The following is a 257,298-nucleotide window of genomic DNA, read 5'->3' on the forward strand; positions in this document are numbered from 1 at the left end:
TGTAGAAAGCTACATAGAGGAAACTGATCTGGACATATGATCCCTCTCAAAACTGTGAAAGCAGCAGGTGGGAGGGTGAGTGGAGGCAAACTGCTGAACGTCTGTCTGTGGGCTGATAACTGAATTGAATCGTTGCTGCTCCTCTCTTTGTCGTTTCCTCATGATATAATTCCTGGGGTTGTGAAGATTCACTGTGAAGTCTTTAACCAAAATGGGACACAAAATAAACATTAAATGTTAGCTGTTTTTATTTTTCATTAGTAACTAGATTCACCATCAAGAAGCTTTTCTTCCACTAAAAGTCACAGTTCTTCAGAATCAGCTGTCTAACTTCTCTTCAGGCTCTGGCTGGGATGGTATTAATAACAATGAGACCAACAGCCGGATGAATGAGCCATTCCTAACACTTTACCTATTAACTCATATAATCCTACAAAGATCTGTGAGAGAAGTCCTGCTGTTATTTCTTATTATGAGAAAAGGATACTTTGGAGCAGAAAGAGGTCCCCTCTCTGGCAGAGAGCCAGGATTTTGAGCCAGTCAACAACAATGGCTTCCAACTTACTCCCTTAATCATGTATCATGAAAGAGAAGCCTTGAGAAAGAAGATACATTTATGGTCTGTAGGATAATTTGACTGAATTTGATAACTGTTTTTCAAAAGCTCTTTCTCAAGAGTAATTAGCTAGTAAACTCCAAATTAGAGAAGTTATTTAATTAAAATGCATGTGGTGAAGCATTGCAAATTATCTAATCTGAATACATGTGAATGAAAATGTCTTGATTGTATGTATACCTCTTAATCATGCTTTTTATGTATCTATGATTTTTTCTGAGAATCAATAGTGATTTCCTAATATATATATGGAATATATACATATATATATACACATGCACACATACAAACACCTCTATATTTTAGAAAATCAGATTCACGCCACAACTGAAATAAGTATCATAACCGAGCAGGTAAACTCATTTAACTTTACAATTACACATATATTTATAATAAGATTTGTGTTATAAGCTGCTCAGCAGCACAATGTTTTTTATCAATTCATGGACTTTACTTGCTGATAGATTTTATTTGGTCTTTGCAAACCAAATCCTCTTTATCTTTCTTAGTTGAGTAACCTGAGAAATTGTTTGGAATAAGTTTGCCCATAGAAAGTCTCTTCATTAAATAGAGCAAATATTTCCCAAAGACTTCATGTGACCTCCACTGCTACAACTGACATGGTAGGCTTCCCAATGAATCCTTGGTGTGTTTGCAATTAAAATGTTTTTATTTGATATTAATGATGGTAATCTTGACTAAGGCCAAAGCCAAAACAAACAGGGCTGTGGAAACAGAAAATCAAGATGTTAATAACTCGGTAAAGATAAGCAATTTGAGATTTAAACTGAGCCTCATTTCAGAGGTTATTAAGTATAAAATAACAAGTGATTTTTCTCTTATATGTTACCGAAGAAATAATCTGTAGAACATCAAATGTTAGCTTTCTTAAACTAACTTTAATCATCACACCTGGATCATTGAATTTCAAGCCTGAACATAGTGGAAATACCCTTTGTCTAAAGGACTCTCTTTTTTTTTTTTTTCAGACTCTTTCATATGATTTGGGGGTGGAGGTATGATGCTAAAAATCAGTGATCCCAACTCCTCTTGAGATTGGTAGAGAAGTCTTGGGTTGCTATAGTGACCTTCACCCTTATTAAGATATTTAAATTCAAAGTTAGAATTTACCCATCTGTGCTTTTCTCTTAGTAATATTTTGTCCCTTTTATTCATCTCGAAACTTTCCTCCTACAACACCTTATCTGGAAAAAATATTTTAAAAAATTTTAGTTTAAACTTTGACTGTCTCATCTCCAAATCTAATGCATTTGTAAATTAGTGATAACATGGTATTTCCTTAAAGAGCTAAGCCATCAAGGCATTTCTCCAACAGACTCCTCCAGCCACTCCCTTAGAGTCAGCAGTGTTACAAAAGATGACCCTCCTTCGTAGAGGTTTCATTCTGAAAAAGCAATTTTTTGCAAGCCTAGTTCACAGTCAGCCTGTGAGATGGAATGCCTATGCCATGTGCTGGAACAAAGACAATGCTGCAAGGACTGCCTACTTTCTCTACTCTCAAGGCTGCTTAAAGTCCTTACTTAGGCCTTTGATCTCTCCTGGGAGTCTTCGAACTAGGCAGAGGCCGATGTCTTCTTCAGCTGTCTTCTCCACAAATTCTTCCAGCAGCTTTGGCAGGTACTAATGTGTTTACTTAGGTGTGCCTGGTTCCCGGAACTAATAGTGGTTTGAAATTGTTCGGCACATTGTTATGTCAAATATAATAAGCAAAATTTCAAGAACAACTTCCATAATCCAGGAGTTGGTAAGGGTCTCAGATAGGGGCAGAAGTGAGTTGAAATGGACTTATCTTCCTATGTATATTTAATTTCTCCTGCTGAGAGAAACACGGAGAATTTTCAATCATGCAGAATTCCTAGGGTGGGCAACTTTTACTAGAAAAGGAAGCTCTGAGCATCATTTTGCTGGTGTGGTCTGTCCATCAACACTAGGATTGTTGCCATAATGCTCAAACTAAAATAGGCTCTCAAAAAAAAAAAAAAAAAAAAAGTTGATGATTACTTAAAGGTCTTTGCAATTAAAACCTGCTCGTAAGTCTAAACTGTAAGAAAATTAAGTATGTGTTTATTTTGCTTCAGAATGTAAAATAACACAAAAATTTAAAAACCATTATATCTGCTTCATCAGAATCTTGGTGAGCATTTATTTATATGACCCAGCTGGGCTGACTTTTCCTCTCATCTTCTGCCTACTGTGATATTTTCCTAGCAGAGTCAGTGGTGGAACATGGAAGACATCCACGTGAAGAAATAGGGTAAAACAGATTGTATTTTCATTCTTTTCTATGAGAAGCAAAAGCCAATATGGTCTGATTTTGAGAAGAGGCCACCCTCTTCTCTTGAGTAGAAGAGCAATGGTTAAAAAGTCAGTTTTAACGTTTTCTTTTATACTTCTCTGCTCAATTTTCCCCCACCAAAAAAAAAAAAAAAAAAAAAGCCTGTTTTTGTCTTACTCAGTTTCCCATTTTCCCCTCCCATGGTCTCTCCTGGGAAAAGAACAGGGGAGTTATCTCCTGATTTGGGGGGGGGGGGGGGGGGGAGCGCCCAGGCGTCTCTGAATACGTTGGCTTCCTGCCTTCTTTGTAGCCTGCTTCCCATTTTTTTATCTCTTTCTCCTCTAGCCCCTGACAGAGGTCTCAAAGTTTTGTCTTGGTTTTTAACTTTGGTGCTCTGAGATCCTCTTTTCAGCGCTTAGGTCCCAAGGGTCCTCAACCCTGGACCCTGTTCCCCCCGCCCGCAGCAAGTTCCATTAAGCCGCCGGGCGCTTGTGTTTTCTCGGCTTCTTTAGTTCCACTGGCCCGCGGCACTCTGGTAAATTTGTTTTGAGATCACCTTACCAAAGACAGCCTTAACCTCTGGTTCCTGACAGGGCCTCCTGAGTGACAGCGTCTTCTCAGGCCGGGAGCCGAGGGAAAGCTCCCCGGACCCGCGTTTGCGAGCGTCTGCTCTGGAGCGCTAACAGCGCGCACGGAGCCCGGACTGATTGGAGAAGGAAACGAATGGAATTCACCTCTAGGAGCTCAAGCCCTCCCGAAGCGATGCCTAGTTTCCAATTCTGTGTCACCTGGGGCAAATGACTTACTTCCCGAGCTTGGCTACCTTCTTTTAATAATGGGTCCAGTTACAGTTGCCACAGAATTGTTGGAAGTCATAACTGAGTGCACACATAGCAAGTGTTGGGAACAGTGCTTCCCAAGAGAAAACTCTTCATAATTGTTTGCTTACAAATATCCTATGCTTAACAACTTTGGGGACAAAGCACGTTAGGTGCCTTGTGGAAAGAAATCGGGAAAGACAAGCCAGAAGCATAACTTCTATCTTCCACTTAAACTTGAAGGAGCAAATTTATGTGTGTCCAAATCTTCAGTTTGCACACAGGTCTGTATTAGCTTTGACCAGTGTGTGACAGTGGTCAAAGAAAGTGCTACTATTGCTGTTGACCAGAGCCTGTGGTGCCTGGCTGAGAATTTCTGGATGAGAATATCTACCCACTACTGTGCTTCTGAGGTCACGACATGCACACTTTGGAATGTTTCCACTCCCCTGGATGGGTCCTTTAGGAACTCAGTTCTTTTACCTGGTGTAGCCCTGGGTACCTATTCATTTCAAAGGCATCTACTTGTTAACAGTTCTAAAAATAAGGGGCAGATGACTTCCCACTGCCCAATTAAGCTGTCCATTGGTATGAAAAGGAGCCAGATTTTCAAGGGGTGGGGTGGTGATGGTGGTGGTAGAGGTTGTGTCTTTGTTTTGGAGATGACAGAACTTGGGAAAGGGGACAGCGGCAGGCACGTTTGTAGCAAACTTTGGTGACTGACATTCTCCTACCCCTGATTTTTGGGGGCCTTCACTTTGGAGAGCAGATTTCACCTTGAGAAAGTTAATACTTCTTTGGCCCCTGAATATGGGGAAATCTGCCTTCCAGGGTTGCTTTCGGGAAATAATTTTAGAAAAATGTAATAGAAAAGAAGGCCTCCTCAGCCCCTGTTAATTCGGAGTCACAGTTTACTGGACTGTGACCCAAGATCAAGGTGCGAACTCGCTTCTTTTAATGAGTCCAGAAGCCTGGTCCAAAACCTCAGAATATTCAAGTCTGTTTGTGAGACCCTGGAGTAATAGTTTTTTCCCATATATAAAAACTATCCTCTCCCCAACCCCTACAGCAAGTGATTTTGATAGCGAGTTAAGTCAGGGTGGAGGAGGGTTGACAAAAGCTGATTAATGGTTCACTGTCACTTAAATGGAAGCCCTCCCCTCCCGCCTCCTAGCCACGAAGTTTCAAAGACCCTGCTGTGATTGCTTTTCTGTAAGGCTTTTGTCGCCAAAGTGTGTGAAGTTACTCCGGTCGAAGGAGTTGGAAATTTTACACGAGCCAAGAAAGATTGCCCTGCCGGCAGCTGGGACGCATCTGTAACGGTGTTAGTTTGCCTGAAAGCAGAAAATTAGCGACCCCGAAGCCCAGCTTGGCTGTTTAGACTGTGGAAATGACAGGGCGGGGCAGAAAGAGGGAGAAGGGAGACGAGCCCCTGGGAAGGAGTTCATCTCTAAAACCTGGTTTCTTAGAACACAAATCTTAGAGACGCAGTCAGGGTGGATCTTCCGCCTGCGCAGGTCCATCACAGGAGGAGGCGCTCAACAAACAGGCGCAGAAGCGGGAAAGAGAGAAAGCCAGGGGTGTTCCTGGTCACCTGGCCCTCCTGTGCCCACGCCCTTCAGATGAGCAGAGAGAAAACTCAGAGCGAGCTGTTTTTGGAGAAAAGGAACCTCCCAGGTTACCCCTCAATAACACAAAGCCTACATACTGGCAATCTGATGAGAAACAAAACAGATTAAAAAAAAAATCTAGAGCCACTTCATTATTAAAAGTGCCACTTGAAGTTTTTAGCAGCTGTTATTTGGCCTACTGGCTGAAAAAATTCCTGATACAACTAAAGTTCACGAAAAAGAGAACTACCTGAAAATAAAGTTGATCCTTCACGTCTCAGATTGGGAAGGCGGGTCCGCTTTTGGTGTCAACTGAAATGGGGAGCTCTATTTACCGATTTTCTTTTTAAAAGTGAGAGCAATTGTACGAAGTTGGATTTCCTTCGTTCCTTTTGTCTGTGACACCCTCTAAGTGTCCCTTGGTTTAGGTAAAGAGTGCAAGTAAGCGGATTGGGGAGCCATCACCTCCGCCCCAGCAGAAACGCAGTAAAACCATTAGCGTCAAAAGGGGCAGTAAACAGCAAACTGTCTCTAGAGAAAAGCCGGAGGTTTGCCCAGACAGCCCTGGCGGGGGTTGCGGTGGGATATGCTAATAGTGCGGGGCCACAGGGGCCGGCCTCCCTCCCCCAAGAATATATAAAGAGCCCCAGCCCCAGCGCTGCAGACCCGGGCCGCCAGGCGTCTGCCCTTGTTAATTACCAGAGACACGGACCAGGGAGCTCGGCCCGGGATTTCCCGGCCCTCAGCGGCGCCAGGCTCCGGTTTCTCCCCTATCTATCTCGCTGCTGTCCAGGCCCACCCCCTGCCTCTCTGCAGACGATGGACATGATGGACGGCTGCCAGTTCTCGCCCTCTGAGTACTTCTACGACGGCTCCTGCATCCCATCCCCCGAGGGCGAGTTCGGGGACGAGTTTGAGCCGCGAGTGGCTGCTTTCGGGGCTCACAAGGCAGACCTGCAAGGCTCAGACGAGGACGAGCACGTGCGAGCACCCACGGGCCACCACCAGGCCGGCCACTGCCTCATGTGGGCCTGCAAAGCATGCAAGAGGAAGTCCACCACCATGGATCGGCGGAAGGCGGCCACCATGCGCGAGCGGAGACGCCTGAAGAAGGTCAACCAGGCTTTCGACACGCTCAAGCGGTGCACCACGACCAACCCTAACCAGAGGCTGCCCAAGGTGGAGATCCTCAGGAATGCCATCCGCTACATTGAGAGCCTGCAGGAGCTGCTAAGGGAACAGGTGGAGAACTACTATAGCCTGCCAGGGCAGAACTGTTCTGAGCCCACCAGCCCCACCTCAAGTTGCTCTGATGGCATGGTAAGAGATGGCTCTGTACCTGCTAGGGCTTTCCCAACTTTTGCAAAAATCCTTACATCTCATTTAGACCACTGGTGGATAGTTGGGTATTGGGGGGTGGGGCGGGGCCCACCACATTTAGAAGAGAAGAGAGATGCCACATTTGGACCGATGCCAGCACACAGACAGCTGTTGAACAGAATTTTGTCTTGACTTCCTACCTACTCTAGGTGCACACTGAAGGAGCAGGTTGTCACTTGAGATAGCTGGCTGTGAGTGATCAGTCAGATGTTTCCTCCATTACTCAGTTTATTTCCAGTATATTGCCTTCTCCAATATACTACCAGTGGACCTTGACATACACTAACATCTAAAGGCAACTGTCTGAGGCCTCCACTGCCCCACGGTTTGTAACTGAAGGGAGAAACAGAAAGAAATGCCTGCATGGCCCCAGCCCCTACTCTGCTGATGCCTGGCTGAAAGTTGTTCATGCATTCTTTTCAGAGGGCGTTTGCTCCAGCGCTGCCAGGTTTTAATGTGTTTCTGCCTTGGGAAAGTGTTCTCTCTCTGAATTAGTGTGGCTTCCTTTTACTCCAATCCATTTTGCATGGTTAACCCAGTGTACACTGCTGCTGAATTCCACCCTCTTCTTTCTGCTGCCTCTCTCCTCTTCTCCAAGCGCAGAGATTGACCTCAGTGCCCTTGCGATTGGTGAGGCTAGCCCTTCCTAAATCAAGGCAATAAAGGTGATTGAGAGTGGTCAGTTTATGGAGCTGGTGGGCAAGCACTGCCTCACCTGAGATCAGAGCACCTTTTGCCAAGACCTGAAAACAAACGCCTTTTTCTGTGTCTTTTATTATAGCCTGAATGTAACAGCCCTATCTGGTCCAGAAAGAGCAGCAGTTTTGACAGCGTCTACTGTCCTGATGTACCAAATGGTAAGAACCAATGACTTCAGAGGAGTTTAAAGACCAGTCCAACTTCAGAATTTAGCCTATCAAAGTAGAGTCTGTTCTTCCATGCAGTACTGGGAAGAGAACAGAATGGTGTTTATGGGGGTTTTGGCAGGGCAAAATAAACGCATATCTTCTGCTCAAAATCCTCCTAACAGATACATCCATGCACATACACACAGACGTGAGCTTTTGCTTGAAATATTACCCAGGTGCTTCTCCACTCCCCAACTTCATCCCCATGAATTGCTAGATATTTGTTGCAAATTTCTACCAGGCTTTCTGTGACCACCTGACCTTTGGGTTTCGAAGGAGCTGACCTGCAGTTTAAGCGGCAGCATAAGCAAGGATTTTTTTTTTTTTTTAATGGTTTTCTCCTTGTGTCCTTAGTATATGCCACGGATAAAAGCTCCTTATCCAGCTTGGATTGCTTATCCAGCATAGTGGATCGGATCACCAACTCAGAGCAACCTGGATTGCCTCTCCAGGATCCAGCCTCTCTCTCCCCAGTTGCCAGCACCGATTCTCAGCCTGCAACTCCAGGGGCCTCTAGTTCCAGGCTCATTTATCATGTGCTATGAACTAAAAGCCTAGATCAGTTCTGTCAGAAGGCCTATTACACAGGAGGAAGGAGGCACCAAAAATCCAAAAGCAAGACAACCTGTATATAAACATTGCTGTTCTGTTGTAAATTTGTAAATATTATCTTGCCACTTTATAAGAAAGTGTATTTAAAAAGTCACTATTGCAATTAATACTTTCTTTTTTTCTTCTTTTCCTTCATCTTTGCTTTAGATATATAGTTCCAATGATATTATTTCTTATAGGGGCCGTTCATCAAAGGTAGTTTGTTGCAATGCTTAACTTATATATTTTTATAAATATTGCTTATCAAAATATTACCTCTGATGTTTAGTGCTTTATTTTTTTTCTTTAAAACATTAGAATAGATATAAATCAGTTATAGGGGAGTTTTAAATATATTTAACTGTTTTGCTTTTTCTCTTTAATCCTTTGATTTATATTGTGTTAAATAAAATATAACAATACTGCCTAATGGTATATATTTTAACATTTGCTTATAAGAAATACATTTTTAATCTAGGCACAAAATAGTACTTTGTGGATGATTTCAAGATATAAGAGATTTTTGGAAACTCCACCATAAATAAAATTGTTTAAGTGAAGAAATATTTGGGTTTATGACTTTGTTAAAAGAACCCCCTAGTGGAATTGGCAGTCATTGATATGATGCCTAAAGGTGGGGCTGAAACAGTCGGTTTTGTAGATAAATCTGAATAGCATCGCACGGACTCAGTTTTAGGTCCTGTTGGTATCACAGATGAAAATATCACATTTCTACTTCAAGCATATTTCAAAGGTGCCTGCTAACTAACATTTTTCTTTTATCTTAATGTTGTACCATATGACATAAAGTTGTGTGTATCTGGAGCAAAGGTAGAAGGTATTCGGGACAAAAACAGATTTTTAAACAAAAAGAGTGTACAACATTACATCATTATAGTATCCATAGTACATTAGGAATCATGAGTTAAGGTGATGTATATCTATTTTCCTGAAAACATCTTGATACATTAGTATATTAATATTGTCAATAAAATATTTAAAGGTATTGAGCTGTTTTTTCCTATCACTAAAGTGCTGGCAGAAGAAAATTTACACAATGTATAGTAAAGTGAAGCAGACTCTAATTACCTTCTTCCTTTTCACAGACTTTTTTGTTTTATTAATCATATTTTATGATTCTGTGTTGTGTGTGCATGGTGGACATGTACCGTTTTGTTCATCACTTAAAAATCTCCTTTAGAAATGAATTGAGATGAAAATACAGCAATTTAGTGGAAAATTAGGTAGTCAATCATTGGAATAATTCTCACAAGGTCATTACCTTTGAGAGAGATGAAAAGGAAATATCACTGAAGCATCTGAGTTGGCTGTTCATAGAGAGCAGATAAAGAGAATTGTCTTCTCTAATCGGTTCAAAATTTCTAAGGGTTTGCAGTTACATGTATCCATCAGCCAAAGCATATGAGCCCTGCTGGAGTTTGGCAGTTGAACTGTTCTCTGGAAGGTTTGCCCTTATTTTGGATATGATTTTTCTCCTGCTTGTCCAGTCACCAGAGTTAAAAGAATAGACATTATTCCATAAAGAAAAGGAGAGAAGACAGGATGGGTTCAAAAAATACTGTAGCCACTGTCACTCTGTTAGCAGCATGCCCTGATACGGATGCTGACTTTTAGCACACAGGTAAGTCTTTCTTTATCCATGATTTGATAGTGTGAGGATTTGAAGTGGAGAGAATTCAAGAGGGCATTATAAAGGTTCACATATAATTTCAATTTCAGTTTGAGTGATTCACTTTTGTTAGACAGTGTCTCTTACTTCTATGAAGAAATTGGAAGTTTGTTGTTCCTAGTAGAGCTGGAAAAAAAGGAACTATCTAAAGACTCTTTTTTTTTTTAAGTTCAATTTTAAAATACATGACCATATTCTGTTGCATTTTTAAAAAGTTAGCAGAGAATCTATGTAATTTTTAATTCAAGTGAATAAAAATTAATTTTACTACCAAACCCCAGTTGCTTGGAAATGTATTTTATATTCTCAGTTAATATAATAATGCCTCAAAGTATTTAGTTTTTCAGTGCTCTGGATTCAATACAGATGGTGATCAATGTATGATTAAAGACAACACTTTCCATGATAGCTTTGCTTAATTAATCTGATTTCCAGTGGACCAACAGTGAAGGCTGGTATCTGCTCAGTAAACAACTCAGCACAACACACATCACAACCAGTCATATATACTTTTTGACAAGGGCCTTTGGGAATTGGTTACAGTAATCAAGACCCAGAAAAATCTTCCCTTCTCCAACAAAGGAGGGGAGAAGAGCAGAGAAACAGTGATAGTGACAAAATATTCAAGTAAGGAGAGGATTTTGCCATCTTACAAATTCCTTGGAATGAACAGGTGGGCTGCCACTAAGACTACATCAGACCCACCTCAGCTGGTGGAAAACATGCCGCTAACAGTCAGTTTATAGGAAAACAGGAAAATGTTCCCTTTCCCATTTGTAGTCTGATTGGGAGGGGGTTTTCTGGAAATATGAGTCAAAAGAGATTCCTTTCTCCTTATGCCTAAGAAATGCAAGTTCACTGGGCTACATAGGAAAACTGAGTCCAGTGAGGTTATGGAAATTGGGAAGTACTATTTAGAAGCAAGCTGCTATCTAGATCAAGGTGTCTTGATTGCTCGTACTTTTTTTTCATTTGAAAAATGCAAGTCAGATAAAATTATTGGCTCTATTATAGCCCTAAATTCTTCTTTAAGGTGGCTTTCCTAATCTGAGAGTGGTATTTCCTGAAATTATCTATTTGAGGTTACAACAGTTACTAGATTAATGAAGTAATTCAATTCTCTGACTTTCAGAGGTGGTATTTCTGGGGATGGTATTAGAGTACAGCTATTTGTAACTTCAGAAAAGCCCTGCTCAAATGGCAAAGTACCCCTGAAAATATCACCACTGAATATTCCCACACTGTCACAAAAAGCACAGAACTTATTTCTTTAAGAATTCTGGTTTGATTTTAGTGGACTGATGATTTAATTGTTTAACACAGTACATTTGCTGAGCAAAGGATCTAAAATTTAATGCAGAGTCTAAACTGGGTCTAAAATTATTAACGTATTGTTCTCCTTTTGATTTTACTTGCCACAATGATAGCTTATGATAACACTAATAGTTGTCACTAAAATTGTTATAGTATTAAAATCTTATAAAAATAATCCATTGTAAAGGGAAAGCCAAATCTTACCTCCTTTTATGCTACTTAATTCCCTTCATTACAGATTAAGTGAACACTAATGATAAACCAGCAACTAAAAATTACTGAGGGTGTATTACTATGCAAATAAAGAAATAGAGGCTTATGGATTTTAATGTTTTCCCAAGAACACTCTATTGGGGCCTCTTCATAGAACATACTCCAGGAGGCTCAGGTGGAAATCATAAGGCACTTTATGATCTAGCATGGAAAGTCCCAGAAAATTATGTCTATTGCATTCTTCTGGTCAAGAAAGTTACTAAAGTCAACCAAGAATCACTGAGAAGCCAAGTAAACTCCACTTTTAATGGATGAAGTAGTAATGAATCTGTATCCATATTTAATCTACCGTAATGACTAGGATATACTTGCAGTCACAATTTCGTTACCATTCTTCCATTCTACTGACGGTAATCTGGCCATGCCTCTATCACTCTCCATCGCCATTACAACCTTCAAAATAATTAGACTGTTCCAGCCCTGGATGTCTTCCCTGATCTTTAGACTTGTATATCCAACTACACATCCAACTGATCTTTAGATTCTCAATATCTCTGAATGTCTCAGTGTTACCTCCAGGTAAACACATTCCAGATTAAGCTCATGCTGCTCTACTCTCTCTCTACATCTTAACCTGGTGCCCTGTCGGTGGGGATTCTCTCAGTGAGTGATAGATATCACCAGTTATACAAACATGAAACTTAGGACAGACTCCTGATATTTCAATCTCCCTTACCTCTTGTCTAATTCATTACAAAATCCTATGAAATTTTTCTCCGTAAATACCTCTCAAATCTCTATCCTCAATCCAAACCACAGCTATTTCGATCCAGGAGTATCATAAGATTTTAACCTGTCCCTGTAACTTCCCTGGATCCCTCATTTCTGGAGACAGCATGCAAGTCTGTCCATGAGGACTGTCCCTTTCCTCTCCTCAGACCATGTGGTTCTGGTGGGGTTAGTTGAACCTCGTGAGCCTGACCACGAGTGTGTCCTCTTCCTTGGCCATATGATTATTCCATGAATGGATATGTGACCAAGTAGTTCAGTGTCAGTCCTGGGATATTTGCTGGAACTGTAGGGGGAAAGCTCTATTTTTGCTAGGGCAATAATATGAGAGTTTTGTTCTCTAGGCTGAACCTGCCATGTCACTCCAGGAGAGGAGATCCTGCCTAAAAATAAAGTCAGGACAACAGAAATCACACCTATGAGGTAGAGTGAAATACTCCTGAAAACATGATTAAATATATGGATTGCAAAATGCTGGCGATCATGCTTTAAAAGCTTGGTGCCAGCAAAGATTTTTTTTTTTTTTTAAAGAGTATGAGTAGGAGCTTTGTTAACTGAAACAAGGTATCTTGCATAACGTCATTCTTGATCTTTGACTACATACTGCAGTCTTGGAAGAAAAGCTATGACAAGCCTAAGACTGTGTGTTAAAAAGAAGAGACATCATTTTGACAACAAACATCCATATAGTCAAAGCTGTGGTTTTTCCAGGAGTTATGTACAGATGTGAATTGGACCATAAAGAAGGCTGAGCACTGAAGAATGGATGCTTTCAAACAGGTGCTGGAGAAGACTTTTGCGAGTCCCTTGGACTGCAAGGAGATCAAACCAGTCAATCCTAAAAGGAAATCAACCCTGAGTATTCACTAGAAGGACTGATGCTGAAGCTTAAGCTCCAATACTTTGGCCACCTGATGCAAAGAGCTAACTCACTGGAAAAGACCCTGATGCTGGGAAAGATTGAGGGCAAGAGGAGAAGGGGGCCACAAAGGATGGGGTGGTTGGATGGCATCATTGACTTAATGCACATGAGTTTGAACAAACTCTGGGAGATGGTGAAGTACAGGGAAGCCTGGTATGCTGCAGTCTGTGGTGTTACAAAGCGTCAGACAGGACTGCATGACTGAACAACATACTGCAGCCAGAGCAAGCATCTCAGAATACTCATCCGATCATGTCCAGCATCCCCTTCCCCTCCCAGCTTACTGAACATAGGATTTGCACAGAACATGCTCGTTAACATGACCCTCAAGCTCGAGTGTGTCCATATTCTGTACACCTCTCTAGCTTTACCTCTTTCTGGTCAACTCCTTGCTCTCTCTACTCCAGCCACATAGGAGACTTCTCAGTCACTACATCCCTCTTGCCAAAGCCACTCTGCACACTGTCTGCAGGGCTCCTTTCCCTTCCACTTCTAGCCCATTCCCACTCCTTTCAGATCTCAACTCAGGCATCAAGTCTAAGCAAGATCTTCTTGAATTCTTTCACAGTATCCAGTCCTCTTGCTCTAGGATCTCAACATACTATATACCTCTTCTCTGTCACATGATTCAGAACTGCAATTGTGTCTTAATTTCTGTGATTACTACTATTTGTTTCCTCTACCTTAAGAGCAAGGACCTGTTTTTGCTCAACCCTGGACTATATGAGAACTGATGTTGCTGAAGGTTTTGTTGCTGTGCAATGTATCCTTAATTTTCGAACTCTCTTTGCAATTCCTTGACATTATTTTCTATTTTTCTGCTCTTCTCTTAATTTTCTGTTTTATGTCAGTTTCTTATACCGACCTCTCTTATGCTGGCCAATCTTCAGATGTTTATTTCTTATGGTGCTATTGCATGTCCTCTTTTCTTTTGGTTCACTGTGGACCTTTCCTACCTACCTGTTCTTATGGTAGAGATGCTTCTACAATTGCTTCAGTCATTCATGTCCTAAGGGAAGCTGCCCCACATGCATCCTGCTTCTCCTGGTTATCCTTATTAGTAACTGTTAGTCAGGGATGTGGATCTTACATGAGGGCAAGGAAGCAAAAGACTGACCAACATTTATGAAGTCCATAGCTTGTCTCAATTCTGCACTGAGATAAACAAATACTTACTGTCCTGAGTTCAGACTAAGAAAGAAAAATAAATCACCATTTAATAGTGGGACCTAAACTGAAAGGTCATGATGTTGATGAGACTGGAGAGTTTGTGATAGCCATACTGAGGCTGAAATTATTAGACAATCTGAGTTAAGTAAACCAGAGAAGCCAAGTGGTAGTGGGATACAGTGAACACAGAAACAGAACTATTTCTGACCTTCATGAGGCCTGGGCAAGAGTTGAAGTTGATTCCCACCTAATTAGCTGAGGGGACTTAAGTAAGTTACTTAGACTCTCAAAAGCTGTTTACTCACTTATAAGTGAAGTCGCTCAGTCGTGTCTGACTCTTTGTGACCCTGTGGACTGTAGCCCACTAAACTCCTCTGTCCATGGGATTTTCCAGGCAAGAATACTGGAGTGGGTTGCCATTTCCTTCTCCAGGGGACCTTCCCAACCCAGGGATTGAACCCCGGTCTCCTGCATCGTAGGCAGACACTTTTACCATCTGAGACACCAAGGAAGTCCCGTACTCACTTACAGATATGGATAATAATAGAATAAATCACAAGAATTTTTTTGAGAATTACATGACATAAGGCATACAAATGCAGTAGGAAATGGCAACCCACTCCACTATCCATGCCAGGAAAATTCAATAGACAGAGGAGCCAGGTGGGCTACAGTCCACGGGATTGCAAAGAGTTGGACACAACTGAGTGACTGGGAAAGATTGAAGGCAGGAGAAGAAGGGGATGACAGAGGATGAGATGGGTGGATGGCATGACCGACTCAATGGAAATGAGTTTGAGATTGAAGGCAGGAGAAGAAGGGGATGACAGAGGATGAGATGGGTGGATGGCGTGACCGACTCAATGGAAATGAGTTTGAGTAAGCTCCAGGAGTTGGTGATGGACAGGGAAGCCTGGCATCCTGCAATCCACGGGGTCACAAAGAGTCAGACATGACTGAGAAACTGAAATTAACTGAGCAACTGACCATGCAAAAGGCGTACAAAATGCTTAGCTCAGTGCCTAACACATAACACAAACTCAAAAAATAGTAATAAAAGAAAAAAAATACAATGATTGAGACTTACAATGAAGACTCATAAATGCTTAATGTGGGGATCTTTAGAATTATCTTGATTCCAGAGATGTCCTCCTGCTTTTGTGACAATTGGCTCAAGTGAAAGTGAAAGTCACTGAGTCGTGTCTGACTCTTTGCAACCCCATAGACTATACAGTACATGGAATTCTCCAGGTGAGAACAAAGAGTGGGTAGTCTGTCCCTTCTCCAAGGAATCTTTCCAATCCAGGGATCAAACCCAGGTTTCCCACATTGCAGGTGAATTCTTCACCAGCTGAGCCACTAGCCATCATAGTCAACAAGAGTCTGAAATGCAGTACTTCGATGCAATTTCAAAAACAACAGAATGATCTCTGTCCGTTTCCAAGGCAAACCATTCAATATCACAGTAATCCAAGTCTATGACCCAACCAGTAATGCTGAAGAAGCTGAAGTTGAACAGTTCTATGAAAAACTATAAGACCTTCTAGAAGTAACACCCAAAAAAGATGTTCTTTTCATTACAAGGGACTGGAATGCAAAAGCAGGAAATCAAGAGCTACCTGGAATAACAGGCAAATTTGGCCTTGGAGTACAAAACAAAGCAGGGCAAAGCTAACAAAGTTTTGCCAAGAGAATGCACTGGTCATAGCAATCACGCTCTTCCAACAATACAAGAGATGACTCTACACATGGACATCACCAGATGTCAACACTGAAATCAGATTGATTATATTCTTTGCCACCAAAGATGGAGAAGCTCTATACAGTCAGCAAAAACAAGACTGGGAGCTGACTGTGGCTCAGATCATGACCTCCTTATTGCCAAATTCAGACTTAAATTGAAGAAAGTAGGGAAAACCACCAGACCATTCATGTATGACCTAAATGAAATCCCTAATGATTATACAGTGTAAGAAAGAAATAGATTCAAGGGGTTAGATCTGATAAGAGTGACTGAAGAACTATGGAGGGAGGTTCGTGACACTGTACAGGAGGCAGTGATAAAGACCATCCCCAAGAAAAATAAATGCAAAAAGCCAAAATGGTTATCTGAGGAGGCCTTACAAATAGCTGAGAAAAGAAGAGAAGTGAAAGCCAAAGGAGAAAAGGAAAGTTACACCCATCTGAATGCAGAGTTCCAAAGAATAGCAAGGAGAGATAAGAAAGCCTTCCTCAGTGATCAATGCAAAGAAATAGAGGAAAACAATAGAATGGGAAAGACTAGAGATCTCTTCAAGAAAATAGAGATACCAAGGGAATATTTCATGCAAAGATGGGCAGAATAAAGGACAGAAATGGTATGAACCTAACAGAAGCAGAAGATACTAAGAAGAGGTGGCAAGAATACACAGAAGAACTGTACAAAAAAGATCTTCATGACCCAGATAACCATGATGGTGGGATTACCCACCTAAAGCCAGATATACTGGAATGTGAAGTCAAGTGGGCCTTAGGAAGCATCACTACAAACAAAGCAAGTGGAGGTGATGGAATTCCAGTTGAGCTATTTCAAATGCTAAAAGATGATGCTGTGAAAGTGCTGCATTCAATATGCCAGCAAAATTGGAAAACTCAGCAGTGGCCACAGGACTGGAAAAGGTCAATTTTCATTTCAATCCCAAAGAAAGACAATGCCAAAGAATATTCAAGTGAAGTCGCTCAGTCATGTCTGACTCTTTGTGACCCCACACACTGTAGCCCACCAGGCTCCTCCATCCATGGAATTTTCCAGGCAACAGTACTGGAGTGGGTTGCCATTGAAAGAATGTTGAAAATAACGCACAATTGCATGCATCTCACATGCTAGCAAAGTAATGCTCAAAATTCTCCAAGCCAGGCTTCAATAGTATGTGAACCATGAAATTCCAGATGTTCAAGCTGGATTTAGAAAAGGCAGAGGAACCAGAGATTAAATGCCAACATCCACTGGGTCATCGAAAAAGCAAGAAAGTTCTAGAAAAACAACTCCTTCTGTTTTATTGACTATGCCAAAGCCTTTGACTGTGTGGATCACAGTAAACTGTGGAAAATTCTTAAAGAGATGGGAATACCAGACCACCTGACCTGCCTCCTGAGAAATCTGTATTCAGGTCAAGAAGCAACAGTTAGAACTGGACACGGAACAACAGACTGGTTCTAAATAGAAAAAAAAAGAGTACGTCACAGCTGTATATTATCACCCTGCTTATTTAACTTATATGCAGAGTACATCATGCAAAGTGCTGGGCTGGATGAAGCATAAGCTGGGATCAAGATTGCTGGGAGAAATATCAATAACCTCAGATATGTAGATGACATACTTATGGCAGAAAGTGAAGAAGAATTAAAGGGCCTCTCGACAAAAGTGAAACAGGAGACTGAAAACTTGTTTAAAACTCAACCTTCAGAAAATTAAGATCATGGCATCTGGTCCCATCACTTCATGTCAAATAGATGGGGAAACAATAGAAACAGTGACAGACTTTATTTTGGGGGAGGGGCCTCCAAAATCACTGTAGATGGTGACTGCAGTCATAAAATTAAAAGACGCTTGCTCCTTGGAAGGAAAGCTATGACCAACCTAAACAGTATATTAAAAAGCAGAGACATTATTTTGCCAACCAAGGTCCATCTAGTCAAAACCATAGTTTTTCCAGTAGTCATGTATGGATGTGAGAATTGGACTATGAAGAAAGCTGAGCACTGAAAAATTGATGCTTTTGAACTGTGGTGTTGGAGAAGACCCTTGAGAATCCCTTGAACTGCAAGGAGATCCAACCAGTCTATCCTAAAGGAAATCAGTCCTTAATATTCATTGGAAGGACTGATGTTGAAGCTGAAACTCCAATCCTTTGGCCACCTGATTAGAAAGAACTGACTCACTAGAAAAGACCCTGATGCTGGGAAAGATTGAAGGCAGGAGGAGACGGGGCCAACAGAGGATGAGATGGTTGGATGGCATCACTGACTCTATGGACATTAGTTTGAGTAATCTCCGGGGGTTGGTGATGGACAGGGAAGCCTGGCATGCTGCAGTCCATGGGGTCGCAAAGAGTCGGAGTCAACTGAGCGACTGAACTAACTGGCTCAAGTGATTCCCTTACTTTTCATGTGTCATATATGAGCTACATTGAGTGGATCTGCAAATGAAAGAATCAATAAAACATTCTCCATGTATTAATCTACACATTTTTCTTCAGAAGGCCATTCATATATTCAGTGAACAACAGACTCTCTCTCGATGGCAATCTCAAAATGGACAAAATTGATCTTATCTTTTACTCCTACAAATCCTATTTCATTTTATGATACCACATGCATAAGTAAGCGTGCTAGAAATTTTAGAATTTTGATTCCTCCCGTCCCCTCAAAACCATTAATTTAGTTTCTCTAGATCATAAAGCAAAAAAAAAATTGTTAAAATTATAGAAGTAGTGGCAGTAGAAACAATCATGTATTTCCATAAAAATAAGCATAATTTCCCACACTATAATTTATTAAATCAGTAGTTGCCTACACACAGTGGAACAGGATTCCTTTTCTCCTCAAAAAGTTACAAACTGGACAGTTTATAATCAATGTATTTTAGGGTACGTATTAAATGTAAATGAAGTTTAGGAAGGAACATTTATTCATCACTTTTTTCCCACTAGAAATTGAATTTTACATGGATTTCTGATGTTGATCATGAGTAGATAAAAAATAATTACCTCCATTCATGTTCCTAGTAACAGATATCTAAGTCTGATGCACAAAATACATAACTAAGCATAAAAATAGCTCACAGAGTTGAGTATTATCCACTCAGGCTATAGATGAGGGAGGGCTTGCACACAGAGAGGCAAATAACATGATAATTTATAAGCAGAGTTTTTGGAAACTATTACATTCCTATGAAGCAACTAGAATTCAGTGAAAACCTGAGGCAAGGCAAAAGGCTCTTGAGCAAGTAACTAAGGTCTTGAAACTGGTGTTTTAGTATTCTAGTTTGTTTGGAATGGACAGACTGTAAAGTTAAGAGGACTAATTAACGGGATACTGTAATAGCCCAGGCATGAGGGAACATTTCCTTTAGCCCTTGCTGAGTTGTCCAGCACAAAGGTGGTGGTGGGGTTCTCAATGAAAACTGTCGACTGATTGAACCACTGAGGTTGTGTCTGCATGATGCCAAACATCTGGATATAAAGACTAAAATCCAGTCATCCAGATGGTAAGGTTACATGATACATCGCCATCAAACATTTAGAACTTTTAACTGATCGACCGCCCTTCTTATTTTTCATCCAGACAAACAGCATTGAGTTAACTCAGCTTGAGCATTTACCAATCATTATTCCTTGCTTTTTTTTTTAATTAGGGAATGGTTACTCAGGTTGCCAATGCTGATGAATCATTAAATTAGGAATAGTGGTAAACAGGTGAACACTGAAATAAAGGAGAACTAGTGAACAGTGAGGAAAGTAAAAGCTTCATATGATCAGCGATTCATTTTAAATACGACTTGTGGATGTACTCTTTTTATTAGAAAAATTTTCATTGGGTTGGGTGTCCCAGGCTTCCAGCATTTCAGCTAAGAAACTATTATTTTTTCACATCAAAGCTAACTCTTTGAAAATATTTCACAGACAATTAAATGTTAACACGCTCCTTCTGTGCACAGTTAAAATGTGATATAAAAACGAAGCACTGCAATATCATATTCAGTTCACTAAAAGTAGATTTTATCCTCCTAAGTAACTAATTTGAATATAATAATGTATTATAATAATAATGTATATTTTGGAAATATAATAACATTTTTGAAATGCTAACTTTGATGAAATCATTTCTGTAATTAAATAATGACAACAGAAACATACCTTTGTTCTTTGAAAACTGTCTCCAAACTAAATATAACTTGAAAATAAAGATATTAGTTTATCATTGAAGACAGTGCCTTTGAATAATATTCATTCTATGTCCAAATGCTAACCTGACTTGTAAGTCAAAGTTTGAGTAAAACAACTGGCAAACTGGATGTTTTGTGTGATAATAAAGAAACTGATTGGTATGGAGTTGGCCATTTTTTCTTTCTTGAAGAAATTACTGATTTTTAAAGTTACTTTTTCAATCACTTGGGATTTTGTGAACAGGGATAATACTGTCTTGGAAGATAAAACTTTCTATACAGGAAAGTGACAAAGAATTGAGATGACTTCCTGTATAACAATACCCACAACTCCATTGATTTAAGCTGTCAATACTTTGTGGAAGGAATGTAAGTTTGTGGGTAAAGAACACTAAAAGTATGTGGGTTTTGAATCTTTTCTACTAGGTCATGAGTTCTCCCAGTGCAGAACTATTCTGTGTATCCCCAGCACGTGGACTTGCTTCAGGCATATAAAGTGTATAAAATAAAAGCTCATTGAAGTTTTGTATTCTCATATTAATCTGTATTCTTGTGCAGAACCTCTACTGGAGGAATTCAAACTTCTTCACATATCTAATTGTAGATCAGAACATCTATCCTGCTTTACATGTTATAATCTCTTTCAGAAAGACAGGATATATGACACGAATAGTCTCATACAAATTTAGAATCAACTCAACACGAAGAAATGAGTATCTGCTACAAAGACATCTCTTTACAATCACAGGCTTAATAACAGAGCAAGAAATGATTGCATAAGAACAGTCTGCCAACATTTAAACGGCAGAAAGAAACGTTTATAAAGTTACATGAAGAGTTTTGAAAGTCTTCAGGCTTGTTATGCTGGAAGGATAAATGTCTTTTATATTGATATATTGGCAACTCAAAGCATCTAAAAGCTTTTTCAGAATTACATATAAACACGAATCATTTCACCCACCTCTAGGCTGGAATGTGACAGCTGGTTCAAGTAAGCATAGCAACACCACACAACAATGTCAAACAGGATGAATGGCTTAACCAATCAAAAATAGAGCATCAAAGTAAAACTGCTCAAATTAGACTTCTGGCCAGGCAGAAAGGTTAAGTGTTCTGTACTGGTATAAAGTCTCCAGTATACTTGATGACCACGAAAGGCATCTTGGTATAACCAACTCAGTTCATGATGTGATTCAATAGCTCAAGAAGTCTTTAGTACTGTCCCATGGAAACTCTTTGTGGTTTTCTGATCCCACATAAAGAATGTAGAAAGCTATGTGTATGGTAGTTAAGGGAATGACCTGTGAAGTAAGAGTGACTTTGGTCGAGTCACAAGTTGCTAGCTTACAAGTTGATCAAGCTACATTCCCTGTGTTTTATACTCCTCAGTCATAACAGAGTTCTTAACACCCATTTCTACAAGCTGTTTTTAAGGTTAGTTACTGGTGACTCAGATGGTAAAGCGTCTGTCTACAATGCAGGAGACCTGGGTTCGATCCCTGGGTTGGGAAGATCCGCTGGAGAAGGAAATGGCAATCCACTCCAGTACTATTGCCTGGAAAATCCCATGGACAGAGGAGCCTGGTAGGCTACAGTCCATGGGGTCGCAAAGAGTTGAACACGACTGAGCGACTTCACTTACTTACCTCACTTATAGATATATATGTATTCACTCTGAAATCAATTCTTAGTATATAGAACCCATACCATACATGAAGAATATTGTTTTGCCTATTAACACTCAGCAAAATTCATACAAAATGCCAGGGATTTTGAGAATTCTTTCCTAATACACTAAATTATTCTTAACCTAGGGATCTGACAAGTTGTTGGTAGCTTGGTTTAACTTAAAACATTATAGCATTAGAGACAGATTAAAATAAATACCATAGCCAGAAGTTATATTTATGTGGAACTAGAGAAAATATAAGCATACTGATATTGTTCCTTTTTTTTTCCTGCCTAGCAACAAATGTTTAATCAAAATTCCAAGGTAAATTGTTTCAAGCTCAGTTTGACAAACTCTAGAGTTTTCAAACAGATATTACTGTTTAAATAGGAAGTTACATAATGTTATATTAAAGTTATTTAAATAAACTAACCAAAATCACTGTTTTTTTAAATTTTGATTAGTTTACAAATTCTAATAAAATCTTATTTTCATAACTCCAGAGACTATATCTCCTCCATTCCATCTTCTTTCTAAACTTCGGCCTTATTCTTCAAATGGATAACTAAAGAGAGAATTTTAAAATGTTTTCACAGTATAAATTCTGAAATGTGAACAAATATGTGAGCATATGATACAAAAGTGCTACAAAAACTAGTTCTTAATAATCCTTAGAGAAAAATATCTGAGTTATATATGGAAATAACATACCCGTGATTGGTATACTGCAGTCACAGTTTTCTCCAATCTACCTATGTTAATATAGCTACTTCACCATATGTGGGAATATAAATCTTAACTCTTGCTCAAGTGTGGTAGGCAAAATCACCCCTTCTGAAGTCAAGGTATAACAAAAGTAGAGTGGCAAGACTTAGAGCTTGCTAAAATGAAAATGCACAGGATTCTAACTATTAGTGTAATCCTCTCCGGAGGTTAATTCATAAAATCATGGCTATCGAGTTTCCGGTGGTATATTTACTGTGGCATTTGGGAACACTGACAAAGGGCTGAGTATCTCCGGTATGCCCATTGTAGCTTTACTCACTGAGCCATATCACTTGCTGGTCAGTTATATAAAAGATTTCTATTTTTATGTGTGGTATCTTTTTCAATTACTTTATGTATTAGCTCCCAGTAAATGTTCAGTCAAAAGGAATGACAGTTTATAGAATGTTACAAACTCCCCCATGCCGGACTTGTACTGTATATTCTAAGTATTAATGTACCAAGAATGAGAGTATGTTTGGATGAGGGAACTATAAATTTAATTGCCTCATTATTTTTTACTTTTTAGTTTTTTTCCAAGTCTTCTAAATAGACACTTTAATAAAGAAACCACACCAGTGCATAACAACCTATACAAACTCTTCTTGTATCAATATTACCCTGTCTGTTGGCTTTTGAAAGCAGCGCTAATGTTTCATGTGTGTCTGCACACAGACATATCTACTCTCATTAGATCTGACCCAAAGAAGAAAGGGTTGAGATGGATTGGGAGAGCAGGGAGGTATAGGAAGTGTAAATGAAGGACACTTACCAGACTTGCTAAAAACCCATCAATTTCATACAGAACCCTGACAAAGGGCTTCGTGAAGGCTAATTGGAGTATACGTCTTTCCCTACTGCCCCAGGGATCATTTAGAGCGCCCCTATAAAACTGACACTTCCCACATATTATTCATACTCAAGACATTTTTGAGGAACACCATGGTAAAGACACAGGAAAATAATGATTTCAATCCAAGACCTTATTCCAGCTTTATTTCAGGGCCAAGAATAGGTGCTCATAATTTGCAACTCCACTATCTCTGACTCAATATTTAGCCTTTAGCAAGCATTGTTTTTAGCTTACTGAAGTATGACAGTTTATACCAACCCCTCTGCATAATTTGTATTAATTTTTACAATTACAAGACAAGCTTCATTCCTACAGCAATACTTTAATTAACATTTAGATGTACATTTATTACAACTTTATCCTCATGTATTTTTTATTTCCAGTGGACAGTTATCTCCCCCTGAAAAAAATAGGTGGTCAGAGCTATTTGGAGAATATTCCAGAAGTCCTAGGAAAATATTAGTCTTCGTTGAAGACTGGAAATGTAGGGCATGTAAACCTTTAACAGAATTCTAAAGTAATATGAAGATGCACCCTTTATGTTACTTTCCATAACACATTAGAAGTTTTTCTAATAAAAATGATGGGCTGGCTATAAATTAGTGATAAAGAAGAGAAACTCAATGATGAAAAATTTTTTCATGGGAATTGCTGAAGTAAAATACAGGAGATTATCAGAGATGAAATGGCATGGCTTCATAGAAACTCTGACCAGAGGAGGGAAGAGACACGGAGCCACCTGGAACACATTTCTTCATCGTTCTTTTCCTCTACCAAATCCCTTCCTATGTTTTTGCTCTTGATTTTACTGTAGTGGCATATACCCTCACATTTCAAACATTCTCTCGGTGAATTATGAACCCTAAATAGCTCTGAGTAATATCTCTAATGCTTGCCTTCTAAAGGACTTAAGCTGGGCTGCATAGTTTATAGCTGATAAACTGGGAGTCAATCTTTCATGCAATGATGTATTCACCGTACCAAGAACTATTTCCATTGTAAATTAATTCTCGAAATGTTGGACCATAAATGTCATCAGCATCATTACCCAAGCTGCTCCCAGAAGCAGTGACTTTGTCAGTCTGGTGCAGGTGCTGGCCTTGAAAAGCAAGGTGCTCCAAACCAAACACATTAAACCATGACTCCATTCTTAAGGGTAACTGCTTTCAAAGGCCCCTTTGCTTTATGCTGCTTGGCAAAGAGATTAATGGATGCCATTTCTGATATGCAACTGGCTTCAGGGTTTGGTTATTTTTCCGCCCTTTTAGAAGGAGGTACCTTTGCGTGTCTCTTTAACAAATATATTTCCCAAATGTTTCTTCTTTAGAAGGCTATCCTTGCTCAGTCAGAATTCACCCCTCATTATGCCTCTGCTTGGAATATACGAACCTAAAATATAACCAGTTGTCAGATCTTTATTGAGTTATCAATGTGCAGAAAACTTATGTGGAGGCATAAAAGAATCAGGCAATACAGGGCTGCCCAGGAGGAAGTTCGGTTTTTGTAGGATGAGAAGCAATCTGACTGTAATGAATCAGGCAACAAATAATATACAAAAACAATCTCAGGTTATTAGTTACTCTTTGTACATTTTTGCAGCATTTGCTAGGGGAAAAGGAACTGTTCTTGGAGAAATCAGAGTAGCATGAAGGTTTAACTTTGGACATACATCTTCCTAAATAGTACATCTTCAGAATATTAAGCTGATTCCACAATGGCTAGGCAGAGTTGAGAGAATTTAAAGGTAGTTTTCTTGTTTGTCTTTAGAAGACAGTCTTTCTTTTCAAACTGTTTAGGCTAATTCAGTGAAGTGTGCATGAAACGTAAATCTCAGGATGTATCAGTCTGGTGAAAAGCCTTAGGAGCTAAAGAAGAAAACTGTTACTTCTTTTAACTATCTTCTGATTCTGTATCCCAGGTAAGGACTAAAGAAGTGTTCTGTTCCTTTAAGAAGTTTAGTTGCTAAGTTGTGTCCTACTCTTGCAACCCCAAAGACTGCAGCCTTCCAGGCTCCTCTGTTCATGGGATTTTCCAGGCAAGAATACTGGAGTAGGGTACCATTCCCTTCTCCAGGGGTTTCTTTAAGAATCTGGTTGGGAAATGTTAAAAACCTGAAAGCAAGTCTGATTGAATAATTCTAAATTGGTGCTCAATAACTTCATAATAAGTGGACAATTGGACCCCCTTAACTTCTGACATCTATTTATACACCTACATCCTGTAGGACTTTAATGCTCTGCCTTGTTTTAATTTGTTGTTCAGTTGCTCAGTCATGTCCCACTCTCTGTGACCCCATGGACTGCAGCACATCAGGCTTCCCTGTCCTTCACCATCTCCTGAAGTTTGCTCAAAGTCATGTCCACTGAGTCCATGATGACATGCAACCATCTCATCCTCTGTCATCCCCTTCTCTTCCTGCCTTCAATCTTTCCCAGCATCAGGGTCTTTTCAATGAGTCAGTTCTTCCCATTAGGTGGCCAAAGTATTAGAACTTCAGCCCAGCATCAGACCTTTCAATGAATATTCAGGACTGATTTCCTTTAGGATTGACTGGTTGGATATCCTTGCAGTCCAAGGGACTTCCAAGAGTCTTCTCCAACACCACAGTTCAAAAGCATCAATTCTTCCATGCTCAGCCTTTTTTATTGTCCAGATCTCATATCCATATATGACTACTGGAAAACCCATAGTTTTGACTATATGGAGCTTTGGAGGCAAAGTAATGTCTCTGATTTTAAATACACTATCTAGGTTTGTCATTGTTTTTCTTCCAAGGAGCAAACGTCTTTAATTCCATGGCTGCAGTCACCATCTGCAGTGATTTTGGAGCCCAAGAAAATAAAGTCTGTCACTGTTTCCACTGTTTCCCCATCTATTTGCCATGAAGTGATGGGACCGGTTGTCATGATCTTCGTTTTTTGAGTGTTGAGTTTTAAGCCAGCTTTTCCATTCTCCTCTTTCATCTTCATCAAGAGGTTCTTTAGTTCCTCTTAGCTTTCTGCCAGAAGGGTGGTATCATCTAGATATCTGAGGTTATTGATATTTTTCCTGGAAATCTTGATTCCAGATTGTGCTTCATCCAACACAGCATTTCGCATGATGTACTCTGCATATAAGTTAAATAAGTAGGGTGAAAATATACAGCCTTGATGTACTCCTTTCCCAATTTGGAACCAGTCTGTTGTTTCATGTTCGGTTCTAACTGTCGCTTCTTGACCTGAATACAGGTTTCGCAGGAGGCAGGTTAAGGTGGTCTGATATTCCCATCTCTTCAAGAATATTCCAATTTGTTGTGATCCACACAGTCAAAGGCTTTCATGTAGTCAATGAAGCAGAAGTAGATGTTTTTCTGGAACTCTCTTGCTTTTTCAATATTTATTGACCATTTACCTAAGGAGAATCATTGCCATCATTCCTTTACATGCATTATTTTACACATTATAAAGCTAGTTAGATTAAGAAATTTACTCAAATGTTAGACTAGCATTCAAGCTCAAGGTGTTCGACAGAATCCCTTCCTTTTTTCCTATAGTTAGATTATTTACATTCAAAAGAAGGCAGGGTAAATCTAATTATATCTTATCTAAATAATCTACATTTTGGTCTTTTTTTTCTTTCCACTTTTCCAAGTTCTGACCGCCTCCTCTTCATTATCTCCACCCCATCTCATCAATTCATAATTTTAAGGCCAACATAGATGTGATGTCAGTGCTAGTTAACTTGTGACATCAATAAACGGGTAAAATAAGTGCAAAGGAAGAATTAGTTATTCTGGGCACCTTTTTTTCCCTAACAAGTTAACATTTTTCAAGTGTTAAAAAACATTTTAGGAGCCCTTTAAGAATGAACAAAAATTGTGTTATCTACTGTATTTTCAAGATATTTACAATAACATGTGGAGGAAAGAAACAAGACATTTTTTTGTCTTTGAGCTTCAACTTGACTCTAACAATGATCTTCAAGCACTAGTTACTGAACTCACTGATTAATAACACTGTAGGAAAAAGAAGCTCAAAACACTCTTTGATCAGTCCATCAATCAAAAATATTTACTGATGTTTCTTAAAAATTCAATGATGAAATGATGAAAGGCAATTGGATCTATATGTTTAGAGTTTTAAAAAGGGACTGGGATGGAAGTAAAATTTTGAGATTTAAAATTAGCTGAATATTCACTGAAGTGATGAAGATACCAAAAGGAGTGTAGCTTAAAGAGAAAATGATTAAGAAGGATCCTTTTAAGGATCTGAAGACTGCCAATATTTCAAGGAAAGGAAGCAAAACTGATGAAGGAGGCTGGGAAAGAGCAGTCTGAGAAATTTAAGTAAATTAGGAAAGTGTTGTATGAAAGCCATGGGTCCAAATATAATATATGAGGTGTGTTGTACTATGTTTGGTTTTGTGGCAAGTTACAGTATCAGTTGATCTTGATTTGATGGTGCAGTCAACACGAGCTTATTGCCGAGCCTGTGCTCTGTAATGCCTTTTGCTCTCATGCTCAGTTGCCAAGTCATTCCCAACTCTTCTGTGGCCCCATGGACTGTGACATGTCAGGCTCCTCGTTCATGGAATTCTCCAGGCAAGAATACTGGAGTGGGTAGCCATTCCTTCTCTTGGATCTTCCTGACTCAGGGATTGAATCTGGGTCTCCTGTAGTGAGTCTGGGTCTCCTGGGTCTCCTGAATCTGCAAGGAGATTCTTTACAGTCTGAACCACCAGGGAGGCCCTCAAAATGCCTCTAGGTAGATAGCATTCAGGAGCAGTCAGTCAGTCAGTCAGTTCAGTCGCTCAGTCGTGTCCGACTCTTTGCGACCCCATGAATCGCAGCACACCAGGCCTCCCTGTCCATCACCATCTCCTGGACTTCACTCAGACTCGTGTCCATCAAGTCCATGATGCCATCCAGCCATCTCATCCTCGGTCGTCCCCTTCTCCTCCTGCCCCCAATCCCTCCGAGCATCAGAGTCTTTTCCAATGAGTCAGCTCTTCGCATGAGGTGGCCAAACTACTGGAGCTTCAGCTTCAGCATCATTCCTTCCAAAGAAATCCCAGGGCTGATCTCCTTCAGAATGGACTGGTTGGATCTCCTTGCAGTCCAAGGGACTCTCAAGAGTCTTCTCCAACATCACAGTTCAAAAGCATCAATTCTTCGGCACTCAGCCTTCTTCGCAGTCCAACTCTCACATCCATACATGACCACAGGAAAAACCATAGCCTTGACTAGACGGACCTTAGTCAGCAAAGTAATGTCTCTGATTTTGAGTATACTGTCTAGGTTGGTCACAACTTTTCTTTCAAGGAGTAAGCGTCTTTTAATTTCATGGCTGCAGTCACCATCTGTAGTGATTTTGAAGCCCCCAAAATAAAGTCTGACACTGTTTCCACTGTTTCCCATCTATTTCCCATGAAGTGATGGGACTAGATGCCATGATCTTTGTTTTCTGAATGTTGAGCTTTAAGCCAACTTTTTCACTCCTCTTTCACTTTCATCAAGAGGCTTTTGAGGTCCTCTTCACTTTCTGCCATAAGGGTGGTGTCATCTGCATATCTGAGGTTATTGATATTTCTCCCAGCAATCTTGATTCCAGCTTGTGTTTCTTCCAGTCACAGCGTTTCTCATGATGTACTCTGCATATAAGTTAAATAAGCAGGGTGATAATATACAGCCTTGATGTACTCCTTTTCCTATTTGGAACCAGTCTGTTGTTCCATGTCCAGTTCTAACTGCCGCTTCCTGACCTGCATATAGGTTTCTCAAGAGGCAGGTCAGGTGGTCTGGTATTCCCATCTCTTTCAGAATTTTCCACAGTTTATTGTGATCCACACAATCAAAGGCTTTGGCATAGTCAATAAAGCAGAAATAGATGTTTTTCTGGAATTCTCTTGCTTTTTCCATGATCCAGCAGATGTTGGCAATTTGATCTCTGGTTCCTCTGCCTTTTCTAAAACCAGCTTGAACATCAGGGAGTTCACGGTTCACATATTGCTGAAGCCTGGCTTGGAGAATTTTGAGCATTACTTTACTAGCGTGTGAGATGAGTGCAACTGTGCAGTAGTTTGAGCATTCTTTGGCATTGCCTTTCTTTGGGATTGGAATGAAAACTGACCTTTTCCAGTCCTGTGGCCACTGCTGAGTTTTCCAAATTTGCTGGCATATTGAGTGCAGCACTTTCACAGCATCATCTTTCAGGATTTGAAACAGCTCAATGGGAATTCCATCACCTCCACTAGCTTTGTTCGTAGTGATGCTTTCTAAGGTCCACTTGACTTCACATTCCAAGATGTCTGGCTCTAGCTTAGTGATCACGTCATCATGATTATCTGGGTCGTGAAGATGTTTTTTGTACAGTTCTTCTGTGTATTCTTGCCACCTCTTCTTAATATCTTCTGCTTCTGTTAGGTCCATACCATTTCTGTCCTTTATCGAGCCCATCTTTGCATGAAATGTTCCCTTGGTATCTCTAATTTTCTTGAAGAGATCTCTAGTCTTTCCCATTCTGTTGTTTTCCTCTATTTCTTTGCATTGATCACTGAGGAAGGCTTTCTTATCTCTTCTTGCTATTCTTTGGAACTCTGCATTCAGATGCTTATATCTTTCCTTTTCTCCATTGCTTTTCACTTCTCTTCTTTTCACAGCTATTTGTAAGGCCTCCCCAGACAGCCATTTTGCTTTTTTGCATTTCCTTTCCATGGGGATGGTCTTGATCCCTGTCTCCTGTACAATGTCACAAACCTCATTCCATAGTTCATCAGGCACTCTATCTATCAGATCTAGGCCTTTAAATCTATTTCTCACTTCCACTGTATAATCATAAGGGATTTGATTTAGGTCATACCTGAATGGTCTAGCGGTTTTCCCTACTTTCTTCAGTTTGAGTCTGAATTTGGTAATAAGGAGTTCATGATCTGAGCCACAGTCAGCTCCTGGTCTTGTTTTTGTTGACTGTATACAGCTTCTCCATTTTTTGCTGCAAAGAATATAATCAATCTGATTTCGTTGTTGACCATCTGGTGATGTCCATGTGTAGAGTCTTCTCTTGTGTTGTTGGAAGAGGGTGTTTGCTATGACCAGTGCATTTTCTTGGCAAAACTCTATTAGCCTTTGCCCTGCTTCATTCCGCATTCCAAGGCCAAATTTGCCTGTTACTCCTGGTGTTTCTTGACTTCCTACTGTTGCATTCCAGTCCCCTATAATGAGAAGGACATCTTTTTTCAGGAGCAGATCCCTTATAAAATGGGTGGCAGGGGAGTGAGCAGCACAGGGCTCTAAGAAGGAGCTGAACTTCTGGTTTCACTCTGACATGGAAAAACCTGGGAAGTCATATACCTGTCCTTTGTTTGCAGAGAGAAGATGACTATATATAAAACTTAAATATACAAATTACTAAAGTTCAGGTAGGTGGCTAACTGTAAGATCAATATCTAACAATTCCTTACTGCTTGGCAGAAACTTATAAAACTGTCCTATAAGATATGCAGATGTATCTGACTAAAAATAAAGGTATACAATATTAAAAAACAGGGGACTATGATTTTGTAATGTCAATTTTAATCAGATTTAACCTCGAGTCAATATAATTTAATTGGGAAATGATATGACATAACTTTAACATTTACGCTGAATGACCAGGATACAAGTGAAGAAGCCAAATATGGGGTTACATGCTCTACTTGATATTAATATTTACTATGAAAGTTATAGTAATTAGACGGTTTGGTATCGATTCAGAAGCAAATAGAGCAGGGAGGCAGAGGAAGTGTCATACCCTTAATGTGTAAAAGTGGTGGTATCATAAATTCAGTGGTGAAATGGCTCTTCGACAAATTGTGCCTGGACATTTTGTTATCCCAGGAGGAAAAGAAAGGGATAGAGGAAGGAAAGAAAGGAGGGAGAGAGGAAGGAAGGAATGCTTCTAGGTAGAATACAAATATGAAAAGTAAAGCTTTCAGCAGAACGTACAGAAGAATATCTTTATGATGTTCAGATAACAATGGATTTCTTACAAAAGGCCCATAGCATAAAAAGAAAAAGCGATACATTTTTCTACATTAAAATTTTAAGTACTGTTCATCAAAACCTTGATATGAAAGTGAAAATATAAGCCGCAAATAAGAACGTTTTATAACACATCAACCAATAAAGGATTGTACCTAATATACTTACATAAAAGTATACTATTATATTTTTATATATTCATCTTAAAATATTTCAAATAAATAATGAAGAAGACAATCAAACACTGGACCAAATATATAACCCTGAGAAATCATTAAAAAAGGAAATTGGTAACCTGAATGGCCAATAAACATAGAAAGCTGCTCAACTTAATTTCTAATCAAAGAAATACAAAATGAAACTATAATTGGCTCTCATTTTATGCATAACAGATTGACAAATGTTGAAAAATCTGACAGTCTCAGGTGTTGATAAGGATGTGGGCTATTGGGAGCTCTTAAATGCTGTTGGTGGGAGTATAAATTAGAATAACTATTTGAGAATCACTTGTCCCTCAAATAATTATCTTAATCATGCACATTGTTACGATAAAAAAATCTCATTCCTAAGTATACAAACCCTAGGGCAGAAGTCTTCAGGCTGAGTCACTCATGTATCTCAAAGTATATGAAGACTTTTCAAGATAATGTCAAAAGAACAGATTTTCAGATACTTAATTCCCATATGCCCACTTGTTTAAACCATGTGTGCATGAGAACACCTCTCAGCAAGTTTCTGACGTGTTCTTCTCCATCTCTCCTCTCACAACAATCTGTCTTCCATTTTATGAGCCAAAGATATCCTCTCATCCATCCTGAATCTTACTAGGGTACACTGACCCCAGGTATAAAAATCATCAGGATGCCAAACAATGGAACAAACTTAAATACTGTTGTATATTCAGTGAATGACTGTAATGACTGACTTAGACAGCCTTATGATGACAGGTGGTTTCTAATCACTCCCTTTCACTTATTTAATGGAGGATCTCATTAAGGCACTTATTGATAGGTCATTAAAAATAGTGTTTTATTATAGATCACTGTGTGATTTTGACATATAACTTAGAAACAATTCAATGAACTAAAAAACATTAGTTATTAGTCAGTTACCTTCTCCATTCATACTTAAATGAATAAAATGTCTTAGTGCTTATATTTATTAAAAAATGGATCTGAATCTTGTTTTATTTAGTCATTCTTGGCTACATGAATTGACAAGAATGACTGCCTCAGAACAAGTATGTACTTCATTAAGGGATATTTGGGCTTCCCTGGTGACTCAGACTTTCACTTAAGGGATATTTACAATATAATTTTACTTTTTATGTTTAAGAATTATCAAAATATGTAAACATTAGCTATTTTCATCAATTATGCATTACTACTAGTTATAAAATCATAACTTAATCCCACATAAAAATTTTAAAAGAATTTTATAGTCAGAGGAAGTCTCATTTTTTAAATTTAAGTTTTATATGTACCTTTATTGCAGAAAATTATAAAAGTAAGATCAATAAAGCACACTGAATCATAACAATTACAATGCATTAAGATTATATGAGCAAAGTAAATAGAAGCAAGAAGTTTGAGAAAAAAGGGATGCTTTAATGTTAATATATTTTAAAGTGGAGTCAAAATATGAAGTAGAATGCAATACTACTTCACAGCATTTTAAAGAAAACAATACTTACTCTTACTATATATAATCAGATCATACTATATATAATGAGAATAAGTACTGTTTTCTTTAAAACACTACTTCAGTTATATGTGTTTGTATACATCTATGGGCTTCCCTGGTGGCTCTGTGCTAAAGAATCCACCTGCAGTGCAGGAGACCCAGGTTCGATCCCTGGGTTGGGAAGATCCTGTAGAAATGTGTGAGTATCTATGTGTATAACGAATCATGATGTAAAATAATTTTCATGTGAAAGTAACAGCAAAAATCACCCCGATTCAGGTCATTCTGATGCACCAATCCACATAATCAGAAACAGTAACCTAGGAGCAGAAAGAGTGAAAGATTAAAGGACTTTGTCCTACCAAACAGGTATTTTAACATACCTGCACGTGTATGTGTATGCATGCATAAAATTATTTAAGATCTCAAAATATTTATTTGGGAATCAACCTGAACTCTTGAGGAAGAATTGATAGTGAATAATACAGTTTTTAGGAGGCCCTGGAGTGCAAGACACAGTCAGTAGCAAGAAGAACCCTAAATTTTAGAAATAAATTTCAAGAAAAAGAAACAAAAACACAAATATACCACCATAGTATGAATTAAGTTGATGGGGAGAAAAATCCTACGAAAGCAAACAGATTTAGTTCATTCAAAAACGCACTTAGGTGAACATTGAGTTTGAGAAGTCTCTTGTAAGAGTCTTATAACAAAAGGACTACCCTGGTGGTCCAGCGGTTGGAAGTCTGCCTGCCAATGTAGGAGACATGAGGTGCATCCCTGGTCCAGGAAGATCCATGTGCAGTGGGGCAACTAAGCCTGTGCCACGATTACTGAGCCTGTGCTCTAGAGCTTACAAGAGGTGCCTGCTGAGCCCATTGCTGCAACTGCTGAAGCCTGTTTACCCCACAGCCCGTTCTCCACAGTGAGAAGCCACCTCAGTGAGAAACCCAAGTACTGCAACTAGACGGGAGTCACCACTCACCACAACTAGAGAAAGTCATACAGCAAGGAAGACCCGGCTCAGACAAAAGCAAATGTTAAATAAACAAAATAATAAGCCTGATGAAGAGAAGGTTAGCAAGTTGACATCTCCAGAAGTAGATCTCAAAATAGGGTTTCATGTACAAGTAGTTTATTGAAGAAGTATTCCCAGAAAAATGTGGATGGAGAGAGAGAATCAGAACAGGGAAGGGGACGAAGCCAAGAAAGGGTGCGATTTCAGACAAAGCTCCAGTCATGCCTGATCGCATCGGGATCTCTGGAATGTAAATTCTATCTCGGAATTTGTCCTCATTGCAGGCAAAGGATCTGGGCTTTCATATAAGAAGTCGGTCATTGCCTAAGGGCCCTGCTGGTGACTTCCCAGGAACTTCCTGCTCTCTGCATTTGCAGGGAAAGTGGTTCAAGACAGGGTATGCACTTTGTGTGGAAACAAGGCACATAGAACCTGGAGATGGACATACAAGATCAGGAATGTGAGGGGACCTGGGTAGAGTTAGAGCACCAATGATAATGTCCACTATCCTTTGAAACAGTTTTCTCTCGGTAGGAGACAATGCTATAGAAAGGGCTAGTTGGGGTTTATCAGAAGGGTAAACTAGACCACAGAGAGGAAGGTTCCAGGGGCTTCTAGGGAAAATGAATAAAAATAAAATCAGCCATCCACCTGTCCCTTCCATAAAATAATTTTTTAAAATACGAGAATGGGAACTGAGCTAGACTGTTGTTATTTAGTTACTCAGTCATGTCTGACTCTGCAACCCCATGGACTGTGTAACCCATCAGGCTGCTCTGTCCATGGGATTTCCCAGACAAGAAGATTGGAGTGAGTTGCCATTTCCTCCTCCAAGGGATCTTCCCAACCCAGGGATCAAACTTGCATCTCCTGCATGGTAGGCAGATTCTTCACTGCTGAGCCACCAGGGAAGACCCCCCCCCCGCACCCCCCAGATAGAGTGTTTAAGAGTATATTATTCTAATCTTCTATATTTTCTTTAATGTTGTAGGCATGAAATAAATTTGGCATGTCAGTCATAATATATGTTAATTAAAACTGTGGTCCACGGGGTCCACAGAGTCGGACACAACTTAGTGACTAAACAATGGTGCACTTCATAAGCTTTAAGAAGGAACTGCTTGGCTTAATTCAGAGGGCTAGGAGAGGGCATGCAGGAGAATCTATTTCCTAAGCCCAGCCTGAACTCATGCTATGATGAATCTGTCAGTTTGCTGACTGTATCTCTAGCTACAGAAAAGAAGACATTAGGAAAAGTACAGAAGTACAAAGGAAGGTATTCTTCAGGTTTATTGAAATAAAATTGACAATAAAGATTGATATTTAAGGTGTACTGCTTAATGGTTTGATATATGTGTACATTATAAAGTGATCACCACAATCAAGATAATTTAACATATTTGTCAATCCACCACCTCACATAGTTACCGTTTTCTTTTTTCTTGTGGTAAAAATCTACCTCTTAGATTTCAAGTTTACAAATATTTCTTGGCTGCTTCCAGCACCAGGTGAGAGAAATGCAAGTCTGGAATTTATGACTTTATAAGGATGCAGATATAAAAATGAAATACCAATAGGAGTTGTAATCTAATAGAGGAAGATATGAATAATGGTACGCATTAAATAGCAGTTTGATGAAAAGGTTTAAAAACTCACTGTCTTTGGAATGTGCTCAGTTGCTTCAATCATGTCCAACTCTGCAACCCCGTGGACTAAAGCCCACCGGGCTTCTCTGTCCATGGGATTTTTACCGGTAAGAATACTAGAAAAGGTTGCCATTTTCTCCTCCAATTTCTTTGGAATAACCAACTATAATTTTTATCTGTAACTTTAAAGTGATCAAGGTTGGCTCTTCCAACCATATACTAGCTGGAAATGCTTTGGGCTGAAAGAATGGTTAAAGAAATAGGACAGTGCAGTGGTCAAAGAACAGGCTATGAGCATGAATCTTGTAGATTCAAATCTTAGGTAATAAATTTACGCAGACTAGTTAATTTCTCTGCGTCTCAGGATCCTCTTCTAGAAATGCAGACAATAATGGTGAGAACTGTAAGAATTAAGGTGAATACTTGTGAAGTACTGGAAGTACACATGTACATAAAAGGGTACCTGAAATACAGTGAGTGATATATAAAGAAATAACTTAAAATTTGTCTTACAGAAATAAGAAAATGGTTTTATTGATACATATTTTTATTAATTCCTAGAATAAATTTTATTTTAATAAGTTTTATTAATTCCTATAATAAGATACCAAAGGAGGTAGAGACTGTGTTCCCTCCACCTCTGACAACAACCCGGGCTTCATTTGTAGGAATGGGATAATAAATTCTGTGCCTATTCATTTTTTATACAAGTAGAATACCACCTATTTTTTTGTTTGTTTGTTTCACATCTTGCTTAAAACAAAATTCAGACTCCTTTCCATATCAGCACATGTAGGCCTTCCTCGTGCTCTGTAAAATCAGTACAGTGTTCCCTTATATGACTATACCATCATTACTTTACACTTTACAAACTAATGAGCACTTGCTTGTTTACAAAGCAAGTGCGATGTGTACTGTAATGTATATCATTTTGTATACAGATCTTTGGATATTTATATGAACATATTTGCATAGTAAAATTGAGATGAAGCGCTTGATGTGACCCCACTTTGTGTAGACTATTATGGTAAGGATTAAGAGGAATTCAGGAAGATGGGAAAAATGATTGAACATGTTAAAATGAGAAATTTAAATATATTCCACATGACATAGAACATTCTGTGGTTAAATTAAGTAAATGAGAATCCCAGGGATGGGGGAGCCTGGTGGGCTGCCATCTATGGGGTCACACAGAGTCGGACAAGACTGAAGTCATCAGCAGCATGCTAAAAACTATGACTGAATATTTTAAATTCGATTTGACTAACCCTATAAGGAAATCTGCCATCAACAAGTTCTTCTTATCTCCATGGACAATCATTAAACAACTATCTCAGTGCCTGCTATGTGTCAGACACTATGAATTCAGTACTAAGTAGAACATCAAAAGGTTCAACCTCTGTGATGCTTAGAAATTAGTATATCATGAAATATAAATAGTCCTACAAAAAAGGAATGTTTGGAGAGCAAATGAGATCATGGCAATATAAAACAGAACAATGAAATTTTCAAGAGAAGGACTGAACAAAAAAATTAAAGACAGTGGAAAAGAGAGAAAATAGCATAGAAAAGATTAGACATTTTATTGAACCAAGTCAAGTGTTTTAACATGCAAATAATAAGAATTCTAAAAACAAAGAATAAAGAAAGCAGTAGAAAGAAAAATATGAAAAAAAAAAATTCCTCAGAAATAAAGAACAGGGTTTGTCAAGTTGAACTGACATTGGTACACAATGGGTGAGTATTAGCCCAAATCAAATAACATCAGTGTTGCAGTTTGAGAAGATGGAGGGAAAGAGAATATTCTAAGACCTTCCAACAGAGCAGAGATTTATTCACATGATCAATATCTAAAAGGCAATAAACATCTTAAGAGTAATATTAAAATCTAGAAGACAGAAAAACAATACTTTCAAAATTATGTACTGCTGCTGCTGCTGCTGCTGCTAAGTTACTTCAGTCATGTCCGACTCTGTGCGACCCCAGAGACGGCAGCCCACCAGGCTCCCCCATCCCAAAATTATGTACAATTATTTTTAATCTAGATTTCTTTTTCAATTAAGTGTGAAGGTAGGAAAAGGGCATTTTTAATAGGCATGCATGGCTTCAAAATTTCACAGTCTTGCAAAAAGTTTCTAAAGGATGCATTTCTCTAGTAGGAGGGAGTTTTCTAAGAAAAAGATAATATCCATGAATAGGAGAAACAAACACAAGAATGAGTTAAGGGGAAATTTTAAGGGGACAGCCATTCTTCTGACCAATCAGACTGAAGCAAGTCAGAATTCACCAGAGTAAATATCTTCAAAGAGAAAACTGGAGAATACCTTCTGTTTTTAAATGTATCGAGAAAAAATAATATAGGAGAGTGGGGATGGATGAACTTAATATAAAAAATGTACCCAAAAAATCACACAAGAATAAAAGAAAACAAATTCTATGGAAAACAAATATTGTGCAGAGGGGAGAGAATAATTTATGTGATATGTGGCCTCTCCGTGAGCAGCATTTACAGAACCCCAAGACTTAAGTCTAGGAGGATGACATCATAGGCTGGTAGGTGGATTTTAATTCAGATACTTGAGGTCAGTTCTCAACTGATTTTGACCACAAAATGTCAACAGTTTATTAGTTGATTGGATGGACTGAAAATATGGCCACAATATTTTGCTGCATATCAACTGTGGGCTGATCTTGTAGCTTGTTTTGGCGAATAAAATGTCATGTAAGTGATATTGTACAGGTTCTTGAACCTAGGACTCATGAGACCTTGTAGCTGTGCCCCCTCACACTTGGAAATCCAAGACTCCGTAAAGAAGCTCTATCAAGCCTTTTTGAGATAAGAGTGCATGGAGAGAAAGTGCCTGTCATTCCAGCTGCGTCAGCTAAGCACAATCCCCAAGCAGTCCACCAATTGAATACAGTCCCATGAGGAAGCTCCAGTGAGACCAGCAGAAGTCACCCATTCAACTCACAGAATCATAAAGCAATAAACTTCTGTAGTTTTAATCTACTAAATTTAGGGGGGGGGGGACACACTGATCTGCAGCAATAAACAACAGATAGAGCAGACTGTATATACTTGCCACTTCCAGTAACACCTCTTCCCTTCCCAGCTCAGTTTTATCAATCTTACTCTGAATATTGCTAACTGCCACTTTTCCCAAGAGATTTCCTGAAGAAGAAAAATTTCCATTATTAAAACTTTATGTTAAAAAATGTTTATTTTTTGGTTTCATATTCCCTTCTAACGTACACTCAGTATGTTGTACTGAGTGTACATACTGTAGATCTGGCTTTTTTTTTTTCTCTTTTAACATGAGATGTAGCCTCTGATTTCATTTCTGGTCATTACTTTACTCTATCACTTGACCTAGTTGCAAAATCTTCCAACTGTGACATTTATCTCATGCCTCTTCGTCTTGAAGACACTGTTCCCTCTCTCTGGAAAAATCTCCCTTCCTAATTAACCTGGCAAATACTTGGCTAAACACAGTGATACTGCTATTTCCTTGCAAAGTTTAAACATTTGCAATGTGGGATTCCCAGTGACCAGGTCTAATTTGTTTTTACTCAGCATATTCAAAAGTTCCTTATTTCCATCTCCCACTAGAATCTGTGCTTCTCATGTTGTGATTCTACACTAAATGACCAAGTCTCCACTTCCTCCTGGGTCCACGCATAGTGGCTGTTCTCACTGCTTTTCGTTGTATTATTTTTCAGGCTTGTGAAACCAGCATGCTTGGGAGGGTTATCACCTTTGATCTCCACATTTGCTCAACCACAGACTCTCCTTCAGCAGATTCCTGAACTGATGCTGCTGTCGAAATTTTGAAGCTCACGTCTCAAGTTCCAGTAAAGACCAATACCTCGGCCATGTACTCCCCAAGATGCTGTCTTCTTGAAGCTTTTGAAAGTTCCAGATCTTTCTCATGTACACTTTTCTACAGAGCTATTATATTTTATTTTCCTTTTGATATTCTTCTACTCTGCTTAGTCCAGCTTTTATAATTTACGTGATTCTTAAGGTGCTCCCTTTCCTAGTTTAGAGAGGCGGAACTGGCACTATTGGCCAAATTTGAATGCGTTGTTCTTTCTTTTCCTATCTTTGTTTTCTGGCTCAGACTTTTATCTTTCATCCATATTTCTCTAGATTTTGTTTTCCTGGTGTCTGCTTTAGACAAAAACATCAAGTTTATGGGGCTGCGAAAAAACTCCCATAATTCAAACAAATTATATCCACCTTTATTTTCCCCAAGTCGGTGAATCTCACCTAGGAGATGCTCTTCTATCAGGCAAACACTCAGAGCAGTCATGGACTCTATTCTCATTCTGCCCAACTTCCCTGAGTGTATCATTTTGTCTGTGTCTTCCCTTGGATTCATGATGTTATATCTTTTTTGGACAGAGGCAATATATGCAGGCTTGTTGACAATAGCTGTCATCTTGAAAGTTTACCAAGTAATTCTTGAGTTTCTATATCAGTGTCCCTAGTTTTCTCTTCTCAATAGGTCCAAATCCTCTATATTAAAACTGTTTGGTACAGCTATTCAGAGCTGTGTGTGTCCAGGTGGGCTCACTTTGTGTAGCTTTACTTGAGTAACTGTGCTGATCAGTGTCAGCAATTTACTGGATCCTTCTCTTGGTGTAGCATTTTAACCTGCTCGTTAAGATCTTGCCTCTCCTCCTCTATTAGACGTTACCTGATCCAAACTGAAGAAGGCTAAGCGCCGAAGAATTGATGCTTTTGAACTGTGGTGTTGGAGAAGACTCTTGAGAGTCCCTTGGACTGCAACGAGATCCAACCAGTCCATTCTGAAGGAGATCAGCCCTGGGTGTTCTTTGGAAGGAATGATGCTCAAGCTGAAACTCCAGTACTTTGGCCACCTCATGCGAGGAGTTGACTCATTGGAAAAGACTCTGATGCTGGGAGGGATTGAAGGCAGGAGGAGAAGGGGAAGACAGAGGGTGAGATGGCTGGATGGCATCACTGACTCGATGGACCTGAGTTTGAGTGAACTCCGGGAGATGGTGATGGATAGGGAGGCTTGGCGTGCTGTGATTCATGGGGTTGCAAAGAGTCAGACTCGACTGAGTGACTGAACTGAACTAAACTGATCCTAGTTACTCCTTGTGAGTAACAGAAATAATTCCTTTTATTTTATACTTTCTCAAGAAATGAGATCAGGAAGCATCTTCTTTTATTTTTAAAAATATTTGTTTATTGTAGCCTTGAAGATCTAATGCCATTTTTCTCTTTCTGTCTAGAATATCATCTATGATCATAAAATTAAAGAATGTTTTCTCTTCCTCAAGTTTAGTTATTTGCCTTTCTTCTTTATTTGTATTCTTCTCTTGATCCTTTCTGAGTATATATCTGAACCCTACATTTCCAAACCATTTCTTGATTTCTTGGGAGCTGTGATTCCAAGATATGCTGTTTCAGGCACAGGCCTCTTTAATTACTTTTATAACTTTTAGTTTTGAAATGTTTCTTTGGGTTCTTTTCTGCCTCTGACAAAGAAGAAGGAACATTCTCTTTAAGGCAAAAACTACTTAAAATAATTTCCAAAATTGATCAACCTAATATAAATAAGATCAGCTTGGGTCTCTGAAATATAAACTAAGCTTAGAACTTCTGTAATGAATAAAGGCCCAGCCATTTTGAGACCACGTGGTGATGGTAATAGAGGGTGCACGTGCAGGAACATGTGGATAGGGAACATGAATCAAAAATGTCAGCTCTTCCTCCTCTAGGAATGCAGTCAAGGCCACAAAAAGAAGGATGGAATTTCAGGCAGCTGATCTAGCACTGTCTGTTCCGGCCTGGCACTAATAATTTAAAGTTAGAAATTCATTAGTATAGTTCATTTGGAACTCAAGAGCCTCTGCTATTCAAAGTCCCAATCTGAAGGCCTGGCTGAAAAAGCAGAATATAAGGGCAAACATTCTGTCCTTATCGAAGTGCAGAAAATAACAAAGGCATTTTCCATCTCTTTTTCAGTGCCGTGGCAGAATACTGCTTACAGTCAAGCTACACAGCAGCTTGCATTCTAGAGCCCAAGCAGTCAACACGTGAGAAGGCCATCGTGGCCCATTTTTGCTGAGATACAGTCAGCTGACTGAGGATAAAGCCACCTTATGCTGCAATGACCTGTCAAGATCAAAACCACCATGGAGCCTGCACTCACAAAATCCCGAGTCCTAAAGCCACTCACCTAAATCATGCCAGTCTAAAATAAAGTCAGCTGTGCAGGTATGCGTGCAGCTCAGTCATGTCTGACTCTTCACCACCCCATGGACTTAGCCCACCAGGCTCTTCTGCCTGTAGGATTCTCCAGGCAAGAATACTGGAGTGGATTTCCATTTCCTCCTCTGGGATCTTCAACCCAGAGATGGAACTCGGGTCTCTTGCGTCTCCTGCATCGCCAGGGGGGTTCTTATCACTGCTGCCACTTGGGAAGCCTATGTGACCTTTAGAGCATGCCGTGGTAGGACAGATTTGACTACTAGCTAGCTTTGACAAAATGAACACTTGATTAAGTAAATCGCCACCAAAATTGTAAGCTCCAGCTGGAACACCAGAAGTAAGAGCAGACCACGGTTATGTTCTCTGGCGGCAAACAGATCCCCAAGGGAATCCAGAAGATACAGGCCACGCATGCTCCACGCCTTCCCTCCAAGCTCTGCACAGCCAGCCGCTCCCTCTTTATAAGAGGCCCGGGATTCTACTGTAGCAGTCACACGATACAGCTAGTTCTCACCTGAGGGTAATTTTGCCCCCGTGACAGTACACGGAGAAATTTTCGGTTGTCAAAATTGGAGGGTGTTACTGGCATCTAGTGGGCAAAAGCCAGGGATGCTCCTCGTCATCCTACAAACCACATCCTTCTATGACAAACAGCATTCAGGCTCAAAACGTCAGTGGTGCTGAGGCTGAGCACCACAAATATAAAAGTTGGGAAATGATTTTTCTCTCTAATATCAAATTCGCCATCTCACCGACATTACACACAGGGGAGTCAGACATGACGCTCCACATACAGCCTTGCTGAGAGGAAGGGGAAAGACACTAGAGGGTAACAGAGCAAATACCCTTTCCAAACTGAGGCATGCACTTGAAATTCTTAACAGGAGCTATCTACACGGCAAAAGTTTAGTCTATTTTAATTCTAACATTTCTGTTTACAAAAATATGAAGCTTTATTTATATTAAAAATGTCCACAATGGATTTCTATAGTGATAAATTTTAAGGAAGATGTCACTTTCTCTACTTGAGACATCAGTCTGAGGCCAAGTCAGGGAAAACAGAATAAATCCTGACATGATTCTGAGCCTCCCCAAAACCCCAGGGAGCCTGTATCCCTCATTGCAAGATTGTAAAAGGTACTGTTCAAATTCTGAAAGCCCTGCTGGGGATAAAGAAGAACTTACTGCAATTATTATTATTTATCTTCCAAATGGCAACAGAATTCTCTCTGCTCTGCAGAAAATAAAGGAACACATGACTCGGGGTATTCTTCATCATGAGTTCTCTGGTGCCTGTATTTCCCCCTTTTGTGTGGCATAACTGGGAAGACAGAATTGCCTCATTCCTACCATATTATTAACTCTAAATCACATCTGAAATGAAAGCCCTGCAAGGAGGATTTAGATAACGGCACATCAAAGAATAAATGCAGTCTAAAAATATGTGGTTTAAAACCTCATTCGCAATGTGCCAAGTATTATTTTTCTTGACATGCTCTCTTGCTTGCCTTTGCAAAACTATAATCAGAATGATTCCTCACTCATATTCAATGGTGAAGAGGGTGGGGATTTTGTGACCCAGCTGGAAAATTTGTAGAAACTAAGGAAAGTCCAGTTCAAAGAACTGAGTCATAAAAGTCTAGAGCAAAGACAAAGTCATGGTCATCTAAACTAACTTTCCTATTTTTAAAACCACAGAAACCGAGACCCCCGCCCCCCAGATGGAGATATATCGTGCTGAAGATCAGAGGCAGATATATCGTGCTGAAGATCAGATGGAGAGATATCGTGCTGAAGATCAGATGGAGATATATCGTGCTGAAGATCAGAGGCAGATATATCGTGCTGAAGATCACAGGGAGATATATTGTGCTGAAGATCAGATGGAGATATATCGTGCTGAAGACCACAGCTCATTAATAGAAGAGCCAAATGTCTCAACCAGTCCTTTCTTCACTCTGTCACTTTCTCATCTACTGGATTAACTTTTCATCAAATATTCACTGAACATCATTATAGGCCCTTTGGAAATCCAAAAATGAAGCCGAGATCTCATAGAGCTAACAGTTGAGCCAGAGGAAGGACTTGTATACTGATAAGTACAAGAGCAGGCACTGTGATACATGAGAGACAGAGGCACTAAAAGAGAAAATCAGAGAAAGGAAATTCAGACCCCTATAGAAACAAAACAGATGATGTGAACATGTGAAAGAGTCTGTGTATGACTGAAGGGATTAGTGAGGATTGGGGCAAATGCAGAATCCAGGGAGTTTACACTGTCAGCTCTAATTATCACCAAGTAAGAATGCAGGCCTGTTTTTTTTTTGTGTGTTTTTTTTTTTCAAGAGAAACTAAGAATCTCAATTGTTGTGTAAAACTGTCATTTTTAAAATGGTGTCAACTGAATGAAATTGTGCTAAAGTTTCTAATTTTGTATGTGTATTGTCAGGAAAAGGGAGGGAATGATAAGGAAAAGAGAGGAAAGGGAGAAACTAGACATGATTAAAGGCTGTGGGGCTGAGATGGCCATTCAGGTAGAATGCTAAATGTTATACAAGTTCATGGCCGACCTTGTCCTGGCAACCCCTTTCCTCGGGATCCTGTTATATGCCATATGATTTTGGTGGTTTTGTTTTAGAGTGAAGTAATTACTGAACTGTCTATTTTGAATGTCTTTTCATTATCTCAATAATAATGCACATTTTCTGAGTCTAACAGGCTTCATATGTACCCTGGGTACAAGCATTCGCATTTTTCTTACTGATTGAGATGTGAGACATCTCTCTGCAGCTTTTGTGACACTCCTTTAAATCTTAGGTGGGCAGTGAATCTCTTCTATGACAAGTTCCTACTGAAACTACAAAACAGATGGGACTTGGCTAGAAATCATAAAGAACAGAGAGAAGCCAGCCATGAATTACGTTTGCCAAGAAATCCTCCAAAGTTATTCTGAATTAACTAGCATGGAATATACTGAAGACCCAGAAGACTGAAAGAATAATCGAGTAGCTGTTTTTGCCAAAGATTAGTGAAAGCTTTTTGATAGATATGAAGCACCTGCTTTCCTTCTCCCAAGACAGAGGTGGATGAAGCTTTCCTTTTAGACACAGAGTAGGTTAGGGTACAGTGCTTCCCTTGTGGCTCAGCAGTAAAGCCTCTGCCTGCCAGTGCAGAAGACTCAGGTTCAATCCCTGGCTCTGGAAGATCCTCTGAGAAGGAAATGGCAACTCAGTATTCTTGCCTGGGAAATCCCATGGATGGAGGAGTTTGGTGGGCTACAGTCCATGGGGTTGCAAAAGGGCTGGACATGACTTAGCAACTAAACAACAACAAACAGCTAAGGTCTAGGATGGGGAAACGGTTGGTACTCATGTCCTCTTTGCCACCCTCGACAGGAGGCGCAGTGCCATTCAAATGTGAAGTGTGGTGCAGTAATGGCGCCACATCGAAGACACAGATTCTGTCCTTTGTGACATTTAAAATAGGATATGGGCAGGAAGTAATGCTATTTCAGCCGTGTATTGATGTAGCAGGAGACAGAAGTGATACTGACTTTAAATCAAGGGAAGGAAAGCACAGCCTAACTCAAATTATGGATGATTCTTTATTTTCCATAACTATTCTGTTTTTCGATGAAGAAACCATACAACCACTGGGGTTAACCTTTACTGAGTATTTACTGGGTGCACAGTATTGTCTCTCTGTTGGGATCTATCAGATGAAAGATGCAGTTCTTAACATCTGCCAGGCTCCTCTTCAACTTCTCAACCTTACAAATGATGTTTCTTCTTTCTGTAATACGATTCCCTTCTACTCGTTCTTCAGACCTCAGCTTAAACGACCTCTTCTCCTGAAGGCCTTTCCTGCTCCTGCAAGGCTGGATTAATAGCTCTTTCCTATGAACCCTCATAAATGTCTGTGCACATCTCTACTACAGGCCTGCACTTCCTGCGTCCTCTCTAAACGGTAACTGCAGCCAGTGTTATTCAACCAGCGCGCCTTCTTACTCCTCACAGTGCTGAGCATACCCCCACACAATCAATGGATGATTGTTACGAGAATGAATACACAAAAGAACAAAGGAATGAATAAATATATGGATAACTGAATGCATGGGTGAACGAAACATACTTGAGAATATACTTGAGAGCGAATGGCTTACTTCCTCTAAAGGAATCAGGAAAGACTTTACAGAGAAACATTTGTGAGGACTGTAATTCATTTAGAAGAGTTTCCTTGAGGGTCTGCTCAGTACTGTACGCCTCTCTAGGGCATACAGTCCAGAATAAAACCATCAAGGCCTCTGCTCTCAGAGCTTACAGAGTAGGACTAAAGAGACCATAAACAACAAACTGATAAACAGATGATAAATAATAAGAACATTTCTGATAGTGATACATACTATGATGAAAATAAAACAGCATATGTGAGAGGGCATGAATAAAGGCAAAAATGAGTACAACTTTTCCAGAGTTTAACAAATCAAAACTATAATTTTGTCAAATGATTCTGCTCAACGCTCAAGCCTGCAGCTTATTCAGTGTTACAGCTGTCTTCTGGAAGGAATGCTGCTCTCGCTGGGGATGGTCTTCAGTCTTTTGCTGCCCCATCCTCTGCCTGCTTTAACGTTTCTTCCCTTTTCTACCCTCCCTCAACAAGATCCCTTCCTCCTACTCATTTAAGCCTAAAATCAAGCTCCAAATTTCTTATCATACAAGCTGTACCCTCTTTTGTCTCTTGAATCAAATGATGCAAGGAGAAGACAAGAAAATGAAGAAAAAAGTGTGTTATGTTTGGGCTTAGAGTTAAAAATAGGTTGTGGGGGGAGGCAGTCAGCAGGCACTGAAGCAAAAGTGTCGTCTTCTTGGATGCGAAAAACGATACTGTGGCTTTCGACATGGACATGCAATAAAGCTTTGGGTAGCATGAGATGGATGGCAGTCTGAAGTCCTTCTGCAAACCTATTTAACGATAATCAAGGAATGTGGATGCTAGTCAACCCAGAATACATATTACAATCTAAAAACATCGAGTGGAAGCATTGAAGTGTCAACAGAGTTGTCAAAATTATTTCTTTGATTGAATATGAGCATATTCAATTCAGGCATTTCGTGACTCATACCCATAGGCATTGTGGTTCTGTTCTATAAAAATCCCAAAACTTATTATAAGAACTATGGATGAGTCAAATTCCACTCACATTTATTTCTCAGTAAGCTGTGCTCTTCCAAAAAGTAATGTATAGATTTTAGATACTCAGACTAACAACAGCTCACATTTGTTGTCTGAAGCATCACTGAGCATGAATTATAATATCCATTATTCTAGCTTCTGCATCTCTAAGGCAGAATATTCAGTTTCATGGTAAATTTAAGATGCCCATATTACATGCGGAATCTCTCAATATAACATGCTGCTTCCAACTTGGAATTTTTTAAGTGGAAAAAATAAGCATTTTAAGAAAGCCATGCCAAGAGAATAGATCTTAAAAGTTCTCATCACTAGGAAAAAATAATTGCAACCATGTATGCAGACGGATGTTAGGCTAACTGTGGTGATGAGACACGGGTTTGATCCCTGATCTGAGAAGATCCCATATGCCAAAGAGCAACAAAACCCATTTGCCACAAATATTGAGCATGTGCTCTAGAGCCCCAGGGTGTACCAAAGCCCGTGCGCCCTACAGCTCATACTCCACACGAGAAGCCACTGCCGTGAGAAGCCCACCCTGTAACCAGAGAACAGCCCCCACTTGCCACAACTAGGGAAAAGACTGAGCAGCAACGCAGACCTAGCAGACAAAAATAAGTAAACAGATAAAATTATTGTTAAAAACGGAAGAAAAGAACAAATGCAAAAAGGGGAGGAAATGAAAGCTGTTTTCTGTTCCACTAAAACACAATGACAAGTCCTTTCTATTTACTGATTCACTCAACAAATATTAATAAAAACCTGCTATGTAAACTGTCATTGTGCTCATTGCTGGAATGCAATGGGACTTACTTTCTAAGTAGGAAGATATTGCGCACATAATGATTCAGATAAAAATTAAATTACAAAGGATGCAATGGTTAAAAAGGAAAACCATATGGTGCTTTAAGAGTAAGTGACAAACGTCAGGGAAGGCTTCCCTGAGGAAGAAATAAATGCTGTGAGATTTATGGGAGTTAACTGGGTGAATGGAGGGTAGCTGGGGCGTGGGGTCAGGGAAGAGGTTTTCAAGCAGAGGAACTGCATAGTTCAGTTCAGTTCAATTGCTCAGTCGTGTCCGACTCTGAGACCCCATGAATCGCAGCACGCCAGGCCTCCCTGTCCATCACCAACTCCTGGAGTTCGCTCAGACTCACGCCTATCGAGTCAGTGATGCCATCCAGCCATCTCATCCTCTGTCATCCCCTTCTCCTCCTGCCCCCAATCCCTCCCAGCATCAGAGTCTTTTCCAATGAGTCAACTCTTTGCATGAGGTGGCCAAAGTACTGGAGTTTCAGCTTCAGCATCATTCCTTCCAAAGAAATCCCAGGGCTGATCTCCTTCAGAATGGACTGGTTGGATCTCCTTGCAGTCCAAGGGACTCTCAAGAGCCTTCTCCAACACCACAGTTCAAATGCATCAATTCTTCGGCGCTCAGCCTTCTTCACAATCCAACTCTCACATCCATACATGACCACAGGAAAAACCATAGCCTTGACTAGAACTGCATAAGTTTCCATCAAAAGGGCCAGGATGGACCAAAAGGATCATTGCGAGGTAAAGGTGTGTTGAAGCTAGACCTTGTAGGATCCTGGTAGCCACTTTAGATATTTTGGTATTTGTCTTAAGAAAAGCAGTACACCCTTGAAGAATCTGAAGCAGAAGAATGATAATATGGTCAGTCATGTGTCATGTTTGAAATAATGTTTTGTTAAGTATGCCTCATCCTTCATTTTAATCAAATGAATAAAAATATCTTTTGCTGTGCTTAAGGTGGTAAACAAACTTCCCCACCAAAAGTGTTCCTTGCTTATAAACATGTTTTTCTCACTAGTTGTTAAAGTTGTAAACATGTTTACCTCATTTTGGGTGAGCATAGAGCACTTCAGTTAAGAAGATAAACATCTGCTGTGCTTCAAAGACGTAAACATATTTTGAAAAGTAAAGAAAGTTCTGGAATATAAAGGGTGATATAACTTGCAAAAACATTATACAATCAATGATGAGGCTGACCAATCAAAATGAGGTTGATACAACTGCAAACTAATCAAATACGAGGCCCTTCCAGAGTGCCCAGTTCCCCCAGTTAGCATATAGGTCTCCTGGCCAGACTATGAAGCACATTGACTCCCTGAGGCCTCCAGAATGTGCAGAGCCACCTGCAAATTACCACATGCAGACCGTCAGGTGAGCCTTGCAACAAGACCAGGAGACAAATCTGCTGGAAGCGCGCAATGGCTGAGCTAGTGAGAAAGACTGTCAGTCACTGGACAGGTATCTTGTGCCGTCTACCCCATTCCACTTTGCTTGCTTGAGGATGTTGCTTAGCTACTTTACAAAATCTTTAAAAAGTGAAAGCTTTTTGAGCTCAGTGGTGTTTATCTGCAATTTCTCTTGGTCTTTTCAACTCATCAAATCCCCAAACCTAGGTCCTTGCTTTGACCTGAGGTGTATTCCCATAGACTAAAAAATGACATGCCTTTAGAAAATCTCTTTTTAGATGAAGAACTGCCTCCCAGGACAACCTTTACTTTTTTTTTTTTTTTTGCTGGTTTTTCCTCATCTCTCTGATCTAAAAATGTTAGAGCAACTCAGGCATCAGTGTCTTTTTATATTGATATAATTACTCCCTTAGTGAAATCATTCAATCTCATGGCTTAACACATTATCAAATGGTGAAGGCTCCCAAACTTCTCCCTCTAGTCTAGCTTTTTCCCTCTGAACTGTAAGTTCAAAAATCCGACTGTCTGATGGACCTTTCTACTTAGATGTTTAATAGGCACCTCAAACTACACATGGACAGACACAATTCTTCATCTTCCTCATGCAGTAAATGACAATTCATTGCTTCAGTTACTCAGGCGAAAAAAGAAAAATAAACTCTTTGTGTAATTATTGACTCTTATTTCATACGCTATAACGACTTATCAAAATATCCTATTGGCTCCACATTCTAAATATACCAAAACCCAAAGAACTTCTTATCATCTCTATTGGTACCATGTTGGTTTAAATTACCATTTTCTTACACAAGATTACTGCAACACTTGCTTACCTAGTCTCCTTGCTCCCGCCTTGCCTCTTACAGTCTATTCTTAACATATTAATCGGAAAGTTCCCGATGAAGCATACATCTGATCATGTTATTCCTCTGCTTAAATACTTCAATATTTTCTCCCATAATTTAGCATGAAAGTTAAATTCCTTGAAGTGATCTACAATGTCCTTGAAGAGGCATTTCCATGTTATTTCTCTTATCTTACCTGTACTGTTCTTTCCCCTCCTTGTTGTTTATTGCACACATTTGTTCACGCCTACCTTGGGACTTGAACTTAAGTTTTTCTGTACCTAGAATAATCTTCCTCCAAATACCCATGTGGCTCACACCTTCATTTCCTTTAGGCCTTAACTCAGATGTCACCTTCTCTGAACACAGAGGTGTTTGACATCCCTAATCCTTGCACACATCTTACCCCTCATTTCCTGCTTTATTTTTCTCCAGTATTTATCACCATCCAACATCATCTATATTTTACTTATCATTTTTTTGTTACCACTGGTATAATCTTGATTATTTTAGTTACTTAACAAAAACTTCCAAAGCACTTTCTATATGTCAAACACTATGTTATATAAACACTAAGTGCTTTACAAGTTTTAATGTCTTTAATATGATTATTATGAGATAGGGACTACTATTATCTCCATTTTACAGTCGAGGAAATGGAGGCATAGAAAGGTTATTTACTTTTTTATCTTGTTCATCATCTGTCTCTGCCACTAGAATGGGCCTTCCCCAGTGGCTCAGCGGTAAAGAATCCGCCTGCAATGCAGGAGACGAGGGAGACATCCCTCGTCAATCCCTGGGTCAGGGAGATTCCCTGGAGGAGGAAATGGCAACCGACTCCTGTATTCTTGCCCGGCAAATCCCATGGACAAAGGAGCCTGGTGGGCTACAGTCCATAGGGTTGCAAAGAGTTGGACACAACTAAGCACATAATACCACTAAAATATAAGTCCCTGAGGACATTTTTTGTCCATTATATTTCCTCTTATTATCTCCAGTGGCCTAGAAAATTGCCTGACCCTTAGCTGTTGCTCAATAAATTGATGCTGAACAAAAGAACTTGGATTCAGGGCATGGAATAGGGCAGTGTGACGTTTATACACTTTTAAAACTCATTACATTGAAATAATGTCATATGTATTAAGAAGAATGTCTATCTACATGAATTAGCAGAATGAGGGAAGAAAAGAATGGGAATGGGAAGTACAGGGGGAAATAGTAAAATATGAAATAAGAGAAGCGCATTTCAGGGACCGATGATGACAGTGTGCCATGAACTGGGAAATATGAGTCACCCAATTTTCCACACCCGGGGTCCCGAAATGACCACACACACCATCAGGAGTCACTCTTCCCAGAGAGTGGAGGATGACTTGTTGGGGAAGGAGTCAATGTAAATTATCCAGATATGAATCCTTAGTGATTGTCCAAGCGAGATATGGTAGATGGGACTAGAATAACAGTGGAGATGGAGACAAGTGGATGCATTTAAAAGACACTCGGGAGGTAAAAGTCTATAGGATCTGATGCTGGATTAGCTATTGGATGAGAGGAAAGATAGATGTCAAAGATGATTCTAGGTTTCTGATTCTGATGTTATCATTCACTAAAAAAGTGAATATTAGCATGGGAATCTCTTCATCATTTTTGACCTGGTTATATATTTATAATACTCATTATCTATATAAAATGCATTCAGACAGCAATGTTTAATATTAACACTATAGTATTTTTTATCAATAGATGCTTAAATTATGTCTGATATGGAATTCATGTTCTATATTTTCTCATTCATTTCAACTTCACATAAAACGATGAGTTAAATTGAGTCCAGTTAGCACTTTAGATTATAGAAAGTTACTAGATTAAAAAAATAATCTTTAAAGCTCAGGGCTTTGGCCTTTGAAAAGCATTACTTAAATAAATTGAGGTAGTGACAAATGAAGAGTATAGAGTCTGATAATATAAAACCCACAGCAATTATTGGTAGTTGGCGGAGGTCAGTTTAGTTGAAGCATCTTGCAAGCATCTTGTGATAAACACATACACAAATTTAAACTGAAATTTAAAAGTGAATATCTCTAAGTATTTAATCATTCCTATCCCTATCTTTCTATTGTATGCTGTACCTTTATGATAGCACTTATCACTTTCTGCAGTGAATTATAATTATCAGTGTTACATGTCTTGTGTCTCCTACTCAATTATAGCCTCTTACTGAGAAAAGACAATGCCTCATTGTTTTTCTCCTACTTGTCACCCACACATTGCTTATATATAATGGCCACTCAATACGGACTCAATGTTTGTAGAATTCAACTATCTTTTAAATTATCAAGCTTAACTTCTGCTGAGACTTTTTAAAATAATCTGGATCCAAACCAGTTTTCCAAAGGAAATGAAAATGACTTTATAAGCATGAGCTTGGATTTGACGACCCTAACTGCTAGACTCTGAAGCATCATACGGCTGTACTAACGCATGCCTCTTTCAAATAATTTTTCATGTTCTTTTCTTTTTTATTCCCCCCCCATTTTTGTTACTGTTACAGTTCTGTCTCAGCTACATACAAAACATGACTACTGTATTTCAGCATCTGAAAAGCAGCTCCTTGGCAAGAAATGATAATAATAATCTGTGTTAACAGAAGTTTGACTTTTGCCAATCTCACATAAAAGAGGAAACCAAGGGAATTTGTATGTGGAAGTGCTTAGAATAATGATCCGTAAATCTTCAATGTATCTTAATTCCTCTCTACATACTACTTTTCCCCCTACACTCCAATTTAGTTTCGGGAAATAATGAGTATTTGAGGTAGTTGGACACATCAATAAATAAAACAAAAAGGAAAACACCTGCCTCTGTGAAACTTACAGTCAAGTGGAGGGAAACAGAAAAAAGAAAATAAGCAGCATAAAGGATGGAGAGAGAGACAGAGGGAGAGACAGAATATAGACACAAATGCATGCTGTTAGAGGTGATGATGCCAAGGCGCAAACGATTAAGTAAAACAGGGAAGTAGGGGCTGGGGATGTGAGGGGTGCGGACAGGAAGTGGCAATGTTAAGTCAAGTGGTTAGAGTAAACCACACTGTCAAAACAAGACCCGAACACAGTTTTGAAAGGAAGATCTGCAGGAATAGGTCCAAGAGGGGTTAATGTTTTGGGCAGAGAGTATAGCTAGCTCAAAGGCCTGGAGGTGGCCATGCCTGATATTATTGAGGAACAGCACAGAAGCCAATGGGGTTGAAGGGGGTTGAGCTAACGGTAGGTCTCAAGGCAGAGGAGTGAGAGCTGGGTCACAGGAAGCCTTGAAAGACATTGTAAGAACCTTGGCTTCAATTCTAGGTGAAGAGTCATCACAGAGTTCTCAGCAGAGGAATGACACAATCGGACTTGGATATTTAAAGAATCTGGCTGCTGTGTTGAGAATAGATGGGGGTTGGGGATGTGGAATCAGAGAGACTGGTTAGGAAGTTATTACAGTAATTCAAGTGAGAGATGGTGGCTGGGACCAGGATGATGGGAATATAATTAGTGAAAAGTGGTCAGCTTTAGGATATACTGTGAAGGTCCGGGCAACAGAATTAGCTAACACACTGAATGTAAGATGTGAGAGAAAGAGGGGAGTTAGGGGGTCCCTCCAGTGTACATGGCTTACAAAACTGGCAGGTTGGAGCTGTTGTAGATTATTATGTGAGGGTGCTGAACGGGGAGAGGTGGCCAGTTCAGTCTGGATGTGCTGGATTTGAGACGTCTATCTGAAGATTCACCTTTGAACTTCTTAATTGAAACGCAGCTTTGAGATTACCATAAATAGAATATTTGTCTGTCTAATCAATAACGTGTATTCACAAAGTAAGAGGTTCCTTTGTAGAAAGGATTAGATGGCTTGTGCAGGGTTCCAAAGCATGACGATTGTTGTCATGAACAGTTGTTCTTCCAAACTGCAATCTAGGCATTAAGTCATAGCTTTGGTCCGAATCCTCTGACCTATTTAAGGGAAAACCTGTCAGGGGTAATGATTCCAGTCACCCGAGAAGGGGCTTATGAAAAGCCCCTTGTAATGAAGACATACAACTAGCACTCATTAAGAGTTTGCATCATGCCAGACACACTGTCCCATGATCTCAGTCAAGGCTCACACCCGTCCTGTGACTAGGTCCTGGAACTATTTCCCAGCTTACATAAAAGGAAGAGAATTCACACAGAAGTTAAGCATTTTGCTAGTAAGGCACAGAGCTGGGATTTAAATCCAACGTTCTGACTTTTGAGTCTAAAAGTTTTGCACCTTCTCCCTGCAGCCTAAGTGTTCAAGACCTGTAAAAATACAGTCAGCACTCAGAAGGTACCTTTGAAAGCCAGTCACCATGTCTTTTATGGCAACTGAGGTTAGAGCAACAGGTGCTGCGAGGGCGGGAGGAGCAAGCATGTGACTAGTTGGCACTCAGGGAAGATGGGGGTGGGGTTACAGAGAGCATAAGAGTTAAAGACCTGGGTGGGGGGAAGATTAGAACTCCCAGATATCAAAGACAAGTTTTTCAGCTTGATTCTCCCTAAGATTAATTGTCCTCTGGAGAAAGCCTGTTTCAATAAAACCCAGGGGAGGTTTTTATGACATTAAGTGATTGTAATCATACCTTGGATAGATTGCAGGTTCAGCTCCACCCCACCTCAAGTCACAGATTTTTTTTAAAAAGCAACTCAAGTCACAGAATTTTTAAAGCAACTCACAAATTCGTTTGATTTCCCAGTGTGTATAAAAGTTATGTTTATGCTACTGAGTGTACAGTAGCATCATGTCTAAAAAAAACAACATACCTTAATCAAAAAATACAGTTGATTGCTAAAAATTACTAACCATCATCTGAACCTTCAGTGAGTCATAATCTTTTTGCAATAGCAACGTCAAAGATCACTGATTACAGAGCACCATACGCATATACTAATAACAGTAATCCACAAGTTTGAAATTTCAGAACTACTGAAAAGTGACACAGAGGCATGACGTGAGCAAGTGCTGTTGGGAAAACGGTGCCAACAGACTTGCTCATCTCAGGGTTGCCTCAGATTTTCAATCTGTAAAGAAAGCAGTATCCACAAAGTACAGTAAAATGAAACACAATAAAATAAGGTATGCCTGTCCTTTAAGTTAATGAAAAGCACATACATGGTGAACTTGTGTACGAAAGGATACTTTGTTTAAAGTCACCTAGAAAGAAGAATTTTATACTGAAATTTTATTGATTTGACAGTTGGTGAATTGGAGTCTAATTTAAAATCTGCCAATGGCTAAACCCTTTATTAGCACTTACACACTAGGTTTACCTGAGAATTCCCTTTTTCTCTTTTTACAGCTAGTTTTGCTATCACTTCCCTGGTGGCCCAGATGGCAAAGAATCTGCCTGCAAATGGGGAGACCTGGGTTCGAGCCCTGGGTTCGATCTCCGGGTCAGGAAGATCCCTGGAGAAGGGAATGGCAACCCACTCCAGTATTCTTGCCTGGGAAATCCCAGGACAGAAGAGCCTAGCTACAGTCAGGCTACAGTCCATGGGGTTGTAAAGAATTGGGCATGATTGAGCAACGAACGCTTTCATTTTTCACTTCATTATGACGAAAGAGAACTTCTAGGGCAGACTCTGTCGATAGATTAACTATGGTGACATCCGCAGTGTACACGTCAGGTAGTTCCAGGAAGCAGCCCGGGTACACAGGACATCATTCCTTTTACTAGCACTTGCTCACCTTCAGAGAGACGAAATCTCACTTCTTTAACCCAGACCTACACAGTAAATGACAGTTGATAAAATCTTTAAAAATATTTAAGATGGAAAATGGTTGAGGTGTTTGGTTTTAGCATCTGGCATCGTTTGTTTTTTAAATGAAAGAACCACTGTGCGTATCAATCACTTTATGTCTTTGGCGTTATTTACATTCCTTTTGTTCTGTTTTTGACATTTTATGGTCAAGTGATTGAAGAGCCTTTCTTGCAAGGCATTCGTCTGCTACCTGGTGGTCAGACAGAAAATTGCACTTTCTTATTTTATTTTATTTATTATTTTTAGAAAATTGCGCTTTCAAACACTGAAAAATTATATGTCTTCTGAACCACATTATAAAATATTAATATTATTATTTTTTCTAATAAAATTTTTATTTTCTAATAAAATAAAATATTTCAAATTGGCATTCAGGAGTCCATCGTCTCTCATCTTATCAGCAGGTGGGTCCTGCATTAGGTTAAATCGTTGTTGTTGTTGTTGTTGTTTTTAGCTTCACTGAGGCTTCAAATATCCCTTTCATTATAATATCCTAACATTTATAGAGAGAAATTTTTGTTTCATTTTTATTGTACAGAGCTATCCTCTGGGACATCAGGTGTTAGGGAACCAAAACGCGGACAAGAGAGATTGAGTCATTCTTGGAACCGGGAGGAAGACTGGTGTTTCACAAGATGTTTCTGAATTGCTGGAATGGTAGGTAAGATCTAGGCTTTTCACTGGTTCATATTCTTCATAATACACACACACACACACACACACACACACACACACACACACACACAGGAACAAAAAGGAAAGGCTTTTCTTGGCAGTAATTATTCACTCTTTATGATTTTCCGTTTTGATATACAGGCCCAAAGCAGTGTGGCAACTGTTCAGTCTATTCCAGCATTCCTAGAAAGACAACTGCATCAGCTTCTCCTCTCTAGGTTTTCTCTCCTATAAGTTAAGTCCCGAAATCCCCCAAATCATATGCACACCCAACAGGAGGTAGGCTTACCCTACCCATCTGCAAGTAACTCTGAAAATCTGTAAGCAGAGGAAGGATGACTGTGAAACTAATGAGACTTAAGCTTTGGGCTCCTCACAGCAGACAGCCCTGCGAGAGGCCCTAGCAAACGTTTTCATACCATCGTGTGTTTCTATATGATTTGCAAAAAATAAAGTCTTTTAATGTAAGCTGTTAAAACCATTTTTCACTATGACTGGTCCTTCTTTATATTTCCCCTCCAGTGGCCTTGGGCATTTTGAGTTTAGGCCAAGAGTACATTGAGTTACAGGTACTCCATCTTATCTGTAATTTATAAAGACAGCTTGGAATGTTTCAATAAAGTGAGAAATTATAAACTCTTGATATGGATATTTATGGATATCATTTTGTCACTTTAAAATGTATTTAATGATGAACTGAGAGGACATTCCAGTTCATATGACTGAAATATGAAAAGAAAAGGTCACAAAAATGAGTGATTAAAATCAATACCATTTAATCTGACATTGAAGAGAAAATTATAGCAACAGAAACAATAAAATCAGATCCTATCCAGAAAAGCAATTCATTAAGAGGTAAAGATAAGCTTGAATGGAATTAATAAGTAAGCTCTTGGCTTGCTAGATAATTCAATCAAAAAATGTTTTAATATTTCATATGAACAGAGGGGGAATAGATTTGTTTTTTGTAGATTTGATGAGAAATACTGACAGAAGAAGAAAACTTTAAAAGCTTGTAATGCACTACCACTATATTACAGGGAGGACACCAATATCAACGTGTTTACAGACTGTTGTCCAAAAATGAATCAACTGCCAGGTATTTATGCAGCAAGGATGAGATTATTTGTGATCAGCAGAGAATTGCAATTTGGGGTCTGCAACCATGGTGAGCCACATGCAAGTCCCTGAATAGCAAGAGAAGAACACAGAGATAAATAAAAGGAAGTCTGGAGGGCTGTGGCAGAGTCCAGAGCTTTTCACTGGCTGAAGCCCTCTGCCAAGAAAGAAGGGGAGTCTTTCCCCTTCCAGACGGGCTCTGCTATACTTGCAGGCCATGAGAGCTCCTGTCCTGGTTTCCAGACTCTGTATAACTGAGGTTTCTCTTTGTTAATTTTATATAAGAGTATTGTCAATCCAAATAGAATTAATATTAAGATAAATCACTGAGCAAAAACTGTCCTGTGAATTTATGACTTATATATGACAGAAAGTTTTCCAAATTAATCACAGCCCTGAAAAATTAATTTGATGTTCCAAATATGTTATAAAGTTGTAAGAAATTCATCTCAACTTCCAAAAATTAAAAAAAAAAACACCAAAGTTTAATCAGCCAGATTTCAAGGGGATGGCTGAAAGATCTTTTTTCATGGAAAATAATTTTAAATCAATGTTGTATCATGAGGCAATTCAAAGAGTAGACAGCAAAAAGGAAAAAGAGAGAGAAGAAAAAGAACAAAAGAGCAAGAAAGGGAAAGTTAGGAATTATGTAATATCTGGATTTTATGGTATTCCTCAAGTTGTGAAACTTTATAATTTCTTATGATTTCTATTCTCACACTAAATAAATATGCAGCTTTTCACATAGTTTTAAAATTACTTTTCTTAACAAGTTTTGTTTTCCAACTCTCCTCAGTGTAAGTTTCAGGCCCCTCAAAACCAGCATCTACCCTCATACACACCTTCACTATAACTGTTACCAAGGATACATTTCTTCTCAATTCTTCTAAAGCAAGGGCTCTTTCTCACACACACTCAACAGTAATTAATTTCCTCTAAGAATAAAAACCAGGGGGCTTCCATCACTAATTTTTGGAGATATGCACATCAAAACTATAATGAGGTACCACTTCATACTGGTCAGAATGGCCGTCATCAAAAAGTCTACAAATAAATAAATGCTGGAGAGGGTGTAGAGAAAAGGAAGCCCTCCTACACTGTTGATGGGCGTGTAAGTTGGTGCAGACACTACAGAGAACAGTATGGAGGTTCTTTTAGAAAACTAAAAATAGAGTTGCCATATGATTGAGCAATCCCATTCCTGGGCATAAATCCAAAAAAGATGAAAACTCTAATATGAAAAAATACGTGCACCCCAATGTTCATAGCAGCACTATTTATAATAATCAAGATATGGAGGCAGCCTAAATTTCCACCAACAGATGAATATATAAAGAAAATATATAAACATATATATAATGGAATATTACTCAATCATCAAAAAGAACCAAACACTGCCCTTTGCAGCAACATGGATTATCACACTGAGTCAGACAAAGACAAATACCATATGATATAACTTACACGTGGAGTCTAAAAAATAATATAAATGAATTTATTTACAAAACAGAAACAGGCTCACAGACGTAGAAAACAAACTTATGGTTACCAAAGTGGAATGGGGAGGGGAGGATAAGTTGGGAATTTGAGATTAACAGATATATACTAACACACACCACACACGTGTGTGTGCTATGCTAAATCACTTCAGCTGTGTCTGACTCTTTGTGATCAATGGACTGTAGCCTGCCAGTTCCTCAGTCCATGGAATTCTCCAGGCAAATTTACTGGAATGGGTTGCTGTGCCCTCCTCCAAGGGACCTGCCTGACCCAGGGATAGAACCTGAGTCTCTTATGCCTCCTGCATCGGCATTAATGCCACTTGGGAAGCGCACACACAGACAAAACTGTATTTGATATCTTGTAATAACCTATAATGGAAAGGAATCTGAAAAAGATTCTAACAGATCTATAACTGAAATCAACTTCGCTGTGCACCTGAAGTACTGTAAAAAAAAAAAAAAACAACTATACTTCAATTAAAAAAAGGTTTAAAAAAATCCAATTGTTTCCAAAAACTATTTAATTAACATAACAAAAGACACCTTTGTTCTCATCACAGGAAATGCCAAGGGTTATAGGGGCTTTATGCCAGGAAGGAGGTTAAAGACCAAATACAGTCCTAACTGTGTATTCAAGAGAGATTGGTTCTAGGACGCCAAGGATACCGAAACCCAAGGACGCTCAAGTCTCACGTAAAATGGTGTAGCATTTGCATATACATTATGCAGCAGATCATTTGGTTCACTTTAAACCACCTGTATTTTACTTTCAATACCTATTACAATGTAAATGTTATGGAAATAGTTGTAAATAAAATGTAAATGCTATGGAAATAGTTGCAGGTATATGGCAAACTTGAGGGTTACTTTTTTTAACTTTACGAAAACTGTTTTCCCAATATTTTCTATCTGAAGTTGCTGAATCCTTGGATGCAGACCTAGAAGATATGGAGGGATAACTGTATTTTTTGTTGTAAGTAATATCATTCAGGGCTGTGTCACAGGACCCAGAGGTAAGAATCAGGAGATCGGAAATACACAAAGTGCAGTGAATATTCAATTTACCAATATACTCAGCTTATGGCACCCAATCACACAACCTTGCACAAAGTTAGTCATGCAAAAAAAAAGAGAAAACAAGGTTACAAACCACTCTGGCGAGAGACCCGGGAAGTGGCGTCTCAGCCTGACAGATGGTCTCCAGCTCAGCAACAGGTCTCACGCTCATCCGGAAGGTGCCTTCTGTACTGACAGAGCTTCTGGCAGCATCCCTTTGGAACAGCTCTCGATAGCTTCAAGTCTGCTCAATTCATTCATGGCCTCGTTGTACGAGTCCGCTGGTAGGGTGAAACAATTATGCCCTCTGGGGTCTTGCCTCAGTGAGATCCCCTTCAGTTTCAGTGAAGTCTTTCCATGGACATTATTGGACAAATTTATTATCTAAAACAACACCCTCACCGTCCTCTACTGGACGTTTCAAAACAACTAACAATGGCAGTCCACACTGGCCGCTGTGACTCTGTTTTGAATTATTGTTGTACTCAGCTAAAATCTTCTGAGTTTCACACACGATGAGTAGAAATCATAACACAACGGAAATCACATCATAACAGGCTCCTGTAACCACAGAAAGTGAAAGTCGCTCAGTCCTGTCTGACCTTATGCAGTCCATGGAATACTCCAAGCCAGAATACTGGAGTGGGTAGCCTTTTCCTTCTCCAGGGGATTTTCCCAACCCAGGGATAGAACCCAGGTCTCCCCCATTGGAGGCAGATTCTTTACCAGCTGAGCCAAAAGGGAAGCTAGTAGCCACAGAACCAGCCCCAAACCGGCTTTGTCCTGTTCCTAACAAGATGCTGCAGTGTTTCGGTGTTTTGCAGAAAAGCAACAAAATTGCAAGTCACATAGCTGGAGCATGCATGGAGGAAAAATTATAACCTTAAACACTGCTGCTGCTGCTAAGTCGCTTCAGTTGTGCCCGACTCTGTGCGACCCCATAGACCTAAACACTACCTGGAATCAAAGTTTTGGGAAACCAAAGGTCCAGAACTTGACCAGAGCCTGAAGAAGTGAATGGTCTGAAACCTCAGAAGATTGTGTGCTGAAGCCTCTTTACTATGTTGTTGTTTAGTCGCTGAATGGCCAAATCCCAAAGCCCTCCAGTGGGAACCTGCCCCGCCAGTGCTTCTGCATACTAGCCCTGCTCTCCAATTCATAATATGCCTGACCTCATCCCAGACTGGGAAGATATATTTGAGCCCCTCCTCCCGTCTCCTTGCAGGTGGACCTCTCAAAAACCAGTGCCACAATACTGGAGTCTGTGAGCCTCTGGCAGTGAACCCTTGGTTTGGTCACACTGTTACCTGATTGATTAAATTTTGAAGCGAGTCCTTTGTTAGGACTTTAATCTGAGGTAAGCACTCACAATGGAGAAGGAAACGGCAACCCACTCCAGTACTCTTGCCTGGAAAATTCCATGGACTTAGGAGCCTGGTGGGCTACAGTCCATGGGGTCGCAAAGAGTCGGACACGACTGAGTGACTTCACTCACTTCACTTAAGCACTCACAAAGGATTTTTTCAAAGTTCAAAATTAGAATGTAACAATTATGATAGGTTTATGGGTTTATTGAAGAATCTCTATACCTTGTGGGGTTTTTTGTTTCTAATCTTTTTTTTCTCCCCCAGCAATGTTTTGGTGACTTTCTCCCTTGCAGTCCTTATTGGCAATATCATGGACAGAATCACAATTTTCTGGTAGCTTATTTTATTGAAATTAAATATGATTTTATTTAAAATTGCCATCTTTATGTTTGATACACAATTCTACAGAGTGTACATAAGCTGATGTTCAAAGTGTGGTTGATAGATTCTTTCTGGCCCATGAGGTTTGCTACTGGTCAGAGGCAAAGTCAGTGAGAATAAGCATTTAGCAGCTTGTAAGGTTACCTGACAGGGCTTCCCCAGAGGCTCAGTAGGAAAGAATCTGCCTGCAATGCAGGAGCTGCTGGAGACTCGGGTTGGATCCCTGGGTCCCTGGGGCTACAGTTCATAGGGCCTCAAAGAGTTGGACAGGACTGAAGCGACTTAGCACGCACGCACATAGTGACCTGACGTTGATTTAACATCCAAGCCCCTCCTCTAAGTTCCACACTTCATCACACGGACAAAGTGACACTTCTGAGGCCCTCATCTGTGAACCTTGAGGGTCAAAGGGAATTGGGATGAAGTGGACATTTGTCCACACCTTCTTCTCAGGTACAACAGTCCCTGCAAATCCTGCTGGCACAAACCTTGCATGGGGCCCTACAATCGTCAGTCTCTTTGTTTATGTATGTCCACACTCCTCAAGGAACCTGTCTCAAAATTCTCCCAAGAACGCTCTCACGGCACTCAGCTGTAGAGGCAATGGCAACATTGGGGAATGATAGATTTCTGCAATCTTCCAGCTGGGGAGTGAGTTTCTAGCAATTTTTTCCCCTTAAAGTCACCTCTACTCTTTATGAGAGATTGTCTTGAAGCTCCCCTCTCTCACATGGCTTGGCCTGGTTAAGAATGGAGGTGGAGATTGAAAGCTTTCTCTCCAAAAACTGCATTTCCTACATCTCTCTTTCCCTCTCTCCCCTGTTTGGTGGTACCTGAGGGGTTGAAGTGAGCTGGGCTAGTTCTACTACCTCTTAGAAAGTCTAAGGTTTTCTTTAGATTATGGGAATGTATGGTAATTTCTGATTTCAGCTTTGGACTTTAGCCGTAACTCTAGCCAACAGAAAACTAAATTCTCTCAACATCCTATTATATCTGCCTTAGTGGATTGCATTCTGTTTGAGAAGAAAAGGTTGAAACCACCTGTGATGATTAATTTTATGTGTCAACTTGACTGGACTAAGCAGCTCCCAGAGACCTGCTAAAATGTTTCCTGGTGTGTCTGTGAGGGTGTTTCTGGAAGAGGTTAGCACTGGAATCAGTAAACCAAGCAATTATCACTCTCACCTGTGCAGGTGGGTAGTCATCCAATCCATTAAGGGCCAGAGTAGAACAAAAAGGCAGAGGAAGGGTGAATTTGCTCTCTGCTTGAATTGGGACATCTGTCTTCTGGCGTCTAACATAGGTGCTCCTGGTTCTCCAGTTTGCAGACGGCCAGGCGTAAAACTTCTCCGACTCCATAGTCACAGGAGCCAATTTGTACAAGAAGTCTCCTCTTATACACATCTACATTACTGGTTCTGTTTCTCTGGAGAACCCTGATTGATACATGATTCTGTTCGCTGTTGCTTTCTACACAGGCAGCTGGGAACCCAAGCAGCAGCTATGCACAGTAGTCTGACTTCTGATGAGGGACAGCAATCCAGAGTCCAGAAAAATTCCTGACCTTTACTCAGCTGCTTCCTTTTCTAATAAGGAAGCCACATCTAGACTTCCATATATGTGCAGGCAGTCTATTTCTCTGAAAGACTTTGCAAGGATTAAAATGTGCTAATATCCATGAAGCTCTTAGAACAGTACTTGGAACATGGTAAGCACTTAATAAATGCTACCTGTTAACTCTGTTAACTTTGTCTACTGAGGATGCGTTTCCAAGCATCTTATTTCAGTGAAAGGGTACTCATGGATTGACTGGGAAAATGGCTCAGTTTTCTGTCCCTCTGTGTGTGCATGCCCTTTGAAATGAACTTCTCTTTTCAAAAGATAGAGTTCACCCCTAATCTTTGAACGTGGGATGGTCTTGTGACTTGCTTTTGTCAGAAGAATGTAGTGGAGGTGACATTGTGTCAGTCTTTTAACTCTCAAAAAAGGCTTTGTGGACTTTTGCTTTTGCTATCTCTTTTTTTTTCATTTTTTAAAAAATTTATTTTAATTGGAGGTGAATTACTTTATAATATTGTGGTGGTTTTTGCATACATTCACATGAACCAGCCATGGGTGTGCATGTGTTTCCCATCCTGAACCCTCTTCCCACCTCCCTGCTATCTCTTGGTTTCTTTTCTCTTGCCAAGCCCAGACCATCCTGCTGCAGGATAAGACACCATGTGCAGGACTGCTGAGGCACCTCAGTTCGGAGTCAACCAACCTAGAACCTCAGCTACTGAACCAATGGTCAACTGATTACAGACACTTGGAGAACCGCAGCCAAACCTACAAGGACATCCTGTCAGAGCTCAGTGTAAGTTGGTGGGCTTCAGAATTAAAACTGATGCATGATTCTTGTTTTAATCCAAGATTGGAGACAGTGCTCCGCCTCCAATCAATGTCTGTCTCAAAGCTATTCCAGACTCCTTCCATACCTCTCAAATCCTACTCAGATTTTACCATCCATTTAAATTGGTATCTAAGAAGATTCTTCGAATTCACTGGGTATTGTGTTATCTCACCTGTAGGTGAACCCCCTTTTTGATATTCGTGTTACTTTGTGGTTCTTTTCCTAACTTGTCTTGAATAGAACTGTTAGTATGCTACTCTTCCTGGATTTCCTGCAGCTAACAAATGATACCCAGTAGACATGTGGGTATGACCTAGGCTACCCAGTCACGCCTCCTGTTTCCTATAGTGCCTCAGGAAGTAAGCACCAGAGCCAAGCATGGCCATTCAGAATTTGCCTACATGATACAGACTGTAAGAATAAGAATCCAGTTTCCTTTTTAGATTAAGAGCTATAAGGACCTATGCCGGATGGTGCAAAGACTAAGGGAGGAACAGACAAGGAAGAGAAACCAAGCTGCAAGGAGAACAGGGGTCACAAACAAAAAGAGGAGAGACAAGCAGAGCTTAGGAAAGAGCTGAGGTGAGAATTCTGTCAACAGTGAGATCTCAGACCTGACCTGCTTTGCCAGTAGTGAATTCTTTTTTCACTCAAGCTCTATTGAATCTTGTTTTGTTTACTTGCAATGAAACAGAATCCTCCCAATCAACCTGTGAATTGAAGAAGGTTAATAGGAATCATCATCCTAGGGCTTTATCATTTCTAAGTAGGTTGACAACATCTTGTGTTGTCTAAATTGGGGCACTTCTGAGAGTTAAAGGGGGTGATATTAGTAATTATTCTGAGAAGACAGATGTTAGCTGAGACTGTCCCTAAATTTCCTAGGGGGAAAAAAAAATGATCCTGGGTCTGCAAAGCTAAGGACCAGATGCTGGAAAAATGTTATCAAAAATTCAGGTGTAGACCCGGTAAGGGTCACCTTCTGTGGCAGCCATTAGCCTCTCACTCTTACAGCTCTTTCAGATACAATACAGTTAATGAAAAAAAGCCCATAGGAAGCAAGATTTATTGGACAGGTAGCAATTAAACTCTTTGAAATTTGAAATTGTATTCATGTAGCATATTTCTTGAAGTTCTGTTTGTAATCATTCTAACACAAAGAAAGGACAAAAAAACAAAAAGAAGTGCAGTTCCAAGTGTGGAAAATTTCCTTTAGGATACTGTGGGTTTTCCTTTGGGGTTGGGAGGAAGGGATTAAATAAATATCATATTTAAATTAAATGTTGAACATATTGTTATATAAATGTGACACACAGATAAAACTTCATGCTTGCCACACCAAAACAAAACAAAAAAACACTACAATATGTGACTAATACTAGTGAAATGTTATGATTTTGATTAACTTTTATTTTTCAGGGTAAGCTAAAGCAGTTGAGACAGTAATAATTATTTTCCCAAACCCCCATTCCAAATGCAGTGATTTGGGGGAGTCTGGAGGTGGGGAAGGACTAATGAAGAGTAGGTAGCTCTGTGTCCCTTTGGAGAGCAGCCATGGAGAGGACCGTTAATATAGGCCTAGAGTCCAGTAAGAAGCGGTCCTATGGTGCCCATCTTGTTTGGCTGTTGACTTGAAACCCATTTTACCCTGCATCATTTCTCCCACGGGGCAAGCAACCAAATATGTGGGGATAAACCAGCAATAAAGCATTGTGTACGTGTGCAGAGGGAGGGAGTGGTGGTGATGATGGTCATCTACCATTGTTGACATCAACCTCCAGATTCAGGGTTGTTTTCCAGTGAGTTGGTTGTTTGCATCAGGTGGCCAGTATCAGCATCAGGTAAAGCTTCTGCATCAGTCCTTCCCATAAATATTCAGGGTTGATTTCCTTTAGAATTGATTGGCTTGATCCCTTTGCAGTCCAGGGGACTCTCAAGAGTCTTCTCCAGCACCACAATTGGAAAGCATCAATTCTTCAGTGCTCAATCTTCTTTACGGTCCAACTCTCACATCTGTACATGCTACTGGGAAAACCATAGCTTTGACTATACAGACCTTTAGTGATGGTTGGCAAAGTGATGTCTCTGCTTTTATATTTATGTTCTATTTTTTTAAAAAATAGAAGTTTCTCAATAATTAAGACTTTTTTCTCTTTAAAAGTTCTGGTGTTGAGTTCTCAGTTCACATGTACTTCATGAGTGAGCTCCTGAGAATTGAGATAAGCCCCCAAAATAATCTGGAAGCCACTCTGTGAAGCTGACAAGTGAAAAGTAATTTCTTTTATGAAATATTAAGCACCTGTGCCACACGTAATTACTCATTTCAGGGGAAATCAAGATGATAAAGACACAATTGGATATACATAAGACAAGCAAAGAAAATCACTAATGAGGAGCGCAGACACCACAGTGAGATTTGATGATGGAGAAGATAACATCAGACCTGGAAAAATTAGAAAAAACTTCTTGGAAGAAGCGCCATTTTTTTTTTTTCAGGGGAAGGAGAGGCATTTCAGAAATAATCAAAAGCTCAGGGGAAGAAACGTTCGGGAGTTTCCGGGAATAAGTAGTGGTCAACTTGGATGGCAAGACAGAGAATGGGCAAAAATAGTGCTATCTAGTCGGGAAATATGCATCTCAAACCATGCATTAGGCCCAAGTATGGTTTGAGACGCATATTTCCCAACTAGATAGCACTTACCCATTCTCTGTCTTGCAGCATGGGGCTTCCCTCACAGCTCAGTTGGTAAAGTACCCACCTGCAATGCTGCTGCTGCTGCTGCTGAGTCGCTTCAGTCATGTCCGACTCTGTGCGACCCCATAGATGGCAGCCCACCAGGCTCCCCCATCCCTGGGATTCTCTAGGCAAGAATACTGGAGTGGGTTGCCATTTCCTTCTCCAATGCATGAAAGTAAAAAGTGAAAGTGAAGTTGCTCAGTCGTGTCTGACTCTTCGAGACCCCATGGACTGCAGCCCACCAGTCCCCTGCATCCCAATGCAGGAGACCCCAATTCGATTCCTGGGTCGGGAAGGTCTGCTGGAGAAGGGACAGGCTACCCACTTCAGTATTCTTGGGCTTCCCTTGTAGCTCAGCTGGTAAAGAATCCGCCTGCAATGTGGGAGACCTGGGTTCAATCCCTGGGTTGGGAAGATCCCCTGGAGAAGGGAAAGGCTACCCACTCTGGCCTGGAGAATTGTTGCTAAGGGTCAGACATGACTGAGCAACTTTCAAAAAAAAAAAAAAAAAAGTTAGCATAGGGCTTCCTTAGTGGCTCAGTCGTAAAGACACAGCGTGCCAATGTAGGAGACATGGCTTTGACCCCTGATCCCGGAAGATAACCTAGAGAAGGAAATGGCAACCCACTCCCGTAATCTTGCCTGGAGAACACTGTGAAGCCTGCCATGCTACAGTCCATGGGGTTGAAGGAAGTCAGACATGACTTAGCAACTGAACCAATGTTAGCATCTTAGCCTAACCCTGCACATTCTCTCTCTCACACACACACACACATACAACCATCACCACCACAAGCAAGTATTTTGGAATTTTTAGGTCATAATCTAATATAGTCCTGGATCTTCACCACAGAACACTGTAGTCTCTCAATGCATTTAATTTCATCTTGAAGAAAAAACTTGTAATATTTTTCATTGTCATAGAACCCCATGATGTTATTTCATAGACCATGTACCAGATTTCCATACTATCACATTTCATGTTCTATGTTTTGCCTTTGTGAGGGGAAGACACTATAAAGTTCTTTTCCATCATCATGTTAGTATTCTGGTTTACGGAGTCTTGAGTAGAAATCTTATTTTTTTTTTGAGGGACCTCTTGGGGGATTCTGAGCAAAGGAATAAATGCAGGGGGACTTATCAAGCATCAAGATATAGAGAAATATATATGGGTATACATGCTAATTGGGAAAACAGTTTAAAGCTCACAAAAGAGTGGGTTGCCATTTCCTTCTCTAGGGGATCTTCCCAAACCAGGGATCGAACTCAGGTCTCCCGCATTGCAGGCAGATGCTTTACCATCTGAGCCACCAGGGAATCCTATTCATAGGTAGGAATATTAAAAAGTGTGTAAGAGAAGACAGTTGGAGACTTTTCCAAAGTAAAAATCTAAAGAATCTAAGAACTGATGTGAATGACAAATAAGGAAGATCAGTAAATCTGTACAGAGAATAGCAGTATCTCCAGTAAAAACAGAGGTGTCGAGAGAAGTAAAGTATGGCTTTGGACAAAAGGCTTATGAGTTTCCTTAGTGCTGAAGTTAAACTTTACAAAACTTTAATTATTTAAAGGAGTAATTAGTTGATAATAGGAAAGAATGAGGAGATAATAAAAAATAAGACTCCTTGCTTCCACAAATAGGAACCAGCATTTAAGTTGCATCATATGCTCATTTACTGTGACGGGCCAGAGAGAGAACAAATTTCAATAATGAATATGATTCCTCTTGTTTGATGACTGAGATGTGAGCTGTGAGTTTACTGTTCCCAAAGGTGCCAGTTCTTGCTCACCTCTAGAAGTATGGACACTCATCTATATGATTGTGGTAATAATGTTAGCCCAATCTCAATTTTTGCCATTCACATTGGTTTTAGAACCTAACCCCTGAGTAGCATGATCTCACAGTGTGGTCTGTAAAGGAGAAAGATGACAAACTTAACATTCAAATAATCAGGTGTCTGGAGCATTTAAAAATCCCTCTATATTCATGCTTTAAAAGAATTTAAATTTGATAATGAAGACAGTACTTCCAATCTGGTATCTAGTACTTTTACTTCCCAGCAGCATAATACCACTTTGGTCAGGTTAAACCACTGCACAATTTTGCAGCTCTTTCAGAAAAATAATGAAAACAATTAGAAAGACACGATCACATGCAATGGTGAGAAAATAGTATTACTATCGCCCAATCTTTCCCCATAAACGTGAAATATCCTTGACTCATCTCCACACTGTGTATTTATTATAAGCCCTTATAGCAAGGGATTTTGTTTCTTTCAGGTTTTTTTTGTAGCACCAAATAGACACAGTGGCTAACAATAATTCTGAAAAGTCATTGCAATATTTATCGCATGTCAGAAACTGTCTGAATCTATATGTTTATCCATTTCCCTGGCTTGATATATTCTTCATGAGAGTAAGCTGCAACCTAAGATTGAGTTCCCACGCTGTTTCTGCCACTGATGTGGTTTGCTGATCACACTTTACTAATCTCTTTGTATACTACAATTTCTTATATACAGTGACACGTTTATTTTAATGTAACGGTATCCCCCAAGCCACAGAAAATGAGAAGACATATGAGCTCTTGTGTTACACTGTGTGGGTTCAAATCCCAGTTCCATCTGCTGTATGACCTTGGGCAGGTCACATGCCTGTGCTTCAGTTTTCTTGTCGATAAAATGGAACCTACTAAAGAGCGTTGTTGAAGCGATTCAGTGATGGAGTCAGAACTTAGTAAGAGCTATGGGTCAGTTATGAGTAAATTATTACCTACCTCACTGGCGTCTAACTATGGTTTTGGATTCTTTGAGCAGCATATTTGTGTGGTATTTTAGAAAAACAAGCTTACATAAATATGTGCAGAGAGCCTTTTATGATTTCCATGGCATAAGGGATTTCATTTCTCCTATCAGCTGTGAAGAAAGACCCATGAGATGGTAAACTCTAGTTAACTGCTAGAGCAAGTGTTGAGTTCCTCACAGCAAACTCCAAGGGGTGGCTAGATCTGTCTTGTTTGCCATTTTACATCTAAAACCTAGCATATAGTAGGTACACAATAAATGTTTGTTAGATGAATAAGCACATGGAAAAGTCTTAATTGCTATGTGATTAATCTTTAGCTCAGATATATTCTAAGGATAAGAAAGGAAAAGTGATTTTTTGAAAGCAGGAGATTTAGAGATAGTGTCTCTAATCAGAATGAAATGCCTTAGAGAAAAGTTGTTAATGAACATTGAAGGACATATTATTAATAATATGCTTGATAATTTAAATTTTTTTAAAAAATTAAAATATTATATTTTACAAAGTTTATAAATGGAGTTCCATGTATGGATCATAACTCAGGGAGCTGTCATAAATAACAAGAAAGGCTGAGTTTTATTCATTGTAAAAACTCTGAATATGCAAACATGCCTATCTAAGTGTTCTCAAACCCTTGAACCCTTTGAAGTGACTGACTGCAAATTCATATATCTAAAAAGTATGAAGAGTCAATTCTGGTTCTAATTATGTAGTTCAGAAATTATAATGCCCATCAGTATAAAATAAATTGGTGAATTTTTTCAAATTATCAGAAGGTAAAACTCATTTATTTAATTTCATTCATTTATGTAATTGTTTATTCATTCAACAAGTATTAACTGAGTGCCTCTATTGTGCTGGGCATTTTTCCAGATGCTAGGAGACAACAGTCCACAAGGCAGTCACAGCCCTTTCTCAGAGATTTTATAATCTAGAGAGGGATGAGATGGGCAAGACTAGCCCCATGTTTTGGAGATTTTCCCTTATGTTGGTCTCCCTGAATCTCTGAAGCATTGATTTCTACTTCATGATGCTATGAAAGCTGGTCTTACTAAAAAGCTCTGTTCATGACAAATCCAAACTAGCCAAAAGATGAGAAATTCAGACATTATTCACACATCCACAAATACCTACAGATGTTAAAAATAATGTAGACAAAATGGCTCAATATCTCAGAGTCCTATGGGCACAGCTTAGTAAAATGAACTGAGATCAGATCACTTTGATTTGTCACGGCTAAAAACTGCATTTGTAAATTGGTGTAATCCATCTCTAGCGAAGTTCCTCAGAGACAGCCTTGAATTCTTAAAAATCTCCTGAATGATAGATTTTGCATTTAGATCTCAGCATTGTCTTAAAAGATAGTGGTAGTTCACATAACTAGAGAATTCCCTATTGATTACATGATTGAGGAAGCACAAAATCTGTTATTCTTTCCAAAGTCAATTGTAATTTAAGCCCATTATCTCCCTGTGGATGTTCTATTTCAAATAGCAACAGAATCAAAATGTAAATGCCTCAATGAAAAGGTTTGAGGATTCTTTTAGTGAACTATGCTTTGTGTATTCTGCCTTCAAAAATCATAGCAGGAAAGAGTTTAGAAAAACCTGGCTACCAACCAGGTGAAGGGAAAGCACTAAATTTCACAAGGATCACTGATGAATAGTTACAAAACATTTTCACTCTTTTAATATGTCATTTGTTTATGATATTAAAGTTTGAGCTTCATATAGGAGCAACCTATGTCTTTATTTTGATATGACTTTGGACATCTCAGTGGCTCTAATGTGATCAGTAACAATAAAAGGCATTAATACAAGTTGTAGTAATTTTTTCCTTTTCCCTCTGGCTTCAGTGAACCTTTAGGGAACCACAAGGGACCTCTCTAAGTCTTAGGGATGGCTACTTTTGATGTAAACAAAAGGAAGCCTTCACAGGAAGGCTTACATTTCAACAACTAGATTTTACTTAAGAAAACTGGCCATTTGGCTGGTCATTTGTAAGCAGAACCAATGTGACATGTAATCTGCCCTTAGATGGCTTAGGTGTGATGGACTACCCTTTCACTTAGATGACTTGGCATACATTTATTAGCACTTAATATTATGCAAATGAAGCATAAAATACAAAGACTTCTAAAAACACCAATGTAAGCTATCTGCTCATTTGACAGTTGCTTCTGTAACACCATGACAATATTTATGCTGATGTGAAAACACATGATAATATTAACCAACCACTTACAGCTAAATGAAAATATACCATAAGCTCCAAATTTATACAATGCACTGAGATGTGTTGAAACGACCATTTCCTCATTATAAGGGTGCAATGATTTCCCTTTATGAGAGTATGTGGCATAGCCTGAATAACTTTAATATTTTTCTGTTAAATGATAACTAAAATATATGTTTTATTAAATTTTTCTTATAAAAATGAGAACTACCTCTTTCAAACTGAATTCTACTCACATATTCTCCATTCATTCCCTTTAGTCATGCTTATCTGTTTTGTAAACCTATTTTACGTAACATTCAGGGTCCTCACCCTTGCACCCCGCCCCCTCCCCCCAGCTCCATTCTCTCTAGTAAAAAATGATATGTGTGCAGGGATGGGACTCTGTTACCAGGGCAGGACACTGCTGAAATAGGCTCACCTCCTGGGTTCCTGTCTGTCTGTCCTCTGCTGAGTCATGGACTATGAAGAATAGGAGAATTTGATACTGACTGTAATGACCACCTGAAAGGGCAAAATGAAACATGTGTGGTGGTTCCAACTGGTTTTATTTTCAAGAAAACAGTTCCTAAACTGAGCTGCTTAAATTTCTAATTTGGGGGACTATCTGAAATGTGAAATTAATTGTCTCTTGGGGAGTCAATGGCTGCATTTGAGAAAAGGGAATACTCAAATATTTCCCTCAGTTTTAATGATCTCTCTAGAATGTTTCAACTGAACATTTATTCTTTATTCAGGTATGTGTGTGGCTAAGGTATTTAAATGCCCAAATAATTATTGCTTCCTGCTAATGCCATAAAGTAAAATCAGACTTATGTGCCTAGATTCATAAGTTAAAAGTTGTGATCAGTATAGATGCCTCTAACAGATAATTTTCCAGTATATGATACTTTCTGAAAGATGTCTCACTGTCCATTTACCTACATGAACATGTGTAATGAAGTAGGTATATTTTCACCCTGGAAGCAGCAGAAACTTTTCACTCACAATATTAATATCACTGGTTTCTATATGCCTAATTTGAAAAGGAATTATACCTTTGATCTTATATTGCCAAAAATATCCATTTTATATTTGAGAAAATTGATCTAGATTTTGTATGATGTATTTCTGTAGATATATGCACATCTATAATTTAATTTTGTAAAGCCCTAGGCTTTAAAATATCAGTGTAGGTAAAAAGAGTTGAGATTTCTTCGGTTTATCAGTCAAAAATATAAAGTTAACAAAAAATATTTAAAGAAGGGTTATATATATTATATGAGGATCAGTTTATCCTTGTTTGTATTCTCTTGCCAGATTCATAACACTTGGTAAGAAAAGACCTAATTTTGTAGCAAATATACTCTGATAATATTTACTCTGTGGAATAAATAAACATTATATTCCATTATAACTAATAAGAATGGATACAAAACTTAAATTAAGAAAAAAACAAACAGTACTAGAGTTCTCTATCCTTGCTTCTAATGAACTAAAAGTTGAGCTGAAATTGCCTCACTATTAATGCGTGATAAAATTCATGGAAATGGAAAATAAAAAGCCAACTGATTCTAGAACCTGAATAGAGTATAAATATAGTATAACAACTTGCCATTTTCAGGAGGGAACAGAGGTTGAATTTGCAATTAACTGGAATTCTCATTCGGACAACTCAGCGTTACAGATGCGGAACAGGTCTAGGTGAGGGGCAATGTGTAGATTTCTTTTAAGTAGCGACAACCTTGAACTGATGCAGTTTGAACTATAGTCTAATAAGGGATTTGTTAACCTCTGGAAAAGCTACAGACCCAAGATTCACTTAACCCTGGCCTTGGTGATTTATGTGAAAGTCACAGACTTTAATCTTCTTGTACTGTTTCCATCTGCAGACTGGAAAACCTCTCCCCTCACACACTGAGAATCTCACTGCAGTGAACGGAAGGTCCCCGTGTGGAAAGAGCACGTGAGTGGCGGGGGTTCAGCCCCAGAGAAACAAGGTGTCGAGCTGTCTTGATAAAGAAGTTATACACCACGTGTTCACAGTTTCTTGACAGGTATAATTAGTGTTGTCTTTTCCTTTACTATGTGCTGGGATTCTGAAGCACGGTTTCAAACTTGTGACAATTGGGTGTTTGATCAAGGAGCGTCAAGGACCTGAAATGGTGGAGGGAGAGTGAAGAGAAATCAGTGATTAGTATTCATTTGTCAACTACAATATGCTAAAAATATCAAAGGAGCACCTGCTTTATGAGAACAGCGAGGATTCTTTTAGGTGCTATCATTCATGCAGTCTTCCATAGGCCAAAAAAAAAAAAAAAATTGACGTTTGCAAAGAAGTAATTATCACATGAGGATGGAAAAGACACAGTTATTCCCTAAGATTAAACTAAAAAGAAATCAGTTTGGAAACATCTCACAAGTAAAACATTTTTTCCTCTCAATTCCAGATGACTCTGTTTTTCTGCACGAAGGCAAAGGAGAGAGCAGCTTTGTGTGTTATGACTCTGAGTGGCACCCCTGCTGAGCTTTGTGCAAGCACAGCCTCCCTCTGACAGGCCGATCCCACCCTTCTGTGACGCAGCCAGCAGGCCTGCTTCTTCTCCCATGAGGTCAGTCCGACACAGGGTAGAGCAGAGTAGGCAGATGCCCCAGGTGGTCAGAGCTGGGGAGCAGCCTCCCCAGACACTCCCCAGACCTGTCACTTTCCCACCGTCACGGAGTCATTTCTTTCAGAGACAACAGCGGTTTCATTTGTTTTTAAAGCTGTGGATATTTTTATTTCAATGAATGTAGAACACTGTATTAAAACAAAAAATTAAGGAATTGGTTGGGTTGATGTGAAAGTGTGCGCTGCGTGTAGGTTTGCAGTCTGCCTCCTCTGCATCAGCACTGTCCAGCTCAAAGCCTTCCAGAGAAATGCCCAAAAGCACCCTGGGCCTACAGGGTGGAAGTGAAAGTCGGGCATGAGGCCCCTGTACTTCTTCAGGAATCACTTAACAAGCTATTGCATTAAAATATCTGCCATTAATATTGTGACTATTATACTAACACTACTACTGTTACTCTTGAGTGCTCATCAACTGCCACATATTTTAAGTTTTGAGTATTTTTTCTTAGTTTCCATAAGAGGCCATTTTAATGAATCTTACATTGAATAACTTCCTCTGAGTCCCTTAGCTTCCAAGTGACAGAGCTACCAAATGATTGAGTTTTTAATTACTTATCATAGAGTTACACGTCCCAAGGGAATGGGACTCAGCAGGTGAATTTTAGTAAGAGGCTTGGGTCTCTTCATCTACCCAGAGGGGAAGCAGGCCCATGGGATATGCCAGCAGCTGAGAGAACATTGGGCCTCCGAAGGGTGCGTCATGGAAATACCCACTGGGAAGAACCACCTGCACCAAATGTGCTCTGTTTCCCTCATTCCCCTGATTTATAATTGAACAGATTAATGATTCTTAAAAAAAAAAAAAAGGCTTTCCCACACAGTTTAAATTTTATTGATCAAATTGCTTTCCAATTTTTGAATGAGCCATTATAGTCGGCAGAATAATGACCTCTGAAATATGTTGATGTTCAAATCCCCAGAACCTGTGAATGTGTTAAGATTCCATGGTAGAGGGAAATTAAAGTTGTAGATGGAAGTAAGGTTGCTAGACAGTTGATGTTAAAATAGGGAGAGTGTCCTGAACTGTCCAGGTGGGTCCATACCTTGTAATTAGAAGTGGAAGAAAGAGAGAAGAGCCAGGGAAGGGGAGGTGATGGCAGAAGCAGAGGTGAGAGTAGGTGCAATGTGAGGACTCGCCTGCCACTGTTGGTTTGGAGGATGGGGAACGGAACCAGGAGGTAAAGAGTGCAGGCAGCCCCTGGAAACTGGAAAAGGCAAGGAAATGGATCTTCCCTGGAGTCCCTGAAAGCCCAGTGAGACTGTGCTGGGCTTCTGTCTTATATACTGCTAGAAAACTAATTTGTATTCTTTAAAGCCAGTGGTCCCCAACATTTCTGGCACCGGGAACCAGTTTCACGGAAGACAGCTTTTCCACACATGGGGGTGGGAAGTGGTTCAGGTGGTGATGTGAGTGATGGGGAACTATGGGGAGCAGCCTTACTCACCCCACTGCTTACCTCCTGCTGTGTGGCCTGGTTCCTATCAGGCCCTGGACCGGTACTGGTCCACAGCTCAGGGGTTGGGGACCCCTGTTTTAAGCCATTAAATGTGTAGTAATTTGGGGGGCAGCAATAGGAAACTAACAGACCTGTGATGATGAAGGACTTTGAGGCATAAGGCACTGTTTTAGAGGCAATTGGTGAGGGTTAATGCCAGCTTGGAGCAGTGTGAGACTGAATTCCTGGAAAGCTCATGCAAACGTGTCTACGATGAGGGACCGGACACGTAAGGGCAGGTGCCACTGAATAAAGAGGCAGAGCAGCACAGTTGTGAAAACAAAGAGGCTTTGTAGCCCATATCTCTGAATTTGAATCACGGCCCTATAACTTCCTAGCTGTGAAATCAGTAGACTTTAAAAAAAATCCTACATGACTCAGTTTCCTTCTTTAAAATAGTACCTAATACTCAAAGGATTATTGTAAGGGTTAAGTAATTTTACATAAATGAAACATTCAGAAAAGTTCTTGGTGTACCCTGATTCCTTAACAAATTTCATTCAGGATTATGATTATTTTCTGGTTCAGTTTTCTGCTTGATGAGTCTGGGTTCCTTAAATTCAGTCTTTATCAGAGTCATCCTTTGGGACCTCTCAAGAAGTGGGCTGGCAGTTCTGGCAGTGGTTCCCAGGATTGGACCACAAGGCCCGTGACTGTGGCAGAGGAAGGTGCAGAACAGGATGTCGTGGGTACAATAAGGGGAATGGGGGCCTGAGAGCAGGAGGTCAAAGAGTCAGTGAGGCTGCTGCCAATGGTCAGCTGCTGCGTGTTAACAGATTTGCTAAGAGGCAGCCTGTATTTGAATGTAAATGAACTCTGGATCTGCCAACAGAAGGTCAGAGAAATTAAACAAGCTTTTGGTCTTGACTTCCTCAGAATGCTGACATCTCAAAAAGAATTTCTCTGTTCTTCTCACTTTCATTCTTTGGAAATCTGAGAATCTGAGTGAAATATGGATTTACATAGATTCACATTTTTAAAAATGAGATGCTTATGGGATGGAAAGCAAAATAGGTGAAACGGATTAACAGGTACAAACTTTCAGTTATAAAATAAATAAACCATGGGATATAATGTACAGCATAGGAAACACAGTCAATAGTACTATAATAACTCTGTATGGTGACGGGTGGTAACTAGACTTATTGTGATGATCAATTTGTCATGTATTATAAATGTTAAATCACTATGTTGTTTGTTTGAGACTAATAATCTAAGTCAACCACACTTCAATTAAAAAAAAATGCTTAAAGAAATATAATACTGTTCCTCAAAAAAGTGATTATAGTATTTTTTTAAAAAAAATCCTATATTCATAGGTTTCTATAATATAAAGTGATCATACTTACTACATTTTAGAAAATGTAATCTATTCTTCCAGATAAACAAAGATGGAAGTTAGGGAAAAGACAACTGAAATGTACTTCAGGGGAATTTAAAATTAAAAGTAGACATAAGACACATCGTCCACACACTACTTACATTAAACCTATTTTCCATCTGTGTGCACCACTGACTATTGCTAGTTATTTCATAACTTCTACCATCTCATATAAAAATATTATTTCTAATATATAGAAATTATATTTCATGTGATAAGATAGTATCTGACAAGTAATTTTGCTTTACCTGGTCTTTGCTTGACTTGTCAAAATTAAAAAAAAAAAAATTAGCAATCTATTCAAAGTAAACAGTTTCAGATCTCTTCTCAAAAGCAACCAGAGTATGAGTTAGCAAGCGGAACAAATCCCATTTAATCCCTAAAAAGGTAATTAATTAAAAGTTGAATAAGAGCCAATGTAAGTCTCTTTGACTGAATCCACCATAAAATCCATGGATGATATGACTTAGTTGTACTTTGCTTGTCCTTGAAATGGACACTAGCTTCATTTCAAGGGGCCATTATATCATGTATTGCAAGTGCTACCTTGGCAGGCATAAATATAAATTTCATGTCCACTTAAATAGAACTTTACTCTATCCTGTGTAACAAAAAAACATGGTTTTAAATGCTTTTTATTAAAACTGTTAGTCTTTGATAATGAGACAGTAGGAAATTCTCAAGTGACTTCATGAACACCGAGGGGACAGAGAAATGGTCCATCAGTATTTATGGGCAAGCTGTATACTTCCAAAGATGACTGAATGAGCATAAGAGGAAGCTTTTAGTAAGATCTTGGAAGTCTGAACGGCACATACTTCTTTCAAAACACTTTTAAACAATTTTACTAAGGGCCAGTGCAGTAAAACAGTTAGGAGAATTGCTACAAGTCTGTATTATTGAGAATGGAAGAAAAAATGAGTTCAGGGAAAGAATGCCAATGTTTGGCTGAAGAATAGTGAATTGTTATTATTAGCAAAAAGACATTTGAAAGGATTCTGGAAGCACAAATGTTCAGTACCTTTGTGTTTGAAATGGATTAGAGGAGGAGGAGGATATGGACAGAATGACTTGTCTATATGCATCCAAATCATTCCACCACCCCAGTCCAAACCATTATATCTCTCGCCTATTATATAATAGTATCCTAACTGTCTCTACTTTCACTCTTATCCTGCAATAATCTATTCTCCCTATAGCACCCAGAGTGATCTCTTTTAACACGTAAATTATGTCACTCTTTTGTTTAAAAACCTTCAGTGGTTTCCACTGCAATAAAATCCAACTTCCCTCAGTGGTTTGGAAAGCTCTCCGTGGCCTGGCCTCTGTCTGTCTCACCGTCCTCCTCACTCTTTATCACTTCACTACCTCTGATTTCTTTCTATTCCTCAAACATCAAATAGCCTCATATCTGCCACAGAGCTAGTGCACTGGCCTATTTCCTTCTCTTTTGATGCCTGTTTCCTGGCTTCTCCTTGTCATTCAACCTCAGCCTCAGTGTCACCTCCTTGGAGAGGTCTTGCCTGATCACCTCCCAGAAAGTCATCACCTGGCCAGTCTCTATTAAAACACGCTACTTTGATTCTACTAAGTGCTGGTCTCAATAGGATATTATTTACCTACTTGTTAATTAACTATCCCCTCCAACCATAATGTAAGCACCTGGATAGCAAGGACTGTGATTTGTTCACGCTGCCTCCAAAGCCCATTAAATAGTGCCTGGCCCTTCCCAGTAACAAATAGATATTTATTGTTGAATAAATGTAGTTTTTGGAATGGAATGTAATTTCAGACAAAGACACCAAACTATGGTATCTGTAATAAAACTAGCAGGTTATAAAAGAAAGATAGCTGAATTCCCAGGACCCTCTGAGAACAAGTCCCATACTCTATTTAACTTCCTCATGTAGCTTCTTTTCATGAATGTCACCAAAAATTGAAAATTTCTTCTCATATCCAGTGTTTCTCGTTGTGCAAATAGTAATCTGATACTGAATGGGTTAAAACCACCATTACCCACTGTCATCTTCCCAAGAATGTTTGAACCTCATTTTAAATACACATTTGCAGATATTATAGTACAGAGGTATCAAAGATTCAAAGTGTCTCTTCCAAAAGATAGCAAGGAAAATGTATGTAACTCCAGAATTCCTAATGTTAGCAGAAGAATTACTTGGTAGAGTAAGAAGGAGAAATAATTCTTTGCTACTTGTAAGTGTGGCTGTGGGGAATCCATTGAAACTATTGCAGCTTCATATCATTCATCTGAAAAATGGTGTTTCAGTGATACTTGCTGTGAAGGGTTTCTTGAGGATTAGGGATAACATGTGAGAAGGGCCTAGCACACAGCAGGCACTTCAGAGATGGTGACTCTTATTCTTAACCAATTTTCCTGAAATTTTTTCTCTTTTTTTTTTTTGAAATTTTCTAAAAACATGAAACAAAACCTGACTTACCCTTGTCACAAAGTGGCATTTAGAAAGACAGGTATACCTGAGACACATTTTAAGTGAAGACCCAAAGAGAACTGCAAAGTCTCAGAGCATTAACACTGGCAGGTCTCTGTTTCGTCCTCTTCACTGGAGCAGTCTTCTGGTAAACAGTTTCAGTATTGTAAAGGGGATCTCCCCAGGGTTAGCACTGTATGGTTGTTTACTTTGTATACTGTGCAAAGGCAATTGGCCAGGGAGGTAAGCGGGGCTGGAATGGAGCCCTCTTGTCATGAAACCATGTGCAGATGAGTGTCTGCACAGATGCCTGCCCTTCTGTAATCCACACAAACGCATCATATAGTCCATACCTGGCCCTCCTCAAGTATATAATTTTTTCAAAATAGCGTACGTTTCCAGGGAATTTGGCTGCTGCTACTTCTGCTAAGTCGCCTCAGTCGTGTCCGACTCTGTGCGACCCTAGAGACGGCAGCTCACCAGGCTCCCCCGTCCCTGGGATTCTCCAGGCAAGAACAATGGAGTGGGTTGCCATTTCCTTCTCCAATGCGTGAAAGTGAAAAGTAAAAGTGAAGTCACTTAGTCGTATCGACTCCTAGCCACCCCATGGACTGCAGCCCACCAGGCTCCTCCATCCATGGGATTTTCCAGGTAAGAGTACTGGAGTGGGGTGCCATTGCCTTCATACCTGGCCCTCCTCAAGTATATAATTTTTTCAAAATAGCATACATTTCCATGGAATTTGGCTAAATGAAACAATATAAGCAACTGTCTCAGTAACAGTTTTCTGAGGTCACAGTTTTTTGTGTGATTGATTTTGTTTGCATTATTAAATCTAATGATTACATTCCAACTGTCTAAGAAACTATACTTTTTTAAAAAACCAAACTTACATGTGTATGGGGCTTTCCTTGTGTAGAGGGCACCTCTTACCTATGACATGTGGTTTTGCTGTGTTTGTTGCTGCTGCTGCTGCTGTTGCTGCTGAATTAGCAACTGCTGCTGTTGCCGACGCCGGGCTGTCCGTAGCTTTTCAAAGCGAGCCTCCATTTCTTCTAGGACTTTCGGGGTGTATCGCACCACCAGCTTGACGCTGTCCTTAGCAGCCTTAAGCAGTTCTACAGCTTTTTCATGGTGTTCTCCTTCCACACTCTGAAACGACAATGATATCTCATAAGGGGAGAGCTTCCATGTTCTTTTCTCTGGAGCTAAATGCAAAATGAGTATTAAAGAGTTCAGCCTCTAACAACTGGAAATTTAAAGCTATGGCCCTCAGTGTTATCGTTTAGTGCATTTGTAGTTGAACCACGAGCAGGTTAGCTGCACTCGGATACAGGATGGATGGCATGGAGGTTCAAGACAGGAGGAGGAGGAAAAACGAAGGCCGAAAAGATAACACTAACATTTAGGATTTCTAAATTTCACCTGGCAGAGTAATTGCACTGGTCCAGTAACCTTAACAAAAGTTTAAAAGGAACAATGAAGGGGGATAAAAAAAAAAAAAAAGAATTCCTATCCGGTATCAGCACTTAAAAAGAATCTACAATGCTTAAAGTAGTGTCTTATTGATGTAGTAAGAGGAGAACAAGACAGAATCTAGAAGCAGATCCACCACATAAAACATAAGTTACATGATAAATGTGAAGTTCAGACTCAAGGAAGAAAGGATTGTTAAATAACGATGCTGGAGCAGATACTTAAATGGTACAAAAGAATGTGGATTCCAGTCTCACAGTCTATGCTACATATAGCAGAGTGATTAACAATTTCAATGTAAAAATAAAACCATGAAACAACTAAAATAAAGCATAGGTCAGTGTTCATCATCTTCAATGTAAAAGTAATTCTTAAGTAAAAATACCAAAAAGACACCAGCCACAAAATCAGATTTAAAAATTGGAAGTTTTTAGACTGAAGAGAACAAACTTATGGTTACCAGGGGGGACTTGCGGGAGGAAGGGATAGTTAGGGAGTTTAAGGTCAACATGTGCACAGTGCTATATTTAAAATCGATAACCAACAAGGACCTATTATACAGCACAGAGAACTCTGCTCAATGTTATGTGGCTGCCTGGATGGGAGAGGAGTCTGAGGGTGAATAGATATGTGTATATGTACGCCTGTGTCTGCTGTGCACCTGAAATTACCACATTTTTAATTGGCTATATTTCAATATAAAATATAAAGTTTTTTTAAAAAATGTAAGTTTCTATGTCTCACACACTATCAGTTCAGTTCAGTTCAGTTGCTCAGTCGTGTCCGACTCTTCGTGACCCCATGAATTGCAGCACGCCAGGCCTCCCTGTCCATCACCAGCTCCCGGAGTTCACTCACTCACGTCCATCGAGCAGTGATGCCATCCAGCCATCTCATCCTCTGTCGTCCCCTTCTCCTCCTGCCCCCAATCCCTCCCAGCATCAGAGTCTTTTCCAATGAGTCAACTCTTTGCATGAGGTGGCCAAAGTATTGGAGTTTCAGCTTCAGCATCACCAATGAACACCCAGGACTGATCTCCTTTAGAATGGACTGGTTGGATGTCCTTGCAGTCCAAGGGACTCTCAAGAGTCTTCTCCAACACCACAGTTCAAAAGCATCAATTCTTCGGTGCTCAGCTTTCTTCACAGTCCAACTCTCACATCCATACATGACTAGTGGAAAAACCATACCTTTGACTAGATGGATCTTTGTTGGCAAAGTAATGTCTTTGCTTTTTAATATGCTGTCTAGGTTGGTCATAGTTTTCTTCCAAGAAGCAAGTACCTTTTAATTTCATGGCTGCAGTCACCATCTGCAGTGATTTGGGAGCCCAAGAAAATAAAGTCTGTCACTGTTCCCACTGTTTCCCCATCCATTTGTCATCAAGTGATGTGACTGGAGGCTATGATCTTAGTTTTTTTGAATGTTGAGTTTTAAGCCAGCTTTTGCACTCTCCTCTTTCACTTTCATCAAGAGGCTCTTTAGTTCCTCTTCACTTTCTGCCATAAGGGTGGTGTCATCTGCATATCTGAGGTGATGGATATTTCTCCCAGCGATCTTGATTCCAGCATGTGCTACATTCAGCCTCGCATTTTGCATGGTGCACTCTGCATGTAAGTTAAATAAACAGGGTGACGATATACAGCCTTGATGTACTCCTTTCCCAATCTGGAACCAATTCATTGCTCCATGTCTGGTTCTAAGTGTTGCTTCTTGATGTGTGTACAGACTTCTCAGGAGGCAGGCAAGATAGTCTGGTATTTCCACCACTTAAAAATTTTTTTCAGTTTGTTGTGATCCACATAGTCAAAGGCTTTGGCATAGTCAATAAAGCAGAAGTAGGTGTTTTTCTGGAATTCTCTTACTTTTTCAATGAACCAACGGAAGCGCTCTTACAAGTCAATAAAGATCTAAGCAAAACGGGCAAGTAAACTCTTGGACAAATAATAATTTTTTAAAATGGTCAATAAACCTATGAAAAAAATGCCCAACCTCCCACATAATCAAACAAATGCAGATGAAAAACTATTTTGTTTTGAATTTAAAAATGGTAAAGATGTATTTTAAAATATGGTGTATTGGCAAGGATGTAGGGAAAAGGTACTCATACACTGGTAATATTGTGACAAAAACTAGTACGGTTTTCTTGCTAGGCACTGTTATGCAGTGGATAAAACCCTTTATAAATAAAGAATTTTACTTTAGAGAAATGTACTAAGGATAAAATCAGACATGCACACATACCTGTAAAACAGATATGATATGACAGAAAACAGAACAAAAATTAACTCTTACCTTTTGAATCTCAAAATACTCTTTTGAACATAATGGCATAGACAACAGTTGGGGTAAGTAAGTTTACTACAAGTAAACACCAAGAGGCTTCTCCCAGAGCTTTGAAAGTATCTCTAGGTTGGTACTGATGGTTTAGTCGCTAAGTTGTGTCCAACTCTTGTGACCCAATGGACTATAGCCTGCCAGGCTCCTCTATCCATAAGATTCTCCAGGCAAGAATACTGGAGCGGATTGCCATTTCCTTCTCCAGGGGATCTTCCCGACTCAGAAATTGAACCTGAGTCTCCTGCATTGCAGGCAGATTCTTTACCTACTAAGCTACAAAGGATTAGGGAGAAATAAAACAGAAGAAAATTATAATCAGACATCATAGAACTCTCAGAAGAAGAGACAGTCCTTTCCTCTCAGCTGACCCCCAGGGCAGATGACATAACGTCTATCTTATAGGATCAAAGTGCAAAGGCATTTTTTGACTTATTTCCCAGGTAAAGCTCAAAGAAATGTGTGTGATGTGACAGGTAGGGATGAAGACGGGCTTAATACTGCCAGAACACTGAAGAGCGGCACTGAAGTGGCAGAAAAGGCCACCCCAAAACCGGTTTAGGTTACATTTTCACAACCCAAGCAGAAGGGAGACTCAAATGAATATTACACTGAGTTGCCCCCAAATAATTTTCATCTTAAGCACACCAGTTATATCTTGAGATTCATAATTACAACTACCATACATATTTGAAGATTTAAGAAATTGTGTTCCATTCTTTCATTTGCTTCAGCAAGGTGGACGTGAACTGAGGTTAAAAAAAAAAAAAAGCTTTGAATTAAACAATGTCATCGGTAGCCTTCAGTCATCTGTCTGAGAGCCAGGCAGAAACTAAAGGACTTAAGAAATGACTGTGGAGAGCCCTGGAGGCAACTTATACAACCACTCCTTTGCCAAGTCTGGACTAACTAGAGAGCAGGGGGTTATAAATAGCTGTTTGAGCAGAGTGAATTTTTATCTGTGGCTGAAGCCTAGGAAAATAGGCTTATTCATTGATTAATTTGTTCATTTAACTATTCACTCAGTCATTGACTTGGTCATTCAACCGATGTTTACTAAGAATTTATTTCACTACTTATACTCTACTAGTACTCTTTATTTAAGGGCCTAGATCTGCTAGATAGAGTGCCTGATGAACTATGGACGGAGGTTGGTGATACTGTACAAGAGACAGGGATCAAGACCATCCCCATGGAAAAGAAATGCAAAAAAGCAAAATGGCTGTCTGAGGAGGCCTTACAAAGAGCTGTGAAAACAAGAAAAGTGAAAAGCAAAGGAGAAAAGGAAAGATATAAGCATCTGAATGCAGAGTTCCAAAGAATAGCACAGAGAGATAAGAAAGCCTTCCTCAGCGAACAATGCAAAGAAATAGAGGAAAACAAAAGAATGGGAAAGACTAGCAATCTCTTCAAGATAATGAGAGATACCAAGGGAACATTTCATGCCAAGATGGGCTTGATAAAGCACAGAAATGGTATGGACCTAACAGAAGCAGAAGATATTAAGAAGAGGTGGCAGGAATACACAGTAGAACTGTACAAAAAAGATCTTCACGACCCAGATAATCATGATGGTGTGATCACTCACCTAGAGCCAGATATCTTGGAATGTGAAGTCAAGTGGGCCTTAGAAAGCATCACTATGAACAAAGCTAGTGGAGGTGATGGCATTCCAGTTGAGCTATTTCAAATCCTGAAAGATGATGCTGTGAAAGTGCTGCACTCAATATGCCAACAAATTTGGGAAACTCAGCAGTGGCCACAGGACTAGAAAAGGTCAGTTTTCATTCCAATCCCAAAGAAAGGCAATGCCACAGAATGCTCAAACTATCACACAATAGCACTCATCTCACACGCTAGTAAAGTAATGCTCAAAATTCTCCAAGCCAGGATTCAGCAATACGTGAACTGTGAAACTTCCAGATGTTTAAGCTGGTTTTAGAAAAGGCAGAGGAACCAGAGATCAAATTGCCAACATCCGCTGGATCATCAAAAAAGCAAGAGAGTTCCAGAAAAACATCTATTTCTGCTTTATTGACTATGCCAAAGCCTTTGAATGTGTGGATCACAATAAACTCTGGAAAAATCTGAAAGATGGGAATACCAGACCAACTGACCTGCCTCTTGAGAAACCTATACGTAGGTCAGGAAGCAACAGTTAGAACTGGACATGGAACAACAGACTGGTTCCAAATAGGAAAAGGAGTACGTCAAGGCTGTATATTGTCACCCTGCTTATTTAACTTCTATGCAGAGTACATCATGAGAAACACTGGACTGAAAGAAACACAAGCTGGAATCAAGATTGCCGGGAGAAATATCAATAACCTCAGATATGCAGATGACACCACCCTTATGGCAGAAAGTGAAGAGGAACTCAAAAGCCTCTTGATGAAAGTGAAAGAGGAGAGTGAAAAAGTTGGTTTAAAGTTCAACATTCAGAAAATGAAGATCATGGCATCTAGACCCATTACTTCATGGGAAAACAATGGGGAAACAGTGAAAACAGTGTCAGACTTTATTTTTTTTTGGCTCCTAAATCACTGCAGATAGTGACTGCAGACATGAAATTAAAAGATGCTTACTCCTTGGAAGAAAAGTTATGACCAACCTAGATAGCATATTAAAAAGCAGATACATTACTTTGCCAACGAAGGTCCGTCAAGGCTATGGTTTTTCCAGTGGTCATGTATGGATGTGAGAGTTGGACTGTGAAGAAAGCTGAGCGCCAAAGAACTGATGCTTTTGAACTGTGGTGTTGTAGAAGACTCTTGAGAGTCCCTTGGACTGCAAGGAGATCCAACCAGTCCATTCTGAAGAAGATCAGCCCTGGGATTTCTTTGGAAGGAATGATGCTAAGGCTGAAACTCCAGTACTTTGGCCACCTCATGCAAAGAGTTGACTCTTTGGAAAAAGACTCTGATGCTGGGAGGGATTGGGGGCAGGAGGAGAAGGGGACGACAGAGGATGAGATGGCTGGATGGCATCACCAACTCAATGGACATGAGTCTGAGTGAACTCTGGGAGTTGGTGATGGACCGGGAGGCCTGGCATGCTGCAATTCATGGGGTCGCCAAGAGTTGGACACAACTGAGCGACTGAACTGACTGACTGACTTACTCTACTAAGTTCTTTGGAAGAACATGCACAGGGGAAAACTTTGACAGCTTTGTACAGTATTCTTTCAGTGTACTTGAAATTTCTTTGTAATTTGCCCCAAGGTGAACTGTTAATGCATGGAATTGCCCTTTAAAAGGAAAATTGGATGATTTGTTTGCTTGTACCCTTACCTAATTTCTTTCTTAATATTAAAACTAACAAGTTCTATGTTTTAAAACAATGGTTCACCTGTTTTCTAGGCCAGATGATTAGTCTCCAGACTTCTTTTTGGCTTTTGTCCTATTTGCTTTCATTTAATAAGGTTGGAAATTCTAGGTCAGACCTTTAGATGCTCATTATCCCCGGGTAGGCACTCTGCCTACATTTTAGAGTTGCCCCAGGAGGGCTGTGGGATTAATACGTGGAGCATTAAGGCTCTCACCATAGTGGATGGCTGAGAGAACTATGGCGGGAGTTTCATACTCCACCCTGCAGAACTGGCAAGGCTACCTCACTTACCCTCAACCCTGTTCTCCACCATGCGTGTGTGGTTGCATACTAAGTCACTTCAGTCATGTCCAACTCTGTGATGCCAAGGATTGTAGCCTGCCAGGCTCTTCTGTCCAAAGATTTTCCAGGCAAGAACACTGGAGAGGGTTGCCATTTCCTTCTCCAGGGGATCTTCCCCACCCAGGGATCAAACCATGTTTCTTACATCTCCTGCACGGGCACTGGCAGGCAGGTTCTTTACCACTAGTGCCATCTGCTCTCCACCACACACTTAGCAATTGATAAAAGGCAGACTCCCAAGGTTCTTTGAATCCAGAATTTCTTTTTTGTCTCAATGCTCTATCTTTGGCTCAGATAGTGACTCTGATTTGGGGGGGGGGGGCGGCTCAGCAGAGTTAAGGGGTCTCTTGGTCTGAATGTACCTTTCACTGTCTTCCCCACCAGGGCACAGAATCCACATGGGATCTGGTCAGAGTGTCACGCTTCAACATTTCCACTATTAAAAATGCTATGTTAAAAATAATATTCATTACATGATTAAGCAGTATAATAGAAACCAAGAGGTCACTCAGAGACTTGAAGAAATATAAGCATCTTTGTAGAATGTATCATTTCAAACACTTGTTAACTTTGTTGTTTAAACTGTTTTCAGAAAATCTGCATCTAGAAGACTGTTCTGGGTGTCTCTCCTTTTCCACTGGCTTTGTCTACTTTATTAATATTTTTGAGGGCATATGTTTATCTTCTTAATCTATAATTTATCTCTGAAGTGCTTTTCGTCCATCAGTATAACTTCTTAACAAGAATAAGGCAGTTTTCTCTCCTTTCTTTCCCTTTTAAAGTAAGAACAAAAAAGCAGACAACCTTTCAATGGAGTTCCTGTTCCATGAATTAAGAAAAGGTCAAGCTATCTGCTGTGTTAGGATACACATGCTGATGAACAGACACCCGTCAATAGGTTTCCCCAGCCCTGACAGTTTATCATTTAGTCCTACTTTTGACTTTGTATCTTTCTCACTCTTAATGAAACTAAGCCTTATTTCAAGCTAAGTATTTAAAACACATTTTGAAATATGATAGTTTATTTGTAAAACAGTTAAGCTGTCTATCACAGATATTTTATACACACACACACACACACACACACACAGAGAGATACATAGACACACACCCCCTCCTGTGATTCAGGAATTGTCCTTTATAAAAATTATCCCAGTTTGAGAAGTCACTGAAAACCCGTAGCACTAGCTTTTCACATAGGATGAAAATGTAGCCCTTATGTGATTTGAGGAAACCTAGGAAAACTTCTGATTCTAAAGTCGAATCCCCTCCTCCATTAAGAGCTTTCCATACTTTCTAAAAAAAAATTTGCAATTTTAGATTTCATCCTCCTGCTTTAAGAGTTCTGTTGTACCTACTGCAATCTGAAGAAGCCATTAGAATGGATTAAGTTAACAAAGCTTTCCAACAGACATCTGATAAAAGATGTAAGTCATGAAGGAGGTGAGGGGTGGTGAGGAAGGCATGGGGTAAACTAGGTAACCAGGAAATATTCAGACCAAAGAGAAGTGGTCCAAAAAGAGAAAAGCCCCCCAAAATATTACCTACACCACAGAAGCACCTAGTCTGGACATCAGCCTTCACTGAACTGAAGTGCACAAGGAGGGATGGACATTCCCATCTTGAAAATACTTCTTTACCTTGCTAACATTTTAGAAAGTACACGGAGAAATCAATATGAAAAGGAGAGTTCAAATGGTTCTATTACCATTTCCAAAGGCTTAAGAACTGGATCTTCTATAATGTTAATATATAAAAGAATATATTTTCATTCAGGAATGTGAGAAAAATTAGCTCAGTAAGTAACGAGATGCATACTTGTTTCATTAGTAATCTCATGCAGTAGTAGAAAGCTCTGGAAAGCTTTAAAGTTAATCTGATTGAAGTTTAACAAATCAGTAGATGGTGAATGAACCAACTTTTCAACATGGTCACTAGTTTTTATTTCCAAACATTGCGAGTTATCAAAATGGCTGCTATTTCTTGGTATCCTCAGTGTCCTGACTGATTAAGAATCTTAAAAAGAGGCAGCTTTGGATTACATTGCATTCTTGCTCATGATAGGTACTCTCTCTTCCCTGCTATAGAGAAACTAGCTGCTAAATTTTGATCTCAGACCTCCAGTGGAAGAGATGCCTGCCTGGAAAGGTACCTCATTATCTGAGCACAATCAACTGCCAAATGAGCGGCACCCAGGACTCCATAGAGTTCTTTCTCTGTGAGGATTACACGGACACAATCCTGACCCAGCTTCCTGATAAACTGTTTAAACACTTTGTTGGATAACCAAGAGTTGGCTATACCTCTCAGTTACCATAGGAATATCTAGAGCCAAGCTCATGTTTCAGTTCAGTTCAGTCACTCAGTCATGTCCGACTCTTTGCGACTACATGAATCGCAGTACGCCAGGCCTCCCTACCCATCACCAACTCCCGGAGTTCACTCAGACTCACGTCCATCAAGTCGGTGATGCCATCCAGCCATCTCATCCTCGGTCGTCCCCTTCTCCTCCTGCCCCCAATCCCTCCCAGCATCAGGGTCTTTTCCAATGAGTCAACTCTTCGTATGAGATGGCCAAAGTACTGGAGTTTCAGCTTTAGCATCATTCCTTCCAAAGAACACCCAGGGCTGATCTCCTTTAGAATGGACTGGTTGGATCTCCTTGCAGTCCAAGGGACTCTCAAGAGTCTTCTCCAACACCACAGTGCAAAAACATCAATTCTTCGGTGCTCAGCTTTCTTCACAGTCCAACTCTGACATCCATACATGACCACTGGAAAAACCATAGCCTTGACTACACGGATCTTTGTTGGCAAAGTAATGTCTCTGCTTTTTAATATGCTATCTAGGTTGGTCATAATTTTTCTTCCAAGGAGTAAGCGTCTTTTAATTTCATAGCTGCAGTCACCATCTGCAGTTATTTTGAAGCCCCAAAAAATAAAGTCTGACACTGTTTACACTGTTTCCCCATCTCTTTCCCATGAAGTGATGGGACCGGATACCATGATCTTAGTTTTCTGAATGTTGAGCTTTAAGCCAACGTTTTCACTCTCCTCTTTGACTTTCATCAAGAGGCTTTTGAGTTCCTCTTCACTTTCTGCCATAAGGGTGGTGTCATCTGCATATCTGAGGTTATTGATATTTCTCCCGGCAATCTTGATTCCAGTTTGTGCTTCTTCCGCTTAGGCTCCTAAATACATCAGCCACTCTTTTGGATTAAAGGCCCAATGATGTCATCAAGAAAGAAATGATATCAAGATTGGGTTATGATATTTGGGTACAATTAAGCATGTCAGAAACTCAGAACCTTCTAGCTATAAAGGCCCTTAGAAACCACCTCATTTGTCTCCTTGCATCTTAATACATACGAAAATAAAGACTTAAGAGTGGCTGTGACCTGGTCCATTTTATAAATTTGTTAGCTGCAATGCTTGGAGAAGGCAATGGCAACCCACTACTGTACACTTGCCTGCAGTCCATGGGGTCGCTAAGAGTCGGACACAACTGAGCGACTTCACTTTCACTTTTCACTTTCATGCACTGGAGAAGGAAATGGCAACCCACTCCAGTGTTCTTGCCTGGAGAATCCCAGGGATGGGGGAGCCTGGTAGGCTGCCATCTCTGGGGTCACACAGAGTCGGACACGACTGAAAAGACTTAGCAGCAACAGCACCAGCAGCTGCAATGCTGGATTAGAACTCATCTTTGATGACAGCTCTTTTAACAATCTCATTCTGCTTTTCAAGATTAACTAATTTAGATTGTGGTGGGTCAGTTTTTATAGGATGTGAAGGACAGGAATTAATGACAAGTATAGGATGTGTCAAGTCCCAGCTCTAAAGCATATTAAGTTGGCTAGTGAAGAAGCACTATGAAACTACATGCTCACTATTAGTGGATTATAATTCTCAACATTGAAAAGGCCTCTATAGCCAAAGACAGACCCACTTCTTTCCTGCAATGGTAATTGTAGACAATTATCTCATTTGAAATGAAATGATCATTTATACATAATAAACATGGGTGTGTGTGTGTGTGTGCCTGTGTGTGTGTGTGTGTGTGTGTGTGTGTGTATTCTAACATTCATTGAGCACTTACTCAGTGCAAGGTACTGCTAGCTGCTTTGTGTGCATTATATCTAATCCTTATAATAACACTATAAGAAAGGCAATACAGAGCTTAAGAAGCTTGTCCCAGGTCCCCAGCTAGTCAGTGAAACAGATGGAACTTAACTGAGATCTGTTTCCAGAGACTAGACTCTTACTGACTAATCCATAACCTTGAGCAAGATAATAGAAAGTAAATATCGTATCAGTGGCTCTCCTCACGGGTATTTTCAGATCAGTTGTTCTTGAACTTGAATGTACACAGAAATCAATTTAAGCACTTATAAAATACAGAGGCCTAGGCTGTATCCTAGACTTGCCATATCAAGATCCACAGCAGTATGGCCTAGGAACGCGCGACATCATAAAACTCTGACACAGCCAGCCAGTCACTGATGTGAAGATTAGTGTCTAGGCATGGTGCCCTTGAATATAACTACATCAAATAGTAAATGTCCTCTTTCACAGTTCCTTTACTATGTTACTCCAGGAGAGAGGTCTGGGTAGGTGAGGGAATTCCTATAATATTGCCTTGGTATAGTATTTTTGCCCCTAGTCAGTATTTTTGGTCACTTAAAAAAGGCATATGGATTCGATGTTTAATTAAGAACAGAATATCCCCACACAAATTACAGGATATATTCAGGAAAACAAACAAACAAACACACTTTATGACTCTCTGATCCTTTCCTTTTCTCAAACAGGTTAATATCCTTCCTAAATGTATTCTTTTTTCCTGAAGAAAAGTGGCAAGTATAAAAAGTATTATATTTATCCTTTGGAAAAAATATGCTAATTCTCTCCCACAGTACTTTGTTCCTGCCTAAATGCTAATATCTATTTCAGTGCACTATAATTTATCAGTTTACAATCATTCTGCTGATACCAGACCATCCTAAAGCAGGATGAGTCTTATTTATCTCTGTGCGGTATCTATTGTGTGCTCAATAAATACTTAGTCAATGCATAAGTCATAACTACATACATATATATTTCCTATTAAGCTAAGGAGCCAGTACCACCTAGGTTTGAATTTCAGCTTCTTCACATAGCAGCTTTGTGAGCTCAGACAAACTGCTTAGCATCCCTGAGTCTCAATTTTCTCATATGTAAAAAGGGTATCAGAGAGCATCTACTTTATAGAATCATTACATTTAACATACACAAAGCACCTGGGAGAGAGCCTGGCACTTTAAAAGGGCCCAACAAACACTGGCTCTTTACTGAACTGTTTCCTGTGCAATCATGTTACTGTGCGGTCTCAGGCATTCAAGGACAACAGCAGTAACAAAATATAATTTGCCTTTGGAACAGGTAGAATTTTCTTTTATATTATCTAGGAAGTAAAAAAAATGTATTTACTAGATTAATAAATAATGCATGGAATTTGTTGGAAACAGGTTTAAAACTACTTAGGTAAATCAACTGCTTCTAATCACAGTCAAGTAATTTGGAAGCACCAGTTCCCTACATAACAACCGTTATGCTAATTAAAAATGAAAATTCATAAAAAACTGCTCTCTCAGTCCCTCCACAGTGCCACACTTTGTTAGGGAAAGAAAGAGTGTGCTAGAGATTCACCTGCTAGGAGGGTGCATAATGTGAGCAAACCTGAGAGGGGAGAACTATTAAGGAACCAAACACTACAAGAGAGCAATGTGATTATTCGCTTAGAGCCAGACATCCTGGAGTGTGAAGTCAATTGAGCCTTAAGAAGCATTGCTATGAACAAAGCTAGTGGAGATGGTGAAATTCCAGTTAAGCTATTTCAAATCCTAAAAGATGATACTGTTAAAGTGCTACACCCAGCATGCCAGCAAATTTGGAAAACTTGGCAATGGCTACAGGACTGGAAAAAGTCAGTTTTCATTCCAATCCCAAAGAAGGGCAATGCCAAAGAATGCTCAAACTACTGCACAATTGCACTCATTTCACATACTAGCAAAGTAATGCTCAAAATCCTTCAAGCTATGCTCCAACAGTACATGAACTGATAACTTCCAGATGCACAAGCTGGATTTAGCAAAGGCAGAGGAACCAGAGATCGAATAGTCAACATTTACTGGATCACAGAAAAAGCAAGGAAATTCCAGAGAAACATCTACTTTTGCTTCATTGACTACACTTAAAGCCTTTGACTGTGTGGATCACAACAAACTGTGGAAACTTGTTGAAGGGAAGGAAATACCAGACCACCTTACCTGCCTCCTAAGAAATTTGTATGTAGGTCAAGAAGCAACACTTTGAACAAGACAAGGAGCAAAGGACTGGTTCAAAATTGGGAAAGGAGTACATCAGGCTGTGTATTGTCACCCTACTTAACTTCTATGCAGAGTACATCATGCGAAATGCAGGGATGGATGAAGCTCAAGCTAGAATCAAGACTGCTGGGAGAAATATCAATAACCTCAGATATGCAGATGACACTACCTTTACAGCAGAAAGCAAAAGAGGAACTAAAGAGCCTCTTGATGAAAGTGAAAGAGCAGAGTGAAAAAGTTGGCCTAAAACTCAACATTCAAAACATGAATATCATGGTATCTGATCACATCACTTCATTGGCAACCAAATGGGGAAAAAGTGGAAACAGTAACAGAATTCATTTTCTTAGGCTCCAAAATCACTGTAGATGGTGTCTGCAGCCACAAAATCAAAAGATGCTCGCTCCTTGGAAAAGCTATGCCACACCTAGACAACATACTAAAAAGCAGTGACATTACTTTGCCGACACAGTTGTGTATAGTCCAAGCTACGGGTTTTCCAGGAGTCATTTACGGATGTGAGAGGTGGACCATAAAGAAGTCTAAATACCAAAGAATTAATGCTTTTAAACTATGGTGCTGGAGAAGACTCTTGAAAGTCCTTTGGACTGCAAGGAGATCAAACCAGTCAATCCTGAAGGAAATCAGTCCTGAATATTGATTGGAAGGACTAATGCTGAAGCTCCGATAATTTGGCCACCATACGCGAAGAGCTGACTCACTAGAAAAGACCCTGATGCTGGTAAAAATTGAAGGCAGGAGGAGAGGGGAATGACAGAGGATGAGATGGTTGGATGGTATCACTGACTCAATGGACATGAGTTTGAGTAAACTTTGGGAGATGGTGAAGAACAGGGAAGCTTGGCATGCTGCAGTCCACGGGGTCACAAAGAGTTGGACATGACTGAGCAACTGAACAACAACAAAACATATATATGGCTTCCCAGGAGTCTCAGTGCTCAAGAATCTGCCTCCCAATCAAGAGACTCAGGAGACACAGGTTCAATCCCTGGGTCAGGAAGATCCCCTGGAGCAGAAAATTGTAACCAAGTTCAGTATCCTTGCTTGGAAATTCCATGGACAGAGGAGGCTGAGGGAGTATAGTCCATGGGGTCGCAAGGAGTCAGAGATGACTGATCACACACACGCACACACATACACACACATGCACACACATACACATATGCACACACACACATGCACACACATACATGCACATACCTACAGCCATCTTCAAGAGTACAAATGTGAACACTAGAGATGTGAACCCAGAACAAAGCTGTGTGGGAAAATGTTCCTAGAAAATGAGATCTTTAAATCAGTCTGTTAATTTTTGAGCGGTAGGCTTCATGTGGGAAGTCAAAATTACAAGGAACCCTACCAATCATGATTCATACTGATTTGTGTTTCCAAAATACATGGTCTGCCCACCTACACTCTCCCAAGCCAAGATACTCTGACACTAAATCCGCCCCCAACCCCAAGCAGAGCCTTTTGCAAATGTTCAGAAGCAGGGACATCAAAACTGCTGACTCTCAATATTTGCTTCCAGGTCTGGTTTGGTATCTTTTTTGGGGGTGTTAGTTCTAGAAGGTCTTGTAGGTCTTCATAGAACTGTTCAACTTCAGCTTCTTCAGCGTTACTGGTCGGGGCATAGACTTGGATTGTTGTGAGATTGAACGGTTTGCCTTGGAAATGAACAGAGATCACCCTGTTGTTTTTGAGATTGCATCCAAGTACTGTATTTCAGACTCTTTTGTTGACTATGATGGCTACTCCATTTCTTCAAAGGGATTCTTGCTCACAGTAGTAGATATAATGGTCATCTGACTTAAATTCACTCATTCCTGTCCATTTTAGTTAGCTGATTCCTAAAATGTCGATGTTCCCTTTTGCCATCTCCTGTTTCACCGCTTCCACTTTGCCTTGATTCATGGATCTAACATTCCAGGTTCCTAAGCAATACTGCTCTTTACAGCATCGGACCTTACTTCTGTCACCAGTCACATCCACAGCTGGGTGTCATTCTTGCTTTGGCTCTTGTCTCTTCATTCTTTCTGGAGTTATTTTCCCACTGATCTCCAGTAGCAAATTGGGCACCTATCGACCTGGGGAGTTCATCTTTCAGTGTCCTATCTTTTTGCCTTTTCACGCTGTTCATGGGATTCTCAAGGCAAGAATACTGAATTGGTTTGCCATTCCCTTCTCCAGTGGACTGCATTTCGTCAGAACTCTTCACCATGACCCATCCATCTTGGGTGGCCCTACATGGCACGGCTCATTGTTTCACTGAGTTAGACAAGGCTGTGGTCCATGTGATGAGAGATTCATTAGTTTTCTGTGATTGTGGTTTTCAGTCGGTCTGTCCTCTGATGGAAAAGAATAAGAGACTTATGGATGCATCCTGATGGAAGAGACTGACTGAGGGGGAAACTGGGTCTTGTTCTGATGGGCGGGGCCGTGCTCAGTAAATCTTTAATCCAATTTTCTGTTGATAGGTAGAGCTGTGTTCCCTCCCTGCTATTTACCTGGGCCAAACTATGCTGGAGGTAATAAAGATAATGGCTATCTCTTTACAAAGATCACATGCACGTACTGCTACACTCACTGCGGTAAGCCCCCAACCCTGCAGTAAGCCCCCAACCCTGCAGTAAGCCCCCAACCCTGCAGTAAGCCCCCACTGACCCACACCTCTGTTGGAGACTCCTGGACACTCCCAGCAAGTCATTTTCATTACAGAGGCTGCTAAGTCGCTTCAGTCGTGTCTGACTCTGTGCGACCCCGTAGACAGCAGGCAGCCCACCAGACTCCGCCGTCCCTGGGATTCTCCAGGCAAGAACACTGGAGTGGGTTGCCATTTCCTTCTCCAGTGCATGAAAGTGAAAAGTGAAAGTGAATTCATTCAGTCGTGTCTGACTCTTAGCGACCTCATGGACTGCAGCCCACCAGGCTCCTCCGTCCATGGGATTTTTTAGGCAAGAGTACTGGAGTGGGGTGCCATTGCCTTCTCCGGTTTATAGAGGACTGGAATGCAAAAGTAGAAAGTCAAGAAATGCCTGGAGTAACAGGCAAACTTGGCTTTGGAGTACACAATGAAGCAAAGGCTAATAGACTTTTGCCAAGAGAACGCACTGGTCATAGCAAACACCCTCTTCCCACAACACAAGAGCAGGCTCTACACATGGACATCACCAGATGGTCAATACTGAAATCAGACTGATTATATTCTTTGTAGCCAAAGATGGAGAAGCTCTATACAGTCAGCAAAAACAAGACCAGGAGCTGACTGTGGCTTAGATCATGAACTCCTTGTTGCCAAATTCAGACTTCAATTGAAAAAAGTAGGGAAAACCACTAGACCATTCAGGTATGACCTAAATCAAATCCCTTACGATTATACAGTGGAAGTGAAAAATAGATTCAAGGGATTAGATCTGATATACAGAAGGCCTGAAGAACTATGGACATGACTATGGACATAATGAACTATGACGTTGGACAGGAGGCAGTGAACAAGACCATCCCCAAGAAAAATAAATGAAAAAAGGGAAAATGGCTGTCTGAGGAGGCCTTACAAATAGCTGTGAAAAGAAGAGAAGCAAAAAGCAAAGGAGAAAAGGAAAAATATACCCATTTGAATGCAGAGTTCCAAAGAATAGCAAGGAGAGATAAGAAAGCATTCCTCAGAGATCAATGAAAAGAAATAGAGAAAAACAATAGAATGGGAAAGACTAGAGATCTCTTCAAGAAAATGAGATATTCCAAGGGAACATTTCATACAAAGATGGGCTCAATAAAGGACAGAAATGGTATAGACCTAACAGAAGCATAAGATATTAAGAAGAGGTGGCAAGAATACATAGAAGAACCATACAAAAAAAGACCCGGACAACCCAGATGATCACGATGGTATGATTACTCACCTAGAGCCAGACATCCTGGAGTGTGAAGTCAAGTGGGCCTCAGGAAGCATCACTATGAACAAAGCTAGCGGAGGTGATGGAATTCCAATTGAGCTTTTCAAATCCTAAAAGATGATCCTGTGAAAGTGCTGCACTCAATATGCCAGCAAATTTGGAAAACTCAGCAGTGGCCACAGGACTGGAAAAGGTGAGTGTTCATTCCAATCCCAAAGAAAGGCAATGGCAAAGAATGCTCAAACTACTGCACAATTGCATTCATCTCACACGCTAGTAAAGTAATGCTCAAAATTCTCCAAGCCAGGATTCAATAGTACATGAACTGTGAACTTCCAGATGTTCAAGCTGGTTTTAGAAAAGGCAGAGGAACCAGAGATCAAATTGTCAACATCCACTGGATCATGGAAAAGCAAGAGTTCCAGAAAAACATCTATTTCTGCTTTATTGACTATGCCAAAGCCTTTGACTGTGTGAATCACCAAAAACTGTGGAAAATTCTGAAAGAGATGGGAATACCAGACCATCTGACCTGCCTCTTGAGAATCTGTGTGCACGTCAGGAAGCAACAGTTAGAACTGGACATGGAACAACAGACTGGTTCCAAACAGGGAAAGGAGTACGTCAAGGCTATATATTGTCACCCTGCTTATTTAACTTATAAGCAGAGTACATCATGAGAAACGCTGGGCTGGATGAAGCACAAGCTGGAATCAAGATTGCCGGGAGAAATATCAATAACCTCAGATATGCAGATGACACCACCCTTATGGCAGAAAGTGAAGAGGAACTAAAGATCTCTTTTTTAAAGTGAAAGAGGAGAGTGAAAAAGTTGGCTTAAAGCTCAACATTCAGAAAACTAAGATCATGGCATATGGTCCCATCACTTCATGGCAAATACATGGGAAAATAGTGTAAATAGTGAGAGACTTTATTTTGGGGGGCTCCAAAATCACTGCAGATGTTGACTGCAGCCATAAATTAAAAGAGGCTTACTCTTTGGAAGAAAAGTTTGCTCCAAAATCACTGCAGATGTTGACTGCAGCCATAAATTAAAAGAGGCTTACTCTTTGGAAGAAAAGTTATGACTAACCTAGACAGCATATTAAAAAGCAGAGACATTACTTTGCCAACAAAGGTCTGTCTAGTCAAGGCTATGGTTTTTCCAGTAGTCATGTATGGATATGAGAGTTGGACTATAAAGAAAGATGAGTGCCAAAGAACTGATGCTTTTGAACTGTAGTGTTGGAGAAGACTCTTGAGAGTCCCTTGGACCGCAAGGAGATCCAACCAGTCCATTCTAAAGGAGATCAGTCCTGGGTGTTCACTGGAAGCACTAATAGCTGAAACTCCAATAATTTGGCCACCTGCTGCGAAATGACTCATTTGAGAAATCCCTGATGCTAGAAAGATTGAAGATGGGAGAAGAGGACGAGAGAGGATGAGATGCTTGGATGGCAACACTGACTCAATGGACATGAGTTTGAGTAAACTCCGGGAGTTGGTGATGGACAGGGGGGCCTGGTGTGCTGCAGTCCATGGGGTCACAAGGAGTCATACAGGACTGAGTGACTGAACTGACTGAGCTGAACTGGTTTGGTATAAGAGCAGGGTTTGGGGGGTGGTGATAACATACCCACCTAAAACTACCTCCCTCATACTCATACTTGGTGCTATTACAGCTCCACTTAGGCATGCAAATACATCTCAGTCACTAAAACCAAGTGTGACTCCTTAATCAAATTATCAGACCAGCCCTCAGTACAGCCAGTGTGAGAGTGTGACAGGCCACAGAGGCCAGGGGTTTGAGTCATAACAGATCACTGTTGAAGAGTGTGACCTTTAGAAAATGACCTCTTGTCTTTGTATTTCAGGTCTCAGATGGACACTGTCCTAGTTTAGTGCTGAAAGTCCCTCAAATGCCTTGGTCCTGGGCAAGCCTAGACAGTTGGTCACTGATTAAGACACAGGCTATAATGATTGAAGGATGCATAATAGTGCATGGTACATGCTATTTCTTCAATAAATGTTTGTCTTTACAGTATCCCTTGTGCCATTTGAATTTTCAATAGATATGAAGGTGAGCAGTTCTGTTAAAGAAGGAAGGGTTTATTGAACCCCAAAGGGCAGTATGAAGAAAGGGAAGGAGAGATCTGAGATAAAACAAAGGTTTGGAAGAACAGGTTCAAGGGCAGATGAGTCATTTTTGTTTACTCTGAAATTCTGCCACCACCTTAAAGAGAACTAATACCATGGAGCATCCTCGCCTTCTGGTGGTGCAGAATTCCGGGGATAATGGAGTCTGGTTTAAATGGCAAAGCTAGTTTAGAAGAAGAACCCAGATTCATTTTCATTAAATGTTGCTGAATCAGGGCAACATGCTGGACAGAGGCTGGATCCTCAAGGACAATTGCCAAAGCCCATCCCTCAAATAGAATCCACTGTTTTATGGCAGGTGAGTTCTGATGTGCTGGAGACAGGACTAACACTGGAAGGTTCTTTGACAGACTTTGCAACCTAGACAAAAGCTTAGCCTATAAGAAGTTTTGGGAACTTTCACTAAGTGTGGCATACATCATGCCATCTCCTCTCCTTCAATGTCAACTTGTATCAGGATTCTGTCAAGCAGAATAGCTTTCTTTTTTCCTTCAGTATCTTATTCTAGTGATTTCACAGAGACCATTGTCTTCTAAGGGGTATCATGGAGACAATAACAGGTCCCTGAAATTATTCAACAAACCCATCAAAGGGTACCCTTTACTATCTAACCTGTTTCAGAATCCTAAAGGTCCTACCAATTATATAAAGCATAAAGGAGAAATACAACAAATCTACACAGAAGTTGCCGAATCCAGAGCTGTCCAATGTGTTTCTTGTACACTGTAAGACAGCAGGGACTTTTATGTTGCTAGGTACAAAAAAGATCTTCATGACCCAGATGGTGTGATCACTCACCTAGAGCCAGAGATGCTAGAATGTGTAGTCAAGTGGGCCTTAGGAAGCATCACTATAAACAAAGCTAGTGGAGGTGATGGAATTCCAGTTGAGCTATTTCAAATCCTGAAAGATGATGCTGTGAAAGTGCTGCACTCAATATGCCAGCACATTTGGAAAACTCAGCAATGGCCACAGGACTTGAAAAGGTCAGTTTTCATTCCAATCCCAAAGAAAGGCAATGGCAAAGAATGCTCAAACTACTGCACAATTGCATTCATCTCACATGCTAGTAAAGTAATGCTCAAAATTCTCCAAGCCAGGCTTCAGCAATACGTGAACCATGAACTTTCTGATGTTCAAGCTGGTTTTAGTAAAGGCAGAGGAACCAGAGGTCAAATTGCCAACATCCACGGATCATCAAAAAAGCAAGACAGTTCCAGAAAAATATCTATTTTTGCTTTATTGACTATGCCAAAATCTTTGACTGTGTGGATCATAATAAACTGTGGAAAATTCTGAAAGAGATGGGAATACCAGACCACGTGATCTCCCTCTTGAGAAATCTGTATGTGGGTCAGGAAGCAACAGTTAGAACTGGACAACAGACTGGTTCCAAATAGGGAAAGGAGTACGTCAAGGTTGTATATGGTCACCCTGCTTATTTAACTTATACACAGAGTACATCATGAGAAACACTGGACTGGAAGAAACACAAGCTGGAATCAAGATTGCTGGGAGAAATATCAATAACCTCAGGTATGCAGATGATACCACCCTATGGCAGAAAGTGAAGAAACGAGTGATGAAAGTAAGAGGAGAGTGAAAAAGTTGGCTTAAAGCTCAACATTCAGAAAACGAAGATCATGGCATCTGGTCCCAACATTTCATGGCAAATAGACGGGGAAGCAGTGGAAACAGTGGCTGACGTTATTTTTCTGGGCTCCAAAGTCACTGCAGATGGTGACTGCAGCTATGAAATGAAAAGACCGCTTACTCCTTGGAAGGAAAGTTATGACCAACCTAGACAGCATATTAAAAAGCAGAGACATTACTTTGCCAGCAAAGGTCTGTCTAGTCAAGGCTATGGTTTTTCCAGTAGTCATGTATGGATGTGAGAGTTGGACTGTAAAGAAAGCTGAGCACCGAAGAGTTGATGCTTTTGAACTGTGGTGTTGGAGAAGACTCTTGAGAGTCCCTTGGACTGCAAGGAGGTCCAACCAGTCCATCCTAAAGGAGGTAAGTCCTGGGTGTTCACTGGAAGGACTGATGTTGAAGCTGAAACTCCAATACTTTGGCCACCTCATGCGAAGCGCTGACTCATTGGAAAAGACCCTGATGCTGCGAAAGATTGAAGGCAGGAGAAGGAGACAGCAGAGGATGAGATGGTTGGATGGCATCACTGACTCGATGGACATGGTTTGGGTCCATGGAGTGGACTCCTGGGTCCATGGACTCCAGGAGTGGGTGATGGACAGGGAGGCCTGACGTGCTGCAGTTCATGGGGTTGCAAAGAGTTGGACACGACTGAGTGACTGAACTGAATTGAATCATGAATAGTAAACATTAACAAGAGCTATAATGCTTAATCTAATTACAGATGCCTTCTTGCAAGAGGAAGAGTGAAAATTTAAGGGATATTTCACGTTTAAAGTTTTTTAGGTAACTCCAAAAAATACAACTTAATGATTTTAAATGCTCTAACTGGCTCTAACCTCCAAAGATTATTTTTACCCCTCCCCTCTGACTCCTGTTGTCATTAGCCAATTACTTACTAGAAATAATTTGAAATCACAGTTCAACATGATTTTTCTGTATGGCATTTCATTGTGTGGATAAATGATAATTAACCAAACCTCTCTTTTTGAACAGTTGTGCCCAGTCCCTCAGTCATGTCCGAGTCTTTTGCGACTCCATGGACTGGAGCCCACCAGGCTCCTCTGTTCATGCGGTTTTTCAGGCAAGAATACTGGAACAGGTTACCATTTCCTCCTCCAGGGGATCTTCCTAATCCAGGATGGAACCTGTGTCTCCTGCATTGGCAGGAGGATTCTTTACTGCGGAGTCATCAGGGAAGCCCAGCACTAACCATGCAGCCACCCAAACGAAGATTCCAGGGGGTGCTGTTAACTCTCCCCTCCACCCACACACAGTTAACCAGGGATACTGGTCGTTGTTTATTCCCCACTTGCCATCTCATCTCATCTTCTCCTCCCTCTTATTTCTTATGATTTTAATATATCCTCCAGTTTCTCTGTTGTCTAAATTCTCCAGATTCTAGCCTGAGTCACTTGGTCTTCCTGCTGTTTTTGACAGTTCAGCAAAGGGCAGAAAGAACACAGCTCTGGTGGACTCTGTCCTTGAAGGCAGGGACTGATGTACACTGACTGTTTCTCCCCAGAACTCAGCACAGTGCACAGTCCCCTCCCTGTCTGGAGAGCACTGGCTTTGAAGCTTAGACCCAAAGAGTACCAGCTGTACTTCAAGGCAGGCAAGTTACTTCCTGAGCCTCAGTTCTCAACATGCAAAACCATGTGAATAACACTGCCTTCAAATACGTCATTTAAGATTTAATCAACCACCCATGTAAAGTGCCAAGTGCTACATACCTGGCCCATAGAATGCACCAACAAACTGCGGGTCCCCTTACCCCAGTGGTCCTCAACCTTCTTGGCAACAGGGACCAGTTTTGTGAAAGACAACCACTCACTGCCTGCTGTGCAGCCCAATTCCTAACAAGCCACGGACCAGTACTGGTCCATGGCCCATGGGTCAGGACCCTTGCCTTACCCCATGAATATTTCTCCATTTTCTGGAAACAAAAATGAAAATATCCCGTTGCATGCAAAGCACTTCCATCACACATGCATGCCAACTCGTATTTGCTTATACTCAGCTTCAACAGGAGCGTGAGCACCATGCTCTTGAGTTCACTACATATTTTCATGTTTCTGTAATCTCTCACTATATTTCCTCAGACTCGATTGTTCTGTCTCCTTCTCCTGTCTTAGTAAACCTCCACTCATCATTCAAAGCCCATTCCAAACAGCACTTACTCTCTTATTTTCTTGCTCAAAGTAAAGTGTAACCACCCTATGACAGCCTGTAAGGACCTTCATTCTCCACTCCCAACTGGCCTCTCTAATTCTACCTTCTAAGACTTTCTTTCCCCTCATTCAAACCCCAACTTAAACTGGAATTCTTTTTTGTATTGTACATGTCTGGTTCATTCCTGCCAGGATTTTTTGTGACTAGCTCCCGCTCACAAAATTCTATGATAAAAGATGTTCGACTTTACTGTTAGTTAGGGAGATCCAGATTAAATCCAGAATGGAATAAAAATTGTTCAGTTATTTTTAAAAATCGACAAGATACTGCTGAGGATTTGGTGAAGTTTGTATTCTCCTACAATTGAAATATAAGTTGGAGGTCAATTTGGCAGTATCTATTAAAGTGTGTCCATATTCTCCTTACCTGGTTTGCCACCTATTTACCCCAAGACACAGTCATTCATATACATGGAGACTTTCACTGAAGCAGTGTTTACAATAACAAAATGACACAAATCAAAACAAAAAAACTCAATTGGGTAGCAAGCTAAATGTCCATCAACAGAGGGATGGTTGAATTAATTCTGCTACCTACATGGAATACTCTACAGCAGATTAGAAAACGTGAGTATGTAATAAGAAGACAAGATATCCAAGATAGTTCTAACTGAAAAAGCAAGTCATAGCAAAGTACATATGGAAATATTCGTGTATTTTAAAAACTTAAAATAGTAAGAACTAACATTCATTGAGTGACTTCTATCAAGTACTTTTCTAAGTGATTTAAATTTATCAAAATAGTTACTCTTCCTAACAACCTGGTAAGGTATGTAATGTTGTCCTCCCAATTTTATACATGAAGAAACGGAAGCACAGTAAGTTTCCATGGGCACACCATTTCTGTTGCCAAGCCTGGCCTTACTTATGGCTCTGTACTGTCTTTTACATTTCATATCTAAATATGAACAAATAATTGACTGTGTGTGTCTCTGTGCGTCTGTACTTGAGTACAAAGGCAAACACTTGAATAAATACCCACCATGACATAGCGTTTCCTCATGGAGGGAAAGGAACAAGAATGGAGTGATGGAAAGGAAAATGATTAAGGAGGCTTTTTAAAAGATCGGATTTTAGTTTAACATTGGATCCTTTGGAAATTTATAAGGATTCATTCAACATATTTCTTGTATAATTTGTTCTGATACAGTTTCCCAGAATCATCATGAGGAAAGTGAGAGCGAAAGGCATTCTAGGATAAACTGAAGAAGGCAGAACAAAGGATAATTTTAAAAGTGTTCTGAGGCACAGCTGAAGTAATTTGAGCAAAAAACAAATTCTACCTGTAATTGCCTGGGCACTTTAGGTGAAATGAAGGGGTATTTGCAACATTACCTCAGAAATAATGGATAGAGAAGAGTGGTTTGTGGGGGCTTCAAAACCCCAATTATAAGGAAATGCCACTCAGATTCCATTCAAACGGTCATGACTGAATGCGTTCTCTCCTGGCATCACTGTTAATTTGTTGAAACCTGAGTTTTCCTTCCCTCCACTTCCTCTTGGTAGTTTATTTGTCCATGCTGTCGGCTGTATGGCCTGCCACATCGCTCATGCTTAAGTGTGAATGCTATACATCCAGGGTGACGTGTGACTGAGAGATGGTGAAGGATTATGAAATACTGCATGGCCAAGTTTTTGTTTCTCACTAATGACTCCTGAAATGAAAAACTACAGTGGCTTCAAGCCTGATGGATGTGAGATCCCGGAGTGAGTTACAAATCAGTTGACCTAGAAATTCTTTTGAAAATGAAAGGAGTTGGTTTTATATTTTTTCTTTGGTATGATTATTACTGATCCTCTCCTCCCATTTCCCCAAATAACAATGTGTTGCTACAAAGAAACATAGCTGTTGCCTACGTAACAGGTTCATAACACCTATTTCCTCTCGCATTCAACATTAAGTTACATCTATCCCCAGGCTACCCTGCTTCGATTCCAGCCTCTTCTAGACCACTGCTCAGATTGCACTCACAGTAATCTTTCTAAAACGCACATGTGATCATGTCATTCTCTTGCTTACAATTCTTCTAATCCCCATCGGGCTTCCCCAAAGGCTCAGTGGGTAAAGAATCGGTCTGCAAGGCAGGAGACACAGGTCTGACCCCTGGGTTGGAAAGATCCCCTGCAGGAAGAAAATGGCAACTCACTCCAGTCTTCTTGCCTAGGAAATGCCATGGACAGAGGAGCCTGATGGGCTGCAGTCCACGGGGTTGCAAAGAGTAGGACACCACTGAGAGACTAAGTCTCCAAATCTCCATATTGCTCAGATACAGCCCCAGTTTTGCAGTCGTTTGCCTTGCATTATGATCTGGCCCTTGCTTATATTTTCAGCCTCACTGGCCAACACTAAAGGGTCCAAAGAGATGAACTGGCAATTTTCTCATGTCTGGACTCTAGGATTGTTTACTCTGAGATGGCTCTTTCACCTTACTTACTGCCTCCATTCACCTACCCAACACCTACTTGCCTGTGAATTCTCTTCACAGAAGAAACCATCTCTGGCCCTCCCATGCCTGGGTGAGATGCCTCTTTTATGATCTCCCATGGAACCCTATACTTAACCTTATTTACAAAATAACCTATGTTGCGAAGATAATCTTCTTCCCTGCCTATTTCTCCTTATACTTGTAAGGGTGAGATATTTTTTTATTTCACCAGTGACTAAAACAATACCAGGCCCAACAATACTTTGCCAAATGAATGAATGAATCCATATCTAATAAGTTTTATGGATTAAATTTCATCAACAAACTTCTCTGAGAAAACATAATGATTTCTAATTTAAACAAGTGGCTGCTCCCTTAATTATGAACTTGTGACAATTAATACAACTAACTTATATAGTACCTACTATGGGTCATTATGCCACTTAACCACCAAAGCATAAAAACGAGGTAGCCACTGTTATTATCATCTCTTAGCAGTGAGGAAACTATGGTTCAGAGAAGTTACCAGATTGTTCCTCAAATTGCATAAATTACACTGAATTCGTTTATAAGACTTAGGCTGCCCAGCGCATTTACAGTGCTGAGCGAATCCCTGGCCTGTAAGCTCTCAGAGGAACTCTTTTCTGTTACTTCTGTTATCAGCTTTGTTACTACCCTTTGGGTTGGCCTGCTTTATTTCTAAACCTAATGTTTGGGGATTTTCAAACTACAATGCTAAATATGGCATATATATTGAGTAGAAGATACATATTTTAAAAGTTGCTTTTTTTTTTAATTAGAAAAAACTTTAAACTGAAAAATGTGAGCTGCTACTGCTGGACTCATCTATAGCTTCCTTGGTGCTTCTCCAACATGCCCGTGCTCTTCCATCTGAGTGTCTTTGCACTGATTTCTCCCGCTGCCTGGAACGTTTCTCCTTAGATACTCACGTGACTCCCTGCCCTCCTTCACCTTGATTCTTCTTCTCAAATATTACCTTCTCACCGAGGCTACTCTCCCCAGCGTCACATCCTCCCCTCTCTATCCTGTCACTCCTGGCCCGCCTTCATAGGGACTGATTTCTCTTTTTCCTTAGTACTTGCCACCATCTAACATTTTATATATATATACATATATATAAAATATATACTATATATATATTATACACACACTTATTATTTACATGTTTGTTGCTTTCTACTCTACTGGAATGTAGACTCCAAGAAGGAAAGGATTTTTCTCTCTTTTTCTTTTTCACTGAAGAATCCAGATTGCCTCAAGTAATGCCTGGTACACTGAGATGCTTAATAAATTTTTTTCAATGGTTTTTTTTTTTGGGGGGGGGAGGGTTATTTTAATTGAAGTGTAATTGATAATAAATACTTTTTGAATGAATGGATGAATATTGCCCATGTCCAGGCAATGTTGTATAACCTCATTTGGCCACATATGCGCTCCTGATACAGGGTATTTATGTATATTTTTTCAACATACGGCCCTATTCAGTAGCTCTCAGACTTAGGGTTTGGTAAATAGCTGAGCAGGTGCTCAAGGTTTGATCTAGGAAGAATAACACAACCAAGAAAGGTAAAGCTAAAAGTTCATTGTAGGTTACCCATGTTCCTATAAGTATCAGTAATAAAAAGTGCATCAAAGGGAATTTTAATGACTATATCTGACTTGTTTTCTTCATAGAATAATAGAACATGCTTACTAAAAATTGAACATAATTAAACCCCTGATGATTTCTTTAAAAATTAAATAAGTTTATTAGAGGTGAAGAAGGGTAAAGTGATTGGCTACTTTGTGGAACACTCAAAATATGTGCAAAATTATATTCAATGCAACTGGAGGAAATTACATTTTAATACCTGTAGATGTTGACACCACAAAATGATGTGAGATCTGATAACTAGCATCAGAAAGTTCTTGCATTATTCCTTCTGCCAGCTGCATCCAACAAAAGAGGACCCATGTGAAACAGTATTTATAGTAGGTCCCTGTGGTAATTAGCTGGAAATTGCTACAAACTGGTCAGTAATATTTAAAACCGTTTCTTGTGTAAGAGTGAAGAGCAATATAATAGTGATCATTTAATATAAACTGTAAAATAATTTTAACAGATTATGGGCACCAAAATACAGAGAATTTCAGGACTAGAAGGTGTGGCCTGCCTTATTTCAGATCCATTGTAAAACTCAGAGGGCTCATAGGTTCCCTGTAAACTTCACTTCTGGCTTTATTGAGTAGCCAGATAGATACTGTGCCTTCTAGACTTAAGCAGAAAAGTAGTGAGGGCTTATATTTCTATTTATGACATATTGACACAGAATTTCTACAAATCACCCAAAGCTACAGCTCAGGCCAATTATGAGTAATACGGTCATCTCTATTTACGAAAAATTTAAATTGAGGTTTGTAGGAGAATTCAATAAAACTGAGCTCCTTTAAGGTATGATGTATGTTTTATTAAACTGTCCCTTCCCAGTGTCAAGCACATGGCATGTGGTTAATAATTCTTTTTTTGGCAGTCTGAATGAAGCCTTTAAAATGGTATTCTTAAAGTACTGTTTGCCTGTAGAGACAGGTTCAATAATGGTGGGCTGTCAATCTCCTTGCCTTTGTTATATACAGTAATTAGGATCAACTGCAGGGCTCTTCCTCACAGATCCTCAATTCAGAGACAAGCCTTGGATAAAGTCTCTTTGCGAGAATTGCCCTCATTTGTAGAATCCCCAGCGTGCTGTGATTTGGGAGAAGTCCATTCTATTCACATACACCATACAGTGTACAATGCATGCAATTTAGATTTTAATGGTGCTGCTAATACTTGGTTTTTATCAGTCTCCAGGAAATTGTACCAGTTTAGTTTAAGAAAATGGTTCCCAGCTAGGCATGATCTGACCGCTCTGAGGAGAGCTGGCAATGTCTGAGACTCTTTCAATGGTCACCAATGGAAAGCGGAGTGTGGCCAGAGGAGCTGCCAAACTTCCTACAATAGACAGCACAGCCTCTCCAACAAAGACTTACCCAGTTTAAAACCTCAACTGTTCAAAGGTCGAGAAACTCTGATTACGACAAATTTAGAGAAAACTTTACAGGGTAGAATTTTAAAAAAAAATAAAGGTTTCTACTTTAAAATGCTGTCAGTTTGCTAGAACTCAGTTACTGCATTTAAAATTACCCATGGCCTAAAACCTATATCCTTCTCCAAAACCAGATGACTCATTCTATTTTGTACACTTTCTCACTGATGATCCACAGATACCACAGTTTGCTGAGCACTGGGCTTCTCACTTTCTTACCTGAAACACCTTTTTTTTTTTTTTAATTGCCAAGTCACCAGAACACATTTTGGATCATCACCGAGTGGAAAGGTACTCTTAGGCCTGGAAATGCAGTTTTCTTTATATCTGTCCTTGATGCCTGTGGGCCTCTGATCTGAGGCCACCGAGAGCTCAAGCTGAAACATCTTTTCTCCTGTAGCAGCAGGAGACAGGATCCAAGCCAGAAACTTGGGAGTTCCTTGGTAATTCTCTCTCCTTTATCTCTCACATCCAGTCAACCACCAGGTCTTGCGTATAGTACCATTATCTCATAGGAGTTCTCTAGTTGATCTCCTCACATCCAGTTTTTCTCCACTCCTTCACACACTCCCACAGTCACATGCTGGCAGTTACCAGAACAATTATCTAAATGCAGATAAAAGCATGTGATGCTGGCCATTTTCTACAACCTTCAAATGACAAATCCAGGCTCTTTATTGTGGCTTATGGGGCACACAACACAGCCCTAGCCCATCCCTCCAAGACCAATCCCACCACACTGTGCCTTACTCTTTAACTGCAAATATCATGTTGTTCCTTATATGTTTGTACATGTTTTCTCCTCTTCCTGGATTAACCCTCCATCAACCTACTTGCTCTGACATTTCTATCAGTTCAGTTCAGTCGCTCAGTCGTGTCTGACTCTTTGCGACCCCATGAATTACAGCACGTCAGGCCTCCCTGTCCATCACCAATGCCTGGAGTTCACTCAAACTCATGTCCATCAAGTCGGTGATGCCATCCAGCCATCTCATCCTCTGTCGTCCCTTTCTCCTCCTGCCCCCAATCCCTCCCAGCATCAGAGTCTTTTCCAGTGAGTCAACTCTTTACATGAGGTGGCCAAAGTACTGGAGTTTCAGCTTTAGCATCAGTCTTTCCAGTGAACACCCAGGACTGATCTCCTTTAGAATGAACTGATTGGATCTCTTTGCAGTCCAAGGGACTCTCAAGAGTCTTCTCCCATACCACAGTTCAAAAGCATCAACTCTTCGGTGCTCAGCCTTCTTCACAGTCCAACTCTCACATCCATACATGACCACTGGAAAAACCATAGCCTTGACTAGATGGACCTTTGTTGGCAAAGTAATGTCTCTGCTTTTGAATATGCTATCTAGGTTGGTCATAACTTTCCTTCCAAGGAGTAAGTGTCTTTTAATTTCATGGATGTAGTCACCATCTGCAGTGATTTTGGAGCCACAAAAAATAAGTCTGACACTGTTTCCACTGTTTCCCCATCTATTTCCCATGAAGTGTTGGGACCAGATGCCATGATCTTCATTTTCTGAATGTTGAGCTTTAAGCCAACTTTTTTCAATCTTCTCTTTCACTTTCATCAAGAGGCTTTTGAGTTCCTCTTCACTTTCTGCCATAAGGGTGGTGTCATCTGCATATCTGAGGTTATTGATATTTCTCCCAGCAGTCTTGATTCCAGCTTGTGCTTCTTTCAGCCCAGCATTTCTCATGATGTACTGTGCATATAAGTTAAATAAGCAGGGTGACAATATGCAGGCTTTGACGTACTCCTTTTCATATTTGGAACCAGGCTGTTGTTCCATGTCCAGTTCTAACTGTTGCTTCCTGACTTGCATATAGGTTTCTCAAGAGGCAGGTCAGGTGGTCTGGTATTCCCATCTCTTGAAGAATTTTCCACAGTTTATTGTGGTCCACATAGTCAAAGGCTTTGATAGTCAATAAAGCAGAAATAGATGTTTTTCTGGAACTCTCTTGCTTTTTCCATGATCTAGCGGATGCTAGCAATTTGATCTCTGGTTCCTCTGCCTTTTCTAAAACCAGCTTGAACATGTGGAAGCTCACGGTTCACGTATTGCTGAAGCCTGTCTTGGAGAATTTTGAGCATTACTTTACTAGCATGTGAGATGAGTGCAACTGTGAGGTAGTTTGAGTATTCTTTGGCATTGCCTTTCTTTGGGACTGGAATGAAAACTACTATTTATCCTTTTAAGATTCTATTTATATATCATCTCCTCTACAAAGCCAGAAGGTGTTTTTTTGTTTTCAGGAATTCTGAACTATCAACCAACACTGTCCATGTTGTCCAGTGACAATGACTAGCTGGAGCTGTGATGGGGCGTTTCCTCTCTGGACTGGCACAGCTCCCACTTGGTCACCCTTGCTTATGTACACAATCTCCTCTTGGTCCTCAGTGTAGTTACATTTGTTACTGCTACTTCTACTTCAAGGAAGCCAAATGTACTCTTACAAAACCAAGTCTACTACAGCATCATGCTCCCTTGGCTTTCAGAGGTAGAAGCTCAGAGACTGTCTGGAAGCCTCCAGGTTTCTAATGTCACAGTTTACTAAATTTCTGAATGTGGGCTGACTGCTGCATAGTGGTGATGAGCTCAGAGCAAAAAGCTGAGTTGAGACGCTGGTGCTGGGTGATGAACTAGGCTCAGGCCAATGCTAGGAGATCAGATCTTCTGTATACCAATCATACAGAGATTTAAATTCCTGTTCCATCAAAAACATAACTGCAACATACTCAGACTCTAACTCCAGGATGTAAAAGTCTCAAGCCTTGCTTCATATTCAAAGCTACATTCTTAAATCTTAAACTACCTTATATCTGCATAGTTGCTGGTGATGCCTGGCACACCTATGAATAGAAACAAGACTTCTGAGAAGCCTTTAGATGCCACTGAAGAGCTACAATGTAATCTACACTTCAGAGTAAAGTCAACAGTAATAAAATTACCAACTGATGATTCTGTCTCCATGAGAGAAGAGAGCGCAAACCAAGGAGGGAAGGCTTATGTTTCAATATGACACACTTTGCAACTTTATTAAAACTGTCCACACCCCATGACTGAACTTAGAAAAGTGTGGAACCACAACTTCCAAGACTCTCTCACTGAGACTCCCATGTCTGAGACTCAGCAACTAACATCTGACTTAAAGTTTAGGCGTCCTATGAACCTCTCAGTGCTCACATGTACTGTGATCACACATGCAGTGCTATTTGAGTCCCATCTGTATCAGTGTCATCTCTCTTTGAGTACAAGAGAAGGATGTTCTTGTTTCTTTAAGAACCAAGTTCTTGTTTCTTCGAGAACAAGAGAAGATCAAAATCCATTCTAGAAAACTGTACAGACTCTGAGATTAACTTGGTTTGAATTTTATTGGGTAGACCTATGGAGCTGTGGCTATATTAAAAATTTTCCAACTTTGCTTTAGGCTGGTACCAGTAGTCTCCAGGCCAATATTTAGTTAAGTTAGAAGAATGGTACTTCTCAGGCAAGTTGGGCTTAAATTGAATCGTAAAGAACAGCTTTTAGGCAACAGAAATTGGCTTCTCCAATAATGGTTAAAACAATAACTGATAATTGGGTTTAGTGAGTTCCATAAAGAATAAATGATGCCAGAAAGTGACCTTGTACAAAACTTGAGGACAAACCCTGTATTTCTTCACAGTGAACTGCCTGTTTCTCAGCCAACAGAAGATTGATTCTTGCTCTGCTTACATTTTCTGCTTTTGAAAATTAAGACTCTGTTGGCCACAAAAGATACGAAGACTGGGGATTTTATGAAAAGGCTGTTTAATAATAATATACAGCAATAATGCTTTATTTTTGTGGAGAGAGAAAGTCACATGTTTCTGCCAGTGCTATATTTTATCAATGCCCTTTTATATTCATTAGGAGAGGTAGTTAGGACAGGTGTCATTACATCAGCTTTGCAGATTTGAGGACACCCAAAATTTCAATGACTTGCCAATAATCAACAGCACACAAGTGGGAGCCAACTGCCTCTGAAATTAGAACATTTAATGGGAGACTTTTATTGTCTCTTGAAAATAAACAGAGAGCAGAGGAAATCACTTAGTCTGAGCTAAAAGTTTAAATCTACATGCAGGCAAAATTGTAAGATAGGAAGGAGACTATTACCTCCTTACAGAAAAGAAACTTACATTAACAGTTAATAAGAACTAATAGTTAACAGCTATTGAGTGTATAAAAGTTATCTGCCGCAGTGGCAGTTACTTTTACATACTTTCTTTTATATACCCTTCAGATCAGCTATATGAGAAAGATACTATTATCTGTTTTACAGATGATGAAATAGAGTCCCCAAATTGTAAATGGTCGTATTATAGTTAGACTAACCTCAAACTCTTCAGAAACTGTAAGAACTTGAAATGTAACATCATTTGAAATTTTGAAAATAGCAATTGACAATAAGGCTTTCTAATTTTCATTGAAAGTAGAAATAGAAAGAAAAAGACTTCTAAAGTTATCAGACACCAGACCTTATTCAAGTGGTTTAAGAGTTTAGAAAGAAAATTTCCATATAGAAATATAATACTACTAGACTAAAACAGAAAACGTATAACACATTTCACTTTGTAGTGACAGCCATAGTTGCTGTCGCTCAGTCTCTAAGCCATGTCTCTGCAACCCCGTGGACTGCAGCACGACCGGCCACCGTAGGTATCAGCAACTCTTGGCGCATGACCAGATTTTAGGATGGATGGACAACACAGAGATTCCTATTGCCTTTCAAATAAAACATAACCTTTCTGGCAGCACCTCTACGAATCGGACCTGTCTGGCTCCCACCACTCCTCAGCTCCTTTTGTCCATCTCTCCATGACCCACTCACCCTGCTCTTCTTTCAGCCAAGACTGAGACAACCTGGGGCCTGGGACCCCTTGCTTCAGTGCTCGCAAACGGACAAATGTCTCCTCCAGCAACAAAACATAAAGAAACTATAAAGGACTAAAAATAACTGTGTGCGTGAACAACTGGGGCAGATTATGGACAACTAAATATAAAAAGACCAAAAACACTGCCACTTTTGAAGAGCCAGGAGCAAGAACAAGGTGCTGGGAGCTAAAAACAGGGCACTGAGCATGAGCCCTGCACCCAACATCACAGGAACAGGTGGGCAGCCCCTGACCCACCCCCCTCTGGCCTGACCCTGGCCCTCCCCTTATAGAAGGAGCTGGCTTCACCCTGCCGCCGGGGGGGAGCCAACGAGGGAACCTGTTACTTGTTTTCACACCCCCCTCCCCTGCTGCAGCGAAGGCCCCAGTGAAGGCTTTCCTGGATTTCTTCTCTGGCTTCTTATCAATCTGTAGTAAGGAAGGCCAAGAATCCTGATTGGTAACAATCCTACATGAAAGTCATGGGCTTTCTTAGCTGGATAACTTCACATCAGCTCTTATGATGATGACTGACACTTCCTGGCCCTTTTTGTTTTTAGTCACTAAGTCGTGTCTGACTCTTTGCAACCCCATGGACTATAGCCCGCCAGAATCGTCTGTCCATGGGATTTCCCAGGCAAAAATACTGGAGTGGGTTGCCAGTTCCTCCTCCAGGGAGTCTTTCTCAACCCAGGGATCAAACCTGCGTCTCCTGAATTGGCAAGCAGATTTCTTACCCGAGCCACGTGGGAAGGCCTGTCCTTGCCTTTAGTCTCAGCTTAAATGTCTCCTCTAAATGAGGCCATTCCTAACACTATCAAAAGGAGCTGCTCTTATTCTTTTACATGGCACCTTATTTTCTTCTCCTTTTCCCCCTTTAACACTTCTTATAGTATTTAATTATGAGGCAGTGTTATACTCTGAAGTATAAATTTGTGGGTTTTTGTGTACTTCCCCACCCCTTTTGCTTCCTTCAGCCCACACCTAGGGAACAAACAGAACTCAAAACTAGCTGAGGCAGGAGAGAGTTGCATTTTCCTCCCATTATCTAAAGGCTAGGTGAAGGCTGGGGTTGGCGTAAGGAGGAAGAGGAGGACAAGCTTCACTGACTGTACAGGCAGAAGTACAAGGAAAAAAGTACTCAAAGTGGGAGGGGGAAAAGGAAGGTGCATTGTCAGAACCAGGAGTAGGGTGGAAAATACTCAGCACATACTGTCCTGAGAGTAGAAAAACCAGTGTTCTCATGCGCCATGGACAGCTGATCCCTTTTGACTGTCCTGGAAACTCACAAGTCCTCAGAATTTAGAATAATGGTTTTCCATGACCAAGGCTTATTCACTGGAACTTGGAAAGGTTGCCTTGTATGGAAAAGAGTCTTTGCAGATGCGATTAATTTAAGAATCTTGATCTTGAGATAAGGAGATTATCCCACCTTATTTAAATGCTAAGACACTTCAGTCCTGATGGACTCTGCAACTCTATGGACTATAGCCCCTCTGTTGATGGGATTCTCCAGGCAAGAATAATGGAGCTGGGCCCTCTTCCAGGAGATCTTCCCAACCCAGGGACTGAACCCACATCTCTTATGTTTCCTGCTCTGGCAGGTGGTGGGTTCTTTACCACTAGCACCACCTGGAGAGCCAGGGGAGATTCCACACAGAAGTTACAAGAAGAGAACTGTCTACCAGAGCCTCTGGAGGGAGTACAGCCCTGGCTGACAGCCTGGCTTGGGGTCATTCAAGCTGATTTCTAACTTCCAGTCTCTAGAACTACGAGAGAATAAATTCTATTAATTAAACCATCAAGTATATGGTAATTTGTTACAGCAGCCATAAGAAACTAATATACACATGGAGCAAAAACCTCATTACTACGACCAGCACGGAACTGAACTGAATCTCTGGGAGAATTTCCTTTATGCTGGGATAAGTGGTGGCTATGTCAACAGTTTCATATGCATTTATATGTACACAGGCATACCTCAGAAATACTAAGGTAAATGTCTCCTTTTCCAAAATGTGACTATTTTTAGGAACAGTTATCCACTTTTTAAAAGTCAAAGCCCTTTATAAGAAACAGAAAAACAATACTCACCCCAACCAAAACTGCTTATGCGAACCTATAAAAGTGAAAAAACCTTGATCTTTTCTATACCATACAGGAAAACACTAGTCTTTAAAGGACTAAGAGATTGACCCTTAAATTAGGATGAGTAAAGCCAGACTGCCCAGATTAGACTCTCCAGCTGGCCATTCAGTTGGCTGTATGACCTTGGGCAAGTCCACTTGATCTCTCTCTTCCTCAGTTCCCTTATTCATGAGAGTGACAATAAGAACACTTACCACAAAACAGCATTATGAGGAAACAATTAATTCAATATGTAAAGTGCTTAGAATGTTGCCTGGAGGTAAATACATGTGGAGCTTTGACTATGTAGATAGCTGCTGTTCTAAGGGGGCTTGGCTCAGTGGTGAAGAAGATGCCTGCCAAAAGGAGATGTGAGTTAGATCCCGGGGTCAGGAAGATCTGGAGAAGGAAGTGGCAACCCACTCCAGTATTCTTGCCTGGAGAATCCCAAGGACAGAGGAGCCTGGCAGACTATGGTCCATGGGGTAGCAAAGAGTCAGACACGACTGAGCATACTCGCATGCTGTGCTAAGACTGCAGAGAAGGCAGTGAACAAAAATCATTGCTGTCAGTGGGACATGCGTTTTAATGCAGAGCTTAGATTTTCACAGAAATCTTATAGTGTATTTCATAGTAATTTAAAAACATCTTTGTATTTTCTCTTTGTTCAGATAATAGATAAATAAGACTTAACATAGATTTCCCATCTGGACGTTGTAGTTTCACAAAGCTCAAATCTAGAGAGTTCTAATTTTTGTTTCATCCTCATTCCACATCTGACAGCCTTTCTGCATAAATAATTTGGGCTATGAGTACGCACCCTTAACTTGGCAGAAGTATTTATAAAATGGGAGAGAAGCCAGGTTCCAGGAAAACAATTTATTCTGTCCTATCCCTCAACTTTTACTCATTCATTTGTTATGCTTAAAAATCAATTAGCACTGTTCATACACTGTATCGACAGCTTTATTTAGGATTAACTACAGAGCTGGGCAAATTTAACTGCAATTTCCCCACCAACGATGCTCAAAAACAATGCCTGGATTTCAGGAGCTAATGAAGGTCTCTTTTTCACTATGACATAGTTTCAAATTTCTTGCGCTTTTATTTTATCTTTGTATCCTGTGCCTCCCTGTCCCTCACCTGCCTTCTCTCCCATCAGTATGGGAGGCTATCATACCGATTCTTTTGGACTTTCTCCCTTTCAAAATATTACTAGGAAATAATTATTAAGTCAGAGGAAGTTGAAAAGAAATGTACAAGGAGACTCTGTGGACCTGTTAGCCAGCTTTCCTCAATACAAACATCTTGTAAAAAACAACTGTATAGTATTAAAATCCGGGCACCGACATAGGCACAGTCCTGGAGCTCACTCAGGTTTCACTGGGATCTCCTTTTTCAGTAACCAATTATTACACTTGGTAAGCATCGGTTATGGTCATAATAAAGGCTGAAATTCACTGTTTATGTATGTGTTTGGTGTGGGCTTGGGTGTGCAAAGGAGTATCCATTTCTCTATCTGTGTGTGTGCATGTGTGCATGTGTGTATGTGTAAAAGAGAAAGAGAGAAAACAAACTCTGGCCCTATCCATCCATAAGACTTTTTTGAGGAACAGATGAGAGAATCTTAGGTAAATACTGTTCATAAACTGTAAAGTACTAAATTAAAAAACAATTATATTGTAGTCCATGTCTAATACTTTTGTTTAAGAAAAATTTCTCATTAGGAAGGTACACAGAGAGCCTCCTTACGTATATAAAGAGTGTGTGTGTGTTTGTCTGTGTGTGTAGGGGTATACAAGAGTCTCAGCAAAATACCATCTGGAAACACAGAGTCACAGAGTTAGAAGGGACCTTGGGGTCAACTGTTGTAGCCCTCTATATTGTACTCATAATTTGAAATATTCTTGCCAGCTGGTCTTCTAATCTTTGATTGAAACTTCAAATGATGGGCACACTATGACTTATGATTCCGTCTTTCCCTATATGTCTAATGGCTCTTTCTCACAGGAAGCCCTTCCTAAAAGCTGCCTTCCCTGTGGCTTTCCCCAACCGGCCTTGGCTCTGCCACCGGGTGCCTGGCACAATGGAGGACATATGAAGGCAGCCATCACTCCCCTGAGTCTCTTCTTTGTCCAAAACAAGTCAAGTCCTTCTTCCTGTACAAGACTGCTTGACTCGGGATGAACTTATTGTTCTTTGCAAAGATGAAATCAGGATCAGAGCACAGTGAGGTGTGAGCCAAACAGCACATTCAGAGCTGAACCAATCTCTTCTTCCTTCCATGTTTATACATATTTGTATTAATGGTCCCTATAAATCACATATTTGTTTTTTCCTTAACTTGCTTCAGATTTCTCTTGAAATCAATTGAAACCCCCTATCACTCATCTAGAGCCAGACATCCTGGAATGTGAAGTCAAGTGGGCCTTAGAAAGCATCACTATGAACAAAGCTAGTGGAGGTGATAGAATTCCAGTTGAGCTGTTTCAAATCCTGAAAGATGATGCTGTGAAAGTGCTGCACTCAATATGCCAGCAAATTTGGAAAACTCAGCAGTGGTCACAGGACTGGAAACGGTCAGTTTTCATTCCAATCACAAAGAAAGGCAACGGCAAAGAATGCTCAAACTACCGCACAATTGCACTCATCTCACATGCTAGTAAATTAATGCTCAAAATTCTCCAAGACAGGCTTCAGCAATACGTGAACCGTGAACTTCCTGATGTTCAAGCTGGTTTTAGAAAAGGCAGAAGAACCAGAGATCAAATTGCCAACATCCGCTGGATCATGGAAAAGCAAGAGAGTTCCAGAAAAACATCTATTTCTGCTTTATTGACTATGCCAAAGCCTTTGACTATGTGGACCACAATAAACTGTGGAAAATTCTTCAAGAGATGGGAATACAGACCACCTGACCTGCCTCTTGAGAAACCTATATGCAGGTCAGGAAGCAACAATTAGAACTGGACATGGAACAACAGACTGGTTCCAAATAGGAACAGGAGTGCGTCAAGGCTGTATATTGTCACCCTGCTTATTTAACTTCTATGCAGAGTTCATCATGAGAAATGCTGGACTGGAAGAAACACAAGCTGGAATATCAATAACCTCAGATATGCAGATGACACCACCCTTATGGCAGAAAGTGAAGAGGAACTCAAAAGCCTCTTGATGAAAGTGAAAGAGGAGAGTGAACAGTTGGCTTAAAGCTCAACATTCAGAAAACTAAGATCATGGCATCCAGTCCCATCACTTCATGGGAAATAGATGGGGAAACAGTGGAAACAGTGTCAAACTTTATTTTTCTGGGCTCCAAAATCACTGCAGATGGTGACTGCAGCCATGAAATTAAAAGACGCTTACTCCTCGGAAGGAAAGTTATGACCAACCTAGAGAGCATATTCAAAAGCAGAGACATTACTTTGCCGACTAAGGTCCGTCTAGTCAAGGCTATGGTTTTTCCTGTGGTCATGTATGGATGTGAGAGTTAGACTGTGAAGAAGGCTGAGCGCCAAAGAATTGATGCTTTTGAACTGTGGTGTTGGAGAAGACTCTTGAGAGTCCCTTGGACTGCACGGAGATCCAACCAGTCCATTCTGAAGGAGATCAGCCCTGGGATTTCTTTGGAAGGAATGATGCTAAAGCTGAAACTCCAGTACTTTGGCCACCTCATGCAAAGAGTTGACTCACTGGAAAAGCCTCTGATGCTGGGAGGGATTGGGGGCAGGAGGAGAAGGAGACGACAGAGGATGAGATGGCTGGATGTCATCACGGACTCGATGGACGTGAGTCTGAGTGAACTCCGGGAGTTGGTGATGGACAGGGAGGCCTGGCGTGCTGCGATTCATGGGGTTGCAAAGAGTCGGACATGACTGAGCGACTGAACTGAACTGAGACTGTTTTTTTCTTCAGGTTTTTTGTTTTTTTCCTTCAGGTTTTAATATTTAGCCATTTCTTCCTGATTCTGCCTAATTTTGGTTTTCCCTGCCTGATTCCCTGGTGACTCAGACTGTAAAGAGTCTGCCTGCAATGCAGGAGATCCGGGTTCAGTCCCTGGGTTGGGAAGAACCCCTGGAAATGGCTACCCACTCCAGTATTCTTGCCTGGAGAATTCCATGGACACAGAAGCCTATTGGGCTACAGTCCATGGGAAAGAGTTGGATACAACGGAACTGCTAACACTCTTCCCGTTTCTGAACAAAGGTAAAATGTTTGGCAAATGGGCAGGACTTCACATAGATTCTTATTAAATTTAGCTTATTGTACCATTCCATTGGCATTTAAGAAAAAATATATCCAGACCCAATCACTAAATGTATTTACTGTTCCTGCTGGCTGCAACCTTTATATAATGGCCCTTTAGTTCCTTCTTGAAATTGCTGATGAAACACTTGGGTATAAAAGAGTGAAAAGGAGATCATTAGAAAGCTATAAATTCTAACTGTGAACATTTTGACTTCCTGTTAACTTTAAGCTTTAATTGAACATTCAGTTCTAAGTTTTTATTGAGGGTTGACCTAAGAAGTAGCCCTGCGCAAAAGGCCTCTGTATTTTCTATAAAATTGTATTAGGTAATTCAATATCTCATTTGTAAAAATCCCAGGGGAAATTTCTCCTAGAGCTCACGTGCAGAAAAAAAGTCTCTACCAATGATGGTTGAGCTGGTATGAGTCTCCTTCTGTTTTGATTTCTAAGACACTAAGAGAAAAAATATTACTTGCTCTATTGATATTACTTGCTGTATCTTTTAAAATTTTTTATTTATTGATTTTTTCCCTAACATGCCATGTTAATAATTCTTCATTAACATATATTTTACTTTTTACCAGATATCATGATAAAAAAAAAAGTAGTTGTTCAATCATGTCCAACTTTTGCAACCCGTTGGACTGTAGCTACCAGGCTCCTCTGTCTATGGAATTCTCTAGGTAAGAACAGTGGAGTGGGTAGCCAGATCAAACCCAGGTCTCCTGCACTTCAGGAGGATCCTTTACCATCTGAGCCAGCAGAGAAGCCCAGGTAATCATAATATATCCTTCCTAAATGCAGGTAGAGCATAAATACAAACATACATAATTAAGACATCTTTTCAGGTGTCTTTTCAGATGTTTAAAGGTCCATGCCACAATTTCCTTACTTTTTAAGTAGGACAGTAGGAAATTTTCTCCAGAAGACTTTTATTGAAGTAGTAAGGTTTGCTTCATCTCTTCAAATCACTCTTACAAAATTTGTTCTCAGTTTAGGATGGTACTATGTCCTGAAAATATTCCATATTAATTTTCCCAAATGGTACTTAAAAGTGTAAACTTGATCATTTGCTAACATTTTCTCTTTTGTGGTCCTTCCATTACAGAACAATTTTTTTTTTCCATTAAATACTGCTATCTGCCTGGAATTATTTATATTGAGAAGACTTGTGGATTCACTGTTAGCAGCCCAGGGTTATTGCATTGGATTAACTACTTTGGCTGACAACTGGAAACCCACTGGGTCATGAAATTTCTCACTTAGAGAAGAAAACTACCTTTTGATGAATACCTGATAAATATTAGGTGCTGTTAAAATGTATATAACTTACCTTTAGGTACTTTAAAATAGGTAGTTTATAATGCCTAGTTTGATTTTATAGATATGCAATATTTTACATTACAAATTGAGAAGCCTAAATCAGTCTAGGTGGTCAGCAAACATTATATCAGACAGGTACTCCAGAGGCTGGTTGCACTACAAAAGCTTTTGTTATACCCATCTTAAGGATGTTTTGTTTATTAGCAACAGTTTGTCAGAAATGGATTCTTACTGGCAAAATTAGTGACTTACGAATTAGCATGATAAATGGAACTTAATCAACAAAATTAAAGGTTTTAAATATAAGTAGAATACTAAAGATTCTGTAGATATTTCCCACCTTTGCATGACCAGGTTGCAAAAATCTTAAGGAGGCTCACAGCTTGCACCAAAGGATTAGTGGCGAAAGTGTGATCACTAAAGCTTCTTATTTCCAACTGCCAGTTTAATAGAATTTCTGGTTGTCTGATGCTGACTATAACAAAAATCTTGGCTCTGGAATGTTGTTTCATCTGCCTCAAATAAACCCTTTTTTCAAGGTTTCAGGGTTTGGAACATCTGAATGGACCAAGAACTAGGATGTTATCAAACTTAACAGAAGAGGTTGTATGAGTCTATTAATGCCTTTTTGCTAATAAATGTTTGCTAAAATATGCTTTTCTGGACAGCAGACTTTGCTTTAAAACTTACATAACTGGCATTAGCAATATCATAGGGGGACTGCTAACTCTCTTCAAGTTTCTTCACTAACCACACTTACATACTTTAATTTGTGTGTGACCAAATTATCACAGGATAGTTCGCAACAGACATTTTGCCTCATTTTAATTTTCATTTGACCTCTTAAAATTAGTCCCTACTCGCCTTATTCAGATTAGGAAATTCAGTTTAGGGGTTATTAATCCATTAACTAAATCCTTTTCTACTGACTGGAAAAGGTCAATCTTCATCCCAGTTCCCAAGAAGGGTAGTACTTGAATGTTCTAACCATCGGACAATTGCACTCACCTCCCATGCTAGTAAGGTCATGCTTAAAATCTTATGTGCTAGGCTTCAGCATTACATGAACCAAGAACTTCCAGATGCCCAAGCCGCGTTTCGAAAAGGCAGAAGAACCAGAGATCAAATTGCCAACATTTGTTGGATCATAGAAAAACCAAGGGAATTCCAGAAAAAACATCTACTTCTGTTTCATCGACTATGCTGAAGCCTTTGACTGTGGATCATAACAAACTGCGGAAAGCTCTTAAAGAGATGGGAACTCTTACCTGTCTCCTGAGAAACCTGTATGTGAGTTAAGAAGCAAGTTAGAACTCTGTATGGAACAACTGATTGGCTCAGGACTGAGAAAGGAGTATGACAGGCCTGCCTGCTGTCACACTGTTTATTTAACCTATACACTGAGCTTCCCTGGTGGCTCAGATGGTAAAGAATCTGTCTGCAATATGGGATACCTGGGTTCAATCCCTGGGTTGGGAATATCCCCTGGAGAAGGGAATGGCAATCCACTCCACTATTCTTGACTGGAGAATTCCATGAACATAGGAGCCTGGCGGGCTACAGCCCATGGGGTTGTAAAGAGTTGGACGCAACTGAGCGACTAACACACACTTAGCACGTCATAAGAAATGCTCGGCTGGATGAGTCACAAGCTGGAACCAAGATAGGCAGGAGAAACATCAACAACCTTAGATATGCAGATCATAGCACTCTAACGGCATAAAGCGAAGAGGAACTAAAGAGCCTCTTGGTGAGGGTGAAGGAGGAGAGTGAAAGAGCTGGCTTAAAACTAAATATTAAAAAAACTTAAGATCATGGCATCTGGCCCCATTACTTCATGGCAAATAGAAGGGGAGAAGGTAGAAGTAGTGACAGATTTCCTATTTGGGGGCTCTAAAATCACTGCGGATGCTGACTGCAGCCATGAAATTAGAAGATGACTGCTGCTCAGCAGGAAAGCTACAACAAACTCAGACAGTGTGCTCTGTACAGTCAAGGCTATGGTCTTCCCGGTAGTAATGTAAGGTTGTGAGAGCTGGACTGTAAAGAAGGCCCAGTGCCACAGAATTGATGATTTCAAACTAGGAAGACTCGTGAGGGCTCCTTGGACAGCAAGGATATCAAACCAGTCAATCTTAAGGGAAATCAACCCTGAATATTCATTGGAAGGACTGATGCAGAAGCTGAAGCTCCAGTATTTTGGTTACCTGATGCAAACAGCCAACTCACTGGAAAAGTCCCTGATGCTGGGAAAGATTGAAAGCAGAAGGAGAAGAGGATGTCAGAGAATGAGATGGCTGGATGGCATCACCGACGCAATGGACACGAACCTGGGCGAACTCTGGGAGATAGTGAGGGCCAGGGCGGCCTGGCATGGTGCAGTCCATGGGGTCACAAAGAGTTGGACATGACTGGGTGACTGAACAACAACAATCTATTAAATCCATGGATATTGAGTGGTAGAGTCTGACGTGTCTGATTCCATTGAGCCTGCAGTCTGCCAGATAAATTCCCAGATCACTGCAAGGAATGGCGGAGTGATTATTAAATGCCAACAGCTCTGTTCCCTATAAACGTATGGGTTAAATGAAGGTTCTTTTGCCCTTTTTGACAGATAGCTTAAATAAAGTCAACTAAATATTGATTTAATATAAGTTTTCTGTAGCTTTATGTAAATACATTTACTATGAATATATTTTTAGTTCTTTTAAAAATATATATACTCTTCCTTTGATCTACCCAATACATTCAGAGAAATCATAAATTCACACAGTGAGGCACAGATTACTTTGTGACATAATTGCATGACCTAGCTTTAGAGTTCTCCCCTAGAAAACTTGACTATGTAATTATCAGTTGAAACATGCTTTGAAAAAGTCCTACTTATCTAAAGGTCAATAGAAAGCTCATCTTACAGCATTGTTGCATAGAAAAAAGTAAATGAAATGGTAATTTTAGAATTGGAATGCTGAAGGGATATAAAATATTCATGGATTGGTGATTTTGATGTACATGAGAGATCAGCAGAGTTGAATAATTTGGGGTTCTATAAAACTACTAGTCAGGCCCCCAAAAATGCAAGATATACAGAAGAATTTATTCCATGGCTATAAACAACATATCACATTTCAAATGCATTTATTTTGGATATTATGTCCTTAGCAGAAATCACTATGACCACAAAGAACACAAATCTAATTTATTTTTTTAAACCTTAAGTTCATAGAAGACAGATCCCAGATGAAAAGAAAAGCAAGCTTTGATATTTTCTATTCATACTTCTGAAATTTTTGCTTTTGGGTTATTATTTTCAATTTAAGTAGAAGGGAAGAATTATGCATTTCACATGAAGCCATTTCATTAACAACTCATTATTACATGTGGAGGTAATGGCACCCAAAGAATATGAGGCTATGAAAAAAGGTATGTTCATACTTTTAACTTCATGTGAAAACTAAGATAAATATAATGAACAGACACTTGCACTTTTTTTTTTTTTTTTTCCGGAAAGGGGCTAATATATTTTTATTTTACCGTAGCTGTTTACTTGGCTTAAAGAATTACCTGTTCATTAGCCTTTTCCATGTGTGTTAGTATTATACATATTAAAGCCATCCTTCCTCTATAATTAAAATGAAAAATAAATAGGGTAAAAGTTCTAGCTTTATTTTTTAAATGTATATTTGCTTACAGTAACTTTGAATAACTCAATGGACATGAATTTGAGCAAACTCCAAGATTAAAAATGAATTTGAGCAAATTCATTCATATCTCTGATGAAGGACAGGGGAGTCTGGTGTGCTGCAGTCCATGGGGTTGCAAAGAGTCCGACACTACTCAGCGACTGAACAACAACAAACTTTGAATAAAAGGACTTGAAATTATGTTCTTTTAAGTATTAATTCAATTAGAGTATTATGTGGGGAAAATTCTACTAGCTGGAATAATATCTTGGGATGATTTTCCCAGGAGGTCCTCTTTATCCCTGAACAAGACAAAATGAGAAATCAAAGCTATAAAATTATCTCTTTTGTAGGTCTGATATCCATCAATGCTTAGGAAGTTGTTTGGACACAAAATAAAGATTTGCTCTAGGATTTTCAATACTGATTCAATAACAGTGGTGGGGGGAGGGGAGGATGTACTCAGAGTGAAAAACCTCTGATTATGTTATGAACATACCACTCCATTCACTGATAGCAGCTGGTCTCCTCTCTTGAGGCCTCCGTGTCTTTCAGCCACCCCTCCAGGAATGATGCGAGAGATATAAATGGGAGAATTTTGCTCCTTTCCTCCCATCACGTTAAAACCAAGGCCTTCATCTGTCTTTGGCAGTTCGACTACCCGAGGGTGGGAATGGCCTTCACTAGCTGCAAAAGCTGCAACTGTAGCCTGAAAGAAAAGATGATCATTTGGTGATAAAACGAGGGAAATACGGCTATTCACACGATTTGCTGTGCGTAGACCAGGCAACTCCTCCTATTTTATAGCATTCTCCTGTGAAAGAAAGAATACAAAAGGGAGGGGGCTTTCTTCATTTAGATGTCCTTTTTAATTCCTTTCTTTGGCAAAGCTCAGCCCAACTATTTCCACCTTTCTACATCTTACCCATTATGGCAAAGTTTTCCCTTTTTCATAAAGATCTTTCCCAGAGACCTTGGTTAGATGCGATTCCTCCTATCCTTGGATTCCAAATAGCTTTGGTGCTTTAATACCTACACAGAGTCCATAAACTATAATTATTGTCTATATTATGTACATGTTGACCACCAGCACCTTAAGGGCTGAGACTGCGGCTTCCACTTTTTTGCATTACACAGTCTAACTTGGTGCTTGTGCATGCATGAAGTAGCTTCAATCGTGTCTGACTCTGTGACCCTATGGTCACACATGGGGTTCTCTAGGCAAGAATACCGGAGTGGATTACCATGCCCTCCTCCAGAGGATCTTTCTGATCCAGGGATAGAACCTGCATCTCTTACATTTCCTGAATTGGTGGCTGGTTCCTTTACCACTAGCGACACCTGATAAATGTTCATAAATATTTACTCAATACACCAAGGAGCACTTGTATATATATTATATATATATATATACAATATATATATATACACATACATATATATTTGCACATATATGTATGTGTATACATATACATGTATCCTGGTGAATACATCTAGAATTTTGCTATTGCGAAACCACTGGCTTAGCAAATTTAGCACTTTTTTCCTAAATTGAAAATGCCTAAAAGAAAAAAAAGCTAAAATAAAGTAATAGAGTCAAACAGATTATAATTATGTCACATCAGTATTCCATATTATTATGAGAGGTCCTCTTATCTGGCACAGATTTTCCCCCCTATATTTAAAATTAATATTTCAACTACTCTAGCAATGTAGGTAAAATGAGAAGTCCATGGTTTTATACCTAGATGTACAAAATACAATTTAATATGGACATAAGTTTATTTTAAAACTCATATATATTAGTTTTAAAAAATAAGTTAAAGAAACAACTTACCATTAGTTTTCACCCCCTCCCTTCCATGGAAATAAAGTAAGAATATTGCCTGCTTCTTATTTTCCACCTCCAGTAACCTGCCTTAACCACAGCTGGTTAGATGTCTATTATAAAGCGATTTACTCAACACTATGAAAATACTGATTCCCAACAACTGTACGTTCTTTTTCACACACAGCGTTAACACATCAACTTAGCATTATGCTACTGTCTGCATTTAGTGAAAGATAGTGAATGAAATGGAAATAATGGCTTGTTTTTAGCTACATGCATTTGCTCATGCAAACCCTGTTGTCATGCATAGGTTTTAATGGCTGACATGGATGCAATGCAGACAGCCCAGAAACAACCAGAAAATATTGTGCTATTGCAACATTATGCTGCTATCCTGCTGTTCTACATGAATAAGAAATGAGAATGGTAAAGTACTGCATAATTCACATTCCCCTTAATTAAACCATGTAGGGATCATTTTTCTGTGTGTGTTTCACTTCAGTACAAGCAAAGCATGATGTAATGATAATAATACCCTTTTTGTGTCTGGGTTAAAAAAAATTAAAAAACAAAAATGAAAAAAATAGTCACAAGTCTACAGTGTTCAGTTACAGAATGAAAACTTAAAAGTCAGGAAAGAAAGTAAGAGGTGATGTAACACAAAAGAATTAAATGGAAAATTCTAATTATTTCCAACTGTTATTTCTTATATATTATTAGAAAGAGAAAAGCTTTTAAAAAGCAAATGTATATCTACTATAACACTTCTGCACTTATAAAATAAGAACTGCACTAGTGATTTTAGGTTAAAACTGTCATTTCCTATGGTCTATTTTCCATATAATCTCACGATCCGACTGTTGTAACATTTTCATTCGTAGGGTCTCTGCAATCTCTGGATTGGAGTCTTTCAAGAGCAAATGTAGTCTCTACCACAACAGCCGACAAGCCTTCCCTTTAGGTCAATATCATATGCTTTCAGCTGCTCTGCTGAGTAGTACATGGAACAATCCTGCATCAGTGGGTATCAGGTGAGTTCTTGCCATGTCTAGCTTGAGTCAAACCTTTAGACTTGTGCAAATAAATTTCCATGCACTGAATAGTGAACAGGTTCTTTTGGATCAGAAGAATGTGTCAGAAAACCAAGAAGTATTTCATACGATGAACCAGTAGATTTGCTTGTGCCAAATGAACATTTAGCGACTTTAATGAAATCATTCTCCTTTCTTAAGCTACAGAAGCAGCAGAAACGTTCAATTTTTCCATTAGGATTTTTACCTGGGAAGTAGTACTGGTTCTAGACTCTGGGCTGCCACTGATGTCTAAATTCTCTTACAGTGTACACACGAGAATACCTGAAACACACACGCGCACAATCAATTACTAGATCACTGGGGTTAAGTATATTTTTAAAGTTACTCAAGTCTTACCTTTGCTGTGGCCCTGGCACGGAATTCAGGACAGCCATTAACAGTTATCGTTTCATGCATATATTGATACACCTAAAATGTTCACATAAAAAAAATGTGTAAGAACATTAAGAATATCAATTCTTTCATTGCAGATAGGACAATATATTTTCATTGTTAAGACAGAAATTCCCTATCTCAAAGTGAAACAGGTCTGGATCAATTATCCTGATGATTTGATCCAAAAATCCCTCCTAGTTTTTTGGATGGGTTGGAGGAGGTTGCTGTAGAAAAGATAAGGCAATCATTTTTACTCAGAAGTTTTAAATTTGGCATTCCTTGTTTATCAAGTAATAAAACTTTAATATCTGGTTTTATAAAAAACCCTTTGGTAAAAATTTTTACCATTATTTACAGTTCTAGCTCTCAAATATGTAATAAAAATGATGTATATAGTTCTTTCCTGAATCTAGGTGATACTTTAAAAATAGTTTTTAAAATTAATATTCCACAACACTGAGATTACAGTATCTTTTCCTTGAACACTGGAAGGTATGCATGTTGGAATGTGTTACTGATACACAGTCATAATTTGTAAGTACAGAGATTCAGGAGCAAAGACAAGTAAAATAAGAGATTCTCAGAACTGGTATACAGAACAACATATCCACTACCGGTTCATGTTAACACTTAGGTGAAACAGAAAGAATGGAGGGTAAAATCTGAGTCTAGAATGATGTTAACAGTAAGCATACAGGTTTTGCTGACTAGTGGATCTGTGTTTGAGCCTTTTAATATAATTTGGGAACTATGAGGTCTTGGTTGAACCACTTTACCCCTTTGATTCTTTTTGTCCATCTGAAAAATAAGTAAATAATTATTTTGTATGGTTTCTTTTACTGAAATAACACTCTGAGAACGCCAACCCCAACAGGTACTTCTTAGACAGAACGTATTATTACTAAGTATGATTCTAGACACAGCTACAGAGACTGTTGAAACGTAACAGAAATATTGTTTTTCCTCTAAACTACCAGGGATGGGGTTAGGAAATCAGTTGCTAAAATATATTGCTTAATTTTAAATAAACTGAAGTGTAGAAGATGACTTTCAAAGTACAGTTTGAAGAAGATGTTTTGAAAAATAACATGATTAACTATTCTTGATTATATGCTCATTTTAAAGATTTAAATAATAAATCTTCCCATGGTGAGAACTGTTCATGCATGCCACATCAAGCCTCTCATTTAAGTTGCTAAAGTAAGAGTCCTGTCTTTTTCATACTCCCAGCTTAGGTCTGTTCCTGGATTCAGTGTCCTCAAAGTGGCACCTCCCTCTTCCCACGGTGGTTCAGACAGTAAAGAAGCTGCCTGCGAAGCAGGAGACCCGAGTTTGATCCCTGGGTCAGGAAGATCCCCTGGAGAAGGAAATGGCAACCCACTCCAGTATTATTGCCTGGCAAATCCCATGGACAGAGAAGCCTGGCAGGCTACAGTCCATGGAGTTGCAGAGTTGGATACAACTGAGCGACTAAGTACAGCACAGCAAAGCACAAAGGTAAAAGTCCATTTGGTATTACACTGGAGTGTATTTCAGGAGTGACCCACCATAAGCTATACCAATGAAAGATGAAATAGGAAAATTTAAATTGAATATTTATTTTCTTTTCTATTAATCTTACTTTATATGCTTAAGTTAAAAGTTATTAAGGTCAACTCAAAAGTTGATTAATTCAACAACTATTCATTGAGTGTCTGGGACTAATTTCCCAACATTTTTTATTGGCTCCTTTCTCAAATAGATTTGGTTGAATTCCCCACTAATGCTGATTCATCTTCCCCGGGTACCATATTTAAGGAGAAGAAAGACAAAGCAGTCTGGACTAGAAGGGCAGGAGGACTACTCAGAATCTACCTTTTATCTTGCACTTCCACTAAACAACCATGGTATCCAATTTCTGTAGGAAATCTAAACAGGGAGGAGCACAGTTCTCTGAAGAGCATTTTGTGGAACTGGGACCTGTTAATGCAAATTCTTCAGATTATCAAAATAGCTGCTATACGTGTTTCCATGCTACTTCCTAGACAGTATATCATTTTGTTTTGTAGAAATAGCCCTTCCACAAATGCCGCTTATTTGCTCTTACAGCCTATTTAAGAGGAAGATTTTCTCTAGCCTGTTTCACTTGTTAAAACTCCCTCAAATTTGACCCCTTTGCTCCATCCTGACTTACTATCTGTTGCTCAAAGCACTGCATTAATGTCAACTGGGTCTTTTCATCAACAAAGCACTATGGCCTTTAGTTATCATTACCAACCAGACCATGCTGCTTCGGTGCTCCTGGCTGCCTGCTGCCCTTACAGTAAAGGTTGTTAAATGCTCATAGAAGTCCAGCTAGCAGAACAATGCAGAGCCCAGTCTGCTCTCTTTAGTCTTGTTTTCCTACTTCCTTTCTTCCTCTCTGAGCAGTAACCAAACGTTAAGCTTATCACCCCCTCTGAGTTGTTCAGGCCTTTGCGCATGCTGTGTGTTCTGTCTGGAATGCCCTTCCATCAGGAAGACTCTCATTTATCTTACTTTAATACAATCAACAGACTCAATGCAACTCTTATCAAAATTCCAAAGACATTTTTCATAAAAATAGAACACAATCCTAAAATTTATATGGAACCACAAAAGACCTTGAATAGACAAAGCAATCTTGAAAAAGGAGAACGAAGCTGGAGGCATCATCCACCTTGGTTTCCAACTATATTACAAAGCTGTAGTGACCAAAACTGTATGGTGTTGACATAAAAACAGACATAGATCAATGAGACAGAATGGAGAGCCCAGAAATAAACCTGTATGTGTACGGTCAATTAATTTATGATAATGGAAATAAGAATACACAATAGAGAAAGGACAGTCTTACAAATAAATCCTGTTGAGAAAACTGGATAGCCACATGCAAAAGAATGAAACTTAAACAATTATCTTAGACCGTACACACAAATTTATTGAAAATGGATTAAACACTTGAATGTTAGACCTAAAACCATGAAACTCAAAGAAGAAAACATAGGTGGTAAGCTTCTTATTAGTGATCTCAGAGATAATTTTTGGATCTGACTCTAAAAGCAAAGGTAACAAAAGCAAGCATAAACAAATGAGACTACATCAAATTAAAAAGCTTTTGCACAGCAAGGAAAGCCATCAACAAAATGCAAAAGCAACTTACCGAATGGGAGAAAATATTTGCAAATCACGTATCTGATAAGAGGATAATATTCAAAATATACGAATTCATACAACTCAACAGCAAAAACAAAACAATCTAATTTAAAAATGGGCAGGGTATCTGAATGGACATTTTTCCAGAGAAGACGTACAGACGGCCAACAGGCACATGAAAAGAAGCTCAACATCACTAACACATCACTGATCATCAGAGGATGCAAATCAAAACCATAATGAGATATCATCTCACACCTGTTAGAATGGCTATTACCAAAAAGAGAAGAAATAGCAAGAGTTGGAGAGGATGTGGAGAAAAGAAAACCCCCATGCATTGTTGATGCAATTGTAAATTACTGTCAAGTGAAAGTGAAGTCGCTCAAGTCATGTCCCACTCTTTGCAACCCCATGGACTGTGGCCCACCAGGCTCCTCCATCCATGGGATTTTCCAGGCAAGAGTACTGGAGTGGGTTGCCATTGCCTTCTCCAGAGGATCTTCCTGACCCAGGGATTGAACCTGGGTCTCTCGCACTGCAGGCAGATGCTTTACCGTCTGAGCTACTAGGGAAGTCCTATTAGTGTAACCACTATGGAAAATATTGTGGAATTTCCTCAAAAAATTAAAAATAGAACTATATTATGATCCAGTAATTGCACTTCTGGGTATTTAGCCAAAGAAAATGAAAACACTGACTCAAAAAGATAAATTCACACACATATCTATATATGCACATATATGCAATATGTTCATTGCACCATTAGTTAGGAGAGCCAAGGCCTGGCATGCTGTGATTCATGGGGTCGCAGAGTCGGACACAACTGAACTGAACTGAACTGAACTGAAGGTATAGAAACAAACTAAGTAGACATCAATGGATAAACAGGCAACAGAATACTAGTCAGCCAAAGAATAAAATCTTGCAGTTTGTAATAAAGTATATGGATCCTGAAGGTGTTATGCTAACTAAAATAAGTCAGACAGAGAAAGATAAATACCATATGATCTCACTTATATGTGGCATGTAAAAAAAAACAAACAACAAAACAAGCAAACAAATAGAACCAAGCTCATACATACAGAAAACAGATTGGTAGTTGCCAGAGAGGGGGGTTGGGGTGGGCAAAAAGGTACAAACTTCAGTTATAAAATCAGTCATGGGAATACAGTGGACAGCAAGGTCACTGCAGTTAACAGTACTGTGTATATACACGTGCTTAGTCATGTCTGACTCATTGTGACACCATGGAGCTATGTATTGTACATTTGAAAGTTGCTAAGAGAGTAGATCATAAAAGTCCTCCTCACAAGGAAAAAAAGAAAAAAAAATTGTAACTATTCACAGTTATGGATGCTAACTAGACTTACTGTGGTGATTATTTCACAGTGTAGACAAATATTGAATTGCTATGTTGTACATTTGAAACTAATACATGTCAATTATATTTCAACAAAAAATAAAAGGAGGAAATTTGAAGCACAAAAGCAAAAAATAATTTTCTAAGAGTCTGAGATAAATACAAATTAAGAATAATTATCCTTAACAGCCCAGTTTGAATTGTGAATTTAAAAACGGGCTATACAAGAAGTAGTGTGTATAGATAACTGCACAAGCTCTGGAGGAAACAAACCCTAAGCCTTGATCAGTTACTTGATTTCTCTGGGCTCAATTTTTAGTTTGAAAAATGTGCTTAAAGCAGCAACTAACTTGTAGTTCTTCTGTTGTGAAGATTCAAAGAGATAAGAGCTGTCCATGGGATATAGTAAATGCATAAAAAATTAATTACTATTATTACTATTTAATGTTTCCCAATGTATTTGACCCTGGGAACTTTGAGGAAGAATCTTCTAGGACTAGGAGGCTTTGAACACTTTTAGGAAGAATTGATCAAGACTGGTTCTCGACTAGGGACAATTTTGCCCCCACCTCCAGGAGACACTGAGCAATGTCTGGAGACATCTTGGGTTGTTACAAATGGGGAGAGTGATGGTGTTGTTGGCCTCTAGTATGTACAGGCCTGGGATGCTGCTAAACAGCCTACAATGGTCAGGGTAGCCTGCCCCCACTCCAGTAATGAATTACCTACCAAAATGTCAATGAAGCTGAGATTAGAAAACCCTGAACTAATAAACAGAGGTACCTATTTTCTTTTGATATGTAATAATTAGTGAGCTGGAAAATATAACTTGTATAACACTGAGTAAAGGGTCTTATAAATGTCCAATAAATAAGTTTTGGAGTCAAATATCAAGTGTAAGCATTTTATATCTATGAGTTCATTTCATTCTCACAACTTGTGGTTCAGGCATCCTGCACACAAGAAAACAGCCGTGGAGATGGCAACATGCCCACAATCACACAGCTAGTCAGTGGTCAGTTTGGTACAGAAATTTATATCTAACTGCCTCCCAAATATTTCCTCTTTTAACCACATCAGGTCTTCTTATATTGAGACAACATCAGACCACTACTATTTTGACAGCATGTGTTGAAACAGATGTGCAGATGTCACAAGTTCTTATATTCAGAATAAAAGTTTCTGAATTTTTTATGCTTATACCACTAAACAAGTGGTAGCCGTAAATTTACAATACAGTTCTGAAAACAACAAATATATCACTCCAAATGAAAGTGAAACAGCATTTTAATCCTCTTTTCTGGTTATAACATACTAAGTGAAATCGAGTATTGCTGTCAGCTTTCATCCTGTAAAATACAATAGAGTCTGACTACTTGGCTTTCAAAAGTGAGCTATAAAGGTCATGTTCTAAGTCAAAGCCTGGAGACATTAATCATTTTTTCATTAGCTGTGTCATCTTATGAATGTTTCTTAGCCTTTTATTTCCTAAGGGGCAAAACCTATCCCTGCCTATCTTACTTTTCAGGGACAATTGTAAAAGTATAAATTTTTGAAGAAAGTTGTTATGGAAAGCTAAAGTAGTTTCCAGATACTCTGAGAAAGTTTCTGAAGGGAAAACAGAAAACTGTTGTATGGGCTTCTTCAAGGGACACTGGATGGGGCTTATGGTCCTCTGAATCTTTTGGGCCCCCAAACGTTTGGCAAACTTCACCTACACTATTTCTAAGCATATTCTATTGGATATGATACATTTAATTCCTAGTGAAAAGTCAAATGATTTATAAAAACTCTTCCTACAGAGTTTTACATTTTAATCAATAATTCCCTAACCTTGAGTAAATCCCACAAATTCAACAAGCATTTTGTATATTTAGAACCTATTCCGCTGTGCTGTGCCGTGCTTAGTTGCTCAGTCGTGTCTGACTCTGTGCAACCCCATGGACTGTAGCCCACTAGGCTCCTCTGTCCATGGGATTCTCTGGGCCAGAATATTGGAGTGGGTTGCCATGTCCTCCTCCAGGGATCTTCCCAACCCAGGGATTGAACCCAAGTCTCCCGCATTGCAGGCAGAGCCACCAGGAAAGCCCAGAATCTATTCTAACATACTGAAAATAGATAAATAGAGATTAATTCAATAAAAGCACTAGAAGTGTAGTGAGTTGGTTCAAAAAGACTCATTCATTAATTCATTCAGCTAATATTCACTTATGGGCTATTCTACTCAGTATGTTAGGCATATGGGTCAAAATATGAAAAAAAAATACTGACTTTCTAAAATTTTGAGCTAATATTAATGTTTACCATAGAGGGGCTATTTTAAAATATTTTAAGTGAAAAGTTTAAATTTTAATTTTTCTTTATATTTAAAAGTGGATAGTTTACTTTTTCTGGACAGAAAAAATGTCTCTGAGAGAATAACAAATGCAAACATAGCAAAAACTTCTCTTGTGTACCAAGTTTACAGTTCCCATTTAGACAGAATTAAAGCAAATAGCTAAAATTCAAGTGCAAGAGGATTTTTGCCTCTGAGCTTTCATTTATCATAGACTATGTAGACAGTATCAATATGAACTTTACACTGAATCATTGTTCTTGATCTTGAAAACTCTGATTGGTACAGAGATATAGGAAAGGGATGACAACTCTATATCATGAGTTTCTTGTTCGCAGTCCCTTTTCTATGTGACTTTGAGGAACATACTATCTATGAATCTTACTCTTCTACTATGTAAAACACTATCTTCAACAGTTAGCCAAAGAAGAAAAAGTTATGTGGCTTCATGAACCATGACATCTTATTCTTATACTTTTATTGTAACAGCTGCCACATTTTTATTATTACTATTACATGCATGTCTAAGATTCAGTTGGAAAGATGCCGTTAGAGTTTAGCTGCTTGGCCAGCAAGTATAGAAAAACTTCTGAGTTCAAAACTAGATTCTGATTGTTATCTTCTGCTCTTGCAGACAGTTTTATTGACTTGTGCATTTGGATGTTATATTAAAGTTGTTACATGAGACAGACACAAGGTAGGCTCACCTTACGCAGGCCCTATTTTCAACCCCCTCCTCCCAGCACTGACTAGACACAGGACCCAGTTCTGTCCAGTGAGAATTCAACCGGAAGTAGATGAGAGGTTTCTGCGAAAGTGTTGCTGTCTTGGTACAAGTAGTGTCCTTTTTTCTTCCTCTGTTTCTTGTCTGAGTGAATATTATCAGCTGTGATAGCAACCTTTAACTGCAAGAGAAAGGCCAACAAAACCTACAGATATCAGCTCTGATCACATGAGACTCCTGAATCTCTGTGATCAGCTGCCTACTCTCAACTTCTTGTGATGAAGAAACACAGTCTTATTTGTCTAAGCCACTCACATTGGATTTTATGCTATTTTCAGCCAAGAGAATTCCTCATTGCTATATTATTCAAGTAAATGTTATATGTAACTATGCTATATTTGGAGTCTGTTTTCTTCTAGCCTCTTCCAATTCCAAAAGTTGCAAGTTTTGTTAGAAAGCAAAGTAAATTTGTTAATATGAGGGTTTAGAAACTAAGAGTAAAGAATAAAAATATAGTTAAAAATGCAGAAATTAACTAGGAAAATGAAAAGACAAGATGACTGAGAGGAAATGTTTGCAAAATACATAGCTAAAAATGGCCTCCTATCCAGAATATATAAAGAGCTCTCCAAAGTCAATAACAAGAAAACAATCCAATTAAAAACTGGGTAAAATATAGTTTTGCTTAGGATTTCAGACTTTCACTGCTGTAGCCCAGATTCAATCCTTGGTTGGGGAACTAAGATTCCATAACCCTCCCAGCAAGTCCAAAAAAAAAAAAAGGGTAAGGTATCTGAACAGGCATGTCATCAAGGAAGATACATGAGTGGCAACTATGAAAACATAGTCAACATCATTAATCACTAGGAAATTCAAATTAAAACCATAGTTAGATCCATGCACACACTTACTAAAATGTTGAGATTTTAAAAAATTCTGACAATAACTAGTGTGGCAAGAGTGTTACATAACTAGAACTCTTGTACATTGCTAGTGGGAATTGGAAATGCCACATCCTCCTGAGAAAACAAAATAATAGTTTTCTATAAATTTAAACCTAATCTTGTAAGATTCATTACCTACATTTAGCTATTTATCCAAGATAAATAAAAATGCAAATTCATATAAAAATGAGATGCAAGCACGCTTTATTCATAATCACCACAAACTGGTAACAACTCAATAGCCTTCAAAGGTAGATGCGTAATCAAATGGAAACACACCATACAATGGAATACTGCTGGGCAATAAAAAGGAGCAAGCTATTCATACATGCAACCATGTGGATGAATCTCAACTGCATGTTGCTTAGTGAAAGAAGCCAGACTCTCTAATGATTTCATTTATATGACACTCAGGAAAAGGCAAAATAATAAATAAGGTCAGAAAACAGATCAAAGGTTGTCAGTAGCTGGGGGTGGGAATAGATTGACTATCAGGCATGAGAAAATTGGGGGGGTGTTAGAACTGTTCTAATACCTTGATATAGGTTATGGTTAAGATGACTACATGGGATTATTAAAGCTCTGAAACTCTTCACTGAAAAGGGGAAGTATCACTTTATGGCAATTATATGACTGACTTTTAAAAAGGCAGAAAATATTTCTTGAGAGATGAAAAGATTCAGAAACTTAACTGTTATTTTGGAAACTAAAAATAAAGACTTCAAAAAACAAAAACCTACATATATTTAAAGTGAAAGTCGCTCGGTCATGTCCAACTCTTTGCAACCCAATGGGCTATACATATACAGTCCATGGAATTGTCCAGGCCAGAATACTGGAGTGGGTAGCCATTCTTTCCTCCAGGGGATCTTCCCACCCCAGGGATCAAATCCAGCTCTCCCATATTGCAAGCGGATTCTTCACCGTCTGAGCCACCAGGGAAGCCCTACGTATATTTAAGAAAGTATTTATTATAATATGATGACATTGGCCCCCATTCCTTAAAATTTATAAATGTGGAAAGCAACGCATACTTTAATGAATGGCAATATCTCTTTCAAACATAGAATACTCCAGTGCATTATTACAGACAAGCTAACTACTAAAATGTCAATAGAATTATAGTCAAGATTAAATAAACTCCTCCATATCAGTGACTGGAAATGAAAATGACATTAAACCTCAAGAGGGAGAAAAGTAAGAAGACATACGATCAGATTACAGAAAATGAATGAAAAAAGTCTAAATGGGAAAAACAAGGCCCCAAACCTACCATATTATCGTGTTCATTAAAGCTTGTTAAATGTAGGTTTTTATTAAAAAGCAAGCAGGAAAGAAAAAATGCCATGTGAGTATTGAGACTGATACTTATATCTACAGCTATCTATGATTTTTAAATGAATTTCTTGATTTTTCAGAATTGGAAACTCAGATAAGAGTTGAATAAAGAAAAATTATTTGATGTGGACTCTGATTTTAAAATATTAAATACTTTCATAACATTAAAAGTGAAGGTTGAGATCCCTCATGTTCTTATATAATTAAAGGTCACCTAGGTTTTTGGACAACATTCACAATGCTAAGCCAGTGTATTTATCGAAATATAAACTCAGCAGTTTTTATTTTAGTATATTTTAGGTCAAGGGAGGTATTAATATATAAAACAAATCTGTGTGGCTCTAAATTTAATTGCATTTAATGGAGTCCATGCATACAGAAATCAAGTGCCCTGATGTGAATAAGTATACTGTACTAGATGTGACTAGAATAAAATAGAAATAGATTATTATGTCATCAAATACATGGTCTACTTATTTTAGGAGCTTTTGTAGAAATAATTTCAGATCAATTGAAAGTGGCCCATCTATTAAGGAGGAGATATTTTTTAAAATATCTAATTTTTGTCTAGAATTTTTTCTTTCATTTGGGAAAAACAGCACCCATAATTAAATTTTACACATTTAAATCTATAGCTATCCATGCACAGATATAGTCCCCATATGCTTTTTTAACTGTGGTAATGTTCTGTTTAAAATCACAGTGTTAGAATTCCTACAAACCACAAATTTAGGGTATAAAATTTAATGTCTAGAACCAACCACTTTTTCAAAAGAAAAGGAAAAAGCACACACTGGTTACAAGTCATGTCTACTACAGTAAGATCATCAAGGGTCAAGTCAATCCTGTGAAAAAAATTCTTGAGTAATGTCTTTTCGCAGATGGGTCAGTGGATAAAGAATCCGCTTGCAATGCGGGAGACACAGGATTGATCCCTGAATCAGGAAGATCCCCTGGAGGAGGAAATGGCAACCCACTCCAGTACTCTGCCTGAAAAATCCCAAGGACAGAGGAGCCTGGCAGGTTATAGTCCAAAGGGTTGCGAAGAGTTGGACACGACTGAGCATCTAAGCACACACTACATCTCTCTGGGACTATCAACTTTGATGAAAACATGGCACCCTTTTGGACAAGAAAAATATTGACAGGTATAGAGAAGCAAAAGATAATACAGCTCTATTAGGTTGAAATGATTTAAAAACAGAGTTCAGTCATTAAAGCAGATGTTTGATGGTATTACTGGTAAAATCAATATGTCAACTGACATTCCTGCCAGAAATCATGGCATTACTTATAACCAAAACCAAAAGTAATAAATGCTGAATTTGAAGATTGAAAACAAATGTGACATGTGGGGGAACTAACTGTTTCCGGTCCTTCCCTTTCACATGTTAGCTTCTGTACAACTGTCTACTTATTGCCTCAATATCCCCAGGAAAAGACCTGTCTGCTCGTGTGACTGGTCAGCATCCAGGAACTACTATTAGGTTATGGTTACTGACAGGGTCTCTAAAAAGTTGGGAGCCATGAGAACCATCTTCTGCTCTTTTTGCACCCATATCATGGGAACTCAGGTAGGGGCTGCCGGCTTGGAGGAGATGGACCTGTTCCTCCCATTTTCTATTCCACCTTCTTAAGCCAAGACTGGCGGAAATGGGGAATTCACTTGGATATCTAGCCCCAGACTTCATTCTCCAATCTACCTTTTACCGGAAAGAGACACATTAGAGAGGAGGATTTGGGTGCTTTCCATGCTAATAACAAAGTGGTCATTTATTTTCTATTTGAGTCTTTCGCCTTGGTGGGTACCCCTTAAGAAGATGGATGGAATGCAGGAGAGGATTTGAGCACTCCTGGACCACTGGCTATGACACCATCTTGTGGTGGTGGTTTAGTCACTAAGTCGTGTCCAACTGTTGGAACACCGTGGACTGTAGCCTGCCAGGCTCCTCTGTCCATGGGATTCTCTAGGCAAGAGTACTGGAGTGGGTTGCCATTTCCTTCTCTAGGATGATATCATCTTAATAGCACTGAAATCTCAAGTCTACCTCTCATGGTTCTCATTTCAAAACTCAACTTCGTAACTCAAGACTTTCTGCTGCAATGTGATACAAGCCATTTGCGATTTGCTTTAAAGGACACCAGGAGACTACAACAGCAGAAAAGCCAAATTAAAACGGTCCATAATTTGTGGCCTAACTCGTGCGTTACAGTCAATTTATGAAAACGGTATTACCAGCCTTAAGGAAAATACAGTCTCAAATTGCAAGTGATCATCAATGCTTAGATATAGATGAAGGTAAAATTGATGGCTTTAAATACCTATCCATCCTCCTAGGCAAGTTTTAAAGAGATGGGAACTTTCTCTAAAATGTTTTTCATGGGCTAATTCTAATGAGAAGTGCACATTAAGAAAGTTATCCAGCACTCTACTTCCCAAATGATGTGGCAAGGATGAGAGGACCCTCAAGGAGGGTAATGTGGGATCACTTCCCAAAGAGGATTAAATGCCCTCTCATCCCTGATGGTAATTGGATGGCATATCGTATTTTTTTCTTGTCTTAGTTCTGAAGGAACTCAGTAGAGAGGCATAGAACTATTGGTTTAAGTTACATATCACAGTCTTCAGAATCTCCATCATTTTTAAAATTACCAGAAGTTAGTTATATAATTTGTTGTAAGTGAATTAAAATTATTCTAGATATACTTAAATTTTCCAAAAGGAACAAAAGATACTTTGTTCAGTTTTATAGTTTCACAACTAATTATAATAATTCTATTATAAAAAGCAGAAGCATTAGTTGTGAAACTATAAAAGTGAAGGATGATTATAATTTTAAAAACTATGCCGTTAACTATTAACATCTCTATTTTTATTACTGGTTTATATTTCCTAGTGGTTTCTTAACACAGAGAACTTTCATAAGGTTGAACAAATTAAATATTTTGTATAGATTATTTAATAACTTTAAGGAAAAAATGAGATCACAATGGAGAGTTTCCACAGGGTCCACATGACAGGTGGCCAAGCCACCAGGGAGAAATATCCTTCCTTACCGTTGTCTAAAAAAGAAATCCCTTAAGGCAGCTGTTCCCATCCTGTCCTTGTTACACAGCCAGAGTCCCCTGTGACAGGAAACGCCTGAACAAAATTTTGGGAAGATGTCATTTCCGATTAGTATAGCACCATTCAAAGGTACTGGATAATCTCTATATGCTTATTTTGGGTAAAATTCAAACAAAGTTGGGGGCTTAAAATCTTTTTTTCTGGTTGAATTAAGACAATGTGAAATCTCATGAAGGATCCCCAAATTCTAGAATATTGGCTAAGCAGAGTTGAAATTTACCAGTGTACTTACAAGTCTGCAAGATTTGTAAAATCAATTTCTACTTTTTAAATTATGCATTTATCAGGAAAATGAACTGTACATTTTGGATCAATTAGGTATATACTGTCATTGCCATATGAGTCATTTCAGCTAATCAAACGAACAGTAAAGAAAAAACTTAACCCAGTAAAAGCCAGCCTTATTCAGATTATTCAGTTGATTGGAATAAAATTATTATAGCTCACCATAAAGTTGCCAGAGGTAAAAGTGAAAATACAGGATGCCTCATTAGACTGGATTTTCAGATAAACAATGAATAAATTTTTAGAGTATGTTCTGTGCAATATTTAAGTTGTTATAAATGGATTATGGTTGAAAATGAGACTATTATTTTCTGGCAAGCATGAGATGCTGGATATACTGCAGAGCAGGATGATAAATACAATTAAGGAGTAAACCAAACAGAACTGGGTGCTGGAAGCCTCCAGGTGAGAAAAGACAGAAAAGGGTCTAGTTTGGTGGCATGGGCAGGGAAGCAGGATAATGAGTTTAAATCACTGAGTCATCTCCAAGAGATGCTCAGGAGACAGTTAGTTGGTAAGTGAAGTCCTTAGTGTATACGTTATCCTCTGGAAGAAACTTAGAGTCAGAAGATGTGAGGGTCTTGAGGGATCCAACTTCTATTTATGTAATTTATAAACTAAGCGTTAGTCTTATATTTAACCTATAGAGTCAAGGCTTCTTTTTGACTTTAAATAACTCATATATTTACCTTTTTCAAAATATATTCAGGAAAGAGGGAATATCAAGAGATAAATTTTTAAAAAGTGATTTGACAGTAAAAGTAATCAATATACACTACAGAAAATTTGTACAATACAACTGTACAAGAAACTAAAATTATTCATAATTCCGTGTCAGGGTATAACCACTATTAACATTCTGGGGGATTTATTTCTAGTCTATTGATTTTAAGAAATCAGTATCAAGTCAGTCATTGTATATCTTTTATAATCTGATTTTTCACTTAAAATACTGGAAACATTTTCCCCATGTATTAAATATTCTTCTATATTATTTTAAGGTGCCATCATATTTAATCTTATATATGTGCCACATGTACTTATGAAAGTGACTGAAAAACGAAAGATGGCGTATGTGTAGATCTTATCATCTGTTCATGTGAGAGATCTGTTCATTCATCAATTACCCTTTACCATAGTTTATATACTTCGAACTCAGTTATTCCTACCTCTGTCTTGCGTTCTGACAGACTAAAGAAAATACAGGTCCATTTACTAGTGGTAACTAGAAGTCTGATAAAAAATGAAAGAATGGGATAGGATTGATAAAAAAGAGAAAAAGTATACATAATTATTTTCTGATCTACTTTAGCGTATTCATTGCCAAATTTATATTAACTCCTGAGCATAAAAGTATACACTGTACAATTTAACTCAGTATTTCACCAATTAGATCAGAGCTAGATCATTAAAACACAAAACCAAATTCTATCTATAAGCATTACTCATCAGAATCCTAATGGCACAGACATGCTAAATAGTTGGTTCTGATAGTCATAAGAAAATGTGAATTAGGAAAAATCCTACTGAAGACAGACATAGATGTTTAAACTACAGAATTTTATGCCTAAGCCACCCACCTCCAATTATTAGAATCAGCTTGTGTAACTTATTTTATAAACTACTAATTATTTTTGTTTTGCCTTTTTTTAATTTTGACTACTTGAAAGTTAAATGAAGTTAAAACTGCGTTATGGACAGGTCAATAAGAAGAGAAGATATTAACAAATTATAGTTCTAGTAATTCCCTACCTGATTTTCTGCCAAATTATGTATACATAGGAACAAAGTTCTTATATACTTACATAGGAAGCAATGCTCATGATAGATAAATTTTTCTGTAACAATTAAATGGTGAAAATTACTAAAACAGATTATTTCTGAAATGAGGTCAGTACAAAGAAAGACTATTTAATAAATAAAGCTTCAGAGTAGAAGAGGTTACATTGAAAATGAGTAAAAAAAGAATACTGACTTCTGGTCTGGATTTTAATACCAAATGATTTCATCATCACTTAAACTTTCCAAAGGTTCTACAGATTCTCCTACTATTTAGAAAGTGTTTTTAAAACATGTGCTAACTCACTACTTAAAGACTTTTTAGACAGTAGTTGTGTAGCCTTCAAAGTAGATCTTTAAAACAGAGAAGCAGAAGATTTAGTCCTTTTTCAAATAAGTTATCAGGCAGAAGCTATAACCGTCTCAGTTATGACCAAATCCTTCAGCGTGCACTAACCCTACAGTGAGGCACATTTTGGTAATCTCTGTTGACCCTACAAAAATAGCTTAATCATGTTTCACAATGTCCAGATATCTGGAGAATTATGAATTATGATTCTTTATATTATACAACTGCTTTCCTAGGCTTGATCTCTCTTCCTGGATTGATTATATTGAAAATGAGGACCACCACTGATTCCTTTAGTCGCAATATTTCTAGTCTATAAAGTCTCTGCAAACACTGAATTAGCAAATACTGAACCACTCATTTCAGTTCAGTTGCTCTGTTATGTCCGACTCTTTGTGAACCCATGGACTGCAGCACGCCAGGCCTCCCTGTCCATTACCAACTGCCAGAGCTTGTTCAAACTTATGTCCTTCGAGTCTGTGATGCCATCCAACCATCTCATTCTCCGTCATCCCCTTCTCTTCCTGCCATCAATCTTTTTTAGCATCAGGGTCTTTTCCAATGAGTCGCATCAGGTGGCCAGAGTATTGGGAGCTTCAGCTTCAGCATCATTCCATCCAATAAATACCCAGGACTAATCTCCTTTAGGATGAACTGGTTGGATCTCCTTGCAGTCCAAGGGACTCCAAGAGTCTTCTCCAACACCACAGTTCTAAAACATCAATTCTTTGGTGCTCAGCTTTCTTTATAGTCCAACTCTCACATCCGTACATGACCATTGAAAACCATAGCTTTGACTAGATGGACCTTTGTTGGCAAAGTAATGTCTCTGCTTTTTAGTATGCAGACTAGGTTGGTCATAGCTTTTCTTCCAAGGAGCAGGTGTCTTTTGATTTCATGGCTGAACCACTGCTCTACCACTGTCCCTATGGAAAATTCAGAATTGGGATCCTACAAGCCTCTGGTTACATTTCCATCAAGCAATTATTAGTCGTTTTATGTGTGTTTTTGTTTAAAGACACCTTATTCAATACATACTGTTGATCATTAATATCGAACTCAAGGCTAACAGCACTATAACTCATGCCTAAACAAAGTTAATCTAGCAAGAACATTCTCTGTGAAAGCTAGCTCATAGCTTCTGTCCTTAAGAACACTGGAGAGCACCTACCCACAGACGCACATGAACTTCACCAAGCTGCCACGAATGGCAGATTCCATTTAACTTGAGTTATCCAGACTGCTCAGGTCCCTTCCCGTTCTACTCTGATGAGTTCTGTATGTAATATGTCCTAATGACCATGATTGCACTGCCAACAACAAAGGAGAAAGAAGGCTCAGAATAACCCCCTGGCAGTAAACAAGTCTTGAAAGTGAGAATATTTTGATGCAGCCCATCTGATGTCCATTTTGACATAGTCTTCTAATATAGACAAGTAAATATAAAACACTATTTTTTTAATGACCAAACAGTGGGTATAATGCACATCTCTGGTCCTCATCCATCCTGTACCCCATCTGGGGGTCTGGTCAGACTTACGGTGATGCTCAGGAATAAAGCTATAATGACTTTCAGGCATGCACAATGCTTACAAATAGGGTAAGTGCTAATACTGCTTCAAGATCCTGATTTCAATTCTTTTGGGTAAATATGCATAAGATGGGCTGCTGGGTCATATGGTAGTTCTATTTCTAATTTTTTGAGGAAGCTCCATATTGTTTTTCATAGCAGGTGCACCATTTTGCATTCTCACTGACACACTAACAGTGTATACGAATTTCAACTTCTCATTAAAAAGCCCAGACCCGAAAATGAACTGAACTTCACTTAACTTTTGGGAGAACACTTCAAAATGCTCCTCTGAGGATAGGGCAACAGCAAACATTCACTTAAATACCAAAATATATCTAGAGTTTAGCTTGGAAAAATCTCAGCTGCATTTTTGCAAAATTTCAGATTTTTAAAAAATAAGATTTTTAAAATTATATATCAATTATACTTTAATTTTAAAAATTTTATTTAAGATTATTCACATAGGTCTTTCATTATTTCCATTTCTGTATATCTCTAAAGACAAAGTTACACTCTTAATTTTAAGGATATAATACTAAGAGCAACTATATTATTTCTTTATTGAAACCAAATGAGCTTACCTATACATAAGGCTCAAGAAGGCATGGAAAATCAATTTCAAGAGTCAATTCCCAAAAATTGATGCCATGCTCTAATTACAACCTTCAGTTCAGTTCAGTTCAGTCATTCAGTCCTGTCCGCCTCTTCGCGACCCCATGAATCACATCACGCCAGGCCTCCCTGTCCATCACCATCTCCTGGAGTTTACCCAAACTCATGTCCATCGAGTCAGTGATGCCATGCAGCCATCTCATCCTTCAGTCATCCCCTTCTCTTCCTGTCCACAATCCCTCCCAGCATCAAGGTCTTTTCAAATGAGTCAACTCGTCGCATCAGGTGGCCAAAGGATTGGAGTTTCAGCTTCAGCATCAGTCCTTCCAATGAACACCCAGAACTGATCTCCTTTAGGATGGACTGGTTGGATCTCCTTGCAGTCCAAGGGACTCTCAAGAGTCTTCTCCAACACCACAGTTCAAAAGCATCAATTCTTCAGTGCTCAGCTTTTTTCACAGTCCAAATCTCACATCCATACGACCACTGGAAAAACCATAGCCTTGACTAGATGGACCTTTGATGGCAAAGTAATGTCTCTGCCTTTTTTTTTAAGCTATCTAGGTTGGTCATAACTTTCCTTCCTTCCAAGGAGTAAGCGGTCTTTTAATTTCACAGCTGCAATCACCATCTGCAGTGATTTTGGAGCCACCAAAAATAAAGGCTGACACTGTTTCCACTGTTTCCCCATCCATTTCCCATGAAGTGATGGGACCAGATGCCATGATCTTAATTTTTTGAATGTTGAGCTTTAAGTCAACTTTTTCACTCTCCTCTTTCACTTTCATCAAGAGGCTTTTGAGTTCCTCTTCACTTTCTGCTGTAAGGGTGGTGTCATCTGCATATCTGAGGTTATTGATATTTCTCCCGGCAATCTTGATTCCAGCTTGTGCTTCTTCCAACCAGTGTTTCTCATGATGGACTCTGCATAGAAGTTAAATAAGCAGGGTGACAATATACAGCCTTGACGTACTTCTTTTTCTATTTGGAACCAGTCTGTTGTTCCATGTCCAGTTCTAACTGTTGCTTCCTGACCTGCATATTGGTTTCTCAAGAGGCAGGTCAGGTGGTCTGGTATTCCCATCTCTTTCAGAATTTTCCACAGTTTATTGTGATCTACACAGTCAAAGGCTTTGGCATAGTCAATAAAGCAGAAATAGATGTTTTTCTGGAACTCTCTTGCTTTTTCAATGATCCAGTGGATGTTGGTAATTTGATCTCTGGTTCCTCTGCCTTTTCTAAAACCAGCTTGAACATCTGGAAGTTCAAGGTTCATGTATTGCTGAAGCCTGTCTTGGAGAATTTCGAGCATTACTTTACTGGCGTGTGCTGCTGCTGTTGCTATGTCACTTCAGTCGTGTCCGACTCTGTGCGACCTCATAGATGGCAACCTACCAGGTTCCTCTGTCCCTGAGATTCTCCAGGCAAGAATACTGGAGTGGGTGGCCATTACCTTCTCCTACTAGTGTGTGAGATGAGTGCAATTGTGTGGTGGTTTGAGCATTCTTTGGCATTGCCTTTCTTTGGGATTGGAATGAAAACTGATCTTTTCCAGTCCTGTGGCCACTGCTGAGTTTTCCAAATTTGCTGGCATATTGACTGCAGCACTTTCACAGCATCATCCTTCAGGATTTGAAAGAGCTCAACTGGAATGCCATCACCTCCACTAGCTTTGTTCCCGTTGATGCTTCCTAAGGCCCACTTGACTTCACATTCCAGGATGTCTGGCTCTAGGTGACTGATCACACCATTGTGATTATCTGGGTTGTGAAGATCTTTTCTGTACAGTTCTTCTGCGTATTCCTGCCACCTCTTCTTAATATCTTTTGCTTCTGTTAGGTCTATACCATTTCTGTCCTTTATCGAGCCCATCTTGGCATGAGATGGTCCCTTGGTATCTCTAATTTTCTTGAAGAGATCTCCAGTCTTTTCCATTCTGTTCTTTTCCTCTATTTCTTTGCACTGATCACTGAGGAAGGCTTTCTTATCTCTTCTTGCTATTCTTTGGAACTCTGCATTCAGATGCTTATATCTTTCCTTTTCTCCTTTGCTTTTCACTTCTCTTCTTTTCACAGCTATTTGTAAGGCCTCCCCAGACAGCCATTTTGCTTTTTTGCATTTCTTTGCCATGGGGATGGTCTTGATCCCTGTCTCCTGTACAATGTCACGAACCTCCGTCCATAGTTCATCAGGCACTCTATCAGATCTAGTCCCTTAAATCTATTTGTCACTTCTACTGTATAATCATAAGGAATTTGATTTAGGTCATACCTGAATGGTCTAGTGGTTTTGCCTACTTTCTTCAATTTAAGTCTGAATTTGGCAATAAGGAGCTCATGATCTGAGCCACAGTCAGCTTCCAATCTTGTTTTGCTGATTGAATAGAGCTTTTCCATCTTTGGCTACAAAAAATATAGTCAATCTGATTTCGGTGTTGACCATCTGGTGATGTCCATGTGTAGAGTCTTCTCTTGTGTTGTTGGAAAAGGGTGTTTGCTATGACCAGTGTGTTCTCTTGGTAAAACTCTATTAGCCTTTGCCCTGCTTCATTCCGTACTCCAAGGGCAAATTTGCCTGTTACTCCAAGTGTTTCCTGACTTCCTACTTTTGCATTCCAGTCCCCTATAATGAAAAGGACATCTTTTTTGGGTGTTAGTTCTAAAAGGTCTTGTAGGTCTTCATAGAACCGTTCAACTTCAGCTTCTTCAGCGTTACTGGTTGGGGCATAGGCTTGGATTACTGTGCTATTGAATGGTTTGCCTTGGAAATGAACAGAAATCACTGTCATTTTTGAGACTGCATCCAAGTACTGCATTTCGGACTCTTCTGTTGACCATGATGGCTACTCCATTTATTCTAAGGGATTCCTGCCCACAGTAGTAAATATAATGGTCATCTGAATTAAATTCACCCATTCCAGTCCATTTCAGTTCGCTGATTCCTAGAATGTCGACATTCACCCTTGCCATCTCTTGTTTGACCATTTCCAATTTGCCTTGATTCATGGACCTGACATTCCAGGTTCCTATGCAATATTGCTCTTAAAGCATTGGACCTTGCTTCTATCACCAGTCACATCCACATTATAACCTTACGGCTCTATAAATATTCCTACTCCACTTGGAAACTATGTAAGATTTTGGAGAAATTGGTTCCATATCAAGACCAGAAAGAGAAGTTTCAGAAAATGACTTTATGGCTACAACAGAATACAGCAAAAATGATGTGGAGAAACTAATGGACTGTTTACATTTGCCATCTTAGGATAAAGGCATTTGAATTCTTCTGTTTTGAAAAAATGGTATGTTTTTATTTGCCAGGAAGTAGGCATGCATTTTCATTAGGGATATTGTTGGAAGATTCCCACAAAGACAAACATCTGCATCATTACCACTACTGTCAGAGAAATTCTATGGCATGCAAAGCAGTGAATGCCACTTGTCTCAGGCAGCAGAGATGCTAACTCATTAAAAAGCCCAGACCTGAAAATGAACTGAAATTCATTTAACTTTTGGGAGTGATAAGCCAGGTTTAATTATAGAATGTTAGAAGAAAGACACCAAAATGCAATATTTTTTTATGTGAAAATATTTCATAAGACATTTTCTCTCTGAAAGAAAAAGTAGGTCAATTTTATCAATGTGGAAGATGAGTTGAATCTGAATGCATAATTAACCTGTCCTTAGGCATGACAAAAGCCTGCCTTTGTATTTCCATATCCTTCAAATTAAATCATATAGGAATCTAACTTTCGAAAGGAGGGCGGAGTGGAAATGCTCAGAAAGTTTTATTTAGGCTGAAGTGCTTCATTGCTATCTACCCTTAATCAGGTAAATGCTATCAATCTAGATTGATGCGAAGAATCTTTCTCAGCCACTGATTATTCCCATCACATTGCTTGTTTAGTTTTATCAGAGATAATTATCAGCATAACTCAGCATCAAAGGAAAACAACCTGATTCCATGCCTGGTTCAAACTATATAGTGTCCTCTTTATTTTCTTACTGCCTAAATAAACGTAGATTTTAAAAAGTATTTAAAAAATAAGGTTGTGTAGTCACTTCTGTCCTCTGTTAAGCAAATTATCACTGTGCACTATAAAATTAAAGAAATTTTACATTAATATGACCAATAAAATGAAAAGCCCATATACCTGTCAATTTACCAGGCTTATTTTTTTTAAATTGAGTGGTCTCTTCTGCTGTCTAATGAGACTAGAGATGCTTGCTTATTACATAATATCTACATAGTTTTTATTATCTTACATGAAGACAAAGAAATCAAAACCCCAGTACAGTGACTGAGCAGTGGAAAAGAGGGGTGGGGTCAATGAGAGCTGTGGGATATCAAGAACATCTTTGGAGAAACCAGAAGTTTTCTCTGGCAGCTGTCATGGTAGACCCTGATGTAGTGTCATCACACACATGGTCAGGATGGAGAGCGCCCAAAATATCTGCTCCTGCACAACAGGGTGACACGGAAACTCTCAGCAAGATCCGGAGTTCAAAGCAGAGGGTCTTCTGGAAGTGTGAGGAGAGAGACAGGCTGCTGCTCTCTGGCTCCTAGAGGAGGAGGTGAACCGAAAGAGCTATTCCCCTGTCATCTCCACCCTGTAACGGCAGGTGGCAAGCAGCTACCCTCCTCAACATGAGAGCAAGTGCAGCCTTCCAGACAGTGGGAAATATTTCTTCTACAAAGAGGCTGAGTCACAAACCTGTGGCCACAACTCACCTTGAGCTGTTAGGATTGTTGCCTGTGTCTCCCCACATGGGGCATGAGTCACCGTGGACCATTTCTTAGATGCTTTCTAAATTCAATATTATGATAATCATGGGCCAGGTAAGAAGATATCAGATGGTCTTAATCTAATTCACCAATTCACCAGTGTTAAATAAAAGTGTGTGTGTGTGTGTGTGTGTGTGTGCGTGCACGTGTGCGTGTGTGTGTGTGTGTGTGGTTGAGGAGATTGGTAACAGGTGACAAGAAAAATAAATCTTCCTTTATTGAAATTACATATAATAAAAGCCCATATTTGTTTCTATAATGTAGATATATTCTTCAAAGACTAAATGTAATAAAGATGAAAGGATTCTCTCACTTTTAATTATTTTTACATAAATTAAACTTCAGGGTATTAAATAGATACAAAGCTTTATAAAAATGGAAATAATCAGACTACTCTATCAAGAGTTGTAGTTACTTAATTACATTTGAATATGGTTCAATTAGATTGCTAAGTAACTGACTTCGCAATTCTTTTCGCTAAGTTCCTTTTGAAAACTATTAAAGCATTTTTCTGACTTTTTATTACAGTTTACTTACTGTTATTTCTTTTTTTGTAATCCAGTATATTCATACAAATTACATTTTTAAACTTTTTTTAGTTTAAATTCTGTTGTTTCAGTTAGGGAGCACTCAGACGGAAATAACAAAAGAAGTAATTCAAACTGGCTCAAACCAGATGGTTCCCAAATGGTGCTACACGATGGAATCACCAGGCAATCCTTAAAATATACTCATATCTGGCTTGCTACCCAACACTCTGATCAAACTTTGGTGGGGTGAGAGCCAGGCATTAGGATTTTTTTAAGTGCTCCAGGTAATTCTCATTGTGCAGCAAAATTTGGCAACCATGGGCTCAAGCACTGAGAATAGCTACTAAGAAGAAATTTCAAGGGAAGGTGAATCTAGACAGTACAGAGTCGTCATCTTGTCATCAGAGACCCAGGTTTTTACTCCTCTGGCATGCTCAGCATGTCAGCTTTGTCTTTTGGAGGCCTGTTCTCTCTGTAATCCTCAAATGACTGTTATAGTTTCAAAAATTATATCCAGACAGGATAGTATCCAGTAGAAAAGAGGGAATTACTTGCTCAGATGTCTTTTTTTACTAGCATTGATATCTTTCTCAGAAACTCGTTGCTGGACTTTGACTCACGCCACTTTGGCTAGATTAGGGTCACTTTCCCATCTTGCTGGACTTCCCTGGTGGCTCAGACAGTAAAGCAACTGCCTACAATGCAAGAGACCTGGGTTTGATCCCTGGGTTGGTAAGATCCCCTGGAGAAGGACATGGCAACCCACTTCAGTATTCTCGCCTAGAAAATCCCGTGGACGGAAGATCCTAGTAGGCTACAGTCCATGGGGTTGCAAAGAGCTGGACATGATTGAGTGACTTCACTTTACCACCTTGCTAAACTAATCACTCACAAGGGGAATAATACCCCTGTGGCATCTGCCTTGTATTGACCCTTCTAGCTGGGGCTTGGATCCCTTTTTCTTGAGTCCTGCTTGGGCCAGGAGTAAACAGGTAGGGTGCAGCACCGGAAGGAAACTGTTTTTCTGCCAGTTAGAGAGAAGTGAGGTAAGCTGTTTGGTAGGAAGCCTCGAGGATCTGCCGGGCTCCTTTTGTCCATTTTCTACTTCATAGCATGCTATCTACCTCCATTGGTTTCCTCTTATGCAAGACTTCTATGCATTTTTCCCTTACACTCCTTTCTTTCTATGAACAGTATGCTCCGTCAGGGCTCAGAGGAATACCACCTAGAATGTCTCATTCTCAAAAAATGCTTCCGTAATAGAAGGCTTATTATAGTAATTTTTCATTCTTTTCAGTTTACACTTTTCTAGTACTTGCAACCTACCCTCTTCACACCCAGAAATGTGTAAAAAAACTTTCGCTGCATGCATCTTATATTGCCAACTTAACATATTAGTAGTATTTCAACTTTCACTTAAGCATACTTCAGATTTACAGTCCACATGAAAATACTTATCTCTGAAGTGTTACTACACTGAGAGCAGAGCAAGGGAAAGCTGGAAACAGCTATTTTAAGCCCCCTGTGGTGAAATTATGGATGGTTAGCAACTTGACTGCACCTTGGTAACTTTTCTTCCCTCTGATAATGCTGAAGTTGCCTCCCACAAGATTGTAATAATAATTATGGGAGGCCATTCGCCTAGGAGCAAGGTAATCATTCACAAAGTTATTCCAACATGTCAGTGTTTTGTCTACTCAAGGATAAAGACACACTAGCCCTGCTGATAATGAAAGAAACTGATGGAGTTACACAACTGTGTTATTTGTCTTTTCGTATCATTTGGGGTCAAAGTTGCCAGGATCTAATTGATTCAGAAACTAAAAATGTGGCCAGTAGTATCTCACTGAACTGTCCTCTGACAAGACAGATCAGAAATGCTACCTGCCACAGCGCTCAGCAGACCCACTGCTGAGCTTTAGTTTACTAAGTGAGCATATACAACCTACTGGATGAGATCCCTGGAGGCAGCACCTGCCTCTGGGCTGGCGTCACCAGGGACTCCGATCAACCATAACGGCTATTAAGTCACAGGACAGGCGCACCCTTTAGGAAACCCTACAGAAGATACTGTCTGCAGGGTCAAAACCCTATTCACTGTATCTCAACTGCTCTGCACTTGACAACTTAGGAAGACTGATACAGATGTGATACCCAATCTAAACAATGACACAATTCCCAGCAAAAAGCTGCAAGGTGAAGCATAAGGAGAACGTGACGTGGCCTAAATTGTGGCTTAGGTGGAGAAAGGATGCTAGCATTCAGCAATGCAAATGTTTTCTGGTCCCACATAAACAGAGCATTCAATCTGATTAGTAGATTCCTCAGTGGGGGCCACTCTGTGGACCTTGATTGTCCACCCTTTAGACCCAATTCAGTCAGAATGGTCAGGGTGTTTAGTGTGCTGTGTATAGTCATCCCCAGGCAGAGGGCACTGTACTCCGTAAGAGCACCATGGGATGTGCTTGGTGAAGAGTCTCAGAAGGTTGCTGACATCTTTCAATTTTTTAAAATTCACCTTTCAAGTATCCTCAAATAGCCATATCCTTAATTTTAAAACTGCTGGGGGTCATTTCACTGAATAACACACTTTGGAAGATTCTAAGAGGTTGATAGCCATACAATAGTATTTTGTTGTTGTTTAGTCACTAAGTCGTATCTGACTCTTTTGTGACTCCATGGACTACAGCCACCAGACTCCTCTGTCTATGGGATTTCCCAGGCAAGAATACTGGAAAGGGTTGCCATTTCCTTCTCCAGGGGATCTTCCCAACCCAGGGGTGGAACTCATGTATCCTGCACTAGCATGTGGATTCTTCACCAATGCACCACCTGAGAAGCCCAAAACAGTATATGTATCGCTATAAATTTAAACAACTCTTCAGCTCAGGTCAGTTCAGTTCAGTCGCTCAGTCATGTCCAACTCTCTGCAACCCCATGAATCGCAGCACGCCAGGCCTCCCTGTCCATCACCATCTCCCGGAGTTCACTCAAACTCACATCCGTTGAGTTGGTAATGCCATCCAGCCATCTCATCCTCTGTTGTCCCCTTCTCCTCCTGCCCCCAATCCCTCCCAGCATCACAGTCTTCCAATGAGTCAACTCTTTGCATGAGGTAGCCAAAGTACTGGAGTTTCAGCCTTAGCATCGTTCCTTCCAAAGAACACCCAGGGTTCATCTCTTTTAGAATGGACTGGTTGGATCTCCTTGCAGTCCAAGGGACTCTCAAGAGTCTTCTCTAACACCACAGTTCAAAAGCATCAATTCTTCAGCACTCAGCTTTCTTCACAGTCCAACTCTCACATCCATACATGACTACTGGAAAAACCATAGCCTTGACTAGATGGATCTTTGTTGGCAAAGTAATGTCTCTGCTTTTGAATATGCTATCTAGGTTGGTCATAACTTTTCTTCCAAGGAGTAAGCGTCTTTTAATTTCATGGCTGCAGTCAACATCTGCAGTAATTTTGGAGCCAAGAAAAATAAAGTCTGACACTGTTTCCACTGTTTCCCCATCCATTTCCCATGAAGTGATGGGACCAGATGCCATGATCTTCATTTTCTGAATGTTGAGCTTTAAGCCAACGTTTTCACTCTCCTCTTTCATCAAGAGGCTTTTGAGTTCCTCTTCATTTTCTGCCATAAGGGTGGTGTCATCTGCATATCTGAGGTTACTGATATTTCTCCCGGAAATCTTGATCCCAGCTTGTGCTTCTTCCAGTCCAGCGTTTCTCATGATGTACTCTGCACAGAAGTTAAATAAGCAGGGTGACAATATACAGCTTTGATGTATTCCTTTTCCTATTTGGAACCAGTCTGTTGTTCCATGTCCAGTTCTAACTGTTGCTTCCTGACCTACATATAGGTTTCTCAAGAGGCAGGTCAGCTGGTCTGGTATTCCCATCTTTTCAGAATTTTCCAGTTTATTGTGATCCACTATACAGCTACTAAGAGCCTAACTCAATTGAATTATTCCTTATGCAATTTTCTTTTTTTACAAATTTTCTTTTTTTCAGTCTAAGAGAAGGTCACATTTGAATACTCTTAAATCTGGCTCGTGGGTTACTGAGAGTAAGTGGACATGAATTATATAACTGTGTTGTACATAAAACAATCATACAAAATAGAAAATTATAGAATCAAATGTTTCTAGTAAGCATTTCTCATAAACTTTGGAGTTCTTCATAGAGAAGAAATAACTAGATGATTTAAAGGAAGGGACACTATGCTGTAAGGGGAAAGTTAAAAGAAACGATGTTTAAATCAGGAAGAGGAAACTTGCCTGTTTCAAGGCTCCAAGAACCGCTAAATCCTAATTTGTGGTCTCTCTTAGGATGTCAGTGTACATAGTATTGCCTCTCTGTTTTAAATGCACAACATGACATAGAAAATGTTATGAGAAATCCAGTCCTATTCTTAGCACAATTGGTGCTTCCGTGCCTGTTAGAAAAAGCTGGCCCTTCCTCAAGACACAGCCATCTGCCAGGAAATTGTAATAATATTTAAATTCAGGACAACCACAAAATTGAATGGTGCACCTAAAAAGTTCAGTGCACATTTTTACATGGTACTCTTGAGAAGTTCAGGAGACTTACTAATGTAAATATACTCTCCTTTTCAATAAAAAGAAGGGTGAATCCTACTATCCCTATAACAACTGACATTACATACAAAAAGTGCCCAGAAGTACTGGGCAGACGGCGAAGGACAAGCAGTTGCTGCAAAATACGCAGAGTGGGGAGCACAGCAAACATAGAGGACTCGAGAAAGGTTCTAAAGGCACACTAAATTATAACCAGCATCACAAACACCTACCACGCTTGGCACCATCATCGATGGCCTACTGGGAGGCCACAAAGGAAGACAAAGCCCTCTGTAACTAGACACTGTGACCAGGAGGCAACTCTCCAAGTTTCAGCTGAGCCACTATGGCCAGGCTGTGTGGAGAAGCGTTATGAACTTCACCAAGAGCTCCTCCAGCTACTAGCTGCATACTGAAAGTTAGTATTTCTTTGCATAGGGTATAATATTTTTGTTGCACTATCATGGGTTCATTCAGATTCACTGATTTCGAACCTAAATTACTGCTGTACCTGAAAAGTGTAAATGTACTATGTCTGCATCATTTTAGGCAGCAAATAAGGATTCTACGGAATTATGTGTATACTTTAGGAAAGGTCAATGGAAAATTCTGCTATAAAGGGAGAAAGCATTCATATAAAAAATGATCTAAGCCCCAAGGTCAGAAACGTAGGACTGCTACATTAGAAAAAGAAGAGGAGGGGCCACTATCATACACAGAATTAAGGAACCTTAGGTAAAAACAGAGTGGAGGTGGGCTGGAGGGGAGTGCACCCATTTCATTCTGTTTCTTTCCCTCTTACAGACACTAACAGGTAAAGGCTTTGGGAGGACGGAAGGGAAAGAGAATATATCAGTGGTTACTAGGCTTTCAGAAGCCAAGTGAATGGAGAAGCGGAGAAGAGTGGGAAACAGGAAATGTCCCTCAGGGTTAACGCAGCGTATAGTTCATGTTATTTATTTCCTAAATAACTTGCTCCATTAATATAAAATTGCATACGTTGAACTGCAGCATCTGAAATGACATCTCTAAAAGGTTATTCCTCTAGTAGGAATGATAGAGGAATTATTAAGTAAATCAACAAGCTTAATTACAAGGCAACTACTTCTGAATCCAGTTAAATAGTTTTATATATTCAAATTAACCACTGAATTAAGGAAAACTTTCTTTTTGCTTCTTTACTAATATGTACATTGACACACTTCCCAGGTGACTCAGTGATAAAGACTGGTGTGTGTGTGTCAGTCTTTCAGTCAAGTCCAACCCTCGCAACCCCAGGGACTGTAGCCTGCCAGGCTTCTCTGTCCATGGGATTTCCCAGGCAAGAACACTGGACTGGTTGCCATTTCCTTCTCCAAAGCAGTGATAAAGAATCTGCCTGGAATTCAGCAAAGGATATGTGTGTTCGACCCCTGGGTCAGGAAGATTCCCTGAAGAAGGAAATGGCAACCCACTCTAGTATTCTTGCCTGGGAAATCTCACGGACAGAGGAGCCTGGTGGGCTACACAGTTCGTGGAGTCGCAAAGGGTCAGACACAACTTAGCAAGTGAAAACCAAAACAATGTACATTGATACCAAACACACTGAAATATAGTTCAATAAGCATATGTTTTTCTAGTAATTAAAAATACTGCTTTCCTCAAAGGAAACCAATATTTGTAAACATCTGAACATTTAACATTAAATAAATAGCCAGATAAATGATCAACTTTTAAGTCTTTTGCCTATAAACTCATATCTAATTCAGCATCCATTGTAAAACATCTCTCAAAATTATATATAAGTATTTGATGGTCAAAAACTTTCTGGAATCTTATAATAAATGAACAAATGTAAACATTTAAATCATTAGATATTCAATGACTGAAAAATATTTTATCTTCTACAGAATGCAAATGTTTTAAGAGATATAATCACAAAGTCAATATTTATTTTTCTCACTATTAGATCATTATAACTAGCTAACTAAAGATAGAATAAATGTTATGGGAGTTTTTTTTTTAAGCTATTAACATCACAGGGTCTAATTTTAATTATACAGAAATTCAAACTGGGGAAATTCATATGTGTAGTCACATGTTCAAATATTTGGACACTTCAATCTGTCTTTGCATTTGGCAATGCAAATACTATTAAAAATGTAATTATAATAACAGTCAATTTCATTTGCTTTTATTTTTATACCATGATGACTAAATCATATTTTATATGGATTCTTTATTACCCAAGTTTATTCATTCTAAGACAAAAATCTGAACATCAAGTATGATGCAGAGCAGGGCCCTCAGCGCTCCTAGGCATGAAGGTCTTTTTGTCCCCCATTTCCTATAGGCAAGACTCCAGACTTCAGGACCTGAGTTCCAAAGGGCAGAACAGTTCCTAATCAAAGGAGAAGCAGCCTGGAAACCATCTGAGGCAAGATTAAAGGACCAGATAATCTCATCAAAATTAGGAGACTGATCACCTAAGACCCTGCACACACCCTATTCTTGTCAGCAACCTCACCATTTGGAAACTTTGCAGAAGAAAAAATACAAGACTCTTACTGCCTTGATCCTTTTCACATACTCCTCCCCAGACTATATAACCTCTCACGAGGTGGGGGGAGGAACGGAACAGTTCTTGAGGCGCTAGCCTACTGTGTTTCCTCTTTGCCTGGCAAAGTAATAAAGCCACTCTTTCCTTCTCCTCCATAACTCTGTCTCCATATTTCTGTTTGGCATTGGCCCACAGAGAGCCAAGATTTTGGCAACAGGTATAATTCAACAATTCTATTACTTTTAAGTCCTTAAGTCATGGAGATCTTGATAATTCCCCCCTCAGCTGTAGTTCTGTGATACAATTAATCAAGGCAAAAGAACATTCTAAATGGGTTTCTTCTTTAACTATTGTTTGAATAATTGCCTATGCTTGACAAGGTATTTTGCATGAAGTATCAACAGTGTGATTTAAATCATACTCATGATTACAAACTCTTCAACCACAGTAATTACTACATTACTGACCTCTCATGGGACTATCTTCAAACATTTAAAGTATTTATTATTGATAAGTTCTACCGAACTATTACAGGGCCTCCACAATTTTCTAAGTCCTTTAATTTATTCCAACTTAATTATTTGGATATATTATTTATTGAAATTTAAGTGACATGAGTCTTTGTCATATCTGGAGGAAGGACATATTTTATAGCTTGTTGACACAAGTCTAATTTACTTAGCTAATGTCTGGCAATACCAATTCTCTCAATGTGCAGTGATAGTTATTTAATCTCTATCCTAGACACAAAAGTAACTGCTGTCCCATCTGTGAGGAAATTGAATGATGTTCAAAGAAATTTTAATAGAATCCTGTTATAATTCACTTTCTGAAATAAGGAGTCAAAAGTACCTGGCAGTTTAGTAAGCAGTCATAGAGTAATTTTAACAGAATACTCATTCAATCAGAAACTTCAGGAGGTAGTATTCTTTAATTTCACTACACAGCCAGTAACCTTTCCCATGTTGACTCCATATGAGTTTGTAGTTCTCAAAATAGTTAGCCCTGCATATTCTTTAAGAAATACGTGGTACAGCCTCGTCATCTTTGTATAATTGCATGCCTACTGATATTTCCAAGTGGACAGGATCTAAAAATTGTATATCAAGGTGTGTGGAGAAAATGATTTCAAGAAACCAGTGAAAGAGAAATAATCCATTCTACTGGGTGTTCCAGAGAGGCTAATTTCCCTTTCTTTTCTTGACCTTAAAGAAAGAGGAACATTATTATATTTAATGCAGAAGGTACACATCTGTCCACTATCATCAAAGTGATAGTTTTGTGAGCTATCCAGAAGTCCATGGTTTTCCATTAGCGGTATTTCTGGCAAGTCCCATCTTTCCAGTAGCAATACAGAGGAGAGGAAGAGAGTGTGTGACAGCAAGCCCTCAATGGTTTACTGAGTTGCTTTTGTTGTTGTCTAGTTAGTTCTTTGTTTATTTGATTTTTATATGTGTGTATGTCTTTGCATAGCCCCTGAGAAACTTGGAAAGATGGCTTTAAAAATGACTGCTGTCAAAAAAAAGACTGCCATCAGCAACAGACCTAGAGACAGAGAAAACAAACATGACTACCAAAGGGGAAGGGGACAGGGGAGGGATAAATTAGGAGTTTGGGGTTAAATTATATACACTACTTGATGTAAAATAGATACCCAACAAGCATCTACTCTATAGCACAGGGAACTATACTCAGTGTTTTATAACAATCTACAAGGGAAATGAATAGGAAAAAAATAGATATCTATGTACATATAATGGAATCATTTTGCTACACAGCTGAAACTAACATCAACATTGAAAGCAACTATGCTTCAATAAAAAATATTAATTAATTAATATGACTGCTGTTTTTTGCTTATTAACTGGTAGGATTAGATGTTGTGATTTCACCTCCAGTTGCTGGCAATTTGGGAATGGAGAGCAAAGGAATTTTTGGCTGGACTTTAGCCAGTCGGCCAAGTCTGGGATGTGCTACTGCTGATTTATGGGAAACAGCAGCAGACAGGAAACGCAATTCAAAAGTTTTTAAGTACCAGGCTTAATAAATATTAGGGGTCTCTTATGACTAACAGGCGCACATGAGGATACAATGTAGTTCTGGAAGATAAGATTACTGGTAACAGGTTTCTTTTCTCTTTATCTAGGAAAGCAAGCCTTCTCCCTAAAGTTGTGGCTATTGGTTGAAATGGCTTCCCTGTATGTAGAGCTGAGGCTTCCCCAGTGGTTCAGCAGTAAAGAATCTGCCTGCAATACAGGAGCTGCAGGAGACACAGGTTCAATCCCTGGGTCAGGGAAATCCCCTATAGGAGGCATGGCAACCCACTCCAGTACTCTTGCCTGGAGAATCCCATACATGGAGGAGCCTGGGGGGCTACAGTCCATAAGGTTACAAAGAGTGGACACAACTGAAGCAACTTAGCACACACACGCATGCTAACTTAGAAAAGGACTATGAACACAATCGGAGAAGGCAATGGCACCCCACTCCAGTACTCTTGCCTGGAAAATACCATGGACAGAGGAGCCTGGTAGGACACGACTGAGCAACTTCACTTTCACTTTTCACTTTCATGCATTGGAGAAGGAAATGGCAACCCACTCCAGTGTTCTTGCCTGGGGAATCCCAGGGATGGGGAAGCCTGGTGGGCTGCCATCTATGGGGTCGCACAGAGTCGGACAGCAGCAGCAGCAGCAGCAGCAGCAGCAGCAGCAGCAGCAGCAGCAGCAGCATGGACACATTTGAATAGACACACATATGTGTGATATATCCTTAAATACTTTCTAAAGCTTGATCTTAAAAACACTAAATTAAAACAGAAGCAGACTCACAGATCTAGAAAACAAATTAGTGGTTACCAGAAGGTAGAGAGGTTGGGTAAGATGAAATATAGGTGAAGGGGATTAAGATATACAATTTTATAGAAGGCATAAAATAAATAAGTTACAAGATTGTAGTACAATATATAGCACTGGGAATATAGCCAATATTTTATAACTTTGGAGTATAATCTATAAAAATATCAAATCACTATGTTGTGCACCTGAAACTAATATCATTATAAATTAGCTATAGTTCCCCCAAAACCCTGGTAGGCTGCAGTCCATAGGGTCGCTGAGAGTCAGACATGACTGAGTGACTTCACTTTCACTTTTCACTTTCATGCATTGGAGAAGGAAATGGCAACCCACTCCAGTGTTCTTGCCTGGAGAATCCCAGGGACGGGGGAGCCTGGTGGGCTGCCATCTATGGGGTCGCACAGAGTCGGACACGACTGAAGCGACTTAGCAGCAGCAGCAGCAGCATGCCAAGATTAGTAACTAAATTTTTACACTGCCTTCTGGAAATTTGTATAATAAATATATGATATAATGCATTATGAAACACCATGCATTGTCTCATGCTAAATGAAGCAAAGAAAATAACTGGAAGCAAAAATTTTAAATAATGCTGTTGGCATACATGGAACATGATATGAAGAGGAATTATGGAAATGGAATCATGATGCAATTTTCCAATTATTTTAGCTCATTACCAGTAAGTAGTGAAACAAATGTTTCACTGTTTCCACATTTCAGAATATTCTGTTTTTGCCACTGTTCACAACAAGTGAAACCAGATCAGACTAGGAATCATGAAATTTGATTCTATACTAATTCAGGCTCTAACTAGCTTGAAAGACAATGTAAACTTTACAGATCTTATTTTCTCATCTGTAAAATTAAGAGATTAAAAAAAAATCAAGATGCCAAATGGATCAGTTATGCAGGATTTATCAGCCTCTGAACTAAAAAAAAAAAAATTTGCACATTTACGTATTTTTGGAAAAAAATCGCACATAATTTTACCAGATTCACAATCATCAGAATCACAAAGAAGTTTATAACTTCCTAAAGGTAAGAAACACATGTTCTACCTGGGATTTGTAAGAACTCAGCATCCTATTTGAAATTCAAGACTTATGAAAATCAAATATATGTTTATCTACAAATGAAGATAAGCCATCTTAATGAATTTCTTCATGTACTCAACTCATTATTTGGCACACATTATATACTAGATGCTAATTATACTGTGATGATTGAAACGGACATTCTCTTACTTCATTCTAGTAAGACTTTAGTTAAAATCTTAATTAACGTTGATGAAAGAAATAGAAAGAGATCCTCAAATCGTGAGTGTGAAACCATTCTCTGAGAACATTTGGCTGTGTGCTTTCTTTTTCTCTTCCCTACGTGGACCTCAGGTGCAAAGATCAGAATTGGAATTATCATAACCTTTAATTTGTGGCATATACTCATCACTGTCCACTGATCCATGAATGGCTTGCTCTTATTAATTTACTTTTACACACACACAAACGCTAGAATCAAAACTAGATAGAATTAAAACTATTCCTCATTCCCTGTTTTCCCCACCTCCAATATTCATTACCTTGGATCTCCCAATGAGAAAATAGGGAAATAATGCAGAGATAGATAAACTGACCAATTAATCAGAAAAACCAGAAACAGATCCACGTGTATAGTTTTTGGTATATAATGATGCAATAAATCAGAGGAAACCATGAATTATTTAATAAATAGAGCTGAAAATAAAGTCATCTTTACAGATTAAAAACACTGGATTCCTACCTCATACTAAGGACACAAATTTTAAAAATAAAAGTTTAACTTTTAATAGAAAATACAGGTGCAATATCTTTTAGAACCTGGGGTGATATACCAAAAAAGCACTGATTATTTAAAAAATGATCAATATGAATATTTAAAAATTAACAATTTTAAGACATCTTAAAGATAAGATACAAAGTAGCAGAATATATTCACTATATATACCAGGAAAGAACTGAAAACAAGAACATACTAAATATATATGTATATATACATACATATATAAAAGCACAAACTAATAGGAAAATACATAAACTGATGTTTCACAGATAAAGAAACATACATCACCAATAATCAAAAGAAGGGATACTCAACAATTCAGTGATCAATTTAAGTGCAAATGATGACTGCAATGAGATCCCATTTTAGTATATTCAATTGGTAAAAACTCAAATGTTTCATATGCCAAGGATTAGAGGTAATGTGAGTACAGTTTCTACATTGCATTTGCGGTATAAATTGGAGCAACCAAGTTTAAAAACTGGTGTTCTCTCTTAAAAAGTTTGTATACCTTATGATCCAGAAACTCTGTATCTACACATATATCCATGAAAAGTCTTAATCATCTAATGAATACATGTATGTTAATAGCAGCACCACTGATCATAAGTGAAAAAGTAGGAATAACTCACATCCTCACCAATGAGAGTGTGAACAAACATTTACACAATGGACGTCACACGGCAGTCAAAACAAGGGAATTACAGCAATACACACAAAAGAGCTTGAACTCAGCCCTATGATATTATTCCCTGGAGAAGGGAATGGCAACCCACTCCAGTATTCTTGCCTGGAGAATTCCATGGACAGAGGAGCCTGGCAGGCTGCAGTCTATGGATTTGCAAAGAGCTGGACATGACTGAGTGACTAACACTTTCACTTTAAGTGGAGAAGAATATATTTCCAAAGATTTCATCAGCATGATACCTTTGTAAAACATTTTAAACACATAACATTAAAATAAACGTGCTTCAGAAGTAAACACAAGCACTCAGACTATATAAAAATCAAGGAAATTATGCATACAAGATGCAGTGGTCAGTTTTCAGCCCTAAATCTTGTATGAAAGGAAAAAAAGAAGGAAGGAAAAAAAGGAGAGAGAGAGTAAGTTAGTAATTGCCTAGCATATATTTGATTTATCAGTTCAGTTGCTCAGTTGTGTCCGACTCTTTGTGACCCCATGAATTGCAGCACGCCAGGCCTCCCTGTCCATCACCAACTCCCGGAGTTCACTCAGACTCACATCCATCGGGTCCGTGATGCCATCCAGCCATCTCATCCTTTATCGTCCCCTTCTCCTCCTGCCCCCAATCCCTCCCAGCATCAGAGTCTTTTCCAGTGAGTCAGCTCTTCACATGAGGTGGCCAAAGTACTGGAGTTTCAGCTTTAGCATCATTCCTTCCAAAGAAATCCCAGGGCTGATCTCCTTCAGAATGGACTGGTTGGATCTCCTTGCAGTCCAAGGGACTCTCAAGAGTCTTCTCCAGCACCACAGTTCAAAAGCATCAATTCTTCAGCACTCAGCTTTCTTCATAGTCTAACTCTCACATCCATACACGACCACTGGAAAAACCATAGCCTTGACTAGATGGACCTTTGTTGGCAAAGTAATCTCTGCTTTTTAATATGCTGTCTAGGTTGGTCATAACTTTTCTTCCAAGGAGTAAGCGTCTTTTAATTTCATGGCTGCAGTCACCATCTGCAGTGATTTTGCAGCCCAGAAAAAAAAAGTCTGACACTGTTTCTACTGTTTCCCCATCTATTTCCCATGAAGTGATGGGGCCATATGCCATGATCTTCATTTTCTGAATGTTGAGCTTTAAGCCAACTTTTTCACTCTCCTCTTTCACTTCCATCAAGAGGCTTTTGAGTTCCTCTTCACTTTCTGCCATAAGGGTGGTGTCATCTGCATATCTGAGGTTATTGATATTTCTCCCGGCAATCTTGATCCCAGCTTGTGCTTCTTCCAGTCCAGCGTTTCTCATGATGTACTCTGCATAGAAGTTAAATAAGCAGGGTGACAATATACAGCCTTGACGTACTCCTTTTCCTATTTGGAACCAGTCTGTTGTTCCATGTCCAGTTCTAACTGTTGCTTCCTGACCTGCATATAGGTTTCTCTAGAGGCAGGTCAGGTGGTCTGGTATTCCCATGTCTTTCAGAATTTTCCACAGTTTATTGTGATCCACACAGTCAAAGGCTTTGGCATAGCCAATAAAGCAGAAATAGATGTTTTCTGGAACTCTCTTGCTTTTTCCATGATCCAGTGGATGTTGGCAATTTGATCTCTGGTTCTTCTGCCTTTTCTAAAACCAGCTCGAACATCTGGATGCTCACAGTTCACGTATTGCTGAAGTCTGGCTTGGAGAATTTTGAGTACTACTTTACTAGTGTGTGAGATGAGTACAATTGTGCGGTACTTAGAGCATTCTCTGGCATTGCCTTTCTTTGGGATTGGAATGAAAACTGACCTTTTCCAGTCCTGTGGCCACTGCTGAGTTTTCCAAATGTGCTGGCATATTGAGTGCAGCACTTTCACAGCATCATCTTTCAGGATTTGAAAGAGCTCAACTGGAATGCCATCACCTCCACTAGCTTTGTTCCTGTTGATGCTTTCTAAGGCCCACTTGACTTCGCATTCCAGGATGTCTGGCTCTAGGTGAGTGATCATACCATCGTGATTATCTTGGTCATGAAGATCTTTTTTGTACAGTTCTTCTGTGTATTCTTGCCACCTCTTCTTAGTATCTTCTGCTTCTGTTAGGTCCATACCATTCCTCTCCTTTATCGAGCCCATCTTTGCATGAAATGTTCCCTTGGTATCTCTAATTTTCTTGAAGAGATCTTTAGTCTTTCCCATTCTTTTCTTTTCCTCTATTTCTTTGCATTGATCGCTGAAGAAGGCTTTCTTATCTCTTCTTGCTATTCTTTGGAATTATGCATTCAGATGTTTATATCTTTCCTTTTCTCCTTTACTTTTTGCTTCCCTTCTTTACACAGCTATTTGTAAGACCTCCCCAGACAGCCATTTTGCTTTTTTGCATTTCTTTTCCATGGGGATGGTCTTGATCCCTGTCTCCTGTACAATTCATGAACCTCCATCCATAGTTCATCAGGCACTCTATCAGATCTAGTCCCTTAAATCTATTTCTGACTTTCACAGTATAATCATAAGGGATTTGATTTAGGTCATACCTGAATGGGTCTAGTGGTTTTCCCTACTTTCTTCAATTTAAGTCTGAATTTGGTAATAAGGATTTCATGACCTGAGCCACAGTCAGTTCCTGGTCTTGTTTTTGCTGACTGTATAGAGCTTCTCCATCTTTGGCTACAAAGAATATAGTCAATCTGATTTCGGTTTGAATTATAAGTGATACTAATTTCATTCCCTTTTCTGTGTGCAAATCATACTCGGGGATAACAGCAGTCTTGTTAAAAACACTGATTTGTAACTTAACATTCATTTTAGATGGCCTGTACAAATGGACTTGTCTCTAAATGTGTTGGTAATATTGAAGCAAGGAAAGGTTAAATGATTTGCTCACTGAGAAAAAAAAGTTATGATCATTGGTGCCAAAAATAGAAGTTCTGATTTCCAGTCCCATGATCTCAACAGAAGACAGAAATGTTCAGTTTATCTGACTGATATAAAACACAACTTCTCTGAAGACTCTATTATTTTGAACTACTGTGTAAGTATTACATGTAATTACAAGTTTTGGGAAATATGTACTGTTTATTTTATCATTTGTAGTAGCAAATAGAAAGGATGGAGCTGAGTATTTACCCAACAGTGATGCTAACAGCCTTCAGAGTCATTACAGATGATTTGTAAGGGTCTGTTTAGATATCTGTAAGTCAATGACCCATTAGTGCAATCATAGTCTAAAATGGTTCCTGCCACACAGACCCTGTTCTTGCCACCAGAAAGTGACATGTTGATGCTATAAACACTCTTCACATTGTTTAAAATGTGTCTTCTCTCTGCTGCAAGAATAGAACTATAACTGTAGTGTACAAATTCTGTTTCTCATTGCTTTTGCAATTTCCTGTGATAAAATAATATTAATAGATTAGGTTCTCCAAAAACCTCAGTCAAATGTGGACACATGTTACTGTTTTTATCAGTTTAAAAATTTTCATGGTATCTGTCTTTCCCATATTAAACTGATACAGAATCTCACATAGTCTCATATTCCTACCACGCATACATGCTCAACTTTACATAATTCCATATAATCTACACCAAGGAAAACATTAATTACTTGCTACGTAACTATGTATGGATTCATAGAATTGAAGGGACCTTAAGTCAGATGAACCAGTCATGTAGTATTTCTCAACTGATACATCACTCTTTATTAGGGAGTTTTCTTCATTTTTTGAGGAGTGAGGTGGGGGGACATATCATAGACCCTTTTGAGAGTCTAATGAAGAATATGGTGTTATCCCAAGAAAAACAGGTGTGTAAATGTTCATGCCATTGTTTTGCCTTTAACACTGAATCACTTCACAAACGATACTATGACTCTTTTTTTTTAATTAATCATTTCCTGGAAAATATAATTTCAAATTAAACAATTCATATAAAATAGGAAAACTTTGTGTCTACTTAAAGTATGCTTCAATAAGAAGGCTGCTTTATTTGTTTAGAAAAAGGGAAAATTTGGACTGATCTTTTACAAATATTTAGGTCATTTTTATTTTCGATCCATTGGTGTCTGTTCTCATAGCAGTAAGTGCTCAAAGCTGCAGTTCAGATCAGTTTCAACAGCAATGGGTTAAATCCTTCATCAGGGCAGAGTAGGACTTCTATTGACACCTGAGCTTTCGCTAACACACTTCAGGTTGACTCAGGTTCTGGCAAAGCCTTTATCCTCAGGTCAAATGATGTTATTTTTGGAAAGGCTGGCATCAGCAACGAGGCCTCTGTCAGCAAAGAATGACATTTGAATCCTTTTTTCATTTAAATCATCTAAGCAGAAGTAACCTTTAAAAGAGTTCTGCAGGCTTTCCAGCTGTTGCAGATCTTCCCTGTGGATACACTGACAGGCTTTCTGCTTTTCAACTCCCTTCCCCTCACAGATACCCTTTCAGCACTGGAAACGTCACGAATTTTCAGCTCTAAATCTCTCCCGCCAAAATGGCAGCTGTTTCCAACAGTAACCACAATAAGATCAGCAAACCTGGAATCTAGGGACTACAGCCTCCTTCTTATGCGCTAATATCGCTACAAGAAAATCCAGCCATGAATGAGCGTCTCTCATCAAACTTTGCTAAGATATAGCAATCCTTTACTTAGAAAAATAAACATCGAAATTTCTGACCCAAGTTCAACCAAGCATATTAACACTTATCTTCTGGAAAGCCAAGAATCTTTTGTCAAATAAAAAGAAAACATTTTGCTCCATTCCTAAATAAAAACTTGAAAATATACATTCCAGGCTAGAGCTGTGAAATTCCTGGACCACTTTCCACAGAGCAGGGAAGGCCAGGCATCTTTTAGGATAATTGTCAGAGTCTGTGACACTAATTCACCCTGATGTTAAAAGAAGGAAGTCTCTATGAAGAAAGCGGGAATGCCTGTCTTCACCAGAGCAAGCAAGCTGGATGCTGGGCCCAGAAACTTCATACGCAGTCCACAGGCACACTCGGCGTCAGTTTCTCCCATTAGAAACTCCGCTTGACCAAGAAGCTTTTCACTTTTTGAACAACTGGCCTTGAAAACATCGTATGGGGTATATAACACACACACATTAGGGTATCAGCATTCATGAGACAGATAAAAATCAGAACTTCACTGAAACAATCATAGTTTTCACCCAACTGCATGCCAAATGGAAATGTACAGCTATTATTTTCACCATAACTGGCTACAAAATATTAGCAAAATGTCAAAGTTCAGAATTAGGTGAACAGAGGCACTCTTTAAATTTTTTTGTTGTTTTTCTGAGAAACCCACCAGTTCAAACATTTTAGAGTACATGATTTGATCAAGCTTTTTCCAATTATTCAGTGGTTTCTTTTTGCTTGGAAATGTGTCAAGATACACTGGGGAAAACAGAAGTCTTAGTTAAATTTTCACTTTTTAAAAGCTGAGCTTTTTCTGCAAAAAAATGAAAAATTCTATAATGTGTAATGTACTTTCAAGATGCTCAGAAAAAAACTTCCTTGACTTCATGCTTTCATTGGCAGGAAACTTATCACAAAAAAATGTTTGACTTTTGTGCCCCATCATATTTAGCAATGCAAACAAAATCAAAGGAAATGTAAGAGAGACCAAGCTTTCTTTTCTTTGTCATCTGCCAACTTATGCTAAGTCCAGTACAAACAAAAGATATGCATAAATATAATTTCAGATACATTTTTGTTAATTCTGATGAGTGTAATGCTATTCAAGATGCCACTGTATAACAAGGATGATAAATTTATACAATGAATCCATGCCACTCTATTCATATTTGAAGTAAAACTTTAAAAACATATTTTGCCATAAAATGTTTGCCAATAAAAGGAAAGAAATAAAAATATATATAGTTGTTCTTCATCTACAACATGAAGCCTATATATGGTATGTATTAGTCATTCAGCTGTGTCCAGCTCTTTACGATAGCATGGACTGTGGCTTGCCAGGCTCCTCAGTCCACAGGATTTTCCAGGCAAGAATACTGGAGAGGGTTGCCATTCCCTTCTCCAGGGGATCTTCCTGACCCAGGGATCGAAACTGGGTCTCCTGAACTGCAGGCAGATTCTTTACCATCTGAGCCACCAGCGTCTGTATATTATATTAAGTTAAAAGCTCTTGTTCTAAAGTAACCTGAAATATGACCAAATAACCCCTGTTGTTATTAACTTCTCATCATATGGCAAGGCTTCCAGATTCTTTACTATATTTGTTTATTCTAACACTACTAGACTGTCAACATTTTACTTAAAATGTGGATCCTCCTCCTAAGAAACAAAATTCTAAATTTATTTGGATGATTGATAACTATAGAACTATTATTCTCTACATTTGTAACTAATGTTTCTATTAAAACACATTAAAATTTTGTATTATCACTAAAACCACTAAACTTTTCACCAAAATAGGCACCATTTCCTAAATACTTCCTCTTTTAGCTAGATATATTAGTCAATGTATTTTGGAGTTTTTTTTTTAAATCTTATTTGATCTAATCCTCCCAACAGTCCTAGAAAGTTATCTTATTTTACGTAAAAAAAAAAAAGAAAAGAAAAGAAAAGAAAAGCTAAACAAAACCAAGATCACAGAGTTTAAGTAAATTGCCCAAGATTCTAATTGGCCAAGCAAGGATCTGAATCCAGCTTGTCTGAATGCACTGTCAGTGTTCTATCTGACTCCATGTAATGTTCCTCCCGTCTCTCCATTATAGTACACTATGCCATGATTAACATCAACCAGCCTCCCTCCCTGCCTTTCTTCCTTCATTCCTCTCACTCTCCCTTTCTCCAACTCTTCTTTCTCCTTCGTGTCCTTGTTTCGTCTCACCTCGTCACTACCGATGTGAGGATATGTTTTCTTAAGATAATTAGAAATCTATATGCTATTATATGACCAGTCATTAGCCTTCTCCTAAAGGTAATTATGTTTGCTGTTTGTGTTTTTATTCACACAGTAAATTAAGATGAATAAAAGAGCATCAAGAACAAGCACTTGTGTCATGATGCTATGACCCATGTGACTGTGGAATTAGGATGTAATGGCTCAATTTAATGCATGGCAGTGGGAGTTAGATGGGGTGGGAGGTGGTGTTGGAAGGTTAGTAAGCTCCATGCTAAGGAAGAAAAAAAAAAGAGTGTAAGAGCAAATGGGAGCTAGAAGCAAACAAAATATGATCAAATGTATGAGACACCTAATGTGCATTGGTCCTTATATCAGATACCAGTTTTACGTAGTTTCAAAACAATTTATCACTGCTTACTAAACATACAACCTAGCTTTTAAAAATTAACTTTGTTTTATAGCAGTGAAAGGGCTGATAAAAGCTTATAGCCTTTTGCCAAGGTAAATTTGGCTTTGTAACTGTTTTAGTATCAATCAGGATAGCTGGGTATTGCTATGGTATGATAACCCCAACGTCTTGGGGGCACAGAGTAGCAAAGATTTATTTTTTTGCTGAGCTGATATGTTCATTAAGAGTTGGCTAACTCTGTATTTCTCATTTTCTCACTCTGTAATCCAGGATGATTGATTATTACAGAAAACATCACTTTGTTGTTGTTCAGTCACTAAATTATGTCCAACTCTATGCAAACCCACGAACTGCAGCACATCAAGCTTCCCTATCCTTCACTATCTCCCAGAGTTTGCACAAACTCATGTCCACTAGGTCACACTGAAAAGGGAAGGGGACATAGCAAATATCGCACTGACTCAAAGGCTTCCAGGAGGAAATGGCACACATAACTTCTACTCGCATTTCCTTAGCCAAAGTGGTTCCCATAACCCCACGGAGCTTAGAGGAGGATGGGGAAGTCCAACTGCATCATGGGCTAGGAAGGACAAGAGAACTACAACGTTTTTCAGTGATCCACCATCACAGAATGACAGAGGCTATGCAGACTCGGATTTATGTTCTTATTCTATAGTTGTACTACATTAGAAGTTACTAACACGTACCATCTGGCGATCGCCCAAGGAAGGCAGTCTTTGGTGACTATGTCATTCGGTTCTGTGTATTTGGTGCAAACGAGCAAGTGACAGGCATAATGGCGGGAGTGAGTGCTCACCACAGTCTGCATACACCAGGTCAATAAGCACAGGACTCTGAAGAGCAGGTCAAAAAAAGCCTAAACACCTTAAAACTTGGAAGATAATGGTAGCAAATAGATGGCTATTCTGTTTGTTTGTTTTTTTAATCATTTTAGTTTCAGAAAGAAATTTTGGGTATCCTGACCATTCCTATTCTATTGATTTCTTACTTGAATACAAGTGCTGGGGGAAAGTCCATATCTTGCCAATTGAGCTATCTGAACTGCATTTGAATTATCTTAGAAAATTCTCATCAAAAAATCAACATTTAATAATCCTTTTATTTCAATCCTTATTTTCCCCTATATTTTAATATTTAAGTTTGGATCACTCAAGTTAATTAACACAGGGATGAACTAAAACTTGAGAAAGTCACTTAAAGTCACAGAAATAGTTTTTGCTGGGAATGTAAGGAGAATAAATTTATAAATTTCACCTCTCATTCTAAACTTTGTATGAACTTTCTTTGTCAGCCAGTGCCTTTCACTTTGGAAAAGAGGCATCACCTGTCACTCCATTTTTCTGTCATGTACTCCAAAATTACCTGTCCTGAATAGGTACAAGCAAATTATCAATCAGTCCTTTTAAAATCACTGAGCAAAAAGACACAATCAAGATAAGCATTGCCAACCACTATGTATTCTATGAATAAAGCTCTGCATGGACTGTCATTCAAGTGTAACTCATTTATTAATAGATCAGTGCTTTATGTGTTGTATATACAGATGCTCTTATTTCAGTACTGATTGAAACAAAACCTTTTTAGTCTTTTTTACAGACTAAATAAAATTACTTAAGCAGAGAAAACATGTAATCTCTTTTAATCATCCATTTTCATAAAAAATTAAATTTCATTAAATTATTCTCCCCATATAATTGCTGCACATATGCCAGAAGCTGATTAAGTGGCTTTTCAGTTTAGTTCAGTTCAGTTCAGTTGCTCAGTTGTGTCCGACCCTTTGCAACCCCATGAATCGCAGCACACCAGGCCTCTCTGTCCATCACCAACTCCCGGAGTTCACTCAAACTCACGTCCATCGAGTCGGTAATGCCATCCTGGCATCTCATCCTCTGTCGACCCCTTCTCCTCCTGCCCCCAATCCCTCCCAGCATCAGAGCCTTTTCCAATGAGTCAACTCTTCGCATGAGGTGGCCAAAGTACTGGAGTTTCAGCTTTAGCATCATTCCTTCCAAAGAAATCCAAGGGCTGATCTCCTTCAGAATGGACTGGTTGGATCTCCTTACAGTCCAAGGGACACTCAAGAGTCTTCTCCAACACCACAGTTCAAAAGCATCAATTCTTCGGCACTCAGCCTTCTTCACAGTCCAACTCTCACATCCATACATGACCACTGGAAAAACCATAGCCTTGACTAGATGGACCTTTGTTGGCAAAGTAATGTCTCTGCTTTTTAATATGCTATCTAGGTTGCTTTATCTGATGGTAAAGCAAAATATGGGATTGCTTCAACATAAGATAATAATTACTATTAACACTTATGTATGGGAACAAAAAAACCTACAAAAAACTGCAGTAGGTTATTCTGCTTTCTTTTTAAGCATAATTTGGGTTTTACAGTCTTGTTGGCAATGGTGTGACCTGTACCTATTTTTGCTCCAGTGAATGCAACTAAGAATGATGCCTCAGACTTCCCTGGTGGCACAACAGACAGGAATCCATCTGCCAGTGCAAGAGGCATGGGTTCGATCCCATGGAAAACCCACATACCGCAGAGCAGTTAAGCCCATGTACCACAACTACTGAGCCCACACTCTAGAGTCCGCAAGCCACAACTACTAAGCCTGAGTGCCACAGCTACTGAAGCCTAGAGCCTGTGCTCCACAACGAGAAGCCACCACAATGAGAAGCCTGTCCACCATAATAAAGAGTAGCTTCCACTCACTGCAACCAGAGAAAACCCGCACACAGCAACAGAACCCCAACACAACCAGAAAATGAATAAATTTTAAAAAGAATGATGCCTCTATAGTTCTAGTTCTTTTCTCCTCCTGTGATGACAACATTTATAACTTTCATACTGGAAATTATTAACTGGCAAATATTTCTGAAAACTCAAATAATTTAATCAGAGAGACTCTGAGTATTATTCCTGTTATGAGTAAGAAACCCACACTTCAGTGGTTTCCCTCCAGCATAACAGTCAAAACTGAAGAGACCAGGAGTAAAATTAAAGCTAATTTTCAGGTAGTTAGCATCTTATATCATACTTCTTAGTTGTACTTTTCTTTATTCATTTGTGGATTTACCTATCCATCAACATGCATTCATATCTTATATTTTACTGAAGAACTTTCACTAGATGAGGTCACAATGTTATTCTATGATTCAGAATTGTTGTATACACACTGGCTACTTTCATCATTACTTCATATGGTTAACTTAAAAATACTATGAGGATAATAAAAATTCCAAACTTAAATAGAAACACCACCATGCAACTACTATGAAATGTTAGCTGAGAAGAAGGGACCAAATCAATGTTTCTATAACATGTATTGCCTTTAAAATTATTACTAAGGACAGTAATGTGAATATAAACTGATTTTATTAGTGAAATTTCTAAAATATAAGGTAGATCAATTATATCATCTTTTTTCTCCCCCTTCTAAAACTTCTGAACTGCTTATACATCAGTTATAAATTCCAAGGACCACTAATGATAGCATACTTTACCACAGAGTTTGTAAGATGTATTTATAATATCTATACAATGGCTCCACATCTCTTTACATTTTTCTTTTTTTCACTCGAATCTTCTCTTTCCTTAGCAAACTCTTTAAAGAAAAAGGCCTGTGTGTTTATTTGACCCGGTGTCTACACTTCATTTATACCTCGAGCATCAGCTTCTCCCCTAAGCTTCAGACTTAGATGTCTACCAGACATCCCTCGGTGGACTTCTGAAAAGAATCATCAGTTTACTATATCCAGAAGAGAGTGCTTGTATAGTCTCCTCCAAACCTCGTCCACCCTCGAGGATTCCCATCTCGTTACATCACATTGATCCAACTGTTCAGGTCCAAATATAAGAATCCGTTGAGACTTCCCTCATTCATATACTCTGTATGTCAATTCCTATTGTCTTTATTCTCAAAACCATAGATATTGAATCTGACAACTCCCTACAACTTGCACTGTCGCCACCTTCATCCAGGCTGCCATCAGCTCATCTCCTGAACTGCTCCTTACCTTACTACTGATCTCTTTGTTTCTACTCTTGCACGGACCCATGTATTCTCAGCAGTCAGAAAAGCATTTTTTAAAAGCTGAGCAGGTGAGGTCAAAATGCTCCCAGGGCTTCCTATCATGCTTAGGATAGAATCCAGTGTTCTAATCATGGCCTGTGAGGCCTTGTGTTTCCTGCTCCCTAGCCCAGGAGCAGGGAAGCCTGGTGGGCTGCCATCTATGGGGTCGCACAGAGTCAGACACGACTGAAGCGACTTAGCAGCAGCAGCAGCAGCAGCTGCCTCTAGGAAGCCTACCTTTCTTATTTCACTGAAGGCATAGCCGGCTTTTGGACTGTTGCTTCCATGGATTAAGATAATTCTTGTCTCTGAATTTTTTCACTTGTGGTTTGCTCTACCTGGAACACTATCCCCTCCAATACCTGTGTGATTTGTTCCGTGACTTCAATTATTTTCCGACCACTCTAATTTAAGAGAGTCCTACCCGTACTCCCCTAATCCTGCTTCATTTCTCTCCATAGTGCCATTTTCTGACATTGTATTATATATTTATTAATCATCATTCTTGCACTGGAATTTAAGTTCCATAAAAGTAGAGACTTTACATGGATCACAAATCAAATTCCCTATGAGCAAAGAGATATATTTAATGGATACTATTCTTTACTTAATTCTGTAGAAAGTAGAAAGGGGACAGAATAAGATGGAAAGTCAGCCAGCAAATCACAGGGGAGCAGCACTCTGTGAAGGAAGAAAAGAGTGTATAGGGGATGTGGCCTTAGTCTACAGAGTGACTGAGACAGACCCATGGGGTTTCTATGTATCTTATACCTTTCCCACTGAGCAGTGGATGGCCAAGAATTCATACACTTGGAGAAATTTTCTTTTAGTCTTTGGTAAAATTCACAGATTAAAATGTAGAGATAGAATTATGGCTACTTCCTTAAACTGCATTCACTGTAAACACAAATTAAGTAGTTAACAACCTCACGTAGTAAAGATTTAGCACAAGCACTGTCGAAGTCAAATCCTAGCAAAATTCAAATAGTAACCTCATTGGGTAGGCGTGGCTTAAACACGCAGTGAGAGAGGTTTTGTGTATCTTAATGTCGGTTACATGAGGCTTTCTACTTAGTGACAACTCAGAAACTAGCGCTGTTCAGGCAGAGAACATGCATTAACCACAAGTATAGTCACAAAGTGGAAGGCTGAGGACTTCCTTCATGGTACAGTGGATAAGAATCTGCCTACCAATGCGGGGGATGCAGGTTCAATTCCCGGTTTGGGAAGATCCCGCATGCTATGGAGCAACGGAGCCCACGCACCACTACTGGCTGGCGCACAGGAGCCTGCGAGTCACAACCACTGAGTCATGATTACTGGAGCTGGCACTCTCTAGCGTTCGCGGGCCACAGCTTGTGAACCCTTGTGCCACAGCTGCTGAAGTCCACATACCCGAGAGGCAGCACATCACACTCCTGAGCCTTTGTCTGCAACTACTGAAGCCAGCACCCTTAGAACTTATGTTTCACAACAAGAGAAGTCACTACAATCAAGAGAAGTCACTACAAACAAGAGAAACCCACAAACCACAGCTAAAGAATAGAGCCCACTCTCCACAACTAAAGTCCACCAGCAACAAAGACTCAGCGCAGCCCAAAATAAACATATAAATATAGCAATGCATTTATGTAAAAAAAAATTTTTTTTTAAGAGGAAGGTTGATACAAGCATCTCTGAGAGACTGCATGCCCTCTGCTGCACAGACTCTCTCGGCAGCCACTGGGTTCAACTGACTTTGGAAAGGATGACAGTACGTAATTTAATATTGAGGACTTCGGGCAGGATAAATAGTGCTGCATATATGTACTTTATGTGCTAAATAACTGTGGAAGAGGTGATGGGCTTACTGAAGAAAGCATTGTAGAGTATACACCTTAAGTGAACTATCTTATAACCTGTGAAATTCATTAACTGACTAGTCAATTTCACCACAAATTAATAAAAAATGCAAACAGTCATTTTAAACATACTTATTCTACCTCAGGCTTTTCAAAATCATTAACAGGAAAGCATTACAAAGATTTGTTGAAGAGCATATCAGCCTGTTCCCATTACTGCACTAGACAGTAATTTTCAGATAACTATAAGTTTAGTCAGTAGTGAGTTACTCTTTCAGATTTACCTGAAAAAGATTTAGTCGAGTGTTAAGAAAACCTCAGTCCCCATTAATGATGACTACTTCTACCTGAATTTCCAGACGACTTCAAGTGACTACTAAAAAGTTTAGACTATGTGTCAGAGTCACGCACTGAAATAGTCACTTCATGGGTACCGTAAGCTCAACATTTGGTTTTACATGAATGCATAAATCCTAACTGAATCTAATTTTGGAATTTAGCAGACTAAATTATATTTTATCATCTGTCTAAGCAGTTAAAAACAGAAAGCTTAAGATGCAGTTACATTCTTAACTAGTTCAACTGTTTGTGTGGAAAAGACATGCTTTCTATTCAGAAGGCATTGAGCAGAATATAGTTATAAAAATATTAGTCCCATACCTCTCGAATAGCAGTACAAAACTCACTCTGAAGCACTTTTTTGAGGGATTGTAGCTTGTGCACTGGTACTTCTCCAGATTCCTGTAGTTTTTCCAGTAATTCAATTGCTCTGGCAACATCTGAATGAAAAAAAAAATCAAAATGTAGAGAGACATGGAGTAAACTGTATCTTATCAAAAGCACCACTATTCCAATTAAACAGTGACTATGAAAAGTAAGTGGAATTTATTGCAAAACCAGAATTTATAATTCATAGTTTTCTGGTCTCATCTTTTGGTAAAAGGTCATTTAAATCTTTCCACACCATTTGTCACATAATACATCTTCCTCAGTGGTATTTCTCCTATGTTATTTCTGTTATACAAATTAGTCTAATATTCTTTCAAAAAAGAAGAGCAGGAAGCAGGTCTTTTGTATATTCTGATACCCTAATAACGAAAGGAGTTCTGTCAATTTTACCTCTGAGAGGCTTTTTTTCAGTTTTTCTTTTCTCATTTCAAATTTATCAAACCTGCATTTTTACATTTATTATTATGATGATCTGATTTGTGTGCATCTTCTCTACTTGTCTATAATCTCCTTGAGCGTAAGAATTTAATTGGGCTTATTCACCACTGCATCCTCAGAGTCTGGTGTAAAACAGTAAACAAATGCTTCATATCATATTTATAAATGAATGAACAAGCTCTCTCCACGTTACTGCCGTTGCATTATTGCAGACCCTCAACATCATCTGTCCTCTCTCCAACTGGAATCACTTATTCTCCTCCAGCCACTTCATAGGATCCATAAAGTTATCTTCTGAAAATAAAAGTCTGATCATGTACCCACCTAGCTGTCTCTTAGCACCAGAAGAGTTTTTCAACAACAATTAGTTTAAATGCTTCTCTTTCACCTGATGATATGTATCAAGAAACACAGTCATTTATAACTACAGCTTTTAAATTCCCAGGACAGTTTTGTACTGTCAAGAGAAAATGATAAGATGAAGGCCATTTAAAAAATATTTATAGGGATCTCTTCTACCTCTGTTGCTGTGGCCAATAACTCACTGAAAAGACACTGAGACGTTACATGTAGAGATTTTCAATTCCTACGTGATTAACTCCAGGAAGTACCCATATCCCTGCCATCAGATTATTAATTAATTAAATAAATAATTCATCCATCCATCCATCACTTTGCATACTTGGCACTAAAACTGACAAGAAAAATAAGACATGCTTCTTTTCTGAACACACAATCAGATGAGGGAAAAAAGCATAACAGTAGAGTCACCCATAATAAGACTGAAAGTGAAGGTCGCTCAGTCGTGTCTGACTCTCTGCGACATGACTCTATACAGTCCATGGAATTGTTTAGGCCAGAATACTGGAGTGGGTAGCCTTTGCCTTCTCCAGGGGATCATCCCAACCCAGGGATTGAACCCAGGTCTCTCGCATTGCAGGCAGATTCTTTTCCAGCTGAGCCACAAGAGAAGCCCAAGAATACTGGAGTGGGTAGCCTATCCTTTCTCCAGGGGATCTTCCCAACCCAGGAATAGAGCTGGGGTCTCCTGCATTGCAGGCAGATTCTTTATCAACTGAGCTATCAGGGGAAGCATTGCTACCACCTAAAAATTCAGGTGGGGTTGGCATAGGTTTATGTATTTAATCAAAGAACCAAAAAGTAACTTTAATGGAGACTCCCTTTAAGTATTGCCAATTGTGGCCCAAGGAAGCACAAATCATGAAATCAGTAAGACACTGTCAGTTTCAAAAATCTGTCTTTTTGTACATTAACTGAAGGTCAATATAGTCAGTTGGACAAAACCAGTCACATCCACAATCAATAAGATACCAAGCTGAGAATTGTATGTACTTCTAACTACATAAAAGACTCTATCCAGATTCCAACAGGTACTTGGAACTCTCAACATGTTTAAAACTGTGCTTGTTATATTTTTTACTGAAAGTAGCTCTTCTCTTCTTACATTCCATAGTTCTATTAATAGCATCTCCACCCAGCCGTATTTCCATTAATAGCATCTCCACCCAGCCGTATTTCCATTAATAGCATCTCCACCCAGCCTGTCTTCCAAGCTAGACCATGGCATCATCTTTACATTCACCCCCACATGTAATTAGTCAGCAAGTGCTATAGGTTCAATCTCAAAATGCCTTTTGAATGGAAACCCTGTGCTTTATTACTTCAGGGAAGCCTTTACTATTTTTCACCCAGGGACTAGAGTATCTCCTAATGTTCTTTAAATGGCTTTTCTTTTTCAGTCCACTCTCCACACTGCCCGTAGAGTGATAAACCTCATTATTATACTCCTGAATAAAACCTATTTCTGGCTTCCTGTTGCACAGGGTGAAGTTCAGACCATTTAGGAATACATACAAAGCCCTTAACAATCAACCTCTTCTGACTCATCACTAAAAATCTCCTCCTGCCAAACGTACACATTGATTATCCAAAGTTTTTCCTATTCTAGAACACAGCACAGAACACCAAGTCTCTGTGATTTTGAGCGTATCATCCGCTGTTCCCGGAGCGCAATAACTTATTCATCCTGTAGTGCCAGGCATGAGAGACACTGGTGATGGAGACCACCGGTTGCTCTTGCTTTCATGGCATTCACAGGTCTGAAGGATCAGATACCTAATAAAGGGGGCATGAGCTATAAAAGCAGCTCTATAGGCTAGTACACGGATGTCTAACCAGGACATGTATCATCATCCAGGAGGTCAGTGAGGAGCTCTTTGTGAAAATAACAGCTAAGCGGAGCCCTAGGTAGGAGGTACAGATGAAGAAAAGGAGAAAAAAGTTCCAGGCAAACAAACACTGACTACAGAAGTTTTATCAAGAGAGTGTGGGGCATTCAAAGAACTGAGAGTTTAGTATGTTCGAAGCTGAAACCAGGTCAAGAGTAGCAAGAAATGCAGTAGAGAGAAATCACATCATGGAGGGTGCGACAGGTCATGTAGGGAAGACTTGGCCTAGATAGCCTCTCCTTAGACATGTCTTCCCTGACTCTCCAACGCAGATTTAGTTGCTATCATATTGGTATTCCCACAGTCCTTTGTTCACTTATCCATTGTAATAATTACTACTCTCTGCTAGAGCTCTTTTTGTATAAATGTCTCCCTCCTTTAGCCTGCGAATACATAAGATTTTTGAGAGGTCAGGAGCAGTGTATTATTTATCATCGTATCCACAGTTCAATGAAGAGTCCTTGACAAATACTGGGTGTTTCTATTTGTTGAATGAATGATAGATTAGTTGATGAGACTAGAAAAGAAGGGCGTCGAGGCCTATGTCTAGGTGGACATATAACTAACTTCTCATGAGAATAAGCCTCCAGATCACTGTCAGCTTTGGTCGGGACTGGGTTGGGTCTGATGTGCAGGAAGGATGAAAGCCTGAATGTGTAGGCTAAAGGGTATCAAGTGACTGAACTGGAAATTCAGAAAGCTGAAAATGACTGTTCAGGAGTTCTTATCTTGGGCTGCACTTTAAAATTACCTGGGGTGCATTTAGAAATTATTTATTTTCCCCTCAGTTTCATTGAGACATAGCTGACACAGAACATTGTGTTAGTTTAAGTGTACAACATAATTATTTGATATATGTATATCACAGAATGATTGCCACGATAAGTTATTAATGCCTGAGACTCACCCCAAATGAATTAAACCAGAATATATGGTATAGTGGTTCTCAATCCTGGTGTCAGACTGGAACCACGTGGAGAGCTTTGACAATCATGGATGCCTGGGTCTCACAGAGAGATTCCAGTGTGACTGGCATAGTGTGGGGCCTGAGCAAGGGCTTTTGGAAGCCTTCAAGGTGACGCCAATGGTTGATAAAAGCCATGTTTGAGAACCCCTAGTTTAGTTGGCATGGGTGTTTTTATAGCCCTATGTGATTCAAATGTGCATGTTGAGAACCTCTGCTAGAAATGAATGGTTCTAAAACATGAGTGTGCCTAAGAATCACCTGGGGAAATGTATTAAAATATAGGTTCCTGACATCCCTCCCCCACTGCCACTTGAGGGACATTGACTAAGGAGGCATGAGGATACGGCTCAGGAATTTTAAAATTATTCACGTGATTTTTTTTTTTTTTAGTTTTAGCTTTTATAAAAAAAAATTATTAGTGCATGGTTGATTTAAAATGTTGTATTAGTTTCTGCTGTACAGCAAAGTGAATCAGTTACACACAAACATATATCCACTCTAAGATTCTTTTCCCATATAGGTAATTACTGAGTATTAAGTAGAGTTCCCTGTGCTATACAGTAGGTTCTTATCAGTTACCTGTTTTCTGTGGAGTAGTGTGTATATATCAATCCCAAGAGTCAAGTGATTCTAAAGTTGTTGTTGCACAGATCCTGTTTCAAAGAGATATGAATAAAACGATAGTTCCGGTTTCCTTTCGTCCCAGCATTCCCAAAACTCTTGCACTTTCTATTATCCTTTGACACCCTATATAACAGGCTACTGAATGGGATTCTTTTGAGAGCCTTGGAATGGCTGATAAAAGTCCATAAATGAAAGTATCTACAGTGTCAAGTATCTACCCTACTCTGCAACAGTGCTCCCAGCAAAGGCTGGTCACCCTAACCGCTGTGGAGTCGTAAAGTCAGCCTTCGCCCCAGACTTGTAGAATCGTATTCACAATCTCTAAGTGTGAGGTTCAGTCACCAGGTTCCTTAAGATTCCAGATGATTCCCACGACCATTCAAAACTGAGAAATACTGTTCAAAAATGAGCTATCAAGGAAACTAGTCATCCTTCACTCCACCAAAACTTACTGAAAGCTGAGCCAGTTCTGTTACACTATACCATAGGCCTTTTCCAGTACGTATGAAGAGGTAACTGCGAGATGAAAAAAAAAAAAAAAAAAAGTATGAAGAACTGTTGAGTCATTAATGTTGGACGAAATACTAGGTCTTTTCTTCTCTCCAAAGAGCCAAGCAAGGAGTGCTCTTGCAGCCACTGGGGGTCGCCTGCAGAGGGAGACAGCCGCTTTCCCGGCGGCACAGGTGATCTGCCTGCCCCTGCCCATCTGGTCAGAGGTGGAGACTGGTGAGCACTGGCACCAGAGCCAACTCGCTGGCACCCACCCAAGCGAATCTAGCAATGTGAGGCCATGCGGCAGTTGGTAAAAGCCAAAAGAAGCCCCAAGACTAAGAATGGCAGAGATCGGGTCCTTCCAGCCTAGGTCTGCCTGGTGCTGCAAAGACGTGGTGAGTGACAAATTGGATGTTAAAATGCAGTTTAAATGGAGTTTAAAATTAATTCTGATTCCCTTTAGCTCTATAAAATTACCAGAAACCTGCAAGACCCAAGATCTGTAAGGAAGTCAAATAAACCTTTCAATAAGTGAAATAATTGTTCTTAAAACAACTACAATAAATTGTGTGTAGTTTGTTTACGAGCCCTCTTAAGGTTCTTGCTGAGAAACTCTTACACTCATTTTATGAAACTTTTCTACAAAATTTGGTTACTAACACACAAGTCTGGGTTTACCAGGATAGCTCACATTGGAAGGAATATTAGAAAAGGACTGGGGAGGCTGCTTGATAAACACTGGGCAAGCAAGAAGAGCTCAGAAGTTTTTCCTGAAATGAACTCCTCCTCTCATCTACCAACTCTCAGGTTCATACCTCCATTATCTATCCTATGATCTAAGCACAGTACTTGGGCAGTGCCCTTGCCCCTCGTCACTCTCCTTCACACTCTGGATTCCATTAACCTCACTTGAAAAAGCAACCATAACAATAAACCTTTATTTAATGTCTATGTAGTAGGAGTCATTACTAGCCAGGAGCTTTCCATCTCTTTACCCATTGTATCCTTCTAACAACCTGTGTGCTGCATGCCTGCTAAGTCACTTTAGTCATGTCTGACTCTTTGTGACCCCATAGACTGTAGCCCGCCAGACTCCTCTGTCCATGGGATTTTCCAAACAAGAATACTAGAGTGGGTTTCCATGTCCTTTTCCAGGGGATCTTCCAAACCCAGGAATTGAACCCTGTCTTTTATGTCTCCTACATTGGTAGAAGAGTTCTTTATCACTGAGCCACCTGGAAAGCCCGTAACAACCTTATGTGGTAGTAAATATCCACATTTTACAATGAGAAAATTGAGGCTTATAGTGATATTAAGTGTTTCATTAACAAATAGGAGACCTGGGTTTGGAGTCTGGATCTAAGTGATTCCAGACCCTGTGCCCTTTATTTTTATTCCAGTAACAGATTTTCTTTTAGAGGCTTTTTCCTTCAACATTCAATACTTTTATAATAGCCCTGTGTCCTGCAGGCTTTCTTGGTCAGAGGCTGAGCTCTTATTTTCCCTTTCACAATAAAGATTAACCTCATTTACCAGTATACCTCTCTCAAGTAATATTCAGTGATCATCAGAATTATCTGGAGAGCTTTTATTTAATTCATTTATTTATTTTGGTTTACAGGATCTTAGATCCCCAACCAGGGACTGAACCCAGGTCTTGACAATAAAAACACTGAGTTCTAACCACTAAACTTCCAGGAATTCCCTGGAGAGCTTTTAAATGAGAGGGAAGAATTTTTATCAGCCTTTGCTACCCACTGGAATCACCTGCAGGAATTGAAAATAAACAGACATACAAACAAAAACCAGATACCTAGCTCCTAGCTACATATTATTTCTGACTTCACTGTTCTCGGATACGGCCTGGGCATCAGAATCTTCAGAGCTCCCCAGTGATGTAATGTGTGGCTGTGCTGAGAATCACTGATATGTCCTCTTAAGGTACACCCTGTGGGTTCTAAAAACAATGTTACTTACAATACTAATTGCTGTCATGTATAGACTTTGGTATAGCATGAATGTTCAACATTTTCCTTCTCTGAGCACTCTGAGGTGCGTAATATTATCTCCATTTTACAGGAAAGGAAACAGAGACCCATAGAGTTAAAATCACTTCTCTGGAGAAAGAGCTAGTAAGTTGTCAAGTTAGGATTTGAATCCTAGCAGTATGGCTCTAGAATCTAGACTGCATTTGAGATATGGCTCAGGAAAGCATATTCTTAAAATCATTCCCAGCACTTCTTATCCAAGCCTGTTAACAGAGATTAAGCTAATCTGATCAATATATCTTTGCTTGGGACGGAAATCAGTGGTTCTCAAATTTTAGTCAACGACAACAAAAAATTAACCTTGTACCATTTATTAAAAATTTAGATAAAAAAAAAAGAGGCTGACGGGGAAGCTTTGAAATTTTCTCTTTTAGTAGTCATCTTGGGTTGTGCTGATGCAGGAAGCGGTCCACAAATGCACTTTGTAGGTTAATGATAGTTTAATATGTATTCCAGAAAAAGGTGAGCTAAAGACCATCATCCACTTTCATTTGCCTTAGATCATCTTATAAAATCCTCAAAAACATGTAAAAGGATTACCTACTACTGTCCTCATTGAATAGTTAAAGAAATATTTTAAAAAACAGATAAGGCTGAGAAAGATGAATTATCTGGCCCAAGGCTACATAGCTAGGAAATGGTAGAGTCAGGATTCAAGATCAGATGTGTCTGATTCCAATGCCCATGCTTACTTATTTTTCTATCTTGCCATTAAAAAGGATTAGAAATAAAACAATAAAGGTATTACAAATTTATTTTTTAAATACAGCATCATTGCAAACTGAGGCAAACAGACATAACATTGCTCAAAGTCCTGGAAGATAACCCTTCAATACATTACAGTATATCAATGTATTCTTGCCTTGAGAACCCCATGAATAGTATGAAAAGGCAAAAGATAGGATACTGAAAGATGGAAATACCCAGGTTGGTAGGACCCCAATATACTGCTGGAGATCAGTGGAGAAACAACTCCAGAAAGAATAAAGAGACAGAGCAAAAGCGAAAACAACACCCAGTTGTGGATGTGAATGATGATGGAAGCAAGGTCAGATGCTGTAAATGGCAATAGTGCATAGGAACCTGGAATGTCAGGTCCATGAATCAAGGTAAATTGGAAGTGATCAAACAGGAGATGGCAAGAGTGAACGTCGACATTCTAGGAATCAGCGAACTAAAATGGACTGGAATGGGTGAATTTAACTCAGATCAACATCATATATACTACTGTGGGAAAGAACCCTGAAAGAAATGAAGTAGCCATCATAGTCAAAAAGAGAGTGTGAAATGCAGTACTCAGATGCAATCTCAAAAACGACACAGTGATCTCTGTTCGTTTCCAAGGCAAACCATTCACTATCATGGTAATCCAAGTCTATGACCCAACCAGTAATGCTGAAGAAGATTCTATGAAGACCTACAAGACCTTTCAGAACTAACAGCCAAAAAAGATATCCTTTTCATTACAGGAGACTGGAATGTAGATGTAGGAAGTCAAGAAACACCTGGAGTAACAGGCAAATTTGACCTTGGAGTACAAAATGAAGCAGAGCAAAGGCTCATAAAGTTTTGCCAAGAGAATGCACTAATCATAGAAAACATCCTCTTCCAACAACACAAGAAAAGACTCTATACATGGACATGACCAGATGGTCAACACTGAAATCAGGTTGATATATTCTTTGGAGCCAAAGATGAAGAAGCTCTACCTAGTCAGCAAAAACAAGACTGGGAGCTGACTGTGGCTCAGATCATGAACTCATTGCCAAATTCAGACTTCAATTGAAGAAAGTAGGGAAAACCACTAGACCATTCAGGTATGACCTAAATTAAATACCTTACAATTATACAGTGGAAGTGGGAAATAGATTTAAGGGACTAGATCTGACAGAGTGCCTGACAACTATGGGCAGAGGTTCATGACATTGTAAAGGAAACAGGGATCAAGACCGTCCTCAAGAAAAAAAATGCAAAAAAGCAAACTGGCTGTCTGAGGAGGCCTTACAAATAGCTATGAAAAGAAGAGAAGAGCAAAACAAAAGAGAAAAGGAAAGATACACCCATATGAATGCAGAGTTCCAAAGAATAACATGGAGAGATAAGAAAGCCTTCCTCAGCGAGCAATGCAAAGAAATAGAGGAAAACAACAGAATGGGAAAGACTAAACATCTCTTCAAGAAAATGAGAGATACCAAGGGAACATTTCATGCAAAGATGGGCTCAATAAAGGACAGAAATGGTATGGACCTAACAAAAGCAGAAGATATTAAGAAGAGGTGGCAAGAATACACAGAAACTGTACAAAAAATACCTTCATGACCCAGATGATCACGATGGCTTGATCACTCACCTAGAGCCAGACATCCTGGAATGTGAAGTCAAGTGGGCCTTAGGAAGCATCACTACAAACAAAGCTAGTGGAGGTGATAGAATTCCAGTTGAGCTCTTTCAAATCCTGAAAGATGATGCTGTGAAAGTGCTGCACTCAATATGCCAGCAAATTTGGAAACCTCAGCAGTGGCCACAGGACTGGAAAAGGTAGCTTTCACTCCAATTCCAAAGAAAGGCAATGCCAAACAATGCTCAAACTACTGCACAATGGTACTCATCTCACACGCTAGAAAAGTAACACTCAAAATTCTCCAAGCCAGGCTTCAGCAATACGTGAACCATGAACTTCCTGATGTTCAAGCTGGTTTTAGAAAAGGCAGAGGAACCAGAGATCAAATTGACAACATTCGCTGGATTATCAAAAAAGCAAGAGAGTTCCAGAAAAACATCTATTTCTGCTTTATTGACTATACCAAAGCCTTTGACTTGTGGGTCACAATAAACTGTGGAAAATTCTGAAAGAGATGGGAATACCAGACCACCTGACCTGCCTCTTGAGAAACCTGTATGCAGGTCAGGAAACAGAACTGGACATGGAACAACAGACTGGTTCCAAATAGGGAAAGGAGTATGTCAAGGCTGTATATTGTCATCCTGCTTATTTAACTTCTATGCAGAGTACATCATGAGAAACGCTGGGCTGGATGTAGCACAAACTGAAATGAAGATTGCCGGGAGAAATATCAGTAACCTCAGATATGCAGATGACACCATGGCAGAAAGCAAAGAACTAACGAGTCTCTTGTTGAAAGTGAAAGAGGAGAGTGAAACAGTTGGCTTAAAGCTCAATATTGAGAGAACTAAGATCATGGCATCCAGTCCCATCACTTCATGTCAAATAGATGGGGAAACAGCAGAAACTGTGACAGACTTTATTTGGGGGGGCATCAAAATCACTGCAGATGGTGACTGCAGCCATGAAATTAAAAGATGCTTACTCCTTGGAAGGAAAGTTATGACCAACCTAGACAGCATATTAAAAAACAGAAACATTACTTTGCCAGCAAAGGTCTGTCTACTCAAAGCTTTGGATTTTCCAGTTGTCATGTATGGATGTGAGAGTTGGACCATCAAGAAAGCTGAGTGCCGAAGAATTGATGCTTTTGAATTGTGGTGTTAGAGAAGACTCTTGAGAGTCCCTTGGACTGCAAGGAGATCCAACCAGTCTACTCTAAAGGAGATCAGTCCTGAATATTCATTGGAAGGACTGATGTTGAAGCTGAAACTCCAATACTTTGGCCACCAGATGTGAAGAACTGACTCATTTGTAAAGACCCTAATGCTGGGAGGGACTGGGGGTGGGAAAAGGGGATGACAGAGGATAAGATGGCTGGATGGCATCACCGATTCTATGGACATGAGTTTGTGTGAACTCTGGGAGTTGGTGATGGAGAGGGAGGCCTGGCGTGCTGTAGTCCATGGGGTTGCGAAGAGTCAGACATGACTTAGCAACTGAACTGAACTGATAATCAATGTGCTCATATTGATAACATGTTTTAATCAAAAATGATCAAATCATTAAGTACCTGATGACAGTAAGATAACATGTTCTTGAAAAACTTCCTTTAAAATAATTGAATATTATAACCAAAAACAAAATATTGAAACTTAAGTGGGAGGAGCTTCCAGTCATCTGAAATACTTCAATTATCATTTTCTCTTTCCTTAATGATGACTTTTTATTAACTTTGCTAACATTTAGACTGCAGAATTTATCCATGACTTTATTTGCATCTGGAACTTGGATGAAGATGGAGCTGGGTCATTTAAGACATATCATCACAAATTTCATAAAAATGTATTGAGTATTATGGCAAACAACATGAATTATCTACCCCAAAGTCATCCAAACCCTCATGTTCCTTGCCTTCCTCTACTACAAAAGCTGGAAAGCAAACACACTTCTCTTTCCAGACTCTTCTGTCATTTGGCCCAGTTGTTATAAGTGGTAAAGTCACTGGGTCTGGCTTCCAGGAAGGCTTCTTAAATGGATAAAATGCTGGCATATGCTTCAGCATTTTGGTCTTTGCACCCTTACTCTTTCCCCATCTCTTGCCAGGCTCAAGTCTGCTGAGATGTGAACTGGCTATTTTGTGATCACGAAAAGGCTATCATGTGCTGAGGAAGGTGGGGTATGAAGAAGGATGGGACCAAGCCCTTGATGTCATCACCAAGCTGTGCACTGGCCTTGAACTGTGCAACCCCATGATTCTTGTCTATGAGAAAAATACACGCTTAACTATTTGGTTCTCTGTGACTTGCAGCCAAATACAAACTAATACCAAATGAAATGACTTTAAAGGCATTATTCTAGCAGGAATAAGGTTGATGTTATTGAGAAACTGTGGTCAAACATGGATGGTGGTCCTTTGATTAAGACAGTCATGGAGGGGCTTCCCTGGTGGCCCAGTGGTTAAGAATCTGCCTTGCAATGCAGAAAATATGGGTTTGATTCCTGGTCTGGAAACTAAGATCCCACATGCTGCAAAGCAACTAAGCCCACATGCCACAACTACAGACACTGCATGCCTCAACCAAGACCTGACACAGCCAAATAAACATATTTTTTTTAAAGATGGCCATGGAAAGCCTCTCTGAGAAGGTGACACCAGACTAGACTTGAATAGTGAGAAGGAGCCAGCCATACGAAAATCCAAAGAAGGAATATTCAGACAAGAAGGGCAAGTAAAGACCCTCAACTGAAGGGAACAAGCCTACCTATTAGAACAGATAAAACCAGCGTCAGTGGAGCACTATGTGAGACAGGGAGGACGCAACAGCCACAATAGATGCTGGTAAATGATTAACAACCAGTTCTCTAAACACAAAACACAAAAAGTTCTTATCTGTAGCCTGTTCTGATTTCTGTTCATGGGGTTCTCATTCAAAAAATGAAGATCATGGTACCCAGTCACATCACTTCACGGCAAATAGACAGGGAAGCAATGGAAACAGTGAGAGACTTTTTTTTTTTTTTTGAGACTTTATTTTCTTGCACTCCAAAATCCCTGCAGATGCTGACTGAAGCCATGAAATTAAAAGACACCTGCTCCTTGGAAGAAAAGCCATGACAACCTAGGCAGCGTCTTAAAAAGAGACATTACTTTGCCAACAGAGGTCCATCTAGTCAAGGCTATGGCTTTCCCAGTGGTCATGTACAGATGTGAGAGTTGGACCATAAAAAAGGCTGAGAGCCGAAGAATTGATGCTTTTGAACTGTGGTGTTGCAGAAGACTCTTGAGAGTCCCTTGCACTGCAAGGAGATCCAACCAGTCCATCCTAAAGGAGATCAGTCCTGGGTGTTCATTGGAAGGACTGATGTTGAAGCTGAAACTCCAATACTTTAGCCACCTGATGCTAAGAGCTGACTCATTGGAAAAGACCCTGATGCTGGGAAAGACTGAGGCAGGAGGAGAAGGGGATAACAGAGGATGAGATGGCTGGATGGCATCACCGGTTCAATGGGCATGAATTTGAGCAAGCTCTGGGAGATGGTGAAGGACAGAGAAGACTGGTGTGCTGCAGTCCATGGGATCACATGACTGAGGGACTCTCCAACAACAACTGATCTCTGTAGTGCAAATACTCCTACCGTGACCAATTTCAAACTACTGACATGTTATCATTGGCTTAAAGAATTCTTGACTACTTAACAATCAGCTCTCACAAGGCAGAAGTACCAATTCCAACATACCACTGTATAGGAAACAGAGAGACTTTATGCAAAGATCTTATAAGAAGATTTTATTTTCACGTAATTACCAAAAGAAGTCATTGAAGAATTTCTGGCAGAAGAATGATATAATTTGATTCACGTTTCACAAATATCATTATGATCACTGTTTGAAATTAGTTATAGCAGATCAATGGTATACAAAGAAAACCAGTTAGAAAGAAGGTTATAACTGTGGCGTTGGCAAGAAATGGTGAAAGCTTAGATTAAATGGTGGCAGCGGGGACAGCAAGACATGGACAGCACAGGCAGGGAGAATAATCAGTACCCCAAGGGGATGCATATCTGTATGATGAGGTCTCAAAAGAATGTCTCTTCAGCAGAAAAGGATTAGTGAATACAGTCATACGTGTTAGCCTGCTTCATCAATAATTGTGTCTGCGGCTTTACCCATAAGCAAATGGTGTCAACAAACTTCACAAGTAACAAGAGTAACAAGGTAGAAGAAAAGTATCAGAACCCTGAAGACAAAATTATTTTAAATAGACATTAATAACAGGGTGGCATTTTCTCTCCTGCTTAGCCTCTTCTTGTCCATATAAGATCCCTCCATTCAGGGTCAATTAGGGATTATATAAAATGCTTCATCACTGCACCAAGAGGTTGGAGAATATGGATATAAACCCAAAAGTCAGAGACCTGAGAACTATAAAATGTGGTAATATTGATCATATAGCTATTATGAAGTCTGAAAGAGAATATAATTATGATGAGATTTTCATAGAGAGTACCTGGCACGTGAGCTATATATATGAGATCTATACTTCTAACCCTTTCTTTCTATGAGTCCTCACTTCCTGTTCTATTTAGTGGAAATGTTTGAAGAGGAAATGTGAAATTATAGGAATGAAACTATGCTACTCAAATTTCCTTTGAAAAGGTGAGTAGATGTCCTCTTTTTAAAGACATAGCCATATCTGACCAACAGAGTGCAAGTAGGATGGCTTTAAACAACTAAACTTAGCCATACATTAGTGTTTCATGTACAGTGTTACAGAAGTCATTATTAAGTCTACATTTTAAATAGTGTACATGAAATACTGACTGATTACTAGCTTTATGAAGTATCCAAAAATTGGATCAAAGAACACCCAGTTTAAAAATCTAATGCTGCACAACAAAGCATGTGTACCAACGAATTAATATATGCGGATAATAATGCTCTGCACTTGCATTGCTCTGATATGGAAAGCAACTCTGCCGATTTACAAGTTATAAATGAAACATGACAACCAGTGCGTCCTTCTCATCTGACACTCATCTCTGTTTGGATCTACCCACAACTTGCCATGTTTTTTAAATGCAGGCAATCTGGTAAACCTTAGGATGAATTAGCTCAATTTAAATGTGCTCAAATTAAAAACCTTACTTAGTATGCTGTTAAAAAATAATCCCACTTTATATTTATTATCAAAAGCTGAATGAATTCTCTTCCCAGGATTTGGGACGACATTGAGGTGTCACCACAAAGAAGTTTGACAATGCTAGAATCTTAAAATCATGAATTTAAACAGTGAAAACCCCTGGTCCAGACTCTGCTCAGAGTGTCTGCCAAACCTAATGCAATCAGAGGAACACTTTATATAACAAAATGAAAAGCTGTAGTTACCAAGCGATTCTCTGAAGTACTAGGTACCTGTTTCATTTGAAAGTGACTACTTACTCAATAAACAAATCTTTAGGTATACAAAGCTTAAGATAGAGCTTTCTTTGTCAAACAATCCCTGTTACATGGTCTGAATGAACAACATGTTGCCAGTTTTTCCAGGAACTATATTCAACGTTTTCTTCTTTTTCTTTTCTTCCTTTTTTAAAAAAATTCATCTAACTTTCCCCGGCAGCTAAAATTGAAGCTTAATTTGCCTATCATTACCTGAAACCTCAGGAAACTAAAAGTTTCAACTTCCTTTTCTGTTTGAGCTTTATCTCTACTATATGTGATGTCTTTCCCTTTTTTCTATATTTTCACCTCACTTTTCTTTTTAATCTTGCCTCCATGTCTTTACATAATGAAAGCCAACTATAACCTTACTTCTAATGATGGTGAAATTAGCTCATCTCATTTTTTCTTGTTTCCAGCCTTCTTGGCAGCTACACAAATGAACACCTGATTTGGCTGTACTGGGGAAATATATGAGGACTTAGACCTGGCCAAAATGTAATCTATTCTTTCATGGCTAAAAGAAGTGGGACAATCTACAGCCCTTTTTCACACTAAATACTAGAACACCGGGGTCCTACTAATTTCTGTATGCTCTGTTGTATCCACTACAGAATCATGATAATTGTAGGCACTTAAAAACTGGTTGCTGAATAAGACTGATTGTGAGGAATTAGATGTTGTTGTGAGATAAGTAGTATATATTATATACTTTTAATATTATATAAGTATTTGTCCTCACTAGTTAACAATGATACTATATCAGGCCTGATTTGACAAGATTTAGATTTTTTTTTACAAAATGTGAATTCGGAGAAAATTAGGATTTAAGGGAGTAGACTCCATCTCTTTATAAAGACCAAATTTAACCTTCTACAAATGGGAGGAGTAAGAACCATGGGGATGACTTGGAAAGTAGATCAGAGTTTATTTTAGAACTTGTGAAAATTTTTAGAGAAGCCTTATTTTTAACTCTCTGGGAGGTATTTTAAAATACTTTGTCAAAACTACATTGTGTATACAGACAAATTGTTTCTGAAATTTCTTAGAAAATGAATATAATGGGTGCTTCTTCATTATCCAATTAAGTACTGGGAGTATAGTTTCAGGAATACAACTAGCACATACAGATTAGCAAGATGATACCTCAATAGTGCATCACAGCTAACCAGCCTGTCCATCCACTACCCCTTATTTATATTTCATCTAAGACCTCAAATGACTTTAGATGTAGTCGGATGAAAGAACAAAAACACTTTTCAAAAAGCTTTAAATTTAACTCTATGTATTTTACTTTTCCTAACTCTGTTTCTCAATGAAAAGTTAAATCATGATTGCCCAACATCTTAAAATACTGTATATTGTCACGCTGCTTATTTAACTTACATATAAGGTACATCATGAGAAATGCTGGGCTGTATGAATCACAAGCTGGAATCAAAACTGCCAGGAGAAATATCAATAATCTCAGATACGTAGATAACACCATCCTAATGGCAGAAAATGAAGAGGAACTATAGAGCCTCTGGGTGAAGGTGAAAGAGGAAAGTGAAAAAGCTGGCTTAAAACTCAACATTCAAAAAGCTAAGATCATGGCATCCAGTCACATTACTTCATGGCAAATAGATGGGGAAACAATGGAAACAGTGACAGACTGTTTTATTGGGCTCCAAAGTCACTGTAGATGGTGACTGCAGCCATGAAATTAAAAGATGCTTGCTCCTTGGAAGAACTAGATAGCATATTAAAAAGCAGACACATTACTTGGCCAACAAAGGTCTGTATAGGTAAAGCTATGGTTTTTCCAGTGATCATGTACAGGCATGAGAGTTGCACCATAAAGAACGCTGAGCACCAAAGAAGTGATGCTTTCAAACTGTGGTGCTGGAGAAGGCTCTTGAGAGTCCCTTAGACAGCAAGGAGATTAAACCAGTCAATCCTAAAGGAAATCAGTTTTCAGTATTCATTGGAAGGACTGATGCCGAAGTTCTAATACCTTGGCCACCTGATACAGCCAACTTATTGGAAAAGACCCTGCTGCTTTGAAAGATTAAGGGCAGGAGGAGAAGGGGGCAACAGAGGATGAGATGGTTGGATGGCATCACCGACTCAATGGACATGAGTTTGAGTAAACTCCAGGACATAGTGAAGGATAGGGAAGCCTGATGTGCTATAGTCCATGGGGCTGCAAAGAGTTGGACAGGACTGAGGAACTGAATAGCAAATCTTAAAATACTAGACACAAAAAAGATACGGATCCTTAGGCTCTATGAGTTTTAGTATATCTCCAGCTTGTGAAAGTGAAGTCACTCAGTCGTGTCCAACTCTTTGCAACCCCATGGACTGTAGCCTACCAGGCTCCTCCCTCCATGAGATTCTCCAGGCAAGAGTACTGGAGTGGGTTGCCGTTTCCTTCTCCAGGGGATCTTCCCGACCCAGGGATTGAACCCGGGTCTCCCACATTCCAGGCAGACACTTTAACCTCTGAGCCACCAGGGAAGTACATGGGAAATTACCAAGCTTTTACATTGGTAGTGATGCCACCTGAAGTAACTGGCAATGAAGGAGACAGGAGTACTAACTCTCTTCAGTCGTATCCAACTCTCTGTGACCCTATGGACTGTAGCCTGCCAGGCTCCTCTGTCCATGGGATTCTCCAGGCAAGAATACTGGAGTGGACTGTCATGCCCTTTTCTCCAGGGCATCATCCTAAACCAGGGATTGAGCCTGTGTCTCTCATGTCTCCAGCATTGGGAGGCAGGTTCTTTACCACTAGCACCAGCTGAGAAGCCTGATTCCCCTGTGTATATGGTAAACCTGGAATTTTTTCCTGTTATTACTAGTACATTCCAATTCCCCTTTTTATAGTGCTCAGTAAGTTGGAAGGGAAAAATTTTATCAGGGAATTGCTGGAGAGACACCCAATCAAGCTGGGTGTTTTCAAAGAGCTCATTATAAAGAAATCTTATAAATTTAAACTTTCATGTCCTCAAATATCTCCTAACCTAGAGAACAGATGAATGTTTTTATCTAAACTGACACTCTGATATATTATTCTGCTATCAAGCTACTTAATAATATGTTTCCTCTGTTACAGTATCACTACTATATCATACTGTCACTGGCTTTTTTAGATACTTTGAGAATTGTATGGTGAGGTTAGTGTGGTGCTATCTTTGTCTTTAAAAGATGATTAGAGGACAAAGTGAAGCTTGGTGTTTGCAGCAATTGCTATGGTGAATGATAGTTATTGAGAACGTGATTACTATCAGGCTGTACAAAAGATGACTTAAATTCCAACTAAAAATGATGAAATAATGAGTTCCTCCTCATTATGTTAGACTCCCTGGGGCTGCTTTGTCAGACTTTTCATAGATGTTTCTTTTCTAAAACAAATCTTGGGAAAGGAGGAGGAGGAAAAATAATTGTTGAGTAACTTATTGTATTTGCATAGCAAACTAATAGTAACTAATAAAAAGTGCTATTTGGTCATGAGTATAGTCAAGGCTATGGTTTTTCCAATGGTCATGTATGGATGTGAGAGTTGGACTGTGAAGAAAGCTGAGCGCTGAAGAATTGATGCTTTTGAACTGTGGTGTTGGAGAAGACTCTTGAGAGTCTGAACTGAATTGAATCATATGGTTGCTTTTGAAGTCTGTGGATCTGTTTTCATTTTGTAAATAAGTTATTTGTATCATTTTCAAAGATTCTATATGTGAGTGATAACGTGATATTTGTCTTAGTCTGACTTCACTAAGTATGATAATTTCTATGTCCATCCATGTTGCTGCAAATGGCATCATTTCATTCTTTTTATGGCTAAGTAATATTCCATTTTACAGATATACTTCCAATGAATATTCAGTGTTGATTTCCTTCAGGACTGACTGGTTTGACTCTTTGCTGCTGAAGCTCCAATATTTTGGCTACCTGTTGCAAAGAGCTAACTCATTGGAAAACAACCTAATGTTGGGAAAGATTGAGGGCAAAAGGAAAAGAGGGCTGAAGAGGATGAGACAGTTAGATAACATCACTGACTCAATTGACATGAATCTGAGCAAACTCTGGGAGATGGTGAGGGAGAGGGAAGCTTGGCATGCTGCAGTACGTGGGGTCACAAAGAGTCAGACATAACTTAGTGACTGAAAAACAAAAACAATAATATATATACTCCAGCTTCCTTATTCATTCCTCTGTGGAAGGATATTTCATTTGCTTCAGAGTCTCAACTATTATAAATTGTGCTGCAGTGAACACTGAGGTGGGTGCATGTACCTTTTCAAATGAATGGTTTTCACTGGGTATATGCACAGGAGTGGGATTGCTAGATAATGTGGTAATACTTTTTTCAGTTTTTTAAGGAACTTCCATACTATTCTCCATAGTGGTTGTACCAGTTTATATTCCCACTGACAGTGTAGGAAAATTCCCTTCTCTCCACACCCTTCCCAGTGTGTACTGTCTGTAGACATTTTGATGATAGCCACTCTGATCAGTGTGAGGAAATAGCTCATTCTAGTTGTGGTTTACATTTCACTAATAATAAGTGACGTTGAGCATCATTCATGTGCTTTTTAACATTCTGTATGCCAAGAGAAAGTAGGGAAAACCACTAGACCATTCAGGTATGACCTAAATCAAATTCCTTATGATTATACAATGGTGTGAGAAATAGATGTAAGGGACTAGATCTGATAGATAGAGTGCCTGATGAACTATGAACAGAGGTTCGTGACATTGTACTGGAGACAGGGATCAAGACCATCCCCATGGAAAAGAAATGCAAAAAAGCAAAATGGCTGTTTGGGGAGGCCTTACAAAAAACTGTGAAAAGAAGAGAAGTGAAAAGAAAAGGAGAAAAGGAAAGATATACCCATTTGAACCCAGAGTTCCAAAGAATAGTAAGGAGAGATAAGAATGCCTTCCTCAGCCATCAGTGCAAAGAAATAGAGGAAAACAACAGAATGGGAAAGACTAGAGATCTCTTCAAGAAAATTAGGATATCAAAGGACAATTTCATGCAAAGATGGGCTCAATAAAGGACAGAAATGGTAGGGACCTGACAGAAGTAGAAGGTATTAAGAAGTGGTGGCAAGAACACACAGAAGAACTGTACAAAAAGATCTTCATGACCCAGATAATCACAATGGTGTGATCACTCACCTAGAGCCAGACATCCTGGAATGTGAAGTCAAGTGGGCCTTAGAAAGCATCACTACAAACAAAGCTAGTGGAGGTGATGGAATCCCATTTGAGCTATTACAAATCCTAAAACATGATGCTGTGCAAGTGCTGCACTCAATATGCCAATAAATTTGGAAACCTCAGCAGTGGCCACAGGACTGGAAAAGGTCAGTTTTCATTCCAATTCCAAAGAAAAGCAATGCCAAAGAATGCTCAAACTACCGCACAATTGCACTCATTTCACACACTAGCAAAGTAATGCTCAAAATTCTCCAAGCCAGGCTTCAACAGTATGTGAACCATGAAGTTCCAGATGTTCAAGCTGGTTTTAGAAAAGGCAGAGGAACCAGAGATCAAACTGCCAACATCCGCTGGATCATGGAAAAGCAAGAGAGTTCCAGAAAATCATCTATTTCTGCTTTATTGAATATGCCAAAGCCTTTGACTGTGTGGGTCACAATAAACTGTGGAAAATTCTGAAAGAGATGGGAATACCAGACCACCTGACCTGCCTCTTGAGAAACCTGTATGCAGACCAAGAAGCAATAGTTAGAACTGGACGTGGAACAACAGATTGGTTCCAAATAGAAAAAGAAGTACGTCAAGGCTGTATATTGTCACCCTGCTTATTTAACTTCTATGCAGAGTACATCATGAGAAATGCTGGGCTGGATGAAGCACAAGCTGGAATCAAGACTGCCAGGAGAAATATCAATAACCTCAGATATGCAGATAATTAATGGCAGAAAGTGAAGAGGAACTCAAAAGCCTCTTAATGAAAGTGAAAGAGGAGAGTGAAAAAGTTGGCTTAAGCTCAACGTTCAGAAAACTAAGACCATGGCATCCAGTATCATCACTTCATGGGAAATAGATGGAGAAACAGTGGCTGACTTTACTTTTCTGGGTTCCAAAATCACAGCAGATGGTGATTTCAGCCTTGAAATTAAAAGATGCTTACTCCTTGGAAGGAAAGTTATGGCCAATCTAGACAGCATATTGAAGAGCAGAGACATTACTTTGCCAACAAAGGTCCGTCTAGTCAAGGCTATGGTTTTTCCAGTAGTCATGTATGGATGTGAGAGTTGGACTATGAAGAAAGCTGAGCGCCAAAGAATTGATGCTTTTGAACTGTGGTGTTGGAGAAGACTCTTGAGAGTCCCTTGGACTGCAAGAAGACCCAACCAGTCCATTCTAAAGGAGATCGGTCCTGGGTGTTCATTGGAAGGACTGATGTTGAAGCTGAAAATCCAATACTTTGGCCACCTGATGTGAAGAGCTGGCTCATTTGAAAAGACCCTGCCTGATGCTGGGAGGGACTGGGGGCAGGAGGAGAAGGGTACAACAGAGCATGAGATGGCTGGATGGCATCACTGACTCAATGGACATGGGTTTGGGTAGACTTCGGGAGTTTTTGATAGACAGGGAGGCCTGGCGTGCTGTGATTCATGGGGTTGCAAAGAGTCGGACATGACTAAGAGACTGAACTGAACTGAACAATACCTTTTAATTGAAAATTTCTTTAACAGTACCTTTCTTGAAAATACCAACAACTTAAAATTTATTATCATTTTCTACTATCATTCATGCATTTTACATTCAGTTCAGGAAATCTTGGATTAACCCAAGCTCTCAAGCATTTTCTTCTATATTTTAAAAGAGCATAATAATTTTAGCTCTTACATTTATACTTCTGGTGCATTTTTTAGTAGAGTTTTGAGTGTGAGTTTTGAGTATGATAGGATGCATCAGGTTTGATTTTTTTGCAGAGTATCAAATTCTTATAGTATCACTTATTAAAAGGACTAGCTTTTCTCCACTGAGTTTCCCCAGCACAACTATTGAATATCAATTGGCTATACACTTGTGGGCCTATTTCTGACCTCTAGCCTATCAATACTTACACTAACATCATCTTAGTTACTATATCTTTATAGCAAGTTATGTTATGAAGTAGCAACATAAACCTTTCAACTTTGTTCTTGGTTTTCAATTTTGCTATTCTATCCTGTCTGTATTTTCATATAGATCTTACAATTAAATTATCAATTAAAAAATCACTAACATTTTAACTGGGATTATGTTACAATCATGTAACAATTTGGGGAAAAATGACATCTTTACAGTGTTGAATCCCTAACCACATGAGCATCGTATACCATTCTATTTAAATCTTTATGTTCTCAGAGCAACATTTTGTATGTTTTGGAATCCAGTTCTTATACAAATTGTGTTAAATCTGACTCCAAGTATTTCATGATTTTGATGCTATCATATTGTTTTTTGAATTTTAGTTTTCAATTGCTCACTGCTGTTATATAGAAATACAATTAATATTTTCCTGGTAACCCTACATCTTCTCACCTACAAAAGTCATCTATTCATTTTAGGGAGCTTCCTTGGTGGCACTAGTGGTAAAGAACCTGCCTACCAATGCAGGAGACATGAGACATGGGTTTGATCAATCCCTGGGTCAGGAAAATCTCTGGAAGAAGACAAGGCAACCCACTCCAGTCTTCCTGCCTGGAGAATCCCACGGACAGAAGAGCCTGGTGGGTTGTACAGTCAGTCCCTAGAGTCACAGGGTCGGACACCACTGAAGTGACTTAGCATGCACACATGTAGGATTTTTTACACAATCATTTTGTCTAATGTCAAATGAAGACTAATCACTCCAGTGTCTTCTGGCACCATGCTCTATTTTGAACTCTTATTATAGGCTCACTCTCTTATTTGCCATGGTCCATCTTGCCATAAAACCTTGCTTTTCTCTTTGTTTGAAACTCTCTTTCCTATACTATTTACCAACTGAGTGATTATTCATGCTTCAGATCTCAGGTCACATATAACTTCCTCAGGGAAGCTTTCTCTAGGATAATTCTCTATGTTATCCCTTTCATTCAATTACTTTTCATTAATCCAGTTTCCTAGTACTTATCATTATTATAATTTTATGTTTATCTCCAGGATTATTTGACCACTACTTCTCTCCTGTAGATAGTAAGCTTCAGGAAAACAAGAACCGTGAATTGTTTCTGTTCTTCTTTGCTGTCCATGCCCAGCTGAAGGCCGTTAACAAGGCAGGTACTCATTAAATACTCACTGAATAAACAAACGAGAAAAATACATGTCCAGAGATGGAGGGAACATTTTGGAGTAGGGGTGACTTATATAACGTTATTCAACACACTGCTCAAAAAGACTGTTCCAGTGACTCTGTAACCATAATTTAACTGCTGTATGCATGAAAATGTATCAGAAACATTTTCAACTGTAATTCTAAGGAAGTTCTAGGAGATGGAATTTGGAGGTCGGGATGCAGACTCTAAGCATGAGGAGTTAAGTTTAAACTTCACAAACATTTAATTGGATAAAAACAGATGCTGCAACTTCATATTAGATTAAAATAATATTTTCTTGTCAGATGAAAAAAAATTTAATCCCATAGACCATTGCTAAGTCACTTCAGTCGTGTCCGACTCTGTGCAACCCCACAGATGGCAGCCCATCAGGCTTCCCCATCCCTGGGATTCTCCAGGCAAGAACACTGGAGTGGGTGGCCATTTCCTTCTCCATAGATCATTAGACCATTAGATCCCCTTAAAATTATACCTGTACCTTTTCTAGTTCATGAGTCATTAGGATCTAATTGACCTCAAAACAAACAGGCAAATGCAATAAACTTGAAATGACTTGCTCAACAAGGTCTTGAATTTACAGGAAATAGCTGGGTTTTGTTCTATTTCAGAGAAAATTAAATAAGCTTAGCTTTGTTTTATCTTTTGAATAATATCCCAATACTTCTGAGTATGAATTCACATGTTTTAATGCAAAACAAGCTACTCTTACATTAAAAAGTTTAATTTGAAAGGCATTATTTTTCAAGTGTCATTAACATAAGCCACACCTGCCATAATTTACTGAGTAGTTTTATCTTGAATTATACATACACTGAATACCTTAATTCAGGTGCAAGAACATCATCACATTCAAATAATGCTTTAAACAAATTTACTCATGACATTTATCAAGGATATCTTTAATGGGAAAGGGAAAAGATACACATGTCTCTCTTAGGAATCCTTTTCTCCTACATGCATCTCAATGTCAACACTTATTACTGCATATAAATGAAGCAAAAGAAAGAGGAAATTGTGTAGGTTTATTAAGCTTGGATAGAGGTACGTTACTATTTTTATCTGACATTTCAATAACAGAATGCCAGTTCAAATGCCACAGAAGTCTGAAAGCAGTGGCTGAGAAAAACATATTGTTTACCTGAAAATCATTGTGTATTTAAAGGCATTATGTTCTTCTTATATATGGGATTAGATGATGTACTTAACATCAGACTGTCACAATCCAGGAACATTTTAAACTAAATTAGATATGAAATCAGTACAGCTATTTTTATCATGAACCATAGATTTCCTTTAAAAATACATTCTACAGGAAAAAAAAAATATGTATATATATATACACACACACACACACAGTTGAACAGTTCTTAAAAGTTACTCAAGCCACTGTCCTGAGAAGTGCAAAAAGAAATCCTTTGAGTTGAACCACTATCATACCAGGCAATAAACTGTAAAATTCAAATAAGCATTTTAGGAATTCCAAAATATGAATAAGTGTTATTTCATTTCAAGAGAAAAAATACAGCCGTTTTGGTGGAAAAAATCAGAACTTATTGTTTTTATTTGCAATTAAAATGTCAAATGTAAGAATTCACATGGCACAGAGTGAGTTGAAGAAAACACAGGTGCCTAATTCGCAAACTACAAAAAAAAAAAAAAAGTATAAAGATGACCATCTGGGGAGAGCTGGCTGACTTAATTTTCCTATGAGCTTACCGTCTGCTCCATATTTTTCTTCCAAACTCCACACTCTGACCTTGAAAATGCATCTCCATGTTTTGCTATGTGCACCTCCTTCTGAACATAAATGCAGGGAGATGCAATTATGCAGAGGATATTAATACAACAAAGGACATACTGTGTTGTATTTTATTTAATCTCAATTTTCTGAGTTTTTAAAGGTTTTATTTCTGATACTTTTTCAGCCTTTCACAACCATTCTATAAATTGTAAGTACCAACAGCATAGTTCTAGAGAATAAGTGTTTCTTTGAGAGCAGAGGTTCACAAGGAGGCAGACCAAAAGGCAGACCTGTGAGCACGTCAAGGAAAGGAGTCATAAACCTAGGAGAGTACTCCTTATATGGACATAATGGACAGATGACAAAGCTGAAAAAGTGAGGAATTTCCAGCTTATCACTATACACCGACTACCCAAGTATGCAGGGGATTTTAACTGACATCCTTCAGGAGTTCTGAAAGAAGCATCACACTTTACTGACATGGGGGAATTAAAACGCTAAGAATGAAAATAGATTTTACATAGGTTACCTTTTTATATCTCAGTCTAAATACTGAAAATGATGCTTACTTTCAAGTACTTGCGGCTGCGTTTTTTCTAAAACTAGTCTTCTGCTGTACCCCACATTATTTTTCTGAAAAAAAAAAAGAAAGAAAACCTGCAGCTATACTTCTTCAGTATCCCTAATTCATGCTCTAATCATTTCAAGATTATCCTCATGCACTGTACGCTACATGGTATCTGCGCTCCTAAAACTTGTTTCCAGCCTTCAACCAAGCCTTCCAGGTTAAAGCCCTAATTTAATTGTTGATTTACAATATTATATCCGTTTCAAGTGTGCTGCATAGTGTATTGCTACGCTTTTTCATTACAATCATGAAATGATTTTAGACAATAAAAGTATTCTTGGGGGAGAAGAACCCTAATTTACTCTTGGTTGTCTTCCAGCATCTTAAAGTTCACTAGGTGCTAAGCTAAGCTCATCAAAGCTGTGGACCCACATTTTCCCTTGACTTTTTCCTCTCCCATTTTCACCACCTATTAGTCAATAAGGCATGCCTATCATTATCTCTTCCTTCCTTTCCATTCTCAAAACTCCTTGTCAAATTCATGTAAGTTCATTCAGATTACAACGGCAATACGATGACAGTCCAAAATTGTCAAACTGTTTCAAAGAATAACAGGGTTCCTGGAATAGAGTTCCATGATCTGCATATTCCATACAACTTGTAGATTCACAAAGTATCTTAAAGGCTACACATCAAAGAAACATCTTTCAAGTTTGTTTTAGCCTGATGTTTGGGAAACCCAATATTTCCTAATTCATTTTACCATGCAAAGTTTTTCAAAGAGCATCCAATAAAATCTTCCCGAGTTATGTTTGTAAAGCATTCATCTTCCCCATATATTAAATCTTTCAGCCAATTTTCAAACCAATAAATACACAGCTCAGATGATTTCACTTCCCTGCTCAAAAGTTTAAAAATTTTTTAAAAATTTTCCTTGCTCTAGATTACCCATCAAACAAAGCTAAGCGCCTCTCACTGCAACCTACATGTTTAATCGTATCTTTCATGACTTCACTCATCTCTGTAGTTCACTGTATGTCAAGCCTAGAATCTATTGTACTATAACTGCTTATCTTCAAACCAAATAAATGTGTTTCATCAAATAAATGTGTAGCATCATTTAGCAATGAATCAGCCTTTCACACACAACTCTGATACTATGAACATCTCTTTTAAAGACTTAATGGTTTCTCTACTATGCTAAAAATATATTTCCTTTCTTGTCTCCATGATTCAAAAACTATACTCTAGATAAAGTTACCTGCACTAAATATTTTTAGCAAATTAATTTGTCATTATTGCACTGTTTTCCTAAAATAAAGGTGGTATGTGGTGTTTAGCATTAACTAAGCCAGATGAGAAATTGGTTAAGTAGATGTGGAACGATCACATTATCTGTGATCACTTCATTTCTTAACCAGTGTCAAAAGACATATTCTTATCCAACTTAAAAAAAGTAACATCTCCTGAAAATACTTCTAAACCTTACAATTTTACAATTTTAACAGAAATGGTACTTATTATTCAAGAAATAATTCGTTGTATATTTGCTTTTGGTCGGGCATAGGTACCAGGCAAAAAGCAGTCAATAAGATAGACGCAGTTGTTATCAGTGTAGTTCTTACTATTCTTACAGACACAGGAGTTCCAGATATGCTGAGTATTTTATCTCCTCTTAGCTACTACTATACTATTTCTCTGAAAGCAAAAGTTATCCAAAAAAGTTGTCCATACTGTCACTAACATCTCTCTTCTTATTCTCTCTTGAGCCAATACCAATGAAGCTTTTACCACTATTTCAACCACTATTTCAAACAAGTGTCAGGACCATCAGTGACCTTCACACTGCTAACCACAATGGTCAATTCTCAGACAATGTCTTACTTCACCTGTTATTAATACCATTTCACATAGATAAATCTTTCCATCTTCTTAAAAGATTTCATTTACTTGGCTTCTGATCACCTCTCTCTAGTTTTCCTCCCTGGCTGGTGCTTCCACATCTTCTCAACCTTTAAGTGTTATAATTACCCAGAGCTGAGTCATCAAACATCACATCTTTGCATCCTCCATATGGCTTTCAGTTCAGTTGCTCAGTCGTGTCCAACTCTTTGTGACCCCATGGACTACAGCACACCAGGCTTCCCGGTCCATCACCAACTCCTGAAGCTTACTCAAACTCATGTCCACTGAGTCGGTGATGCCATCCAACCATCTCATCCTCTGTTGGCCCCTTCTCCTCCCGCCTTCAATCTTTCACAGCATCAGGGTCTTTTCAAATGAGTCAGTTCTTCACGTCAGGTGGCCAAAGTATTGGAATTTAAGCTTCAACATCAGTCCTTCCAATGAATATTCAGGACTGAGTTCCTTTAGGATGTACTGGTTAGATCTCCTTGCAGTCCAAGGGACTCTCAAGAGTCTTCTCCAATACCACACTCAAAAGCATCAATTCTTTGGTGCTCAGCTTTCTCTATAGTCCAACTCTCACATCCATACATGACTACTGGAAAAACGATAGCCTTGACCAGACGGTCCCCAGACAGCTTTAAATACCATCTGCTGCTGCTGCTGCTAAGTCACTTCAGTTGTGTCCGATTCTGTGTGACCCCATAGACAGCAGCCCACCAGGCTCCCCCGTCCCTGGGATTCTTAAGGTGAAATACCATTTCTATGTTGATAATTCTCATATTTGCATCTCCATCCTGGCCTCTTCTCTTGAGCTCCAGAGTTTTCTATACATCTGCCAATTCAAACTCTCCACTGGAGTGTCTAATAGATATCTCTGCAAGTCCAAACTTGGTATTTCTCCTGGACGTTGTAACCCCTTCCCGTCAGAGTCTTTTCAATCTCAGGTGAAATGGCATCTTGTCTGATTCTCAAACCAAACACCTGATTCTCTATTAACCGCGCTGTTTCTCCTACACCTTATACTCAATCAAGCCTTCATCAAATCCTACTGGCTAAGTCTTCCTAGCAAGTCCAGAATTTGACCACTTATCACTACCTTTCCTGTTACTACCCAGATCTGAACCCCCTTCATCTTTGATATGCACGGATTCTTTCAATTACTTTCTAATCTCCCTGTCTTTTACCCCTACTGTCAACACAGCTGCGAGAGCCCGTTCAAACTAAAAACCCTACCACCTGTAGCTTTATCATTTTAAGAATAAAAGTCAAAGTCCTCAAAACAGTAGGCGTCAGGCTCCGCTGGGCTGAGGGCCCGTGGCCTCCCTCAGGCTCCGCTGGGCGGAGGTCCCGTGGCCTCGCTCAGGCTCCGCTGGGCCGAGGGCCCGTGGCCTCCCTCAGGCTCCTCGGGGCCGAGGGCCCGTGGCCTCCCTCAGGCTCCTCGGGGCCGAGGGCCCGTGGCCTACCTGCAGCGCTGGCTCCGGAGCTCGTCCACGCCACAGTCTAACCTGAGGCCCAGACGGCCCTCCGCGGCCGCAGTCCCCCCGCATGGCGGCGGGTTACCTACAGCACCTGCGTGCTGACCGGGCGGCCTGGGACCCTGCCCCGACCGCGCTGGCAGCTCTGGAAACTGCTGCGTGCAGACCTTCTGCCGCGGGGGCTGGGCTGGGCTGGGCCAACCAAACTGTTCCTCAAAAAAATGGGCGCCATCAGGCTGGGCCCGGGACCCCAGACCGATGCGAAGCCCCTCTAGTCTGTGCGCGGGCCCACCGGCCGGGAGGCTAGGCCTGCCGGCGCCGAGAATCCCGGCTCCCAGCCTCGGGCCGCACTTCCGGGAGCGGCCTGGCGCCGCCTCGCGGCTGCTCCTGGAGCTACAGCTGGCTTTCCGAGGACTCCCCACGCAGAAGCCACAACCTGCGCCTCCCCCCTCCGCCCTGCCCGCCTCAGACGTAACTGTGACAAGTAAAACGACCCCACTTGTCCGAGTGCGAGTTCGTGCTCAGTCGTGTCCGACTCTTTGCGACCCCATGGGCTGTGACTCGCCAGCCCTGGAGTGGGTTGCCATTTCCTCCTCCAGCGCATCTTTCCCACCCCAAGATGGAACCCAGGCCTCTTGCATTACAGGCAGATTCTTTACATCTGAGCCGCCAGGGAAGCCCTCTCACCCCCCCCCCCCCCCCCCCCCCCCCAAAAAAAAACTGGAGACCCGAAAGTCTCTTTATCTTCATCGCCTTCTACCCTTCCCGTTGTTGACTCTGCTCCAGGCATACCAGGCCTCAGTGCTTTTCCTAAGATACTTTCAGAACATTATTCATTCAAGGCCTTTACCCTTGCCGTTTCCCCTGGGCTACTTTTCTCCATTTATCCTCAGGGAAAACTCCTTATTTACTAATATCTAATGCAGGAGGACTTCGCCGGATCTACCCCTACTTTCCTTGCCCTATGTTTCTTCAGATGACTTAAAATTATAGAAAGTATTGAGCTTCCCTGGTGGCTCAGATGGTAAAGCGTCTGCCTACAATGCAGGAGACCCAGGTTCGATCCCTGGGTTGGGAAGATCTCCTGGAGAAGCAAACGGCAACCCACTCCAGTACTCTTGCCTGGAGAATCCCACGGACGGAGGAGGCTGGTAGGCTACAGTCCGTGGGGTCGCAAAGAGTCGGACACGACTGAGCGACTTCACTCTTCACGGTGTACTCGTTTGTCTTGTCCGCCCTCCACCCTCACCTCACTAGAATATATGCTTCACGACAGCTGAAATTACGTCTGTTTACTGCTGTATCCCCAGGACCTAGAACAGGAGTTAAGGCTTAGTAGGCACTCAAGAAATACTGGAGTGAGTATCTGATTGAATTTACAAAAGAAGGGCTCGCCAGATACCTCAAATGTAAAGAATCCTCCTGCCAATGCAGGAGATGCAATAGACGCAGGTTCAATTCCTGGGTCGGGAAGATCCCCTGGAGTAGGAAATGGCAACCCACTCCAGTATTCTTGCCTGGAAAAGCCCATGGACAGAGGAGCCTGAAAGGCTACAGCCCATGGGGCCACAATGAGTTAGACACAACTGAGCGACTGAACACACACACACAAAAGGGCCATAAACTGCTAAGGAAGCATAAAACAGAGGGAACCAAACTAGTCTTAGAGAACAAGAAAAGACTCTTTGCGGAATCTGAAACCCAAATGCTAAAAAGACAAGTAGGAATTTGCCAAGAAAAGGGAGGAAGAAGAAGGGAAAGTTTCTCCCCACAAAGAGAACAATGCTAAGACTCTGAGTTTGGTTATTCAACAAACATTCATTAAACACCTGCAATGTGCCAGGCTGTGTTCTAGGCATTTGGGACATATATAGCAAAAAGGAAAAGCCATACACAAATTACTTTGGCATATGGTCAGTTCATAAAATCAAGAACATATTAAGATATATTTAAAATGTTGGAAAATGATAAGCCACCAAAGAGTTTAATGCAAAGAGTGACATGATCACTTTCACATTTCAGAAAATCAAAACTAAACATAAAGCTTACCCCCAGTTCCTGGCTGTTTTGATACTTAACCAACAATAACTTCCATTCAGGTTCCACAGTCATTTCTAATATAAGGCGATAGTATCAGATAAAGCAAAACAGGGCTAATTTTCCTATATGTAAATTGTTTAAATGGTCTCATAAAGGAAGTTCTCAAGTTTTTCAAAACTTTAATATAATTTAATGTCATTTTATTTTTTAAAAGTCTTCTCTCAGCATACTTACTATTTTTCAGTGTCATGTTCTTTCCTTATAAGTTCTATTTTTTAGAGTGCACTTTTAAATCATTATGAATATGTTTATGGTCTCTTTCTGATTTCTCCTATATTTCTCATTCTTCTCTATGAATTTCTGTTCCTTCTGCACAAAACACAGAACTTACTCACCCCCTGACTTGTCAGCACTGACTCACTCCTACTCCTCATTTGTTTCTAATGTTTATTTGTGAGCTCCCATTTGGCAGGGATTATTTCTTCTTTGTGAAAGCAGTGTAACTGGATGTTTCTTAAGAGTGCTTTCATTTTACTTCCTCTAATCTGTCCTAGGCTTAGATTAATTTTATCTAAGTTCCGTGAGAGAAAGTGTTCTGAACTAACTCAGTGGTATATATTCAGACTCCAAGCTAAGTAATACAGTTTAGGGTATGGGTATAATGAAAATTTAACATATTCCCTCCAGTACCTGCCTTGTCCCTAGCCATGGGGCTTATTTCTCAGTCTGTGACCACTTGGCATCCACTTCATCTCCCTCTGTCCTCATCTGCCAAGATGTCAGCTCGATATCACTGCCTTTCCAGCCTTCGCTTCCCCTTTCATTCCTGGCACCTGGAGATTACGCTTTCTCACTTGCAGTCCAAACTATAGAGAGTTTTTTAATTGTTAGATTTTTATCTGGCACATCTTGATGTTTGTAATGGGAGAGGTTCTGTGTTAGCTCAGTCTGCCATACTACGGATTCACCCAAATTAGTCCCTAAATAGAACTTTAATTTGAAATGTGAGCAACAACATAAAGACAGTCTGCCTAACCAAATAGTTGCTCAGATGTGCAAATAAATACCAAATATTAACCAGGCTGCAAAAATGCTTTCAAAGTCTGTCTCCCCAACTGGGAATACACTTTCTTACTCAGTTAGGTTAGTGTGAATTACAGCTCACATAAGGATGAGTTAACTTTGCACAACAGTAATAGTCACTGACTCGATGGACGTGAGTCTGAGTGAACTCCGGGAGTTGGTGATGGACAGGGAGGCCTGGCGTGCTGCGATTCATGGGGTCGCAAAGAGTCAGACACGACTGAGAGACTGAACTGAACTGAACTGAACTGAAGAGTAAAAGGTTTCTATAAACCCATCCAAGCGGAGAGGGAAGGTGAGCCAGGCTCACAGAGCATGGCAGGAGAGACACTAGGTGCCATACAAGTGGGGAAAGAGAATTAGCTAAAATGTTTAGCTGATTGAGGAAAGTCCAAACATGAGCTAATATGACAATATAAAACCCCTGGGAGTGGCAAATAGTTCCAGACCTTTTTTTCAAGATTTTTTTTTTTTTTAATGTGGGGCATTTTTCAAGTCTTTATTGAATTTGTTACAATAATATTTCTATTTTATATTTTGGTTTTTTGGCTGTGAGGCATGTGGGATCTTAGGTCCCTGACCAGGGATCAAACTGGCAACCCCCCCTCCCCCACTTTGGAAGGCAAAATCTCAAACATTGGACCACCAGGGAAGTCTCTCACATGCTTTTTTCACAAACGTTTACTAGGAGCTGATGAGAAAGAATGGATCACAGTTGGAGTAAAAGTAAAAACCCATTACAGCTAGGAGACAGAAAACACTTCTACCCTAAGGTGGGGGCTTCCCAGGTGTCTCAGTGATAAAGAATCCTCCTGCCAATGCAGGATATTCAGTCCGATCCCTGGGTTGGGAAGATCCCCTGGAGGAGGAAATGGCAGTACTCCCCCAGTATACTCCAGTATTCTTGCCTGGGAAATCCCATGGACAGAGGAGCCTGGCAGGCTATAGTTCATGGGGTCTCAAGGAGTTGGACACAGCTGAGCATGCATACATGCACCCACCCCAGGGTGGAGTGAGAGGGAGGCAGGAAAGAGTGCTAACTCTGCGATCTTATACCGGTATTACAAGCAGTCCTCTACCACTGAAGAAGGGACAGGGAACTCTCCCACCAAGACCCTCCAAGGATGAGGGAAAGGTTTAGTCTGGTAGGCCAGGGAGAGACAGGATCACTGAGAAAGCCCATTCCTGAAACTCAGGAACAGGGTCGTCCTGAGACCAAGGCCAGGCTGGGACAACAGAGAACCTCCTTTGTCCCCTCCACCCCCTTACCAGACTAGCAAGTACCAAGAATCGAGCAACAGTAGTCTACCTCTGGGGGATTGGAGAGAGCAAAGAGCAAGAACCATCTGGGACACTGTGTACAAGGAAGACTGCAAGCTGAGGGTCAAGCAACTCAAATGGTTAAACGGAATGCAAACATAAAAGCCATTCTCTCTTTCCTGTTTCTTTAATGCTCTGAAAGGTTGGCAGGCATTGTCTGTAAAGAGCCTGAGAGTAAATAGTAGTAGCTTTACAGACCGAATGGTCTCTGTTGCAACTATTCAACTCTGCCCCTGTCGCTGGAAAGCAGCCATAGACAAATGAATGAGCATGGCTGTGTTCCAATAAAACTTTACTTATAAACATGGAGATCTAAATTTAATACAACGGTCACGTGTCACAAAATATTTTTATTTTTTATATTTCCAACCATTTTAAAATAATGTAAAAAAGAAATCGTTTTTAGCTCACAGGCTGAATTTGGTTTGGGGTCTATAACCAAGCCCTGGCTCAAAGCACGATTAGTAGCATTGACTTTTGCTTTTATGGCACAGAAATAGCAATAGCATAAAAGCCAAGAGGAAGCAGCCGGAAGTATATTAAGGAAGGCTGTGACAAGTTAAAGACACATACTGTCAACTCTACCCCCCAACATTAAAAGAAAGACTTACAGCAAAAAGCCCTTCCCTTCTCCAGGGGATCTTCCCAACCCAGGTATAGAACCCAGGTCTTCCACATTGTGGGCAGATTCTTTACCATCTGAGCCACAAAGGAAGCCCAAGAATACTGGAGTGGGTAGCCTATCCCTTTTCCAGCAGATCTTCCTGACCCAGAAACTGAACCGGAGTCTCCTGCATTACAGGCGGATTCTTTACCAACTGAGCTATTAGGGAAGCCCAAAATAAGCAAAGGCTTATGGTAAATGTTAGATCAGCAAAATACTATTTGAATGTAACATGCTTAGTTACAGCTTCTTTACATTTGGAAAAGGCATAATTTACAAACAGAAAATTTCACCTTGAAAGATACCCAAGAGAAACCTGTAAGAAAAAAATAATTAAATGTATTCAAATAATTCAATGTATTTGAAAACAATGGAGAACAATCCAAGAAAAGAAGCTTTGAAAACATGTTAGAACTTGTAAGACAAAGATTTCTTTCTTTTTGGCTGTTCTGTGTGGCATGTGGGATCTTAGTTCCCCAACAAGGAATCGAACCTGCATCCCCTGTGCTGGAAGCTCAAGTCCTAACTACTGGCCTGCGAGGGAAGTCCCAAGACAAAGATTTCTAAACCCACTGAGTGGGGGGGGGGGATAAAACTAAGCAGGAAATTATGCATACTTCAGTGTATATCTGTGTACAGCTAATCTTCAGTTTAGTTCAGTTCAGTCGCTCAGTCGTATCCGACTTTTTGCGACCCCATGAATCCCAGCACGCCAGGCCTCCCTGTCCATCACCAACTCCCAGAGTTCACTCAGACTCACGTCCATCGAGTCAGTGATGCCATCCAGCCAATCTCATCCTCTGTCGTCCCCTTCTCCTCCTGCCCCCAATCCCTCCCAGCATCAGAGTCTTTTCCAGTGAGTCAACTCTTCTCATGAGGTGGCCAAAGTACTGGAGTTTCAGCTTTAGCATCATTCCTTCCAAAGAAATCCCACCCACTGCTAATTTATTCAGCTACTTAGGATAGAGTATTGTTGAGGCCAAGATCATGTGATGAGTGTTACAATGTCTTAGCCTAAATTGCTATAACAAACTACCATAGCCTAGGTGGCTTAAAACACAGACCTTTTTTTTCTCACAGTTCTGGAGGCTGGGGAGTTCAAGATCAAGGTGCCAGCAAATTCAGCTTCTGGTGAGAATCCCTTCCCAGCTTGCAGCCATCTGCCTCCTAGATGTATACACACTCACACAGCAAGGACAGGGAGAGCCCTAGCACTCTAGACGTGGTTAGATAGTATCACTGACTCAATGGACTTGAATTTGATCAAACTCTGGGAGACAGTGGAAGACAGAGGAGTCTGGTGTGCTACAGTCCATGGAGTCACAAAGAGTTGGACGCGAAACCTGGCAACTGAACAACAACAGTATCATCATGACCCCCACCCTCATGACCTCATCTAGCCCTAATTATTGCCTAAAGGTGCCACCTCCAAACTATACTGGGGCTTAGGACTTCAACATACGAATGAGAAAGGGAGAGACAAAAGCCTGCAGCCCATAGCATATACAATCTTAATATTTTGCTACACGAAGTTATCATTTGGATGCCAAACTGTCAATACTTAGAAAATGTAAGTCATAAGAAGAAATGAGTGTCTGTATCATCCAGAATACCTTATTTATCCAGAGGTGTGTATCTGTCAACCTCAACAGACTGAAACAAGTCTGAAAAGCTGGTGGGATGCAGAATTCCCCTTTGAGCCATGCAAATAAAATCGCATCATTCCTGGTGTACTGCTTTACTTATTTTATCTTCCACTATATTTTTACAAAAACTTCATTTTCCAGAGAACATTTGCTGTACCCAGAAAAAAGAAGGAAATAAATCCTGTATTTTCAGGTGGAAAATGGTTTAAAAATGAACAATTTTGGCCTAAGGGAGTAATTTTCAGTTACCTCACAGGAGGTTTGCTTAGGTGCTAGACAAATACGGCATAGCTTGGGCCACTGAAACACATGTTAAAACCCCAAGGCATTTAGTTTAATGGTCATGGGTAAGCATAGTGTGTTTATACCCTTCAGGATATTTAAAGCCAATCTTGAAGGAAGAAAAAGAAGTCACAATTTTTCTTTTTGTGCCTGAAAAGTCAGGTTGTGCTGGACTTGTTCCACTTAAAGGAAAAGATTGTACGGAAAGGGACCTGGGGCCCTGTTATCACTTTTTCAGCTCCCTCTGTGAGCCTGTCAACACTCCAAGTCTGTGAAGAAGTTTCACCTATGCATGACAGATCACTGAAAGAAAATCCGAATGTCACAGTCGTGATGTCTTGGTTCGTTGACACAGCATGGAAAGAAGGACCAGAATGTGGCTAGTACTTTCTTATAATTTCATATATTGGCATTCTCATCTTTTGTACTAAGAAAGTACTAAACATGATTAATAGTAAGCACAACCATGTATGAAACACCTGCTCTTTTCAAGTAATTATGCTAGACTTTTAAAATATATCACAATTAGTCTTTACCAACATTAGTATTATGTCCCTCCTGTAAGCTTTGAGTTTCCCTTCTGTCTGGACAACGGACTCTCCTGGTGGTACCTCCTACCCGTCTGTCTGCTCTCTGAAGCCTCTGCAAGCACCTCTGTGCCTGCCATGCCTTACAAGTTCAAGTTCCCCAAGGCTTCTTACAGACCCTGTTATAGACCCGAGCACTTGCTCTCCACAGTACAGCATAGTCGTTAAGCTCAAGGCCTCAATATCAACCAGCCTGAGTTCCAATCCCTTTATTTAGCTTCTTTCTGCCTCAATTCCTACGTCTTCAAAATACTAATAGTACCGACACCAGAGATTTGTTTTCAGGCCTAATTGAAATGAAATATGAAAACCTCTAAGCACAATGCCTGGCATGAAGTAAATACTCAACATGTCTGAGCTGTTGCTAAAATACTCAAACTATGGTATCATAAATTACCTGATAATGTCTGTATTCCCTGGGCTGTACACTCTACCCCTAGCCTTGGACTCACTGGCACGTGCCAGATTCTTCTGTCTTGCATGGCTAAGCGAGGGAAGAACCGAAGGAATGCATCACCATACAAAGTGGGCATCACGATCACTATATTAAGGATGAGAGAAATAGAATGTGGAGAGAGTAAGCAGTATTCTAAACTCCCACAGATAGTAAGTGGCAGAACTGCAATTCAAATCCATATGTGTCTAAATCTGAAGCTTGTGCACTTTACATTTATTGCACTGGGAAAAATCCATGCCCTGGGGAGAAGGGGGTGGGGAATAATCTATCAGTGTTGAGCAGCTTATTTAATAGTTTGAATTGGTGGTGGTCTAAGCACTTAAATACATTTTCTCATTTTACAGTAAATTTAGGAGGAAGACACTACTATTATTTGCAACTTCATAGATGAAAAGTAAAGGAAAGAGAGAAGATTTTAACAGGCTAAGGTTACAGAGCAAAGGAAGGGGCAGGCAGGTATAGGCAGGATTTGGACCCAGATGTCCGGATCTAGCGCTCACGCCCCTGACTGGCGCCTGTATGCCTCTCTCAGCATCATGGGATGCTTCACAATTAAACAGCACTAAACAAGAGTCAGAGAGTCACTCTTGGTTACATATTCCACAGTCAACTGTTTAATTATTTATTTTTAGCTTTTTAAAAATAGCCGATTGGAGTACAGCTGATAAACAATGTGTTGATAGGTTCAGGTGAACAGCAAAGGGACGCGCCCATACATGTACATACATCCATTCTCCTCCAAAGTCCCCTCCCATCCAGGCTGTCACATACTACTGAGCAGAGCTTCATGGGCTATACAGTAGGGCCTTGTTGGTTATCCGTTTTAAACACAGCACTGCATACCTGTCCATCCCAAACTTCCTAACTATCCCTTCATCCCACTCTTCTCCCCTGGAAACCATAAGTTTGTTCTCTGAGTCTGTGAATCTGTTTTTGTTTTGTAAATAAGTGCATTTGTTTAATTTCTTTTGAGTTTCATCATATAAGGGATGTCCAACGATACTTCTCTATCTGACTGACGTCAGTCAGTATGAGGATCTCACAGTCCATCCATGTTACTCTTCTTTTGATATCTGAAGATAAATAGAATAAAATAAAACCCCCACACATCTACAATAATTCTGGTCCATGTCCTTAACAATTACTGAATCTTAAAAGTCCATCTATAACAACTTTTCCAATTTGTCATTCAACTTTTGCCTGTACTTTTCCAGTAATCCAGTAATAGGATGTTCATGAATTCCCGGAAGGCACCTGTTCTAATTTTAAACAGAATAAATGCAGGAAATTTTTTCCTGAATAAAAATTCTGTCATCTTGTATCCTTTGGTAACTTACCTAGGTTTATCCCCTGAAGCTAGGCGGTACTTGAATGAAAAAAATAATAATTTATTCAGCACACCTTTGAGCACTTATCTTTCAGGCACTGTGATAGGCAATGCATACACAAAGATGAATATAAATAACTTATGCTGCTAGGGTGACAGTAATGTAAATGAAATTTTTCTATATTGTGTAGTACAGTTATGAAAAAATAATGTTACAGAAGCATCAAAAAAGAAGTGATTGGGGGAAAGAGGTAGCTGAAAAATTAGTAATTGTACAGGAAACTTTTTATTTTTACCTCCAGGCATCTCCCAGTGCTTCTTGCTTCTACAGAATACCAAAATAAACATGGTCTTTGCCTCTTAAGTGAATAATGCAAAGAAATAAGCAAAACAATGGAATGGGAAAGACTAGTTGTCTCTTCAAGAAAATTAGAGATACAAAGGGAACATTTCATGCAAAAACAGGTACAATAAAGGAAAGAAATGGTAAGGACCTAACAGAAGTAGAAGAGATTAAGAAGAGGTGGCAAGACTACACAGGAGTACTGTGCAAAAGAGTCTTAATGACCCAGACAACCACGATGGTGTGTTCACTCACCTAGAGTCAGACATCGTGGAGTGTGCAGTCAAGTGGGCCTTAGGGAGCATCACTACGAGCAAAAATAGTGGAGGTGCTAGAATACCAGCTGAGCTGTTTCAAATCTTAAAAGATGATGCTGTGAAAGTGTTGCACGCAATATGCCAGCAAATTTGGAAAACTCAGCAGTGACCACAGGACTGGAAAAGGTCAGTTTTCATTCCAATCCCAAAGAAGGGCAATGCCAAAAAATGTACAAACCACCATACAGCTGTATTCATTTCCCATGCTAGCAAGGTAATACTCAAAATCCTTTAGGCTAGGCTTCAACAATATGTGAACTGAGAACGTCCAGATGTACAAGCTGGATTCAGATGAGGCAGAGGAACCAGAGATCAAATTGGCAACATCTGTTGGATCATATAAAAAGCAAGAAAATTCCAGAAAAACATCCACCACTTCACACTAAAGCCTTTAACTGCGTGGATCACAACAAACTGTGGAAAACTGTTAAAGAGATGGAAATACCAGACCACCTTATCTGCCTCCTGAGAAACCTGCATGCAGGTCAAGAAGCGAGAGTCAGAATCAGACATGGAACAACAGACTGGTTCCAAATAGGAAAAGGAGTACGTCAAGGCTGTATATTGTCACCCTGCTTATTTAACTTATATGCAGAGTACAAAATGCAAAATGCTGGGCTGGATGAAGCACAAGCTGGAATCAAGATTGCCAGGAGAAATATCAATAAGCTCAGAAATGTAGATGATACCACCCTTATGGCAGAAAGGGAAGAGGAACTAAAGAGCTTCTTGATGAAGGTGAAAGTGAAAAAGCTGGCTTAAAACTCAACATTCAAAAAACGAAGGTCATGGCATCCAGTCCCATCGCTTCATGGCAAATAGGGAAAAAATGGAAACAGTGACAGACTGTTTTCTTAAAATCACTGTGGACAGTGACTGCAGCCATGAAAGAAAAGATGCTTGCTCCTTGGAAGAAAAGCTGTGACAATCTAGGGAGCATATCAGAAAGCAGAGACATCACTTTTCCAACAAAGGCCCATATAGTCAAAGCTATGGTTTTTCCAATAGTCATATATAGATGTGAGAGTTGGACCATAAAGAAGGTTGAGTGCTGAAGAATTGATGCTTTTGAAAAACTATGGCACTGAAGAAGACTCTTGAGAGTCCCTTGGACAGTGAGGAGATCAAACCTGTCAATCCTAAAGGAAATCAACCCTGAATATTCATTGGAAGGACTGATGCTGAAGCGGAAACTCCAATACCTTGGCCACCTGATGAGAAGAGCCAACTCATTGTAAATAAGACCTTGATGCTGGGAAAGACTGAGGGCATGAGGAGAAAGGGGTGACAGAGGATGGGATGGCTGGATGGCATCACTGACTCAATGGACATGAGTTTGCACAAACTCCAGGAGATAGCATGGAGAACCATCCACGGATGGGGAAGCCGGGCGTGTTATAGTCCATGGGGTCACAAAGATTAGGAAATGACTCAGCAACTGAACAACAACTGCCTTTTGGTACCGTATGCTTGAAGATAACAAACCTTATCAGGCCCTGCCTCCTGGCAGTATGGCAGGAGTACAGATGACCCTCCATATTTGGAGGTTCAGCGTCTGGGGATTCAGCTGGGTTGAATCACAGATGAGTTGCTTGAATCTTGGAATGCAGAACATAAGGGCCTAGGGATACAAATGATCAACTGTACCACACCTTTTTATATACAGGACTAGAGCACCCAAGGATTTTGTTATCTGCAGGCAGTCCTGGAACCAATGCCCTGCGGATATCAAGGGATGCCTTTCTGGAGTTGGAGGACTCAGAAAAAATAACCATCATTGTTAAATGGTTCCCATGTGTCAGGCCTGTTTTAAGTATTTTGCACATATTAACTCATTTAAAGTCCATCTAACCTGAGTTTAACTATTATTGCCATTCGTAATTCCCATTATTCTATCCCCTTCCCTTCTTTTGGTGAAAGATGATTCTTGGATAGGAAAAAAAAAAAAAAAAAAGATCACACTGAAATTTCGTTAACTATCACCACAATAAGCAAGTAAACAAAAACAGCAAAAGCAGTTGGACTTGAAATAGCTACTGTGTTTCTAGAGGAACTTACCACCAGTTTAATTTAGAAGCCTTTGTTTTCTAAGATAGATACTATCTGAGTATAACTTCAGTGTAAGTTTCAATTCAGCATAATTTTTTTCAAGTAGTCTTTGGGCATATTTACTTTTAATAGGCAAATCTTCAAATTCAGCTAGCACATTGAATAGAAGTGAAGTCTCTCAATTGAGTCCGACTCTTTGTGACCCCATGGGCTGTAGCCTGCCAGGCTCCTCAGTCCATGGGATTTCCCAGGTAATAGTCCTGGAGTGGATTGCCATTTCCTTCTCCAGGGGATCTTCCCAACCCAGGGATCAAACCCAGGTCTCCCACATTGTAGACAAATGCTTTAACTGTCTGAGCCACCAGGGAAGTCCAAAAATTCAGTTACGGAGAATAAAAAACAACTCTGTCACCTAGATCAGAGTTACCTTTGGTAACATTGATGCGATCAACATGATTTAAAGGTTGTATTTTCATTTGCCAACCCAGAGTGATTTCCAATTAAAGCCATTCTAACTTGTTTATCAGGACATAGCTCTATCACTCATCCATTTGTGGTTAAAAGAAAAATAAGGCAGTATAGTTTATGTGTGTGTTTGGGGTTGGGGGTTGGGGGAGAGGTGGATTCTGCTTGGCGCTCGTCCTGTCTTTTTCTAACCTTTTCAGTTGTCTTCTGGCATTAACTTGTCTGGTTCAATTAACAATTTAAGATGGCAGGTGGATGTAGGCAATGAAAGTAGGGCTACAAGCCTCAGCACTGGCAACTCACATCCCTTCTTGGCCCTGGAGAGCATTCCACATTTAGGTCTGCTACACACACACACACACACACACACACACACACACACAGCAAAGTGATTAAGTATGGTAGCTACCACTTTTATATTATTACAGGTTGGAAGGCTTTTTTTTTTTTTTAAGCATTAAGAATGACTCTAAAATAGCTAGTCCAACTAAGTCAATTTCATTCATCCATTTATTCAATCAATATGAAGAGTGCACCAACCATGTACCAGATGATGCATTGAGCTCTACGCAAACAAATTCAGGATAGTCTCTGATCTAATGAAGACTGCATCCTAACAGACAGGTGTCAGAACTAAGTAAAGAGCTTTCTCCAAGAGAAAGCTTATAATAGCACCCCTAAAACTCAGTATATATCTTCCAATTTGATACTACTCTCCAAATATTCTCTGCTGCTGCTGCTGCTAAGTCCCTTCAGTCGTGTCCAACTCTGTGTGACCCCATAGATGGCAGCCCACCAGGCTCCCCCATCCCTGGGATTCTCCAGGCAAGAACACTGGAGAGGGTTGCCATTTCCTTCTCCAATGCATAAAAGTGAAAAGTGAAAGTGAAGTCACTCAGTTGTGTCTGACTCTTAGCAACCCCATGGAATGCAGCCCACCAGGCTCCTCTGTCCAGGGGATTCTCCAGGCAAGAGTACTGGAGTGGGGTGCCATTGCCTTCTCCTATTCCCTAATAAATAGATAAACTCTACCTAGCAATTCTGAAAAAGTACTCCAAAAGCAAAAGCATTACTTTCATAAATGACCAGAGGGCATCAAATACAGCTCAGAGCTTAGATGGCTGACGTAGGAAACTAGAAGGTATTCACCACATTTTTGTTTCTTTTTCTGGAAGCTCAATCCTTAATTTTTCAATTTCAATTTTAAAGTGGTGTCTAAAACTCTCATGAAATGGAAAATACCTTTTTCAATAATCAAGACTTTTTAGAAGTTTTGGTTCCTTCTCTTTCCAACTTTTCATATCAGACAAAGAGAAAAGATGAATATGACACAATTCTGATTCCTGGAAAATATTCTCTAAGTATAGTGCAAAAATGGGAACCCACTCCATTGTTCTCGCCTGGAGAATCCCAGGGACATTGGAGCCTGGTGGGCTGCCCTCTATGGGGCTGAACAGAGTCGGACACGACTGAAGCGACTTAGCAGTAGCAGCAGCATAGTGCAAAAAGAAACTCGAATATTGATTTCCAAAGAAAATTCAATACAAGTATATATTTAAAGTGATTAGTGAAGCTTATGGAAAACATGAGAAAGAATGCAAATACTTAATGTTTGTAGACTAAAATATACCTGGCTGTAAAAATATACCTGTAAAAATATTTTAGGACAAGAGTCAGAAAATACAGTTAAACTCTCTTTCTGTCCTCCCCACCACGACTATCAGGGCATACAACCTTAAAACAGCATAAAGACTGGTTTAATTTTTACTTTCCTTCTTCCTTAATCTCTCCTCATACTAAATAAATAAAAAACAAAGAGAGAAAGAAAACAGGAAAGTCCACTGGACTGTGAACAAAAGGAATTTTCAGGCAAATACAAATTTTATATAAACTGGTGTATACAGCTGATTAGAAAAGCTATAGGTTGCCCAAGGCTTGAATTGGGAAATACACAAAGTAATAAACTCTGCTTGCCTTGGAAAAGGAAAAGGGAAGAGACAAAAAGTTTAATGTATCGCAAATTTTATGAAAAGTGTGGCACTCACTTTTCATTTGCAGTCAACTTCTGCACTCATTTCTTTTTCATAAGGTTGAAACCCACAAAATAAAAGCTCTTGGTTTTCTATTAGAGTTTTTAAAGGGCAAAAGTTTTATTTTCTTAAAGAAAAAACATAAAAATTTGTTTAATCAACATTTTAGATTACAACTTAATGTAGAATTCAAGAAATCAAGATTTACATTTACATTTTTGCAAGGTATCCAAGTTGAGTTTAACTCACAGAAAAGTTTGGTGGCTGTGACACCAGCATTTTATTTTATACTGGTGCCTAAATGCAGACTGTAAACTATTGATCATGTTATAAGTAAGGTCTCAAGTATTAAATATTACACAACTTCAATTACTTTTGGAAATTATTTTAATTATCCATTTTTCTCCAAGAGTTGATTTTGTGAGTCTTCTTTATAAGTCATGTAAAGACTTCCTTATAAGTCATGATTAAAAAAAAAATTCTGCTTAAAAATAAGGGTAAAAAGATAAGCTGAAGTAAAATTTTGAAGAATTCCATTATATTATCTTTTCTGACCTTGGAAAGTGAAGGAGAGTTAGAGCTACTGGACTTCAGAAAAGCGCCTGAATCCATGCAGTTTTTAAGACAGTGAAGTATTCCTGTGTTCTTTGCTATAATGGTAGTAAGTACATGGATTGGACATGGCTTTATTCCCTTGATTTTAGCTGAAGGTCATTCCTGGTGTAGAGATTAAGATCTGGGCAAAGGTGTAGGAATTGCACTGGACATTTTATATTCTGGAAGAGACTGTTCACACTAATCTCATTATCAGCATCTTCTCTGCCACAAGGGTAAATCACAGCTACTACTTTCTACATCACAGTCTAATATAAAATATTACACTGAAAATGAATATATCTCATCACCACTTGGGTTCCACATGTAAATCTACACATAGTGACATGCACACTATAATGTTCAGGATATCTTTGAAAATCTAATTATAATATACAGTGCTTTGGAGAAGGCAATGGCATCCCACTCCAGTAGTCTTGCCTGGAGAATCCCCTGGACGGAGGAGCCTGGTGGGCTGCAGTCCATGGGGTCGTGAAGAGTTGGACACGACTGAGTGACTTCACTTTCACTTTTCACTTTCATGCATTGGAGAAGGAAATGGCAACCCACTCCAGTGTTCTTGCCTGGAGAATCCCAGGGACGGGGGAGCCTGGTGGGCTGCCGTCTATGGCGTCGCACAGAGTGGGACACGACTGAAGTGACTTAGCATAGCATAGCATTAGTCTAGCAATAAGAAGCAACCAGTTGCTCTATAGATTTTCTCGGTATGCTTATAACCAAATGCCTACTCCAAATACATACTTAGTGTTGTTATTTCTTGGTGGTTTTTCTTTCCAGTCATTTGCTTGGTTATGGATGTACTCATGGGATGGTGGCCAAGTTGCAGATGTGGAACTGCTCTTTCATGTAGTCTTCACTCTATTCATAATGTTTTTCCTAAGGGTCTTATTAACACATCAGAACTCAGATTAGATTTTACTTTCTCAGTGAGCCATCTAACTAGGTCCTTCCTCATTATTCTCTATCTTTGTGTCATGTTCATTGTTTTCTGAGCGCATCATATTTTCAGCTAACCTACAATCCTAATTATAAATTACATCATCTGGCCCCTGGCCAGTTCACACACCCTTTGCTGGGTTTTCTTTGGGCTTTTTGCCCCTCTTCCCTGTGCTCACATTTTCACACTGACTTTCTTGATGCTCCCAGGACGCATGCGTGAGGTCCTTCTCTCGAGCACATTCCTCCAGACATCTTTCAATTTTGCTTCCTTACTTTCCTCAGGTCTCTCCATCCATGGCACCAATTCTTGACTATCAACTTTCAAGTAGCACCACATCCCTCTCTTTGATCCAGTCTTAGTTTTTCTCACTAGCACTCATATACCTATGTCTTCAGTGTGTGGCTCTCATTGGTAAGTCAACTCCATTAGCCTTTATCTACTTTGTTCATTAGGACCACCACATTGCTTAAAACAGTGCTTTCCAAAAGGCTGACACTCAATGCTTAGTTGTGGAATGAATGAATTTCTTACTTATGTTTCCGTGACTAGATTCTTAAGGACCATAGAAGCAGAAACTTTGTCTCTGGCATTCCTGTAACATCTTGTATACAGAAGGTGATAAATGAATATTTATTCAATGAATGAATGAATGATTTACATGAGCATGTGTGTGTGTGTTAAATCTCTTTCCCTGCTTAGATTCTAACGACCATGAAGACCATGCGGTAGTCTGTTTAGCTCACCAATATGCAGCAATCCCACAGTAGGGTCTGATTTGCTGTAAGCACTCAATAAGTAATCCTAAGGACAGGGACAAGGGGGAACAGGAACTTCTTATGACCAAAGCCACCAAGAGGCCCCCACAGAGTTAATCTGAGGTCTTAGTTGCAGAAGGAAAAGAGTTTAGGATATACAGAGCAGTGAAAATGTGAAGCCACCCTGTCTGCCCTTTCAGGGGCCAACCAGGTTCTGGCAAAGGCTTGCTTCCTGGACAAGATCCATGAAGCTAGCACAGACTACTGAGCTTTACTTTCAGATGATATCTTTGGAATTCTGGGGGTGTTCCATCTTAATTTCAAGCTCTAGCTGTGATCTGATTGCTTAAAATTGCTGCCCTAAAGATTCCAGATGAATCCATGGATAATGCCAAAGGGCATCAAACAAAAAATGTTAGATTTTAGCATAAAATCTCCCACTGACTAGCAGAGTAACCTTGAAAACATCTCTTATCGTTGCTCCTTTTCCTGTTTTTCACTTGAAAAATGAAGATGCTAGAAAAGAACCTGCAGAATACACATATGTGTTCAGGTTTGCTTGATAAGATGCCTGGGAAGGGGGCTTTATAAGGCGTCCTCTTCTCTTTCTCTCCTTCGCCCACCTGCCATGACCCTCCTTGCTCAATAATCACAGCTCAGCGAGCTATGGTTGCTGATGGAAATCTGTCAAGAGCACGGGAGGAAAGAAAGCTTAAGAATCATTGGCCTGTGTTCCCTGCCTTTCTTCCCAGGGTTAAAATGTTGTGAATCTATGAGCTGTACTTTTCTGTCCGCTATGAAACCCCGGTATTTTAACAGTGCTTAAGTTGTTGCAATCCTTTCATTCACGTACACTTTTTTTAAAAAATTTTCTACTGTGATCAGGGACTATGGAAGGCTTTGAGAATACAGAGATGAATTTAGAAATGGTGCCTTCCCTCAGGGAGTTCCGTTCGAAACGAGATAGATGCAACAGTTTGAGAAATGCTTCGATGAGGCCAAAGTAGTGGGTGCCCTCAGAGCACGTCAAAGAACACCCGGAAGAGGTGGGCGAGGAAGTCATCTGTGAAATCCTCCAGTAGGCGACCAGAAACTGAGTCCCAATTTTAATTCACCGAATTCGAGGCTCTTAGATTTGCACATCGTCTGAATCGTTCACTCCAAACTCCTTGTGTGCCAAAAAGGAAAACTGCTCCCCAAAGAGGCTGACCAACTCCTCCAAAGTAAGTATCAGAGTTACGCCCAGGAACCAGATAAGTACTATCTTTTCAGAGATTTTTTTTTACCTTTTGTAGGAAATTTCTCATCAGTTTATTTCATCAATTTTATGATATAATTAACAAATTACTATATTTTAACAACTTAGAGGGGAAATTACGGATACGTATTGACTTCATACACAGTAATGATGTCAATAATCCACCATCCATAAATGACAAGACCTCAAAGTAAGCTGCTGGTGAGTTTATTCAGATACATTCAGTCTCACCCAACTTGCCTCTTGAGCTACTGAATCACAGCTGGGAAGGACAGGTACAGTCTGGCTGTGAACAAGAACAAACTTTCAGAACAGATCTTCATCTGATTGCACTTCCTCTCCACAATTGATCAGGCATTTCAGGTAAGCCCTTCAGAGTGAAATGTTTTTAGTAGTGGTAGTATATAAAATTGCTCAGTTATGCAATTTTCTTGGAGTTTGCTTGCTTTTTTTTTTTTTTTTTTCCTAATGTAGTCGTTTTACTTGGGATGTTTAAAGACGGTGATATAGGAATGGGACAATATAAGATCTCATTACATTAAAACAGAAATACTTGGGAGTCCATAATTTCTACTAGCTTGCCATCTGTTAGGTTCTTAGAGGCAATGGATTTATCCTGCTTAGTGGAGATGATGATACTGGGGAGAAATCATGGATTATACAATGGATTTCTGAACTCCTTAACTATATTATTAATTTACTAGCTGGCAAACCAACATTTCCCAACATAAAATCAATTATTTTTTGTCTTTCAACTCATACCCCGAGTAAGGTTGCTATGGGCACCACATAACATTTCTTCTGGCGCCAACAGATTGCATTAGTCACCCCACAATCTCTCCAAATTAAAAAACCTCCCTAACTTTGCACTGGCTTTTTCACTGTACTTGCAGCACGATGCTCTTTTCCCTTGCCCCACAGTCCGGTTTAATCCTCCAGAAAGAATATTTTTAGAGGCACATCGGACTGAATCATTTTCATCTGAGCACACCATTTCCAAATGGCCGCACAGGGTCCTAAATCCGGACGCTGCGGACCGGGACGAGCAGGTGTCCTCCGCAGCAGAGTCGTGGGACTCCGGAGCATTCAGAAGTGGACGTCGGAAAGCCAGAAAGAAAAGTCGAACACGCAAGGACAGGTATGACCCAGCACCCGTGTGCGGGAGAGGCCGCGATCGCAGCGAAGGATTCCATCCTTGGGCTTGGGGAAGTCCTAGAAAGGAAGCAAACGCTGCTTTCCCAGTCAAGTCAGAAAGCAGGACGCACAGGGTCGCAGGTCAGAAGTTGAATTGCAACCCAGCCTGCGCTATGTCCCAGCGCCTTCCGCAGCCCGGGTGTCGCCGTGGCACCGGGCTGGGAGAGAACAAGGCTGGCTGGGGCAGGAGAAACTGTGAGTTGCCACGGCTGGAGGGCCGCCCCCGGCGAGGGCAGACGCGACCCCCGCCGCCTTCCGAGCGCGAAGCCGGGAGAGCGGGGCGCGGCTGCCTCGATGCTGCGCCCCCGGCCCGGCCCCGCTGCCGCGCTTCGCTTCGCCCTTTCCACGGAGGGCAGCTCCAGCCGCCGCAGCCCAGCCGCCGTACGCCCCGGCACCGGCCGCCCGGGGGTACGCCTGGCCCGCTCTCGGGAGGCTGCCGGGGTGTCGGCAGCCGGACCGACCCTCGCCCCCCGGCGTCGAGACAAACTTCCTTCGTCCTGGGCCCCCAGCCGCGCAGGCTGCCAGGCGGCTCCCTCTGCAGGCTTCCCGGGGCTCCGGCTGCAGGCGCCCTCGCCCGGCAATGCGAGCTTTCCTCCCTGCCCCTCTCCAACCTCGAGCCCCGGGCGAGCGCCTAGCGGTCCCCCCGCGCCTCCGCTCCAACAAAGCCGGCGGCCGGGAGGCGAGCCACCGAGGGGCTGAGAGGGTCGGCGTGGGCTGCGAGAGCCCCGCAGAGGCACCCCTGGGCCGGGCGACGGTAGCGCGAAGGGGCAGCGGGGACGTGGCGGGCGGAGAAAGGGGAAGAAAGTGTCCTGCTCTCGGCGCGAAAGCCCTCTCCGCTCGTCCTCGCTGCCCTGCTCCCCCTGCCCGAGCGCTGCCTGGCGGTCCGGGTGGGAGTTGGCGGCGCCAGAGGAGGAGGCTGGCGGGGGCCGCAGCGGCCTGGAGGGCGAGCCGCTCCCTTACCTCTGTCCAGAGTGAGCGGCTGGACCACTGTCAACGTCGCCATGTCTGCCGTGGGAGCCGAAGTGACGCTCGGCTTCAGCATCAGCAACCGCTTGTAGTGAGAAAAAGAGGAGGAGATTGGGGGCGGGGGTGGTGAGGGAAGACGGAAAGGAGGGGGAGGAGGGAAGGTGCTGGTGGTGGTGGAGGAGAAGAGAGCCTGGGTGGGTTGGCAGCCAGATGGAGACGCAACTGTTCCGCGGCGGGCAGACCTTCAGATGCGGCGTGAAGCTGAGCAGGTATCGGAGAGCGAATGCCTGGCTGGCTCTGGGAAGGAACTTTGCTGTTCCACCCGAGGAGCGCCGGTAGGGTGTAGCTAGTGTGTTGCTTTCTTTCAACTTTCCACTCGAATAAAACGGTCACAACGTACGACCGTTTGGGGGAAAGGAGAATAGAGGGGAGGGAGGCAGAGAGATGGTTTTTTTTTTTTTCCCCCCCCTGATTAAGAGAGTTTGCCAATCCTCTAGTTGTAACCGAGGGCATGTAATCCCATCCCCTAGAGAGAAAATGCTTCTAATTCAGAAATGCTGGGTTTTAATTGTGATTGCTGTTAATTTCTGTTAAACTTTATTTTGGAATGTTGACTCTTAACGGTACACAAGATAACTGACTTAAAGCCAGGGTTCCATCGCCATTTGATCTCCATTAAGGACCTGAGTACATTGCCTAAAAAATAACTTATTTTACAACTTCTTTAAAATGGTTTTAAATTAAAAATCACAAAGAGAAGTTTCTATCACAAAGTTTGAAAGACACGTACCCAGCACCTTTCCAGGTTGTTCTATAGCCAGTGGTTACTCAGAGTTGCCACTTGCTGGTTAATTAACATATTTGACAGGAATTGAACTAGGCCATCGCCTGACTTGGGGGATTCAGTACAGTTCCTGCCTTCCAGTAGCCAGCGATCTAGTGAGAGAGGATGTTTGTAAAAGGGTGACTTTAGAGTCACTCAATCAAGATTCAGTGACCAGAACTTTCAAATATTAGTTGTGACCCCTTCACCCTAACAGATTGCTTTCACTGTCTTGCCACATAGGGACTCTCATTTTGATCAAGAAACTAAGATATAGATATCTTATGTAAGCAGAATGGTGATGACTATGAGTTCAGGATTGGAAATGACAAAGCTGCCTCCTTCCCTGTCTTCATGACAGAGCAGAATTGTTTTGGCTAGCAGTATACTCCTGAAGACAGACACTGTTTTACAGCAAAATATTTGCACATAATCTACATCATTGTCTTCTGAATACAATATGGATGGTTTTTGAAGACCTTTCCCATCTCATGGTTTATGTTTGAACAAAGAAGATTTCACAAGTGATTTGAGAAAGTCAAAGATGATTGGTCAAACCCTAACAGACCTTAAAGACATACCTAAAATAATAGTTCTTGCTTATAATAGCGTACTTATATTTTCATTTAGTGTCTAGGAAGAACCCTGATCTTGAAATTCAAGTCTTAGTTATATGCTCTCCAGAAACCACATAATCTCTCACTGATCCCCAGTTTCTTCATCTGTCAAACAAGGACACTTTTAATCTTCAAGCTTACTGAGATTCTTTAAAATGAAGAAATTAATTCTTGCCTGCAAGCTTACTGAGTTTTGTGAGGGTCTGATGAGATCATGCACATGTATGTGCTTTGAAAACAGTAAAATATATACAAATATATGCATACAACAGACACACATTCCACCTGAACTGTATGGCAAGCACTCTGCTAGGTGCTAGCCAAACAAAGATGAATAAGCCATGGCCCTTTTTCTAGACAGTGCTCAGTACAAGTTGGGAGACAAATAATGAGCACGCTGTGAGAATATGAGTAAGCTCTGGGCAAAAATGAGAGCAGTAAGTACTCTAAGCACCATGGAAAGGATATACTGGGAGAGAGAGAAGAAACAACAATTATGGCTGATTATCATTATTCACATCCCCTAAATCAAACAATAGAAAGAAGTTGAATCGCGGACAATAGCAACAGAGTATGTGCCAGGGTTTTGCACAAAATATCAAACCTCATTCAATCATTTAGGGTAAAAAGAATATACAGATCCTTTGGCCAGTTGAGTAGTTCTTAAAAACATATGGTATCATGAATATGTATTTGAGTGGCTTGATTCCTAATTCTAAAAGCCATTTCAACGCAAATCCCAGACTGTGAAGTCCAAGAAAGTTGGCTTTTTGTCTTTTGGTTTCCTGATGTATTCTCAGCACCAGATATTTAATAACAAGTTTCTGGACTTAGGCTTTGAGCTCCCTAATTGAAAATTTACCATTCTGGAGAGTTCTTTTAAGGATTGAAAGAGAAAGTAAGAGGAAGAACAAATCACCGCATATCTTTGCAAAGAGTTGGACATTTTAATTATTGTTTCTAGTAGTGGCAAATTCAATGCTTTTAGCTTATGTCTGCACAGGTGTAGAAAATGAATGGTAAATAATTTATTATCTGTTATGAAGGATGAGTAGCTACTATCTCTCCAATAATATTTGTGAATTTCTATTTGACATATGTATAAATGTAAAGTGAAAGTCACTCAGTCGTGGAAGAAAAGCTATGACCAACCTAGACAGCATGTGAAAAAGCAGAGACATTTCTTTGCCAACAAAGGTCCGTCTAGTCAAAGCTGTGGTTTTTCCAGTAGTCATGTATGGATGTGAGAGCTGGATTATAAAGAAAGCTGAGCACCAAAGAATTGATGCTTTTAAACTGTGGTGTTGGAGGAGACTCTTGAGAGTCCCTTTGACTGCAAGCAGATCCAACCAGTGTATCCTAAAGAAAATCAGTCCTGAATATTCATTGGAAGGACTAATGCTGAAGTTGAAACTCCAATACTTTGGCCACCTTATGTGAAGAACTGACTCACTGGAAAGACCCTGATGCTGGGAAAGATTGAAGGCAGGAGGAGAAGGAGATGACGACAGAGGATGAAATATTTTGATGGCATCACTGACTCAATGGACATGAGTGTGAGTAAGCTTCAGGAGTTGGTGATGGACAGGTAAGCCTGGTGTGCTGCAGTCCGTGGGGTTGCAAAGAGCTGGACATGACTGAGCAACTGAACTGAACTGAACTGATTTGAGATATGTAGAAACATTTAAAAAAATGTCTTTAATCTCCTTTATTGCTTTGGTAGATAACCATTCTTGTGCTGTGCTGTGTGCTGTGCTGTTCTTAGTCACTCAGTCATGTCCGACTCTTTGCAACCCCATGGACTGTAGCTGGTCAGGCTCCTCTGTCCATGGGGATTCTCTAGGCAGGACTGCTGGGGTGGATTGCCATGCCCACCTCCAGGGGATTTTCCCAACCCAGGAATCAAATCCTGATCTCCTGTATTGCAGGGGGATTCTTTACCATCTGAGCCACCAGGGAAGCCATACTTAGGTGGCTTGAATAACTGTCTGGATCACTCCTGTTTCATCAAGGTCAGTATACTTGATCTATTCAAGTATACTGAATATGCTTTGCTGGTTGTGTGTTAATTAGGAAATTATCAAAGATACCTGTGATTATGCTTTTATCTTAGCTATTTGGTTACACAGTCAATGCACTTTTTCATTAAATTATATGTAGCAGTATACTTCTGTGGCATCTTTATTTTCAATGAAATTCATTAATTCAGGAATACTTACTGAACACTTTCTGTGTGCCAGGCTTGGGGCTAGGTGGATTTCTCTTTCCTTATCTTTTCAGCCTAGAGGATTAGGTATTATTATCCCATTTTATAGATAAATAAACTGAAACTCGGAAAGGCTAAGCAACTTGCTTAAAAATAGTAGCACCTGTATTCAAGAGCTCCCGTTTGTTCTACTGAAAAACACACTTCATCTTGCACTATTCAAGATTTAGTGATTTCAGCCTTTTATTTCAGAGTGTGTGTGTGTATCCTTTATCTTTTCATGTTATGCTTGAGATAAAGAGAGAAATGCATGGAGGAAATTTAGATCAAATGAGGAAAGAACTGGTTCCATTTTATATAAATACACGTTAATATTAAAACGACTGCTGCTGCTAAGTCGCTTCAGTCGTGTCCAACTCTGTGCGACCCCATAGACGGCAGCCCACCAGGCTCCCCAGTCCCTGGGATGCTCCAGGCAAGAACATTGGAGTGGTTTGCCATTTCCTTCTCCAATGCATGAAAGTGAAAAGTGAAAGTGAAGTTGCTCAGTCGTGTCTGACTCTTGGCGACCCCATGAACTGCAGCCCACCAGGCTCCTCTGTCCATGGGATTTTCCAGGAAGAGTACTGGGGTGGGGTGCCGTTGCCTAAAATGACTATCTACTATGAATATAAAATCTGTTCTTGTTAAAAAATTCATTCAAAGTTACATTAAGGTCTGTTTCACTTATTTGAATCTTTGTGAATTATATGACAAAATCAAGAGAAGGTTTGCATAAAGCATTAGCATACTAAGAAAATGTGTTTAGTTAGACTATAAATGTAGTATAATAAGCACAGTTTCATATGAGGAAAATAGCACTTTCAAACTGGAATTCTTTCAGCCTTGGGTGTTAGAAATTATTTTTGACTGATTCAAGATATCACGTTATCTTCTTTAATTCTCACAGTTTAGTCAAAATAGTGCTAGATTGAGATGAAGTGCCAACCTATACTTTGGAATATAAATGTTTGTGTGTGTGTTTTTTAATAATATTGAGAATCTTATTATATTTATTTTTCCTTAGACTTTTTAAAAACTGAGTGGCAAATATGATCATGGCAAAATATCTGAATGTTAGACTAGTTTGATAACTATTATCTGTTCATTCAATAAATACTCTACTTACTATGTCACAGACACTGTTCTAGGCACTGCTGTATTGTAGTGAATACGAAAAGGCCCTGTTCTCACATGGCTTATATTCTATAAGGGGAGAAAGACAATCAACAAACTAAGAAACAAACAAGAAAGAGATTAATTAGTGACTGTGTGCTGTGCAAAGAATGAATAAAGATTGAATTGAATCTAGAATGATGTCAGGATTACAAAAGACAGAGGTAAGGGAAAGGGGCATTCTGAGAAATAGGAGAGAAAAGCCGGGGATGGAAAATCGGAAGTGGTGTGTTTTTGGGCAGAACAGGCAGTTCAATTTGGAGCATAAGAAACGAGCCTAGAGAGGCCCATGGAGAGTCAGGTTGTGGCAGATAATGTAATTAACAGAAATGTAATGAACCTTTCATGAATTGCTTTGTGCCCATCATACAATGAAATGTACAAAGACCATCTAGGCTAAGAAGGAAAAAATTGTGTTGTAGCATCTAGATTAAAAATTACTAACATCAGAATGAGTGACTAATTCAGTGTTGGATGTTAGAAAACTGAAGATGCAATAAAAATATAAAATGTCAATTTTAATTATTTTTCATTTCCTTCAAAAGAAATTTTTTAAAACTCTGCAAGAAATATTAAATCTGAGTAATTAATCTTCACTTGAGGATCTTATTTGCATTATTTTACATTATCTGTTATGCAAATAATGAATATAATAATGTTTGCTCTAATTCTGCCATAGGCAGTAGCACATATAATAAGTGCAAAGGCTTCCTGGTAATAAAATGTTTTATTTATGCCTGTTTAACTCATAAAATATAAAATGATGTTTTTGTTTCATTTTGAAATGAACATTTTTCTATTTTCACAGTTAGAAGTTATGATTGATATTTTATAATAAATTTAAATTCAAAGCTTATCATTTTCTTTATGTATTCCATCCTCATATTTCCACCTTTGGGAAAGCCTAATAGACACAGAGAGGCAAGATAAAATGATTTTCAAAGGTGATACTGTACTCATCTCTTTCTTACATCTACTTAGGAGATATTTCTGAACTTTTAGAACCCACAAATTTTAATGGTTTTTTAAAAATATTTTTATTATCATTACATTTAAAAAATTTAATATATTCAATTTTGAGTCTATATTTATGCTTTTATCCAGCAAATATTTATGATGCACCTGCTATATACCAGACACTGTTCTATGTTCAATGGTAAACACAGGGAATGCCTTTCTTTATGGAGCTTAGTTTTTATGAAGGAAACAGATAAAACGCAAGTGGCACCCCACTCCAGTACTCTTGCCTGGAAAATCCCATGGACTGAGGAGCCTGGCGGGCTGCAGTCAATGGGGTCGCTGAGAGTCTGGCACGACTGAGCGACTTCACTTTCCCTTTTCACTTTCATTCATTGGAGAAGGAAATGGCAACCCACTCCAGTGTTCTTGCCTGGAGAATCCCAGGGACAGAGGAGCCTGGTAGGCTGCCATCTATGGGGTCACACAGAGTCGGACACGACTGAAGCGACTTAGCAGCTTAGCAGCAAACGATAAATGAGACAATCTTAGGTAAGAACCACAAATAGTGGCATGCCTGTTTACACTGTTATGTGACGCCCAGTTATTGTGCCTCTTGCCCCAATATCATCTTTTGTGACATCACATTGGTATCTTTAAGCTGGCCAAGGTAGGAGGATTTAGCTTGCTTGCTTTCTTCTGGAAAGCTGGTTGTTAAATATTTACCAGCATACCATAAAGTCCACAAAGAAAATAATATAGAAAATTGTGATGAAATATGCAGCAGGGAACAGGCAACATTAGAATGATCAGAAAATAAGTCACATTGCACTTGATAGAAAATTTTTAAAAATAACATATCTATCCAGTATTTGATGGAGTATTGACTAGGATGCTGGACCTGGGAAGAAGTTAGAAGAAATAGGAGACATTCAGGTTATTTTTGAGGAATTACAAAATATTTGGAAAGAAAATGGAAGCATCAATGGAAAATCAAAGATTTAATTACACAATGATATATCAGCAAGAATAAGTGGTAGTATAAATCTCTATGTGTTAAAGGCATACAGAATCAAAGGAAGGTACAGATTCTTTGAGTGCTTCCTGGAGGCAGTTTACAATCACTTTTAGAGGAAACTTGGAGGTATTTTCTCTCCTGTATGCAGATAATAAAATGTCACACCTTTGAGGAGAAAGCTACACTGTGCAATTTTGAATCAAAAGATTGCTAAATAAGTGGACCGGAATCTTCTACAGGATTCTCTGAGAACTAAAGAAAAGGAGGGACATGATTATTATAACTGAGTGTCTTTGTTGCTAGAGAATCTTACCATGGGGAGGGGAGAACTCTATTGCCTTGACCCTTAAAAGGACACTAATGATGGTTAAGGCTTAGTTGTTTCGGACTTTGGCTTTGTTTAAAATATGGTTTGGATGGCTTTTTCTTTTCAGCTTAATTCCTGATTTTCGTTTTTTTCTTAATCCTGCCCAATTTATTCATTTCTCTCATTCTGGTACTACGGAATTAGTTAGAAATAGTGGGAACAGATGAAAAGGGCATCTTCAAGTTCTTCCCAGATTGTGACACTGTGCAGTGATTGAGGCAGTAACAGAATTTACTGTAGGTGTGCTGAGGGCCATACTGCCAGGAATTAGCAAGCTTGAGAGCAAAATGCAACATCAGCATGGACAGCATGCTCAGGAGAGAGTTATAAACTCTTGTTTTTATCCTCCAATGCTCTAAGCAAAAATGATTACAAATTTAATTGGTTTAATATGATCTTTCTGGGGCTCAAACTGAAGCATAAAGATCAATTTCCTAAACTTCTCAGTAGGTCAAATTATGCTTTTATAAACTAAATGCCTAATTTTCTGCTTCTCTGTCTTCCCTCCTTTCCTGGTCCTCGATTAACTCTCATCCCCTTGCTCGTGCAGGTGAATCTTTCTGTTGCCTATAGTCTTATTGTGCCATTCCCTGAGTCCACAGTTATGCAAGATAGATCCACTTACTGAAATACCATCCCTGAGAAATTTCCTCTTTCAGAGATTTTTAAATTGTACTTCTTGCTCAAAGCATTGACTTGCATCAGTTCAGTCCAGTCACACAGTCGTGTTAGACTCTTTCCAGACCCCATGGACTGCAGCACACCAGGCCTCCCTGTCCATCATCAACTCCTGGAGCTTACTAAAATTCATGTTCATTGAGAGTCAGTGATGCCATCCAACCATCTCATCCTCTGTCGTCCCCTACTCCTCCCGCCTTCAATCCTTCAGAGCATCAGGGTCTTTTCCAGTGAGTCAGTTCTTCACATGAGGTGGCCAAAATATTGGAGTTTCACCTTCAGCATTAGTCTTTCCAATGAATATTCAGGACTGATTTCCTTTAGGATGGACTGGTTGGATCTCCTTGCAGTCCAAGGGACTCTCAAGAGTCTTCTCCAACACCACAATTCAGAAGCTTCAATTCTTTGGTGCTCAGCTTTCTTTATAGTCCAACTCTCACATCCATACCTGACTACTGGAAAAATCATAGCTTTGACTAGACGGACCTTTGTTGGCAAAGTAATGTCTCTGCTTTTTAACATGCTGTCTGGGTTGATCACAGCATTCCTTCCAAGGAGCGTCTTTTAATTTCATGGCTTAGTGTTCTGAATGTTGAGCTTTAAACCAACTTTTTCACTCTCCTCTTTCACTTTCATCAAGAGGCTCTTTAGTTCATCTTTGCTTTCTGCCATAAGGGTGGTGTCATCTGCTTATCTGAGTTTATTGATATTTTCCTGGCAATCTTGATTCCTACTTGTGCTTCATCCAGACTGGCATTCCACATGATGTACTCTGCATATAAGTCAAATAAACAGGGTGACAATATGCAGCCTTGAGAGGAGAGTGAAAAACTTGGTATAAAGCTCAACATTCAGAACACTAAGCCATGAAATTAAGACGCTTGCTCCTTGGAAGGAAAGCTGTGACCAACCTAGACAGCATGTTAAAAAGCAGAGACATTACTTTGCCAGCAAAGTTCCATCTAGTCAAAGCTATAGTTTTTCCAATAGTCAGGTATGGATGTGAGAGTTGGACTATAAAGAAAGCTGAACACTGAAGAATTGATGCTTTTGAACTCTGGTGTTGGGGAAGACTCTTGAGAGTCCCTTGGACTGCAAGGAGATCCAACCAATCCATCATAAAGCAAATAAGTCCTAAATATTCATTGGAAGGACTGATGCTGAAGCTGAAACTCCAGTACTGTGGCCACCTGATGTGAAGATCTGGCTCATTTGAAAAGACCCTGATGCTGGGAAAGATTGAAGGCAGGAGGAGAAGGGGACAACAGAGGATGACATGGTTGGATGGCATCACTGACTCAATGGACATGAGTTTGAGTAAACTCCAGGAGTTGGTGATGGACAGGGAGGCCTGGAGTGCTGCAGTCCATGGGGTCACAAAGAGTCGGACATGACTGAGAGACTGAAATGAACTGACATACTCCTTTCCCGATTTGGAACCAGTCTGTTGTCCCATGTCAAGTTCTAACTGTTACTTCTTGATCTGCATACACATTTCTCAGGAGGCACATCAGGTGGTCTGCTATTCCTATCTCTTGAAGAATTTCCCACAGTTTTTTGTGATCCACACAATCAAAGACTTTGGCATACTCAATAAAGCAGAAATAGATGTTTTTCAAGAACTCTCCTGCCTTTTCAATGATCCAACAAATGTTGGCAATTTGATCTTTGGTTCCTCTGCCTTTTCTAAATCCAGCTTGAACATCTGGAAGTTCACAGTTCACGTACTGTTGAAGCCTGGCTTGGAGAGTTTTGAGCCTTACTTTACTAGCATGTGAGATGAGTGCAATTCTGTGGTAGTTTGAGCATTCTTTGGCACTGCCTTTCTTTGGGATTGGAATGAAAAACTGACCTTTTCCAGCCCTGTGGCCACTTCTGAGTTTTCCAAATGTGCTGGCATATTGAGTGCAGCACGTTCACAGCATCATCTTTCAGGATTTGAAATAGCTCACCTGGAATTCCATCACCTCTACTAGCTTTGTTCGTGGTGATGCTTTCTAAGGCCCACTTGACTTCACATTCCAGGATGTCTGGCTCTAGGTGAGTGATTACACCATCGTGGTTTTCAGGGTCATGAAGATGTTTTTTGTATAGTTCTTCTGTATATTCTTGCCACCTCTTCTCAGTATCTTCTGCTTCTGTTAGGTCCCTACCATTTCTGTCCTTTATCGAGCCCATCTTTGCATGAAATGTTCCCTTGGTATCTCTCATTTTCTTGAAGAGATCTCTAGTCTTTCCCATTCTGTTGTTTTCCTCTATTTTTTTTTGCATTGATTGCTGAGGAAGGCTTTCTTATCTCTCCTTGCTATTCTTTGGAACTCTGCATTCGATTGGGTGTTTGAATTTTCACCTTTGCTCTTTGCTTCTCTTCTTTTCTCAGCTATTTGTAAGCTCTCCTCAGACAGCCAGTTTCCTCGTTTGCATTTCTTTTTCTTGGGGATGGTCTTGATCCCTGTCTCCTGTACAGTGTCATGAACCTCTGTCCATAGTTCTTCGGGCACTCTGTCTATCAGATCTAATCCTTTGAATCTGTTTTTCACTTCCAAGTTATAATCATAAGGGATTTGATTTAGGTCATACCTGAATGGTCTAGTGGTTTTTCCCTACTTTCTTCAATTTAAGTCTGAATTTGGCAGTAAGGAGTTCATGATCTGAGCCACAGTCAGGTCCCAGTCTTGTTTTTGCTGACTGTATAGAGCTTCTCCATCTTTGGCTGCAAAGAATATAATCAGTCTGATTTCAGTATTGACCATGGTGATGTCCATGTGTAGAGTCTTCTCTTGTGTTGTTGGAAGAGGGTGTTTGTTATGACCAGTGTGTTCTCTTGGCAAAACTCTATTATTAGCCTTTGCCCTGCTTCACTCTGTACTCCAAGGCCAAATTTTCCTATTACTCCAGGTGTTTCTTGACTTCCTACTTCTACATTCCAATCTCTTATAATGAAAAGGATATCTTTTTTGAGTGTCAGTTCTAGAAGGTCTTATAGGTCTTCATAGAACCATTTAGCTTCTTCAGCATTACTGGTCGGGGCATAGACTTTGATTACCATGGTATTGAATGGTTTGCCTTGTAGACGAACAGAGATCATTCTGTCATTCTTGAGATTGCGTCCAAGTACTGCATTTGACTCTTTTGTTGACCATCATGGCTACTCCATTTCTTCTCAGGGATTCTTGCCCACAGTAGTAGATATAATGGTCATCTGAGTTAAATTCACCCATTCCAGTCCGTCTTAGTTTACCAATTCCTAAAATGTCGACATTCACTATTGCCATCTCCTGTTTGACAACTTCCAATTTTCCTTGATTCATGGACCTGACATTCCAGGTTCCTATGCAATATTGCTCTTTACAGCATCAGACCTTGCTTCTATCACCAGTCACATCCACATCCGGGTGTTGTTTTTGCTTCAGCTCTGTCTCTCCTAAGAAATGTTAAGGCTTGATAAATGCCAGAACAGTAAAACATGAACAAAGGATTTCATGGAACATGGTTGGCATCATGAAAGAGATGGCATTTATACTCGGTCTTTAAAAGTGAAAGTGAAAGTGAAGTTGCTCAGTCGTGTCTGACTCTTTGCCACCCCATGGATTGCAGCCTACCAGGCTCCTCCGTCCATGGGATTTTCCAGGCAAGAGTACTGGAGTGGGGTGCCATTGCCTTCTCCAAATAGTGACTGGCATTTTTATCCAGAGTAGTTGTCATAGAAAACTAAGATTCATATGTGTGTAAGACATGTTTTAAGCATAGATGTGAGATTTTTAATCTTCTATTTTCATATGAGGTATATATAAATGTTATAACTCTTAAGACTTAAAGTATCTGTATTTGATGTCAGTGGAACTTTTACAGTAGGAGATGAGATAAAATATTTAGGGAATAGGGGAGATGGTAAATGGGCAAGTTAACAATTTTGTGTTATGTGCAGCTCATAATTGTAGCTCTGTGAAGAGCTCCCACTGAGTCAATGGGAGGTGTGGGTGGAGGTTAGAGCCAGGTTAATTGTTGCATTCAACATCATTCAGGAGAAAAAGTGGAGATAAAATTCCAGCATTTATATTTCTGCCCTTCAATTTTCCTTCATCTCTATACTTGTATTTTCTTCACTCATTATTATTTATTTCCCATGCCTGAATTTTTTCTTCCCTTGACTCCTTCAGGTTATTGAAGAAATACAGTCCATAAAGTTGACTTTCAAGGTGTTTTAAAAATAAAGAGAATGCCAGTCATCTATTCATTTTTAATACAGTGTTGGAAATATAGTTCCTCGGAAAGTATTACCAAGGAATCTGATTGAAAAATAGATTTTGGGAGGAAAGAGGCATTTTACTACACATCTCTCTGGCAAGCTAGGGACTGTGGTACGCCAGCCATCCCTGCTAGGCCTGCAGGTATTTTAATTGTAATCCGACAAGTCATTTTTCTTTCTTAGTAGTTTTCTAGTCCTTTGGGATCCACCTTCACAATGACTATTAGTTTCTTGTATGTAAGGAAAGAACCTCTGACTCCAAATATGCAGCTTCAGGAACTCGGCCTTCGTATTCTCTGACCTCTCACCTTCACAGTGTGATTAACGTGTCAAGGATACTCCTGCCTAATTATCACCAACTCCAGGTAGCAATTCTCTTCACATTTGAGACTTTAAATTGTTATCAGTGTTCTTTCACTACTTTGTTAATGAAGAAAGTTAACATTTATGTAGATTAAAGAACGCCTGTATTTTGTTTCTTGTCTTCTTGAGTATTATTTTATTATTCTCACTCTTCAAATTTTCTACTTCTGTGTTTGCTTTTATTTTCACCCAGGTTGTTTTACCAATATGAATATTGTCTTTGGAAAACTTTTTGAGATATTCCATTGCTAAATTTGGAAAGCATTTATACAAATCCTGAGGGAACTGAAGATATCAGAAAGAAATATAAAACATTTTATGGACTGTTAAGTTGTCATGCTTATTAAATGCAAAAAATCCTCTTAAAGAGGAATAAACAAAACTTTCTTTTGTGTCTTCACCTTTCAAAGAGAGCTCTGGAAAACAACTTTCCATCAAGTCACAAATTTTATTGTGTAATTTAGTGAAACAATCACACAAACCAAGTTTGTTAGCTTTGAGCATTAAATGCACATGTGTATAAATTTATCATTATCTTGCTTATCACACAGTTTAAAGGTCTATTTTGATTTTTTTAAAATCACCGAAAATTTTCTTTTAATTTTTACAAACCTGAATGTATTCTGTCATAAAAAGGGTTGTATTTGTGTCACTGGCTTATTGGTGACTTTCATCTTTCTTTTAACTTCATAGAATCCATGAGTCTATCTATTCGTTTTCCTGGATATACAACATATAAGCTCATTGTAAAATTTAAACAAATTAAATATGTTAGGATGTCTTTCTAAAACTTGGCAACACCTCCATTAGATGAGATCTCAGATGAGCATTACTTTACGGCACTGAAGAACTGTAATTGTGTTTTCTCCAGAATGAGATGTAGGTTGAACTTCTTCATCTTATTGGTCTAGATCTCCATCTCCTACAAAGTTTATTTAATAATATTCTAATGTTACTCATGTCCTAGAAGTTTTCGTTTGTACATGGTAGCATTTGGGCATCGAACTTGTCTGATTTTATTTGTATCATTGGAACAGTTTAGGAGCGAAAATCCAGGAATTTTTATTAAGAAAATTTTAAATGTAGAAATATAAAAACAGAATATAGACAACTGAAACTTATTTCCCCAGCTTGATGACAGATGGACATTTTTAGGGCTAAACACATTATTTCTACTACCTAGAATTAAAAGAAAATATTGTAATGACAAACAAATACATTTACCAAATTCAAATAAATTCTTATAATCCTTATCTTATACCAGAATTTTACCCATTAGAGTTCTAAAATATTAATATGAAAGCATAATTCTATGCATTTAAAAATTTTCTGTGGTTTTTACCCATTAGAGTTCTAAAATATTAATATGAAAGCATAATCCTATGCATTTAAAATTTTTCTGTGGTTTTAGGCAAACGATCCAGTTCCATTAATGAACACCGGGCATGTTTCTCAGAGTTAAGCCAATACTGAAAAATATGAAAGCTCCTTATTCTTTTAAAGGACATACGTTGAACATGGAAAAGAACATGTTTGAGTTTCATTCTCTTTTGTTTTAATTTGTCTGCACACCTAACATATAGTAGTGAATGAATAATAAATATATAAAGGAAGGAAAAGAGGAAAGGGACAAATGAATGAACAAACAAATGAAGAGTTTCAGACAAAACTTGTCTGAAAAGGCAACACTGCTAATAAAAACTATTTCTAAGTATTTATTTTATTTCTTAAATATAAACTAACTGCAATACAGCAAGTAGACTGCTGCTGCTGGTGGTGCTGCTGCTAAGTCGCTTCAATTGTGTCTGACTCTGTGCAACCCCATAGACGGCAGCCCACCAGGCTCCCCCGTCCCTGGGATTCTCCAGGCAAGAACACTGGAGTGGGTTGCCTTTTCCTTCTCCAATGCATGAAAGTGAAAAGTGAAAGTGAAGTCGCTCAGTTGTGTCTGACTCTTAGCGACCCCATGGACTGCAGCCTACCAGGCTCCTCTGTCAGTGGGATTTTCCAGGCAAGTAGATTAGTGTTACCTAAAAACTGAGCCCCAATGAATAGATAAATTATCTGTAATTGGCATATCCCAGCACCCTATTAGGGAGTACTGACTTCCACTTATGTTTCATTTTCTTCACAGGCTGGCAGTGATCTTGCAAATTACAGTGAGATTGCTTCTTTCTAGGGTTAAGTTCTAAAGTCAGCTACTAAGGCAAAAAATGCCCTTGAAAAATCCTTTCTATCATCTATAAAACTTGATTTGGGGTCTATATCCTTATATAGTGGGCTTCCCTGGTGGCTCAGAACAGTAAAGAATCTGCCTGCAATGCAGAAGACCCGGGCTCATTGCTGGGTCAGGAAGATCCTTTGAGAAGGAAATGGCTACCCACTCCAGTATTCTTGCCTATATAATTCCATGGACAGAGGAGCCTGGCAGGTTATAGTCCATGGGGTCAGACTCAGAGACTAACACTCACTTTCACCCTGATACAGTAGTTCTTAAATGCATTAAAATTTTAGGAGTACTGTGCTAAACTTAAGTCAAAACAAAGTTGAAACCCTCAGGAGTGAATGACTCAGTGCTCTGTGAGAGGATGGCTTCAAGATTAAGAGTCTCTGCTTTGATACCAGCCTGCTGTGTGAATCCTAGGTCCAGTGATTAGAACCTGTGTGACCTTGGCTAAATGACAGTATGTCTTGCTCTGTTTCCACATCTGCAAAACTGGATTACCTAATAGGTTGTGATGAACCTAATAGATTATTATGAAGGTCAAGTGAGATAAACTGTGTAAACTGTTTGAAATAGTCTGGCATGCAGTAAGCGTGTTTGCTATTCTTCCTGACTTTATGACAACTATAAAATTCCTAATAGAGAACAAATGATGGATGAGAATTATAAAATGTTTTTGTTTGCCTGAAGGATTTACTCCATTCTGTTTTAATAAATCAGCCTCTGTAAACTTAATGAATGTAAATACATGTGTCTTAGGAGGAGGTAACTAGATAAAGTGTCACTGGGACACAGTAGGCAACGCTCACTGGATTTTCACCAAAATTTTGCATGTGAGCAGTTGGACATGCATACCATTTTTGAAAAAGATAGGGCGATGACCTTGACAGCTTGCACCTGTCTTTCCAGACTGGCAGTACCTATTGAAGCCTCACTGAACAGGAATCAGTCTCATGTGCTTAGGCATTAAATGCAAATTAAATTAGGATTAGGTTCTAAATCCCACTCAAAAGTTGTAGTCCTATTAATATAATCTCCTGCACTAAAATGCACCAGTTCACTCCTGCATGTATATATTTTTTGGCTACTTGACCAAAGAGTCTCCTCTACCATTACACGTGGCCAAGTTTCAATCACATATGTAGCCCCAGCTAGAATTCCAAAAAATGTTTTCTCTAGGTGTTCTGCCTTTAAAGTCTGTGGTTCCATTATCTACTCTGCACCTCCCTACCTAACACACATGCACATGCACACACACACACACACACACACACACACACACCCTCTGTAACTGTAGTTTCTTAAGCTTCGGTCGTGTCAGACTCTTGGCAACGCTATGGCTGTGACCCTCCAGGCTGCTCTGTCCAGAAGATTCTCCAGGCAACAATATTGAAGTGGGTTGCCATGTCCTCCTTCAGGAGATCTTCCCAACCTGGGGATTGAGCCCTCATCTCTTGAGTCTTCTGCACTTGCAGGCAGATTCTTTACCACTAGCACCACCTGGGAAGCCCAGACTTCTACCTCTTTGTCGTATCCCCTCTATTGAGCTTTTGCCCGAGGAGTGCCTGCCTCTGCATGTGTATAAGGACAACCTGTATCTTTTCTTCCTGAAACATGGTAGCCGATGTGTTCCTTGCACACCTAGTCTGAATATTTCATTCATTCACTGGTATTAAGTCAGTATGGCAGCACACCAGGGATGACACGGTGCACTTAGGATACTGATAGCTGAAGAAGGTACACTGACCTCATGGCGCCTTTGAGCTGGGAAGACAGAATGAAGATTATATTAGAGAAAATTTGCCATAATATATGTCATCAAAGCAAAGCTGTAGGTAACTTTCTTTTGTCGGATAGCAAGACTGGAATACATCCTGCATAATTATGAAATACTTGTGAGTATTCTGATATAGGCACTATTTGTATTTGAGTGGCAAGTGTAGTCATTTGAAAAATAAATATTTTTTTCTCTGTTCTGCTTTTCATCTATGAAGAAGAGAAGGTCCAAAAGAGTTTGACATTTTTCTCATTCTACCAGTTGTTATATGATCTCATTTGGGGTGACTATTTCTTTTCTTTTTTTTTTTTTTTGAAGGGGGAAATGAGGAAAACACTGTTTCATGAACACTGTACCTCTGGCATATTTGAGTAGACATATTATTTTTTCCTCACTTTTTCTCATGCAGGTAGGAGCCAAGTTTTTAGGATATGACACTGTTGGCCAACGCTGATCATGATTTTTTATAAATATCTGGACATCTTATAACATCACAAAGTGTTGCTTTTTTAACTGATGTTTTTTAGTTATAAAGTAAGGTTCCAAAATAACAGATATAATGATAGTGATAGTGACTGAGGGCCCATTATGTGGCAGGGAGACACAAATACTAACTATTTTTCATTTAATCTTTGCTGAATCTCTAGGCAGAAGATACTATTATTCTTTATTTACAGATAATAAAATCAATACCCAGAGAAGCTAAGGAAGATAACCAGCCTTTATCATGAGCCTAATTTCAAAGCTCACCTTTTCTCATTCTGCATTACCTGCCCCCCCTCCAAAAATGACATTTAAAGACTGGCTATGGACCATCTCAACTTTTCACCACTATTCAAAAACTAATTTATCTATTGCCATCCCAGTCTGTTTCATGTTGATAGTTCTGATATTAATATTCAAGGTTGGCAATTGTTTAAATGCCAGCAGGTTGCCTGGCCAAGAGGATCTGAATTGACATCAACACTTTTTTTAAATACGACTCTAAATGTGGACAAAGCAGATAGAGACCCTGTAATTATATAAGACAATGTAAATCAGTGAGGAGATTGATTTATCTGATGCTACAGTGTATTACTTGTGGAAAACTAATACTCTTAAAAATGTTTTTCTTAGCTTTTGTTACAGATGTACCTGGGCTTCCCTGGTTGGCAAAGAATCCACCTGCAATGCAGGAGACCTGAATTTGATCCCTGGGTTGGGAAGATCCTCTGGAGAGGAAAGGACAGTCACTCCAATATTCTTGCCTGGGAAATCCCATGGACAGAGGAGCCTGGGCTGCAGTCCATGGAGTCGCAAGAGGTGGACATTACTTAGCGACTGAACAAACACCACCACCACCATCAAAGATGTCTATAATTGGTCCTAAGAATTGCCTAGCAGTTTGAATGCACCACATACATGGAAGAAAATCTTGTTTCCTTTACATTTTGATCTCTTTACTCATTTAAATGGTATCCATCTTCTAGCTTCTGTTGCAAAACCTTCAAGTGTTCTCAAAGTGCAGAACCAATGCCTTAAAAATTATTTGCATTTTCCATTCAGCTATTTCAACTACTGTGAATGACATCCTTTCATTTTTACTCTGTCTTTATGCTTTGTTCTGTTACCCAAATTGCTTTGAAAAGTTTAGCAAAGGACCAGATGCTTTAATTTTCTTAGCTGGCTCCTTCTATCTTAATAATATTTCTTGCCTGGGTTCAAAGTAACTTTTGTCATGTTTATGTTCTCTAATGTGATAGCTTTAAATCAGTATAAAGCAGGGACATAGATGTAATATCTCCAAGATGTTCTCTGAAACTATTTCCTCACAGAATCCCTTATTCATATCTCTCCTACCTTATTTTTTTTTTTTGCATTTAGATCAATTTTATTTGAAATCTTTACTGTCATATTCTTTCAAACATCGTACTCTGTAACTTCGTTATTGCTATGAATGCACTGAATGAATTCAATTCATGTGTTTAAATCTTAACCCCCAATATGATGGCATTTGGATGTGGGGCCTTTGGGAAGTGGATTAGGTCACGAGGATGGAGCCCTCGTGAATGAGAGCCACACCATTATAAAGGAAATCCTAGAGAGCTCCCTCTTTCCCTCCACCATGTGAGGACACAGAGAGAACACGGCAATCTGAGAACAAAGAAGAGGGCCCTCACCACAGATAGAATCTGCTAGCACCTTGATCTTGGGCTTCCCAGACTCCAGGACTGTGAGAAATACATTTCTATATATGTCATCCAGTCTCTGATATTCTATTACCAGTCTGAATGAACTAAGACAATTATGAAATTTTATGTATCAACATATCAAAAATAGTTAACAGAAAACTTTTTAAGTTGCAGTCAAATTATCTGTCCTATAAATGCCAAACATTCAAGTTTATCATTTCATCCTTTTTTTTGTATATTTTTTTATTTCCTCAATGTGAATTTTTTAATAATAGTTTTATTGAGATATAATTCATATGCCTTAAAATTTACCCATTTAAAGTATTCAATTATGCACATTCATAAAATTGTACAGCCATCACTGCTGTATAACTTTGGGCTTCCCTGGTGGCTGAGATGGTAAAGAATCTGCCTGCAATGTGAGAGACTTGGGTTCGATCCCTAGGTCAGGAAGATCCCCAGGAGAAGAGAATGGCAACCCACTCTAGTATTCTTGCCTGGAGAATTCTATGGACAGAGGAGCCTGGGGGGCTACAGTCCCGGGGGTCACAAAGAGTCGGACACGACTGGGTGATGAGTGCTTTCACTTTCACTCTATAACTTTAGAGTATGTTCATCAGCACTCCCCATTCCCACCTTTCTAGCCCCTAGCAACCACTAAACTTTTACCTCTCTAGATATACTAACCTGGACACATAATATAAATGGAATCACACAATATATGCATTTTTATGTTTGGTTTTATTCACTTAACATGATGTTTCAAGGTTCATCCATGTTATAGCACAAGTACTTAATTCCTTTTTACTGACAAGCACTATTCTTATATTTTTTAATAAAATATAATATATTTTAATATATAAATTATTTATATACATATTGCTGCTTGTGGGCTTTTTCTAGCTGCAGCAGACGGGGGCTGCTCTTCATTGCCACCTATGGCTTCTCACTGCGGTGGCTTCTCTTGCTGCTGAGCCCAGGCTCTAGAGCACCTGGCTTTCAGCAGTTGTGGTGCATGGGCTCAGTAGTTGTGGCTCCTGGGTTCTGGAGCACAGGCTCAGTACTTGTGGAGCACAGGCTTAGTTGCTCTGCAGCGTGTGGGATCTTCACAGACCAGGGACTGAACCATGTCTCCTGCACAGGCAGGCAGACTCTTTAGCACTGAGCTACCAGGGATGGCTTAGTCTTTACCTCGTAGCTAGGCAGAGCATCAGTATCAGCCAAAGGTGCAATATTAGGGCATTCCAAGGTCATTCCTGGGGATATGCACAGTCCTGCATATGAACAGCGCCTAGATTTTCAGGAATTTTTGGACTCTTTCAAATCCCTCAATGAATATCTCATTCCCCTTTTCTTTTTGAGATTTCTGGTCAACCTCTTGTTAGCTCCAGATGGTATCACTGCCTCAGCTAGCTATAATATCAAACAATTACTATTAAATATTTTCTACAAATATCCTGGAGGTAAGAGTCACACAGAGAGAGTTCTGGGTTAAATCAAATAAAGGCAAGTTCTAAGAATGAAATTTTGCCTAGGAGCTGCTGGAAAGGTCAAATAACATTTCTCTGGAGATGAGATTTTAGGAAAATCCAAGCCAGATTTTCCTAAATTTTCTATCAAAATCCAGATTTAGGTAAATCTGTCCCTTCAGTGGCTGCTAGACTTCTGGTTGTTCCAGCTGTCTAGTTATGAGTCTGCAAGTTTTCAGTTCTACAACAGAGCTGTAAAGGGGGTCATGGAAGTCAGACAAGGTGTAAAATGCCACAGTGCTTATTCTTCTTACTGAGATCTAGTCATTTTTATTGCATAATAGCTTCTGTAATTGTTGCAAGCCTTTAGGTAATTTCAGGAGTCTTTAAAAAGTTGACTTTGAGAATAATTGCTAATATTCTCATTGTTTTTTATAGGGAGCAGATTTTTGGAGATCTTCACTCTGTCATTCTGGAAGTGCTCCTTGGGCCATCCCTTCTTGTATGTTTCAGTGGTATCTTAAAATGAACATCCTAAAATTGAATCATTAATTACACATCACATTTCCCCACATTTTAAAAATCTTCTTTTATAGGCTGTCTTCGATACCCATGAGGCTGTACTAACCAGAAGTCTCTTTTATCTCCCGCTGCCATATTCAACCCATCAGCAAGTCCAGTGTATATTATTTCCTAAATGGCTCTCAAATCTATCCATTTTTAGCAGTTCCAGTAGAAACATCATGCCTCCTCTTCTAAAATACTGACTTCTAAGTGCTGTAATAACCCTTTGAGCAATCTACCTGCATCAAGCCCAGCCTCGTCTCACTGTTTATCCACACAGACTGCATGACATTTTTTAGATACAAAAATAGTTATGTAACTTTGGGTAAAACTCTTAAACACTTTCCCTGTCCTCGTAAAAACAAACATTTTTACCATGACCTTCAAAGTTTATCCATGGTCCAAACTCTTTCTGATTTTGTTTACAGTTGCATCCTCTGAGTTTTAGCACAATAGCTAATGCAAATTTTGCCATCAATAAACATTTGCTAAATAAATGAATGTTAATAAGTGATCTATTTTAAGGCTATAATGGAATAAGCAAAATTAATTCCTTTAAGCCAAGAAGTTAAACAACATAACTATCAAGCAACCAAAGGAATCAATCTATCTGTTTCACCTTTAATGCTTTACTCTTCATTGAAAGAAATATTAGTTGCTTAAAAAAAATGTTCAAACTGTGGACATCAAGCCACATGTGAACAAAACAAGCATATGTAGAATTTATATATTCAATTTGGAGTTAATCAGTAAAATCAGATTTTGAAAATTATTTTGATAATTAAGTTCATAATAGCACATTGTATAGATTTTCTATGCTTAACTATTAGCAAAGAATACCAATAAACTAATAAATATTTTCTATTTAACAGATATTCTCTGATCTAGCATCACAAAATAGATACAGTTAAGTTGCTTGATTTGTTTGAGGACTATCCATTTAAAAGATCTATTTTCTACACAATGGCAGGGTGGGTCTAATTTTTTTTTTCCTGTTATGTCAGAGGAAACCCTTGAAATCACTCATTGTGGTTAACTACATTCCTAATAATGTCTTTTGAAAAGACTATCATAGATCTTCTAAATGATTACATTGCTTGTCTTCAGGTAGACTGAAAAGAGAGTTGGACCTTAAAGAAGGCTGAGTGCCAACGAATTGATGCTTTTGAACTGTAGTGTTGGAGCAGGCTCTTGAGAGTCCTTGGACTGCAAGGAGATCCAACCAGTCCATCCTAAAGGAGATCAGTCCTGATTATTCACTGGAAGCACTGATGTTGAAGCTGAAGCTCCAGTACTTTGGCCACTTGATGCAAAGAGCCAACTCATTAGAAAAGACCCTGATGCTGGGAAAGATTGAAGGTAGGAGGAGAAGGGGACAACAGAAGATGAGATGGTTGGATGGCCTCACCGACTCAATGGACATGAGTTTGAGCAAACTCTGGGAGATGGAGAAGGACAGGAAAGCCTGGTGTGCTGCAGTCTATGGGGTCACAAAGAATTGGTGAGGCTGATCGATTGAACAACAAGATTGAAAAAGATATTTGCTGAGGGTTAACTCAGGGTCATCACTTTGCTTCTAGCATCAGGAGCCCAGGATATCCGTGATACCTTATTCCAACTTGATGTGACATAGCCCTTGTGAAGTATCAGTTGCTCTTTCAGTAAGATTGCCAGTATCACTTAATTTGGCTTTGAACCATCATTTTGTAACTAAGCATGTTGTCACATTTAAAATGCTTCAGATGACAGCTTTGGATTTCTTTGCTTAAGTTTTTTAAAGTATTCAAATTTAGCAATCTCTTCAATGAATTGTGTGTCAATTTTAGATGTATTCTTGATTTAGAATTGCCCTTGCATTTCAAACAGCACATTAGAAGCTGCATATTTTCTACCTAGGAGATATTTATTTGGGGAATATGTTCATGATGTAGACTATTTTTTTCCTTTAAATGTGGAAAAACTTGTTTTCTTTCTTATTATGCTGATTCCACCCGCCACCCCCCTCCCGAAATATACAAATGAACTGCGATTCTATTGTAGCACTCACTCTGATTTCCCAGATGTTATGCTAACTCTCTTACTGCTTTGGGGTAGTTTCCAAAATACAATACTTGGATTAAATGTGCCCCTGGTAGGTTTTACCCTTTAGCTGTGTCCTCTCCTTTTTATACTGCTATTATATGGAAACTTTCATTGACTTTATTATATTTCAACATATGACTGCTATTTCCTGTTATTTTTATCTTTTCTACTTGAAAAAGAATTTCTTATTTCTCTAGGAGTTTTAGGATTGAAGACCATTAGTTACGTATTAAAAAGGCACACATTTTTCATGTAAAACATGTTAGTATGGTATATGACTGTGAAAGAAAAAACATATTTGAAATTCTGTCTTCATTTTATTCTACTTTGTTGGATTTATATGCTGAAATAATCTCTGTATCAAAATGTATAATTTATGGTCATCAAAATATAACTTTTCAAGCATTCTGCCAAATATTAAAACATTTTATTTTACAATAGTTTTAGATTTACAGAAAAATTACAAAATAGAGCAGAGTTCATGTATACCCCAAACCTAGTTTCCACTATTGCTAATAGCTTATATTAGTATTAAACACTTGTTACAATTAATGTGGGAATAAAATCAAAACATTATCATTAACTAAAGTCTATAGCTAAAGATTTCTTTCAGTTCAGTTCAGTTCAGTTGCTCAATTGTATCCGACTCTTTGTGACCCTATGAATTGCAGCATGCCAGGCCTCCCTGTCCATCACCAACTCCTGGAGTTTACCCAAACTCATGTCCATCGAGTTGGTAATGCCATTCGGCCATCTCATCCTCTGTCGTCTCCTTCTCCTCCTGCCCCCAATCCCTCTCAGCATCAGAGTCTTTTCCAATGAGTCAACTCTTCGCATGAGGTGGCCAAAGTACTGGAGTTTCAGCTTCAGCATCAGTCCTTCCAGTTGTTGCAGGAAGGTGGACCCCTTCCAGGGCCCGAAACTGGGCTCTTGTCTAACACTCAGAAATGAATTGTCCGAGGAGACACATGTGCTGACAAAGCAAGAGACTTTATTGGGAAAGGGCACCGGGGTGGAGAGCAGTAGGGTAAGGGAACCCAGGAGAACTGCTCTGCACGTAGCTCGCAGTCTTGGGTTTTATGGTGATGGGATTAGTTTCCGAGTGGTCTTTGGCCAATCATTCTAATTCAGAGTCTTTCCTGGTGGCGCTCACATTGCTCAGCCAAGATGGATGATAGCAAGAGGGATTCTGGGAAGTGGGCGGACATGTGGTGTCTCCTTTAGACCTTTCTCAAACTCTTCCGGTTGGTGGTGGCTTATTAGTTCCATATTCCTTATCAGGATCTCCTGTCATAAAACAACTCATGCAGATGGTTACTGTGGTGCCTGGCCAGGGTGGGTGGGTTCAATCAGTGTGCTTCCCCTAATGCAATGAACACCCAGGACTGATCTCCTTTAGGATGGACTGGTTGGACCTCCTTGCAGTCCAAGGGACTCTCAAGAGTCTTCTCCAACACAACAGTTCAAACGCATCAATATTCTTTTTTCTGTTCCAGAATTCCATCCAGAAAAATATAATGCATTTAGTAGTTATATCTTCTTAGCTTACTCTGGGCTGTGACACTTTCTCAGATTTTCCTTGTTTTTGATTACCTTGACAGTTTTGAGGCATATTAGTCAGATATTTTGCAAAATATCCCTCTATGGGGATTTGTCTGATGTTTTTCTTATGATTAGACCTGGGTTATATATTTTGTGGAGAAAGACCAGAGAGGCAAAGTATCATTCTCATTATATCATATCAAGAATACATTCACATCAATCTGACTTATTATTCATGATGCTGACCTTGATCATCTGGCTGAAATAGTGTTCTTCAAGCTTCTCTACTGTAATGTTACTCTTTGTTCTTTCCCTGTTCTCTACTGTAACTCTTTGAAGGAAGTCACCATGCACAGCCCACTTAGAGAAGTGGACAGTTATGTTTCGCTTCTCAAGAGCAGAGTATCTACATAAAGTATTTGGAAGTTTTCCATACTGTAGATTTTTCTGTCACCCCCATTATTTATTTATTGAATCACTTATTGATATCAGTATGGATTCATGGAGATTTAGTTTAGACTTTGAGCTATAATTGGATAAAATCTATTTATTTATTTGTTTACTCAAATTGTTAGCTTTGGGAATTGTCTCATGTCTCCTGTGTCCTGTTGACACACTCCTGCTTTTGTGTCTTTTTTATTTTTTGCATTTCTTTAATTTCTGGCACTACAAGATGCTCCAGGCTCATGCTATGTATTTCCTGCCTCAGCCCGTAGAATCAGACATTTCTCCAAGGAGCTCTGGATCCTTTTATTAGAAACCAAGATCTGGGCACTAGATGTTCTGTTGTATTATTTTTCTAACTAAAGAAATGAGACTAAAATTTCTTGAGCTTCTACTATTATTTAAGCCAGAGATAAGCAAATATGTTCTGTAAAGGACCAGATAGTAAATATTTTAGCCTTTGCAACCTATCATCTCTCACAATGACTTTGTTGTGAAAACTGACTTTGATGAGAAAAAAAAAAACAGCCTTAGGTCGTATGTAAACAAATGGATGTGACTATTTTCTAATAAAGCTATATTTACAAAAGCAGGTGACAGGCTGAATTTGGCCTGTGGATCATAGTCACCTAACTTAAGATATAAGCTGTAGATGTGGCCTGTGTGGTATGTGTGTATGAGAAGGAGGGGGATAGAGGGGAAAAGAGAAGCAGATAAACAAGATATGAATTCATTCTTAGAGTGAAAGAGTCAGGGACTGAGCTCAAATGGTCTGATTACAAAGACAGCGTTATTTTTCTTTTGCCATACTGTCTTCTGGGTTTCCCCAGTGCCTGCCAGTGCAGGGGATGTAAGAGATACTGGCCCAGTCCCTGGGTCAGGAAGATCCCCTGGAGGAGGACATGACAACCCACTCCAGTATTCCGGCCTGGAGAATCCTATGGACAGAGGAAGCTGGCAGGCTATAGTCCACGGGGTCGCAAAGAGTCAGACATGACTGAAGCGATTTGGAACAGCATACATACTGTCTTCTAATCAATTATTCTTCGAATTATATCCCAGAAGTTCCTTGCATTTTGTTTTTCCAGCTTGCAGAAAGTCTCACGCATAGACTAATCAAATGTCTCAAGTGGTATAATAATGATGCTGACTTACATTTCATACCTGGATATCAATCTTATTTACTTTTCATCACACGTTGTATAGTTACAAACTCCAGGTTATTAATAAAGAGGTCAACATAGCCAAGCAAGCTGTTTGCTGAAATAAACTGTTGGAAAAACTTCATTTAAAGTAAAGACATTTTCCAACTGACATGGTTCATGACCAGCTGTATTGTGTAACTGTGTACTGAGGAGTCTCTTGCTTGCCAGCAAAAACCAGAGTAAAGAGATGACAGTTCAACAATAGTCTTCTCCAGAGACTAACAGAGAAAGACAACTAGAAAAGATAAGTATGGCTGTTTTAAAACAGAACTCAACTCTTAAAAAAAAGGAAGAATTAAAATAAAGGAAAAACGTCGGCCAGATTGATCTCTTTGAACATTTCAAGTTAATTGTTGAGGTACTTTCCCTTTATATCAGTTCTGTCTTTTACAGAATATTTTCCAAATTATTCCCCAGTTTTAAGCTCTCATGTTCAAAAATTCTTCTATAAATTTATAATTCTGGATGTTAAATCCATTGATCATAGTTTCTCTTACCAAGGCATTTTCCCTTACTACATTAGCTTCAGCTGTGAAACGAAGTTACTTAATGGTATATGTTTTCTCCTTCAAACTGTTATAAGTCATGGGTAATCAATAAAGAGCTGGAGAAAGATAAGGTATTAAAGGTTAATCACACAGTATGCCTTATATAGGACATAAGAACTCTCCTGTCATTGATCATACATTTTTTTAATTGTTCATAGTCCATTCTCCAAAATAATATGATCTTTCTTAGACTGGTGTCTAAGAAATAAATCTCCCTACCTACGAGGTCATTGATCAGTGAGAGATATACACCTATAGTGGTATATTTAAATGATAAACCAGTTCATCTAACGATTGATCATCCACTCTATATGCTTCTGTCTCAAGGATGAAATCTGTAGAAAAAATGACTAGAGTGATAGATTGGAAAAATTGGGTAAGAAGGTTATATTTTTAGAATTTTGATTCATAGATAATACTTCAGAGGATATTAATACTAACATCAATAGTATAATTGACATTAATAATGGAAATAATATAATATATATAATGTAATAATGGACACAGTAGTGACTATGTCCGTTAGTCAGAAACACAAAAACCACTGTAGATATTTTGAGTGTAAAGGGATTTAATGCACAGAATTAGTTGCAAAATTATTGGAAAAGCTGGTCATGCAATAAAGAGTTCAGTGCTCTATCCATTGATACAGAGCTGGTAGCATTCCTGGGCTGAAGCCTTGCCACGCCATTACTCTGACAGAGGCTATGTCCCCATTGTCATTGCAGCTGAGTGGGAACCTGGGAGCCACATTCCCACTGCAGAGCCTGTGTGGCCCTACTGCCACTACAGCTGAAGGGATCTCCAGAAGCAAAGAAAGACAGCCTCTCTCTTCCTCTTGCTTTCCAACATTCTGTACCCAACTAAAAAGGGAAATGCAGTTTGCAGGCTCCTACAATTCAAAAGTGAATGAAGGCAGGCAAAAATGGAACTTATGCCAAGAGATTACCAAAATGCATACAATATGATGGGTACCATTTTAACTATTTTCAGATAGACAAATATTAATTTAGGTCTCATAACAGCCCTGTGTAGTAGATATGCTTTATACTTATTTCACTGATGAGGAAACTGAAGCATAAAGAAGCTAGACAGTATCATACAACTATTAAGAGGTGGAATTAGGATTTGAACCAGGAAATATAACTCTAGTGTTCATACCTATAATCATGGTACTACAATTCAACAAGCCAGGTGTTCTAGACCCTGTTTCATTTGTCCAAAGTAAGAAGTTAATTTTTTCCAGGACACCCATCCAAGTATTTCTGATACATACCTGCACAAGTATCTCAGATACACGTCTGCCCAAGTATTTCAGATGACTGATATTCGCTGGTGTTAGCCACTGATAACATAGCACCTCTTTTTTGCATGACCAACAATTCCAACGGTGAGTAATTTCTCTTGCTAGTCATCCCCTTTAGCCACTACTGCTATCACTATTCTGGCATCAGCATGAAGAAAACCACTGCCCTTCCCCTTTTGCTTCATGCCTTACATGGATCAGTTCAGTTCAGTTGCTCAGTCATGTCTGACTCTTTGTGACCCCATGAAACTCAGCACGCCAGGCTTCCCTGTCCATCACCAACTCCCAGAGTTCACTCAGACTCACATCCATTTAGTCCGTGATGCCATCCAGCCATCTCATCCTTTGTCGTCCCCTTCTCCTCCTGCCCCCAATCCCTCCCAGCATCAGAGTCTTTTCCAATGAGTCAGCTCTTCGCATGAGGTGGCCAAAGTACTGGAGTTTCAGCTTCAGCATCATTCCCTCCAAAGAAATCCCAGGGCTGATCTCCTTCAGAATGGACTGGTTGGATCTCCTTGCATTCCAAGGGACTCTCAAGAGTCTTCTCCAGCACCACAGTTCAAAAGCATCAATTCTTTGGCTCTCAGCCTTCTTCACAGTCCAACCCTCACATCCATACATGACCACTGGAAAAACCATAGCCTTGACTAGATGGACCTTTGTTGGCAAAGTAATGTCTCTGCTTTTCAATATGCTGTCTAGGTTGGTCATAACTTTTCTTCCAAGGAGTAAGCATGGATACCTCACACAAACAGAAAAGAGACCCTGTGTAGTTCCCACAACACAGCTAAATATGAGACTATAAGACCACTTGGCTGAATTTTATTGAAGGCTGGAGATAAAGGATTTGGATACACAAAATGAATAATAATTACACTATAACAAGGCTGCCCTTGGAGTATGCCCATCCAGGCCCATCCCAGTCCCAGGTCCCCTCCTGGTATTGTCTCAGACCTGTCTCTAAATGGCTGGGGCCAGCTTCCTGGTACCATGTGGCATGTTTTTGAGTCTATCTCCATTCACAGAGTCCTGGCCCACTGCCCAAGCTCCAGTTAGAGAAGTCCCTCTCAAGACTGAATTCCCAGCTTTTGTTTCTTTTCCCTTACAAAGAACAAGTATCCAAAACTTACGATGCAATATTTAACAGGTCTGCGCAAGGCTTATCTAATTCTCTAAGAGGACTCAGATTTGTCTTATTAACGATTTACTATTGATAAAGTTCCACACTCTATGCAGTTAGAAGTTAAACTTTGAAGTGAGTGAAAGTGAAGTCACTTAGCTGTGTCTGACTCTTTGCGACCCCATGGACTGTAGCCCACCAGGCTCTTTCGTCCATGGGATTCTCCAGGCAAGAGTACTGGAGTGGGTTGCCATTGCCTTCTCCAGGGGATCTTCCTGACCCAGGGATTGAATCTGGGTCTCCTGCACTGAAGGCAGATCCTTTACTGTCTGAGCCACCAGGGAAGCCCTTGGTAACCCTTAGAAGACTGTTAAATTGTTAATGATTTTTGTTCATTTGAGATAAAAATGATTTCTGTCTAATTGAAAAGAAAACCTAAAAGGTTACCTTTTATGGTCATGGACGCTATTAAACACTTTTGCATTTCATTCAGCAATGTCCTTTCAGCAGTTTTTTTTTCTCTGACTGTAGTATATACTTTGTCCTTTCTTGTATTGCATTGAGTCAGTTTAACATTTGGCTTAATCCCTCACTAATGTTTTTGATTTGAGTTTTCATTCAGTTCAGTAGCTCAGTCGTGTCCGACTCTTTGCGACCCCATGAATTGCAGCACGCCAGGCCTCCCTGTCCATCACCATCTCCCGGAGTTCACTCAGAGTCACGTCCGTCGAGTCAGTGATGCCATCCAGCCATCTCATCCTGG

The 257,298-nt window shown here is 39.6% G+C and overlaps 2 protein-coding genes and 1 non-coding gene across 3 annotated transcripts; 2 read left to right on the forward strand and 1 right to left on the reverse strand.

Annotated features, from left to right (window-relative positions):
* The first annotated feature begins 6,002 nt into the window (after positions 1–6,002).
* On the forward strand, positions 6,003–10,184 carry MYF5 (myogenic factor 5). The gene is made up of 3 exons (XM_015094556.4): positions 6,003–6,660; positions 7,502–7,577; positions 7,983–10,184. Exons 1-3 carry the CDS (start codon positions 6,160–6,162, stop codon positions 8,171–8,173), a joined length of 768 nt encoding a protein of 255 aa, XP_014950042.1. The 5' UTR covers positions 6,003–6,159; the 3' UTR covers positions 8,174–10,184.
* Positions 10,185–69,460: 59,276 nt separating this feature from the next.
* LIN7A (lin-7 homolog A, crumbs cell polarity complex component) lies at positions 69,461–227,972 on the reverse strand. The gene is made up of 6 exons (XM_004006220.5): positions 227,585–227,972; positions 178,569–178,687; positions 129,304–129,375; positions 126,542–126,751; positions 81,373–81,591; positions 69,461–74,601 (listed from the first exon to the last, which is right to left on the reverse strand). Exons 1-5 carry the CDS (start codon positions 227,664–227,666, stop codon positions 81,373–81,375), a joined length of 702 nt encoding a protein of 233 aa, XP_004006269.1. The 5' UTR covers positions 227,667–227,972; the 3' UTR covers positions 69,461–74,601.
* TRNAC-ACA (transfer RNA cysteine (anticodon ACA)) lies at positions 208,259–208,330 on the forward strand. Its single transcript has one exon. It is a non-coding gene; the product is annotated as a tRNA-Cys (tRNA).
* Positions 227,973–257,298: the final 29,326 nt, after the last annotated feature.

This window comes from Ovis aries, chromosome 3 (assembly GCF_016772045.2).
Source record: "Ovis aries strain OAR_USU_Benz2616 breed Rambouillet chromosome 3, ARS-UI_Ramb_v3.0, whole genome shotgun sequence".
In the NCBI taxonomy this organism is placed as follows: Eukaryota; Metazoa; Chordata; class Mammalia; order Artiodactyla; family Bovidae; genus Ovis; species Ovis aries.

What these genes read in the sequence shown, in the direction of transcription:
- MYF5 (XM_015094556.4), top strand. Translation starts at nt 6,160, where the DNA reads ATGGACATGATGGACGGCTGCCAGTTCTCGCCCTCTGAGTACTTCTAC. An exon ending in CAAGTTGCTCTGATGGCATG is followed by an intron (nt 6,661 to 7,501) that starts GTAAGAGATGGC and finishes CTTTTATTATAG; the next exon opens with CCTGAATGTAACAGCCCTAT. An exon ending in CTGTCCTGATGTACCAAATG is followed by an intron (nt 7,578 to 7,982) that starts GTAAGAACCAAT and finishes TTGTGTCCTTAG; the next exon opens with TATATGCCACGGATAAAAGC.
- LIN7A (XM_004006220.5), bottom strand. Translation starts at nt 227,666, where the DNA reads ATGCTGAAGCCGAGCGTCACTTCGGCTCCCACGGCAGACATGGCGACG. An exon ending in GTGCCAGGGCCACAGCAAAG is followed by an intron (nt 126,752 to 129,303) that starts GTAAGACTTGAG and finishes CTTTTCTTTCAG; the next exon opens with GCTACAGTTGCAGCTTTTGC. An exon ending in TGCTATCAGTGAATGGAGTG is followed by an intron (nt 81,592 to 126,541) that starts GTATGTTCATAA and finishes TTGTCGTTTCAG; the next exon opens with AGTGTGGAAGGAGAACACCA.